Source organism: Heterodontus francisci, chromosome 3, assembly GCF_036365525.1.
Source record: "Heterodontus francisci isolate sHetFra1 chromosome 3, sHetFra1.hap1, whole genome shotgun sequence".
Classification (NCBI taxonomy): domain Eukaryota; kingdom Metazoa; phylum Chordata; class Chondrichthyes; order Heterodontiformes; family Heterodontidae; genus Heterodontus; species Heterodontus francisci.
In genome coordinates, this window is record NC_090373.1 from 44,427,274 (window position 1) to 44,715,631 (window position 288,358).

The window sequence follows — 288,358 nt, forward strand, 5'->3', positions numbered from 1 at the left end:
AACACAAAAATGTACACTTCCATGGTTTCTCTCCTTTCCCTTTCATCCTACCCCTCCTTTTTAGCTGCCCTTCCTTTTTCTCCACATCCTGCCTATTTCCCCTCTGATATTCACCCTTCTTCTTACTTATTCTTGAAACCTTATCCTTTCTCCCTCATCCTCCTCCTCTCCTTTCCAATCATCCTCCCCACGCCTGAAGCCTGCAAACTTGGAGGCCTCAGCTTTATAAAATTCCCAAACCAGGAAGGTTGGTAAAGGCTTCTACCTAACTGCTTAAAATTCACTAATTTAAGAGCAGAAAAGGTTGGTGTGGTGGTGGATGGATTTGTGACTTCCCCAAAATAGATACGCTCAATGAGGTGGCTGCTCCTTCCACCCAAAACTGGCACCAGGAGGCACAGACCATTTTCAGATTTGGACCTTATTTGAATATAGCCGGCAAACTGCAGGCACTAAACAGGCACTTCAATTGCAGCTCGCCAACTGTAGGTGGGCAGGAAGTCAGTCGGCACCTACACTGAGCTGACCAGTGCAGCTACTAGGGGACCCTTTAAGGACTGCTGATATTGTCACTTACTGCCTGGTATGACACAGGTGAATTATGTACCACACACACTTGCCATGTGCCCATTGGTACCTCAAAATGGTAATCAGGGCCTGACAGTGGCGTAGAGCCCCGACCTGCATATTTTAAACAGCCTCCCTCCCAAAACAGCTGGACACGCTGTTCATCGATTTGCCGACCTGCCTGAAAATTCCATCAGGAGGCCAAGGTGCCCACCCTTTAATTTTCAACTGCTCGCTGGTCATTTTTCAGGTGAGAAACAGGCAACAATTGAAAATCATCCCCAAGGCTTGTGATTAGAATGTTAAAAACCTTTTTTTCGCCCAAATTTTTACTTTCCCTCTCTAAGAGATATTAACCTTTGCTGGAATACAGGTCCTTCGGAACCTCAAACATTCTTTATGTAAGAGTGTAGATAGCATCAGATTATTCACCCACCAAGGCATCACAGCCTAGCCCGACATCCACACACCTGCACTTTCCAGCAGAGGTCACTGTAGGGCGATCAGGAGTGGAAATCTTGGTTCCAATTTCGTGTCCATGCCACTACAATGGGCCTCAAAGTTCACCACTACTAACTTCATTACTAATTACATCCACTGATACAATAGTCTTTTCACATTTTACGTTCTATTTGGCACACCTCTACAAACTCTAAGAAACCTTTGGCTATCTGCTCCATGGAGAGATCTGTCATACTTGTGTTAGATAAGAGTACAAAGTCCAAGCACATTCGGAAGTTGTTTTTACTTTTGTACCTTTATAGCTAATGTGCCAGAGCTGGCGGGCAGCCATAAAGGCGGGGCTAAAGTGTGGCGAGTCGAAGAGACTTAGCAGTTGGCAGGAAAAAAGACAAAAGCGCAAGGGGAGAGCCAACTGTGTAACAGCCCCGACAAACAAATTTTTCTGCAGCACCTGTGGAAGAGCCTGTCACTCTAGAATTGGCCTTTATAGCCACTCCAGGCACTGCTCCACACACCACTGACCACCTCCAGGCGCTTACCCATTGTCTCTCGAGATAAGGAGGCCAAAGAAGAAGCTTTGACAAAATAACCCTTTAGCATTAAGAGCAACCACTTTGGTGTGGTAGTACAGTGCAACATTTTGTTGTGGAACTGTAACTCAGCTGGAGCCAACAGCATCGGGAGAGAACAAGGGAGTAGATTTGATAAAAAATAAACAGAAGACAGCAATTCTACCCCAGCTGATGCAATTGCAGTGTGGCAGTGGGGTCAAAGTTTGGCCAGTAAATCCTAAATTCTTTGGCCCTGCCTATACCTCAGCAGTAGTTTGGGGCTATTCCTGGGCTTCCTTGAGATAACTGCCTGATGTGCCCTTGATAGGCCCAGCATCTGCTGAGAGGTAGCAGGCAAAGGTCAAGTTCCGGCCTTAGTGAAGGCACCAAAAGGGAGCAATACGATAATAACTAGGGCAATATGGGACCAGATCAGCAGAAGGGCAGACTGACAGGTGGAAAAAAAAGACTTGCATTTATAATGCATATTTTACAACCTCAGGATATTCCAAAGCACTTTATAGCCATATAAGTACTTTTGATGTGTAGTCACGTTTGTAATGTAAGAAACACAGTAGCCAATTTGCGCACTGCAGGTTTCCACAGATGGCAATGTAATAATGGCCAGATAATCTGTTTTAGTGATGTTGCTTGAGATATAAACATTGGCCAGGACACCAGGGATAATTCTGCCTGCTCTTTGTGGAATCATTTACGTCCACCTAAGAGGTCTAATGTCTCATCCAAAAGACGGCACCTCTGACAGTACAGCACTCGCTCAGTGCTGCATTGGAGTGTCAGCCTAGAGTATGGGCTCAATTGTCTGGAGTGGAAATTCCATCCCATCGTACTTTGGGAGACACAATCACCCAGTCACCCAGCAAGAATCCACAGGGCTAACTAAGGTGGGTGCTGGAAAAACAGATATAGAGAAAAAAACTGGGAGAAGGAAAAGGGATAGAGCGTACCACCCAGAATGAGAGAAAGACAAATATACACAGCGAGAAAGGGAGAAAAAAAATTACAAGCTTTATGAGACATAACACAGAAGTTTCCAGCTGGTACCAAAACAGCTGCCCATACAGAAGACAGCAAGTTCTCAGCTCATTGGCTCTGTTTAAAATTATAATTTAGATTAAATTGCAAATAAGTGGAGCACCTGTTAACTGAGCAGTTGTTCCAGTAGGAAACTTCCTTCACTCTGAGGCAAACTGAGAGATGCAGAATATCATATTGCTGATGAAAGTTTCATGGTATTATGAAGCTCTTGTCATTATAAAGCATCAATATATCTGACTTCTCATGTACAATAACTAACATAGTAAAAAAGAACACTTGGCGAGCATTACTCTGGATGAATATGCAGAATTTCCCTCCATTTTAAATGAATGGTTGCTTTATAGAAGTGAGCTCCCACCCAGCCAATTGTCTGAAATTTGCTCCACCCAGGTGATCCAGTACACCCGGTCACAGACTAGGAAAATTTTTTCAAGCTTCTTTTGAATGGGGAGAGGAAAGAGATACCATGGACACATTCACACAATTATTTTTTGTTGAGCTTGACAGCGTCCACTGAGCTATGTCCAAGTTCACCGGGGCTATAACTAAATTTTACACATAATCAGATCCTCTGACTGAGAAATTCGACCAGGCACCATGCAACAGATGCCTAAGGAATAAATATAGAGGGTGGCACGCAAGTGCTGTTTCCACACAGGATCTTCACCACTAGCCAAATCCACTCTAAATTTCCTTTTTAATCAACTTTCTCTACCTCCCCCATTCCAATGGACAACCTCCAGCAGTGTGCTTCCTGCTGCTTTGTCCTCAAACAGCTTCTGGACCCACTCCCTTCACAATGGTCTCCAAACTTGGACACTGGCTTGTGGATTCTCCAAGCTAATTTCACCATAGCAACAAGCCAACTTCTTCCCACCACTTTGGATTCTTTCATATCATCTTTTTCATGTCTTCTAATTATAACCAGACCTGTCCCTCAATCTCTGCCATGTGACTAAAATTTCCAATGTCTATTCACATGCATATTTTGGTTAATTCCTGGACCTGAGGAGAAAATTACCTTTACCTCCCTTTGTTTTCTTCTTTTAGCATCTCTCAGGCACTTTTCTTCTGTCCCCTCCACTTCCTATCACCTCATAATTCCACCTTTCTTTTCTCCCATTACTAGCAGTATACTGCTTCATCACTCTTCTAAATTATCACTTGAATAGTCTTATAAATTGCCCACAGCTGTCCTCCATTTCCCTTGGCACTCTCCAAAAGACCCAGAGAGACCTGTCGCAGCCTCCTTGAAGCCAATCTTGCATGAAAGAAAGGAGAGTTGTACATCCAGGTTTGCAGATGAGACTACATAAGGAGGCACACTAAGTTATGCACTTGAGAGCAGGAGGTTAAAAAGGGAAGAAGTGAGTAGAGAAAACTATAGTAGATGGTGTTCAATGTGGGAAATGTGAGGTCATCCACAACGGATCCAAGGAAGACAGAACAATATTTTGTTATGGGTGACAGACTGATATTTGTGGATGATCAAAAGGATTCGAGTATCCATGTGCACATATCACTAAAAGCTAGTAATCAACAAGGCAAATGGAATGTTGACCTTTATTTCAAGGGGGGGGGGAAGTGATATCTCTGTTGTACAGAGCCTTGATTAAACCCCACCTGGAGTATTACATTTAGCTTTGGGCACCAGATCTCAAGATAGATATATTGGCCTTGCAGGGGACGGAGCTCAGGTTCACCAGAGTTATGCCAGGGATTAAAGAGTTGTGTTATGGGGACAGGTTGCACATTCCCTTGAGGTTAGACAGTTGAGGAGTAATCTAACCTTTCTTTAAAATGATAAATGGATTTGTTTAGAGTGAATATAGAGACACTTTTTCCTTTGGGGATTCCAGAACAAAGGGACATTCAAAAGTGAAATCAGGAAGCACTTCTTCACGCACAGGATAGTGGAAATCTGGGTCTCTTCCCCTTCCTCTCCACCGCACCACCACCCTCCACAGAACGCGGTTGAGGCTTTTGTCAGGCAAGGGTATTAATGGATTATGGAACCATGGCCAGTAGGTGGAGTTAAGATACAGATCAGCGGTGGTCTAATTGAATGGTGGAACAGACTAGGGGGACTGAATGATCTACTCATTTTCTGTTGTTCACCATCAGCCTCACCCAAACAATGGCGGTAATAAAATTGGTTTCCTCCTCTGCTCTTCTAGCACCTCCATCCTTAGAGCAGCTCACCTTGTTCCATTCCCATCATTTCTCCTTTAAAATCCTTATTGTCTACCATTCCCCACCCAACCACCCCCAAGGTAACCAGCATCCTTTCCTGTCAGCCTGCTTGGTGACTGCTCATTCTAGCTCCACATATAAAATCATAGAATTATACAGCACAGAAGAAGGCCATTTGGCCTATTGTGGCTGTGCTGGCTCTTTGAAGATGCTGTCCAATGAGTCCCACTCCATCGCTCTTTTCCCATAGTCCTGCAAATGTGAAAGTTGTTATTGAATCTGCTTCCACCACCCTTTCAGGCAGTGCATTCCAGATCATCACCTCATCCTTTTTTCCCTTCATCTTGCCACCTGTTCTTTTGCCAATTACCTGAAAACTGTTTTCTGACCCTCTGCTATGGGAAACCATTTCTCTTTATTTATTCTATCAAAACCTTTCATGATTTTGAACACCTCCATTAAATCTCCCCTTAACCTTCTCTGCTCTAAGCAGAGCAATCCCATTATCTTTAATCTCTCCAAGTAATTGAAGTCTTTCATCACTGGTACCATTCTCATTAATCTCCTCTGCACTCTCTCTCTCCGCCTTGAAATCCACTCTAAAGTGTGGTCTCAAGAATTGAACACAATACTCCAGCTGGAGCCTAAGCAGTGTTTTATAAATGTTAACCACAACTTCCTTGCTTTTTTACTCTATGCCTCTGTTTATAAAGCCAAGGACCTTGTAGGCCTTTTTAACAGCCTTCTCAACTTGTTCTGCCTTCTTCAAAGACTTGTGTGTATACACCCCTATGTGTCTCTGTTCCTGTAGACCCTATACAATCGTACCATTCAGCTTATTTTGCTTCTCGTCATTCTTCCTACCAAAACGCATCACTTCACACTTCTCTGCATTATGTTTCATCTGCCACGTGTCTGCCCATTTCGCCACTCGATGTCCTCCCAAAGTCTGTTACTATCTTCCTTACTGTTTACTACTGCACACTTTGCTCCAGTCTGACAAACAACTGTTCACCACTCGTCTCTGCTTTCCACCTCTTAACCAATTTTGAATCCGTGCAGCCGCTGCCCCTTTAATCACATGAACTTTCATATTGTTAACAAGCCTATTTTCTGGTACATTATGTGGTATTATGAGTACAGTGAGGGTGGGACCAGCAACTGAGAGTGGTGGGAATTAAAGGAGCAGAGAGGGAGAGAGAAAAAAAATCAAGGAGTGACGTCACAGGACACCTGGTCAGTGGTTGGTAGGTGAGTATTTTTTTTTGGCTGTTTATGCTAGGGTAGTCTTGAAACTAAGTTCAGGAACAATATAACGATTACTTTCTTAAATCAATAATTTAAAACTAGATAAACCAATTAGTTAATGGTAACAGTAGAGGATAAAAATGCCAGGGATACAGATAATGTTCTCTGCAGTGGCAACCAGGAGTCCGGAATGCTGTGTTGCCTGCCCGCTATCAAGATTAAAGATATCTCCTCTTGGCTGGAGATGAACTTGGAGTGGGAGGAGGACCATCCAATTGTTGTGGTCCATGTTGGAACCAACAACATCGGTAGAACTAGGAATAAGGTTCTGCTGAGGGAGTTTGAGGAGCGAGGGTCCAAATTAATAAGCAAAACCTCAAGCAGAATCTCTGGATCACTACCTGAGCCACATGTAAATTGACACTTGGTCAAACAGATCAGAGAGTTGAATGCAGGCTCAAAACAGTGGTGTGGGAGACAGGAGTTTTGATTCAAGGGCCACAGGCACCAGTGCTGGGGAAAGAGGGAGCTGTCCCGTTGAGACGGGCTCCACTTAATATGAGCTGGGATCAGTGTCACAGCGAGTCCAATACTGAGGACTGTAGATAGAGCTTTAAGTTGAAATGGAGGGTAAAGGAAGGGCTCAGGTGAGGGAAAATATATAAATCTGAAGAGAAAAAGTCAAGGCCATAGAGTACAGTATTGATTTGGGTAAAGATAAAGCAGAGTGCAACAGGAAGGGACAAAGGGCAAGAAATTGCCTCACGTAGCAGCACTACGGAGGCCTTGTGCAGCTCTCCGTGTGTCCCCTGCACTGCTGACCTCTTCCTGTGTGCCCATGCGGCGTTCTGTGAGGATAAAGCTGCTTGGAGGTCTGTCCCCTGATTCAGCATTATCCTGATATCAGACAGTCTGACTGGCTGATTGGAGTGGGAGCCAGACTCCTCTGGGCTCCTGGAGGCTGTCTGGCAGACCAGCCAATGCGCCCAGCATCTTGGTGTGCAAGCTTATTCAGCACTCTCCTGTATGTCCCTGCATCAACAAACAAACCATCCTTTTCCCTGGCCTGGCTGCTGGCCAGTCCTGCCTGGCTGACTCACCATCTGCTGATCCTGACTATACTAACCTCCCAGGTACATGCAGTGCCAATATCTGAGCTGATGGCTGCGAGATTCAGATCAAGTGACGGGACCTATTTATCAGTGCTGTGCTGTTGCTCTCTTTCCTTCTCCAGGGACTCCTGTGGCTTGGCAGGAGGCAGTTCTCGGGTATCTAAAAGCAGGAACTTTTAGGGGCGGCACAGTGGTTAGCACTGCAGCCTCACAGCTCCAGGGACCTGGGTTCAATTCTGGGTACTGCCTGTGTGGAGTTTGCAAGTTCTCCCTGTGTCTGCGTGGGTTTTCGCCGGGTGCTCCGGTTTCCTCCCACCCAGGTGATAGGTAAATTGGCCATTGTAAATTGCCCCTAGTGTTGGTAGGTGGTAGGGAATATGGGATTACTGTAGAGTTAGTATAAATGGGTGGTCCTTGGTCGGCACAGACTCGGTGGGCCGAAGGGACTGTTTCAGTGCTGTATCTCTAAAATTTAAAAAAATCAACTCAGAAGGGAAGGTTGGTGTGAGGGAAGGGGGAATAGGGTGGGAAGCAGGGGTCCATGTTCACTCCATCAGCAGCTTACTTCATGTCAGATAGCAGGATGAGGGTGAGCTAGGAGTTGAGAAGGAAAATGCCATCATCATCAATGTTCTCAGTGATGTCAGATGCCATAGGCCTCGTCACAGCCAGTCCTATGATGTGGAGAACCATCTCCTCCATAGGGCATAGGAGATGCAGAAATCCTTGTCCCCCACCAGCACTGCTCCCTTTGATTGTGCTCCACCTTGTCCTGCAAGGGAGAGGACTGATTGTCAGTAGTTGTGTAGCACTGTCTTTGGGTGATGTGCCTGCCTTAGCTGAATAGCTGGAGGTGTATGGAGGCAGCGAGAGGTGTTTGGTGAAGCTGGCAGCATTGGTAAATGTTTGAGGTGAGGTGAAGTATTTGGATGTTAGGCGTGAGTCCTGAGTGCCTGGGAGTACTGCTGGGAAAGTGATGGGGCTGTGGTGCATTGAGTAGAATGAAAGGCTGGTGTTTGGTGGGTAAGACATGTCATGTGAAGATGTATTTCTTGGCATTATGCAGCCACGTGAGGTCATTAGACGTCTTGTGGCATTGCTGCCAGGTCATTGAGTCCAGACTCTGGGAGTTGACTTTCCTGGCCACCTGCTCCCACTCCCTTCTGAGGGTGGTCCTTGAGGGTTTCCTGGACTCCAAGTACCTATGGCGTCATTCATCCTGTCCACCTCCAACACTTCTGCCTCCAGTGCTACATCCAGCACCATAGATCCCTCTCTCTGCTCTGGTGTTCATTTTGCAATAATTTACATTGCAGCAATAGTTTTATGCAGCTTCCCTTTAAGATACAGCCTGCCTTTAAGAGGAGCAGACTCACTGTACCATTGAACAGCAAACAATGCTGCTGGGCCCTCCTGCAGAGTGAAAGGGGTGCAGGCAGTTTGGAGGAGCAGACAGCCATGTGGGAGCCCCTCAGGCTAACGTAATAATCATTCAGATGAGGTGGGTACACAAAATTTGCATGTTGCCCACCTCAATTTGAACAGGCACGGGCAGATCACAAATCGTGATCTCCACACCCAAAAAACAGGGCGAACTAATTTCTTGCTCAATTAGTTCTGTTAACATCTGGAAGTGATGATTCGAATCTTTGAGCTTTCCATCCATCTCTGAAGGACAGGCACAAAATGATCATTATATAAATGGACAAACAACTGCTGTGGACCAAGAAACCGAAGAGAAGCAGGTTCAAAGGGTTAAATGGCCTACTCCTGCTCCTAGGGCGGCACAGTGGCGCAGTGGTTAGCACCGCAGCCTCACAGCTCCAGGGACCCGGGTTCGATTCTGGGTACTGCCTGTGCGGAGTTTGCAAGTTCTCCCTGTGTCTGCGTGGGTTTTCGCCGGGTGCTCCGGTTTCCTCCCACATCCAAAACACTTGCAGGTGATAGGTAAATTGGCTGTTGTAAATTGCCCCTAGTGTAGGTAGGTGGTAGGGAATATGGGATTACTGTAGGGTTAGTAGAAATGGGTGGTTGTTGGTCGGCACAGACTCGGTGGGCCGAAGTGTCTGTCTCAGTGCTGTATCTCTAAATAAATAAATAAAACATTTGTTATAATCTTACATTGCTATCTGCAGGATAGCCAATGAACACCTGCATTTAAGCATTGAAGGAACCAGATATACCAGCTGGTGAACGTAGGTTAATTGAAGCTGTCTAGATTAATAGATAATGAATGAGAGGCCAGATTAGATGAGTTTCATTTCACCGTTTGGCAAGATGAATGAATTTTTAAGGTTGTTTGTAATCAAAGCCCAGACTTTCAATCTGTGTACATCCTTCCCACTCCTTTCACATTTCATCTACTCTCCGGAAAACGTGAGTTCCTATATCGGGAAAGGGGAAGTAACAGTCCAGGTGTGGAAAGGAGAGGTAGAATGGGACGGTTTTGAGGAGGGATAGAATGGGATGTGTGAGGAGAGGTAGAATGGGCCGTGTGAGGAGAGGGAGAACACAGCCCGTGAGTAGAGAGGTAGAATGGGACAGGTGAGAGTAAAGGTGGAATGAGATGTGTGTGAGGAGAGGTAGAATGGGACATGAGAGAAGAGGTAGAATGGAACGTGTGAGATTAGAAACATAATGGGACCTGTTCGAGGAGAGGTGGATTGGAGTCAGTGAGAGGTGGAAGTAGAATGGGACTTCCAAGGAGACAGTAGGAGCAGAGCAATATTTTCTGTAAGTTGCAGCCTTGAGCGGTCGCACAGCAATCTGGAATGTACCACATATTGAAATAAACAGGCCACTCACAACTTTGTGACAGTTCAGTGACTTTTAAAATGTAAGCTGCCCATAGACAAAAAAAGTAATGTTCAGAGGAACTATAGCCCGCCCAGTACAGAGAAAATCTAGAGGGGATATTGATTGTGATCAGTGCTTCCCAAACTATTTCCCACTGAAACATTCTTCACTTGCCCACATCATTCCTGAGAACTGGATCCAGCACTGCTTCCTTCATCATTGGGCTGCAAACACACTGATCAAGAAAGTAATCCTGTCCACATTTCAGGTATTCCTCCCTCCACTTTGCCCTTTACATTTTTTTCTCCCAGTCTATATTAGGATAATGGAAGTTCCCCATTATCACTATTCTGTAGTTTTCCATCATTCTATAATTTGCCTCCAAATTTTCTCCTCTTTCTCCTTCCCACTATTTGGTGGCAAATAGTCTACATCCGGCAACATAATAGCACTTCTATTTTTCCTTAATTCTAACCAAATAGATTCCATCTTTGAACTCCCATGTACATTATCCTTTTCTAGTGTTGCAGTAGTACCTTTGATCCAACCCCTCCTTTTTTTCCTTCCCTATCTTTCCTGAATACATTATAGTCAGGAATACTAAGTGCCCATTCCACTCCTTGTTTGAACCAAGTCTCAGTTATTGCCACTATATCATAGTCCCAAGCGGTTACCTGTGCCTGCAGTTCCCCAACCTATTTACCACATTACTGATATTTACCCAGATGCGTTCTAAACCAATATTCCCTCTAAGGTGCATGCAACAACCCAGAAGGTACCTTGTAGGCTATTCACAAGTTGTCCTGTTTTAAGATAACGTTCATATGCAGTGCCGCAAAAAATGTAAATGTACCATGCACATCAAAAAAAAATTAGATGTAACATTGCTCTAAACCCATCTTAGTCTGTATCACATTTCTCCTCTGTCTGATCCCTCCTATTTATGAACTACTCCTTATTCTGATGGTGTTTGTCTCGTCCAGTCCTCTGCGCACCTTGTACCTCCTCTTCACTGCCTCATCCTGGTGCCCCTTCCCCTGCCGATTAATTTAATCCCTCCTCCCCCACAACACTTATTCACCTCCCTGTGAAGACATTGGTCCCAGGCCCATTGAGCTGCAACCTGCCCATCTTGTACAGGCCCCTCCTACCCCAGAACTGGTCCCCCTACCCCTGGAAACTGAAACCCTTCATCCTGTACCATTTCTCCTGATATTGGAAAAATCTCCTCCTAAGGCATTCAGGACAGGGCCGGAATCATTTCAAAGCCTCATTATCATATTTCAGTAAGGGTACTATGCTTGTTGAAATTGATCTGCCCCAGTGCCTCACTCGCTGCATGATAAACTCGCTCAGCTACTCGGTGCGCTAACAGACAGCAGGGTCCCTTTGGCAGTGTGAGGTAGAGGGCTCATCCAGCACATACAGATTAATTTCTGGTTTGTTCTTTTAGGCTGTCGTTTATTTTCTGATGTTTATTTTCCCATTTTGTGTCTTTTATGACTGATGTCTGCCTCCTGCTAAGAAGCTTTTAATGCAGTTGGTTTGTTTTTGTCTGCCTTCAAAACAGTTTTACTGCAGCCAGAGACAGTTTGGTAGCTGTGTCTTTGGGGCTGGAGGACCACAGGGAGCAGGTAAGAAAACAATAGAGAGCAGGAGCAGCTGCAAGAAGAGGAAGGGCACTGTGGAGGAAACCACACCCACAGCCAATCTTCAGGGAGCATTTCTACATGAGCTTCACTGAGGAGCAATGTCTCAGGCACCTTCACTTCACCAAGAAGGCTGTTACTGAGCTGCCCCACAACTCAAGCCTTGAACCAGGCCTGGACAGCACTGCCTGTGTCTGTCGAGGTCACCGTGGCCATTTACCCTTATGCCATGTGGTCATCCAGGCTACAGGCAACTTCACCGTCATCTCAAAGTTTACAGGTCACTGGGACTCTCTCTCCGCCAGAATGAACATGACATTATTTTCTCAATGGACAGAGCAAAGCAGGACAAGAGAGCACTAGGCTTCACCTGCATTACAGTCGTCCCCAAAGTGTACGGTGCCAAAGACTGCATCAAGTTTGTCTTGCCTGCTCCCTATCACCAGCTTGGCATCACTCCCACAAACTTCCCTACGGTTTGTTTGGCACCAGAGTGTCATGCAGGTCTGTGCCCAGTTTCCTAGCAGTCACGCCTCTATCATCCTGTGCCAGGCCTCTGTGCCATCTTTATTCCAAACACACCGTCAGGTTACTGGCTGGCTACTGGGTGACAAAGGCAATCCTCTTCAGACTTGGCTCATGATTCCTGTCAGAAACCTGGGCACAACTGCAGAGCTGGCCTACAATGAAAGGCATGCCACCATCAGAAATATCACAAAGCAAACAGTTGACGTACTCAAGCAATGCTTCCGCTGCCTGGACCAGAGGAACTTTACTGTACACTCCTGAGCGGGTATCCAGATTTGTGTTGCCTGCTGCCTGCTCCATAACTTTACAATAATAAGGGCCCAGCCCTTACCACCACCTGGGCAGCAAGGAGTACAGGAGGAGGAACAATATCAATCACCCGTGCCCCGAGCTGCCAGAGCTCTCAGTGAGCACCTCATCAAATTGCAGTTCACATTTACCATCCCTCCCATCACCAATACACTAACCGTCCCACAACCTTCATCATCGTCATCTGTACTACCACCATCCCATTACCTTCCTTCAGTCCAGCCTCATGGACCTTGTCGTCAATTCACTGCAAATATAAACACCAACATCAAATTCAGAACAAAATTGACCAACAACTCAATCTCATCTGTGTAAAATATTTAACAGGAATGTGAAGCATCCACATTGCAGCCATTTCCTGGGAGTTAAGCTCCTGGAATTGTCGTCCTCAACAACCTCTTCCCACTGGCAGCAGAGGTGTGGCCTGGAGGGTTTTCTGCCCTCCCAGTAAGTGGGTGGTGGAGGGGATGTGAAGAGGATCTCCCAAAGGCCTACAGCACTCCATCAGAGAACACGGTGCCCTGTTTGAATCTCTTGCAGCCATTTCTCTACATGTAAAGTTTTCCTGCTGTCTGTAGGCAGAGTGCACCTCCCCTCTCAGAGGTGCTGGCTGCCCTTAAGTCAAGCCCGATTTCCCTTCACCCACGCCCGGAAACAGGCCCACAACCATTGAATGGTGCATTCACTGCAGGCCTGAGTCATGATAAGGAGTTGGTAGCACCAATTGCACAAACAGCAACCACATGAACAGGTGCGTGCCCGCTCCCTGCAGCCTAAATTTTGTGCTTAAGTCTCTGGAGTGGGATTTGAACCCACAACCCACTGACTCAGCAGCAAGGGACCTACCACTGAGCCACAACTAACATTGCATACTATGGGCTGAAATTTGTGCCTGCGGCAGGAGTCCTGGGCGCCGGGCCGGAAAGCCAGGGTCAATCTCAGCTCAGCAGTTCAGGGCACCCCCATACCATTTTTCAGCACCCAGGCGATTAACTGCCTGGTGTCGGGGCTGCTGTTCGTTTAAGAGATGAGAGTCTGCCTCCAAGAGCTGGCGGCCAATCAGGGGCTAGCAGCTCTTCAGTCTCAGCAGCAGCACCGGGAGTGATTGTGAGGGTCGGAAGGGGCCCCCCTCCCCGGGGGGCTCACCACCCCCCACCCTTACCCCGGAATGAGGATCAGGTTTTACTAGGCGGCCTCCCCACATGGTGGTACCCCACCCCCCCACCCCGACTCCGCCACTGTTAAAATATCAGCGGTGGTGGGAAGAGTCCCTTAAATTGCCTCTTAAAAGCCTTAATTGGCTTCTGGGTGGGAAGGCTGTCCTCAACCCTCCCCGTCCCTGGTAAAATTGCATGGCGACGGGAATTCAACAGGTACTCCAACTACCCCACCTATCCTCGCCATTTTATGCTCCCCCACCCAACCTTCCAGCCCTTCCCTCGAGGGATAATAAAATCCAGCCTTACAATGGCACTGAGAATGATTGTATTAGGTCCAGTCAATAATTAAGTTACACAAAAATGAATCCTGTTTTAATGAATGCAGGAGGGTTCTAAGGAGTTAGCTGACTCAAAAGCAGCCATTTGGAGAACTGGGGAAGTTTCCTTTATATTTCATGAGCTCTCCCACTGTTTATAAATTGAATTTTGATCAGGTCTTTAGTCAAGATTTGAAGTCCAGATTTTAAAATCTAGCTCAACACCATCCAAGACAAAACAGTCCACTTGATCGACACCCCCTCCACCATTGGCACACATTGGCAGAAGCGTGTACCATCTACAAGATGCACTGCAGCAACTCCTTCGACAGCACATTCCAAACCCCTCTGCCAACTAGAAGGACAAGGGCAGCAAATGCATGGGAACACCACCATCTGCAAATTCCCCTCCAAGCCACACCCAATCATGACTTGAAACTATATCACCGTTCCTTCACTGTTGCTGGGTCAAAATCCTGGAACTCTCTTCCTAACAGCACTGTGGGTGTACCTACCCTACATGAACATCAGGTCAAGAAGGCAGCCCACCACCACCTTCTCAAGGGCAATAAGGAATGGGCAATTAATGTGACACTCACGTTCCAAGAACGAATAAAATATCAGATCTTCAACTGAGGCCTGAAGACCAGATTCTAAAAGACAAAGCACTTAAATCATCTGATTGATTGAGGAATTTAGGAACGTTAAAATCCTATTAATTCATTGCAAGCTTTAATGCACTTGCCCTGGCTCTTATGCCAAAAAAAAATCAATTGCTGAGCTAGTGAGTAAAATGTTGACCTCCGTTCTTAACATAGTCAGAACTTTTTAGTTTTACCAGCATTTGCTTTATCTTGATAACTCAGATTGCTCAACTTTCTATTCTGCTTTGATGATGTTACTCATTTTGGAGATTGAATTATGTTTAAAGGTTGTGTTTTAAAACAAAATTAATTTGCATAGGTTTGAAAAGAGTCTGCAGACATTGATCTCATGTATTCGAGCCAGACTGGTTGGCATGTAGAATTCACAAATGCTACAATGAGGGCCAGTTGTCTCAGGCCAGACTCATTAGTCAGAATGCTCGTCATTCATCTTAAAAAGAGTAGATCTCCTCTTTAAACTCCCACTCGAATGTGGGAGGAGAGTGAACCAGTTTTATTGACAGACCTCCTGTCAAAGTGATATAAAGAGGGAGTCTGTGTCTCAGCTTTCCCCTGGCTGCGGACACACAAAGGAACCCATGGGCAGGTAGCTATTAAACAGATAAAGGCAAAGCATTTCATGGTCCAGGACTACGTGCTGAGGGACACGTTGAACCTTGGTGCAGCCACTACAAACGCTCAAGGGTGGAAGGCCATAGTTCCCGCCTATGTTACACTGAGGAGCTGGAACCTGTGTAAAACCCCTCGTCTGCATTTACCAGGATGTAATGTAACCTAATTGATCTGTTTTTACTATTTAAATAGTGACATCCAAATTGTACTGTTATGTACTTTTACAAAATTTATGAACAAAATATAGATTTTGAGAAAAAAGCAAAATACTAAAAACTTTTGAAATAAAAACAAAAAATGCTGGAAACACTCAGCAGGACAGGCAGCATCTGTGGAGAAAGAAACAGAGTTAACGGTTTAGGTCGATGATCTTTCCTCAGAACCTTTCAGCTTTCAAAGAGAGCAGTGTTCAAAACACAGCCCTTGACCTGAAGCTGGAGGCTAAAAAATGAAAGAGGTCAGCTTTTGCAGTCTGAACAAACGAGGTCTAAAAGAAAGGTAATGGGCCAGATATGCATGCAGGGTTCTGAGGCTCCCCATAAATTGGGCCTGAGGGTTCATCATAATGGAGCAAGTGCAGGTTAATAGCCAATGAAGACTAATGAAAATTTTGTGACACCTACAGTCCTCAGTTAATGGTTAGATTGGTGGTCGGGAGTGAGGCAATGCAGGGCCGAGGGTCTGGAGAACTGCGGGGAGTAGAGGCAAGACATATTGGGGCTGTATCTCCAGGGATCACAAGGTAAGGCTCAGCCAGTGGTCTTGGTTCAAGGGTGCAGCAATGGGGTAAGGCAACACAGTGAGGGGGTGGAGAGTCGGGACCTAGGTCAGATGTTTGGGAATCATAGATAGTGCAATGCAGGGCAGGGGTTCATAGAAAATAGGAGCAGGAGTGGCCATTCGGCCCTTCGGGCCTGCTCCGCCATTCATTATGATCATGGCTGATCATCCAACTCAGTAACCTGATCCCGCTTTCACCCCATACCCTTTGATCCCTTTAGACCCAAGAGCTATATCTAACTTCTTCTTGAAAACATAATGTTTTGGCCTCAACTGCTTTCTGTGGTAGCGAATTCCACAGGTTCACCACTCTCTGGATGAAGAAATTTCTCCTCATCTCAGTCCTGAAAGGTTTACCCCGTATCCTTAGATTATGACCCCTGGTTCTGGACTCCCCCACCATCAGGAACATCCTTCCTGCATCTACCCTGTCAAGTCCTGTTAGAATTTTATAGGTTTCTATGAGATTCCCCCTCACTCTTCTGAACTCCAGCGAATATAATCCTAACCGACTCAATCTCTCCTCATACGGTTCGGGGCCTGGGTGGGAGGTCCGGTGGTGGGGAGATCTTTGTTGCAGCTGATTTCTAGCACTCGTTTCCCTAAGTTTAACTAGCAATGATGCCTTAGGGCAAACAAGTATTGGCGAAAGGACATCAAACAGGATTAAGGCGCCATATTTATGATGGGTGGTGCACTTCCAGTTGAAAGTGTGCGAGTGCTTCCTATCTGCCATTCTAAGGTCTTACTGGGCCACTTAGCGCTTGAAAAGCAGGAACAACACAGCCCAATTTCGAGGCCAGTGCCCCAGACAAGCAAATGAGTGCATGAAAACACCTGTATTTTATTCTTCTTATGCTTTTTAAGGGGAGTAATACGATTGAGCTAAAGAGAACAGTTTTGACTCTTACTCTGTAAGTTAATTTGCTGTCTATGAAATAAAGCAACTTAACAGTTTGTATCTGGTCTCTTTTTACCAAGTGTTTCAGTTCGTCTTTGAAAAGGTTGGAGAAATGTACATAAATGCCAGAGACAGATTATCCAGTCCAAATATCAAAGGCGACAGTTATGGCCCTGGGTAGCACAATCCTACAGTTAGATATTGAGCAGTACGGACACATCTTAAACCCAAGACACTCAGACCAGATGCAGGAGTGACTAGTACAGTTGTAACTCAGGCAACATATTAAGGTAAGACATTAAATTTCTTGCACATCTGTTTTCGATTAAAATAGACAATGACTAGATAAGCTTTGGCTACCTCCCAAGAAACAGTCCTGAAGCAGGATGTATATAGTGAAACCATTATTCCCAACCAAAATGGAAATAATCATATAAATAAAAGCAAAATACTGCGGATGCTGGAAATCTGAAATAAAAACAAGAAATGCTGGAAATACTCAGCAGTTCTGGCAGCATCTGTGGAGAGAGAAGCAGAGTTAACGTTTCAGGTCAGTGACCCTTCTTCAGAACTGGCAAATATTAGAAATGTAAAAGGTTATAAGCAAGTAAAGTGAGGGTGGGGCAAGAGATAACAAAAGAGAAGGTGTAGATAGGACAAGGTCACAGAATAGTTGACCAGAATGCCATGGAGCAAAGGCAAACAATATGTTAATGGTGTGTTGAAAGACAAAGCATTAGTACAGATAGGGTGTTAACGGACTGAAAATTGAACAGCCGCAAAGTACAAACATGAAAAAAAAGTGGGTAAGCAAACTGAACAAACTAAGATGAAATAAAATAAAATAAACACAAAAAAAAAGGAAAAAGAAAAAATAACTAAAAATAAAAGTAAAATGGGGGGGCCCGTCATGCTCTGAAATTATTGAACTCAATGTTCAGTCTGGCAGGCTGTAGTGTGCCTAATCGGTAAATGAGATGCTGTTCCTCGAGCTTGCGTTGATGTTCACTGGAACACTGCAGCAAGCCCAGGACAGAGATGTGAGCATGAGAGCAGGGGGGAGTGTTGAAATGGCAAGCAACAATGGAAATAATCATGTCTCGAGTGAGTGAATGGCATTGATTTTATGCGCATTATTTGTATTTTGTAACTAGCCACCACAAACTGCATTTTGCTGAAGAAACCACCCTGTTTTTATCGGGAGAAATTGCCGAATTCTGTTTGCTGCAGTTTGCACAGACTCATTTGAATAGATCCTGGTGCTTTGCTGTTTGCTGAGTAAATGCTGTAAATCCAGCCCCACCTCCAACTCATTGAACGACGTGGTGGTGTCAACAGACACTCTGCCTGAAGTATCAGAGCTGTGCACCTCCCCTTTCTGCCAGAATAACAGCCAAAGAGAATGGTGAATTGGAGGCCTAACACTTCAAAATGGTAGGAACCTATATATGGGCTCAATTCCATATTCAAGGTCACAATGAGATGAATGTAAAGTAGCACATCTGGACACAAATATCAAGAATATGACTTCAGGCAGGCAGTTTAATTTAATTTAGAGAAAATGGCTGCTGTACAAAGGAAACCTCAGCTGTCTCATATGTATTTTTAGCATCCTGGTTACATATGGATTCAGTCAAGATTTATTTATTCACTGGGGAAGATGTCCCAGACCTTAAGAAGTTGCACAATCTTCATTATGCAGTTGAAATTTCCCCCATACAGTATTGTTGGTGTTTAAAATATCTTAAAGCATGTGTGAAATAAAATCAGAATCTTATATTTTAATCAGCTCTCAATCCTCCTCCACTATCAAACATACTACACATTGCCGTCACTGTGAGACCTACCATGAAACAAAAAGGTAGAAGGGATTTTGTGAACCATCATGACAGCTCTCGAACTGCAATGCACAAAAAATAATAAGTATTTAAAAAGTGTAAAAAAAACTGAATTAAAAATGCCCTTGTAACTTCAGGTGCTGACGCCATCCAACAAAGTTCTGATTGTTTTGCTTTCCCACTTGCACAGATGTTCAACGAGAGACTTGGAAAATGTGTTGCTCTGCAGTGGCTCCTCTAACATGAAATTTTGCTTTTTTCACCTGCTAGCATACCGTCATGGTTTGTATTTTGGGGAATAAAACAACCAAGAGTTAGAGGAGTTTGAATTTGAAGCAGATTGGGAATGTGACTGATATTTGAATATTAAAAATGTAACACAGCACAGAAACTCAATATTGAAAGTGCTGGGACCTGAAATCTCAGGAGCATTTTATTAACACTGAGTTACTCCATTGAAGCATACTCCAGGGTGCCATTAAATTAAGTTAGTCTCTTAAAGAATATTCCACCTATTTTTATTGTTATCAACCAATGCCAGGATTTCACACTGTTTTACTACCACTGAGCAAGAAATGAGCTTTGTAAACCAGGATGGCTGCCATTGTAAACAAAAGCCTCTTAGATCATCATTTGACAAACAATAATATCCACATTTATTTCACTGAAATTTATGCTGCAGACATTGAGCTGAGTAAAGAACCTTGTTCAACTGTTTTGATTATATTCTGGTCCCCAATTCCTGCTGAAGATGACACAGCTACAATAAAACATCTTAATGAATATAAAATATCTTTTGAAAGATAGTGTATGCAACATGATTGACGTGGCAGATAGATGATGCACAGTGAGATTAACATTGAATATGTGGCCAATATAAGCGGATCTCTGTAAAGTTGTTCAGAGTAAGCCAGAGTATAATGACAACAGGGACATTACTCCGTGAGACACATAATCCATTATTATATAAGTAGGGGAATGTTTACATCTTGACAGTCCTTCCCTAAGAAGTACGACTACCTTCAGGAAAGTTGTGGGCTGCTGCTGTAGAGCAATGTTTGAAACAGCCAGCCCCTTTAAGGCCACAAGGCATGAGAAGACCAAAACAGAAATCTAGGGATGAATTTGGTCTATGCCAGCAGTGAAACAGGCTCAAAGCAAATCGGCCGCTGATTTTTCACTGCACCAATTTTTATTTTCTATTGACTTGGAAAATATTGCCAAGATTTTTAATTTCAAACTAAGGAAAAGCAACAGTGAGACTGGGAAACAAGTCTCCAAAAGGGGTTTGAACACTTGTCCTGTAAAACTTCAGTGGACAGAAGATTGGGTGCGGTGAAACAAAGGCTACTGATTTGCTATGATCCTGTTTCGTGCGACTGGCACAGACCAATCTCATCCCACTAACCTTCAACATTCTGAATAACTCCCTCTGGAGGAAGTGCTCTAAATATGAATATACTGAGAACACCCTCAAGAAGACACAGCTAATGAATTAACATGGTAGTCCAATTACTGTTATAATGTAGGCAAATAGAAATCTGTACAAACCAAGGTCCCAGAAACAACACTGAAATGAATGACCACTTCATCTATGTTGGTGATGTTGGTTGGAAGATAAATGTTGGCTGGATAAGCGGAAGAACTCCCTGCTCTTTGAATAGTGCCATGGGATCTTTAACATTCACCTGACCAGATAGATGGGGCTGCAATTGAATGTTTCATCCAGAAGTCAGCATCTCCAAAAATTCGAACTAGTGCTGTAGGGAAAGGGGTTCTCTTTGAGACTAGGGCTGAGACATATTTTGAATGAAATTCTACTGTGTGATATTAATAACAGATGTTTTAATGTTTACAAAAGAAATCCCTGTGTCCACTATTTAAAACCAGGTGTTAGCCCATTGAAAATTAGCACCTTACTGTCGTTGTTAAAATAACAAAGACATTCCATACACGTGTTAGTGGATTTGGAGCCAATATCGCACAATGCAATTCAGCAGGCTATTTGAGTGACATAGGGCAGAAAGTCTGTATCTGCCCATAATACATATGGCTGTAATACTGGGTGCCTGGCTGGGAAAATGTTCTATTCCCTTCGGTTAGTGTCTCTTTTCTGGACAAACCCAAGAAGTCACCTCAAGAGTTTATAGACAGAGTAAGAAATGAGTTTTGGCTGTTTTTCAGCATTGTTTCAAGTGCTTATGGACACACATATCAATCCTGCTCTTTGGGGTAGCTGATTTGGGAAATGTGGAAATCACACCAGTGCAATGGGGAGGTGTTGTTCAGAGCTGGGGTTAAGGCACGTTGTTGAGGTAGGGTAAAGTGAGCTTTGCTCTATGTCTGGTCAAGTTGTGCCTCAGTGCTCAGTAGGTGACCAAGGCAGAAAAAACATAACTCCTACCTTTGGCCTATTGCTGAGAAACAAAAATGGTGTAAAATCTTTTGTTGCTAGTTACTTTACATCAATGGTGTTTTCAATATTTTTTCACTGAAAGAAATCAGTGGATGAGATATGTTAATTTTTAGGATGCATATTTACCATTACTGTATGTTGATGGTTTATCTTCTGTAGTTTATTCTTCAATACAACCATGACCAGAACTTACAGGCAGCGTTTATTTGCAACACAGTGGGTTAGACCAGATTTCTGATTGGTCCCCTTGGAGGACAAGACGCAGCCAACAGTTTGTCTACAATGTGTAATTTGATCCAGTGACCAGCAGGTTACAGAGTTCAGAGCTGCTGTGATTCCACATTATGGCTGAGGAAGGTGTAAATCACACGAGAAGGTAGTTAGCTGTCATTAACTTTATGAAGGGCCTTTTATCCAATGTTCTGCAATTGTAAAAGCAAAATACTGCAGATGCCAGAAATCTGAAATAAAAACAGAAAGTGCTGGAAATACTCAGCAGGTCAGGCAGCATCTGTGGAGAGAGAAGCAAAGTTAACGTTTCAGGTCTGTGAGCTTTCATCAGAACTGACACAAACTTGAAATGTTAACTCTGTTTCTCTCTCCACAGATGCTGCCAGAGGTGCTGAGTATTTCCAGCACTTTCTATTTTTATATCTGCAATTGTAATTATAATTGTCCCTGGCTGGTAAAATAAAAGACTTAATACTCTAATTAATGGGTTATTACTTTGTTGGAATTTTCTTTTCCTTTCCTTCTGGAAATGGTGAAAATTCATTCATTCAGAATGAAGGGACCAAAGTCAAGGCCAATGTTCCCTCTCAGCTGCGTGGCAACCATCGTGGTTCCCATGCTAGTCGCACACAAGTCGGCCCCTTTAACTTATCCCACATGTATGGCCATGCAAAAAAATTTCAAGATCTATGCTGTCATGCAGACCCCCACCTGCCAAGAATGAGGCATATTAATTGTGTCATATGAACCTTGATTTTAAACTGCTGCTGAAGCGAGGAAATGACTTGTTAAACAGATCAGCCATGGCTGGGAAAAAACATTTACATACTAACAGACAGTGCTTGTGGAAACAAAGGACCATTCCCTGACACGTTCAATCCACAAGGGACTTTGATCACCAGACATTGAAGGTGAGGAAGCTCACATTCCAGGATGACTGCTAAGATGGCGGAATCCACAAAAAGACGTGGTCAAACCAGCAAGTCACATGACTAACCTGCTGGGAGACCTGAGTTTTTGTGAATTGTTCAGACAGTTTCAGAGAGAGAGACTCCTGGACTGTAAAGACCTCTCCTGGCTGGCTCGCCACTGCCTCTCTTATCTGTTCCCATCTCTTTCTCATGGAACTCCAAATCCACTGGAGACGTGAACCACAAGAGAGAAAAGTCTCCTACATCAAAAAAGATTTAAGAATAATACTGGGCCCCAACGAAAAGCAGGACCTACCTACAATCAAGGACTCTACAGCGAGCTCGAAGAACAGTAACCAAAACCATCTTCAGATATTGCCTCAAACTTTTCCACTTTATTTCTTCTGCTCTTTTCTGTCTCTATCTGCATTTGTGGATTGCGTATGAATGCTAGCATAGGCACATTGCGTATCCAAAGGCATTAACCAAATTAGAGTTTAAGTTTAATAAAGTTCAACCTTTCTTCTTTAAACGTAAGAAAACCTGTTTGGCTGGTTTCTTTGCCTTACAATTGGAAAGCAGTGAACAAGGATTCACTAAGAGGGAGCTAAAAACACTGTTTAAAAAAATTAAACCCTCTTATGGTAAGACCTGGTGAAGGCTGAGAGGGAACCCGAGACCCCTTCTCATCTGATCATAACACACGCACTTAAACAAAGCGCCTGTGCACTACAAAAAAAAATTAGAGAATGTGTTGGTCAAAGCTACAACTTTAAGGCAGAAATGTTGATTAAATTTCACAACCCAGTGCAGCCCCAGAAGCCCTTCTGGTCTGTCACATGCAGCAAGGCGTTCCATCGCCCACCACTGCAGCCTGACCAGCTGCCAGTGCGTCCACACTGGCGAGAAGCTGTCCCTTCTGCTGCTCATCCTGCGAGAAGGTCTTCACCCAGTCAGGCACCCTGTGCATGTCCTGGCATGTCCACACATGGGAAAAACCCTTCTCCACTCTGAAATAAACACAGTCAGCTACATGCCACTGAGTCAGAAAATGGAAAACACTCTCTTTCTCTCTCAGCTTCTGCTATAACTCTGATGAGCAGTGTCGCATGTCTGCTGGTTTGGTACTATCCCACTGGCATCCCTCCCCATTGGTTCAACCCACCACCAGCACACACACCCACCCAGGGCAGGGAGCAAGTAGCTCTAAGCGCAGGGTCAGCTTTATGGGTTTAGTTGCATGTGCGACCAGTCGAGCATGCTTGTGCAATTCCAAACCAGTCTTCAGGCTCTCTCATACAGGACCACATGTGCAGTAGGAAAGAAATCACTCCAGAATTTGTATTATTGCAATAAGATTACTTTAGTTATGCATAAACCACCCACTCACTTCCAATGTGTAGTTTGTTGCCTTTTGGTTTGAAAATCTATTTTTGAGACTTAATTGTTTCCTTTTATGGCCAATTTCCAGGTACTTTATTCACACAGTTATACATATCACTCCGTAGACTCTCACAGTATCCACACTGATATATCTGCCAAAGTGAGTGAAACTCTAGATAAATATGGCTTTAATTTAGTTTTCTTCATTGTAATGAACAATAGTGCATAAACAGAACAGGTCAAATGTGTGGTAGCTGTCATGAAGGTGCTTGCATTATTAACATTTTTTGAGGACTCGTTTAAAGGATTGTGAACATTGGTTCATTTGTAAGACTGAGGTGATGGCTAGATTTGTTTTTTTTTAAAGGTTACTGGAAGGACATTTTGGATTTTTTTTAACAAACACTTACTGGAGGAGACAATGAAGATGCATGTCGAGGTTTATGGTTGTCAGCAATTTATAGTTTTCGATTTTGGGCGTGGACTGTTTGAATGGTCAGTTGGAATTGCAGAGAGAGAGAAGCCACCAACCCATCCTGCTCCACCTCGATGAGAAACCCTCCAGTGTGAGAGTTGGGGTATTCCTCCTGCAAGTCTTCTGGAAGACTTCCCCTCGATATCTCCTGAATGAACTGCTTCTGAAAAGATCCCAGTGACAACCGCATGTGTCTATTGACACCCATCTACACGTGCCAGGACGCCAGACCGAAAGTCATCTGGAACATTTCACATCTTATCCTTTTTCTTCAAGAATTGACAGCAGCTTGGACAAAAATATATATATTTTTTTAAAGTTGATCGCTGCAGAGCCAGTTTTTCTCATTTTTCTTTAATTTGTCTTTAATCTATGTGTTTGTGTTTGTGTGTGTATGCGGCTGTGTTATGGTATTTTAGAAGGGTAGATATTTATACTTTCGTATTTCAAACTGTGTGTTAATTAGCTTTGCATCTTTATTGAATAAGTCTTGTTTTATAATAAGTCAACAGTTTTGTTTAATAAAGAAATGTTGTTGGCAGATTTTTATTCTGAAACTAATATAAAGTATATAATTGGCCGTATCGGTAACATTTAAATATATGTTGTGACCAGTGGATTAGTGGAACTAGAGAAAGAGAGTGCATTCCTCCAACCTCAGTTGTAAGATTGTTTACACCAAATAAACCTGTAGTACTTATGATGTACGCGGTCAGCACCATTGGTGGCTAATTGTATTGTATGTACTCCATTGCTCTCCAACATGTGCAGTCCACATAATTACAGTATTGTATGCTTTTTAAAAAAGGTTTAACATTTTCAGTGATTGCTCTAATAAAAATAAAAATCAGGTTGTTTCTGGAACTGGCGGCCAATACGCATCAGTTAAGTGGTGCAAACAGAATTCCTTTGAATTGAGGCATACCAAAGGATTGGTCACATTATTGGGAGTTTACTATAGGTTGCTCAATATTGGAAAGGAAATTGAGAATTACATTTTTTAGACAAATTAGATAAACATGTTTTGAGATATTTGTCAATAGTAAACTGTAAGAGGGAATGTGTTTGTGTTAAAAAGGGGGAGTATTTTTTGTAATGCATTTTTGCAATGCGGCACGGTGGCGCAGTGGTTAGCACCGCAGCCTCACAGCTCCAGCGACCCGGGTTCAGTTCTGGGTACTGCCTGTGTGGAGTTTGCAAGTTCTCCCTGTGCCTGCGTGGGTTTCCTCCGGGTGCTCCGGTTTCCTCCCACAAGCCAAAAGACTTGCAGGTTGGTAGGTAAATTGGCCATTATAAAAATTGCCCCTAGTATAGGTATGTGGTAGGGAAATATAGGGACAGGTGGGGATGTGGTAGGGATATGGGATTAGTGTAGGATTAGTATAAATGGGTGGTTGATGGTCGGCACAGACTCGGTGGGCCGAAGGGTCTGTTTAAGTGCTGTATCTCTAAACTAAACTAAACTAAACTAAGAACTGTTTTCCCAGTCAATGTGTTGCTACTCCAAATATGAAACAACTCTTGACCTGATTGTTAGTATTGAAGAAAATCAAAAGTAAGGAAATATTTGAGAAATGTGACGACATTATAATTGGGTTTAATCTAAGAACATGAAACAAGAAAGAATGGTTAAGGTTAAAGGTATTTAACTTCAAAAAGCAAATTTATTTTTATATATTGAGGGACAGAATATGAAGCATGGAAGTAATGTTGAACTTGTACTGATCTCAGTTAGGCTGTTGTCCTATTTTATACCCCATTATAGAAGGATGCAAAACCAATAGAACAGGTGTAATCTCCACAATGTTACCAGAGATAAGGGGTTATCAAGAGAGACTTGAGGTTGAGCAGCAATCTGGAATTCTTGTTGAAGTAGAGTCCATTTTTTAAAGTGGAATTAGATAGTTGCTTGAGAAAATATTAAAGAGAGCAAGCAAGAGAAGAGATTAGGTGGCTCGTGGAGAAAGATACTAGCACAGACTTAATGGGCTGAATGGCTTGTTTGTGTGTTGTAATATTCTACAATTGTAAAGCCAAAAGTTACCAAAAAAACTGCTGCAAGGAAAGATACTGAAACAGATTTCTTTTCCTGTTCTCATTTTTTCTTTAGGGTATTTCTTTTACTTCATAATTGTAATCTTTCCTGTTTTCTTTTAAATCATCCAATGTTTCTTGCATTGTCATTTAGTTTTGACTTTTTCACTTCTGTTCTTGACTCCCTATTGTATTTGGTTGTCAATTTTCTATATACCCCCAGGATTATGTGGAATTCTTTGGTTCACTGCTAACTGGAACATTTTTATTACGAAAAACTTGGCCTTTTTCCATGTATCATGTGGCCTGTGAATCAGTTTTATTTACATCTAGTCCTGGTAAAGAAGAAGGTTTTATGATTGCAATAGAGAATGTATTTTTGGCAGGCTTTGGCCACTAATGTGCTCATGATTAATCTAATTTTGGAATATATGCAGCACGCTTCGGCATTCAATGAGAATTGTACTTGCATAAATTCAGTTGCCCTATGCGAAGATTTTAAATAAGTCAATGAACAATTATACTCTTCTGTCATTAGTTCCTAAAAAAATTCCCTACCTGTATACTTCAGTTCCTTCATAAATCCTCAAAACAATAGCACACTGCATTACAGTGAAGTATTCTCCCCAGGAGAGGTCCCAATCTCAATCTGTTTGTGAAGGCAACAAGCAAAAGTACATAACAAGCTAGACAAACCAGTTAATTGACAAGTCAGCACTCCCTATGGTCAATTATGTCTCTCATAAACAGTACTGTTATTATACTGTATCGACTTTGAGGTATACACGAGTGACTAGATCAAGATTTTGAAAAAAGGAGTTCAGTTGCGTGACTTATACACCTTGCATGCAAATATGGTATCAAGCCCACAACTTAATGTGTGCAGATCCTGAACGTATTCAGGTTTATTTCCATATCGTTATTTTGTACATCACCCTTAATGTCAGTGCTAATATTTATGTGCAACATGAATTTATTTGCAATCTGTAGGTACACTCACAGATACCGGTGACTCCTGAGTATCTAAGTTGCATTATAAACTTTATAAACCTTATATTTGGAACATTATCAATGCCTTCTAAAACCCTGAGCAAGTTTTATTTGCTAAACTACCTTTGTCAATGAATTTAGATAACAAGTTAGAGATAGACACTGTGGGCTGAGTTTTACAGCCCCCCTGACATTGGGGATCGTGGCTGGGAGGGCCGGAAAAAGCCTCCAGCAGAGGCCCACTTGGGCCTCGACGCCGGGAAGGCACAGCCCGATATTGCCGGCAGGGGCGAGGCCTCGTGACGGCCCCCCCACCACTCGGTGATGGGAGACAAATTTACATAGGTAAATTTATTTAAATAAAGGAATTAAGTACTTACCTGCTCTCGCTATCCACTCCAGTGCCATATTGGTGCTGGTGGCCGGCACTCCTGCGCCTTCGGATACCCATCCAGGTATCCGAGGCAGAACACTGATGGGGAGGGGGGGGGAGCAGGTTAATTTTTCAATGTGGGTGTTGTGGGGAGCGGGGTCAGATTAATCTCATTGGTCCAGGGGATGATGAGAAGGGGTAAAGTTTAAAGCTGATGGTGGGGGGGAAAGGTTGGCAGCGCAAGGTAAGTGTTTTTGGGACAGTGGAGAGGTTCAGGATCGCTTTATTTTTTTAAAATGAGTAGTCCTTTAAAAATTTAAATTGTACTGTTGGGCTCGAAGCCCTTTAAAAATGGCATCAGCACCTGCACAGTGGCACCTAACACCACACCATTACCGGGGATGGACTGCACCCCCCCCCCCCCCCACCCCCCCCACCCCACGTCATCAGGGGGAGCGGTCTGCCCTGGCCATTTAAATGAGCCGGCGTGCTAAATATCATGGTGGCTCAGCAACGCCCAGTCCTCGTGGGCGGACCGCTATTTTGGCGGCAGGCTTATAAAATCCAGCCCTGTGAGAAGAAGCAGAAGTATGGCAAGGAAGAGAGAAATCAGCACTAAGACATATGGATAGGAATAGCAAAGTCAGGACAGTCTGAAAGAAGCTCGCCAGGAGTTTTGGAGCACAGTAACATTCACAGGTCAATGAGACGCTGTTTCACCACTACATTCTGCTGAGTTCTTGAACTCAAATCTTTGAAGTGGAGTGGTGTCAGATGGAGGAAAGGCACTCCGATACATGGAAACCCCACTCATTTGTAAATTCAAGGTTAAATTGTTTGTAATAATGAGTTTGTAAGAAAAGACAGGATGGGGTAACTACCTAATTGCTTCTCCACACCTCCAAGTGACTGGCCCAGGTTTGGCATCGGTGGAGATAGAAACATTGCCTGCCCCAAGCTGCAGTCATTTTGCTGATTTCAGATGGGAAAAATTAGAGAACTTGCTTAAAGATAAACTACCTAATGTGCTCTCTGGCCTACATTGGCTCCCAGTCTGACAATGCCTCAGTTTTAAAATTCTCGTTCTTGTTTTCAAATCCTTCCCTATCTCTGAAACTTCCTCCGACCCACTGAGATATCTGTGCTCCTGCAATCTGGCCTCTTGTGCATCCCTGATTTTAATTGCTCCACCTTTGGCAGCCATGCCTTCAGCTGCCTAGGCCCGAAGCTCTGGAATTCCTTCCCAAAACTTTTCGGTCTCTCTACCTCTCCATCTTCCTTTAAGATGTTCCTTAAAACCTACCTCTTTGACCAAAGTTTTGGTCATTGGTTTTAATATCTCCTTATGTGGCTCGATTTTGTTTGATAATGCTCCTGTAACGTGCCTTGGGTTGTTTTACTACGTTAAAGACACTATATGAATGCTGTTTTTGTTGTTGTACACAGACCAGCAGCTGTGCTTACCTGGATCCTGAAACCTGGATCCAAAAAGGTATTTGTCTTCCTTCCTTCTATTTAACGTTAAGGAGAAAGCACATTATTAAAATTTTGAATTGCAGATATTGTTGGGATAGTAAAATGGGAGCATTACTGTAGTTTTAATCTGTGCTATACTTGATTTGGACTCTTCCTTTAATGCATTCACTGTAGAATAGAAACTTAGGAAGTTTTAGGTACAAGAAAGACCACTTGGCTCAAAAAAATCCCCTTTTGATTGATCTCAACACTTACACTTTATCCATCAATTCCCTCTAGGCCAAGAAAGTTATCTAGTTGTCCCTTGAACTAATTTATGCTATTTTCTTCAAATGGTCTTTCCTGGTAATTTGTTCCATATGTCTAATACTCTCTGTGTGAAAAAGCTTTGTCTGAATTCCCTAGTTACTCTTAATTTCCTAATTTGAAAATTACATCCCACTTTTTGGGAAAAAAATTTCTCTTCGTTATCACTTAGATACTTAACACATAATAAAATAACAATTATCATAGGAATTCCAGGGTACTTTGGTGTTTATTCAGTGGACAGGAGCCTTTCATTTGCTTTGTACCGTCATTAATTTATTGCTTGCAGGAAAAATTTGAAAGAGGATTTTCTGTACAAGTGTTATTCTCCAGCATTTTCTACTTGTAAACATCTGTGCACCACAGTCATTAAACTCAGTGGCTGTTATCTTAGGCTAAACCCAGAAGTGCAGAATCTTGGTTTAACTGCTCATCCTTGAGCTCATTTACTTACAACCCAGCTTCCACTTTTTTTTAAATCTTGCCTGCCTCCTCCTCTACATGTCACCTTGTCTGCTCTTTTTTAAAATTCATTCTTGGAATGTAGGCATTGCTGTTAAAGCCAGCATTTATTGTCCATTGTTAATTGCTCTTGAGAGATGGTGGTGAGCCACCTTCCAGAACTGCTACAGTGTGTGTGGTGTAGGTACACCTAGAGTGCTGTTAGGGAGTGAATTCCAGGATTTTGACCCAACAATATACATTGAAGTCAGGATGGTGTGTGACTTGGAGGGAAACTTACAGTTGATAGTGTTCCCATGTGCCTGCTGTCCTTGTCCTTCTAAGTGGTAGAGGGCGAGGGTTTGGAAGGTGCTGTTGAAGAAGCCTTGGTGGATTGTTGCAGTGCATCTTGTAGATGGTACACACTGGTGCTCTGTAGGTGGAGGGAGTGAATGCTTAAGATAGTGAATGGGGTGCCAGTCAAGTGGGCTGTTTTCTCATTGATGGTGTTGAACCTCTTGAGTGTTATTGGAGCTGCACCTACCCAGCTAAGTGGAGAGTATTCCATCCACTCCTGACTTGTGCCTTGCAGATGGTGACAGGCTTTAGGGAATCAGGAGGTGAGTTACTTGCAGCAGAATTCCAAGCTTCTGACCTGCCCTTTATAGCCATGGTATTTATGTGGCTGGTCCAGTCAAGTTTCTGGTGAATGGTAACCCCAAGGATGTTGATGGGGGATTTGGCATGGTAATGCTGCTTAATGTCAAGGGGAGGTGGTTATACTCTTGTTGGAGATGGTCATTGCCTGGCATTTATGGGCATGAATGTTATCAGTCCAAGCCTGGATGTTGTCCAGCTCTTGCTGCATGCGGGCACGAACTGATTCATTATTTGAGGAGTTGCAAATGGAACTGAAAACTGTGCAATCATCAGCAAACATTTTCACTTCTGACCTTATGACGGAAGAAAGAACAGTGATGAAGCAGCTGAAGATGGTTGGGCCTAGCACACAGGCCTAAGGAACTCCTGCAGTGATGTCCTGGAGCTGAGATGATTGGCCTCCAACAACGACAACCACCTTCCTTTGTGATAGGTATGACTCCAACCAGTGGTGAGTTTCTCCCTGATTCCCATTGACTTCAGTTGTTCTAGGGCTTCTTGATGCCACACTCAGTCAAATGCTGCCTCAATGTCAAGGGCAGTCAGTCCCACCTCACCTCTGGAATTCAGTTTTTGGACCAAGGTTGTAATGAGATCTGGAGCCAAATGGTCCTGGCATAACAAAAATTGAGCATTGGTGAGCAGATTATTGGTGAGTAAGTGCAGTCTGATAGCCCTGTCAATGACACCTTTCATCACTTTGCTGATGATTGAGAGTAGGTTCACTGGGCAGTAATTGGCCGGATTGGATTTATCCTGCTTTTTGTTGACAGAACACACATGGGCAACTTTCTACTTTATCAGGTAGATGCCAGTGTTATAGCCATACCAGAACAGCTTGGCTAGAGACCTGTCTAGTTCTGAAGCACAAATATTGTTGGGGCCCATAGCCTTTGTTGCAACCAGAGTGCTCAGCCGTTTCTTGGTATCATGCAGAGTGTATTGATTTGGCTGAAGACTCAGGAAGAGGTCGAGCTGGATCATCCACTTGGTACTTCTGGTTAAAATTGGCTCCCTCCCATTTTCCATCCTCCATTAACTTGAGCAGATAAAAAACTCTGCTGCCCACATACCAGTTCCCACTAAGTCCTATGCATCTGTCAGCCCTGTGCTCACTGATGTATACTGGCTCCTGGTCTGGCAATGTCTCAATTTTAAGATTGTTTTCAAGTTCCTCTAAAGCCATGCTCTTCTATATTTTTGTAACCTCCTCCAGCCTGACAACCCTCAAAGATCTTTGTGCTCCTCCAATTTTGGCCTTTTGTGAATCCCCTATTTTAATCACTTCTCCATTTGCAGCGTGCTTTTAGCTGCATATCTATGCCATCACTGAGACTGTCTATTTCCACCTCTGTAACATCACCTTTCTCCACTCCTGCCTCAGCTCATCTGCTGCTGAAACCCTCATCCATGTCTTTGTTATCTCTAGACTTGACTATTAGATTAGATTAGAGATACAGCACTGAAACAGGCCCTTCGGCCCACCGAGTCTGTGCCGAACATCAACCACCCATTTATACTAATCCCATATTCCTACCAAACATCCCCACCTGTCTCTATATTTCTCTACCACCTACCTATACTAGTGACAATTTATAATGGCCAATTTACCTATCAACCTGCAAGTCTTTTGGCTTGTGGGAGGAAACCGGAGCACCCGGCGAAAACCCACGCAGACACAGGGAGAACTTGCAAACTCCACACAGGCAGTACCCGGAATCGAACCCGGGTCCCTGGAACTGTGAGGCTGCAGTGCTAACCACTGCGCCACTGTGCCGTCCAACGCACTCCTGGCCAGCCTACCCTCCATTAACTTGAGGTCATTTAAAACTTTGTTGCCCTTGTCCTTACTTGCACCAAGTCCCGTTCACCCATCAACCCTGTCCTTGCTGATCTATATTGGCTACAGGTCCAGCACGTGTCAAATTTAAAATTTTCATTCTTGTTTTCAATCTGTCCATAGCATCACCCCTCTCTATCTCTGTAATCTCCTCCAGCCCTGCAACCCTGCAAGATATCTGTGCTCATCTAATTCTGTCCTCTTGAGCATTCCCGATTTTAATCGCTCCACCATTGGTGGCTGTGCCAACAATTGCCTAGGCCCCAAGCTCTGGAATTCCTTCCCTAACAGCTTCACTTCTCTAACTCTCTTTCCTCTTTTAAGACGCTCCTTAAAACCTACCTCTTTGAACAAGCTTTTAACCATATGCCCTAATATTGCCTTATGTAGCTCGATGTTAAATTTTGGTTGATAATGCTCTTATGAAGCCCGTGAGACATTTTACTACATTAAAAGTGCTATATAAACACAAACTGTTGTTGTTGACTTATCCTGAGGTTGAAGCTGCAACATTTATTTTTTTCAAGAATTAAATAGATCACGTTTTAACCTCTCCCAAAACAAAATGTAACTCTTGTTAAGATTTGAGTTATCAAGTGCTGAGAGTACTGACAGCAACAAAAAAAATCATAGAGGCTTAAAAGTATGAGAAGTGTTTATTTCTTTGACGTTGTCAGTGGTAAAACCCAAAGACTAAGTCATGGCCAGTGGCTGCAGCAGTGAGTGGGGTGAGTTGTCAGATGTTGCTCTGACTCTGGTTCCAGGAGCAGCAGCTGCAGCCCCTCCCCCACCCACCCGGACAGGCATTAGCTCCGCCCCGGTTGCCATGGTGGAGGCAGCGGCGCCGTCGCCAATGAGCGGGCGCGATGCTAGGGGGGGGTGGAGGAGGGAGGCGCTGATCTGAACATGGTTGAAGTGCTGCTGTTGAGGTTGTGAGTCTGACATCGCTACCCGCTGTACCCTCGCCCTGACCCGACCCCCCTCTCCCGGCGACATGCTGCTCTCGCTCGTTGTCCACACTCACTCGCTCCGCTACTGGCTGCCGGCCGCCGTGATGATGGGCACGGCTCCGGTTTACCTCCTCACCTGGGCGGCCTGGCGCCTCCTCTCCATGCTGCTGCCCGCCCGCCTCTACCACATCATGGACGACCGGCTCTACACCATCTATCAGAGTGTCGTCCTCTTCTTCTTCGAGAGCTACACCGGGGTGGAGGTGAGAGCTTTTACCCACAGACAGACAGACAGTGGGGGTGGGGAGGTAACCGACCTGCTCCAACCCAGCGCACACACACGCTGTTTGCAGGTTTCCTGCCTGCTCCAATACTGACACGCTTGGGTTTGTTTTTACATTGGCAGTTAGTGAAGATGTGATTGTTAAAGCAAGTCTGTATTCTATCTAACATTGGTCACAACACCAGAATGTAATCAAGTGGCTTAAGATCATCTAGACTTGTCTTTCGTCTTCTCATCTCCCCTAAAGTGTACAGACTTTTGTTGGATTATAGTTTCGCACCAGTCTTTGAGGACTTCCCAGAGTTAATGTTGGGGGTAGGGTGTTCAAAGGCCAATTGAATGCTGCCCTCCTGTAACATCCATGTTTGCTCATGGGTAGCTGTCAGACATGACAAGTCCTGCCTGAGTTCAAGTTGCACACCCCCCTCCCCCCAGAAACCTGAGGCCCGACTGAAATCAGTTGACTTATCAAAGGGCAATCCTGGTGCCTTTGAGTCGATGAGTCAGTGCCCCACCCCGTGTGTTTACCTATTGAGAAATTGAAGATGAAAGCTACATTTGAGATTCAATCAATCATGAGATTAGAATATCGTTTTAACATCATTCCCAACTTAGTGCAAATACTGTTCCACTGCCATGAAGTAAACATCCAATGGAAATGTAAGATATGCTCATTGCAGCCATCCTATTCATTAAACCTGGGGTGGCAAAGCATTAAAATAAAAGCAAAATACTGCAGCTGCTGAAAATCTAAAATAAAAACAGAAAATGCTGGAAACATTCAGGTCAGGCAGTGGCTGTGGAGAGAGAAGCAGAGTTAACGTTTCAGGTCTTTTTGAGAGTTTTTGAGTTTTTTGAGGAAGTGACGAAGATGATTGATGAGGGAAGGGCAGTGGATGTTGTCTATATGGACTTTAGTAAAGCCTTTGACAAGGTCCCGCATGGCAGACTGGTGCAAAAGGTGAAGTCAAAAGGGATCAGACGTGAGCTGGCAAGATGGATACAGAACTGGCTCGGTCACAGAAGACAGAGGGTAACAGTGGATGGGTGTTTTTCTGAATGGAGGGATGTGACTAGTGGTGTTCCGCAGGGATCAGTGCTGGGACCTTTGCTGTTTGTAGTATATATAAATGATTTGGAGGAAAATGTAGCTGGTCTGATTAGTAAGTTTGCGGACGACACAAAGGTTGGTGGAGTTGAGGATAATGATGAGGATTGTCAGAGGATACAGCAGGATATAGATCGGTTGGAGACTTGGGCGGAGAAATGGCAGATGGAGTTTAATCCGGACAAATGTGAGGTAATGCATTTTGGAAGGTCTAATGCAGGTGGGAGGTATACAGTAAATGGCAGAACCCTTAGGAGTATTGACAGGCAGAGAGATCTGGGCGTACAGGTCCACAGGTCACTGAAAGTGGCAACGCAGGTGGATAAGGTAGTCGAAGGCATTCGGCATGCTTGCCTTCATCGGTCGGGGCATAGAGTATAAAAATTGGCAAGTCATGTTGCAGCTGTACAAAACCTTAGTTAGGCCACACTTAGAATATTGCGTGCAATTCTGGTCGCCACACTACCAGAAGGACGTGGAGGCTTTGGAGAGGGTACAGAGGAGGTTTACCAGGATGTTGCCTGGTCTGGAGGGCATTAGCTATGAGGAGAGGTTGGATAAACTCGGATTGTTTTCACTGGAACGACGGAGGTGGAGGGGCGACATGATAGAGGTTTACAAAGTTATGAGCGGCATGGACAGAGTGGATAGTGAGAAGCTTTTTCCCAGGGTGGAAGAGTCAGTTACTAGGGGACATAGGTTTAAGGTGAGAGGGGAAAAGTTTAGAGGGGATGTGCGAGGCAAGTTCTTTACACAGAGGGTGGTGAGTGCCTGGAACTTGCTGCCGGGGGAGGTGGTGGAAGCAGATACGATAGCGACGTTTAAGAGACATCTTGACAAATATATGAATAGGAAGGGAATAGAGGGATATGGGCCCCGGAAATGCAGAAGGTGTTAGTTTCGGCAGGCATCGAGATCGGCGCAGGCTTGGCGGGCCGAATGGCCTGTTCCTGTGCTGTACTGTTCTTTGTTGTCTGTGACCTTTCATGAGAACTGCAGTTCTCATGAAAGGTTACAGACCTGAAACGTTAACTCTGTTTCTCTTTCCACAGATGCTGCCAGACCTGCTGAGTATTTCCAGCACTTCACAGTTTCTCTGACATCCAGTATTGGATGAGCAGAAATTTCCTCCAACTAAATATTGGGAAGATCAAAGCCATTGTCTTTGGTCGCTGCGACAAACTTTGTTCCCTAGTCACTGACTCTGTTCTCATTGCTGGCCACTGTCTGAGGCTGAACAAGACTGTTCACAACCTTGGCGTCCAATTGGAATGAGCTGAGCTGTGAACCCCATATTCTCTCCACCACCAAAACTTACCTACTTTTATATCTGAAATATTGCCTGTCTCACCTCTGCCTCAGCCCATTTGCTGATGAAACCCTCATCCGTGCTTTTGCTATCTCCAGACTCAACTGTTCCAGTGCTTTCCTGGTCAATCTCCCCCCCCCCCCCCCCCTTCTGTAAACTTCAGCTCACCTAAAAGTCTGCTACCCGTATCATATCTCACACCAAGTTTCATTCACCCATCACCCCTGTGCTTGTTGCTCCAATTCTGGCCTCTTGATCCTTGATCTCCATCACCTCACTCATACCTTCAGCTGCACAGGAAGTTAAGCTCTGGAATTCCCTTCCTAAACCTCACTGCCTCTCTAATTCTCTCCTTTTAAGTTGCTCCGTAAATCCTATCTCTTCACCTGTCCTGATATCTCTGTGGCTCAGTGACAGATTTTATCTGATAATACTCCTGTGAAACACATTGGGACATTTTACTATGTTAGAGGTTATATACAATTCGTTCCTGCTTGTTCAAACTGCAGGAAATATAAATGATGGTCTGTTATATAAAAGATTACTTCACAAACGCTCAAGAATTACTCATTAAGAATTATTCCTGCCGCTTTTCTGCATAGGTGTCTTTATATTCAGGTTGGTCAAATAAATATCTCATTTGGTGTGATACTGCCAAAAGTAAGGGGCAAATCAGATTCTGGTACTGAGCAACCCTGTAAGATATAACGTATCATGTTCCAGAAGAGTTGGTTTTGTGCTTAATATTCATGCAGAAGAAACAACTTTCTTGTTTTTGATTTTTCCTGAGGAATAGTGAAGTTTGTAATTAACCCCGCACGATCTGTTTCATGTCCAGTAAGTCTGACTGGTATTTGTTGCCTAAAATATAATTTTATAGTGTCCAGTCTTCCATTTTCTGAAGTTGAGCAGGTTATTTGGTGCAGTGTAGTGATGAGGCTTTTCCTTTGAAGCATTGGACTCATTATTCATACCTAGATATTGAGCACGTAAAAGCACACTCTGGGTCATTGAAAGCATGGGCTTACGGAAGTGATCTGTTGTGTTGAGTGTGAGAAAAATATCTACTCTTTAAAAACCCTGAAATGTAAGCTTTCAATTGCTTATTGCATTGTGGACAGAAATAATTTATGGCCAGCACAGTACTGCATTGTTGTCCTTTAGAGATTTTTGTCTTTTATTCCTACCTTTTGTGGCCGTTGAATTTTTCCCTCCTAGTCTGCTTTAAGTATTAATTTCTTGCTCAAGTGTGTGTCCACAGGTAACCATCCTTCTTTTATGGCCTCACCCAAATGGCCATTCTTCATGTCTGCATCTGGTCAGTGAATTTCAGCAGGTTACTCAAAGGCAGTTAGCTTTGCAGACAAGACATACTCTCTTCTTTCTCAGTGACTACATATGCACTACTAGCAGATGTGACTGAATTGCAGTCAGGGGCATAAAACACAAGTTTTCCTTTTCCCTGCTCTCTCCACCCTCACAACAAGTGTGAGGAGCTAATGGACTTCTTTGTCACTTAGGTTAAGACCATCAGTTCAGCTGCCTTTGCTGTTTTCCCCTCCTTCCCCCTTCCCCACCAAGCAGCAGTCTTGGGCCTCTTCCACATCTACATGCTGCTGCTTGGCAGCAATATCCAAAGACATGCAGTTAGCTTTCACATCTATAATACCCAGTTTTACCCCTCCACTAGTTCTCTTCGACCTCAATCACCATAGGTTTGATCTAGCTGTTTGCTGGTTTTTGGAGAAGCCACAGTTTAACTGATTAAATGTTAGGAAGAAGAAAAATATTGTCTTTGGCCCCGCCATGAACTTCATACTCTTGCCACTGATTCCACCCTCGTCAGCGGCCACTGTCTCACAACTTCAGAATCCCATTCAACTTCTAGCTAAGCTTCTGACTCCATACCCTCCAGATCACATGACGATCTACTTCAATCGCTGCAGCATTTTGGCTTCAGCTGCTGAATCCCTAAACCACTGCCTTGTCACCTTTAGACTCAATTATTGCAAAGACCTCCTGACCCGCCTCCCACTCTCCATAAACTTCACTTCATCTAAAACTCTGGTCGTATTCCATTGCGCGCAAAGTCTTGCTCACCCTTCACCCCTTTCCTCACTGATTACATTGGCTCCAGGTCCCCCAGACCACAAATTTGAAATCCTCATTCATGTGTTTTAAATTCCTTTGTAACTTCACACCTCCCTATCTCTGTAACGTCCTCCAGCCCTGTAAACTTGCTGCCTCTGAACTATGCGTTCCTCTGATTCTGGCATCTTGTGCTTCCTGCTTTCTTCATCCCCCTTCAGCCGTCTAGACCCTATCCTGGGGAAGGAAAATGGTGATTTTCTTTCTTTTTGATACCCGCTCTAAACTTCCTTGTGGTCCTTCTGGGACATCTTGGGTGCTGCACGTGCTTGATCTTGAATCCGCTTCAGTGAGCTGTGGTGAAGCAGCTGATCTACACCACCTAGAAGTAGCAGGTGCAGTGGAACACCATCACCTTCAAGTTTCCTTTATAAGTCAAACAACATCCAGACTTGGATGTATATTACTGTTCTTTCTTTATTGCTGAGTCAAAATATTCACACTCCCTATGTAACAACATTGTGAGAGTACCTTCACCACACAGACAGCATTGGTTCAAGGAAGCAGCTCACCACCACCTTCTTGAGGATAACTAATGATGGACAATAAATGCCTACCTTTCCAATGATGTCCATATCCTGAGAATGAATCATATGAAAATTCAATACCTTCCATCAACAAAGGATGCATTTGGTAGCTATTTGAGTCACGATCCCACCATTCAGTATTATATGTTGGTTTGCCATTGTGCAGTACCCAGTTCCTTATGGCCTGAGTTGGATAACTATTGTATTAATGTGGGTTCATTTATTTTTTGTGGTTTCTAATTGGTAGTCGTGATTTTTGTGGTGGCCATCAATTGAAACTTTTTTTTTGCTCTGCATATAATGACTAATAAATATCAGCCTCATGTCCATTTGTGGCTTGTGAACTTGGGGGTAAAGGTTGAGTAGCGTTGTGCTTTGCCTTTGTAAAAGTGAGTTCCTACTTCATGAAGTGTCATCTAGACCCAACTAAGTCCTGAATTTTTCAGTGGACTGTCATGGAAAGTCCACAATGAGAAATTCATTTTGTCTTCTCTTGTAATTGCTGCACCACCTCCTCTTCAGGTATTCCTATTTCCCATCCAGTGTTGCTGTGGCATTTGCACTATAAATTGTATTTACAATATATCCCTGATCTTCCAACTAACTACAAGTTAAGAAACATTGATTTAATCCGGGTTGATCTGGAAGTGCAGACGAAATGTATTGACTTCCATCCTGATGAACTGCATTGATTTGAATACTTATGGCTCTTTGACTTTATCATGGGTGAAAGGCAAGTGATAGCAAAATATTTACACCAAATATTCTCCAGCATCTATACTGTCTGCTTCATTTAGGGCTATTTCTTGTAATAGTGACTTTTTGTAGCAGTATATTACTTAAGTTGCCATAGTTATTGTATTGCCCGCGCATCAACACAAACAGAATTTCTTATCCACAGCTGTTACTTAAGTTTGGAAATTCACTTGAAAAAGCCCTTCAAAACACTCCTGCAGGGGATGCAGAGACGAAGTGGGCCCACATCAGAGAAGCCATCTATGACTCAGCAATGGCCACCTTTGGCAAACGTGAGAAGCAGAATGTAGATTGGTTTCAATCTCACTTTGAAGAGCTGGAACCTGTCATAGCCGCTAAGTGCACTGCACTATTGAACAACAAGAAAGCCCCCAGCGACTTAACATCCTTAGCACTTAAAGTAGCCAGAAGCGCTGCACGAAGAACAGACAGGCGCTGTGCAAATAACTACTGGCAACACCATGTATTCAGCTAGCCTCCGACACCGGAAACATCAGAGGAATGTATGATGGCATTAAGAGAGCTTTTGGGCCAACTATCAAGAAGATCGCCCCCCTTAAGTCTAAATCGGGGACATGATCATTGACCAATGCAAGCAAATGGATCACTGGGTGGAGCACTACCTAGAACTGTACTCCAGGGAAAATGTTGTCACTGATACCGCCCTCAATGCAGCACAGTCTGTGCCAGTCATGGATGAGCTGGACGAACAGCCAACAAAATCGGAACTCAGTGATGCCATTGATTCTCTAGCCAGTGGAAAGGTCCCTGGAAAGGACGGCATTACCCCTGAAATAATCAAGAGTTGCCAAGCCTGCTATACTCTCAGCACTCCATGAATTGCTTTGCCTGTGCTGGGATGAGGGAGCAGTACCACAGGATATGCGCGATGCCAATATCATCACCCGCTATAAGAACAAGGGTGACCGCGGTGACTGCAATAGCTACCGTGGAATCTCCCTGCTCAGTATAGTGGGGAAAGTCTTCGCTCAAGTCGTTTTAAACAGACTCCAGAAGCTGGCTGAGCGTGTCTACCCTGAGACACAGTGTGGCTTTCGAGCAGAGAGATCCACCATTGACATGCTGTTCTCCCTTCGCCAGCTGCAGGAGAAATACCGCGAACAACAGATGCCCCTCTATGTTGCTTTCATAGATCTCACCAAAGCCTTTGACCTCTTCAGCAGACGTGGTCTGTTCAGACTACTAGCACAGATCAGATGTCCACCAAGGCTACTAAGTATCATCACATTCCATGACAATATGAAAGGCACAATTCAGCATAGTGCCTCATCAGACCCCTTTCCTATCCTGAGTGGTGTGAAACAGGACTGTGTTCTCGCACCTACACTGTTTGGGATCATCTTCTCACTGCTGCTCTCACATGCATTTAAGTCTTCAGAAGAAGGAATTTTCCTCCACACAAGATCAGATGGCAGGTTGTTCAACCTTGCCCGTCTTAGCACGAAGACCAAAGTACGGAAAGCCCTCATCAGGGAACTCCTCTTTGCTGACGATGCTGCATTAACATCCCACACAGAACAGTGTCTGCAGAGACTCATCCACAGGATTGTGGCTGCCTGCAGTGAATTTGGCCTAACCATCAACCTCAAGAAAATGAACATCATGGAACAGGACGTCAGAAATGCTCCATCCATCAATATCGGCGACCAAGCTCTGGAAGTGGTTCAAGAGTTCACCTGCCTAGGCTCAACTATCACCAGTAACCTGTCTCTCGATGCAGAAATCAACAAGCGCATGGGAAAGGTGTCTGCTGCTATGTCCAGACTGGCCAAGAGGGTGTGGGAAAATGGCGCACTGACACGGAACACAAATGTCCGAGTGTTTCAAGCCTGCGTCCTCAGTACCTTGCTCTATGGCAGCGAGGCCTGGACAACACATGTCAGCCAAGAGCGACGTCTCAACTCATTCCATCTTCGCTGCCTCCGGAGAATCCTTGGCATCAGGTGGCAGGACCGTATCTCCAACGCAGATGTCCTCAAGGTAGCCAACATCCTCAGCATGCACACCCTACTGAGCCAGCGGCGCATGAGATGGCTTGGCCATGTGAGCCGCATGGAAGATGGCAGGATCCACAAGGACGCATTGTACAGCAAGCTCATCACTGGTATCAGACCCACCGGCTGTCCATGTCTCCGCTTTAAAGACGTCTGCAAACGCGACATGAAGTCCTGTGACATTGATTACAAGTCGTGGGAGTCAGTTGCCAGTGATCGCCAGAGCTGACGGGCAGCCAAAAAGGCAGGGATAAAGCGTGGTGAGTTGAAGAGACTTAGCAGTTGGCAGGAAAAAAGACAGAAGTGTAAGGAGAGAGCCAACTGTGTAACAGCCCCGACAACCAATTTTATCTGCAGCGCCTGTGGAAGAGTCTGTCGCTATAGAATTGGCTTTTATAGCCACTCCAGGCGCTGCTCCACAAACTACTGACCACCTCTAGGCGCTTACCCATTGTCTCTCGAGATAAGGAGGCCAAAGAAGAATGTTACTTAAGTTGCCATAGTTCTTGTATTGATTATGTGCAGAGAACACGAGGTGACAATGTAAGCCACGAGTGACCTAATGCTGACCTGGATCAGTGTGTGTTGAGGCAGAGATGGACCTGGGAACATCATAGTGTGATGCAATTTGTTGTCACACCACACAGCAAGGCTGGGAATGCGATGCATGGAGTCATTTCTGCACACTTAGCAGGTGACATAAAGAAGTAGTTGAGCTGATGGCATAGTGCAGGACCCACAAAAAGTGATCTCCAAGCCAATTGGGGCTCAGCAGACATGAAGTGTAGCAAGTAGATGTGGAATGAAACCACATCTTATTCACTCATTTGTTCTACACATGGTAACTTTATAGTGCTAAATGACTATGCCTCCGTTGTGCCTTTTAACTCAGAAATCGTGTGCCTATCAGTAACATCTTAGAAATTTTGTACTTGTTTCTGTATTAAATAGACAACAGTTTAATAGTTCAGATCTGCAACTTTTGGGAATTCTGGTCCCAACATTTTAGGAGGGATGTGAGGGCCCTTGAGAGGGTACAGAGGAGATTTACCAGAATGGTTCCAAGGATGGGGGATTTTAGTTACAAGGTTAGTTTGGAAAAGCTGGGTTGTTCTCCTTTAAAACAAAGGAGAGTGAGGGGGGATTTAATAGAAGTGTACAAGATTATGACAGGCTTACATAAGTTAGACAAGGAACAACTTTTCCCATTAACAAATAGTGCAAGGACTAGAGGCCATGGATAGGCGGTTTTGGGCATCATATGCAGGGGGAATATGAGGAAGCACTTTTTTATGCAGTGGGTGGTAATGACCTGGAACTCGCTCACGTAGGTGGTGGAAGTGGAGATGATCAATGACTTCAAGAGGAGTTTGGATGACCACCTAAGAGAAATAGACTTGCAGGGCTGTAGGGATAGTGCCATGGAGTGGGACTGACTACATAGCTCCATGGAGAACCGGCATGGACTCTGTGGGCCAAATGGCTGATTTCTGTGACGTAAATGACTATGACTCTATGAATGTTATTTGCAGTGAGAGAATGTCAATCACGTAAGGTAAAAAATGCCATTGGAAAGCAAAAGCAAAATACTGTGAATGCTGGAAATCTGAAATAAAAACAGAAAATGCTGGAAATAATCAGCAGGTCTCGCAGCATCTTTGGAGAAAGAAACAGAGTTCATGTTTCAGGTCTGTGACCTGTGTCCTGATGAAAGGTTTATCTCTCTGCAGGTGCTGAACATTTCCAGCATTTTCTGTTTTTGTTTTGGAAAGCAAGTCATTTTAATTAACAGTATTTCCATTATTTTCTTCCACTTATTTTCCAAACACTTTTTTCCCCTCTTTTCTCCAAATGGCTTATTAGATTGAAAATTCACCTTCTGGGGAACTGGGGCTGTATAATCTTCCCAATATCTAGTATTGCCTTGTCTAAAATGGTGTATTAGTTGCTATTTCCATTAAACTAAGCATAAGTGGTTCGCATTTTTCTGAAGTATATTGTTTCAGTGCGTTGCAATAAAATAATACAGGTGTGCCAGTATATCTGGAACTTATGGGCGTGTAACAGCTAGGTGCTTTTTGTACAGCAGTTATTGTAGAGTTGTGGACATTGGATTTTGGAGAACTGCATTCTTCTGCAGCTGAATACGTCAATGAATAAAGCAAATTTAGGTGTGGTTAGCCTTAGTGCTGTCACCAGCGCCTCATGTGAAAGTGATAAAATAACGATTTAAAATAGTAAGCTCCAATTCACCCAAATGAATGGACTACCCGAGATTAATATGTTGACAAAAACATCATCCTCATTTATGGGAGAAAAATAACTTTAGCATTTACAAAGTCTAAATTTAAACTAAATATGCCACTCACTCACCTCACAAGTGAGCCCACCATTTTTGCAAGCACTTGCATGTCCATATTGCTTCACTGATCCCTCTCAGTGTCTAGCATCATAGACTGGCTGCTAAATCAGTTTTCTAAAAATGTCAAGAAAAGGTCTTTATATTCTCATGTCCAACTCCCAATGTTAAACATCCCCTGAGGGGTTTTATTTTTTCTAAAGCCCTGCTTAATACAAAAAGGAGGCACCAGCTAAATCTGATAGCTGGGATCATCATTCCATGGATGATTTTGTTTCCTTCTTTTCCAGAGGTAAAAGTAAATAACTGCTGCCAGCTCCACTTACCATTTTGTTCTGATTTTTGCTGTAGCTGACCTGAGAGACCTCCCTGAACAACAGGGACAGGCTGCAGGCAGAATGGTAAAGACTTGCACATGACTTTGTAGCTAATCTGAATTTATTCAGGGGGATGTTTAACATTGGGAATTGGGCATAAGGATATGGTGGGGAAAGACCTTTTCGGTGGTCGGCATTTTGATATTTGTAGAAAATTGATTTAGTAACCAGTTGAGGGTGCTGGAAGCTGAGGAGGATAAGTGAAGAAATGTGCACATACATGTCTTTGCAAAAATGGTGGACTAATTTGTGAGGTGAATGAGTGACATTTTTAGTTTAAATTTTTCATATTAATCTGGGGTACCCCATTAAGTTGGGTGAATCAGCAATTATCATCACTCATTTTGTCATCTTTGCATTGAGGTGCAATTATCCTAAATCAATCCACCTGTGGTATCATTGGCACTGTGTAAAAGATAAAATAGAAAAAAAATTGCAAAAAAATCTCCAAGCTGTTTGAAGATGTTTTCACTTTTAATGACAATTCTAGCCCCTATGGAGATCTACCATTTTGGGACTCTTTGTGCAATTAAGTAGCTCCACAGCAAATTCTTAAGAACAGCATCTGCAGTGTATTGGATGCATATGAACATATTTCAGCTAAAAAGAAATCAGTGCTGGCTGAGCTGCAGTACTTAGCCAGTGTGACTTTTAATTGCTTGGAACCCCTCCCTATTTGTACCCAGGAAGTCCCAGCTGCTGATGCCTGAGAGTCATTTATTTCAAGCTGCTGCTTGAATTGTCAGAAGTGGGAAGGAGCATGACATCTGTCTTTTAATATTGAAAATCTATTAAATTCAACTGGGTCTAAGTTTACTTCCTCCTTTATAACAAAGCACTTCAACACACTATTCTTCTCCTATAAACAAATACACTGGGACCCTGCTATAATGCGGCCCACATCTCAAGACTGTGTTATTTCATAGCTGGTGTCTCGCTCTCAGGCTGGATCCCACCAGTGCCAATATTGCATGCATATCACTACAGGTGCAAGTTCTACCCCAGAGGGCTGTAGAAGCTCAGTCATTGAGTATGTTTAAAGCAGAGATTGACAGATTTCTAAATACAAATGACATAAGGGGATATGAGGATAGTGTGGGAAAAAGGCATTGAAGTGGATGATCAGCCATGATCATATTGAATGGTGGGGCAGGCTCGATGGGCTGAATGGCCTGCTCCTGCTCTTGTGTTCCTATGTTCTCATGCTCCAAAATAAATGAGTAAAGCAGGTGCTGTGTAAAATCTAGCAAATGAAATAGCTGCTTTTTTATTTTTTTAAAGTGGGTGACTGTTCATAGTGGAGGGAGGCATGTGGCCGCATTTGCAGAATAAAAATTTTGGGGTCCAAGGCAGACTGGTGTTATACAAGAGTTCTGCACTATAACAGAATACGTTATATTGGGCCCCAGTGTATTTGGGAAGAAAAGGGACTCGATCTGCATATAGAAAGGAGGACCCCACTGCCTTCCTGCAGCTTAGGTTAACATCAGGACATGGTGGGAAGGCAAAAACAGTGTGCAAGTCCCTGCCATTATTTTAATTAACTTTGCTTTCCCACCACCTATTGTGGCCTCTTTTGCTATGTTTATGATGGGTGAGGGGGAATTTGTTGTTCAGCTGTTGAAAGGTCTTGATCTAACCTTGTGGAGAAATTGTCCAATTCTAGTGACGTCCTACTTGTGCCAGGTTTTGAATTATGTGCACCAGACTTTGTTATGGTAATGCTCTAGCATAACAAAATGAAAAGTGAATATTCCCTCATCTAATGTGGTTTCATTTGTGTACATGTAGAGGAATTGCTTTAGTGCCATCTCTCTCCATTAGCGCCAACCTTCCCCCATATCCCTGTTCTGTCAAATCAGTTCAACCAGTAGTTTTTGAATTAATTTGAGTCTTCATCTTGCTTTTTTTTATTGGGAATATATTCCAGTGCTTCCACCTTTTTCTAAGCATTATACCAAAATGGAAAGGTGTGGTCCCATTGGTGCTTTTCCAGTTAGCTTTAACCTCCTTTTGAAATTGATCTGTGGGCTACTTATCCTAATCTATTTGTCTTTCTATTTTACTTTACCACAATGTAACTTTGCCAATATTGCATAAATTGATGCACTCAAATCATTTTGCTGAAATCTAATGTACTCTTTATTGCGTAATTAAATTTAACAATTTCTAACATTGATTTTGCAACCATAGCCTTGTGCTTCAGCTTTAAATTATGCATTTTTATTATTAAATGACATTTGCATCAACTTTCCATGTTATTGAGTGACTTGGTTGTGGGTGACATTTGTCATAGAACGACTGTGCCATTGGACAAAGATATTTTGTGTAATTTATGGTTTCCAGAGATAAAATACTGTATTTTTATTCTACTGGTGTGGAGTAAAATGACAACTATTGCTAATTCTGATGAAGGCTGGCTTGTTTTTTCACCAAAAGCTTGTTCTATTTCCAATACTGTGTTGCATTTAAAATTCTCTGTAGAAAAATATGAAATTGATTTTGATAGATTTGATATGCATAAAATCTCATCAGATCTATTTATTATGTTTGAAAAAGGGCAAAGGGATAAACCTGGCAACCAGCCTCAAGTGATGGGGGGAAACATTTAGAGATAATAATCCAGAATAAAATTAATTGGCACTTAGAAAAGTATGGGTTAATAAATTAAAGCTAGCACAGATTTGTTAAAGGCAATACTAAAAATAGAAAATGCTGGAAATAGGTCTGTCGGCATCTGTGGAGAGAGAAACAGTTAACTTTTTAGGCCTGCTGAGTATTTCCAGCATTTTCTGTTTATTTGAGATTTCCAGTATCTGTAGTTTGCTTTTGTATTTTGTTAAAGGCAAATTGTGTTTTACTAGTTTGATTGAATTCTTTGAAGTGACCGAAGGGGTTGATGAGGTTAGTGTGGTTGATGTTGTGTATATGGACTTTCAAAGTGCCACTTTATTAGATATTAGGACAACTACTCTTTTTGATACAAATTAATGACCTGGACTTGGGTATGCAGGACTACATAGACTGGTGAAATGCGCAGACATATGTCAGTTGAAACTGCAAAGTGTAAAGTGATCCATTTTAGTAGCAAGAAGGAGGAGAGGCAATAACAGCTCACTGGTACAATTTTAGAGATGGTGCAGGAACAGAGAGACATTGGGTGTATGCACACAAGTCTTTGACAGTGGAAGGACAATTTGAGAAGCTGAAGAAACGGCACCACACTTTCAGAAGTATGCCTTAGAGAGGGTGCAGAAGAGATTTGCTGGAATGGTACCAGGGATGAAGGACTTCAGTTATGTGGAGACACTGGAGAGGAGGGTTGCTGTCTTTCGAGCAGAGACATTTAGGGGATATTTAATAGAGGTATTCAGTATCATGAAGAGTTTTGATACAGTAAATAAGGAGAAACTGTTTCCAGTGGCAGAGGGTCAGTAACCAGAGGACACAGATTTAAGGTTATTGGCAAAATAACCAGAGGCGATATGAGGAATTGTTTTACATAGCAAGTTATGATCTGCAAGAACATGTAAGCTCTCTAACATTTTATCACTCAACTAGCAGCATCAAAAGCTGATTTGTTGGTCATCAGCACCTGACATTTGTGGGGTCTAGCTGTGCACAAATTGTCTGTCATTTTTGCTGACATAGTGTGAATGACTTCACTTAAACAATTAATTGACGGAAATATTTTGGGATTTCCTGAGGATGTGAGAGTACACAGCTGCAAGTTTGTTCTTTTTGCTGTCGCATGTTGATTTCAGTTAATGAGAAAGAGAAATCAAGAGGGTTATATCCTGGGCACCTCCTAGTGGCGATCTGCAGATTATCATTGATGGGGGTGGGGGGGGGGGGGGGGTGAGAGGAAAGGAATAGCCTCTAGTTCAGCCAGGGATTATAGTAGAGCACATGAGGCCATTTGCCCTGTTAGATTTTCAACTGGAGCTATGTCTGCTGATTCCGTTTCCTGCTCTTTTTTCTATATCCTCTTAGATTCATCCTTTTGGAATACATATTCAGTCTGTTTTAGATGAGATAGTCTTAGCTGCATTAGGTACTTGTGGTAAAACATTACATGCTCATATAAGCCTTTGGGGGAGTGCGGAAGTGGGAATCCTTTGAATGTCCCTGCGTGTTCTTCCAGTCTTAACACTGCAGATTTTGCTTCCAAATAACAAGTTTAATATGCTCGCCATTATTCATGTGTAAATCGTCCAGCAACTTGTGCGGAGGAAAAGATACTCACTCTGTGAATTGCGAATCCCTGCAAGTTGCTGGAAGATTTGTACCATTCCAACCTGTTGTGCTTGTTGAATACACCTCTTCATGAGTTTCATGAAATCGCTTCATTTCCACATTTATAGTCAATTAATTTTGCAGCACAAAGTTAAGGCCAGAGCTGAACAGCATAAGGACCTTTTTAATGACAAGACTTGTCTTCCTGCAATACGGCTCAACCATTCGAGCCCAGAAAGGGATCAGTTTAAACTGTGGAATCTCATTCTTACTGGAAGTAAATTGTTAGATTTTATATTTAAAACTTTCTGTTTCTCTTTCTGCGCCTGATTTGATTCTAATTTATTCCTGTTTCTTTCTCAATCCTTAAATCTCATTATTTAAGCAGTTAGTCTGTTGGTCTTGTCATTCATTGAAGTCCCAGATGCCCCATTATCAGCTCTCACTTCCAATAACTTGCAGGGCAAAAAACTTTTGAGCTGAAGGATGAGGGCAAAAGTCTAATGGGGCATGGTGCGAAATGGCTCACTTCAGCAAAATCTGGGCCATTGCATCTAAACCTCTTGCTACCTATCATTGGAAAGAATCTTTTAGTGTTTACCTGCTCAAATCCTTTCATAATCTTGAAAACTTCTATCAAATCCTCCTCTACGTTTTGTGGTTCGCTAATGTCCTTTAGGGAAGGAAATCTGCTGTTTTACCTGGTCTGTCCTACATCTGATTCCAGACCCACAGCAATGTGGTTGACCACTGAAATTGCAAGCCACTCAGTTGTATCTAACCACTACAAAATCAATAAGGAATGAAACCGGATAGACCACCCAGCATTGACCAAGGCACCAGAAACGACAATGGCAAACCCAGCCCTGTCGACCCTGCAAAGTCTCCTTACTAACATCTGGGGACTTGTGCCAAAGTTGGGAGAGCTGTCCCACAGACTAGTCAAGCAACAGCCTGACATAGTCATACTCACAGAACCATACCTTACAGCCAATGTCCCAGACACTGCCATCACCTATCCCCGGGTACATCTTGTCCCACTGATAAGACAGACCCAGCAGAGGTATACAGTCAGGAGGGAGTTGCCTTGAGAGTCCTCAACATCGACTCCAGGCATCATGAAGTCTCATGGCATCAGGTCAAACATGGACAAGGAAAACCTCCTGCTGATTACCACCTACCGCCTGCCCCCCCCCCTCCCCCTACCCTCAGCTGATGAATCAGTGCTCCTCCATGTTGAACAGGACTCTGAGGAAGCACTGAGGCTGGCAAGGGCGCAGAATATACTCTGGGTGGGAAACTTCAATGTCCATCACCGAGAGTGGCTTGGTAGCATCACTACTGAACGAGATGTCCGAGCCCTAAAGAACATAGCTGCTTGACTGGGTCTGCGGCAGGTGGTGAGGGAACCAACAAGAGGGCGAAATATATTTGGCCTCATACTCACCAATCTGCCTGCCGCAGAGGCATCTGTCCATAACAGATGGACAGCTGCACAGTCCTTGTGGAGACAAATTCCCGTCTTCACATTGAGGAATCCCTCCATTGTGTTGGGTGGCACGACCACTGTGCTAAATGGGATAGATTTGGAACAGATCTAGCAACTCAAAACTGGGCATCCATGAGGTGCTGTGGGTCAACAGCAGCAGCAAAATTGTACTCAACTACAATCTGTAACCTCATGGCTCAGCATATCCCACTCTCTACCGTTAGCATCAAGCCAGGAGACCAACCCTGGTTCAATGAACAGTGCAGGAGGGAGCACCAGGCGTACCTCAAAATGAGGTGTTAACCTTGTGAAGCTACAATCCAGGATTCGTGCCAAACAGCGTTATCAACATGCGATAGACAGAGCTAAGCGATCCCATAACGAACGGATCGATCCAAGTTCTGGAGTCCTACCACATCCAATCGTGAATGGTGGTGGACAATTAAACAACTAACTGGAGGAGGTGGCTCCACAAATATCCCCATCCTCAATGATGGGGGAGTCCAGCACATTATTGCAAAATATAAGGCTGATGCATTTGCAACAATCTTCAGCCAGAAGTGCCGAATTGATCATCCATCTTGGCCTCCTCCTGAAATCCCCAGCATCACAGATGCCAGTCTTCAGCCAATTTGATTCACTCCGCGTGATATCATGAAACGACTGAAGGCACTGGATACTGCAAAGGCTATGGGCCTTAACAACATTCCGGCAATAGAACTGAAGACCTGTGCTCCAGAACTTGCTGCGCCCCTAGCCAAACTGTTCCAGTACAGCTGCAACACTGGCATCTACCCGGCAATGTGGAAAATTGCCCAGGTATGTCCTGTACACAAAAAGCAGGACAACTCCAACCCGGCCAATTACTGCCCTATCAGTCTACTCTCAATCATCAGTAAAGTGATGGACGGTGTCATCAACAGTGCCATCAAGCGGCACCTGCTTAGCAATAACCTGCTCAGTGATGCTCAGTTTGGGGGCCACTTAGCTCCTGACCTCATTACAGCCTTGGTTCAAACATGGACAAAAGAGCTGAACTCGAGATGAGGTGAGAGTGACTGTCCTTGACATCAAGGCAGCATTTGACAAAGTATGGCATCAAGGAGTCCTAAGAAAACTGGAGTCAATGGGAATCAGGGAAAACTCTCTGCTGGTTGGAGTTGTACCTAGTGCAAAGGAAGATGGTTGTGGTTGTTGGAGGTCAATCATCTGAGCTCCAGGACATCTCATGCAGGAGTTCCTCAGGGTAGTGTCCTAGCCCTAACCATCTTCAGCGGCTTCATCTGTGACCTTCCGTCAATCATAAGATCAGAAGTGGGGATGTTCGCTGATGATTGCATAATGTTCAGCACCATTTGCTCTCCTCAGATACTGAAGCAGTCCATGTAGAAATGCAGCAAGACCTGGACAATATCCAGGCTTGGGCTGATAAGTGGCAAGTAACATTCATGCCACACAAGTGCCAGGAAATGCCCATCTCAACAATAAAGAATCTAAGCATTCTCACTTGACATTCAATGGCATTATGATCGCTAAATCGCCTACTGTCAACATCGTTGGGGTTACAGTTGACCAGAAGCTGAACTGGAGAGGCCATATAAATACTGTGGCTACAAGAGCCAGGTCAGAGGCTAGGAATCCTGCGGCGAGTAACGCACCCCCTGACTCCCCAAAGCCTGTCGACCATCTACAAGGCACAAATCAGGAGTGTGATGGAATACTCTCCAGTTGCCTGGATGGATGCAGCTCCAACAGCACTCAAGAAGCTTGGCACCATACAGGGCAAAGCAGCCCGCTTGATTGGCACCAAATCCATAAATATTTACTTCATCCACCACCAATGCACAGTGGTAGCAGTGTGTACCATCCACAAGATGCACTGCAGCAATGCACCAAAGCTCCTTAGACAGCACTTTCCAAACCCTTGACATCTTACCACTTAGAAGGACAAGGGCAGCAGATGCAGGGGAACACCACCACCTGCAAGTTCACCTCCGAGCCACACATCATCCTGACTTGGAACTATATTGCCATTCCTTCACTGTCGCTGGGTCAAAATCCTGGAATTTCCTTCCTAACAGCACTGTTGGTGTACCTACCACACATGGACTGCAGCAGTTCAAGAAGGCTGCTCACCACCACCTTCTCAAGGGGCAATTAGGAATGGGCAACAAATGCTGGCCTAGTCAGTAACGCCCACGTCCCATGAGCAAATAAAAAAAAAAGGCCTCAAGATTTGAATTTTTTTTTTCATAACTGCAACATCATATTCCTGGTATTCCAATGGATTTTCAATGTACCCATTCCAATAGAATTTGCTGTCTAGCCACAAGTATGACTGCAGCAACACTGCTTTAGCCACGTGCAATCGTATTAGTAGAAAAAGCCTCAATACACCCATGCAATATAAATAATTCTGCTTTACATGTATATTTATTTAACAATGAACTACCACTATTCATTAACCAAGATGCAAGGCACTCACTGACCAAAAACACATGCGCACTCTGCTTTTTGTCAGTTTACCAACAATTGCACGAAAGACTATCGTGTGCATGTCTACAAAGTGCAAATGCATATTGAGAACAAGGACAGTTTAGTTTAGAGATACAGCACTGAAACAGGCCCTTCGGCCCACCGAGTCTGTGCCGACCATCAACCACCCATTTATACTAATCCTACACTAATCCCATATTCCTACCACATCCCCACCTGTCCCTATATTTCCCTACCACCTACCTATACTAGGGGCAATTTATAATGGCCAATTAACCTATCAACCTGCAAGTCTTTGGCATGTGGGAGGAAACCGGAGCACCCGGAGGAAACCCACGCAGACATTGTTGAGTACTCATTTTTATTTGCTAATCAGATATACCGTCATTCACATCTGGAGTCATGTGGCAAATTTGTAAGATGTTCTACTGTAATGCTCTTCCTATAATGTCTAGATTTTAAATATTTGAATTATTTTTATTTTCTGTTTCTTTTTTTCTTTCTCTCCTATCTTTATTTCACATACTGTAGCTGATTTGACAATTTAATTCACCTGATTTCCTTCTCCATTCATTTTTTTCTCAATCCTTCAGTTTCACTGGTTAAAGAGAAACTGGTTCCCCTCGTTCACCTAGGTTGTAGATGCCTGTTGCCCTCACTGTGACATTATCAGCTCGCACTTCCAGCAACTTGCAGGGAATTTTCTTGGAGCTGATGAATGAGGGAAAAAGTATATTAAATGGAGCACACAGAGATGCCCTGCTCCAGCAAGTTCTGGGCTAAAATTGCTGTTGTTTTTAATATAGCATGCTTTTGCTCCCAGGTTTAACTTTTTATCACCAGGAGAAAATGGAAATGACAAAATGGAGACCAAATACTGTATTAAGATGTTGAATTGTTGATTTGCGATTTCTATGAGAAACCTTAGTTTTGTTGTTGAGTGGAAAAACTGATTCTGCTACAACAACTTTTTGCTGAGCTGCCAGCATTAAATTTAATCCTTGTCTCACATTGGAACTTGTTGCAGTTATGTCAGGAGGCTGCTGGGCAGTATATATTCCCTTCTCCCAGTCACAGATTTTTATGCCATCATTGTTCAATGAATAACATGTTCTTTGTCAAATTCCATTAATTTGTTGGAACCTCGCATTGAAAATGAAATGCAAAATGTGTATGATTATTTAACAGTGAGTGAATACAATGGATTTGATCGAGCATTATTTCTGAGTTTCAATTATCTGTGTTCGCTTGAGTCAATTCATTGCAATAACAGAAAAATAATAGGTGCTGGAAGCAGATTATAAGGTTTAAATGACTTAAGCTATGAGAATGGAGCAGAAGCTATGAACTTTAGAATTCAGATCATGTTGAAGTGTATAGAACATTAACATCAATTTCTGGAAATGTAGAAGTTGTGGTGTACTGTGGGCATGTTAAAAACTTTCGATTCTGGTGTATGTGTTTGAACAAATAGTGAAAAAACAGCAGAACCTTGGGACCTAAGCACACCATAAGCTGTTGATAACAGAAGGATACTCAAAAGATTTTTTTGGCCTGCATTATTGAATTATAATGTATATATTAGTCAAGTTTAGTATGATTGAGAGCGGAAATCCACTTTCTACACAGACATAGTGACTTATACCATAACAGCACAGACAGAATGGTAAGACAGTTATGGTGTATAGAAGAGGTGTCACTGTCTCTATCTGGTAGTGTGCATCCAGACAGCCGTCTTATTGATGCAAGATTAAGAATTGGTGGCCTAAAAGAGTGTGGGACTAAACCATGCACAATTAACTTTATCCAGGTATAATATCAAAAACTGAACAGTTCAGTTAGTATCTGTAAAGAGGAAATAAAACTTGATGTGTTATAGATTTCCATCATTTTCCATTTTCATTTTCCATTTTCTGCCTGTACCAAGTCGTCTTCACTGCCTGTTGTCAGCTTGTCTGGATAAAAAGAAAACATTCTTCTGCAGCTGCCTAAATTATATTTCAAAAAGATAAGGATCAATAACCACAAGTTAGAGTTTTCTCACCGTTGCTGATTCTTTGCCAAAGTGAAAATATTGAAGAGGTACTGATCTGGACAGGATATATTGACTTATGATTCCATTATTTTATTGCACATGTCTGCTTCCCCATTGGAAAATACTTTGCCAGATCTTAGCATTATTCAATTAAAATTTATATTTTGGATATAGTTTTGTTTGAGGTAATGTGGATGCAAACAGGTAGTTCATATTGATAGTGAGTCTGATCCACTGATTTAGTTTTTTTTGAAATAGAGATGTGCTTCACTGATGGGGGAACCAGGTGGAGCACAGCAGAAGAAAATCTGAATGAATTAGGTGTCACATTATGATAAATACAAAGGTGAGCTAGAAAGATGGCAAAACTGTCAACATTCACTGTCGTTACTCCACTGAAACTGGCAACAACTTAGGGAGTCTGGACATGTGCAGAATAATACAGAAATCCAGAAGTTGTTGTCAGTGAGTCTACATTACTTGTTAAGGTGCACTATAGCAGTCCCCACGGACTGTAATCTCCCTCGCAATCATGAATTGATAAATTCCATTCTAATACTATTAATCTTACAGTTAACCTTTGAAAAAGTTAAACCTTGTTGAATGAGGTGTAACTGGGTTTTTACTGGCAAGCTAACTTCATAATTACTGCTTATTCGCCTTACTAGCTCTGAAAAGTTAATTTTATATTTCTGGAATGTCAAATTTCTTCACAGTGATAAATTTCACATTTTTAAAGACATGAAACTTTTTCCTTTTTTAACAGTCTATATCTTTATTTTACCTTCTATCTTAATACATCATACATTAATTTTGCTCATAAATTTTAAATTAAAAGTGTAGGATTTTAAATACTTGTAACTTCCTGATTTGCTTTATGCAAATACTTCAATTTGATTGGTTGCCAACCTGCTTGCTATCATCACTTCTGCATGTCAAGACATTCTCTTGACATGATGCCAGATTTAAATTGCCTCCGGGATAGGTAAAATTCCCACCACTGAGATCGCTAGACCTTCGTGGGCAGATTTCTTCGAGGTTAGTAGTGAGAACATAAGAACACAAGAAATAGGAGCAGGTGTAGGCCAGTCAGCCCTTCGAGCCCGCTCCGCCATTCAATACGATCATGGCTGATCTCCTACTTCATTATCATTTTCCTGCTCTATCCCTGTAACCCTTGATGTTTTTAATATGTAGAAATCTATCGATCTCTGTCTTGAACAGACTCAACGACTAAGCCTCCACAGCCCTCTGGGGTAGAGAATTCCAAAGATTCACCAGCCTTTGAGTAACAGAATTCCTCCTCACCTCAGTCTTAAATGGCCTGCCTCTTATTCTGAGACTGTGTCCACTGGTTCTGGACTCCCTAGCCAGGGGAAACATCCTTCCTGCATCTACCGCTGTAAAATATTTTGTATGTTTGAATGAGATCACCTCTCATTTTCTATACTCCAGAGAATAAAGGTCCAGTCTACTTAATCTTTCCTCATAGGACAATCCCTCCATCCCAGGAATTAGTTTGGTGAACCTTCATTGCACTCCCTCTATGGGAAGTGTACCTTTCCTTCAGTAAGGAGACCAAAACTGTACACAATACTCCAGGTGTAGTCTCACCAAGGCTCTATATAAGTGCAGTAACACACCTTTACTCCTATACTTAAATTCTCTTGTAATGAAGGCCAGCATACCATTTGCCTTCTTAGTTGCTTGCTGTATCTGCATGTTAACTTTCAATGACTCATGAACAAGGGCACCCTTGGAATTCATCACTTCCCAGCCTCTCACCATTTAAGAAATACTCTGTGGACTGAATTTTACCAGTTCCTCGACGCCTTGAGTCACGGCGCAGGGGCTGGTAAAATTCTGCGGGGAGAGGCCCACCTCAACCTGCGACGTCGAGAAGGGCCCGCGCATATTACCGGTGGCGGGGGGACCTCGGTGCTTCTAAATATGCAGATTAACATTAATTAGATGTAAATGAACTTACCTGCAGGCGGTGGCTGTCCAATGCCAATTTTTACGGCTGCCATTCATGCTTCGCGTGCCTTCGGATCTCCGTACGGAGTTCTGAGGTGAGAACCTGGTGGGGAGAGGGGAGGAATAAAATTTTCACGGCTGGAGAGGTGGGGGAGCAGGGAAACCAATTTTTATTGGTTGTGTGAATGGTGGGTAGGGGTTGAAGGGCAAATGATTGAAGGTTGAGGGGGTATGTTCGGGTAGGGAGTAAAGTGTTTTTTGTCAATGAGGGCCAATTAAAAGACCATGGGAGGGTTGGGGATGGGCCTCCATTACAAGTTTATTTAATAAAAATCGGCACTAATGTTCCTTTTTATAAATTGAAATTTGTGTTAAGGGCTTAAAACCCTTGAAAAATAGCATCCAGCGCCTGTGCAGTGGCACTGGACGCCATTGCCAGGGATGTGGCAGCCGCCCACTGTACATCATCAGGGATGGCCGCTCTGCCGCCTCTATTTAAATGAGTCCCCGCAGGAAATATTCTGGGGCCTCGGACGACGCATCTGCGCGGGATGCACGCCGCCATCCGAGTGCGCCACTGTGAAGTGCAGCGCGACGGTAAAATTCAGCCCTGTATTTCTGTTTTTCTTACCAAAATTGATAACCTCACATTTCTCCACAATGTATTCCATCTGCCACAATTTTGCCCACTCGCTTAGCCTCTTCAAATCCCCTTGAAGCATCTTTGCATCCTCCTCACAACCTACGCTTCTGCCTAGCTTTGTGTCGTCTACAAACTTGGAACCATTACATTTAATCCCCACATCGAAATCATTGATGTCGATTGTGAATAGCTGGGGCCCAAGCTCTGATCCTTGCAGTACCCCACTAGTCACAGCCTGCCAATCTGAAAATGACCCATTTATTCCTACTCACTGTTTTTTGTCTGTTAACCAGTTCTCAATCCATGCCAGAATATTCCTCCCAATCCTATGTGCTCTAATTTTGTTTACTAACCTCTTGTGTGGGACCTTATCAAAAGCTTTCTGAAAATTTAAATATACTCTTATCTATTCTGCTGGTTACATCCTCAAAAAACAACAGGTTTGTGAAACATGATTTCTGTTTCATAAATCCATGTTGACTCTGCCCAATCCTACCATGATTTTCTAAGTGTTCTGTTATCACATTCTTTATTATAGATTCTAGCATTTTCCCTGTGACTGATGTCAGGCTAGCAGGCCTGTAGTTCCCTGTTTTCTTTCTCCCTCCTTTCTTAAATAGTGGGGTTACATTTACCACCTTCCAATCTGCAGGAAGGGTTCCAGAGTCTATAGGATTTTGCAACATGACCACCAGGCATCTACTGTCTCTATAATCACTTCTTTCAACACTCTGGGATCTAGATCATCAGGTCCAGGGGATTTATTTACTTTAAGTCCCATTAATTGCTCTAGTAGTTTTTTAACTTACATTAATGTCTTGGCAGGTCCTCATTTACACTTGTCCCTTGATTCTCCATTATTTCTGGAAGGTTTTTAGTATTTTCTTCCGTGAAGACAGACACAAAGTATTTGTTTAGTTTCTCTGCCATTTCCCAATTCTCCACTATAAATTCTCCTGACTCCACTTGTAATGGACCCACATTTGGCTTTGCTAATCTTTTCCTTTTTACATACTTATAGAAACTTTTACAGTCCACTTATATGTTTCTTGCTAGTTTACTCTCATATTCTATTTTTCCTTTCTTAATCTTTTTCTTGGTCCTCCTTTGCAGAATTCTGAAATGCTCCCAATCCTCAGGCTTACCATTATTTTGGCAACTTTATGCGCCTCTTCCTTTGCTCCAATACAAACCTTGATGTCTTTCATTAGCCATGGTTAGAACACTTTCCTGGCTGCTTTTTTGTGCATTAAAGGAGTGTATTTTTGTTGTAAACTATGTCTTAGTTCTTTAAATGTTAGCCATTGTCTATCTACTATCATCCACCATAGCCAATTTGCCTCTCGTACCTTCATAGTTTCTTTTGCTTAGATTTAAGGTCCTAGTTTCTGATTGAACTACATCACTTTCAAACTTAATGTAAAATTCTGTCATATTATGGTCACTCTTTCCTCAAGGCTGCTTTACAGCAAAATTATTAATTAGCCCTTTTTCATTGCACAGTACTAGATCGCAAATAGCCCGTTCACTGTTTGGTTCCTCAATGTACTATCTAGAAAGCTATCTTATATACATTTCTAAGAATTCATCCTCGACCACATTAGTACTAATAAAGTTTACCCAGTCTATATGTAGATTGAAATCCCTCATGACTACTATATTACCCTTGTTACATGCATCTCTAATTTCCTGATTTATACTGTGATTTACATTAGCACTGCTGTTGATGGCTTATAAACAGCTCTGACCAATGTTTTCTGCCCCTTGCTGTTTCTTAGTTCCACCCAGACTGATTCTATATCTTGATCTTTTAGAATTAAGGTCATCTTTCACTACAGTACTAATGCCCTCTTTAATTAATAGAGCTACCCCACCACCTTTTCCCAGCTTCATGTCCTTCCTGAATGTCATGAACCCTTGGATATTCAGGCCTCAGCTTTGGTTTCCTTGTTGCCACGTCTCTGTAATGGCTATCAGGTCATATATATGAATTTCTGTTTGAGCTGACAATTCATCTGCTTTATTGTGAATGCTGTGGGCATTCAGATACAGAGCCCTTAATTTAGTTCTTTTTACTGTTTTTGTAAACTCTGGCCCTATCTGCTGGCACACTCTTAAGCTTGCAATCCCTGTCCCTTCCTGCCGTTTGCAACCTTTGATCTATTGCCTTGTCGTTTCCCTTTAATTTACTCAATCTTCCTCAACATGATTCCTCCCCCCCCCCCCCCCCCCCGTTTTAGTTTAAAGCCCTCTCTACTTCCCTAGTTATGCAACTCGCTAGAACACTGGTCCCAGCACGGTTCAGGTGAAGTCCATCCCAGCAGTACAGCCTCCACTTTCCCCAGTACTGGTGCCAGTGCCCCACGAACTGAACCCACTTCTCCCACACTAGTTTTTAAGCCACACAATCATCTCTCTAATCTTATTTACCCTCTGCCAATTTATATGTGGCTCAGGTAATAATTATTACCTTTGAGGTTCTGCTTTTTAATTTAATGCCTAGCCCTTGCTTTGCTGTTGACTGTAAAATCCAGGACAACATATTTACATATCTATAAAAAGTTAACACTCTGAATCTGAAGAATGCATCTAGTAGTGTCAGTAATCTTTTGTGAGGAGTGCCCCCAAACCACCTTGAAAAGAAATCTTGTTCAGATAGTTCTGAACTTACCAGAGCCATGAGAATGTCCAGACTAAAAAATGTTTTGTGTAACCTATCAAATCAATTCAGAGCAAATAAGATTCACCGAAGTTCAGTCCAAAAGGAACTGGATTGAAGGCATGCAAATTTATATACTTAACAAATAAGGAAATCATGTGCCAACCATGTCCTGTATCTGCATTGTTTGCATTTTTGTATATGCATTATAGAAAAGACAATCCATGTACTACTATTCTTAACCCAGATAAACGCTGTCTTAAGATTGGAAAAACAGAATGGAATCAACCAATATATGCATCAGAAGGGAAGCATATCCAAAATATGACCTGCAAATTGCTTAATAGAAAATGGTTAAATTATATAAAGTACCATCAGTGAGAAGAGAGTTATAAAAACAAAAGAATATCCAAATAGCGGGTGGTGAAAAATACACCTTTAGAAATAAAGCACGAGAAAATAGAAGTCTGAGAAACATCCTCTCATGTGTTACTTATTACAATTTGAACTCAAGTCAATGCATATGATCAGGGCTCAAAAAGGCAGTTTTATGATCTTAAACTTACAAACTAGAGTGTGAAAATATGTCATAAGATTAAGCATTACTCTTGCCTAGTGTTGAGCATTGGAGACCCACATGGGTTTCCTACCACTCTAATGGGAACTCCACTGTGCCAGTTGGTGGTAATAGGCTAAAACTAATTTTTTTTAAAATTCATTCACGGGATGTGGGCGTCGCTGGCCAGGCCAGCATTTATTGCCCATCCCTAATTGCCCTTGAGAAGGTGGTGGTGAGCTGCCTTCTTGAACCGCTGCAGTCCATGTGGGGTAGGTACACCCACAGTGCTGTTAGGAAGGGAGTTCCAGGATTTTGACCCAGCGACAGTGAAGGAACGGTGATATAGTTCCAAGTCAGGGTGGTGTGTGACTTGGAGGGGAACTTGCAGGTGGTGCTGTTCCCATGTATTTGCTGCCCTTGTCCTTCTAGTTGGTAGAGGTCACGGGTTTGGAAGGTGCTGTCGAAGGAGCCTTGGTGCATTGCTGCAGTGGATCTTGTAGATGGTACACACTGCTGCCACTGTGCGTCGGTGGTGGAGGGAGTGAATGTTTGTAGATGGGGTGCCAATCAAGCGGGCCGCTTCGTCCTGGATGGTGTCGAGCTTCTTGAGTGTTGTTGGAGCTGCACCCATCCAGGCAAGTGGAGAGTGTTCCATCACACTCCTGACTTGTGCCTGGTAGATTGTGGACATGCTTTGGGGAGTCAGGAGGTGAGTTACTCACCTCAGGAATCGTAGCCTCTGACCTGCTCTTGTAGCCACGGTATTTATATGGCTACTCCAGTTCAGTTTTCGGTCAATGGTAGCCCCTAGGATGTTGATAGTGGGGGATTCAGCGATGGTAATGCCGTTGAATGTCAAGGGGAGATGGTTAGATTCTCTTTTGTTGGAGGTGGTCATTGCCTGGCACTTGTGTGGCGCGAATGTTACTTGCCGTTTATCAACCCAAGCCTGGATTTTGTCCAGATCTTGCTGTATTTCTACACTCTGACTGCTTCACTATCTGAGGAGTTGCGAATGGTGCTGAACATTGTGCAATCATCAGCGAACATCCCCACTTCTGACCTTATGATTGAAGGAAGGTCATTGATGAAGCAGCTGAAGATGGTTGGGCCTAGGACACTACCCTGAGGTACTCCTGCAGTGATGTCCTGGAGCTCAGATGATTGACCTCCAACAACCACAACCATCTTCATTTGCGCTAGGTATGACTCCAGCCAGTGGAGGGTTTTCCCCCTGATTCCCATTGACCTCAGTTTTGCTGGGGCTCCTTGATGCCATACTTTGTCAAATGCTGCCTTGATGTCAAGGGCAGTCACTCTCATCTCACCTCTTGAGTTCAGCTCTTTTGTCCATGTTTGAACCAAGGCTGTAATGAGGTCAGGAGCTAAGTGGCCCTGGCGGAACCCAAACTGAGCATCACTGAGCAGGTTATTGCTAAGCAAGTGCCGCTTGATGGCACTGTTGATGACACCTTCCATCACTTTACTGATGATTGAGAGTAGGCTAATGGGGCGGTAGTTGGCCGGGTTGAATATGTCCTGCTTTTTGTGTACAGGACATACCTGGGCAATTTTCCACATTGCAGGGTAGATGCCAGTGGTGTAGCTGTACTGGAACAGTTTGGCTAGGGGCGCGGCAAGTTCTGGAGCACAGGTCTTCAGTACTATTTCCGGAATATTGTCAGGGCCCATAGTTTTTGCAGTATCCAGTGCCTTCAGTCATTTCTTGATATCACATGGAGTGAATCGAATTTGGCTGAAGTTTGGCATCTGTGATGCTGGGGACTTCAGGAGGAGGCCGAGATGGATCATCAACTCGGCACTTCTGGCTGAAGATTGTTGCAAATGCTTCAGCCTTATCTTTCGTACTGATGTCCTGGGCTCCCCCATCATTGAGGATGGGGATGTTTGTGGAGCCACCTCCTCCAGTTAGTTGTTTAATTGTCCACCACCATTCACGGCTGGATGTGGCAGGACTGCAGAGCTGAGATCTGATCCGTTGGTTATGGGATTGCTTAGCCCTGTCTATCGCATGTTGCTTACGCAGTTTGGCATGCAAGTAGTCCTGGGTTGTAGCTTCATCAGGTTGACACCTCATTTTGAGGTATGCCTGGTGCTGCTCCTGGCATGCCCTCCTGCACTCTTCATTGAACCAGGGTTGGTCTCCTGGCTTGATGGTAATGGTAGAGTGGGAGATATGCCAGGCCATGAGGTTACAGATTGTGGTTGAGTACAATTCTGCTGCTGCTGATGGCCCACAGCGCCTCGTGGATGCCCAGTTTTGCATTACTAGATCCGTTCGAAATCTATCCCATTCAGCACGGTGATAGTGCCACACAACACGATGGACGGTATCCTCATTGTGAAGGTGGGACTTCGTCTCCACAAGGACTGTGCGGTGGTCACTCCTACCAATACTGTCATGGACAGATGCATCCGCGCGGCAGGCAGATTGGTGAGGACGAGGTCGAGTATGTTCTTCCCTTGTATTGGTTCCCCCACCACCTGCTGCAGACCCAGTCTAGCAGCCATGTCCTTTAGGACTCGGCCAGCTCGGTCAGTAGTGGTGCGACCGAGCCACTCATGGTGATGGACATTGAAGTCCCCCACCCAGAGTACATTTTGTGCCCTTGCCACCCTCAGTGCTTCCTCCAAGTGGTGTTCAACATGGAGAAGTACTGAGTCATCAGCTGAGGGAGGGCAGTAGGTGGTAATCAGCAGGAGGTTTCCTTACCTGTGTTTGACCTGATGCCATGAGACTTCATGAGGTCCGGAGTCTGTGTTGAGGACTCCCAGGGCAACTCCCTCCCTACTGTATACCACTATGCCACCACCTCTGCTGGGTCTGTCTTGCCGGTGGGACAGGACGTACCCGGGGATGGTGATGGCAGTGTCTGGGACACTGTCTGTTCGGTGTGATTCCGTGAGTATGACTATGTCAGGCTGTTGCTTGACTAGTCTGTGGGACAGCTCTCCCAACTTTGGCACAAGCCCCCAGATGTTAGTAAGGAGGACTTTGCAGGGTCGACAGGGCTGGGTTTGCCGTTGTCGTTTCCGGTGCCTAGGTCGATGCCGGGTGGTCCGTCCGGTTTCATTCCTTTTTGTAGACTTTGTAGCGGTTAGGTACAACTGAGTGGCTTGCCCGGCCATTTCAGAGGGCATGTAAGAGTTAACCACATTGCTGTGGGTCTGGAGTCACATGTAGGCCAGACCAGGTAAGGACAGCAGATTTCCTTCCCTAAAGGACATTAGTGAACCAGATGGGCTTTTACAACAATCGACAATGGTTTCATGGCCATCATTAGACTAGTTTTTAATTCCAGATTTTTATTAAGTTCAAATTCCACCTTCTGCTGTGGTGGGATTCGAACCCATGGCCCCAGAGGAATACCCTGGGTCTCTGGGTTACTAGTCCGGTGATAATACCACTACGCCACCGCCTACCCACTAATATTCAAATTTGTTTACTAAAATTGTATTTACTCAAGAACAAAAGGAATAAGACAAGAGCTGCAATACTTCACTAAAACAATGTTTCAAATATAATGCAGTAATAAAATAATCTAGGAATCCTTTTCAGAGTTTTGATTTAGTTTTCACTGAATGTCAAGCAGGCACTTGAGCTTCACAGAGGCCCCCTCTGTCACATGTACCTGTATTCTCACCATGTCCACTAATTTCTTCAGAAATCCGTCTTGCTACTCTTGAATCTGTTTGTACTATTTATGTCAATGGCCTTCCTTGATAACTTATTCCAGAGGATGCTTACTCATTGTTTTGTATTTAAAAACAAATTCTACCTGACTTAGCCACTTATTCCTAACATAACTTGTATCTCATGATTGAAATCTTTTTCTATAGTGAATAATTTGTCTCTGACTTCTGAATCCATATTAATTCAATCTACGCTATTGCTTCAGTGTACTGTGGCACGATGCCAGTCTCGCTAAATTTTTGATAATCTGACAAAATGATACATAGGATCATAGAATGTCCTCCTTCTGTGCTGCAACCATTCAGCCAGTTATGTCCGTGCCAGCTCTCTGTAAGAGCAACTCAGCTAGTCCCTTTTCCCTGCAGCCCTGCATTTTTTTTCTCTACATGAATGCTTTTATGATACTATCTCCTTTTATTGAACTGATGGTCATACAGGAATGAGCTATCTGGTTGCTAAAATTTGTTGCAGATAAAATTTTCTAGAACTCGAATGTTTTAAAGTGCATTTGTCTTCACATTTACTCAAAAATGTTCAGACTGGGAACTTGAGGAAAATATGCATAATGTTTCCCTGAGGGCATTTAAGTTGATGCACACAAGAAAATACATATTTGTTGAGGAGGTGGATTTTCTAACATGATTGCTATAAGTAAGATTTGCAGTGTATTGATTTAATGTTTGAAATTATTTATTCTGTTTGCATGCATCAGATTTGTCAAAGTGCTATTTTAGATCACGATTAAGGAATGCGGGCACATATTTACAATTTAGTTCTCAGTTTGCCTTTTATGTTTGTGCTTCTACAATCTAATGTAACATCCTGTTTGTGCATGGATTATTTTTATAATCAAAAGATGAATGGAGACAATTTCCCTTCTCGTGCAGCATATACTCTTGACAAAGTTCCTGAGGATGTAAATGAGCACAAAAATTACTGATTTCCTCCTGGATGCCAAATCCTGATTAATTGAGCTAAATTTAAACTTAATATTAGTTTAAAAAATATAGCAAGGTGGGTGGTGCATGAGTATTCTGGATTCTCGCAATTTTTCTTTGTCCCCCACCCAACTACCCACCACTTCTATTTAAAGAAAGGTAATTCTGCCCCACGCACATGGCGTACTCTGCTTTATTGCCTCTGATTTGTAGCTGAGGCAATGGAGGACTGCTTGCATCTGAACATTTGCTGATGTCACTATGACTTGGCTACAAGTCCACGATGATTCACTTAACCTGTTTATTTACCTCTGTCCCCTTCCTTATAGTGGAAGCAACTTCTGCCCAGTGTTACCCTCCAACAACACAGCAAAGATTGCAATTTTGTTCAATGGGGATGAAAATACGAACCCAACTTATACAAATCAGAACTATTTAGCCGACAGGAATCTAACATCCCCCCCCTTGATGTTCAGTGGCATTACAATCACTGAATTCTCCATGATCAACATCCTGGGGATTATCATTGACCAGAAATTGAACTGGGCCAGCCTCATAAATACTGTGGCTACAAAAGCAGGTCAGAGGCTCGGAATTCTGCAGCAAGTAATTTACCTCCTGACTCCCCAATGCCTGTCCACCATCTACAAGGCACAAGTCAGGCGTGTGGTGGAATACTCTCCACTTGCTTGGATGGGTGCAGCTCCAACAACACTCAAGAAGCTCGACACCATCCAGGACAAAGCAGCCCGCTTGATTGGCACTCCATCCATCACCTCTGATGCACAGTGGCAGCAGTGTGTATCATCTACAAGATGCACTGCAGCAATGCACCAAGGCTCCTTAGACAGCACCTTCCAAACCTGCGACCTCTACCACCTAGGAGGACGAGGGCAGCAGATGCACGAGAACACCACCGCCTGCAAGTTCCCCTCCAAGCCACGCAACATCCTGACTTGGAACTATATCGCAGTTCCTTCACTGCCACTGGGTCAAAATCCTGGAACTCCCTTCCTAACAGCACTGTGGGTGTATCTACACTACAAGGACTGCAGTGGTTCAAGAAGTCAGCTCACCGCCACCTTCCCAAGGGCAGTAAATGCTGGCCTAGCCAGTGACACCCACATCCCACGAACGAATATAAAATAAACTGCATTCATTATCTGCTTGTTCCAAGTTGATATTCCGATAACCTGTACATGAGTTACATCAATTGTTTTTATTTGTTTCTGGGATGTGGGCATCGCTGGCTAGGCCAGCATTTATTGCCCATCCCTAATTGCCCTTGCGAAGTTGGTGGTGAGCCACCTTCTTGAAGTGCTTCAGTTCATGTGGGGTAGGTACACCTACACTGCTGTTAGGAAGGGAGTTCCAGGATTTTGACCCAGCGACAGTGAAGGAATGGCGATATAGTTGCAACTCAGGTTGGTGTGTGGGTGGAGGGGAACTTGCAGGTGGTGGTGTTCCCATGCATCTGCTGCCCTTGTCCTTCTAGCTGGTAGAGATCACAGTTTGGACGATGCTGTTTGAGGACAGCACAGTGGCGCAGTGGTTAGCACTGCAGCCTCACAGCTGCAGCGACCCGGGTTCAATTCTGGGTACTGCCTGTGTGGAGTTTGCAAGTTCTCCCTGTGTCTGCGTGGGTTTCCTCCGGGTGCTCTGGTTTCCTCCCACATGCCAAAGACTTGCAGGTTGGTAGGTAAATTGGCCATTAGCAATTGCCTCTAGTATAGGTAGGTGGTAGGGGAATATAGGGACAGGTGGGGATGTGGTAGGAATATAGAATTAGTGTAGGATTAGTATAAAATGGGTGGTTGATGGTCGGCACAGACTCGGTGGGCCGAAGGGCCTGTTTCAGTGATGTATCTCTATACTAAACTAAACTAGGAGCCTTGGTGTGTTGCTGCAGTGCATTTTACAGATGTTTCAAACTGCTGCCACTGTGCTGCGGTGGTGGAGGAAGTGAATGTTGTGGATGGGGCGCCAATCATGCAGGCTGCTTTATCCTGGATGGTGTCGAGCTACTTGAGTGTTGTTGGAGCTGCATTCATCCAGGCAACTGGAGAATATTCCATCACACTCCTGACTTGTGCCTTGTAGATGGTGGATAGGCTTTGAGGAGTCAGAGGTGAGTTACTCCCCGCAGTATTCCTAGCCTCTGACCTGCTCTTGTAGCCACGGTATTTATATGGCTACTCCAGTTAAGTTTTTGGACAATGGTAATCCCCAGGATGTTGATAGTGGGGGATTCAGCTATTGAAATGCCATTGAATGTCAAGGGGTGATGGTTAGATTCATTCTTGTTGGAGATAGCCATTGCCTGGCACTTGTGTGGTGTGAATGTTACTTGCTGCATTTCTACACGGACTGCTTCAGTATCTGAGGAGTCGCGAATGGTGCTGAATGTTGTGCAATCATCAGCGAACATCCCCACTTCTGACCTTATGATTGAAGATTGAAGCAGCTGAAGATGGTTGGGCCTAGGACACTACCCTGAGGAACTCCTGCGTGTGGTGTCCTGGAGCTGAGATGATTGACCTCCAACAACCACAACCATCTTCCTTTGTGCTAGGTATGAGTCCAACCAGCGGAGGGTTTTCCCCCTGATTCCCATTGACCTCAGTTTTGCTAGGGCTCTTTGATGCCATACTCTGTCAAATGCTGCCTTGATGTCAAGGGCAGTCACTCTCACCTCACCTCTTGTGTTCAGCTCTTTTTGTCCATGTTTGAACCATGGCTATAATGAGGTCAAGAGCTGAGTGGCCCTGGCGGAACCCAAACTGAGCATCACTGAGCAGGTTATTGCGAAGCAAATGCCGCTTGATAGCACTGTTGACGACACCTTCCATCACTTTACTACTGATTGAGAGTAGACTGATGGCGGTAATTGGCTGGTTTGGCCTTGTCCTGCTTTTTGTGTACAGGACATACCTGGGCAATTTTCCACATTGCAGGGTAGATGCCATTGTTGTAGCTGTACTGGAACAACTTGGCTTGGGGCGTGGCAGGTTTTGGAGCACAGGTCTTCAGTCCTATTGCTGGAATGTTGTCAGGGTCCATAGCCTTTGCAGTATCCAACGCGTTTAGTCGCTTCATGATATCACGCGGAGTGAATCGAATTGGCTGAAGACTGACATCTGTGATGTTGGGGACTTCAGGAGGAGGCCAAGATGGTTCATCAATTCGGCACTTCTGACTGGAGATTATTGCAAATGCTTCAGCCTTATCTTTCGCACTGATGTACTGGGCTGCCCCATCATTGAGGATGGGATGTTTGTGGAGCCACCTACCCAGTTAGTTGTTTAATTTTTGAGCACCATTCATGACTGGATCTGGCAGGACTGCAGAGCTTGGATCTGATCAATTCGTTATGGGATTGCTTAGGTCTGTCCATCGCATGCTATTGCCTGCTGCTGCTCCTGACGTGCCCTCTTGCACTGTTCATTGAACCAGGGTTGGTCCCCTTGCTTGATGGTAATGGTAGAGTGGGGGATATGCTGGGCCATGAGGTTAGATTGTGGTTGAGTACAATTCTGCTGCTGATGGCCCACAGCCCCTCATGGATGCCCAGTTTTGCATTGCTGGAGCTGTTCAAAATCTATCTCATTTCGCACAGTGGTATGCCACACAACACGATGGAGGGTTTCCTCAATGTGAAGATGAGACTTAGTCTCCAGAAGGACTGTGCGGTCGTCACTCCTACCAATACAGTCATAGACAGATGGATCTGCAGCAGGCAGATTGGTGAGGACGAGGTCAAGTATATTTTTCCCTCTCTTGTTGGTTCCCTCACCACCTGCCAGTCTACACACAGTCTAGCAGCTGTATCCTGTGGGACTCTGCCAGCTCTGTCAGTAGTGGTGCTACCAACCCACATTGAGGTCCCGACCCCCTCCCCCCAGAGTACATTCTGAGCCTTTGCCACCCTCAGTGCTTCCTCCAAGTTGTGTTCAACATGAAGGAGTACTGATTCATCAGCTGAGGGGGGGGGGGGGGGTGGGTGGGGGGGTGGTGTGGGGAGCAGTAGGTGGTAATCAGCAGGAGATTTCCTTGCCCATGTTTGACCTAATGCCATGAGACTTTATGGGGCCCGGAGTCAATGTTAAGGACTCCCAGGGCAACTCCCTCCTGACTGTATACCACTGTGCCGCCACCTCTGCTGGATCTGTCCTGCCAGTGGAATAGGTGATGGCAGTGTCTGGGACATTATCTGTAAGGTATGATTCTGTGAGCATGACTGTGTCAGGTTGTTGCTGGACTAGTCTGTGGGACAGCTCTCCCAACTGTGGCACAAGTCCCCAGATGTTAGTAAGGAGGAGTTTTCAGGGTTGACAGGGCTGGGTTTGCCCTTGTCGTTTCCGGTGCCTAGTTCGATGCTGGGTGGTTCTTCTGGTTTCATTCCTTATTGACTTCGCAGTGGTTAGATACATATGAGTGGCTTGCTAGGCCATTTCAGAGGGCATGTAAGAGTCATTGACATTGCCGTGGGTCTGGAGTCACATGTAGGCCAGACCAGGTAAGGACAGCAGATTTCCTTCCCTAAAGGACATTAGTGAACCAAATGGGTTTTTACAAGAATCGACAATGGTTTCATGGCCATCATTAGGCTAGCGTTTTAATTCCAGATTCTAGTCAATTGAATTCAAATTCCATCTTCTGCTATGGTGTCCCGAGAGCAATACCCTGGGTCTCTGGGTTACTAGTCCAGGGACAATACAATGCATGACGCCCAATTGTCACCTGTTTTAATTGTTCAGTTAGGCTTTTGGTTTTGGCTGTTATGTTTTTCTGAATTCAGATCCAAAAACTGGAACCAATCCACCGTGAGGAAATATATCTTTTGGTTCGAAAACTTTGTGTTTAATTGATTAAGATAATTTTGGAAGGAACCTGTGCATTGTTTGAACTCTGGCATGTCTTTACTACAGCCCATGAGTCATCTGCAGCCTGCAAAGTCTCAGTTTTTCAGGTTCACAGTTTTTGTCAAAACCTAAATTTCTTAGTTTGCTGCTTTTTCTTGTTTGACATCTATAGGCCGAGAGATTCTCAACACTACTTCCCAATCTGTGGATAAATCCTAAATCTGCACACCAGTATCTGTTGGTATCAGCAGCTTGAGATGCAAACAAGTGGTTAATGTTACCTGTGGAGTTTGTTAGCATGTAACTAATTGGCAAAAGATTGTGGCGACTCCTTTTAAGTAAATCAGTGTTTTTGGCTCTCCAAAAAGATGAAAATAAGTTGTTCCGCATCTTTATTTGTATCCATAGAACTGTCTCCTCCGTGAAATTTTGTTCACTTGTCTATGTGACTGAAGATGCGCTCTATTTTTGACTGTCAGCACAGAGAGAAGATGCTATTCATTCGTGGCACATTGACTTTGGTGATTCTGTGGATTTAATCCTAATTTTGGAATTCCTCTTTCATGGAGTTATTATCATGTGTCACGAAGGTGTGCTAGGTTGAAGGATTTTTTTTTAAAATTCAGCAGCTGGAAACCTGAATATTAAACTGGTGGCGATGAACTGCTCAAACCTTGCAAGCTTCAAACTCTGTCTGCTTGCTATGCTTGCTTGCTTAAGCCTGAGGAGGTAGCTCGAGAGAGAGAACTTTCCAGAAAGAACAGAGAGAAATTTGCTTCAGCTACACAGTTCAGAGAACTTTCTGGAAAGAACAGACAGAGCTCTCCCTCAAAGGCATTCAGTCACATTGCTGTCTCCCGGAGAACCACTGATTCAGCATCCACCTGTTCAAACCGGAAGCCTCAGCACCACTGAATTCGACCTGAAGCCAGTCGGTCACAAGCCTCCACAGACTCTATACCCCTTATATTTTTCTGGACTCTAATTTGACCAATCCGTCCTTCCCCACTCTGTATTTGTATGTATATGTCTGTGTGCGTATGTGTGAGAAAGTTGGAGTGTATTTTATTATTTTACGTAGATCAGTTTAAGTACAATAAAGTTCACCTCTTTCTTTGGTTAAACTCAGGAAAACCTGCCATTTGGCTCTTTTTATGATCATGGAGTGTAAACAAATAAGCACACACTGAATTGGTAAGTATATCCACTTTAAAAAAAAAATCTGTTGTGGTCAAACAAGAAGAGGGAAAAGAGCGGAGCACTTAGACTTCTCACCTAATCGGAACAGAAATTTAGGGGCTCATCTGGGATCAAACTCAAAGACAAATGAGAAATTGGAAGCGGGAAACCAAATTAATTCCTAACAATTAAAAAAAACTTCAATACAGGTTTTCTTGTGGCTCAGTGCGAGAGTACTAAAATGTCCACATTTGAGGCCAGTAACTTCCTCGAACAGAGTGAAGTAACTTGGACCAGTTTAAAAGCCCTATCCCTTGAAGAGTTAATGAGTATAGCTAGACATCCAGAGATAAATATCCGTCCAAAAGCTAGGAAACCAGAAATCATAAAACCCGTGGCCAACCATTTTGAAATTCACGAAGAACCGGGGACATGCATAGAATCTGAGACAGACAGGCTAGTATTAGCCAAGATACAGCTGGAACAGTGTAGATTAGAGCTAGAATTCCAAGAAAAGGAAAGGAAGAGACAGGAGTAGAAGGAGGGGAGAGAATTCCAGGAAAGGGGGACAGGAAGAGCTTTCCAGTCAGAGAAGCATGGAAGAGAGTTAAGGTAGCTCGAACTGAATAGAGGCAGACCCGCTGTACCCAGTGAAGGCACCGTGAGTGATAAAAGTACTACTAGCTCAGGACGAAGTACTGAGCTCTGAAAGTTCTCCCAATTGATACCAAAGTTCGATGAGGGGGATGTGGAAGCATATTTCATCTCCTTTGAAAAGCTTGTACAACTGCTGCAGTGGCTAGCGTAGGGCTGGACCCTGCTACTGCAAAGAAAGTTAACAAGAAAAGCCCATGAGGTTTATTCCCTATTGTCCGACACGAGTTCATCAAACTATGAGATGACCAAGAATACTATCCTGAGTACATATGAGCTGGTACCGAGGCATACCATCAAAAATTCCAAACTCTCCAAAATGGCCTGAACAAACTTGCCTCAGTAGAGGCAAGTAAGTCCATAGTCATATTCAGGGATACAGGGGCCACCCAATCCCTCCTGCTGGGAAAAGGCATGGCCTTTTTCCCCCCAGAGAGTGCATTGAATGCCAACATATCAGTGAAGGGTATCAGGACAGTATCTCCCCGTACCTTTATATCAGGTGCACCTGGAGTGCGACCTCTTTTCAGGACAGTTAACCATGGGGATTTCCCTAGTTTGCCTGTGAATGGGGTCGACCTGCTCCTTGATAATGACCTGGCAGGGGCGAAGGTGGTAGCTTCCCCAGTGGTCTTGGAGAGGCCAGACGAAGTCCTGGAGACAGAGCAGTTACAGGATGAAGTCCCTGGCCAAACAAGCTCTGTCAGAGGAGGCTGACCTGCCACTGCAGATGGATGACCCTGCTGTGTGGTTATCCAAAATGACTTTTGGGAATTTAGAGGAACCAAAGGAAGTGGTGAGCAGGTCTTCCTTGGTTGAGCCTCAGCAAGCTGACCCAGTGTTTTAAAAAAAAAAAGTTAGCACAGACTGCCTAAACTGAAGCTGAAGCAGAGGGAGTTCCTGAGTACAACTATTTAAAGAATGAGGTGCTGATGAGGAACTGGAGACCTTTCACAGTCTTGCGGGTAAAGAGTAGACCGTGGTCCACCAGGTAGTGGTGCCTTCGAGGTACCATAAGGAAATATTGAGGATAGCCCACATAGTTCCAATGGCTGGACAGGTTGGTATCCGAAAAGCCCAAGCTGACATAAGACTGCATTTTTACTGGCCACAACCCCATATGGATTTGATGGAGTTCTGTAAAACTTGCCACACATGCCAGGTTGTAGGGGAGCCCCAACCTGCAATATAACCAGCTCCTCTAATTCCCTTATTGGCTTTTGGCGAACCATTCAGCAGAGTGCTGGTAGATTTTGTGGGATCCCTGCTGAAAACAAAAGGGGACAAACAAGCACAGGTCAGTTGGGCAGCCAGGAAAGAGGAGGGCAAAAAGGACAGTGAGGATCAGATAGAGGGAGGCTGGAGGATTCCCATATTGAACCCCCTACTGTCTGGTTAAGTAACGCCAAACTGTTAGGGTGATTAGACACTGTACCCTCCTGTCTTAATGCAGAACAGAGAGGAGACCTAACAAGGCTGCTCACAGCATTAAAAGAGATCTGCAGGGACAAACCAGGATGCACAACCCTAACCCTATACGATGTGTACATAGGAGAGATCCCTCTCATAAAGCAAAATCCCTATCACCCAGATCCTAGGAAACTGACCCAGGTTCGGGAGGAAATTCTGCACATGCTGGAGCACAAGCTGATTGAACCCAGTCAGAGCAGCAGGAGTTCCCCAGTTGTGCTCGTGCCCAGGCCCAGTGGCTCAACAAGGCTCTGCATTGATTACAGGAAGGTTAATGCAGTGACCAGAGCTGACTCCTACCTGATTCACCACCTGGAAGACGGTATCGTTCGTGTAGGGAACACCACCTACAAAGCAAAAGATAGACTTGTTAAAAGTTTACTGGTAGGTTCCCTTAACCACCCAAGCTAAAGAGATTTCAGCTTTTGTCACCCAAGATGGCTTATTTCAGTGCTGGGTGATGAAATTTGGATTAAGAAATGCCCCAGCCACCTTTCAAAGGCTGATGAACCAGATAGTGGCTGGCCTACCCAACTGTGTCGTATACCTGGATAATCTATTGGTATACAGTGACACCTGGGGGAGGGACCATCTAGACCAGTTAGAAGCCCTTTTCCGATGGTGGTAAATCTTGCAAAGAGCGAGTTCGCTAAAGCTCAGGTAACCTACCTAGGGCATGTTGTGGGTCAAAAGTGGGTGCTGTCCAGAGTAGTGTAGGTACATACGTTGATGGAGTTTCCCGTCCTCACGATCAAAAGGAAAATAATGCGATTTTTGTGGCTGTGTGGGTTTTACCGCAAGTTTGTCCCAAACTTCAGCACTATAACCACCCCACTGACAGACTTGTTACGGAAAACAGCGAAGGTATTGTGGTCAGGGAGGTGCCAAACAGCTTTTGAGGGGCAGAAAGCCATCTTAACCGACGAGTTAGTGCTGGCAGCTCCAAACTTTAACAAAGCATTTAAAGTGACAGTTGATGCTAGTGACCTAGGGGTAGGCACCATCCTGCTCCAAGATGATGAGTCAAGCATTGAGAGACCAGTTGGGTATTTCTCCAAACAATTAAGCAAACATCAAAAGAGATGCTCTACTGTGGAGAACAAAACTCTGGGACTGTTACTGGCTCTCGAGCACTTTGAAGTATATGTCGGAAATGGATATAGAGAGACTGTAGCTTATACCAACCACAATCCTTTGACATTTGTGGAGAAATTCAAAATCCAGAATTCAAGGCTATTTTTGCAACCTTGCCACCTAAAGATTACGCACATTGCAGGGAAAAACAATGTGATCGCTGATGCTTTATCTAGACAGAACTCAGCACATAATCATCCTGGATGAAAGCTATACCAGAGCATAGCTATGGCAGTGAGATTGGAAAGCAAGTGTTTTAGGATAAATGTGTGTGTATTTTTTTTTTGTTTTTACAACTTGTCCTGTCATTGTATTTAATTTTGTCTGGTATGGAGATGTCACAAAAACGTGCTAGGTTGAAGGATGATTTTTTTTTAATCCACTGCTGGAAACCTGAATATTAAATTGGTGGAGATGAACCACTCAAACCTTGCAAGCTGGAACTCTGCTTACTTACATAAGCCTGAGGAGGGAGCTAGACAGAGAACTTTCCAGAAAGAACAGACAGAAACCTCCTTCAGCTACACAGTTTGCAGAGAACTTTGCAGAAAGAACAGAAAGAGATCTCCCTCCAAGGAATTGAATCACATTGCTGTCTCCCGGAGAACCACTGAGTCAGCGTCCACGTCTTCAAACCAGAAGCCTCAGGACCACCGAATTCAGCCTGAAGCCAGCTGAGTCACAAACCTCCACAGACTGTATACCCCTTTTATTTCTCTGGACTCTAATTTGACCAATCTATCCTTTCCCACTCTGTATTTGTGTGTGTGTGAGGGAGAGAAATTCAGAGCATATTTTATTTTTACTTAGATCAGTTTATGTACAATAAAATTGACTTCCTCCTTTGGTTAAACTGAAGAAAACCTGTCTGATTGGCTCTTTTTATGATCACGGCACATAAACAAGTAAGCACCCAGTGAATTGGCAAGTATATCTGCGTCAAAAAATAAATCTGTTGTGATCAAACAAGGAGAGGAAAAAGAGGAGAGCCCTTTGACCTCTCCTCACCTGATCGTAACACATGTTCAATCCAAAATTGGAGGGCTTATTTAAAGCCAGTTGAATTAGAGTGCACTGCCTGAAAGGGGACCGGAAGCAGATTTAACAATAACTTTCAAAAGGGAATTGGATCTATACTTGAAGATAGGGAGTGAGACATATTGCATAACTTTCAAAGATCAAGCACAGGCTTGATAGCTTCATGCTGTAAGATTCTACTATTAACTCAGCTGTAAAGCACTTTGGGATGTCCTGCGGCTATGAAAGATGCTACATCAAAGCAATTTTCATGATTCTATGTATTGCAAAATTTCTGCTTTAGTCAAATTTATAAATTACTGTAAGTTTAAAAAAAAAATGTGTTGGCTGGACCATAAGACACATTTTCTCTGGGAAAAAATGTCGCCTAAAATTGCTGTGCGTCTTATGGTTGGAATGTTGAGCCCAAATATTTCCTCTTAAAATCCTGGTGTATCTTCTGGTATTCAATACTCATTGCTCATCCATGTTAATTTGCTTAGTTTGTGCACGTGGAAAGAAATTGTTTTTGGCAACTGTTTTTGTAATTTTCCCAGGAAGACCTTCAACAGGGTCAAAACTGTCGTTTCTGCCACCACTGCCTAGGTTTAAGAGTTAATTATTGAACTTGTTAATAGAGCCGAAACTGTAGTTAATGGGACTTGACTCACTGCAATTAAAGCACTGACAGTTGGCTGATCAGTTTTTAACAGGAATCTAAATTCCGAGAGATGTGACACTGGCAATGCCAAATTATATCGCATTTTTGGGGCGAATTCTTTTAAAATTTGCTCAAAGCTTCATTTAACTTTTCTTGGGGTGGGGATGGGTGGAGAAGGAGGACATTGCCAGAAACCTGTTTTTTTCCCCCAAAGTTAGTTGTAAATAAAAGGATTTATAAAAAAATAATTCCCTGGATATGGGCACCACTAACTAGCAAAGCCGCTATTTATTGTTCCTCCCTAAATAAAAGGAGGATATAAAGGTAAATTTGTCTGATTAACAAGGAGACCCACGGGGTTTTGGAGGTTTTCCTGGAGAATGTGATCATCTACACAGCATGCCAAATGCAAGATGATCACTGCCATGGATAATAGAGTATGTTCTGAAATGGCAGGCTGTTTATGGATTCAGTGGCCGAACAACTGAACCCTTTCTACAAAGCCCAAAACAAAGGCATGCAAAATTTGAGGTTTCTTATTTCTCAGGGTTATAATGGTCCTGTGGCCAAGTGTCTTTTTGTGGGGAAAAATGCAGAAATGACATTGATATAGAGGGGGCGATGTTTTTTGTGTGTAAGTGATTTCAAATATAAGAGAACTGGTTCTTGGACTAAAGGGATGAGGTCTTCATGAAAGTGGAGAGGGAGAATTTTCCTATGAATTGTTAATATTGCTGTCACATCATAAGTGGTATAGTGTGTGATTTAAATAATTGAACCGTACATTTTTAAGCTTAGCAAAATGTTTGCTAGACTTTTTCATGAAGACAGTGCCCCTCTTAAAAGAAAATCAGCAACAATATTGATAATGAGTAAGTGTTTGTGTTTATTGCAGTTGTGAGACAGAATCTTGAATATGTTTTGAATAGCAGTTTGGTTAGCTGTTTGTGAAAACAAATTCACTGAGAATTTAGTGAGATGTAGGTTGTGCAGCATTTTGTTGCAAGGCTTTGATGAGCAATATTTCTGGCTTGTCTTTTTTTTTGACAGTATATGGACTGCAGACTGTATTATAAAATGGCAGACTTATAAAACTTAACAACCTGGGTGAGTTCAACCTCATTAACACTGTGCAGAGTCCATAATATTGATAAGAACTCTTTGCATACATATAAAAAGGAACAGATGGAATTTATATTTGAAATAATCAGTATTTTAAAATGTAGAACCGCAAGTCTAAACAAATGGCAGATTTACCATTTAATTGATAGTTCATCTCAACATTATCTTTTCTTTATTTTTAAAAGTCACCGTAAAGTTGTTGGAATATATAGTGAAATCTCCAACTGCTTTTCCTTCCACCAGCGCCATAAAAGTTAATACTTTCAATACTAATCTTTTTGCAGATTGTTATATATGGAGACCTGCCAGAGAAAAAGGAAAACTTGGTTTACTTATCTAACCATCAGTGCACAGGTGTGTGAGCTTATCTTCTTCTCTTGTCGATTGAAAGTTTATTCAAATATATTGTTTTTTGTGTTCTCAGTCGTAAATTGTTTTCTGTTCTAGATATTGTTGAGTTTAGGAATACTATTTAAAAAATTCAAAGTAGCAATAGTAATTGTATGAAATAAAAACAAAAAATGCTGGAAATACTCAGCAAGTCTGGCAGCATCTATGGAGAGAGAAGCAGAGTTAACGTTTCAGGTCTGTGACCTTTCATCAGAATTGTATAGTAATAGTAATTTTATGCCTAGTTTTAAACTAACATGCTACTGTAATTGTGCTAAGTTCAAGTGTCTTAGATGTTAAAGATTTATCAGTATTGATTATTGTTACGTGTGTGCCTGAAATTGTGGCACAAGCCCTGTTTTTACAATAATAGAGCAGTGAAAATACAGTGGTTAAAACTCAGTAACATAACACTAAACTTAGCCAATAATGTTGGTGCTACCCCTGATGCTGGTGAAAAATTATGTAATAATTCACAGGAAAAGGGGTTGAATCACCTATTCGGACACCCTATTGGAATCTCAGTTGTCTTTGCATCCTTGCAACAGGTTACAACATCTTTAACAGCATGTGAAATGCTCCTTTTTGAATATTTCAATGGGGTTCAGTGCAAATTTAAGCCCTGTCTATCCACTGTGACCCCTGCCATCGCAGGGATGATCAAGTTGTACTTGGTTTTAAGTATTGCTTGCAAATCTTTTTGTTGATGTTAAATGTTTCCTTCGATTCAGTATCACTGAATTACATCTGTAGGTAGAGGAGTATTCCATCACTTGCCTAATATCTACGTAACTGAAGTGAACTAAATGGCCTGTAATGGTAGGCGCAGGAAAGCAAACCTCAGTTTATCCCTGTATGTACTGTGATTAGCAAGAATTTTTTTTTAAAGAAGCTAATAAGATCGAGAAACAAAAATGCTTAATTTTTGTTAGGCTGCTCTCAAGTTTTCCAAAATATTTCTTGGCTGATAGTTATATCATATTGTGTGTATGCATTACATCGGGTATTAGTTTTGATGTCAAAATTTTAAAAAACTTGAGGTGAAAAAGCTAAATGAAAAATTGCACTTAACTTAGCCAGTTAGCTAGATGACTTGAGGGTTGCATGGCACGTTATGGATAATATGTAGTCACTTAGTTGTAAACTGTTACTATAACCTTGTTGCAAGCCTTGTGATACCATTTGTACACCTTCAGCTGTACTGAACCAAAGGCTCACTAATGCTTGACATAAGAATTCAAACCTCAATTTAAGGCAAATTTCAAAACACTACAATAGTCCTTATGCGTTTGTAATAAGCAGCTGTTTTGGAAAAGAAGCTTTTGCATATTCATGACACCAGTAAGGACAATTACAACAATAACTAGTATTTATATAGCATCTTCAGCATCGAAAAAACATCCCAATGCATTCCTGGACACTGAATCAAAGAGGGAGGTATTAGGAGGGGTAATCAAAAGAGGTTGGTCAAAGAACTAGAGTTAAGGAGGTAAGGGAAGTAGCCAGGCAGTGGTGCCTAGGGAGAGAATTTCAGAGCTTGGGGCTGAGGGTGGCTAAGACACTGCTGTAGGTGGTGAGGCAAAGGGAAGGGGAATGCAGAATAGGCCAGTGTTAGAGGAATGGAGAGCTCCGATAGGAGACTGCTAGTGTTGGAGGACGGTGGAGCTCCCAGTCTCTCACCCATAACAAAATAACAGCACTGTGGGTGTACCTACACCCCAAGGACTGCAGCGGTTCAAGAAACTCACCACCATCTTCTCGAGGGCAATTAGGGATCGCCTAGCCAGCGATGCCCACATCCCATGAACGAATATTTTAAAAAATGATAATTGAATCTTGCAGGGAAACAAAAACTTTGTTTTTGCCGCGGGGTGGCACAGTGGTTAGCATCGCAGCCTCACAGCTCTAGCGACCCGGGTTGTTCGGTCTGGGTACTGCCTGTGCGGAGTTTGCAAGTTCTCCCTGTGACCGCTTGGGTTTCCGCCGGGTGCTCCGGTTTCCTCCCGCAGTCAAAGACTTGCAGGTTGATAGGTAAATTGGCCATTATAAATTGCCCCTAGTGTAGGTAGGAGAATGGTGGGGATGTGGTAGGGAATATGGGATTAATGTAGGATTAGTATAAATGGGCAACAGCCCCAACAAACAAATTTCTCTGCAGCACCTGTGGAAGAGCCTGTCACTCCAGAATTGGCCTTTATAGCCACTCCAGGCGCTGCTTCACAAACCACTGACCACCTCCAGGCGCGTATCCATTGTCTCTCGAGATAAGGAGGCCCAAAAGAAAAAAAAGAGTATAAATGGGTGGTTGTTGGTCGGCACAGACTCGGTGGGCCGAAGGGCCTGTTTCAGTGCTGTATTTCTCTATGAAAATATTCTGTTCTGTCTTTCTTGGATCTGTTGTGGATGATCTCACATTTTCCACATTGAACAGCATCTGCCACAGTTTTCTCAACTCACTTAGTCCTTTTTTAACCTCCTGCTTTCAAATGCATAACTCCTAACATAGTCTCATCTGCAAACTTGGATGTACAACTCTCCTTTCTTTCATGTAAGATTGGCTTCAAGGAGGCTGCGACAGGTCTCTCTGGGTCTTTTGGAGAGTGCCAAGGGAAATGGAGGACAGCTGTGGGCAATTTATAAGACTATTCAAGTGATAATTTAGAAGAGTGATGAAGCAGTATACTGCTAGTAATGGGAGAAAAGAAAGGTGGAATTATGAGGTGATAGGAAGTGGAGGGGACAGAAGAAAAGTGCCTGAGAGATGCTAAAAGAAGAAAACAAAGGGAGGTAAAGGTAATTTTCTCCTCAGGTCTAGGAAGGTAACCAAAATATGCATGTGAATAGACATTGGAAATTTTAGTCACATGGAAGAGATTGAGGGACAGGTCTGGTTATAATTAGAGGGCATGAAAAAGATGATATGAAAGAATCCAAAGTGGTGGGAAGAAGTTGGCTTGTTGCTATGGTGAAATTAGCTTGGAGAATCCACAAGCCAGTGTCCAAGTTTGGAGACCATTGTGAAGAGAGTGGGTCCAGAAGCTGTTCGAGGACAGAGCAGCAGGAAGCACACTGCTGGAGGTTGTCCATTGGAATGGGGGAGGTAGAGAAAGTTGATTAAAAAGGAAATTTAGAGTGGAGCCTGTGGTCAGTGAGAAATGAACTGGGAAAGTAATCCAATAAATAGGAGTTGGGAGCACACATGACTTATGCACACCTGCCATATATTAGTTTACTGATTCACTGAAGTAACAAAAACAAGTCATAAAAAAAAAACTGAGGATTTGCTTAGTCTGTTTGCTTTCTTTTTGTGAATTTCTGTTTGAATTTACTATGTTATAAAGCAGTTCTATAACTACTAAATGTTCTTAACTGAATTTCATTACTTTGGAATCAATTATTTAAAGGTAAAGTTAATTGTAAACAGAAATCGAGCAATGCTGCCACAGGCCTTTTATAAAGTCCAATCGTGCAGGAAAGATCATGCTTCAATATTTTAAATAAATTGTGTTCTAATGAGCATTGTATGCTATTTTTATCATATTTTATGGTAGGTTTGACAGTTCTGTTTCAATCTAAAGAGTGGCTACAAGTGTTCTGAGTGTGTTTACTTTCTCTTGCTGAAATAAGATGTCTCAAGTACTGAATCACAAGGGACCACATTGACGTATTTTTGTGAAAGGGCAAGAGTTTTCCTAAGATTTGCTCTGATAAATATGATGATTGAGTAATCTCAGAAATATTTTACACTCATTTTTAAGATTGAATCCATTTCAAAATTCCAGGATGATTGGGAACTTCCATAACTATGGTTCATTGAGCCATTTTAACAGTATGGATTGCATTCCCTGTGTAAGAATAAATTCCAGAGGCACTTAGAAATGCTATGGCTGCATGGATACCTTTCAATAGACTGGTTTAAACTGACTTTGTTTCAAAAATAAAATATAACTTCAATTTGCTGCTCTCTATTAATATTATAGTCATTTATATATGTATATACTATTAAGGACAATATATTTTACTTCCCTTTCAGTTGACTGGATTATTGCCAACATGTTAGCAATCCGACAAAATGCGCTTGGCCATGTACGTTATGTCCTAAAGGATGGGCTAAAGTGGCTACCCTTGTATGGGTGGTATTTCTCTCAGGTATGATACCTTGTTTAAAACTTGTGATGAAGGGGAATTAACTTACAACGGAAAGAACTTGGATTCAAAGAGTTATGCCATTTGTTTACTTATACTCAGACATTTTGTGGCTGACCAGTTTCTGTCATGCCTTTACGCCAATAGGAATAGTCCTTGAATTGCATATCCGCCTCACTCTCCACCACTCCTTTTAACTTAAAACAGGTCAGCTATTTCATTCCTTTTAAAACAAGTCAGCTCTTTCATATGCCATTTTAAAATAGTATTTAGTTGCCATGCTAGCAGTTACTGGCGTGATCTTACTGCATTCATGGAATAGAATCATAATATTTTGTAAATTTCAGCTCATCCCAAACTCTGCTGTGTATGTCCTAATTCACATAAAGTCCCATTCACCCATCACCCCTGCGCTTGTTGACATATATTGACTCCTGGTAACCAATGCTTCGATTTACAAATTTTCATCTTTGGTTTCAAATCGTTCCATGGCTCATCCCTCCATATCTTCGTCCCTCCCTATCTCTATAATCATCTTTAGATCTACAAGTTTTTGAGATAGCTGTGCATCTCCAATTCAGGCCTCTTGAGCATCCCTGATTTTAATTTTTCGCCATTATCAGTCAGGCCTTTAACTGTCAAGGCCCTAAGCTCTGGAATTTGCTTGCTAAACCCCTCTACCCTCCTTTAAGACACTCCTTAAGACACAGTTTTTGGTCATCTGCCATAATATCACCATATGTGACTTGGTGTCAAATGTTATTTGTCGCTTCTATGAATGACCTTGAGATATTCAGAGGTGAGAAATTTACAACAAATGGTGGATTTCCAAAACCTGAATGTCGACCTTAGGCTTATTCCGATTCGCCAAAGAGGGTCCGGACAGAGAGAGGGAGGGAGAGGGGGTCCGGACAGAGAGAGGGAGGGAGAGGGGGTCCGGACAGAGAGAGGGAGGGAGAGGGGGTCCGGACAGAGAGAGGGAGGGAGAGGGGGTCCGGACAGAGAGAGGGAGGGAGAGGGGGTCCGGACAGAGAGAGGGAGGGAGAGGGGGTCCGGACAGAGAGAGGGAGGGAGAGGGGGTCCGGACAGAGAGAGGGAGGGAGGGAGAGAGGGTCCGGACAGAGAGAGGGAGGGAGGGAGAGAGGGTCCGGACAGAGAGAGGGAGGGAGGGAGAGAGGGTCCGGACACAGAGAGGGAGGGAGGGAGAGAGGGTCCGGACACAGAGAGGGAGGGAGGGAGAGAGGGTCCGGACACAGAGAGGGAGGGAGGGAGAGAGGGTCCGGACAGACAGAGAGAGGGAGGGAGAGAGGGTCCGGACAGACAGAGAGAGGGAGGGAGAGAGGGTCCGGACAGACAGAGAGAGGGAGGGAGAGAGGGTCCGGACAGAGAGAGGGAGGGAGAGAGGGTCCGGACAGAGAGAGGGAGGGAGAGAGGGTCCGGACAGAGAGAGGGAGGGAGAGAGGGTCCGGACAGAGAGAGGGAGGGAGAGAGGGTCCGGACAGAGAGAGGGAGGGAGAGAGGGTCCGGACAGACAGAGAGAGAGAGAGGGAGAGAGGGTCCGGACAGAGAGAGAGAGGGGGTCCGGAGGGAGGGAGAGGGGGTCCGGAGGGAGGGAGAGGGGGTCCGGAGGGAGGGAGGGAGGGAGAGGGGGTCCGGAGGGAGGGAGAGAGGGAGAGGGGGTCCGGAGAGAGGGAGAGGGGGTCCGGAGAGAGGGAGAGGGGGTCCGGAGGGAGGGAGAGAGGGAGAGGGGGTCCGGAGGGAGGGAGAGAGGGAGAGGGGGTCCGGAGGGAGGGAGAGAGGGAGAGGGGGTCCGGAGGGAGGGAGAGAGGGAGAGGGGGTCCGGAGAGAGGGAGAGGGGGTCCGGAGAGAGGGAGAGGGGGTCCGGACAGAGAGAGGGAGGGAGAGGGGGTCCGGACAGAGAGAGGGAGGGAGAGAGGGTCCGGACAGAGAGAGGGAGGGAGAGAGGGTCCGGACAGAGAGAGGGAGGGAGAGAGGGTCCGGACAGAGAGAGGGAGGGAGAGAGGGTCCGGACAGAGAGGGAGAGGGTCCGGATGGACAGAGAGAGAGGGAGGGTCCAGACAGAGAGAGAGAGGGAGAGGGGGTCCGGACAGAGAGGGAGAGGGGGTCCGGACAGAGAGGGAGAGGGGGTCCGGACAGAGAGGGAGAGGGGGTCCGGACAGAGAGGGAGAGGGGGTCCGGACAGAGAGGGAGAGGGGGTCCGGACAGAGAGGGAGAGGGGGTCCGGACAGAGAGGGAGAGGGGGTCCGGACAGAGAGGGAGAGGGGGTCCGGACAGAGAGGGAGAGGGGGTCCGGACAGAGAGGGAGAGGGGGTCCGGACAGAGAGGGAGAGGGGGTCCGGACAGAGAGGGAGAGGGGGTCCGGACAGAGAGGGAGAGGGGGTCCGGACAGAGAGGGAGAGGGGGTCCGGACAGAGAGGGAGAGAGAGGGAGAGGGGGTCCGGACAGAGAGGGAGAGAGAGGGAGAGGGGGTCCGGACAGAGAGGGAGAGAGAGGGAGAGGGGGTCCGGACAGAGAGGGAGAGAGAGGGAGAGGGGGTCCGGACAGAGAGAGAGAGAGAGGGAGAGGGGGTCCGGACAGAGAGAGAGAGGGAGAGGGGGCCCGGAGAGAGGGGGTCCGGTCGGACAGAGAGAGAGGGAGGGTCCGGACAGAGAGAGAGGGAGGGTCCGGACAGAGAGAGAGGGAGGGTCCGGACAGAGAGAGAGGGAGGGTCCGGACAGAGAGAGAGGGAGGGTCCGGACAGAGAGAGAGGGAGGGTCCGGACAGAGAGAGAGGGAGGGTCCGGACAGAGAGAGAGGGAGGGTCCGGACAGAGAGAGAGGGAGGGTCCGGACAGAGAGAGAGGGAGGGTCCGGACAGAGAGAGAGGGAGGGTCCGGACAGAGAGAGAGGGAGGGTCCGGACAGAGAGAGAGGGAGGGTCCGGACAGAGAGAGAGGGAGGGTCCGGACAGAGAGAGAGGGAGGGTCCGGACAGAGAGAGAGGGAGGGTCCGGACAGAGAGAGAGGGAGGGTCCGGACAGAGAGAGAGGGAGGGTCCGGACAGAGAGAGAGGGAGGGTCCGGACAGAGAGAGAGGGAGGGTCCGGACAGAGAGAGAGGGAGGGTCCGGACAGAGAGAGAGGGAGGGTCCGGACAGAGAGAGAGGGGGGGTCCGGACAGAGAGAGAGGGGGGGGTCCGGACAGAGGGAGAGGGGGTCCGGACAGAGGGAGAGGGGGTCCGGACAGACAGAGAGAGAGAGAGAGGGAGAGGGGGTCCGGACAGAGAGAGAGAGAGAGGGAGAGGGGGTCCGGAGGGAGGGAGAGGGGGAGGGGGTCCGGACAGAGAGGGAGAGGGGGTCCGGACAGAGAGGGAGAGGGGGTCCGGACAGAGAGGGAGAGGGGGTCCGGACAGAGAGGGAGAGGGGGTCCGGACAGAGAGGGAGAGGGGGTCCGGACAGAGAGAGAGAGAGAGGGAGAGGGGGTCCGGACAGAGAGAGAGAGAGAGAGGGAGAGGGGGTCCGGACAGAGAGAGAGAGAGAGGGAGAGGGGGTCCGGACAGAGAGAGAGAGAGAGAGGGAGAGGGGGTCCGGACAGAGAGAGAGAGAGAGGGAGAGGGGGTCCGGAGAGGGAGAGGGGGTCCGGACAGAGAGAGGGAGAGGGGGTCCGGACAGAGAGAGGGAGAGGGGGTCCGGACAGAGAGAGGGAGAGGGGGTCCGGACAGAGAGAGGGAGAGGGGGTCCGGACAGAGAGGGAGGGGGGGTCCGGACAGACAGAGAGAGAGAGGGGGTCCGGACAGAGAGAGAGAGAGAGGGAGAGGGGGTCCGGACAGAGAGAGAGAGAGAGAGAGAGGGAGAGGGGGTCCGGACAGAGAGAGAGAGAGAGAGAGAGGGAGAGGGGGTCCGGACAGAGAGAGAGAGAGAGGGAGAGGGGGTCCGGACAGACAGAGAGAGAGAGGGGGTCCGGACAGAGAGAGAGAGAGAGGGAGAGGGGGTCCGGACAGAGAGACAGAGAGAGAGAGAGAGGGAGAGGGGGTCCGGACAGAGAGAGACAGAGAGGGAGAGGGGGTCCGGACAGACAGAGAGGGAGAGGGGGTCCGGACAGACAGAGAGGGAGAGGGGGTCCGGACAGACAGAGAGGGAGAGGGGGTCCGGACAGACAGAGAGAGAGAGGGAGAGGGGGTCCGGACAGACAGAGAGAGAGAGGGAGAGGGGGTCCAGGGAGAGGGAGTGAAGGATTAGTCTGACAGGCTTTTTAGGTAGAACATAGAACAGTACAGTGCAGTACAGGCCCTTCGGCCCACGATGTTGTGCCGAACCTTTAACCTACTCTAAGATCAAACTAACTACCTACCCTTCATTCTACTATCATCCATGTACCTATCCAAGAGTCGCTTAAATGCCCCTAATGTATCTGCTTCTTCTACCACCGCTGGCAGCGCATTCCACGCACCCACCACTCTCTGTGTAAAGAACCTACCTCTGATGTGGCATCAATTTCTCCAGTCCGCACACTGGATTCTTAGAATTTCTCAGAGGTGGAAAAAGGTTGAGCTCGTGGCTTCTCTCTTAGGCTGGACCAACTAAACCAAAACAATATCCAAAACAAAACCAACTCTTGACCACCACAAACTTTGACATGTCACTTCTCTGTAAAAAGCTCCCCTAGTCAGAGGGCTCCTGCTGTTTACTTAGCTAAAGACAAGTGACTTCCATTAAGTGTGTTTTTAAACTAAGTTCCAAAGTCCTTCCAGTGACCTTTCTTTAAAAAAAAAAGTCCAGCGTCTGTGGAATCTCTTCAGTCTTTAAAATTAATCAATTTCCACAATTTTAAAACACGAGTCCTCAAAACATATTTTAAAAAAAGAAAGCACTTTCATAACACCTGCCAAGCCCTCCTCTTTGTCCTTTACACTGTTACACTGTTATACTGGGATAATTGGACTCCCCATTATCACTCCTCTAAATTTCTTGCATCTTTCTGCAATTTATCTGCAAATTTGCTCCTCCATCTCCTTCCCACTATTAAGTGGCCAATGGTATGCACCCAAATGTGTGATGGCTCCTTTATTCCTTAATTCTGAACAAATAGATTCTGTCCTTGACTCCTCATATACATCATCCCTTTCTAGTGTTGTAACAGTATCTTTGATCAGTACTACTACTATCTCTTTTTGTCCTTCCCTATCTTTCCTGAATACATTGTAGCCATTGAACTAGGTCTCTGTTATTGCCACAATATCATTTTGTGTGGCTTTTTTTTATTCATTCATGCAAGGCCAGCATTAGATGCTCATCCCTAATTACCCTTGAGAAGGTGGTGGTGAGCCACTGCCTTACACTACTGCACTCTGTGAGGTAAAGGTACTCCCATAGTGCTGTTAGTTAGTGAGTTCCAGGGTTTAGATCCCGAGATGATGAGGGAACGATTGGATATATATATCCAAGTCAAGATGGTGTGTGCCTTGGAGGGGAACTTGGAGGTGGTGCTGTTCCCATGTACCTGGTGCCCTTGTCCTTCTAGGTGATAGAGGTCACAGGTTTGGGAAGTGCTGCTGAAGTAAACTTGGTCAGTTGCAGTGCACCTTGTAGATGGTACACATTGCAGACATGGTGCGCTGGTGGCATAGGGAATTAATGTTTACGGTGGTGGACTAGATGCCAATCAACTGGGTTGGTTTGTCATGGATGGTGTCAAGTTTCTTGAGTGTTGCTGGAGCTGCAGACAAGTGGAGAGTATTCTATTAAAATAAAAGCAAATTACAGCAGATGCTGAAAATCTGCAATATAAACAAACAGTGCTGGAAATACTCAGCAGGTCAGCTGGTCTCTCTGGAGAGAGAAACGTTCTGATGAAAGGTCACTGACCTGAAACGCTAACTCTGCTTCTGTCTCCACAGACGCTGCCAGACCTGTTGAGTATTTCCAGTACTTTTTGTTTTTGTTTGTATTCCATCAAGCCCCTGACTTGTGCCTTGTAGATGGTGGAAAGGCTTGGGGAGTCAGGAGGTGCGTTACTCACTGAAGAATACCCAGCCTCTGACCTGCTCTTGTAGCCGCAGTATTTATGTGGCTGGTCCATTTGAACACATAGGAAGAAGCACTAAGAATATAGAAGGGTGGGGGACTGCAATGTACATCACCAGGAGTGGCTTGGTAGCACCACTACTGACCAAGCTAGCAAACCCCTGAAGGACATGGCTACCAGATTGGACTGGCAGTAGGTAGTGAGAGAACCAACACAAAAGGAAAACCTATGTGACCATGTTCTCGTTAATCTACCTGTCGTAGATGCATCTGTTCATGACCGTATTGGTAAAAGTGGTTGTACAGTAGTGGTCGCACACCTGAGGACACCCTTCACCTTGTTTAGCATGACCACTGTGCTAAATGGGATAGGGTCAGAACAGATCTAGGAGATCAAAACTGGATTTCCGTGAGGTGCTGCAGGCTGCCAGCAGAACTGTATTCCTCCACAATGTGTAACCTCAAGGCCTGGCATACCCCTCATTCTATTACCATCAGGCCAGGAGTGTAGGAGAGCATGCCAGGTGCAGTACCAGATGTACCTAAAATGAGCTGCCAACCTGTGAATCTACGACACAGAATGACATGCATGCTAACTAGCAAAGGCAGCATGCTATAAACAGTGCTAAGTGATACCAGAACCAATGAATCAGATCAAAGCTCTGCAATCCTGCCACATCCAGATATGAATGGTGGTGGACAAGTAAATAAGAGGAGGAAGTTCCGTAAATCTTCCCATCCTCAATAATGGTGAAGTCCAGCATATGAGCGTAAAAGACAAGGCTGAAGTGTTTGAAAATGTCCTCAGCCAGAACTACCAAGTGGACGATCCACCTCGGCTTCCTCCCGAGTTTCCACATCACAGATGCCAGTCTTCAGCCAATTCGATTACAGATGAAATAAAAAAACAGCTGATCGCAGGGAATACAACAAAGGGGATGGGTCAAGACATCCCAGCTATAGTGCTGAAGAACTAGCCATGCCTCTAGTCAACCTGTTTCGGTACAGCTATAACACCGGCATTTACCTAACAAAGTGGAAAATTGACCAGGTATATCCAGTCCACATGCAGGTCAAATCCAACCCGGCCAATTACTGCCCCATCAGCCTACTTTCAATCATCAGCAAAGTGATGGAAGAGATCATCAACAGTGTTATCAAGTGACATTACTCACCAATAAACTGCTTATCGATGCTCAATTTGGGTTCTGTCAGGGCCACTTGGTTCCAGACCTCATTAAAGCCTTGGTCTAAACATGGACAAAAGAGCTGAATTCCAGAGGTGAGGTGAGAGTGACTGCACTTGACATCAAAACAGCATTTGAGCAAGTGCAGCAGCAAGGAGCCCTAGTTAAAGTGAAGTTTATGGGAATTGGGGGCAGGTGGTGGGGGGGAATTGCTGCACTGCCAGAGCACAAAAGAAAATAAATGGCTGTGGTTGTTGGAGGTCAATTATCTCAGCCCCAGGACATAATTGCAGGAGGTCCTCTGGGCAATGTCTTAAGTCCAGCCATCTTCAATTACCTCATCAATGGCCTTCCCTCCATTATAAGGCCAGAAGTGGAAAAGTTCACTAACGATTGCACAGCGTTCAGTTCCATTTGCAACGTGTCAGTTAATGAAGCAGCTCCCCCCCCCGCATCTCACGTAGCAAGACGCGGATAACATTCAGACTTAGATTGGTAAGTGGCAATTAACATTCACACCACACATGTACCAGGCATTGACCATCTCCAACACTGGAGAATCTAACCATTCCCCTTGATGTTAAATGGCATTACCATTGTCGAAACTCAACCATCAAAATCCTGGAGGGGAGGAGGTCACCAATGACCAGAAATGTGAAATCTTGTGTAATTCTTTACATTGGTCTGGGGAGTTCATATCTCGTGTTTTCACGTTAACGGTCTCGCTGAGGTCGTAACGCTATATCATTGGTTCCAACCTGGACCCATAACTTCTGGTTGATCCCTTTCCCCCCCACAAAAGGTTCTGCATCTGTTCAATGATGCCCTTTACTCTGGCACCAGAGGAGCAATATACCAGACGAGACTTGCATCATCAGGACAGGAGTAACCTATATATGGTTGCAAAAGCAAAATGTATAAAATATTTGTGTACCTCCAAGTATTTCTCAGAGAAAATTACGTAAACTTTCTGTCAAAATCTTATCTATCTCAATTTTGAAATTTTCAATTGACCTAGCTTTTTGGGGGAAGGTTTTCCAAATTTCCCTATCCCTTTGCGTGAAGATGTACTTGACATAAGCCCTGAACGGCCCGCATCTAATTTTAAGGTTAAGTCCCCTTGTTCTGTATACCCCTTCTACATACAGACTTATTAGCTACGATTGCTATCAAATCTTCTAATCATCTTGAATATTTCCATTAAATTACCCCTTAATCTTCTATACTTAAGGGGAATACAAGCCTAGTCAATGCAGTCTGTCTAGTATCATTCTGATGAATCTGCGATGTACCCCCCTTCCAAGGCCAATAAATGCTCCCTGAGCTGAGGTGCCCAGAACTGAACACAGTACTTGATATTCTTCTGCGCTAGTATGTACAGGAAACAGTTTTTCCACGTTTTCCTAAGCTGTAGTCCAGAGTAGCAGTCCTTGGTATGCTAATATCCTTCCAGAATGATTTTTTTTTTAAATCGATCTTTTCATTACTGTTTGTCTACAGGTACAAAATACAACAAGGTATTTTTTCTAAGTATTTTTTCTGACTACAATGTCAAATTCTTTTCCAAAACAAGCATCTAGATTCCTATAAGTTACTATTCTTCCTCAGAAAACTCAGGAAGTTTGACAAATAAAAAATCCTCATGGTGGAGGCCATCAAGCAACTTGATTATTATAGGTCTACTGTTTGAGGTTTTAAGACTGAAATGTTTGTGGCAAATTTTTTTGTGTATCTGAGAAATGAATTCGGTTGAATCATTTCTTATTACCTCTTGTGTAAGATTTTAGAAAAGACCAAACTGAAAAAATATCAATGTAGTATGCTAAATATGACAGACCTGCATTCACTTGGAGAGAATAGTACTGATTTTTAGCTGTGATCACATTCTGCGCAAGACTGGAATACATCCAGAATCCTAATTTGTACAAATAAAAGTAAAAATATGAACAAAGTGAGACTAGCAGCTATAGTCAGCGTTTGGTTAAAATTCCAGAATTTTTCAGGTTCCCTACCTGTGTTCAGACGTGGTAACTGGGATCTGAAGAAAACCATAACCAAGTATTTAGGGTTTGCCACTCAGGATAATAACCTACATTGCCATTAATATTGAAGTTTTTACGTACTTTGCAAATGTGAAACGTTTTGGTTGTAGGTTCTATTTCAAAGACATTGTCCGAATATTGCAATTGAACTGGTGAAATGTATGCCATTTCTAATGCTGCTTGTGCACTTCTGAGATTATGTAGAGTACTATGAATTAGAGAAATTGGATTGTCCAATGCTGACAAGAGTTGAATTAGTAAAGCTTATGCCTGGACAGGTGTCACTTTATACTCTTAATGTCAGCCATCAATCAGCTCTGTAGCTTGTTGTGTTGTATTTTTAAAAATTCAATTATGATGCCCAATGAATGTTGCAATAACATGTCATTTATAATGTATTTTGTTTATATTTTAGCATGGGGGAATATATGTCAAGCGAAGTGCCAAATTCAATGAAGAAGCAATGGCTGATAAACTGCAACAACAGATAAAAGTGGGCACCCCAGTAAGTACTTCAGTAGTGGTTACATTTTGGTGGTTACATGTTGGTGGCAACGAAAGATAAATACTGCTTAAAGTTAAATTTTATTTTTTTGTTTTTGTAAGTAACACTCTGTTGGCTGTTGTTGGTTTAAGGAGCTTTTTAGTTATTTTTATGTGGGTGCACAGTTGGAATATGACCTGTTCTCGGAACCATTTTAGTTTGGACCTTCCAAAATATATATTTTAAACCTATTTTCTGCGTGGTTGTAATTTGTAACATTTCATTGCACAGTTAAGAATTTTTTTGGTGAAAGAAACAGTACTGTCTGTAAAGGCTGCAAAGTCTGATAACTTTGTAGCAACACCAACAGGAACTTATCACTTTCAGATGGGTGCAGGCTTGAAGTTCTGCCCAAGATTCGGAGGCCTGTAGATCAATTCAGATTTCAAACCAGTGTCCTCAATTTAAACAAGGGCATTTACAGAGGTCTGAAGAAAGAGTTGTCTAAAGCGGGCTGGGAAAATAGACTAAGGGGAAGGTCAGTGGATGAGCAGTGGCAGACATTTAAGCAGATATTTCATAACGTTCAGCAAACATTTATCTCAGCCAAAAAAAAAGGACTCGAGATGGATGAACCATCAATGGTTAACAAAGGCGGTCAAGGAGAGTATCCAATCAAAATCCAAGGCATACAAAGCAGCGAAAACTGGTGGTAGGTCAGAGGATTGGGAATTTATTAGGAACCAGCAACGGATTATTAAAAAGCTAATAAGGGAGAAAATTGATTATGAAAGTAAATTGACAAGAAATATAAAAACAAACTGCAAGAGCTTCTACAGGTATGTAAAAAGAAAGAGTAGCTAAAGGGAGCGTAGGACCCTTGGAGGATGCGACTGGAGCATTGATAACGGGGAACAGGGAAATGGCTGATAATTGAAACCAATATTTTGCATCGGTCTTCATGAAGGAGGACACTATAAACATCCTCTGGATATCAGATAAGCAAGGAGCTAATGGGAGGAAAACTCTTGTAACAGTCCTATCACGAGGGACAAAGTATTTGACAAACTAATGGTACTAAAGGCAGACAAGTCGCCAGGACTTGATGGCCTGCATCCAAAGGTTTTAAAGGAAGTGGCTGCAGAGATGGTGGAAGCATTGGTCGAAATATTCCAGAACTCACTGGATTATGGGAGGGTCCCAGTGGATTGGAAAACTGCTCATATGACGCCCCTGTTCAAGAAGGGAGGGAGACAAAAAGCAGGAAACTATAGGCCAGTCAGCCTAACGTTGGAAGAATGCTAGAGTCCATTATTAAGGAAGAAATAGGACATTTAGAAAAGCTTAACGCAATCAAACAGAGTCAACATGGCTTTGTGAAAGGAAAATCATGTTTGACAAGTTTGCTAGAGTTCTTTGAGGATACAATAAGCAGGGTTGATAAAGGGGAACTGGTAGATGTACTCTTTTTGGATTTCCAGCAGGTATTCGATAAGGTGCCACATAAAAGATTATTGCACAAGATAGGAGCTCACGGTATTGGGGGTAATGTATTAGCATGGATTGAGGATTGGTTAACTCACAGAAGACAGACTTGGGGTTAATTGGTCTTTTTCAGGTTGGAAAGATGTAACTAGTGGAGCGCCACAAGGATCAGTCCTAGAGTCTCAATTATTTACTATCTTTATTAATGATTTGGAGGAGGGGCAGAGTGTAATATATCCAAATTTGCTGACGATACAAAAATAGGTGGGAGGGCATGTTGTGATGAGGATATAAGGGACCTGCAAGGGGAGAAATAGGTTTAGTGAATGGGCAAAAACTTGGCAGATAGAGTTTAATGTAGGAAAGTGTGAGGTCATGCACTTTGGTAGGAAGAATCAAAAGGCAGACTTCAAAAAAAGTGCAGCACAGAGGGATCTGGGTGTTCTTGTGCATGAAACACAAAAAGTTAGCATGCAGGTGCAGTAAGTAATTAAGAAGGCAAATGGAATTTTGGCCTTTATTGCTAGGGGGTTGGAGTTTAAAAATAGGGAAGTCTTGCTACAACTGTAGAGGGTGTTGGTGAGGCCGCACCTGGAGTACTGTATTTAAGAAATGATCTACTGGCATTGGAGGCAGTTCAAAAGAGATTCACTAGGCTGATTCCTGGGATGAAGGGATTGACTTATCAAGAACGGATAAACAGGTTAGGCATTTATTCATTAGAGTTTAGAAGAATGAGGGGTGATCTTACTGAAACGTACAAGATTCTGAGGGGGCTTGACAGGTAGATGTTGAGAAGATGTTTCTACTAGTGGAGGAATCTCAAACTAGGGGACATAGTTACAGAATAAAGAGACACTCATTTAAAACTGAGATGCGAAGGAAATTCTTCTGAGGGTAGTGAATGCCTGGAATTCTCTACCCCAGAGATTTGTGGAGGCTAGGTCACAAAGTATTTAAAGAGGAGGTAGATAGATTTTTGAAATATCAGAGTTGAGGGCTATGAGGAACCGGCACGAAAGAGAAGTTGAGGTCTGGGACAGATCAGCCATGATCTTATTGAATGTCGGGGCAGGCTTGAGGGGCCGAATAGCCTCCTCCTGCTCCTATTACTTATGTTCTGAATGGAATTATTATTCCTCCCATGCCTATGAAATGCTAAAGTAATGAAAAGAAAGATATTTGTCCAATATTATTTGTGTTGGAAATCATGCTTCATGATTATGAAACGCTACACGCTAATGGATTCAGTTTGATCTAAGGTGTGGCTGTTTTACTGTCTCTTAACCAATCAGTATAAAGTTAAGATTTTTATTTCTCGATGGGCGATTACAACATTCGTGGAGCCTTTGAGGAGAAATTACCGAGCTATTTTATAATAGTATGAAAACACTGTTAAACAGGAATATGATAGTTTCTTGATAATTTGCTAAATTTTCCATGACCAAAATTTGCTGGAGCAGGGCATCTCATGGCACGTCCGGTTAGTTAGACTTTTTCCTGCACCCTTGAGCTCAAAGTTTTTTTTTCATTATACTTGCTGGAAGTGTGAGTTGATAAGAGAACATCTGGGACATTGAGCGACAGGACCAACAGGGTATCACCTTAGCCAGTAAGAGTGAAGCATTGATATATAAACAGAGTAAGGAGGGTGAATTAGAGTAAAAGTTAAAATTTGGCATTTTTAAAAGCTGCAACATTGCCTGCAATAATGAGACTCCATACATTAAATTGTTCACACTCTGGGCCAGAGAGGTTTCTTGGTCGTCATTATCAATTACCATGTTGTTAAAAAGATACTTACACTGTTAATTATGACTCAACACCAATTTTTGGATGCAAAGCTTTGTTGAGTTCATCCAAGTTTTGACAGTGTTATGACCAACCGCTCAAGACAAAGCCCCCAGCCAAAATATATAATTCTGATTGTGGTGGGAGCAACGCACAGTCAAATCGGTCCCGCCACTCCACAGATCACCTAACATATCACGTTAAACTTTCCAAATTAAAGAAAACCACAGCCAAATTGACCATCTATTAATCTCTGAATTAGGCTAACCAAACCAGGTGTCTTTAGATCAACAGATTAACTGTTTAATTAGAAAAACTAAATTCTTAAGCACTCCTAAGATATAAACAACATTTAAAATAGGAAAAAATTAGTGCCCTTGCAGATTTTCGCTCCTGCCGAAGTGGAATCTTCTAATGTGGAACAGTCCAAGGTTGCTTGAATTCCTCACAAGGTCCGATGAGGGAAAAACGGTTCTTCAACAGTAGGACAGTCAGTAATCTAGTTCTAGTTGAAGTAATGCTCTTCTTCCAGTGGTGAATTGAGCAATGAACAGTTTGCAGACATTTTTCAATGAATCAATTTGGCGTTAGAATTGTTTTGAGGCGTGAAAAAGTGATCAGTCTAAAATTTAGCTTCCTTCTGTTTAAATTATCAGAGATCTCTGTTCCGTTCATGCTGGTCCAGCTGTCCCTGTGTTAGAACAGACTGTTTCAACTAAAAAACCAGTTTAGAAGTTAATTGCAACATTGTATATCTTGATCCTCAGTCTCTGAATGGCTGTTGCCGGGTAACCAGGATGCACTCTTTGAAGCTGGTTGTTTCCCTCTCCGTATGGTTGTATCCAACGGCAACAAAAATGCATCATCTTGGAAATTTCTGAAGCTTGCTTGTTCTTAAAGCAAAACTGATCCTTTTACAGCCTTAAAGGCATACCGCATCCTTCCTGGAAAAGAAGAAAAACTACAGGATCGTAACAGTCACACGGAAACATAAAAAATATTACCCACTTTCACTCTGGATAGAGAATGTAACCTTCGTTGATACTTCTGTGTCTCTACAAATTGTAATGGAAAGGAAAGCTCAAGATCTTTATAGGGCTCCAATCATGCACAGTCATCTTATTAAAAGGAGTTGTTTTTCAGTTTCCTAACTGATCTGTTGATCATTTTCTTGTTTGTTTTTGGTGTAGTCTACCCTCTTATCTGGGAGAACATTGAACCCTTATCATTCCTTGCTAACAACAGATCTCTCCTTGCCAACAAAGGCTTATCTTCCTAAATGTCCTCTATGCCCTGAAGAATTCTGAGAATGAACGACTTAACCATTTTATTATTTCTAGCTATAGTACAAGCCAATGAACTATAAGTGAAAAGAAAGCAAAAAACGTAATCATATGGGATTAAACCAAATCCTATTCCTACGTGTACATATGGGCCATTTTACAAAAAGCAGCAACTTCATGAATCTCACAGGAAGGTTAAAGGCGAGATGCCATTTTTGGGAAAGAGGATTCACAAGTCACAGATCTCCCTCGCTGCAAGTGGCTGACTGACTTGTACATTAATAAAATTTGGTTGCACACTTATTTTTTCAGCAAATTTCAGCCCAGTGTATTTGGCTTGGTGCTATGTGCTAGAAAATCCAAGTTGACACTGAAATTTAAAAAATATTGTTGGGTACATTAACAGAAATTGTTTTAAATGGAAATTTATCCACATTTAGATTTTTTTAATGGAGTTTTTAAGTAGTGAACGTCGTTTAAAGTTTTGGTTCTCTTGCTCGTCTTTGGAGTTCTTTGGTCTGCTTTATTCATCTGTACAGTATCTGAAGTTTTAGCACCTCCTTAATAGAAATGTATTCATCCCTCCTCCTTTCTCTGTCCCCTTCTCTGTTAGGATGGGCCTGGAAGCCTGCGATATAATGTTTGTCTGCTTTGCAAGTGCCTGTGTTTTCAAAGCTAGAAGTGAAAATTTATGATCAGGTCTAGTAGTAATCATTCAGACTTGGCCGAGAAACAACAAATCCAGTTTTGCAGTATTGTAGCTTTGTTGCACCTTGTGAATTTGCTAATATATTCTATCTGGCATTACTGAAGAAGCAGGATTTCCATCTGTTAAGTAAATCAGTTTTAAACCTTGTAGCTCTTGAGTTTGGGTGGTTATTTTAATTGTGATATTTTAAGTGAAAACTACAGAACAATATGTGACCTTTACAAAGCAAGGTTTTGAACTTAGTTTGGCCAAGAGCATAGCAGCCAGGGACTAAATTGTGTCAATCACTGTTATTTTCAAAGATTGCTGCAACTGATCATTGAACATTGCCCATTAGTTGGATTTGCCCTTGGACTGTTTAATCCCTACAATGTATACTGCTGTAAGTTGGTGGAAGTGTGAGATGGAAACGGTTCGATGCCCTCTACAAGGCCTTTGGGTTCTGAGTGAACAGAGCAAGCAACTGTATATCTCCTTAACCAACTTTTAAATATCCAACAGCAATTTAAATCTGAAAGAATGAGACTCCACACTTGTAATAGTTAATTTAAGATAAATAAGAAATCGAAGCAGGAGTAGACCACACAGCAACTCGAGCCTGATCCACCATGCATTACTATCATGGCTGATCTTCTGCCTCAGCTTCACTTTTTCATCTGATCCCCATATCCCTTGATTCCCTGAGAGACCAAAAACCTGTCTATATCAGCCTTAAATGTACTCAACGATGGAGCATCCACAACCCGCTAGAGTAGAGAATTCCAAAGATTCACAACCCCTTGAGCGAAGCAGTTTCTCTTCATCTCAGTCCTAAATCATCGACTGCCTATCCTGAGAGTGTGCCCACGTGTTCTAGATTCCCCAGCCAGGGGAAATGACCTCTGTCTACCCTTTCAAAACTCTTTAGGATTTTCTATGTTTCAATGAGATCATCTCTCATTCTCAACTCGCGAGTATAGGCCCAACTTATTCAGCCTCTCATGATAGGAAAACTCTCTCATCGCAGGAATTTATCTAATGAGCCTTCTTACACCACCTCCAAGACAAGTAAATCGGTCCTTAAATATGGAGACCAAAACTGCACATAGTACTCCAAGTGTGGTCTCACCAAAACCCTCTACTATTGTAGCAAGACTTCTTTATTCTTGTACTCCTTGCAATAAAGGCCATTGCCTTCCTAATTGCTTGCTGTACCTGCATGCTAAATTTTTGTGTTCCTTGTACAAGTACATCCAACTCTCTCTGAATGTAAACATTTAGAAATTTCACGCCTTTTTAAAAAAAAAATTCTGCTTTTCTGTTCTTGCCATCAAAGTGAATAACCTTACACTTTCTCACGTTATACTCCATCTGCCACCTTGTTGCTCACTCACGTAACCTGTCTACATCTCTTTGCAGCCTCTTTGTGTCTTCCTCACAGCTTACATTCCCACCTAGCTTTGTATTGTCAGCAAACTTCGATGGAGACTGAGAGCAATGTATCTAAGTCATGAATATAGATTGTAAATTGCTGAGGCCCCAGCGCTGATCCTTGCAGCATTTCACAAGTTACAGCCTACCAACTTGAAAATGCCCCATTTATCCCTACTGTCTGCTTCCTGTCCATTAACCAATCCTCTTTCCATGCTAATGTATCATCCCCCAACTCTATGCACCTTTATTTTGCGTATTAAACTTTTATGTGGCTCTTAAAAACTCTAATAAATTTGTCAAACACAATTTCCCTTTCGTAAAACCATGTTGACTTTGTCTGATCATGCTATGATTTTCTTAGTGCATTGTTAAAACTTCCTCAATAATAGATTCCAGCATTTTCCTGGCAATTGATGTCAGGCTAACTGGCTTGTATTTTCCAGTTTTATCATTCCCTGCTTTCTTGAATAGCGGTGTTACATTTGCTAACTTTCAGACTCCTGGGACTGTTCTAGAATCTAGAGAATGTTGGAAAATCATAAGGAATGCATCCACTATCTCTGCAGCTACCTCTTTTAGAACTCTAGGATATGGGCATCAGGACCTGGAGATTTGTCTACTTTTAGTCCCTTAGGTTTCTCGAATACTTTTTCTTTGATATTAATTACCTTAAGTTCCTCACTCTTATTAACTCCTTTTGTTACACTCTATTTCTGGTGTGTAATTGGTGGATTCCATTGTGAAGGCAGACACAAAATATTTGTTCAAAATATTTGCCATTTCCTCATTCCCCATGATTTCTCCTGTCTCTGTCTCTAAGCTACTCCCCTTTTTATATACTTGCAAAAGCTCTTACAATATGTTTATATACCTGGCTAGTTTATTCTCATTTTTTTTCCTGATTTTATCAACTTCTTGGTCTCCCTTTGCTGGTTTCTAAAACCCTCCCAATCCTCAGGCTTACTATTCTTTATAACATTAAAAGCCTCTTATTTTAATATAATACTATCCTTAACTTCCTTGTAAGCCATGATGGATCTTTCTTGCTGAGTTTTTGTTTTTTAATGGAATGTATTTTTGTTGAACATTTTGAATTGTTTCTTTAAATATTTCCCATTATTTATTTACCACCATACCTTTTAGTCTATTAACCAATCAGCCTTAGCCAGGCCAGTCTCATACCTATATAATTGGCTTTGTTTAAGTTCAAGATTCTTGTTTGGGACTGGAGTATGTTGCTTTCAAACTTAATATGGAATTCAATTGTGTTATGATCACTTTTTCCCAGAGGATCTTTTACTATGAGATTGCTAATTAAACCTGCCTCTTTGCACAATACTAGATCTAAAATAGCTTTATCCCTAGTTGGTTACACAATGTATGGTTCCAGGAAACTGTCACAAAAGCATTCTACGAACACACTAACGAAGGGAACAGTGATGAAATATGAAATGAACTGGAGGAATTATGAAATAAAAGTCAATGTTGAACTGAACTAAAAGAAAATGGACACATTTGTGCCACCGACAAAATGGAATAGAGGTTACATGATCCCTCCTGTACTGTCAATAAACACATTTGTCAGTTGCAAATTAAATATATTATCTATGTCTGAACTAGTTTGGGGAAAAAAATTTGAATGGAAAACAGCCCATTCCATGCTAACAACTCATATCTGCAGGAATGGAACTAACAAAGTCTTTTGCAGACTGACTGACTCCGGAGCCAAGGCCAAAATATTAGGTGTGAAGTAACATCTATTTATCAGAATGAACCATATTCAGGTGCCATCAGGTAACAATGGTTCCCATATCCTGAAACACGTTGCATGAATCACTCCAGGGGAGCGAGCCCTTAGTCTCTTGACTGGCACTCCAACCTGACCAGTTTCTACCTTACAGGGCATGTCTCTGGAGGGAGTGAGAGAGGCAAAGGCAGAACAGGAGAGCAGCCAGAAAAGGTCTTTTCCAGTGGGAACAACTGTGACACAGTTCCAGCTTAGCAGGCCCCCTGCTGACTACAAGTTTTTACTACTGCAGCAGAGAAATCGCAACGTGACTTTGGAACTCCCCCACCTGCGAAAGTGGGCCAAGATTTCCACCGTCGCCTTCGGATTAAGGCTAAACCACAAGGAGCCTGTGACACTTCTTCCTTTTCAAGGCAAAGAACTTTCAGGCCTGCACTGTTGAAAGATTTCCTTCCAAAAAGCTTCTAAAGGTTTTCTTAAAGCAATGAGATGTTTTACCACAATTGGACTCCTAACTGCATGCTACCACTTGACTCTATCTTTTTGTGTGTGTGTGCGCATGCACACGTGCATACGGGCACATGTATGGGTGAGGGCGCGGACATTTTTCAGTTATTGCATAAAATAAATATTTATCTTTTTTGACCTATGAGAAAACCTGTCGTTTATCTGTCTATTTATTTGACCCTTAAAAGACTTGGGGACTAAAACACAATTTTTTTTTTTTTAAACACTATCTACGGTCAGTTAAGAGGTGAAAAGTGGAAGTCAAACACACCACCTCCCATCTGTCCGTAATGCTACAAATTAATCTTCCAGACTACCTTTGCCAATTTGATATGAAGATTAAAGTCCCCCACAATTATTACTTCCTGATCTTTTCAGTGCCAGGGAGTTGACTGCCAGCAATTTACACTAACCACCTCGTTAAAAGGGTACTTCGACTTGAAATGACTTGACTTAACTTTCTGTGGCAAGTTTACTTTGTATCTGTTGTGCAATTACAGGAGCTTCACAGGAAATGCATCTGAATGGGGAGCCAGTAAGCAGGATGCTGTTTTTTGCCAAACAACTTCTCGATTTCAGTGTCCTTACCTGAAAATGCTGTGGCATTTGCACACAAATAATAGTGCATGCTATTAGCCTCACTATTATTTTGCCAGCAATTTTGGGGTTATGATTTTTAATAACACGTATATCCAAGAGTAATTATCAGGCTGGAAGCTCAGGAAGGGTTCAAATGAAGTTCCAAACCATAAGGGTAAAGTTTGATAATTGCTCCCATATGTGTGTGTGTTTTGTTTTCACTTTTTCCTCAAAAGGTGTCATGACCGTTGTCAATAAGAATGTCCCACATAGTTGAACCTCATTGAAGAATAAAAAATTGAGACATAATCACGAAATTTACTGGAAGTTAATCTGCAGGGTTCATCTGGAAATAAGTATTGTATACTATGTTTAAATGCAGAGCACTAATGCACAGCAACGTCATTACTCTATTGAAGTTTAATTACTACATTGCTGCTGAAAAAGCTACATGGACTGGCATTCTGATTGTCATTATATAATGAGCCTTCCCTTTTATTGAAATAAGTTTAGCATAAGTGTTATTTATAAAATGGATAAAACAGAAAGTCTCTTGATAGTCTATTTGAAGCATCGTTGTTGCTGCCAGATGATTTTTTCCCATGGCTGTCTTTAAAGATGGGAATGCCGAATTTGAATTGGTATCGTGTTCTACAAAGCTTCTCTTCCACAAGTTATGTTTAAAACCTGCTTCTGAGATTTTCTAGTTGCATCAAAATTGTTCCCCCCCTCCCCACAACTTTTCTTTCTTGTTTCGTGTAAGGAACATGTGCATGCACACTCAAGCTATGTTTTCATAGAGTGTGTGCAATATTACAGGTGACGTAATGGTTAACCGTCCAGTCAGGATCATTGATGCACAACACATAACATTGCGGTGCAAAGGTTTGGCAGCAGTCTGGGAAGTTGATGGCTAGCTGAAGGGAGAGGGCGTGGTGAGAGTTTTTTATTGCATATTGTGTTGCAGCGGTGGTTTATGGGCACTGAGTCAAATCTAATCAGTCAACAGGCTGTTTCAACCTGGTGTAGGTGGGAGGCAGGCCTGGAGAACGGTGGCCCACACCTCTTGGTGTTTTCTCAGCTCCATGTGCAACATGCATGCTATCTTAGAAATAAAACCAAAGGCTTCTGACTCCTGTGTATTCTAACATTTGCAAAATGGAAATACAAGTTTTTGTGTATCTTTCATTAGAACTCATACTATGTTCCAATCCTCTGCTGGGAGTGGACAACTCAACACATGCTGCGCGATTGCTTAAGTTTCCCACCTTATCTAATGAACACTATTTAGCAGAGGGTCATGATTTGCCAGTGGGATATCTTTGCTTGGTAAAGAATCAGTTCTAACATTGCATTTTATGGAGCATGTTGGAATTTAGGTGGAAGTATTAGATCTGCAGGGAACAAAATATAGGTATGTTAAGTGATCTGAAATTTGTCTGCGAACTGCTGGAAGAACATGATATATTAGCGACTGAGCAGTGTGTTCTTCCTGGATGTTCTTCACATGGGGAGACCTGAAGCTGTTGGAATCGCAATCATAAATGCGAGGTCATTGACCTCTTCAATACAGCACAGGCCTCTCCACTCTCACTCCTCCCTCTTTCTGTCTCTCTCTCTCTCATGCTGCTCTCTTTCTCCTGCCCTTGCTCCCCTTTCCACCCGCCTGCGCTCCTCCGCACGCCCACCCTCTCCCCCTTGCTCTCTTCTGCACGCCCGCCCTCTCGTGCCCTTCCTGCCCGCTCCTCGCGCCCCTCCCAATTCCCCAGATTGGAGGTACATATGTTTCCAGGCCCCTGCTACTCTTTTTGGGGACTTTTTAACAAAAATCATGGGATGTAGGCATCACTGGCAAGAACAGCATTTATTCCCCACCTTTAATGGCCTTTGAGAAAGTGGCAGTGAGTTGCCTTCTTGAACTGCTGCAGTCTGTGGTGTAGGTACACGCAGAGTGCTGTTATGTAGGGTGTTTCAGGATTTTGACCCAGTGACCATGAAAGAATAATATATTTCCAGTTGAGGATGGTGTGTGACTTGGAGGGGAGCTTGCAGGTATTGGTGTTACCATATGCCTGCTGTCCTTGTTCTTCTAGGCAGTCGAGGTTGTGATTTAGAAAGTGCTATCAAAGAAGTTGTGACGGGTGGTGTATGTAGTGAGGCTTTATTCAGGTGGTATTGTCCTGAAGTTGAGCTGCTCAGTAATGGTGCTTGAAGTCTGGAAGATTAGTTTGCCTTCTGTTCAGGAATTGGAGCTGTGCTACATTTCCTTAATTACCTTAATTATAACCAGTGGTGCGAACCTGAATGTGGGGTTCTGCGCTTTGGTAGGAGGAACAGATGTGCAGAGTATTCCTTAAATGGTAAGAGATTGGGAAATGTAGATGTACAAACGGACCTGGGTGTCCTCGTCACTGAAAGCTAGCATGCAGGTGCAGCAAGCAATTAGGAAGGCTAATGGTATGTAAGCCTTTATCGCAAAGTCTTGCTTCATAGAAAATAGGAGCAGGAGTAGGCCATTCGGCCCTTCGAGCCTGCTCCGCCATTCATTATGATCATGGCTGATCATCCAACTCAGTAGCCTGTTCTGGCTTTCGCCCCATACCCTTTTGATCCCTTTAGACCCAAGAGCTATATCTAACTGCTTTTTGAAAACATACAATGTTTTGGCCTCAACTGCTTTCTGTGGTAGCGAATTCCACAGGCTCACCACTTTCGAGGTGAAGAAATTTCTCCTCATCTCAGTCCTGAAAGGTTTACCCCGTATCCTTAGACTATGACCCCTGGTTCTGGACTCCCTCACCATTGGGAACATCCTTCCTGCATCTACCTTGTCAAGTCTTGTTAGAATTTTATAGGTTTCTATGAGCTCCCCCCTCACTCTTCTGAACTCCAGCAAATATAATCCTAACTGACTCAATCTCTCCTCATACGTCAGTCCCATCATCCCAGGAATCAGTCTGGTAAACCTTCACTGTACTCCCTCAATAGCAAGAACTTCCTTCCTCGGACAAGGAGACCAAAACTGCACACACTATTCCAGGTGTGGCCTCACCAAGGCCCTGTGCAATTGCAGCAAGACATCTCTGCTTCTGTACTCGAATCCTCTTACTATGGAGACCAACATACCATTTGCCTTTGTTACCGCCTGTTGCACCTGCATGCTTACCTTCAGCGACTGATGTACGAGAACATCCAGGTCTCGCTGCATATTCCCCTCTCTCAGTTTATAGCCGTTCAGATAATCTGCCCTCCTGTTTTTGCTACCAAAGTGGATAACCTCACATTTATCCACATTATACTGCATCTGCCATGCATTAGCTCACTCAATCAACTTGTCCAAATCACCCTGAAGCCTCTCTGCATTCTCCTCACAACTCACCCTCCCACCCAGTTTTGTGTCATCTGCAAATTTGGAGATATTACATTTAGTTCCCTCATCTAAATCATTAATGTATATTGTGATTAGCTGGGGTCCTAGCACTGATCCCTGCGGTACCCCATTAGTCACTGCCTACCATTCGGAAAAAGACCCATTTACCCCAACTCTTTGTTTCCTGTCCGCCAACCAATTTTCTATCCATCTCAATACACTACCCCCAATCCCATGCGCTTTAATTTTACATGCTAATCTCTTATGTGGGACTTTGTCGAAAGCCTTCTGAAGGTCCAAATAAACCACATCCACTGGCTCCCCCTCATTAACTCTACTAGTTATATCCTTGAAGAATTCTAGTAGATTTGTCGAGCATGATTTCCCTTTCATAAATCTACACTGACTCTGTCCGATTCTACCACTGTTCTCTAAATGCTCTGCTATAAAATCTTTGATAATGGACTCTAGAATTTTCCCCACTAGCGACGGCAGGCCTACTGGTCTATACTTCCCTGCTTTCTCTCTACCTCCCTTTTTAAATAGTGGGGTTACATTAGCGACCCTCCAATCTGTAGGAACTGTTCAGGGGGATGGGAACCTTTGTAAGGAGTCAGAGGAGGGGGGATCAAAGACCAGAACAAAAGACAGTAAGGGGAATAAGAAAAGTGATAGGCAGAGAAATCAAGGGCCAGAATCAAACAGGGACACAGTGAAAAATATTGGAAAGAGGACAAGTAATGTTAAAAAGACCAGCCTTAAGGCTTTGTGCCTTAACGTGCGGAGTGTTCGCAATAAAGTGGATGAATTAATCACGTAAATAGATGTAAACGGGTATGATCTCGTCGGGATTATGGAGACATGGCTGCAAGGTGACCAGGAATGGGAAATGAACATACAAGGATATTCAGTATTTAGGAAGGACAGACAAAAAGCAAAACAGTTGCATTGCTGGTTAAAGAGGAAATTAACGCAATAGTGAGGAAAGATATTAGCTTTGACGATGTGGAATCTGTATGGGTAGAGCTGAGAAACACTAACGGGCAAAAAATGTTAGTGGGGGTTGTATATAGACCCCCAAACTGTAGTGGTGATGTTGGGAATGGCATTAAACAGGAAATTAGAGATGCATGCGATAAAGGAACATCTGTAATTATGGGTGATTTTAATCTGCATATAGATTGGGCAAATCAAATTAGTCACAATACCATAGAGGAGGAATTCTTGGAGTGTATACGGGATGGTTTTCTGGGCCAATACTTTGAGGAACCAACTAGAGAACAGGCCATCCTAGACTGGGTATTGTGTAATGAGAGAGGAATAATTGACAATTGAGTGGTGCGAGACCCCTTGGGGGCAAGCAACCATAATATGATAGAATTTTTCATCAAGCTGGAGAATGACATAGTTCATTCTGAGTCTAGGGTCCTGAATCTTAGTAAAGGAAACTACGAAGGTATGAGGCGCGAGTTGGCCATGATGGATTGGGAAACGTTATTTAAAGGGATGACGGTGGATAGGCAATGGCAAACATTTAAAGAGCGCATGGATGAACTGCAACGATTGTTTATCCCTATCTGGCGCAAAAGTAAAACAGGAAAGGTAGCCAAACCATGGCTTGCAAGGGAAATTAGAGATAGCATTAGATCCAAGGAAGAGGCATATAAATTTGCCAGGATAAACAACAGACCTGAGGATTGGGAGCAGTTTAGAATCCAGCAAAGAAGGACCAAGGGATTGATTTAAGAAGGTGAAAATAGAGTACGAGAACAAGCTTGTGGGGAACATAAAAACTGACTATAAAAGTTTCTATACTTATGTGAAGAGAAAAAGATTGGTGAAAACAAATGTAGGTCCCTTACAGTCAGAAACAGGGGAATTTATTATGAGGAATAAAGAAATGGCTGACCAACTAAATGCATACTTTGGTTCTGTCTTCACAAAGGAGGACACAAATATCATACCAGAAATGTTGGGGAACACAGGGTTTAGTGAGAGAGAGGAACTGAAAGAAATCAGTATTAGTAGAGAAATAGTGTTGGGGAAATTGATTGGATTGAAGGCAAATAAATCCCCCAGGCCTGATGGTATGCATCCCAGAGTACCTAAAAATAGTGGGTGCATTGGTGGTCATCTTTCAAGATTCTATAGACTCTGTAACAGTTCCTACAGACTGGAGGGTAGCTAATGTAACCCCACTATTTAAAAAGCGAGGTAGAGAGAAATTAGGGAATTATAGACCAGTCAGCCTGACGTCGGTAGTGGGGAAAATTCTCGAGTCCATTGTCAAAGATTTTATAGCAGAGTATTTGGAGAACAGTGGTAGAATCGGACCGAGTCAGCATGGATTTACGAAAGGGAAATCATGCTTGACAAATCTACTAGAATTCTTTGAGCATGTAACTAGTAGAGTTGATGATGGGGAGTCAGTGGATGTGGTTTATTTGTACAGAACCATTTCAGTTATGAGGTTTAAAAAGCTAACTGATCAACCGTAGTTGCTTGCAATATGCTTTTAAGATATTAGTGGGACCAGCATAAGAGAGTCACTTAAAATGAACAAATTATAACATTTTTTTCTTTTTCCTTTTGAGGCATATCTTGTGATTTTCCCAGAAGGAACCCGTTACAATCCAGATAATCCACAAGTGATTGCAGCAAGCCAGGCATATGCTCGGAAAGAAGGTGAGATTGCATTGATTTAAAAAAAAACAGCACAGTGCGCTCTCCTTTTATCTCTTGGATTTGGTTCAAGTATAGCCCAAAGTAGCGAATAACACTCTCCATTGGTTGTAGGGTGTATAAGAGAAACTAGCTTTGACAATATCGGCTCTATTATAAGCAGTAAATTGGCATTTTCACTTCTCTGAGCCACAGGAATGGCTAATGTAGAAGACTGAAATGCTATGTTGGTGTGTGTATAAGTAGTGGACAAGAGCCTTTTGTGCTGTACCTGGCTTCTGTTCCAATTGCACTGCTGTGCTGCTGACCTACATTGGCTCCTGATCAAGCAATGCTTTGATTTTAAAATTCTCATCATTGTTTTCAAATCCCTCCATGGCATCACCATCCTCTGTAAGCTCCTCCAGCCCCACAACCCTTCAAGATATCTGTGTTGCTCCAATTCTGACCTCTTCAGTATCCCCGATTTTAAGCATGCCACTGTTGGTGGCCTTGCCTGCAGCTGCCTAAGCCTTACACTTTGGAATTTCCTCCCTACATCTCAGCTTCCCTACCTCATTTTCTTCCTTTAAGATACTTCTTAAAACCTCCCTCTTTGGCTCAGCTTTTGGTCATCTGACCTAATATATCCTTATGTGATTCGGTGTTACATTTTTGTTTTATAATGCTCCCGTGAACTGCCTTGGGACATTTATTATATTAAACACGCTATATAAATAGAGGTTGTTGAAATTGCACTGGTTTTCCAGAGTAAAATTATCATTCAATTTTTCTGCCCAAACTCATTTGCATAATCACTAACGTGAACTAGTACAATTGGCCAGTATAAGAGAAGGTAATTGTTTACTTTTTTCCTTGTATTAAAAAAAATTCATTGTATTTAAGGGTAGTAACTTGGTACAGTTATAATCAGAAAAGATTGTAGCAAAAAATAGGAGCAGGTGTAGGCCCTTTGAGCCTGTTCAACCATTCAACAAGATCATGGCTAATCTTCTACCTCAATTGCACCTTCCTGCAGTATCCCCATATCCCTTGATTCCCTTAGTATCCAAAAGGCTGTCGGTCTCTGTCTTGAATATACTCAAGAACTGAACCTCTCTGGGGTAGACAATTCCAAAGATCCAAAACCTCTTGAACAAAGAACAGTACAGCACAGGAACAGGCCATTCGGCCCTCCAAGCCTGCGCTGATCTTGATGCCTGCCTAAACTAAAACCTTCTGCACTTCCGGGGCCCATATTCCTTTATTCCCTTCCTATTCATGTATTTGTCAACATGTCTCTTAAATGTCGCTATCGTATCTGCTTCCACCACCTCCCCTAGCAGCAAGTTCTAGGCACTCACCACCCTCTGTGTAAAGAACTTGCCTCGCACATCCCCTCTAAACTCTTCATCTCAGTCCTATTTGGCTGACCCCTTATTTTGAGACTGAGATTCCTACTTCTAGACTCCGCAATTAAAGACAACATCTCCCAGCATCTACCCTGTCAAACCCCTTAGGAGTTTTGTGTTTTCATGAGGTCACCTCTCATCCTTCTAAACTCTAGGGAATATAAGCCTAATCTACTCAGTCTGTCCTCATCGGACAATCCCCTCATCCCATTAATAAATCTATCAAACATTTGTTGCACTCCCTCTAAGGCAAATATATCCTTCCTTCAGTGAAACTGTGCATAGTACTCCAGGTGTGGTCTCACTAAGGCCCAATGCAATTGCAGCAACACTTCTTACTCTTACACTCCGACCCTTTTGTAACAAAAGTTAACATACCATTTGCTTTCCAAGTTGCTGTACCTGCATGTTAACATTCTGTGATCCGTGTAAATGAAATCCAGGTCCCTCTGAATACCAACATTTCCCAGTCTCTCGCCATTAAAATTTTTTTTCTGTTTTTCTATTTTTCCCACCCAACTGGATAACTTCCCACTACTCTACATTATATTCCATCTGCCATGTTCTTCTTTTCCTCTCACTTTAACCTGTTTATATCCCTTTGCAGCCTCTTGCATCCTTCTCATAGCTTATTTTCCCACCTAACTTTGTATTGTCAGCAAACCTTGATAAATTGCATGTGGTCCCCTCATCTAAATTATTGTTGGAGATTGTAAATAGCTGAACCCAAGCACTGATCCTTGTGGTATCCCACTAGTTACAGCCTGCCAACACAAAAATGACCCACTTATTCCTACTCTTTTTTGTTATCTGTTCATTAACCAATCCTTAATCCATGCTAATATATTATCCCCAATCGCATGAGCCCTAATTTTGTATAATAACCTCTTGTATGGCACCTTATCACTGGTTTCCCCCTGATCTACGCAGCTAGTTGCAACCTCAAAAAACCATTAATAGATTTGTCAAACATAATTTCCCTTTTCTAAATCGGTTTTGACTCGGCCCACTCATATATTATGATTTTCTGCCTGCCCCATTATCATGTCTGTAATAATAGATTCTAGTATTTATCAGCTTCTAATGTCAGGCTAACTGGCTTATAGTTCCCTGTTTCCTTTCCCTATCCTTTCTTGAATAGTGGGATTATGTTTACTACCTTGCAATCCATGGGGATTGTTCTGAGAATCTAGGGAATTCTGGAAGATAAAAACCAATGCATTCACTCTCTCTGTAGCCACCTCTTTTAAAACCCTCGGATGTAGGCCAACAGGTCCGGGGGATTTGTCAATTTTTAATTCCATTAATTTCTCCAGTACGATTTCTTTGCTGATACTTCTTTGAGTTCCTCATCCTCATTAGACCCTTTATTTCCCACTATTTCTGGAATTTGTTTGGGTCTTCTACTGTGAAGACAGATACAAAGTATTAATATCCTTGCTAATTGCTTATTCCCTATCATAATTTCTCCTGTCCCTGCACCTAAGGCATCCACGATTATCTTCATTAACCTCTTCCCTTTCACAGACCTTTAGAAGTTTTTAAAGTCTGTTTTTATGTCTCTTGCTAGTTTGCACTCATTCCATTTTCTCTATAAATGTCTTGGTCATCCTTTGCTGAATTTTTAAAATCATCTTAATCCTCATACTGCTGTCTTTGGCAACATTATTGGCCTCTTGCTTTAATCTAATACTATCTTTAACTGCTCTTGTTAGCCACGGTTGGTTCACTTTTCCTGTAAAGTTTTTATTTCTAGTTTCCCATCCTATTTTAGCCAACTCAGCACTCATGCCAACGTAATTTGCTTTGTTGAGGTTTCAGACTTTATTTTCAGATTTGACTAAATCACTGTCAAACTCAATATAAAATTAATTGTTTGATGATCACTCTTCTTCATAGGCTCTTTTACGACATTGTACAATACTGGATCTAAAATAGCCTGTACTTTCATTGGTTCCTTGACATATTGATCTAGAAATCTAGCTTGAGTGCATTCCTTGAACTTGTCCTCCATACTGTTACTACAAATTTAGTTTGCCCAGTCTATATGAAGATTAAATTCCCCCATGATTACAGTGTTACCCTTGCATACACTTCTTTTAAATTCCTAACTTGCACTCTGCCTGACACTGCAGCTACTGTGAGGGTGATGGCAAGCTACACCACAAGCCTTTTCTGCCCCTTGTTGTTTCTTAGCTCCACCCAAATTAATTGTATATCTTGATTTTCCGAGCTAAAATCCTTTCTGTGTACTATCTTACTTCCATCCTTTATTAGGGCTATCTCCTCTCCTTTTCCATTTTGCCTATCTCTTCTAAAAGTCAAGTATCAAAAATCAAGTGGAACATTTAGTTCCCTCTGGTCGCTCTGCAACCTCGTTTCCATAATCGCTAGTAGATTAAACCTCATTTTTTTTTCCTATCTGTTCTATTAATTCATCTAATTTGTTGCAAATGCTTTGCGATGTTCAGATGCAGTGTCTTTAACTTTTTTCTATTTTTCCCTGATGTCACCTTAGCCATTAATGCTCATTTACTTCTAAGATCTATGACCCTTCCTGATCCACTCTGCTTATGTTTACCCAAACTGGTACTTTGATCTACAACCTTGACATTTCCCTTGCTACTTTTGAATTTAGCCTTTCCTGAACCTTCCCATCACCACCTCACCCCGCCACCACTGCCCTTTCATGAGTTTAAAGCCTATCTACTGCCCTAGGATCATAGGAAATAGGAGCAGGAGTAGGCTGTTCAGCCTGCTGTGCCATTCAAACAGATCATGGCTGATATCTACCTCTACGCCAATTTTCCCCATTATCCCCATATCCCTTGATGTCATTAGTATTCAGAAATTCTATTGATTTCTGTCTTGAACATGCTCCTTGAGCTTCCGCAGCTCTCTGGGGTAAAGAATTCCATACCTCCCCGCCCCCCCCCCACCCACCCCCCTTCCCCAAGCCCCCCTTCCCCCAGTCTCAACTGCTATCTGTCCAACAGCTTGTCAGCAAATAACCACTCGTGCAATGGGACTGATGTCAATACCTCTAGGATGTGCAGTTCCTCCAGAATTCAAAGATTCTCTTGTATATTTCACCCTGAATATGCCTCCCAAAATTACCCACATTCAGTCTATTCCTCCATTCCAGAGATTTGTCCCAACAAATTTCCCTCATCCTCAATCACACGGCTTCTCCTGGTCCCGACCCCTGGGTTCACAACAGATTGCAGGGAAGTCTGTAAGCTAAGGAAAGGAATGAAAGGAATCAGTAAGGGTAACCTGGTGTTTGATGCCGGAGATGGGAAAGGGATGCCCTGCTGCTGATGGGAGAAATAGATGCAAGGGCAGTTGGTGCCATTAGAGGGGATCCTCTCTGGCCGGATGGGCTCCTGGTTGCTAAGACAAGGAGCAGTATCTATTCCTCTGACTGTACTGTCCCTTGCAGCTAGCACGTTCCTTTTCACTACCTGACTCGAAAGACCTCCTCTACCACGGTGCTATGATCAGATTGTTTATCCACCTTGCAGACTTTTCCCTCATCCACTCATGAAGTGCCAGAGACTGGATTCTACATCAGTCAGATGAAGCTTTCCATGGCTATGGAGATATCATCAAAGTACTTAAGAGGGACAGGGCCTTGGCTGAGCATTTACTGGAATGGAGACTCAAGGGGCCAGAAATTGCCACTTGTGTCTCCAAAGAGTTATGGGGAGGTAAACGAGCCCTGGCATTCGGTGTTGGCCACTGTTGGCTAGCTACTCAATTTTCCAGGATACTGGTCCCAGCCTAGTTTAAGTGAAGCCCGTCCCAACGGAACAGTCCCTCTTTTCCCACTACTGGGCCTGTTGGCCCATGAATCGAAACCCTTGCCTCACAGATAACTCCTTCAGCAATGCATATATCCTTCTAATCTGTTTGGCCCTATGCTAATTTGCACATGGTTCAGGTAACGATCTAGAGATTCAATGATTTGAGCTTTGGGCAGTTTGGGGGGTGGGGGGGTCGATGGCTGGTGGCATAGTGGTAATGTCACTAGACTAGTAACCCAGAGCCCCAGACTTTGGGGACATGGGTTAGAATCCCACCATGGCAGATAGTGGAATTTGAATTCAATTAATAAATCTGGAATTAAAAAGCTAGTCTAGTGGTGACCATTAAACCATTGTCGATTGTTGTAAAAACCCATCTGGTTCACTAATGTCCTTTAGGAAATCTGCTGTCCTTTCCTAGTCTGGCCTATATGTGACTCCAGACCTCCAGCAGTGTAGTTGACTCTTAAATGCCGTCCGAAATGGCCCAGCAAGCTATTCAGTTCAAGAGCAATTAGGGATGGGAAATAAATGCTGGCATAGCCAATGATGCCCCTGAACGAATAAAAAAAAAATTACTTGTGGGGTTCTGTGTTTTAATTTCAACCCTAACTTGACAAACTCTCTCAATCTCATTCTTAGCTCTAGCTGTGTCATTGATTTCTTTGTGGACCATGACAACTGATTCTCTCTGTCCCCCTCCCGTTGTGAGGTGATTTCCTTAATGTTGGCACCAGATGGGCAACACAACCTTCGGAGCTCCTGGTTGCGACTACAAGGAGCAGTATCTATTCCTCTGCCTATACTGTCCCTTGCCACTTTTTTTCACATTCCTTTTCACTACCCCCACTTGAAAGGCCTCCTCTGCCATGATCAGTTTGCTCATCCACCTTGCAGACTTTTCCTTCATCCACAAAGGCAGCAAGAACCTGGCAGTGGCATCCTTCTGTCCCTGACCATGAACCAAACCTGTACCACTACCTTCCGAAGAGGTGTGACTGCCTCCTGGATCCAAGTGTCCAGGTAACTTTTTCTCCCCTCCCTGATGCCCTGAAATTTCCACAACTCTGAGTTGAAGTTCCTTGAGTTACAGACACTTAATGCAAATGTCGTTGTCTGGAATCACAATGATCTCCACAAACTCCAACATGCTCCGTTGTAGCACACCATTTGCAGTGCCTTCCCTTTCTAACCTTGTTTTATTTATTTAATTAATCAAAGTTTATGTATTTAATCAACTTAGCTTCTTTTATTAGTTTTAACTTATTAATTAATCAAGTTTAAGTTATATATAGGCCAAATTAATAATTTACTTGCCTCTGCTGCCCCACCTTGTGCTGTGATGTCACTGGTGATTTTTTTTGCAGTGCAGCTCACAGACCACCCTTTTTAGTGCCTCACCCTTGGCCTTGCCCTGTGCTGTCACTCCGTGCATGGCCTTTAATAGTTAAAAACTTTTTAAAAATGCCTACTAGTGTGCTCATGCTTGGAAAAAAAGGCTTAATTTGAAGAGGCTTCTTGAATGGATGCAATCGGTGGAAACTCGCCGTATTCATAATTTCAGACTGGGTTCGTAGACAGGCTGGCTTCCACTGCAATGTTTTTGAAACCGGGGTTAATGATCGCAGAAACCCAAGATATGCTCGATTTAACTGGAACTTAAAGTTCCCCAATCTTTTATACTGGTTTGGCTGATTTCAGGTGAAAAATGGAAATTCTAGGCCCTAATGTTTATGTTGTGATCATGTGCTCTTCTTAAATTTACCTACCAATGGAAATAATCTGTGTTTATTTTGACCATTAAATTGAATACCTTAATCTTCAGTCTTGAGTGATACAGCCCTCGTAATTCCAGGCTCTCCTCATAACATGGATGACTCCTCCTTGGTATGCTGGTAAATTTGCATTGACTTTTTCTAAGGCTGTTAGATCTCTCTTGCATTAAGAAGCTCAGAAGTGCACACAAAACTACAAGCTGTAGCCATTTCATACAGTCATCTTTGTTTTTGTATTCATACAATCGCAATGTAAATTCCAAATTCCCATTTTCTTTCTTGATGACTTTTTTGAATATCTCCACTCATTTTTAAGGATCTGTGTATTTGCATACGTAGGTCATATGATTCCTCCACCACGTTGAGAAATTTGCCATTTCAAATTTTTCAATTCTTGAACTTGTTCCTAAAATATTTACTTTGCTGTTTTCACTGCCAACTCTTTCAATTATCTACCTATTCTCTGAACATGTCCATGTTTTGATAGTTTTCTGCACAATCCCTGGCAGCTTCCTGCTCCTTCCCTTTTTGTATCATGAAATCTTTAATATCCATCCTGCACTGTCAACACTCAGATTATTTATTTATAGAATAAAATTGCCCTGAGAAACATCTATTTACTGCTGTCCTTTGCTGTCTGCCTTTTAGCCATGTCTCTGTACTACATTTCCACATTTTTGCCATTTTCTCAGGTTTACTTATCCAGAATTTTATTAAATGCTTTCTAGAAGTCCATTTGACCTTTATCTGCATTTTCCCTTGTCTGTGTTTTCCATTATTTTCTCAAAAAAATTAAACATGACCAGTTCCATTTTGACTTTCTAATCTGGTGTTTATAAGTATTTGTTTACTTGATCAGTAATTAACCTGTAGTAATTTTCCTACTATTGACACAGCTTCTAATGTTTCTCTTTTTCAAACATTCAATCCCTTTAAATGACTTGATTTCTGCCTTGGTGGCCCCTTATGGTTCAGCATTCTAATAACCGACAACATCTTCTATTTATCTAGCCTGTAACATAATGAAATGCCCCAAGGCGCTTCACAGGAGCATTATAAAACAAAGTATAACACCGAGTCACAATAGGACATATTGGGCTGGATGTTACCAGGCTCATGACATCAGGCTCTGTGGGGTGGGGGTGGAATTCTTCCGACAGAGGCCTGCCAGTATGGCTAACTCCGGGAGGGTCCGGCCTGATCCTCCCGGGCAGCGGCCCCCACCCCCCCCCGCCCCCGCTGCTGCTGGGTGACGGGACCTGGATTTAAATATTTCAAATACCGAGATGAATAAATTTAAATCAACTTACCTTGAATCTCCCAGGCTTGCTGTGATCTTTGGCGTGGCAGCCGGCACTCTCGCGCCTTCAGTTCCTCGTTTGGGGGAAGCAGGCATGACACTTGTGGGGTGGCGGGAGAGGAGCTAAGATTTGTACTGCAGGCTAGCAGGGGGATGGGGTCAAATAAGCATAAGCAAATAAGTAGGGGATGGTGGGAAAGGGTGTACTTTCAATTTTGTGTTTCAAAAATGGCACCAGCGCTTGCGTACAGGCACCTGACTCCATTGCTGGTGATGGACAGCCCACCCCCTCCATGTGATTTGGGGGGAGGCAGGCCGCCCCAGCTAGTTAAATGAGCCATCGTGTGGGAGATCGCAGCGGCACTTCGGCATGCGGGCTGCCATTTTTTGAGCTCGCCATCGGGATTGGCGGCGGGCTCTTAAAATCCAGTCTATTAGGTCAGATGACCAAAATCTTGGTCAAAGAAGTAGGTTTTAAGGAGTTTCTTAAAGGAGGAAAGTAAAGTGGAGAGGGGGGAGAGGTTTAGAGAGGTATTCAAGAGGTTGGGGCCTAGGCAATTGAAGGCACAGCCACCAATGGTGGGGTGGTTAAAATCAGATGCTCAAGGCCAGAATTAGAGGAGCATAGATATCTTGGAGGGTTCTGGGGCTGGAGGGATTTGAAAACAAGGATGAGAATTTTTAAATCAAGATGTTGCTTGACCGGGAGCTAGTGTAGGTCAGCTAGCACAGGGGTGATGGGGGAACTGCGCTTTGTGTGGGTTAAGACACAGGTAGCTGAGTTTTTTTAGGTGATTTCAAGTTTATGGAGAGTAGAATGTGAGAGACCAGCCAGGAGTGCATTGGAATAGTCAAGTTTAGAGGTAATGAAGGCATGAATGAGAGTTTCAGCAGCAGATGAGCTGAGACAGGGGTGAAGTTGGGCGATGTCAGAGAGGTGGAAATAGGCGATCTTAGTGATGACACAACTTTGAGGTCGGAAGCTCATTGCGGGGTCACCATGTTTTTCAAGTTCAGACATTTGCCAGGGAGAGGGATGGAATTGGTAGCTAGGGAATGGAGTTTGGAGTGGGGACCGAAAACAGTGGCTTAGGTTTTCCCAATATGGACGAAATTTCTGCTCATCCAGTACTGGATGTTGGATAAGCAGTCTGATAATTTAGCAACAGTGAAGGAGTTGAGAGAAGTGGTGGTGAGTTAGAGCTGGGTCTCATCAGCAAACACGTGAAAACTACTGCTGTACTTTCGGATGATGTTGCCAAGAAGCAGCATCTAGATCAAATATAGGAGGGGGGGTAAGGATAGAACCTTGGGGGATGCCAGAGGCAATGGTGCAGGAGCAGGAAGATTTGTAGGTGATTCTTTGGCTGCAATTAGATAGATGAGAATGGAACCTGGTGAGAACAGTCCCTCCCAGCTGGACAACAGTGGAGAGGCATTGGAGGAGGATGGTGTAGTCAACCATGTCAAAGGCTGCAGACAGATCGAGAAGGACGCAGAGGGAAAGTTTACCTTTGTCATAGTCCCATAGGATGTGATTTGATCAGAGCTGTTTCAGTACTGTGGCATGGGCAGAAATCTGATTGGAGTTTTTGGAAAGATGGGAACAGATTTGAAAGGCGACAACATGTTCAAGGACTTTGGAGAGGAAAGAGAGGTTGGTGATGTGATTGTTTACAAGGGCAGTGGAGTCTAGGGTTTTTTTTTAGGAGAAGGATGATGGTAGATTTAAAGGACAGAGGGGACTACACCTGAAGAGAGAGAATTTTTTTACAGTATTGGCTAACATGGGGAGCAGGAGGGGAAGTGGGTGATCAGTTTAGTGGGAACAGGATGTGGGTCATATGGACAAAATAATCTCAGAGGGAATGAGGGGAGATGGGAGAGAAACTGGAGAAAGATGCGAGTTCAGGGCTAGGGCGGTGGGGAGCATTATAGGAAGTTTGGCCAGGTAGGTTGGCGGGAGGGAGGGATCTGATTGGATGGTCTTGATCTTAGTTACAAAGAAGGCCATGCCTCCAAAAATAAGTGTGAGGAGCTCAAGGGTGAAGAGGACAGGGGAGAGGGTTTTAAGAAGGCAGTTTGCAGCAGAGAAAAGAAGCCAGGGCTAGCTTTGCATTCCAAGATGATCCTGGAATAGTTTTAGCAGATGAGAGCAGGACCCAATAGTGTTTAAATAGTCCAGCCAGATCTGGCAGTGGATGGCTAAACCAGGTGTCCGCCCTATTCTTTCAAGTCTGGATCCCTTGGACTTAAGCGAGCGGAGATGAGGGCCATACCAGGGGAATGGCCAGAATGAGAGATACAGATCTTTTTATTGAGGACTTGGGCATCAAAGGTGGAGGTGAGGATGTGGTTGAGCAAATAAGTAGCTGCAGGAACGTGACGAATGGAGGGCCAACGTTTAGATTTTGAAAGTGCAGTTGTAAGTGAGCAGGGGGATAGTTTTTCTCAGGGACCGATACAGAATGAGCTAGGGTTGGGGCGTGGAATAGGGGATATGGGTGATGCAAGGTAGTGATCAGAGATGGCCTTTTCTTTAGTTGATAGGATGGAACTAGAAGACCATGTGAGATGGCAAGGTGGTCGTGAATATGGGTTGGGCAGTTTACATGCTTGGAGAGATTTATGGTGGATAAGAGAGCAGTAAACTCAGAGGAGAGAGAACATGATGAATTGAGATGGAGATTGAAATCACCGAGGATGAGAAGTCGTACGGTGCTGAGGGAGGAAAGCAGTGAAGATATCTCGGTGATAAAATTTTTCTCATACTTGGGAGGGTGGTAGAGAACGATGATTTTGAAAGAGAGGTGAGGATCTTCTGCTTAAAATTTAAATTTCCGTTTTCTGTTCTAGTGATGTATACCTTGCTACTAATTTACAACCAGTGGAAATTGCCTTTCACTATTTATCTCCTCAGCATCTCTTAAAAGTTTTTGGAAACTTCTGCAGCACCCCTTAATCCGCTATGTTCCACTGAAAAAGCTAATCTTTTTCACACCTTACTTTCAAGCTATAACCTCTTTCCTCTGGCATCATTCCAATGAATTTTCACTCCAATTCACACCTCTAATACCCTTCCTACAGTACTGCAGCTGTAGCCTGTATTATTGTCCATATTCTCCACTCAATACAATTTCACTTGTCCTTCACCGCAGGCTCTGTTGTATGTTAGGATTATATAATCTTACTAGTTTCTGCAGCCCAGGTCAAAACTAGTAGCTTTCTGAAGAGAAAGGTCTGAATGAGAGGGTCACATGTTGGTATAAATGACATTTTTTGCATGATGAGCTTATTCCCCAGGTGCTAGGCAAAGAAGAGCTAGACTCACTTGGGTGTGTGGATCATTGTTCTGATTTAAATGCTGAAGCACCTTTCCTACTTTCAAATATATATTTGTATCTCAACAACATTGTATAAATTTGTAATAGTGCAAGGTTAGTGGGATCCAAAGACAACAAATATTTTGTTCTCTGTGTATTGGTAAGTCGTACTCATTATCTTACACTAGCAATTTGCATAATTAATTCAACAAATTAATTATAAAAGGTTAAATCCCGATCAAAATACTTGGGTGACAATTAACAGAAGACTACCTTGTTCCTGTTTAATATGTGAAAATCAACAGGGATTGTTCTATTGTCTTTGCATCATTCAGTTTTATAACATCCTCTTCGGTTTCATTTTGGTGCTGTACTTCCCATGTTGAGTGAGTGGAGGCAACATTTTTGTTTTGCTCACTGTAGAATTTAACTACATTATTTGTCAGATGATACTGTGACATTCATAAGCTTGAATGCAAATATGTCATCGATCTAATAGCTTAATTTTATGTCCAATTTATATCTTTAACCAATGCTAAGCATCAAATATCTCTTGTTCCCGTGCACTAATTTTGTGTATTGTACAATAACATGTTAGGGAATTCCCACCATCAGTCTTTCTGTGTCAACTAACAGAGTATTTCAATAAGAAATTAATTCCCGATCAGTTTGAAATTCATTCTGACAGAATGGTAGCAATGCGTGGTCTGCTTTCAACTCTTCCCAGCTATGAGTTTGGCAAACGAACACATTTTAGATACTCTCATTCAATGCACTTTCCTACTTTGCCTCATGGAAATAGGATTATACTGAGGATGAGATTTTAAAATTTTAGTCACTGGGGGGACTGGGAGCTATAATGTAGGTCAGGAGTAATGGGGAAGTGGGATGTGGTGCACAACAGGATATGGACAGCATAGTTTTAGATGAGCTGATGTTTATGGAGGTTTGGATGCTAGCCAGGGAAGCATTGGAATAGCTGAGTCTGGAGTTGATAGTTATGGATGGAGGTTTCAATAACAGATGAGCTGAGGCAGGAACAGAGACGGGTGATATTACAAAGGTTGTCAGTTAGCGTTTTTTTGTGATGGAGAGTATACATGGTCGGAAGCTTAGCTCAGAGTCACATGGAATGCTGAGGTTGCGAGAGGTTTGGTCCAGCCTACGATGTGCAGTTGGTTGGGGAGAAGGATGGAATCGGTAACAAGGGTATGAAGTTCATCATCGGGGCCAAAGACCACCTGTCCATTCAGGCTTGGCATCAGCTGTTTAGGAATATTCCTTGTTTTTTTAGCACGTTACAAACGAGGCGGGAGGAGTGCACTGTTTATTCTAGTTCCACTTCTCCACTGGTCACCACATATATGAAACTTTTTTTCTACTTACCGATATATTCAGTCATAGACTCTATTTTTATCCCAGAATAAAACACACCAACCAGGTTTCTTTAATAAACAACAACATTTTCAATCTGTTATAAAGCAAATCTTAACCTGTAATGAAATAAAGCATAAACACACAGATTGAAATATTAAAGTTCCCTTTTTACCTTAGCCCCTTACACACACTCTCACACACACATACATCGGTTAACCAGAAAAATAAAGGGATTTGTGTTTTAGAGCTCTATTACAAAAAAAACCCACAAAATAACACTTGGGTTAAACACTTGCTAATTCTTGAAGAAGAAAGAGAAGATATGAGAAGCTGTCCTTTGTTTTGGTTTGGCGTCCCAAATGCGTATAGACGCCTGTCACTGCGATCTTCCTAGAACAGTTCTTTTCAGGTGACGTTGAAGATCAGTTTGGGTAGGCTTCCAAGAAATGCAGCAATAGAGGTTTCAGACACAGGCCTTACAGGAGAAATGCGGCAACAGTTTAGTCTGCTTCTTACACTTGCTTCTCAGCTTTTCAAGAACCGAAAAACTGGCAGGTTTTTTTGCAAAGAGCTGCAACAGACTGAGTTGGGATGGTTCATTCTTGTTGGCAAGGTGACTCTTTAACTCCTTTTCCAAACCACTGTTCATCCCCAATTGCCTTGTGTAACAATTCAAAGTGAAACCAATAACATTCCAGTAGTCAAGCCTCTTGACCTCTATAAATCTTGACCTGTCACTTCTCTGTAAACATCTTCCCCAAGTCAAAAGCTTCCCTTGCTGCGTAATTATTTGAAGACAGGTGCCATCCAGTAACTGTTTACAATTCACACCTCTCAGTGACCCTTGGAAAAAAAAACACATCCATGGATTCCTTTTCCGTTTTCAAGCACAAATTCTCAAAATTTATCAAAAAAATGGAAGCACTTGTAAACCACAAGAAACTGCTGTGATGAGCCTTGGACCCTCTGCTTTCAGTAAGTGTTGCCTTAATACAGTTGACTACACACCTCTTAATTTCGGTGAACAGAAAACCTCATCTCTGTTTCTGTGACCTTCCTACCATCAGATCAGCTACTGTTGGATTGTTTGGTATCCATGGAGACCACCGTAAAAGAAACCCCTTTGAATTTTGATTCTTAGATTTTGTGGAAGTGAATGCCACAGCCATATTAATAGTACATGAGACCATCTGTGCAAATTCAACTTTTGATCTTCTATTCCGCAAATGTTTGCTGATATATTTAATGTAAAATACGCTAAGATTTCAAGTTGACTTTGAGATGATGGATTTCTCAGTGGAAGAATTTGCCCTTTGGTGTCAGAATGGATCTTGTGATCCACTTTATCAAGAATTTGCCACTGTTGCTGTTGGAGGAATCCTGAAGACATTCCCATATCTTTGATTCGTGAAGACAAGTAAAATTGTGAAATCTTTTAAACTTAACTGAGCGTGTTCATGAAGTTGTACATTCTAAACCTCTCTGGCTCAGTAGAGCAGGGGTGGTGATGTACGCTGCTGAGCCACACAGATTAGGAACGTCCATGGTTCACTCCCTTCTGCTAGTGACAAAATGTTGATTGCAAACTCTTAGTTTTAAGTGAAAATTAAAGATTTATTTAGCAAACAGAGAAAAGTGAATAGAACTGATGACTTGCTCAGATTTTATTTTGGTCCTTTACAAGCCGCTACTTGGTACCTTCTGTGTAAATATACTTTAGGTTCTCAATCACATTGGAAAATGTGTTTCAGCTTTGGCTCAGTTGGTAACACTCTTGCATCTGATTTAGAAGGTTGTGGGTTCAAGTCCCACTCTAGAGTCTTGAGCATAAAGGCTGACCTGACCCTCCAGTGTAATACTGAGGGGATGCTACACGTCGGAGTTGCTGTCTTTCCGATGAGACCTTAAAGCGAGGCCACGTCGGCTCTGTCAGATGAATGTAAAAGATCCCATGGCACTATTTTGAAGATGAAGAGGGAGTTCTTGCTGGTGTCCTGGCTGATATTTATGCCCGAATCAACATTACTAGATTAGATTATCTGGTCATTATCACCTGTGGTAACTTGCTGTGTGCAAATTGCCTGCCACGTTTCCTTCATTACAACAGTGATTATACTTCAAAAGTACTTCATTGGTTGTAAAGCACTTGTAGGGGCACGACTAGTTGTAGCACCAATGAACTGTTGTCACATATGTTTTTAATTGTAATCTCTTTATAATGTTAATTTGATCTTCATACAATTTTCATTAAATTCACAATCAGCTTTTATAAAACAAAATCCAGACTCAAAACTGATGTGTAAGCAGGCATTTTTTAAATCTGCTTTGCAGTTAGTATTGAAAAGGAGGGAGATTGTTTGTTTTTGGAAGCACTGAAATGTTGAACCGTTTAAAGTACATGTAAGAATAAGTTAACGGCCTTTTAGTGGCTCATATGAAGTGTTTCATATTTTGATAATGGAGAAATGCAAGGTAATGATTTTGTCAGAGAGGTCTGGGCTTGACAAAAAGGCATTGTGTCTTTGGGAGGGGGAAGTGGATATGAAAGAGAACAGCATTTTTAATGAGGCTACTTTTTGAGCCTTGATCTTTTTATATCATACTGGGGTATGTGTTGTATTTATTTGGAGCTTCTCTGTGTTAGATAGCTTTGGGAACTCTCTCAGTAGTTGTCTGAACTGTATGGTAGCTGAGGGTAAGGAAGTTTAGGTCTCAGAGTTGTTCTGTAATAGCTGTCTTCTGATGTCCATCAAAATTTGTTGCTGGGCTACTGGGTAATAGAGTGGTTAAACCCCAGCTTTTCAACTTTGGGACCTGAGGTTATAATTCAGCTCCAACCTGGGAATGAAAGCCTCCTCCATATACTGGCTGTGAAGGTAGTCTGAACCCAGTTCTTAATACACGGGCCCACAACTGCTTTCCAGCAATCTGAGATGTGATATGAATATATTGTGTGGGAAATGAATTCCCATTAGTGCATTAGGAAGAAGAGTCTCCTCAACGGTTGGAACTAGGGTACATTGAGGCAAAATTAAAGCACTTTACTCTCAGCTGACTGTGGGAATGTTTGATACTGTATGGAAAAAAAAATGTTCCCCGATCAACACTGAAAGAATGAATTTATGGTAGTTTTGAGTTTGTTGCTTTCCTTGGCCCCTGATAGTTTATGCTCATTTTTATGATTCAGCATATATTAATGAAATGGGCAGGAAATTTTGGTGTACATAGACATTGGTAAAATGGGCGCACAAATTGGCATAATTTTGGGTGTAACATACCGATTACTTCCCCAAAGGAAATTCCACCCCACCGTTTCTAAAGCCACACGAGAAATAGACTTTTCTCAAAGAACCAGCTTTTGCTCCAAGAAAACTAAATGGCCCAGATGTTACAGTCGTAATGGCGTCATGACTCCTCTGAAAGTGACAGCAACTTCTGGAATACGCACAGACGCAGATAAATGCAGAAATTCAGAAGTTGCTGTCAGTGATTCTACACTTCTCCCAAGGGTATGCTGATGAGGACCCCAAGCATGCAATCGATTAGAAATCATTCAACTGACAAGAACTTCCATTGTTACACTATTTGTCTGACCGTAAATCTCCTTGAAGAAGTTAGGTTTAATGAGCTGTAACTGGGTTACTAATAACGTGCTAAGTTCATAAGTACTGCTGAACAGTCTCATTGCCCCTGAAACAGTAATTTTATATTTGTGGGATGTCAAATTCCTCCATTATAATAAAATCCACATTTTTAAATTTTTATAAGTTTGTTTGCTATTTTAGCTTCTACCATAATCCCATGTGTATGCCCCAAATCATTTATTTTGCTATCTGTAAAATGTAACATTAAAGTGAAGGGATGCAGTGTTTTTATGTCCTGGTTTTCTATCTGAGAATACTTCAATGTGATTGGCTGCTTGCCCTGCTTGATGACATCACTACTGCTGGATGCCTGGTAATCCCCATGATTTAGCTCCGATTCAAACTGATGTTGGGAAAGGGGACATTCACGCCATAGAGATTGCTAGATCTTTGTGGGCAGTTCTCTTTGAGGTCAGTAGCAAACACCTTTGCTTCGCTACTGACTGCAAAATCCAGTCCAATATTCTCTCGTCATTTGCAGACCACCATCAGTGTTGCTCCAGTACCTAGATGTCGTTCTATTGCTCTTTTCCTGTCAGTGAATTTCATTTGGCTGCCCCTATTCATGTAGGACTGGGAAACTGCGGTTATATAGGGGTGAATTTTACCGGCCCCCCGACGACGGGGGGGTGGGGTGGGGTGTGTCCAAAAAATGCCTCTGGGAGAGGCCCACCACGGCCTCAATGCCGGGAAGGCACCGCCCCTTATTACTGGCGGCAGTGAGGCCTCGTGGCAGCCCCCACCCCCCTGCTGCTCTGCGATGGGACATCCATTTGAATATCTTAAAATGAAGGAATAATTACTTACCTCGTCCCGATAGCCGTCCTGCTTCGATATTACGGCTGGTGGCCGGCACTCCCACGCCGTCAGATCTCCAACCAGAGATCTGATGAGGACACTGGTGAGGAGGGGACGAAGAGGTAAGTATCTCAGTGTGGGGGGAGGGGGGGGGGAGTGGGGTCAAACTTTCTTGATTGGTTGAGGGGGTGATGGGAAGGATTAAAGGTGAAAGTTTCTGAACTTTGGGGGAGGGGGGTGGTGGTGGGTGACGAAGGTCAGGTACTGAAGGTAAGTATTTTGGGGAGTGGGGGGGAGAGGGCAAGCATGACATGTAAGGCTATTAGTGGGTAGGAGAGGGGCTGGAAAGATTTTTAAAACTATTTTTAACACTTTTAAGTGCACTGCCTCTTTAAAAATTTATATTGCCATATTGGCCTCCAAGCCCTTTAAAAATGGCGCCTGCGTTGTGGCGTTGGACGCTGTTGCCGGGGACGGATCACCTGCCCCAATCATGCAAATGAGCCGCCGCATATAATATTGCAGTGGCTCAGCAGAGTAAAAGCTGCACGTGTGGGCCGCCATCTTAGAAGCTCGCTGCTGTAGTAAAGTTCAGCCCATAGTCTACTTGCACTGCTGTGGCGTGCAGGAGGTCGCAGTTAATGTATGCTTCCTTTACTGATAGAACTCTGGGGCAGCGTGTTATATACCTTGCGACTTCCAAAGGTTTTCTTTCTAATTGCAAGACACTGCTGTTTTCAGCTATGGCATTACAAGGCAATGCTTTAGTTTATATTTGAATTTATTTTTAAGAACAGAATTTGCTTCATTAGCATCTTCACCTCTTGTAGGTAAGCTCCCACACAAACAGGAGCAGTATTGGCACCAGCATGATGAGCATCACAATGCAGCAGTGGTACTACATATACTTCATAGTGATATTAGAATATCCATCGTGCCTTAATTTCCAAACTTTCTAGGTTAGCTGATCTGTCTTTTTCTGATGGAATTATTGAGCAACATCTGTTCCTTTTTTGTGTAGTTTGTGTGCAGGACAGCTTTATTCTAAGCGGTCTGTTGACATAAAGTGATCTCTAACATTTGTAGAGTTGCTGGTGGGTTTATGCTTTTATACTGCAAGGCTTCCCAGGCTTGTATTGACCTCTAAACCTTGGACATGTATCTAGTAATTTTTGTACTCGTGCCAGTTCTCCTGATGCTAATACTGTTTGGGTGATGATGCAGATTCTGGTTTCAATTTGTTGAGTTCTGAACAGTTTTATTAATCGGTTTGTGATGCAACCCTGCCTCTTGGAGTATTATCAAGTGCCTAACTTTATCCAAGGCTGTCAGTACTTTTTTTGTATAAAGGGATTCTACTTTAGCTGTGACTTGGTTATGCAAATTGCTTTATTTCTAAATTAAAATACAATTTTCACTTTTTTCTAGATATGCAGTTTTCTTAGATGTAAGTGTTATCTGAACAAATAGTTTTAAAATTATTGTGTAAAACTAGATTTTAGTTGGAATAGATGTAATGTTATGAATGGGGGTAGCTGTTTTACTCCCCATTGATTAAGAATCAACTCTTCTCTATTTTTGAGCTGAACTTTTGACCCCATATCCTTTCTGTTAAAAAGGCCACCTATTTTCTACTGCATTATATCAGCCAACAGTTCAGTTCATCCACAGTTCTGCTGCCTGTATCTTAGTCCGCACCAGGTTGCTACATGTTGAGGAGCACAGAGTTGCGAAACTGAGGCACTGCAGTGCCAGTATGATGAGTTTATACATGCAGTTTTGTTCTACATTTCTATGCCCCCATTTATAACGGAAAAGGTTGAACGTGTATGGGGCTATAATATTTTTAATATATAACCACCACTCTTTCTGGGTGTTGCATGCATTAGGTCGAGAGCAAATCTGGTCTTTCAGTGAAACAGGGTTAATAGGTATGAGAAAACCTGGGCACCCATATGTAACTCAGTCCCCAATTTAAAATCATACATTCTTACCATGCTTTATTTAAATTCCAAATTCCACAATTATAAAGGAAACCATGGCCTGAAATTTCCTGTAGGGCCATAATCGTGAAACTTGACCTGTGTTCAGCCCAATGTTAATTTACACTGAAATTTCATGTGGAACTAATTGGATTATGTGGAAGTGTTTTTTTTTTAAAAAAGTAATTGAAACATACTAAAGAAATGCCCTCTGCTTCTGTGATATATCTGATGGTTCCATAGAAAAATAGGAGCAGGAGTAGACTATTCGGCCCTTCGGGCCTGCTCCACCATTCAAGAAAGATCACGACTGATAGTCTAATTCAGAACCCTGTTCCCGCTTTCTCCCCATATCCCTTGATCCCTTTGGCATTTAGAAATATATCTGTCTCCTTCTTGAATATATTTAATGACTTGGCCTCCACTGCCTTCTGCGGTAGAGAATTCCACAGGTTCACCACCCTCTGAGTAAAGAAATTTCTCCTCATCTCTGTTCTAAATGGCATACCCCATATCCTGAGACTGTGACCCCCTGGTTCTGGACTCCTCAGCATTCGGGAACATCCTCCCTGCATCTAGTCTGTCCTGTCCTGTTAGAATTTTATAGGTTTCTATGAGATCCCCTCTCATTCTTCTAAACTTTAGTGAATATAGGACAAGTCGACCCAATCTCTCGTCATCCTGCCATCCCAGAAATCAGCCTAGTATAGCTTCTTTGTTCTTCCACCTTTCCCCCCCCCCAAGGCAAGAACATCCTTCCTCAGATAAGGAGACCAAAACTGAAAACTGCACACAATATTCCAGATGTGGTCTCACCAACCCTGTATAACTGCAATAAGACATCCTTGCTCCTGTACTCAAATCCTCTTGCAATGAAGGCCAATATACCATTCGCCTTCCTAACTGCTTGCTGCACCTGAACGCTTGCTTTCAGCAACTGGTGTACAAGGACACCCAGGTCTCGTTGCACCTCTCCCTTTGCCAATCTATCACCATTCAGATAATCTGCCTTTCTGCTTTTACAACAAAAGTGGATAACTCACATTTATCCACGTTATACTGCATTTGCCATGCATTTGCCCACTCACCCAACTTGTCCAAATCACATTGGAGTCTCTTTGCATCCTCCTCACAGCTCACTTTCCTCCCCAGCTTTGTGTCATCTGCAAACTTGGAAATGTTACATTTAGTTCCCTCACCCAAGTCATCAATGTATATTGTGAATAGCTGGGGCCCAAGCACTGATCCCTGCGGTACCCCACTAGTCACTGCCTGCCACCCGGAAAAAGACCCGTTTATTCCTACTCTCTGTTCCCTATCTGTCAACCAATTCTTAATCCATGCCAGTATATTACCCCCAATCCCATGTGCTTTAATTTTGCACAATAACCTCTTATGTGGGGCCTTATCAAAAACCTTCTGAAAATCCAAATACACCACATCCACCGGTTCTCCCTTATCTATTCTACTAGTTACATCCTCAAAAAACTCCAGTAGATTTATTAAGCATGATTTCCCATTCATAAACCCATGCTGACTTTGCCTAATCCCGTTTATGCTTTCCAGGTGTTCTGCTATCACATCCTTTATAACAGACTCTAGCAATTCCCCCACTATTGATGTAAGGCTAACAGGTCCCAAGTCTCTGAAATTCCATTGAAATTGGATTCTGAAAATAATCAACTCATAACGCATTGTATGATATTATAATCTGTGATTTGTAGACTGCTTGATTTAATGCTTCACAAACCACTGACCACCTCCAGGCGCGTATCCATTGTCTCTCGAGATAAGGAGGCCCAAAAGAGAAAAAAAGAATGATGTATATATGTTGAACTTTTTATTCTCATCACTTTAACCCTTTGCAATCCTGAGCAACTGGCGACTACGTCGATTCACCTATCGACTGCATTTATCCTTTTTTATAAAATAAAAACCTACCACTGTTGGACATCTATGCTACAACTAACAGTTTCCTTAAAAGTTTTGAAATGCAACCACGTAGCCATTCATTTAATCAGAATGGTTGTGACATTTAGGACCGGAGTGACTGTCAAGGTTTTTAAAAAAATAAACAAGTCGAATACAATTTCAGAGGCTAACGAATACACCTGTTGAGCAAACAAATTTGAGTCCTGCTTTTAGGTGTTTCTCAAATATCTTCCATATAAAAAAGATTTTCTTTTATGTGCCAGATAGTGGATGTAATTAAACGGAGCATCTGCTTTGTGTATTGCAAAAAGATGAGGCTGAGCATTTGCAACTATCTTCAACCAGAAGTGCTGAGTGGATGATCCATCTCGGCCCCTTCCTGAAGACCCCAGCATCACAGATGCTAGTCTTCAGCCAATTCGATTCACTCCGTGTGATAGCAAGAAACTGGATACTGCCAATGATATGGGCCTTGACAACATTCTGGAAATAATACTGAAGATCTGTGCTCCAGAACTTGCCACATTTCTAGCCAAGCTGTTCCAGTACAGCTACAACACTGGCATCTATCTGGCAATGTGGAAAATTGCCCAGGTATGTCCTGTACTCAAAAAGCAGGACAACTCTAACCCAGCCATTACTGTCCCATCAGTCCACTCTCAATCATCAGTAAAGTGATGGAAGTGTTGTCGACAGACTTGCTCAGCAATAACCTGCTCAGTGACACTCAGTTTGGGTTCCGTCAGGGCCACTCAGCTCCTGACCTCATTACAGTCTTGGTTCAAACATGGACAAAAGAGCTGAACTCAAGAAGTGAGGTGGAAGTGACTGCCCTTGATATCAAGACAGCATTTGACTGGGTATGGCATCAAGGAGCACGAGGAAAACTGGAGTCAATGGGAATCAGGGAAAATTCTCCACTGGTTGGAGTCGTACCTAGCACAAAGGAAGATGGTTATGGTTGTTGGAAGTCAATCATCTCAGCTCCAGGACATCACTGCAGGAGTTCCAACCATCTTCAGCTGCTTCATCAATAACCTTCCTTCATTCATAAGGTCAGAAATGGGGAGGCTCGCTGATGATTGTGCAATCTTCAGCACCATTCGCAACTCCTCAAATACTGAAGCAGTCCGTGTAGAAATGCAGCAAGACCTGGACAATATCCAGGCTTGGGCTGATAACTGGCAAGTAACATTCACGGCACACAAGTGCCAGGAAATGACAATCTCCAACAAGAGAGAATCTAGCCATCTCCCCTTGAAATTCAATGGCATTGTGATCGCTGAATCTCCCACTGTCAACATCCTGGGGGTTACCATTGACCAGAAAGTGAACTGGAGTAGCCATATAAATACCGTGCCTGTAAGAACAGATCAGAGGCGAGGAATCCTGCGGTGAGTAACTCGCCTCCTGACTCTCCAAAGCCTGTCCACCATCTACAAGTCAGGAGTGTGATGGAATACTCTCCACTTGCCTGAATGGGTGCTGCTCCACTCAAGAAGCTCGCCACCAGCCAGGACAAAGCAGCTCCCTTGATTGGCATTCCATCCACAAACAGTCACTCCCTCCACCACTGACACACAGTAGCAACAGTGTGTACCATCTACAAGATGCACTGCAGAAACGCAACAAGGCTCCTTCGACAGCACCTTGCAAACCCATGATCTCTACCATCTAGAAGGACAAGGGCAGCAAATGTATGGGAACACCACCACCTGCAAGTTCCCCTCTAAGCCACACACCACCCTGACTTGGAAGTATATCACCATTCCTTCACTGTTGCTGGGTCAAAATTCTGGAACTCCCTTCCTAACAGCACTGTGGGTGTACCTACCCTACATGGACTGCAGCGATTCAAGAAGGTAGCTCACCACCACTTTCTCAAGGACAGTTAAGGATGGGCAACAAATGCTGGCCTAGCCAGCGATGTCCACATCCCAGTAATGAATTTTTAAAAATTAAATTGGAACGAAAAAGCTAGTATTAATATTGATATTTGATTGTTCAAAAACAAATTGCAGTTGGCAGCTTTAGACTCTAATCGGCCTATATTTTTCATGTTGACTGAGAATTGTAGCTTATAACTTTGCTCTTTAATTGAAACAAGGCATTTGCATGTTTTTTAACTGAGTTATTTGTACCTTTTACTCAGTGTAATTTGGTGATCTAAACAACTCAATAAGCTTGTGCAAAATTGTATCGCTACTAAAGATTTGTATTATGCACATAATTTAGAATCCAGGTGTTCATTTGAGTTTTTCAGAAATAGTTTACATATAAGCTGCTATTTTGTGGCTGATCTTTATTGGAGTTCTTTGAATTTACCTTGCTGATGACTTACATTTGCTGTTAATTCACTGATAAAACAGTGAAAACTGATAGTTCTAAACCTGTTTAATTCACTAACACAATCCAATGCTGTCAGTTTCCTCCTCTTTGGCAACTGTCTCACTGCTAATTTATGTTTTTGTTTATACTGCTGTTTATATATTTTGCCTTGTTAAATATACCTTTTAATAAACATGTAAATCTGTTATTGTGTGAGAGTGAATTCCAAGATTGGGATTGTTTTTGACGATCTTGAGCATAAATTCAAAGAAATTTTGTGTGCCTAAAATTCTGGGTGTAAACTTGCACCCTTTCTGAACCTGCATGGGACAGGACAGTACTAATGAGTAGTTGAGGGTCTGGGTGAAGGTCTCCTAGAATCATTGCAAAAGATTGAGTGAATTCGGGTGTAAGTCACTCAATGCCTGCATTTCCTTGATCTTTTGCACTGGAAATGAGTATTGCACCACAATTATGCAGTATTTCAGCTACAAATTGACTAGCTGTTCTGGGCCCATCTGTGTAAACTTCTTGTGTTTTCATTAAAATCTCCCAATTCATTGAGGGTGAGCGTAATTATAGCGTGACCAGTTTTAAATAGGCAATTTCTATTATAACTGTGCATATATTCATTTATAATGGGAGAAATTTGACAGGAAATGTGCAGGCATAAGACAAAGTATGTAATATTGCTTGACTTGATGTGACAGTGCAACAATTTTAAGCAGATTTCAGGGATTATAATTACTCCTACAGTGTGAGTATTAAGAAAATAATCTGTTTTAAAGTTACCATAAAATCTTTGCACAAGAAACCTCACTTTATAGTGCATCCTAAAAATGCTCATTGCCCAGTGGGGGTGGAAGAAAAATTATTCATCATCATGCCTGTAACCATTATTATAACATTTTTATGGCATAAGTGTGGCCCTTTAGAGCTTTAAAATACTTAAATAAATCTGCAATGTCTTTTATTAAATATCAGATCCTGCCATATGACCTACTGTTCTATTGTTAGGATCATGAGTTTGATATGAAATATCTTTACCTCGGAAAGTGTCGAAGAGTGAAGTGAGAAAGGCAAGCACGTCAATGAACACAAACCTGTAATGTTTTGGGTGGCACAGTTTTAAGTTGTTACATAATTTCATTTAATAGATGACATGAAAGTCTCCAGATATGATTGACAAAACATAAAGGCGTTTTCTTTTTGATTTCTAGTAACTATAGAATATAGGTGCAGTAACTCATTCCTGAGTGAGATTAGGATCAATTTCATTTTTTTTTATTCATTCATGGAATGTGGACGTCGCTGGCTTGGCCAGCATTTATTGCCGATCCCTAATTGCCCTTGAGTGGTGAGCTGCCTTCTTGAACTGCTGCAGTACATGTGGGATAGGTACACCCACAATACTGTTCAGAAGGGAGTTCCAGGATTTTGACCCAGCGACAGTGAAGGAACGGCGATATAATTCCAAGTCAGGATGGTGTGTGACTTGGAGGGGAACGTGCAGGTGATGGCATTCCCATGCATTTGCTGCCCTTGTCCTTCTAGTTGGTAAAGGTCGCGGGTTTGGAAGGTGCTGTCTAAGGAGCCTTGGTGCATTGCTGCAGTGCATCTTGTAGATGGTACACATTGCTGTCACTGTACGTCGCTGGTGGAGGGAGTGAATGTTTGTAGATGGTGTGCCAATCAAGCAGGCTGCTTTGTCCTGGATGCTGTCGAGCTTCTTGAGTGTTATTGGAGCAGCACCCATCCAGGCAAGTGGAAAGTATTCCATCACACTCCTGATTTGTGCCTTGTAGATGGTAGACAGGCATTGGAGAGTCAGGAGGTGAGTTACTCGCCACGGGATTCCTAGCCTCTGACATGCTCTTGTAGCCACGGTATTTATATGGCTACTCCAATTCACTTTCTGGTCAATGGTAGCCCCTGGATGTTGATAGTGGGGGATTCAGTGATGGTAATGCCATTGAATATCATGGGGAGATGGTTAGATTCTCTCTTGTTGGAGATTGTCATTGCCTGGCGCATGTGTGGCGTGAATGTTACTTGCCGTTTATCAACCCAAGCCTGGATTTTGTCCAGATCTTGCTGTATTTCTACACTCTGACTGCTTCACTATCTAAAGAGTCACGAATGGTGCTGAACGTTGTGCAATCATCAGCGAACATCCCCACTTCTGACCTTATGATTGAAGGAAGGTCACAGATGACGCAGCTGAAGATGGCTGGGCCTACAACACTACCTGAGGAACTCCTGCATTGATGTCCTGGAGCTCAGATGATTGACCTCCAACAACCACAACCATCTTCCTTTGCGCTAGGTATGACTCCAACCAGCGGAGAGTTTTCCCCCTGATTCCCATTGACTTCAGTTTTGCAAGGGCTCCTTGATGCCATACTTTGTCAAATGCTGCCTTGATGTCAAGGGCAGTCACTCTCATCTCACCTCTTGTGTTCAGCTCTTTTGTCCATGTTTGAACCAAGGCTGTAATGAGGTCAGGAGCTGAGTGGCCCTGGCAGAACCCAAACTGAGTGTCACTGAGCAGGTGATTGCTAAGCAAGCACTGCTTGATGGCACTGTTTTTGACCCCTTCCATCACTTTACTGATGATTGAAAGTAAACTGATGGGACGGTAATTGGCCAGTTTGGACTTTTAATGCTTTTTGTGTACAGGGCATACCTGCTGGGCAATTTTCCACATTGCTGGGTAGATGCCAGTGTTGTAGCTGTACTGGAATAGCTTGACCAAGGGTGCAGCAAGTTCTGGAGCACAGGTCTTCAGTACTATTTCCGGAATATTGTCAGGGCCCATAGCCTTTGCAGTATCCAGTGCCTTCAGTCGTTTCTTGATATCATGCAGAGTGAATCGAATTGGCTGAAGTCTGGCCTCAGTGATGCTGGGGACTTCAGGAGGAGGCCAAGATGGATCAACAACTCAGCACTTCTGACTGAAGATTGTTGCAATTTCTTCAGCCTTCTCTTTTGCACTGATGTGCTGGGCTCCCCCATCATTGAGGATGGGGATATTTGTGGAACCAACTCCTCCAGTTATTTGTTTAATTGTCCACTACCATTCATGGCTGGATGTGGCAGGACTGCAGAGCCTAGATTTGACCCGTTGGTTATGGGGTCACTTAGTTCTGTCTAGCGCATGCTTCTTATGCAGTTTGGAACACAAATAGTCCTGTGCTGTAGCTTCGCCAGGTTGATACCTCATTTTGAGGTATGCCTGGTGCTGCTCCTGGCATGCCCTCCTGCACTCTTCTTTGAACCAGGGTTGATCTCCTGGCTTGAAGGTAATGGTAGGGTGGGGGATATACTGGGCCATGAGGTTACAGATTGTGGTTGAGTACAATACTGCTGCTGCTGATGGTCCACAGTGCCTCGTGGATGCCCAATTTTGCATTGCTAGATCTGTTCAAAATCTATCCCATTTAACACAGTGGTAGTGCCACACAACACGAAGGAAGGTATCTTCAGTGTGAAGGCGGGACTTCATCTCCACAAGGACTGTGTGGTAGTCACTCTTACCAATACTGTCATGGACAGATGCATCTGCGGCAGGCAGATTGATGAGGCTGAGGTCAAGTATGTTTTCCCCTCTTGTTGGTTCCCTCACCACCTGCCACACACCCAGTCTAGCAGCTACGTCCTATAGGACTCGGCCAGCTCTGTCAGTAGTGGTGCTACCGAGCCACTTTTGGTGATGGACATTGAAGTTCCCCATTCAGAGTATATTCTGTGTCCTTGCCATCCTTAGTGTATCCTCCAAGTGGTGTTCAACATGGAGGAGTACTGACTCATCTGCTGAGGGAGGGCGATAGGTGGTAATCAGCAGGAGGTTTCCTTGCCCATGTTTGACCTGATGCCATGAAACTTCATGGGATCCAGAGTCAATGTTGAGGACTCGACAGCGCAACTACTTCCTGACTGTGCACCACTGTGCTGCCACCTCTGGTGGGTCTGTCCTGCTGGTGGAACAGGACATACCCGGGTATGGTGATGGTAGTGTCTGGGACATTGGCTGTAAGGTATGACTAAGTCAGGCTGTTGCTTGACTAGTCTGTGAGACAGCTCTCCCAACTTTGGCACAAGCCCCCAGATTTTAGTGAGGAGGACTTTGCAGGGTCAATGGGGCTGGGTTTGCCGTTGTCGTTTCCGGTGCCTAGGTCGATGCCGGGTGGTCTGTCCGGTTTCATTTTTATTGACTTCATAGCAGTTAGATACAACTGGGTGGCTTGCTAGGCCATTTCAGAGGGCATTTAAGAGTCAACCACGTTGTTGTCGTTGTTGGTGTCTGTTGTTACACTAATATTTGGGATAAAAGTACTTTATGAAAATGGTTGCTCGAAAAATAAAATAAAATTGAATGATGCAAAGTGTATTATGCTTTGACAGTGAGTTTAAACAAGAACTGATGGCCTTTTGTTTTGCCAAGCATATTTGAAGACTTTCATATCATGCCAAATGAAATACAACTTCAACCAGTGCCACCCAGAACATTGCACATTTGTACTCAGTGTCTATTGTGCTGACCTTTCATATTTCACTGTTATGCACTTCCAAAGGTGGTAATATATCACATCAAACCCATTATCCTAAAAATAGAGTTGTCTTTCAAGAAGTAGGTTCTGATATTTAACACAAGATGTGACAAATGAGGAATTGCAGTTAACATCAGCTGCAGATCTGATCCCACAGCTGGGATGCTTTGTCATTAGTTTCAACCTTTTACGTATTTTACTCCATTGTTTTAGACGTAATGGGCTGAGTTTTATGAGTGCGCTGCAGTTTGCGGCGGCGCACTCTAAAAACGGCATGCATCCTGCGTGGATTTGCTGTCCGTGAGTCCCTGCCATATTATGTGCGGGGGCTCATTTAAATAGAGGGGGCGGCCTCCGCGTCCCCGGTAACGGCATCCGGCGCCACCGCACAGGCACTGGAGCCATTTTTAAAGGGCTTTAAGCCCTTACAAATAAGTGTAATTTTTAAAGGGAAAATAGAAATGATTTTTATTGCATATAAGAATAAGTGATGGAGGCTGTTCCCCAACTCCCCCAATGGTCATTTCAGGCAATGAAAAGACCATCAATTGGTTGTTCAAATACCTAAACATTCCCTCCGAAACTTCAGTCTTTTGCCCTCCACCCCTCCCGCCCCAGGGTCTCGCCTGGAACACCGTATGGCGTTCCAAAGGCGCATGGAGGTTGTAAAATCGGTGTGGGACGGCTGCTGCCTGCAAGTAAGTTTATTTACATATTTTAAATGTTAATTCAAATATGCTGGTGAAGGGCCCGCCACATTTTACCAGCGGCACCGGGCCCTTCTCAATGTCGCGGGTCGAGGCGGGCCTCTCCCCGCAGCATTTTACCAGCCCCCACGCCGCGATTCGCGCCGTCGAGGGGCCAATAAAATTCAGCCCAATTTGGAATGTCAATATTTCCCTTCCTAGTTGTAAACATTTCTTCCACTGTTTTCCAGGGCTGCCAGAACTAAGACATGCAATGTCACCGCGCGTGAAGGCAACACGAGTAGCCATTAACACAATGAGGGGCCACCTAGATGCAGTGTATGATATAACTGTTGCATACGAAGGAACGATAAATAGTAATGGACGCCGGGCAACAGCTCCATCTATGCCTGGTAAGCATTTCCATTTTGTCTGTTACATGTTCTTTACGTGAGTTTTAATCTCTAGACAAGATAACCAGGAAATCCAGAAATGTAATTAGCATACTGATAGCATTGGCAAAGGAAAATTGTGTGAGTAATCTCTGGATTATTACCTGAGCCACGTGCAAGCTGGCATAGGCGAATAAGATTAGAGAAATAAATGTGTGGCTCAAAGATTGGCTGGTAGAAGTGGGTTCTCATCTGTGGGGCACAGACATCAGTACTGCTGAAGTGGAGGCTGTACCATTGGGGCTGATGTTCTAGTGAGCTGCATAACTAGGGAGTTAGAGAGGGTTTTAAACTAAATAGTAGGGGCAAGGGATCAAATTTGGGAAGATGTGGTAAATCGAAGAGTAGAGACAAGGCAAGAGATAAAGGTATTAATATGGGAAATGATAAACAGACCGTGACAGGAAGGGACAGAGGGTACAAATCTCAGAGTAAATCAGCAGTCAAGGCTAGATGTTACAAAAATAATAAAAGGTCAAAACTAAAGGCTCTGTATCTGAATGCACATAGCATTCAAAACAAAACAGATGAACTGATAGCGCAAATAGAAATAACTAAGTACATTCTGATAGCTATTGCAGAGACACGGCTGCAGGGTGACATAGATTGGGACCTGAATATTGAAGGGTACATGACATTTAGGAAGGACAGGAAGCTGGGAAAAGGTGGCTCTGTTAATTAATGATGGTATTAGCACATTAGAGAGGGATGACCCAAGTTCAGGAAATCAGGATGTAGAAGCAGTTTGGATAGAGATGAGAAATGATAAAGGTAAGAAGTCACTTGTGGGAGTGGTGTACAAGCCCCTTAACAATAATCACACTGTAGGAAAGAGTATAAACGAAGAAAGAATGGGAGCTTCTCAGAAAGATACGGCAGTTATCATGGAAGATTTTAATTTGCATATAGACTGGAAGAATGAGATGGGCAAAGGTAGCCTAGATGAGGAGTTCATTGAATGTTTTCGAGACAGTTTGTTAGAACAGCACGTCCTGGAGCCAACCAGAGAGCAGGTTATACTAGACCTGGTATTGTGCAACGAGATAGGATTAACTGATGACCTCATAGTGAAGGCACCCCTAGGTAGCAGCAAGCATAATATGATTGAATTTTATATTCAGTTTGTGAGAGAGAAGAATGGTAGATTAGTATTTTAAACTTAAACAAGGGTGATTATGAGGGCATGAAAACAAGCTAGCTAAAGTGAACTGGCAAATCAGGTTAAGGGATAGGTTAATAGAGATGCAGTGGCAGACATTTAAGGGGATATTTCAGAATTCACAGAATAGATACATTCCAATGAGAAAGGAAAATTCCAAGGGGGATGACCCACCATCCGTGGTTAACTCAACAAGTTAAAGATAGTATCAAACCTAAAGAAAAAGCATATAATTGCGCAAATATTTGTGGCAGGTCAGAAGCTTGGACAGAATATAAAAACAGCAAGGAATGACAAAAAGATTAATGAGGGAAAAATTAGGGTACGAGAGAAAACTAGCTGGAAATATAAAAGCAGATAGTAAGAGTTTCTACAGATATTTAAAAAAGAAAAGAGTTAACAAAGTGAACATTGGTCCTGTAGGAAGTGAGTCTGGGGAATTAAGGGAAAGTAAGGAGATGGCAGAGGAATTGAACAGATATTTGTATCGATCTTCACTATCGAGGATACAAATAATATCCCAGCAATAGCTGTAAATCAGGAAATGGAAGGGAGGGAGGAACTCAAGAAAATTACTATTACTAGGGAAGTGGGACTGAGAAAATTGCTGGAGCTGCGGGCTGACAAGTCCCTGGGTCCTGATGGACTTCATCCTAGGGTCCTAAAAGAAGTGGTTAGTGAGCTAGTTGATGCGTTGCTTTTAATTTCCCAAAATTCCTTCGATTTGGGGAAGATTCTATTAGATTGGAAAATAGCAAATGTAACTCCTTTATTCAAAAAAAGGAGGGAAACGGAAAGCGGGAAACTACAGGACTGTTAGTTTAACATCTGTCATAGGGAAAAAGTTAAAAACTGTTATTGAAGGCGTTATGGCAGGGCACTTAGAAAAACTGAAGGTAATCAGGCAGAGTCAACATGGTTTTGTGAAAGGGAAATCATGTTTAACTAATTTATTGGAGTTCTTCGAAGAAGTAACATGTGCTGTGGATAAAGGGGAACCTGTGGATGTACTCCACTTAGATTTTCAGAACACATTGGATAAGGTATCACATCAATGGCTATTGCGGAAAATAAAAGCTCATGGTATAGGAAGTACATATTGGCATGGAGAGAAGATTGGCTAGCTAACAGGAAACACAGAGTAGGCATAAATGGGTCATTTTCTGTTTGGCAAGATATAACGAGTGGTGTGCCGCAGGGATCCGTGCTGGGGCCTCAACTTTTTACAATTTATATAAATGACTTAGATGAAGAGACTGAAGGAATGGTTGCTAAATTTGTTCATGACACTGTTATGACCAAGACTGGAGTAATACACTGTTAATTCAGTCCCATTACTCCACAGGTCACAGCATATTTGTAAAGTTTACTACCTACCGGAAAGTAGCCAAATTAAACACACTATTTGGCCTCCAGAATAAAGCACACCAAACCAGGTTTCTTTAAACAACAACAAAAATAACTTTATTAATAAAGTAAGTCTTAAACAATAATGAGATAACTTTATATGTGAAAAGATGTTATAACTCCTTATTCTTCCTAACCCTCTTGCACACACACATACATTCAAAAACTGGTTAACTGGGGAAAAAGGCTTTTCTCTTTACAACTGTTTCTTAGGAATGATAAAATAACTGAGTTGTAATGTTCTGGTAGGATATTTCCGGGTCAGTGAGGTGACCCAGAGTCGAATAGCAGGATGCCACTCAAAATCTCTCCAGGTGAGGTTAATGAACAGTCTCTGATGGGTAGCCATTCAAGGCGATTAGTCTGCAGCAGGTGTTGCACAGATCTTTCAGCAAAGGGTGTAGCAACAGATCCGCTTGTTTCGAAGTAACAGTCTAACAAAAGAAGTTTTCTTGAGCTTTCCAGATCTCCCAAAACACAAGAGACAACAGGAATCACTCCTGAGGCAGAAATTTTTCAGAGACTGGAGGCAATAAGAATCTACTATCTTTTAAAATGCAGGGCTTCCTCTCAGCAAAGGAGCCTTTCTCCACAGAGAGCCGCAACTCTTTTCCTTTCCAGGGGTATTTTCTCTCTCCAGGCAGACCACAGCCACCACTTCAAATGTAGAATTTCTTTTTACAAGAGAGGCAAGTCTCTTTTTTCAGAGAATAGGTTATTTTTTCTCTGATCTGCAAGCACAGGTCCCAGTCAGCTCACTGCTAGTTGCTTCCAGCTCCCTGGTCTTTTTCACACTGCAAAACTGAAACTAAAACCCACAATCAAGTCATGTCAGTCATAAATCTTCCTGTCATTTCCCTATTGAGCTGCTTGGAAACAGGTGCTTTGCAGTCTGTGCACTCAGTTCAACCAAGTTTCAGCATTCAATGTTCACAGAAAATCCTTTTTCTCAATCTTTAAAAGCACACAGAATTCTTAGCTTTCAATAAAAAAAAACTCTTGTGACAACACAAAGATAGGAAAGTAAGTTGTGAAGAGGACATAACGAGGCTACAAAGAGTTTTAGATAGGTTAAGTGAGTGGGCAAAGATCTGGCAAATGGAGTATAATGTGGGAAAATGTATAATTGTCCATTTTGGCAGGAAGAAGGGAAAAGAAGCATATTATCTAAATGGTGAGAAATTGCAGAGCTTTGAGATGCAGAGGGATCTGGGTGTCCTAGTGCATGAATCGCAAAAGGTTAGTATGCAGTTTCAGCAAGTAATTAGGGAAGTTAATAGAATGTGATTGTTTATTGCAAAGGTTATACTTCAGTTATACAGGGTATTGGTGAGACCACATCTGGAGTACTATGTACAGTATTGGTCTCCTTATTTAAGAATGGATGTAAATGCTTTGGAAGCAGTTCAGAGACGGTTTACCAGACTAATGCCTGGAATGGGCGGGTTGTCCTATGAGGAAAGAATGGACAGGCTAGGCCTGTATCCACTAGAGTTTAGAAGAGTAAAAGGTGATGACTGAAACATATAAGATCCTGAGGGATCTTGATAGGGTGGATGTGGAAAGGATGTTACCTCTTCTGGGGGAATTTAGAACTAGGGGTCACTATTTAAAAATAAGGGGTTGCCCATTTAAGACTGGGATGAGGAGAAATTTTTTCTCTGAGGGTCGTGAGTCTTTGGAACTCTCTTCCTCAAAAGCCAGTGGAAGCAGAGTCTTTAAATATTTTTCAGGCAAAGGTAGATATATTCTTGATAAAGGGGTGGAAGTTTATTGGGGGGGGTAGATGGGAATGTGGAGTTGAGGTTGCAATCAGATCAGCCATGATCTTATTGAATGGCAGAGCAGGCTCGAGGGGCCAAGTGGCCTAGTCCTAGTCCGTATGTTCATATGTCACGACCAGGTGAGAAAGGGTTCTCGGGTTCTCTCTCAGCCTTCACCTGGTCTTACCGTAGCAGAGTTTAATTTTAAACACACAGTGTTTTTAGCTCCCCCTTGGTGAATCCTTGTTCACTAACTTCCAATTATAAAGCAAAGAAACTAGCCAAACAGGTTTTCTTAGGTTTAAAAAAAAAGAGAGGTTGAACTTTATTCAACTTAAACTCTAATTCGGTTAACGCCTACGGATATGCGACACACGCATGCAGATAAAGACAGAAAAGAGCAGAAGAAATAAAGTGGAAAAGTTTGAGGCAATATCTGAAGATAGTTTTGGCTACTGTTCTTCGGGCTCGCTGTAAAGTCCTTGATTGTAGGTAAGTCTTGCTTTTCGTTGGTGCCCAGTATTCTTCTTAAACCTTGTTCGATGTAGAAGACTTTTCTCTCTTGAGGTTCATGTGGCCTCAGTGGGTCCAGAGGCTTGTGAGAAAGAGATGGGGACAGACAGGAGAGGTCTTCTCACTCCAGGAGTAAACCGTCTTTCTGAGTTCAAAAACTCTGTGGCTAGTTCAAAAAACCCAGGACCAGCCAGTTAGTCATGTGACCAGCTTGTTTAACCAGCCCTGGCTTTTGTGGATTGTATCACCTTACCAGTCTCTGGAATGCTCTTCCTTACATCTTCAGTGTCTGGTGATCAAAATCCATTATGGGTTGAATGTGTTGGGGAATGGTCCTTTGTCTCCACAAGCATTGTCTATTAGTATGCAATTGTTTTTCAGGTAAGTGTCTGGCAATTTTTTAACAAGTCCTTTCTTCACTCCAGCAACTGTTTAAAATCAATGTTCATATGACAAAATTAATATGCCTCATTCTTGACAGGTTGGGGGGGGACCTGCATGACAGTATATACAAGAAATTATGTTTAACTCAATGAGAAGTAAGGGTGTATGTGATGGAAATTATTTCTTTTTCAATTTGGAAATTTTCATAGTGAATTTATCATTTGTCATGTTGATCAGTCTCGAACATTGATTTTCACCAACTCAGGAACTTTATTCTTCTATGATTTTTTAATTACAAACTACTGACCCTGCTAATGGTTTGTAAGAAACTACTTTTCAACCTCTGAATATATCTGTTTGAAGTCTGGTTATTCGACCTATATCCATTATTAGTTTTGTAAATTAGGTGGTATAACAGAGTAGACCAGCGATAGGTGATTGTAACAGGACAAAGGCATTGACAATAGTTCTTGGGAGGAATACTAAGATAAATTGTACTGGAGTAACAAAGGACCAGACTTTTCACAACCTGTGCATGTTCCAACTAGAGATGGTTAACTCTATTTAAACTTCTGCGAAAAAATCTTTCACAGAGTTCTAGACAATATCCCTGTGTCAGTGTTCCACAGGCAGAAGAGCTGGTCTGTTTCACGGTCAGCTTTCAAGATAGGTTATCACAGTTCAGTTGCAGCAGTTCTTCTTTAAAAAAAAAAATCAATGCCTGCTTAACTATTTTTTCAGTCTTAATCTTGAAGGCAACTGACAGTCCAGCCACATTTGATATTAGAAAAAATGAACTCTGGCATGGAGTATGCGATCCTTATTAAGTCCACTAGTCTGGTAAGTCCAAGACCAAGAGATGCTTTCTCTGTAGCCTGCCAAACAGAGCTAAAACATTGCATCACTGAGCAGATCAAAGTTTCGTAGAGCACTGAAATTGATGATGACTATGACTAACATTCCCATTCTTCCGTCTTTCAACTATATGTACACTTGTCTGCCGCAGTGTAGATCAAGTATGCATTCCAATCTCATTGAAATTTAACGGTTATAACTGAAAAGATTAAAAATCTTGGTTAAGTAGAGCTGAGCAGGGAACATCATGGCCATATGGTCTCAACACAATTCGCGATTTGGTTGCTTCAGCCTCTTGGGTAACATATTACTTGTCTGTCCATTGTTAATTTCTGCTAGGAAATTATCTTTTTTTATTCGTTTGGGGGATGTGGGCGTACAGACAACTCTCGTTGTCACACTAACAACGAGAAGAGCATCACTCTTGAAAACACAGAAATTGACTGGAGCCAAGCAAGTTTGCTTGGGAGAATCCTGCTTAGGCATTTTAGCTGTAAGAGTACTGGTCTACAGGTTTCGGGGTCGAGCTTTGATTTCTTCCACTGAATCTACATGTCTAGAATCCTAAAAATAGTTGAGCCATTTCAGCCAATTTTCCTGGGAGGCATTACAGGAGAAAAGAAGGTTTGTTTATTTGAGTTTTAAAAAAATGGCAATTTGCAAGCCACATTTACTTAGCACAGTGTAAATAACTTGGTCAAATATTTTTAATGTAATTTTCACGTGGTAAACTTGTCTTTCATAACAGTTGTAAATGTACCTTTCAAATGAATAGCACCTCGCGTTGAAGTAGATGGCTAAACTTAATTTGGATATCATATAACACTGCCTGCTGGATTTAATTGACCATTTGAAAAAGCCAAAAAACTGCCAGTATATGAGTTCATTTCAAGGACGGCTCCATTGGGGTGTTTTGTTGTCACCTTTGAAGTCATAGGATGTTGCACCTGCACAGACCAGTACACATCATCTCTCCCTCGAATAATTGTTTTGAGTTATCCTCCGTAATGTAATGTGGGAGTGTCCTTGAAAGGTTAGAGATCAGTATGAGGACTTCATTTCTTTGTCATCCATTTATAAAAGTAATTGGTGGTGAAACTTGTGGTAAAGCCAAGTTGATACGAAATGAACTCTCAAACTTTGTCTGTTCAGTCTAGATTGACTGCAAAAAATTCAGTTTGCATCGTATTTTTATAGATTGTATTCCAGTAAAATTCTCAACTTTGAATTCAAATTACCCATCAAATACATGTGAAAATGCAGTTTTATTTATTTTGGGTGAGCAGCATATTAAGTCATTTTCAGTAATTATACTTAAAATATTGTTTTAACAAATCAAAATTTCTACCAGTTATCCTTGTGTTTTTTCCCCCTCCGGTCAATTGATAAATTTCAGAGACCAGTCCATAAGTATTAGGCGTGAAGATAAGAGCAATAAGAAGCCATTAGCTAATGTCAGAACTGTTAAGCAGGAAGTAGCGTTTCAGTAAGCTTGCACTCGTTGGGTTGCATTGAGTTAGTGATGGGGATTTTCTGCTGAATGTTTTCAGCAGGTAGACTTGTATGCAGAGACCTAGCTTGATTTTTGTTCTTTCCTCTAAAGATGATGTTTCCTTGCAGGTGCATAGTTTCACATATCTCACCCAAGTGATCATTATTACTGTGTGATCCTTGATAGTAAATGTTGGCAGGCTATGTGACTGATGATAGCTTTATTCTGTCCTCATTCATTGTCCACATATACACTTGCAGTAGGGGATGATGCATACAGATCAGGAATGGGAATCCTGGCTAATTTCTTTTCCCTTCCATAATTCAGGAGTGCTGAAGCCAGTTGAAGAGCACTTACTGAAGAAAACAAAAACAATATACCACGGATGCTGGAAATCTGAAATATAAGCACTTACTGCTGTCCTGGCAGTTAACTCAGCACTGACCAGGGATCATGCTTGTTTGTAGGACTGAGCAGTCATTGCCTTAATGTACTGAGCTACTAGGAAATGGGGCTGACATGGTTTTTATGAAACCCTGTATCAACGCGATGTAAAATGAAAGAATGGCTTGCATTTACATAACACCTTTCATGACTTCAGGACGTCCCAAAGCACTTTACAGCCAATGAATTACTTTTGAATTGTAGTCACTGTTGTAATGTAGGAAATGCAGCAGCCAATTTGTGCAAAAACAGTAATATGATAAAGACCAGATAATTTGTTTTTTCAGTGATGTTGTTTGAAACTTAAAATATTAGCCTGGACACTGGAGTTAATTTCTCTGATCTTTTACATCCACTGAGAGAGTAGATGGGACTTTGGTTTGATGTCTCATCCAAAAGATTGCACCTCTGATGCACAATACTCCCTCAGTACTGCACTGGAGTGTCACTCTGGATTGTTCTGTTCAAGTCTCTGGAGTGGAACTTGAACCCACAACTTTCAAACTCTACCTACTGACAGTGATATTGTGTAATTTTGTTTGATTCAGAACTACGAGCTCCTTTCATGTTGCCTGATTTCAGTGAGGTAAATCTTGATGACCTGCAAGGGATTTTCTTTGAGGAAAACAATGTGGAGCAATTATTACTGGGAATTCTAGCATAGAATGAGTATATAAAAGTACTAATTCAGAGCTTATTTTAGTAAGTTAAGTAACTGTCTTTGGGAGGAGGGGAAGGGCAGAAAAGTTCACATACCAAAAATTTGTTTTGGGGTAAAATGGGAGTGATATTCTTCAAAGTAAAATGAGAAAATGCCAGTTGTTCTCCATGACTTACAACAAATTAATCAAATTGCTTTCTGATAAATCTGACATCTCAGAGCCACACATTCCTGTGATTTCAATAGCAAGTCATGAGTAATGGAGGAAACCTTATTTTTGCAAAAAGGAATCTTGCCACCTGATTTCTATTACGCCAAATACATTTTTTGTTGCCAAACCTACCCATTAGTAGTTTATTTTCCAGTTTACAAAGAATGTAAGATTTCCTCAGAGCTAGTTGGATACAGTACTCAAAGAATAAGACGAGACACAACTAGTTCTAGATTTTACTATGTCAAATTAGATGAGAGGAAAAAAGTAAATTCTCCAAGTTAGCTTTGGTAGTACTGTGGACAAAGCTGCCTATGTAAACAATATGGATGCTATTATACAAGATGATAAAGCTGCAAGATTGACTTTTATTTAATGACTTTTGTTATTGTCTGCTGTGCTTGTACAAGTTTGTTCTGCTAAACCTTGAATTACATTCTTTACATGTTGAATGTAATGTCTCTTTTTATATTGAGGGTTTCAGTTCTATCTATGCAACAATGAAATGCCAGCAAATGGCGGTATTAAAGGCACTGACCCTTGCTTGCAGCTGCAAATGAAAGACTTTTAAGGGGCAAAGAAACATCTCTACCAATTCCTCAAAGTTATTGCAAGCATCAGTACTTTTGAATGCACTCTAATCATTGTATGTATTCAGTCATTGGGTTAGAATTGTTATTGTCGATGTCTGACCTGGGCAGGATGTGCACAGAAATATTAAATATTGGACATGTTATGTTTGACTTTTCTTTGATCTGTTTTACAGTGTCTCGTTTCTCTTAAGTTTCTTAAATCCCTTTGTAAGTGCATTAACCTTCACCTTTCTGAATAATAAGGAATTCTGTTTGCGTCGCTTCAAGTATAGTGCGTTTCTTTTAAATTGTTTTATTTTTTCAAGGGATATGAGCATCACTGGCAAGGCCAGCATTTATTGTCCATCCCTAATTGCCCTCAAGAAGGTCATTCTTAAATACAGCTGAGTGGCTTGGTGGGCCATTTCAGAGGGCAGTTAAGAATCAACCTCATTGGTGTGAGTCTGCAGTCACATATGGGCCAGACCAGATAAGAATGGCAGACTTCCTTCCCTAAAGGACATTTGTGAACCAGATGAGTTTTACAACAATCCTGTCATTTCATGGTCACTATCACAGATACTAGATTTTTATTCCAGATTTATTTAAATAACTGAATTTAAATTCCCCAGCCGCCATGATGGAATTTGAACTCATATCTCCTCATCTTTAGTTCAGGCCTCTAGTAACATAACCACAATGCTACCATAAGAAAGAAGATAGCTCTGCTGTATATAATAGAAAAGAAAATACTTGGGACTTCAATTTTAAGAATTGCAAAGACCAGTCGAAGCACCTGTGTAATACAAGTTTTAATAATATAAACTACAAAAGACTATGTTAGCATATAGTGAATCTACTTAGCCAGTGACTTTTAAGATTGAAATCAATTTGTTACTCCAACTTGCTTGGTTTAGTTGGGTGACTTCTATCAACTGGGCGAAGTGGTATATGGAGCGCTATTTCAAGGCAAGATGTTCCATTTTGAGGCTGCTGCCCTACTTGATTTAGATATCCTTTAGAGGTGGCACAGTGGTGCAGTGGTTAGCACCACAGCCTCACAGCTCCAGCGACCCGGGTTCAGTTCTGGGTACTGCCTGTGTGGAGTTTACAAGTTCTCCCTGTGTCCACGTGGGTTTCTGCTGGGTGCTCTGGTTTCCTCCCACCACCAAAGACTTGCAGGTTGATAGGTAAATTGGCCATTGCAAATTGCCCCTAGTGTAGGTTGGTGGTAGGAGAATGGTAGGGAATATGGGATTAATGTAGGAGGGGATGTGGTAGGGAATGTAGGGTTAATATAAATGGATGGTCGATGGTCGGCACAGACTCGGTGGGCCGAAGGGCCTGTTTCAGTGCTGTGTGTCTCTATGACTCTATAAAATGTCCATTGGTCCAGTTTTATGGAATCTTGGGTTGATCCTGCCCTGGCCCCAGTAGCCTCCAGGATTTTCATCTTGAATGGCTTGAAATTTGACTCCTTGTTGATGGTATTTATCTGTGAGATGAAGGTGGCTATTTGTGATAAAAACAGAAAATGTTGGAAATACTCAGCAAGTCTGGCAGCATTTGTGGAGGGAATAAGGGATATTGTTTCAGGTTGGCAAGCCTTTGTCAGAACTGGCAGTGCTTAGAGGTTAACAGTTTTCAAGTCAGGCAGGGAAAGGTAGTGAGGGGAGTAAAGAACAAAAGGGAAGATCTGTGATAGAGTGACAAATGACAAAAGGGATGATGGTGAAGGTCCAATCTATTGTACGCAGAGTCTATTTCTGTTATGGACCAGAGTGACATGCTGTGTCTGCAGTGACATTCTGTTACAGAGATAGTTTTGTTGGTATTGGCTTGACTTGCATTTTGGAAGAATGTCATGATTCTGGAAGTGCTGGATTCAGAAGTAATGGAAGTAGTTCTGGTGCAATGTAAAGCCTGTCAATAAACTGCATGAAAATGTGGTCTTTGGAGAAGCTTATCTATTTTGGTGATGCCTTTCTACTGCCGTATCTTAAAACCACTTGAAGCGAGAAGCTCGGGATGTTTGCTGCTTCACTGTAGCAGAGAGAAAACTGCCAGCCACAGGATCTCTTCAGGTGTGATGGAGACCTGCCTCTAGGCAGCTTGTGTTACTACACTCCAGGATATTTTTGCTCCTGCAGGTCTTCAGAGGTTTGTGAATTGGATCAAGGTGAGGGATGTTAACACTGATAGTTCATCCCTTTTAGGCATCAGGTGTCATTATCAAGTGCACCCAGATTAGATACAGCTCCCTGCACTCTAATAGCATTCTACAGCCCCAACTTTAGTCGAAGGCCCACTGCTGCAGCAGTGTGTCATTTAAAAAAAAAATATGCCATAGCAGCATGTCATCCCGTGATCTCTCTGAGATTGCTGATTAGTGCCAAATTCAGAACAGTTCTGTGCTGTAGGCCCAAACCAAATACAGACTTGATTGAGATTGTTTATATCATATAGGAACCTGCAGGCTGAGACTGGAATCCCATTAATATGGGTTGCAATTAAATGTAGCTTCCAGAGTAGGAAGACTAGTGTCGAATTCCGTACATCAACAAAGTTGTTTTGTAGAGTTTTTAGCATTTTATCAAGTCCAGTGACTGTCAGACCCTGAAGAAAATTCAAGGACAAATTTAGTGTAGGGAGGTGTTAAACTGAGGCCCCGTCTGCCCCCTCAGGTGTATGTAAAAGATCTCACTGCTCTATTTCGAAGAAGAGCAAAGAGCGGGTGAGTTATCCCTCAATCAGCACCACAAAAGCAGATCATCTGGTCATTATCACATTGCTGTTTGTGGGAGTTTGCTGTATGCTTATTGGCAGCCACGTTTCCTATATTACAAAAATCAGTACACTTTAAAAGTACTTCATTGGTTGTGAAGCACTGAGGGATGTCCTGAGGTTGTGAAAGATGCCATATAAATGCCAATCTTTCTTTCAATTATAGAGAACAGTGCGCTTCTACCCTGACCTCTAAAGTTGATTTTCTTTTGCCTATTGCTTTAAATCTTATTTGTAAGGCTCCAAAAGTGGTGCTGTGCCTGGAGCATTTTAATTGGCTGGTACATTTATGCGAGGTTGGGAAAGCCAATCTCCTTGCACTGAACATCTGCTTTGACAGCAATACACACGTTGGTCTGGATTTTGTGCAGGAGGTGGGGCTCCCTGTGCCGGGCCGAAAAGGTGGGGGAGCCCCACTTCTGCATTTTTTTGGGCCCCCGCAGCAATCCTCTGGTTTTTTGAGGTCAACGTTTTAGGAGGCGGGATCCCCACCCTTTAAAGACTATATAGGGACGGGGATCCCGCCTCCTAGAGCTGCCGGCCAGTATCGGCAGTGCCAGTAGGAGCAATGGCCACTGCCAGTACTGCAGAGGCCTGGGAACCAGGCCCAGCGGTGGAACCCCGGAACACAGATACACAGATAGGTGAGGCGGGGTTACCGTGGCCAGTCCGGAAGGCCCTGGCGAGCATGGGTGGGGGTGGTGATCGTTCAGTCCAGGTGAAGGGGAGGTCCCTGGAGGTTACAGTTGTACCTGGTGTGGCAGAGGGCTGGTCCTCTGTGGACCACAAATTGCCCCTGAAAGATAAGAGCTCAGCAGTGGCGGGAAGAGGCCGTTAATTGGCCACTTAAGGGCTTCAATTAGCCTCTGAGGGAAGGCTGTTGTCAGCCTATCCCACCCCCGGGAAGATCAGAACCAATAATCCCGGCGTTGTTCCGTGGAGAGCGATTCCACTCCTATTCTCTGGCCCCACCCTGCCACAAAACCCGCCTTCCAGATGAGCACAAGATCCAGCCCTTTGAAATGTTTGCTGTCAAGCCAAAAAAAGATTTATTTGTGAACATTATTCAGCAGTTATATGTTGTAATGATGGCCTGAACAATAGAACAAGATCACACATCATCACTATTTGTCATAAATAACTACATCAAACAAGATGTGTTCTTGCCCCAACCCTATTCAGCAAACTATTTGCTGTGGTACTACCTTCAAGAATGGTGACATAGGAATTTTCGGTTCTGTGCAGAGAGGGCTTCTTCAACCATTTGTTGACTGAAAGCTAACTCAGAAGTAATGCTGATAAACTTTCACTACATGCTCTTTGCTGATTGCACATTACTCATCAACGCACTGGAGGATATCCTGTTGCTATCTGACTGCTCCGCTCAAGCATCAGAGCATTTTTGCCTTGCAGTCAACTTGAAAGAGAATGAAATCATGGTCTGGCCCATACCTAGTCATTGTACCACCCATGGTCAAATTCTGCTACTTGGGAGAGCATTCTTTTGCAGAATGCCATAATTAAGGGCAATGGAAGCGATGGTGTTCTGCAAGAGAATGCCATAATCAAACTCACCGATTAGCAGGGCTAGCTCCACCTTTGGCAAACTCAGTTGAAGATCTGGCAGGAGCAAAGGGTTACTCTGCTAATAGAAGTTGCTATATACCAAGTTGTTGTGTGTGCCTCCACCCTACTGTATGGATTTAAGTCATGAATCTGCTACTGCCGTTGCATTGAGCAGTATGACCATTTCCACTTGTGCTCCCTATGACATCGCTGAATTCACAGGGTGCCTAACACTCAACTCCTCAAGTGCTGCAAAATAACTGAAGTTGAGGCCACAATCAAAAAAGGTCCATACATATTGGTCCGAACTTGTCATTCGAATACTTGATTGTGGAATCCCCCAAATCATTAATAAAATCTTGCAATATTAACCCAGACAGCTGGGAATACACAACCACTGACAGACCACCATGGCATCACATCTGCTGGGTCAAATTGAATGAATTTGAGGTTGTCAAGTTCAAGGATCTGGCTACCAAGTGCCTGGCATGCTTGGTAACTCATTTGGCTTCCAATGTGATAATTGTGTCCAGGTTGGACTATTTCATCCGTGCACCCACAGTAACTGAGACTCAACCATTGACTCAACGGGAGACTCCATTATTGAATAGTTTTCTTTTCTCCCCACTTGCAATCCAACAGTAGAAATTTCAGTCGGGATTAGTGAGAGGTAGAGAGTAATAAATGTTTAAGAATTGGATCATAAAGGCTCAAATGCCAGTGATGAACATATACATGGAAATGAAGAATTCTCATCACACTGTTATTTCAGCATTTCTACTGTTATGAAGCTGCTTCTATAAATTTTTAACTTTTTTGTGGAGATGGATTCATTAGAAGACTGAAGATTTCATAAATGCTGGACTTTTCTTTGTTGTTGACCGTTCACTGGACACCGAGATGTTTTAAAACAACCTTTGCTGGAAATCATGTGCTTTGGGCTCAGTAAATAACAGAAATCTTGGTGACCTGGGGAAGATGTTTAGAGAGAAGCCACATGTCAAGGTTTATGAAGGTCAAGAGGTTGACTTTCTGTCTGGGGTTTGGACATTGTTTTCAGTTCAGTTGGGGTGTGAACTGTTTTGAAGACTGTTTTGCCTGCCAAGAAAAAACAAACTACCCAGTTCACCTCTTTCTCTACCTCTTTGAAGAAACCCAGCAAACATCCAGTGTGGGAGAGCTAAAATCCCTAGTGCTGCATCTCTCCTGAGAAGCTGGAAAAACCTGCCAGATTAATTCTCAACGCCGCCTGAAAAGAACTGTTTTTGAAAAGATCCCAGTGACCCGTCTTCGTATACCCAGACACCAGACCAAAAGGGACAACTGACTTCCTTCCTTATCTTCTCTTTTTTCTTCAAGAATGAGCAAGTATTTGGCCAGAGTACTCTTTTCTTGTCTTTTTTTTTGTAACAGACCTCTGCAGAATTTCTATATTTTTGTGTGTGTCTGTGTGTTCTGTCATGTAGACCCCCCGCCTGCCAGAGATGAGGCACATTAATTTTGTCATATGACCATTCATTTGAAAGCCGTTGCTGAAGTGAAGAAAGGACTTGTTTAAAAAAGAAATCACCAAGCCCTTGGCTGGAAAGACATATGCATATTAACAGACAGTGCTGTGGAGACAAAGGGGTTACTTCCCTTATCCAATTTAGCTCTTAATGGACTTTGAGCACCAGACATTGAAGGTGAGAGAGCTTAAATTTCAGGATGACTGCTGGGATGGCCGAATTCACAAACAGACGTGGTCAGACCAGCTGGTCACATGACTTGCCTGTTTGTACAATTCAGAAAAACCTGGTTGCCAAAGAGTTTTGAACAGAGACACTGCAATATGCTCATGGACAGAAGAAGACCCCTCCTGTCTGGCTCTCCGTCTCTTTCTCATGAAACTCCAAATCCACTGAAGGCGCGCGAACCTCAAGAGAGAAAGGTCTCCTACAGTGAACAAGGTTTAAGTAGAATACTAGGCACTAACGAAGAGCAAGATCTACCTACAATCAAAGTCTCTACAGTGAGCTCGAAGAACAGTAACAAATACCTCTTCAGAGATGCCTCAAACTTTTCCACTTTATTTTTCTTCTCTTTTCTGTCTCTATCTGCATGTGTGCATCGCGTATGCATGCTAGTATGGGCATGTCATGTATCTGTAGGCGTTAAACCGAATTAGAGTTTAAGTTGAATAAAGTTCAACCTTTTTTCTTTAAACCTAAGAAAACCTGTTTGGAAAGTTTCTTTGCCTTATAATTAGACATTAGTGAACAAGGATTCACTAAGGGGGAACTAAAAACACGGTGTGTTTAAAATTAAGCCCTGATAGAGTAAGACCAGGAGAAGGATGAGAGGGAACCCTGGACCCCTTTCTCTCCTGGTCGTAACAGTAATTTTAAAAGGAAACTTACATATTTCAATCTGTGTGTTGTTGATGCTTTACTTTGTTACTGGATAAGTCTTGTTTGATAATAAACTGATAATTTTGTTGTTTATTGAAGAAATCTGGTTGAGTATTTTATTCTAGGATAAAGAGTACAATATATGATTGACCGCATCGGTAACTGGGTAAACATTTAAGTATATGTTGTGACCTGTGGAGAAGTGGAACCCATCCCACCTCAGTCATAACAACTGATAAAATCAACTCTACCTGGAGGTCCCCATAGAAGCCCAGAAATTATTATTTTTCTAATTACCCCAGCTATGCTCTCTTATTCTCATGTCAGCAAACAAAATTCTTCGACTGCTTAATCAAAATGCAGTATAGCAAGGATGAGATGTGTGCCTACACTTGAGTCATTCTTTGTGCTTAATTTTGTACTAAGGTGCGTCTCTTTAAGAATCTCGACATGTAGGGTAGCTGAAAATATAATGTGATAGTGTTAAAGGATTTAGATTAATACCTATTACGCATAAAAAAATCAATAGTTGCATCGCCAACTAACTTCAGGGTTACTTGTTATTTGTGATCAATTTAGTTGATAAGATGTCTACAATGTAAAACTATAAGAAATGAATACATTTAAGAAATTGGGTGTCCAGATGTATGCCAAAATCTAAGAGAGCCAAAAATAACTACGGTAATTTTCTTGGTGATATTGGAATAAAATATGCTTTATTAAATGCAAGACAAAGGACAAAAATATAAACCATTCTCAAAACAAATTTGAGCCTGGTTGAAACACTAGATTAGGTTGAACAGATTTTAAATGAGGATACACAACTTTTAACAATGTTGCAGTCGAACTATAGTAGCCATAGAAAAATTACAGCACAGAAGGAGGCCATTTAGCTTGTCGTGTCTGTGCCGACTGAAAAAATTAGCCGCCCGATCTAATCCCACCTTCCAGCCCCTGGTCCATAGCCTTGACGGTTACAGCACTTCAGCTGCATGTCCAGGTACCTTTTAAAAGAATTGAGGGTTTCTGCCTCCACCACCGTTCCTGGCAATCAATTCCAGACACCCACCACCCTCTGGGTGAACAAGTTTTTCCTCATGTCCCCTCTAATCCTTCTACCAATCACCTTAAATCTGTGCCCCCAGGTAATTAACATAAGAACTAGGAGTAGGAGTAGGCAATTCAACCCCTCAAGCCTGCTCTGTCATTCAATACGATCATGGCTGATATCATCTGGGCCTCAACTCCACTTTCCTGCCCGTTCTCCATTACCCTTCAACCCATTACGAATTCAAAATCTGTCTATCTCCTCCTTAAATTTACTCAATGTCCCGGCATCCACCGCACTCTGGGGTAGTGAATTCCACAGACTCATGACCCTTTGAGAGAAGTAATTTCTCCTCATCTTTGTTTTAAATCTGATACCCCTTATCCTTAAACTATGACCTCTTGTTCTAGATTGCCCCACAAGAGGAAATATCCTCTCTACGTCTACTTTGTCAATCCCCTTAATCATCTTATATACCTCAATTAGATCTTCTCTCATTCTTCTAAACTCTAGAGAGTAAAGGCCTAAACTGCTCAATCTCTCTTCATAAGACAAACCCCTCATCTTCGGAATCAATCTAGTGAACCTCCTCTGAACTGCCTCCACTGCAACTACATCCTTCCTCCAGTAAGGGGACCAAAACTGTACTCAATACTCCAGGTGCGGTCTCACTAATGCCTTGCACAGTTGCTGCAACACTTCCCTACTTTTATACTCTATTCCTTTAGCAATAAATGCCAAAATTCCATATGCCTTCGTTATTACCTGCTGTACCTGCATACTAGTTTTCAGCGAATCATGCACGAGGACACCCAGATCCCTCTGCAGCGAAGCATTCTGAAGTTTCTCTCCATTTAGATAATTTGCCTTTCTATTCTTCTGACCAAAATGGATGACCTCACACTTATCCACATTCAACTCCATCTGCCAAATTTGGCCCATTCACCTAACCTATCCATATTCATTTGTAAATTTCTTATTTCTTTATTACAACTTACTATCCCACCTATTTTAGTGTCATCTGCAAATTTGGCTATAGTACCTTCTTTTCCCTGCGTCCAAGTCATTAATATAGATTGTAAATAGTTGGGGCCCAAGGACTCGAACCCTGTGGCACCCCACTAGTTACATCTTGCCAGCCAGAAAAAGACCCATTTATCCTGACTCTCTGTTTTCTGTTGGTTAGCCAATCCTCTATCCAAGCTAATAAATTCCCCCAACCCCATGTGATCTTACCTTGTGTATTAACCTTTTGTGCGGCACCTTATCAGATGCCTTCTGGAAGTCCAGATATACTACGTCTACAGGATCCTCATTATCCACTTTGCTTGTTACAGCTTCGAAGAACTCTAGCAAATTAGTCAAACACGGTTTACCCTTCATAAAACCATGCTGACTTTGATGGATTGCGTTTTGACTTTCTAAATGTCCTGTTATTACTTCTTAATAATGGATTCTAACAATTTCCCAACGCCAGATCTTAAACTAATTGGTCTATAGTTTCCTACTTTCTCGTTCCTCCCTTTTTGAATAAGGGCGTTATATTCGCTTTTTTCCAGTCCACTGGAACCTTTCCCGCATCCAGGGAATTTTGGAATATTATAACCAATGGATCCACTATCTGCACTGCCACTTCCTTTAAGACCCTAGGATGTAGGCCATCAGGCCCGGGGGACGTCTTCCTTCAATCCCAATAGTTTGCTCAGTACTTATTCCCTAATGATGATTGTTCTAAGTTCCTCTCTTTCTATAACCTCTGCATTTCCTGTTACTATTGGGATGGTACTAGTGGGAAACAGGTCCTTCTTGTCTGCTGTATCTAGGCCCCTCATAATTTGGTACACCTCAATTAAGTCACCCCACAGCCTCCTCTGTTCGAAGGAAAACAACCCTAGCCTACCCAATCTTTCCTCATAGCTGCAACTTTCGAGCCCTGGCAACGTTCTTGTAAATCTCGTCTGTACTCTCGCCAGTCTGCCATGTGGGACCTTGTCAAATGCCTTACTAAAATCCATGTAGACCACATCGACTGCACTATCCTCATCAATCCACCTTGTTACTTTACCCACCACCGAGGTCAGACTGACAGGCCTATAATTATTTGGCCTATCCCTCGCACCCTTTTTAAACAATGGCACCACGTTTGCAGACGTCCAGTCGACTGGTACTTCACCTGTATCTAGTGAGGATTTGAAGATGATCCTCAGCACATCTGCTATTTTCTCCCTGGCTTCCTTTAACAACCTGGGATGCAATCCATCCGGCCCTGGTAATTTATCCACTTTCAAGGATGTCAGACTCTCTAGTACTTACTCTCTTGTTATGCTTATTGTATCAAATATTTCACACTCCTCCTCTTTAACTACAATATCTACATCAACCCTCTCCCTTGTGAAGACAGAGACAAAAAACTCATTAAGTGTTGTCAAAAACTCCTGAGATTTTTCAGCTCAATCAGAAGAAGATACCATTGAGTTTTTTCATCCTAGAAGGGAGAAAAAATCTGAATTCAGCTAATGCTATTACGAAAACTGCAATGTTCTGAAACTAGGTGGACTTTGCAGCATTAACACTGCAGTGAGAGCTGAGAGATTGGCCAGGCAGAAATCCCTCATTGTTTCTTGGTTCCTGCTGGCTGGAATTTGGAACTGCCTTGTTTAAAAGAGAGCTGTACACATATTTGAATGCATCAATATGCAGAGCTTTCACCAAAAAGTTAAAAATTATAAACGTTTAGAAAGCAGATACGAGAAAATCCCTGTTTGATAAATATTTAAATTACAGTCTGGTAGGTTTGCGAAGTCACCCATACAAAGTAAACCAACTTTGACACTGCATGGGATTTGCATTCCATGTGGTGCCAAACTAAAGCAATGTGAGGCTATTCCGTTCTTTGGTGTCTGTGTCTACTTTGCTGTGGAGTTAGGTTATGTGCTGACTCGAGTTTACACTGCCAATTTGATGCCTGTGTGAAGCAGAATTTAAATGCACTGTCAATCCCAGAGTTTGTTCTTTAGGGGATAGTTGTGTATTTCTCCAAGCAGAAAGAATACAGTTGCTTAGATTATCTTCAGATTTGTGCATGCTGACAACTTTGGCAATTTTCAGTTGCAAAGTTAACTTTGCCGAATAACCACACTCCATAGAAAATGTTAGACATGAGTTTCTGATGCAAATTTAAATTAAAATTGGTCTGTATAACTGATGGAAAGTATAGTTATAGAACTTTGCTCAACACATCTCCCTTTGTCCTGCTGCACCCAAAGAATGGGACATGAACTGAGAAATCCTGTTTGAAGCAGCTGTTCATTTACAGTATAAGGTAGTAAGTGGTGGCTTTTATGATAATTAAAATTGTGCATTGTATGGAACCCAGTGTATGTTTTAAACATGAACAGCAAGTCTGTTGGATCATGAATTGAAAAGTAGAGTAACTTCAATCTTGCAAATTATTTGAAGTGAACCTAACAGTTTCCACATGGAGTGGTTGAGGTAAATAACATTGCATTGAAGATGAAGTTGGGTAAGTACTTAAGGGATAACGGAACAAAGAGATATGTTGAAAGGCTGAGATGAATTTAATATAGTGGAAGGAGACTTGCATGGAGCATAAACACAAACTTTGAATAGCCTGTTTATGCACAGTAAATTCTGTGTAATTCTATGTAGTTAGACATTTAGCCCATTCATCCTTCCACTGAAATTCTTCTGAATTGATAATGTTTATTTTACATAAAATTTTGATTCATGTTTCTCTTTTGCAGTTTTTGAAAGAGATTTGTGTTTTCAAAGCTAATAGCAAACCATACCTCCAATTCAAAGCAGACTGCAGAAGAATGTAATGGATTTTTTCCTACTTTTTAAAATATGGACAAAGTAATGAACCACATGTTCAGTTTGGAATACAGTTTATATCTAAAATCATAAAAGGTTCATCAGTGTATGTAATCCGTTAGTGTAAGATTTTTAAAATAGGGTATTATCCTGTGAATATGTTTTAAATAGATACGTAGATGAGTAAAAGGATTTTTTTATTCATTCATGGGATTTGGATGTCACTGGCAAGGCCGGTATTGACCATCCCTAATTGCCTTTGAGAAGGTGGTGGTGAGCTACCTTCTTGAATAGAACTGAGTGGCTTACTAGGCCATTTCAGGGGACAGTTAAGTCAGTCTGGAGTCAAATATAGGCCAGACCAGGCAAGGATGGCAGTTTGCCTTCCCTAAAGGACATTAGTGAACCAGATGGGTTTTTACATCAATCCTGTAGTTTCATGGTCAGCACTACTGATACTTGCTTTTTATTCCAGATTCATTTAATTGAATTTATGTTCCCCAACTGTCATGGTGGAATTTGAATTTGTGTCTCCGGCTCTGGGCCTGTGAATTACTAGTCCAGTAACATAACTGCTCTGTAACTGTACCCGTTATAGTTAGGGGAAAGCAATCCATGAAGATTCAATTGTTAGAATTGAGGAATAAAGGGACTTGAAACTGATGGGAGTTGTTTACATGCATCCTGATATCAGTGAAGAGACAGAATACATTAATTCAGAGATTCAAGAGGCTTATAGCGAAGGTAGAGTTATTTTAATGGGAGGCTTGAATTCTATATAGATTGGGAAGAGCAGAGTAGCTCAAGTCAGCAATGTAGTGAATTTCTTGAGTGAATTCAAAAGAGTTTCCTGGAACAATATGTTCTTGAACCAACAAGAGGGCAGGCCATACTAGATTGAGTAATGAGCAATGATTCAGACTTGGTTGTTAATCCAACAGTAAGGGACATTTTATGTAACAGTGATCGTAATATGGTTGAGTTCAACTTTAGGTTTGAAAAGGAGAAACGTAACACAGTTGCTAAGATTCTGGATTTTGGTAAGGCTAACTTTAATGGAATGTGACCGAGACAACAATGAACTGGTCAAAACTGTTACTGCATCAAACTACAGGTGAACAGTGGGAGGTATTCAAAAAAGAATTAAGCTTAATACAGGACCAGTATATACTTCCAATGGGCAAGAGGTCTCCTTGCTAAATAAAAGAGCCATGGTTGACAAACGAGGTCAGAGATAACAAAACTAAAGAAATTAGCATATGAAAGCATCAAAATCTGTGCAGATCCAGGGAACTATGAGAGGTATAAAGAAGGGCAAAGAAGGACAAATAAGATATTGAGTTCAAAAAGGGAATATCAAAAGATATCAAGATTACCACAAAAAGTTTTACAACTATATTGGAAGCAAAAGGATAATTGAGGACAGTATGGACCCTTTAAAAAACATCAATAGTATTGCAAAGAAAATAAAGAAGTAGCAGTCTTGTTAAATAATTTCTTTGTATCAAGTTTCACAGTATGGGAATAGGATAATCTACCTGACATTGTAGGGAAACTAATAATGATTCAAGGACTGGAACTCACTAAAGTTAAAGTAAACAAGAAAACAATATTAGAAAAAAAACACTGGCACTAAAACTTGACAAATCCCTAGGACCTGATGGTTTCTACCCCATGGTTTTAGAGGAAAAAGATGAAGAAATTGCAGATGCTTTATAATTGCAATTGTGACTCCATTCTTTAAAGAAGGTGTGTGAGAGCAACCAGGAAATTATAGAGCTACTAGTCTAACATCTGTTGTGAGGAACTTATTGGAATCTGTAATTAAGGACAAAGTGACTGAGCACTTTAATTGATTTTTTTTTGAAGATATAACTGAAGTAGTAGATGGGTATGTATATGGATCTAGTTTATATGGACTTCCAGAAGGCATTTGGTAAAGTTCAATTTAAATTAGCTAAAATTAAAGCTCATGGAATTGAAGGCAAATTATTGATATGTTTGAGGCTTTTAGGATTTTAAAAGGAATTCTTAGGATAGATAGAGAGAAGGTGGCATAACCTTAAAATAAGAGCCAGGCCATTCAGAAGAGAAGTTGGGAAACATTCCTTCACAAAAAGGGTGGTAGAAGTGTGGAACTCTCCTACAAAAAGCTGTACTACCAATTTGATTAATAATTTAAAATCTGAGATCAACCGATTTTTGCTAGTCGAGTGTATTAAGAGACATGGAGTTAGACCAGCCATGCTCTTGGTGAATAACAGAACAGGCTTGAGCTGCTGGATGACCTGTTCCTGTATTCTTATGAGTCTATTGGTGATTTGATAGCTTCACTGGGACTCTTGACCGGTCATTCTTCAGAAACAGTTTCTTTATTGAAATGTCCTAGAAATTATATTTTAACTGTCTTTCAACATTTGTTTATCCATTGAAACTATTAAACTATATTGCATTATCTAAAGTTGTATTTACGTGCATCGAGCACACCACCATGGTTTTCAAATGTAGCTGAAGTATACTAAATGCTATTGGGGAGGGTTTAAACTTGGCAGGGGTGTGGGAACCAGGAGGAAATATCAGAGAGGAATACCAAAGTGCACAGAATACTGGGAGAGATAGATAGCACTAGAGTAGAGAATAGTAAATTATTAGGTGGGATCAGAGTAAGGGAGATAGTAATAAAGTCTAAATCAGGGTTAATGTGACTCCGTGGCATATTGTCAATAAGATTGGTGAGTTACAGGTGCGGATTGACATGTGGAAATATGATGATGTGGCTATAAACAGAGACCTGGCTCAAAGAAGGGCAAGACTGGGTATTGATTATTCCTGGATACAAGGCATTCAGGAAAGATAGGAAAGGGAAAAATGGGGGAGGGGTGGCAGTATTGATTAAGGAGAGCATTGCAGTGCTGGAGTAAAAGGATATCCCAGAGGGGTCGAGGACCGAATCAATTTGGCTCGAGCAAAGGGACAAAAACAGTGTAGTTAAATTGCTCGGTGTTGTTTATAGACCACCAACTATTGGGAAGGACATGGAGGAACAACTTTGTAAGGAAATTAGAGAGGTGCAAAAATTATATTGTAGTTATCATGGGGGACTTTAATTATCCTAAAATAGACTGAGATAGTAGCATATCGGACAGTGAGGGGCAAGAGTTCCTAACTTGTGTTCAGGAACTTTTCTACAGCAGTATGTTTAGAGTCCAATGAGAAAGGAGGCACTGCTAGACTTGGTTCTTGGGAATGAGGTGGGCCAAGTGGATCAAGTATCAGTCGGAGATCATTGTATCATAAGGTTTGGGCTGACTATGGAAAAGGACCAAGAACAATCCAGAGTAAGAATAATTAACTGGGGGAAAGCCAATTTCAGTGGGTTAAGAACGGAGCTACGGTGAATAAATTGGAGTCAAAGGTTGGCAGGAGAAACGGTAGCAGAACAATGGGCTACCTTCATAGAGATAGTTCAGGCACAGTCAAGGTATGTTCCCTTGAAGGGGAAAGGTAGGGTAAACAAATCCAGAGCACCCTGGATGACAGAAGAGATAGAGATTAAGATAAAGAAGAAAAAATGTGCTTATGACAGATCTCAGGTCGAAAATGCTATTGAGAGCCAGGCTGAGGAGAAGTGAAAAAGCAAATAAGAGAAGCAAAGAGAGAGCATGAAAAGAGACTGGCAGCTAACATTAAAGGGAATCCCAAAGTTTTCTATAGACATATAAATAGTAAAAGAGTGGTAACAGGAGGAGTTGGGCCGATTAGGGACCATAAAGGGGATTTACGCATGGAGGCAGAGGGCATAGCTGAGGTATTAAATGAATACTTTGCATCTGTCTTTACTAAGGAAGAAGATGCAACCCAAGTAATGGTGAAAGACAAGGTAATTGAGACCCTAGAAAGGTTTGAAATTCATAAGGCGGACGTATTAGATAGGCTGTACTTAAAATGGATAAAGCACCAGGACTGGATGAGATGCATCCAAAAATACTGGGGGAAGTGAGCGTGGAATTTGCGGAGGCGCGGCCATAATTTTTCAGTCTTCCTTAGACTCGGGGGTGGGGCCAGAGGACTGGAGAATTGCAAACGTTACACCCTTGTTCAAAAAAGGGTGTAAAAATAAGCCCAGCAACTACAGGTCAGTCAGTTTAACTTCAGTGGTGGGGAAACTTCGAAAAAGAATAATTCAGGACAAAATTAATAGTCACATGGACAAATGCGGGTTAATTAAAGAAAACCAGCATGGATTTCTTAAGAGAAAATCATGTTTAACTAACTTTCTGGAGTTTTTTGAGGAGGTAGCAGAGAGGGTTGGTGAGGCAATGCAGTGTACATGGATTTTCAAAAGGCAATGTGGTGTACATGGATTTTCAAAAGGCGTTTGATACAGCACCACACAACAGACTTGTGAGCAACATTATAGCTCATGGAATAAAAGGGACAGCAGCAACATGGATACAGAATTGGCTGAGTGACAGCAAATAAAGAGTCATGGTTAATGAATGTTTTTTGGGCTGGACAAGGTTTGTAGTGGAGGTCCCCAGGGGTCAGTGTGTTGGCCTTTGCTTTTCTTGATATATATTAATAACCTAGACCTTGGTGTACAGGGCACAGTTTCAAAGTTTGCGATTGATACGAAACTTGGAAGCTTTGTGAACTGTGAGGAGCATGGTGTAGAACTGCAAAAGAACATAAACAAATTGATGGAATGGGCAGAGAGGTGGCAGATGAAGTTCAATGCAGAGAAATGTGAAGTGATTCATTTTGGTAGGAAGAACATGGATAGACAATATCGGGGTGCAGGAGCAGAGGGACCTGGGTGTATACGTGCATAAGTCATTGAAGGTGGCAGGACAGGTTGAGAGAGCAGTTAATAAAGCATACAGTATCCTGGGCTTTATTAATAGGAGCATAGAGTACTCAAGCAAGGAAGTTAAGTTGAACATAAATAAGACGCTAGTTCGGCCTCAGCTGGAGTATTGCATCCAGTTCTGGGCGCCGCATTTTAGGAAGGATGTGAGGGCATTGGAGAGAATGCGGAAAAGATTCGCGAGAATGGTTCCAAGGATGAACTTCAATTATGAAGATAGATTGGAGAGGTTGGGACTGTATTCCTTGGAGAAGAGACTGAGAGGAGATTTGATAGAGGTATTCAAAATCATGAAGGGTCTGGACAGAGTAGATAGGGAGAAACTGTTTCCACTCATGAAAGGATTGAGAACAAGAGGGCACAGATTTAAAATAATGGGTCAGAGAAGCAAAAGTGACATGAGGAAAATCTTTTTCACGCAGCGAGTGATTCAGGTCTGGAATGCACTGCCCGAGAGTGTGATGGAGGCAGGTTCAATTGAAGCATACAAAAGGGTATTAGACTGTTGCATTAAAAGGAAGAATGTGCAGGGTTATGGGGAGAAGGCGGGGGAATGGCACTAAGTGAATTGCTTGATCAGAAAGCCGGTGTAGACACGATGGGTTGAATGGTTTCCTTCTGCGTTGTAACAATTCTGTGATTCTGTAATTTTCACTTGTTCATTTTTAGTTGAATAGTTTTTATAGGTGTCCATTCAGTAAGGCTTGCCATTTAATTCATTACCTGTGTACATTGGTGATGAAAAATTTGCGTAAAACAGCTACTTTTAACATTTTTCAAATAAATAACTATTTTGTTTTTGATTTTTTTTTTAAATACGCAAATTTAAAATTGGAGTTTCAGACTTGATGTGCACTTCACCTGGTGAGTCATGGCACATTTTTAGGGAATTTGATTGTCCTTTGGGTCAGCATATCATGGGAAAGCATATAAGAATGAGGAAATAAAATTCTGTGGCAAAAACTTTTTGTTTTATTTTCAACGGAAGTGTTTTATATGGGTGCCAGTGATAATTCTGCAGCCCTAAAGTATGGCAATCAAAAGTAGTTATCACTTGTTGGTCTGCACTATAAATCTTGTGAAATGTAATTGCAAAAAAGAACATTGAAACACTGATGCCTTATGAGTTCTTTCCATGGTAGCAAAGTCTGTCATGGGCGGCGCAGTGGTTAGCACCGCAGCCTCACAGCTCCAGGGACCTGGGTTCAATTCTGGGTACTGCCTGTGCCGAGTTTGCAAGTACTCCCTGTGACCGCGTGGGTTTTCGCCGGGTGCTCCGGTTTCCTCCCACATGTCAAAGACTTGCAGGTAATAGGTAAATTGGCCATTATAAATTGCCCCTAGTGTAGATAGGTGGTAGGGAATATGTGATTACTGTAGGGTTAGTATAAATGGGTGGTTGTTGGTTGGTACAGACTTGGTGGGCCGAAGGGCCTGTTTCAGTGCTGTACCTCTAAATAAAATAAAAATTCATTTGTGTCCTGATCCTCATGATTTATGAGTCTCTTACATTTGCCAAAATTTCCAAAGTGCAGTCACTTAATTTCATATGATTGATATATTGGACTTTGAGGATATATTTTTCCATGTCACCTTCTGTTTGGGAACAAAGAGTATCTCAGATTTCACAAAAACATCTCTTGTTAGCCTAGGAATGTTTGGCTGCCTGCCTCTCTGGTTGCAGACTCCTCAAAGCGCCTCTTTCTGTTATGGTGGTTCTGATCAGTTCTGATGAAGGGTCACACTCAAGGTACCAATGCTTTTTTCAAACAGTGTGTGTTTCCAGCATCTGTTTTAAATTCTAAAGAATGTCGGTGCTTAGGAACTGGGCATTTTCTCCCCTGATTTATTATCCAGTGTCAACATCAAGCAATCCCAGGCTCAGCAGTCATAACAGCACTACCTGTAGCACCAGTATAATTTGTCAATTTCTCCTGCAAAGATCCCTTTGAGTGAGATTACCATTTAATGCCACCCACTGGAAACTGGTTAAGATTTCCTAAACTCATCAGAAGTTCACACCCAAAGGAGAGATTTACTCGCCAGTATAGCTGGGTTTGAGCTCAGATTGTAAAACATCCATTACCCAACCCCTTTGTGGTACCCAGCCCCTTGTTTTTTCTCCTCTACTGAAGGCACCAGCTTGTGCTGGGATGCAGTTCTGCAGGTACTAATTGTCTTTGAACACTTCATCCAAGTGAACACTTTACATATGTGAACCTAGACAGAAAGTGCCAGCAGGATATCACAGCTGCCCTTGCCCATTGCCTGCAAATTAATGGCCTAACTGTAGTTATTGGATCATGATGAGGAGTCCTGACTATTTTTTAACCTATTTAGCCCTGTAGCACTGAGGCCAATTGGAGTGCCCTATCCTTGTCCCTGCTCAAATCAGCTACCTTATCACAGACCTGGGATTGTACCTGGGAGCTTCCTTATCAATTAGACTAGTTATGACGATGGCTGCCACATTTACACCACTGTTGCAGCACTCTTGTCAATTAAGATTTCATTTGAAAATGAGTGCATTTCTGTAACGATTTGCCAAATTAAATTTTGAAGATTCAGAGCCATAGTGGGCAAACGATTATTGACTCTAAACGTGTTTACCATACTGTGGATATAGGAAAGAAGAATGCAGTATAATGACTCATATGATTACTAATTACATGCGTCAAGGTTTCCTTTCTTTAATGTGTTGATTTAAGTCTTTTTTTTCCATGAAGGTATTTGGGTCCTGTTTTATTAACAGCTTATGGGAAAGCAACTTTTGATTTGCATGTTTTGCCTGATTATCCATTCTTCCTGAATTGCAGACACAATTTATTAATGAGATAAACAATCACAAAACATCCTGTTGTTCCAAATAGGAGGTGAAACCTTTTTGCATGCTAGGAGTTCAAAGGTACACCATGTTTGATTGCAAAGAATGAAAATAATTCTTGTTTAACAGGAGATGCACCAGTATTGCCTGAAGAACTTTAACTATAAAAATTGTCAAAGCAGGTGAATATTGCATACTGATTGCAAGTGTGATTTACAATAACTATGACTTGCATTCAGTATAGTGCCTTGAACATAGTAAAAATGTCAAAACAGTCTGCAGCAAGGCGAACAAAAAACATTGGTAGAAGAATAAAGGTAGATGACTGAAGATTCATGAAATAGCTGTTCTCGATGTGGGAGAGAGAGTGTGGCAAAGAAAAAAGGCCAAGATATTTGGATGCTCGCCACCTAAGATAGAACCTAAGAGGGGTTGGTGGGGCATGGGGGGAGGAAATGCAAAGGAAGCAAAAATTGAAAAGCAGAGGATATTAAAGTTGGTGTTGCTAAATATGTATGAATGCTCACTCTAGGCTTAAGTCATTGAAGTGCAACACGTAGACAAGGAAAAGGCTGGAGCTTGGGATGATTGCAGGGATGGGAGAAGAATGGACGGTAATGACCTGGAACTCGCTGCCCGCAAGGATGGTGGAAGCGGAGATAATCAATGACTTCAATAAGAAATTGGATGGTTACTTGAAGGAGCTCAATTTGCAGGGCTAGGGTGATTGAGTGGGGGAGTGACACTGACTAGATAGCTCCATGAAGAGCTGGCATGGACTCGATGGGCCGAATGCCCCCCTGTGCCATAAATGACTATGACTCTGAGAAGCCATTGCAGGTGAAATATTAAATGATTGTGTGCCAAATTTTAATACACTTTTTTAAATTCATTCATAGGCTGAGGGCGTCTCAGGCAATGCCAGCATTTATTGCCCATTCCTAATTGCCCTTAAGATATGGGTGATCTGCCTTCTTAAACCATTACAGTCTGTGTGATGAAGATAACTCCCATAATGTTAGGGAGTTACAGGATTATGACCCAGCGGCGATGAAGAAACATTGATATATTTCCAAGTCAGGATGGGGTGTAACTTGGAGGTGATGGTGTTCCCATGTAATTGTTGCCCATATCCTTCCAGGTGATAGAGGTCATGAGTTTGGAAGGTGCTGCTGAAGAACACTTAAGTTGTTGCAGTGAATCTTGTAGATGGTACACACAGTAGCAATGGTGCGCCAATGGTGGAGGAAGTGAATGTATAAGGTGGTGGATAGGGTCCCGATCAAGTGGGTTCCTTTGTCCTAGATAGTGTTGAGCTTTTTGAGAGTCATTGGAGCTGTACGCATCCTAGCACATGTGCTTGATGATGGTGGAAAGGCTCTGAGAAGTCAGGAGGTGAGTCAGTCACCACAGAATTCCCAGTCTCTGACCTGCTCTTGTAGCCACAGTATTCATGTTGCTGGTTTAGTTAAGTTTCCAGTCAATGGTGATTCTCAGGATGTAGATGGTGGAGGATTCGATGATGGTAATGTCATTGAATGTCCAAGGGAGATGGTTAAACGCTCTCGTTGGAGATTGTCATTGCCTGACACTTTTGTGGCACGAATGTTACTTACCACTTATTAGCATAAATCTAAATGTTCTCCAGGACTTGTTGCATGCAGTCACGGACTGCTTCATTATCTGAGGAATTGTGAATGGAACTCAATATTGTGCAATCATCAGGAAACATCCCTGTTTCTGACCTGTGCTGAGGGATGGTCATTGCTGAGGCTGGTTGGGCCCAGTACACAGCCCTGAGAAACTCCTGTAGTGATGCCCTGGGGCTGAGATGATCGGTCCCCAATATCCACAACCATTGTCCTTTATGCTAGATATGACTCTAGCTAATGGAGAGTTTTCCCCCTGACTTCAATTTGATTAGGGTTCCTTGAAGCCACGCTCTGTCAAATGCTGCCTTGATGTCAAGAGCAGTCACCTTGACTCTGGAATTAAGCTGTTTTGTCCATATTTGGATGAAGGCTGTAGTGAGGTCCTGGCAGAACCCAAACTGAACATTGGTGAGCAACTTATGAGTTAGTACTGCTTGATAGCACTGTTAAAGACCCCTTCTGTCACTCTGCTGATGATTGAGAGTAGGCTGATGGGGCAGTAATTGGCCAGATTGGATTTGTCCTGCTTTTTGCAGATATATACCTGGTCAGTTTTCATTTTGTTGGGTAGATGCCAGTGTTATAGCTGTATTGAACATCTTGGTTAGAGACATGGTTAGTTCTGAAGTACAAGTCTTGTCAGGACCCAAAGCCTTTGTTGTAGCCAGTGCAGTGCGCTCAGCTATTGTTTGATCTGTGAAATGAATTGAATTGGCTGAAGACTGGTACCTGTGATTGTGGGGATTACAGGAGGAGGCCAAGATGGATCATCAACTCGGCACATCTGTTTGATGATGGTTGCCAACGCTTCAGCCTTGTTGGGTGCTGGGCTCCGCCATAATTGAGGATGGGGATGTTCATGGAGCCGCTTCCTCTCGTTAGTTAATTGTCCACCACCATTCACAACTGGATGGTGGACGCTTTGATCTGATCCATTGGTTGTGTGATTACTTAGTTCTCTCTATAGCATGCTACATTCTCTGTTTAGCATGCATGTAGTCTTGGACTGTGTTGGTATCCTTCCATCTACGAAAAATAATGGACATGCAGCAAACAATCCATTCAGGTGAGTTGTCTTCTCTTGGTGCACCTTTGCTGATGACTGTGAAGGCCAATCCTTGAGAGGCAGGTTCTGCCACAAGTGCTGCACATGAAGCTGCCAAGTGACTCTGAATTGTTTTCCGCATTGGCGCCTGTTGCCAAGCTGCTGTAGCCACTGGTCATCGTGGTAGTGCACGCCAGTCCACAGGGTGTGTCGCCATTTCCCTCTTTCGCCAACTTGTGACTCCCAAGTACAATAGTCGACATTTAGGGTCTTCATGGCACGCTTACAAACATCCTTGAAGTGGAGCTTTGGTCACCCGACTGGTCATCATGGTAGTGCACGCCAATCCACAGGGTGTGTCGCCATTTCTCTCTTTTGCCAGCTAGTAACTCCCAGGTACGATAGTCTACCTTTAAGGCCTTCACGTCATGCTTGCAAGCATCTTTGAAACAGAGCTTTGGGAGCCCCACTGGCCATCTGGCCCTGGCTACCTCACCATATAGAAGGTCTTTGGGTATACAACCATCTTCCATCCTGTGGCCGTTTCCGATCCACTGATTAGTGCCACCACACTTGGGAGAACTGCCTTTGAGAGGACTGCCACATTTGTAATTTTGTCCTGTCAGGATATACCCGCACTGCACTGCAGAGAGCGAAGATAGAAATGATTGAGCTGCTTTTTCTGGTAGCTGTAAGTTGCCCATGTTTCACAGCCATACAGCAGGCTGCTGAGAACACAGGCCTTATAAACCATCAGCTTGGTCCTAAGGGTCAGCTTGGTGTTATCCCATGCGTGTTTTGTGAGTCAGCCAAAGATGGTAGCCGCTTTCCCTATGCGTGTATCGAGCTCTGCATCAATGGACAGATTGTCTGCCACTGTGGACTCAAGGTAGCAGAATTTGCTAACTACTTCCAGTTGCGGGGGGGCGGTGGTTGGTGGGGGGGGTTACTTAGTGTGATCCGGGGCAGTGATGCAACACCTTGTCCCATGACCACGGTTTTCTTGATGCTTATAGTCAAGGAGAACAAGTTACAGGCATGGGAGAGACAGTCCATGAGTCTTTGTAGCAGAGTTTCTGTGTGAGCAATTAGCACAACATCATCAGTGTAGAGGAGTTCTCTGATCAGGACGCGATGTGTTTTTGTCTTTACCTTCAGCCTTGATAGATTATAGAGCTTGCCGTCAGACTTAGTATGCAGGTAGACTTGTACTGCAGCTTCAACAGATTCGCACTTCATTTTTAGGTGCATCTGGTGCTGCTTCCGACATGTTATTCAACACACTTCATTAAACCAGGGTTGATTCCCTGGTTTGACGGTAATGGTAGATTGAAAGATATGCCGGGCCATGAGGTTACAGATTGTGGTGGAATGCAATTCTGCTGCTGTTGATGGCCCACAGCAGTTCATGGATGCCCTGTTTTGAGCCCCGAGATCTGTTCTGATCCTATTCCTTTTACCATTGCAGTGGTGACACACATCACAATGGAGGATGTTCTTGGCATGAAGATGGGATGTTGTCTATACAAGGACTGTAGTAGTCACTCTTACCAATACAGTTATGGACAGATGCATCTGTGACAGGTGGATTGGTGAAGATAGGTCAAATAGATTTTTCTATCGTGTTGGTTCTCACCACCTGTTGCAGGCCCAATTTGACAGTTATGTCCTTCAGGACTAAGCCAGCTTGGTCAATAGTGGTGCTACCGAGCTATTAATGGTGATGGATATTGAAGTTCTCTGCCCAATTCAAGCTGAGAGACCTGTCTGATATCTTTGACCTCTACTGTCGGGGCAACTATATTTGTTTGTGTAAAACACCTTTTTATTTGAAAATAAAAGCAGATGAAACTGGAAACACTCAGCAGGCCAGGCAATGTCTGTGAAAAGAAAAAGGTTTACATTTTGAGCCACTGGCTTTTCCTCAAGACTAGGAAATACTGCAGATGAGCAGCATTTAAACTAGAAGACAATGACTGAAAGGGGAAAAGGAAGCAAAATACCCACTCTTACACTGGGTACAGGGCAGGATTTGATTGAATGACAAATGTGATGTTATCAGGAAGCACATTGAGAGAAATCAAAGAAGTGAAAGAGATAAACAAGGCAGGTTGGGCAGACAAGTTTGAGAGCCTTCACGTGGGTCTGCTCCTGGCTCTGGTGGCCAATAACAGATCCAGAGTGAGTGCGGCTCACAGGAAGGGTCGTCATGGCTGCTGCCTGCCTCTCTTTGTCGGGTTAATCCATGCCAGGGTGGCTTTAGAAAGGGAATATGCAACAGGCATCACAAGGTGTAGAGTGGCTAACTTGCATCAATAATATTATGATTTAAGTTATGAGTGGCTAGTTTAATTAGATTTTAGGTTTATTTATAATTAAGCAGTTGAAGCTCCTCTGCAAATTCTGCATTTAAATAAATGAATAACATAGTTAGACGAGTTTTATAAAATGTTATTACAAGACAAAGTGTGAAGCACTACAGGGGAAATGGGTATACAGGAAAGCTTGAAAAACTGACATGGCAGTTCAGGCTCCAGCGGCTCAGAAGTCTAGTGGAAGATGGGATAAAAAGAAATAGTTTGACAGCAAGGGCACAAACGCCCCATCTCCCCACCCGGCCCCCCTCCCCACTAGTTGCGTTCCGAGTGTGAGTCCCTACTCCAAGTAACAACACACTCCCCTTCCCCCTTCTCAAAAACACTGCATGGCCATTCTGCATTGCTATTACTGCCAGAGTGAAAACAGGAATTTGATTTAGAACCTAAGTTGTTTAGGTTAATGTTAAGATCAAAGGGTTGCAAAGTATCTCGTCGTAAGGAGAGGTGCAGTTTGTCAAGCTTTTATTCACCAGTTTTAATTTGTATCGTTGTATATGTCATGTAGAAGTGGTCTCATAGAGCTCTATGGATCATTATAAATACTAACATATAAGAATTATAGTACTGATAGTCTAGCTTCTGTATTATGAAGAGATTTAGGGAAGTCATTGTGAGTCACATGTTTTAAAATTAGTGCAACCTACTGCTTTGTTGTTTAGTTTTAACCATAGTCTGGCGTGTTAATTCTTTCAATTTTTAAAGTTTAGGAAATGATGTGGGCATTGTGTCCTGTCCAGTAACTTCAATATTGTAGGAAATATTTTGTTCAACTTTTGGACAATATGACAATACTAGAACAGATGGTTGTGTGTGTTTGTATATGTACGTGAGAGAAAGGAAGTATTGTCCAACTTCAGTTTCTATGGAACAACAGGTTGCTTAAAGGAGTGATCCTTGACTTTTAGCATGAGAGAAATATAAGTAAAACCCAAAGACACAACATCTCCTGTGATCTAATCTGCTATACAATTACTATGAATATTTATACTTGGTGCCTTCCTGAGTATTTATTTATTTAGAGATAGAGCACTGAAACAGGCCCTTCGGCCCACCGAGTCTGTGCCAACCATCAACCACCCATTTATACGAATCCTACACTAATCCCATTACCCTCTCACATACCCACCTTCCCTCAATTCCCCTACCACCTACCTATACTAGGGGCAATTTATAATGGCCAATTTACCTATCAACCTGCAAGTCTTTGGCTGTGGGAGGAAACCGGAGCACCCAGCGAAAACCCACACGGTCACAGGGAGAATTTGCAAACTCCGCACAGGCAGTACCCAGAATTGAACCCGGGTCACTGGAGTGAGGCTGCGGTGCTAACCACTGCGCGCCACTGTGCCGCCCCTAGTATGACCAAAGTCAGAGTTCTGTGATTCAGAGTTACAGAATATTAAACTATTACAATTATTATTTGAGTCTTATGTTGCTTTTTTTTTTAAAAGTAGTCATTAGTTTAGTTGATGCTAAATTGAGCAAATCCATGTATTTCATAGTTTGTTTTTTGTAATTCATTTAACCAGGGTGCAGTGCACCACTGTATTACTGATTACTGCAGCTCATAAATCTGTTTTGTTGCCAATCATGATCTTGAGACAAAAATTTTAAGCATGATATGAAATTGAAGCTCAAAGGGTTTGTGAGAATGGAATGTACTGTGGTTACATTTACTAATCTCCGTAGAAACGCTTTCTTATGGGCGAACAGATTTTAATCAATCAACGTGACTTGACTAGAGCGAGTTTAGACTTGATCTGATTTAATTAAAACCTAATGTTTCAGTTAATTAGTTCATTCTTGTTCATGGGAAAACCTTTCAGTGATGCATTGAAACATGTTGAGGCTTAGCATGCCCCCCCCACCCCCACCAGCTCCCGAATGAATGACTAGCTTTGAGTTGACAACAAAATTACTCAGTTTGAAAGAAACTCATGCAGTTTGACATATCTTTTGCTTTATGTATTTTACTACAACGAGAAGGGTTTGTTGTCTTGCTGACTTTCTGTCGCATTTTCTGAAGTTTGTTAACTGAGGTGAAAAACAGGCCAATATAATAATGGTACAAACTCCATTAGCAGTACCCAGGGTCACGAGAGTGAAGTGTAAACACTAAGTCAGGTATCAACATTTAAGATGAAAAATGGCACTATGGAGGTTGTGCTGATAGGCAGCACAGATCTTTTTAAACCTTTTAGCTGGGTTTTCTGGCTTTATTGCTTACCTGCTTACCCTTTTGAAAAGAGAGCTGAAGTGCATGGTTAAATTGAGTCTCAGTTTATTAAATCAGCAGAAACCCACAAAAGATTTGCAGAGAAATTAGTATCTTTATTGTAACAGTACTTGTTCTAATTCCCAAGCCATGCCATTCCATCCTCCCATTCCATTTCTATCTATCTCCTATAATCCCCATCCCACCCCTTCTTGCCATTCCATCATGCCACATTCCAGACCTCTGAGGCCATCTGCACCTCCCTGCGTGCCGATTCCCTCTCCCCCCATACCAACCTTTCCTGCCCCCCGCCTCTTCCCCCCCCCCCCCACCACCGTCCACCGCAGTGCCCCCGCAGAGCCGTCCATTTCCCCCTGTGCTGTCTCACACCCACCACCGTGCCGCCGTTTTCCCCCCCCCCCCCATGTCAACCCCCCTCCATCCCCATGCTGCCCACCCCACTCATGCTCTCCACACCCTTGTGTCGTCTACCCACATGCCCCCCTCTGTGCCGTCTCCTGCTGTCCGCTGTCCGCCCCCACCATACCATCTGCCCCCGGTTGTCCCCACCATGCCGTCTCCACCTGACCCCCTCCCAATGCTCTCTCACCCGGAAGTCCCCCGTGCTGTTTCCCCGTGTCAGCGCCTCATGACACCTCCCCCTGTGCCGCCACCTCCTGCCTGCCCCCCCCCCGACCCTTGCTGTCTCCCCTGTCTGCCCGCCCCCTGTGCCGTCTTCTCCGTCTGCCCCACTCCCCGTCCCACCTCCTCTGTCCGCCCCGCCGTGCTGTCTGCTCCCGTCCACCACTCCCCCCACCCCGTGCCCTCTCCCCCTGTCCGCCCCGCCGCGCCCTCCCCCCGTCCACCCCGCCACGCCCCCTCCGCCCCGCCGCGCCCCGTCCGCGCCCTATCCCCCCGCCACGCCCCTGCCCCCGCCCCCCCCGCGCCCTCTCCTCTCCCCTCCCCCCGCGCCCTCTCCTCTCCCCTCCCCCCGCGCCCTCTCCTCTCCCCTCCCCCCGCGCCCTCTCCTCTCCCCTCCCCCCGCGCCCTCTCCTCTCCCCTCCCCCCGCGCCCTCTCCTCTCCCCTCCCCCCGCGCCCTCTCCTCTCCCCTCCCCCCGCGCCCTCTCCTCTCCCCTCCCCCGCGCCCTCTCCTCTCCCCTCCCCCCGCGCCCTCTCCTCTCCCCTCCCCCCGCGCCCTCTCCTCTCCCCTCCCCCCGCGCCCTCTCCTCTCCCCTCCCCCCGCGCCCTCTCCTCTCCCCTCCCCCCGCGCCCTCTCCTCTCCCCTCCCCCCGCGCCCTCTCCTCTCCCCTCCCCCCGCGCCCTCTCCTCTCCCCTCCCCCCGCGCCCTCTCCTCTCCCCTCCCCCCGCGCCCTCTCCTCTCCCCTCCCCCCGCGCCCTCTCCTCTCCCCTCCCCCCGCGCCCTCTCCTCTCCCCTCCCCCCGCGCCCTCTCCTCTCCCCTCCCCCCGCGCCCTCTCCTCTCCCCTCCCCCCGCGCCCTCTCCTCTCCCCTCCCCCCGCGCCCTCTCCTCTCCCCTCCCCCCGCGCCCTCTCCTCTCCCCTCCCCCCCCGCGCCCCCTCCCCTCCCCTCCCCCCCCGCGCCCCCTCCCCTCCCCTCCCCCCCGCGCCCCCTCCCCTCCCCTCCCCCCCGCGCCCCCTCCCCTCCCCTCCCCCCCCGCGCCCCCTCCCCTCCCCTCCCCCCCCGCGCCCCCTCCCCTCCCCTCCCCCCCGCGCCCCCTCCCCTCCCCTCCCCCCCCGCGCCCTCCCCTCCCCTCCCCTCCCCTCCCCTCCCCCCGCGCCCTCTCCCCTCCCCTCCCCCCCGCGCCCTCCCCTCCACTCCCCTCCCCTCCCTTCCCCTCCCCCCGCGCCCCCTCCCCTCCCTTCCCCTCCCCCCGCGCCCCCTCCCCTCCCCTCCCCCCCCCGCCCCCTCCCCTCCCCCCCCGCCCCCTCTCCCCTCCCGTCCCCCCCCGCCCCCTCTCCCCTCCCCCCCCTCTCCCCTCTCCCCTCCCCCCCTCTCCCCTCTCCCCTCCCCCCCTCTCCCCTCCCCCCCGCCCCCTCTCCCCTCCCCTCCCCCTGCCCCCTCTCCCCTCCCCTCCCCCCGCCCCCTCTCCCCTCCCCTCCCCCTCTCCTCTCCCCTCCGTGCCCTCTCCTCCCCGTGCCCTCTCCTCTCCCCACCGTGCCCTCTCCTCTCCTCTTCCCACGCCCCCCAGTTTAATTTTCAACACATTGTGTTTTGAACTCCCCTTTGTGAATCCTTGTTCACAACGTCCCAATTATAAGACCAAGAAATCAATTCATACGTTTTCTGAGGTTTAAAGAAGAAAGTTGAAATGCTATTTAAACTTAAACTCTAATACGGTTAACGCCTATGGATTTACAATGCGCCCACGCTAGCATGCACACGCGATACCTTCGTGCAAATAGGGACAGAAAAGAGGAGAGGAAGATACAGTAGAGAGGGGTTTGAAGCAATGTTCGAAGATTTTCTTGTTTACTGTTCTTCGAGCTCACTTGGTTGTAGGTAGTCTTGTTGTTCGTCGGGGCTCAGAGTTCTTCTTAAACCTTGTTCACTTAGGAGATTTTTCTCTCTTTGAGGTTCATGTGTTTTCACAAGATTCAATTTCGTGGGAAAGAGTTGGAGACAGGCAAGACTAGAGAGGAGGTTCTGTTCCAACCGGGAGCACACGGTGTTCTCCCTCAACTCCCTGTGGCAAGTTCAAACTCAAAAACTCCAACAGTCAGTCATGTGACCAAAACTGGTCTGACCACTTCTGCATATTGGGGAAGCAACGATTGGGTCCCCATTGTTCCAACACTGTCTGTTACTATGCAAATGCATTTCCAGTCAGGGGCTTGCAGTTTTAAGTTTTAATGTTCATGTGGTGAAATAATGTGTGCCTCAGTCTTGGCAGGTGGGGGCTTGCTTGACAACACCCAGGTCTCTTTATACGTCTACACTTTCTAATCTCTTACTATTGAAGAAATACTCTGCACATCTGTTCTTCCTACCCAAGTGGATAACCTCATATTTTTCCACATTATATTCCATCTGCCACGTTCTTGCCCACTCACTAAGTCTTTCCAAATCTCCTTGAAGCTGCTTTGCATCTTCCTCACAACACACATTCCCACCTAGTATTGTGTTATCCGCGAACTTGGAAATTCTACATTTGGTCCCCACGTCCAAAACATTGATATATATTGCGAACAGCTGGGGCCAAAGCACTGATGCCTGCGGTACCCCACTAGTCACAGCCTGCCAACGCGAGAACGACCTGTTTATTTCTACTCTTTGTTTTCTGTCTGTCAACCAATCCTTAATCCATGCCAGTATATTACCTCCTATCCTGTGTGCTTCAATTTTGCTAACCAACCTTTTGTGGGGCACTTTATCTAAGGCCTTTTGAAAATCCAAGTATACCACATCCACTGACGCCCCTTTATCAGTTCTGTTAGTAACATCCTCAAAAAAACTCAACAGGTTCGTCAGACATGATTTCCTATTCATAAATCCATGCTGACTATGCCCAATCAGATCATTCTTATCCAAATGTCCATTTATCATATCCTTTAGAATAGATTCTAGCATTTTCCCAATGACTGATGTAAGGCTAACAGGTCTGTAATTCCCTGTTTTCTCTCTCTCCCTCCCTTCTTAAATAGTGGGCTGACATTTGCAACCTTCCAATCTGCAGCAACTGCTCCAGAATCTATAGCATTTTGGAAGATGATCACCAATGCATCCAGGTTTACTGCAATTTCTGGCAACTTTATTGGCCTTTTCTTTTAATCTTATACAATCCTTAACTTCCTATGTTATCCACAGTTGACTGCCTTTACTTTTGGGGTTTTTGTGCCTTGAAGGAATGTATAGTTGCAGTAAACTATGTAATATTTCTGTAAAGACTATGCATTGCCAATGTACTGTCATACCTTTTAATGTATTTACCCAATCTACCTCAGCCAATTTGCCCCTCATGCCTTCATAATTTCCTTTGTTCAAATTTAACACCCTGGCTTCTGGTGAACTACCTCACTTTGAAACACAATGAAAAATTCTATCATATTATGGTCACTCATCCCTAAAGGTTCTTTTACAACAAGATTATTAATTAACCCTTTCTCATTACATAATATTAGCTCTAAAATAGCCTGTTCTCTAGTTGGTTCCTCAACATAGTGCTCCAGAAAACCATCCCTAACACACTCCAGAAACTCGTCCTCCACAGCACTGGTGTCATGGAATTGTTTCTAGTCAGTAAATCTTATAGAAGTATACTTGAATATTGCCAGCAGTGAGTTGCAGGTAATTGTTACAAGTTCATAAGTTTCCACAAAACTTGCTTGACACTGAACTTTACTCTTGAGTAATCACTATATAGGCAGCACTTTTTTCTGTGTGGAGAGCACTCACACTAACCATTATCTGCATGACTGGCCCCTAAGGACTCATTGGAGCAGCTGAAACTAATTTATACTAAGAAATCCTTTCTTTAAGAAGAACAGTGGCCTTATTAAAAATCCTGAAGTTTCAGCGAGTTTCCACCCATTACTAAATCAGAATCCAATGCAATAGAGGATTGAATATTGTCTGTCTGTATCTTTAAAGATATAATAGTCATTTTGATGCTAATATTGTCAAATGGATTTTGAACACATTAATGTTAATGACTGCAATTTCAAAATGCCCACCATCATATATACCTCTTGCAATATAAATTAGGCATGTTGGTTGCTATGGCACAGCAGATGACTAATCAATTGATTTAAGCATTACAACAGCACCCAGAAACTAAACTGGGTAAATTATTTTCTAAATAGAATGCAGAGGTTAGTTAAAACTATTATAAGCATTCTAATTGGCTGTGATTAATCTTTATAGTGTTAATTAACTTGATCAAGGTAATTAGAATGTCTAAGTTTACAAATAACAACGGAGCAAAAAGGGAGAATGTACCTCTGAAGTTGCTATCTTGTATCACCAGTCATCTGGGTTTGGAAGTGCCTGTTACCGACTTCTGTAACACATGATGCATTTATTTTTTTCCCTTTGGATGTTCTCCCTTTAGATATTTAATTGTACGGCCTGTCATGCCTCAAATGTTTCTCTCTCCACAGATGCTGCCAAACCTGCTTGTTGAGTATTTCTGGCACTCGGTTTTCACTCCAAAATGATACTGTTTTGAGAATTGATACTGAGGTATGATTTGGAGAGAGTGCCACCTAATTTCACAAGAAAGGTTCTCATGACCCACCAAATGTTAACCCCTTACTTTCCTCGGAATATTTATTTTTCATTCTTTTAAGCCAAGTGTTTCTTTGAACTGATGGTCCACCGTCTTTCATGGGGAATGTTTATGTGGCAAATGTTTTTTGTATTGGGAAAGCTATTTCGTGAGCGTTGCAAATCAGCTATTCAAGCACAGATCAAAATATAGACCAACAATGTGTAGACAGTACTTCAGTGAAATATCAATAACGGTGAATAACAATTACTTTATTTACATTACATTTTAACGACTGCCAAAATTTTCCCCATTGTCGCACTGGAGGAAGTTGTAGAGATAACTAAGGGGGAAAGCCATGCAAGTATTTAAACATCAGGGTGATATTTTTAAATTTATGCCATTGGAAGACCGGACGCCAAGGTAGATCATGAAATATAGGTAGAATGGGCAAGCTGGCATTTCGGGTGCGATGCCAGCCAGAACAGGGTTGGAATAATCGAGTCTGGAGGTTACAAAGGCATGAATGTCAGTTTTAGTAACAGGTGGGCTGAGGTGGGTGGCGATAGGTAGTGTTCCGGAGGTGGAAGATGGTCTTGGTGTTGGAGAAGGTATAGTGTCAAAAGCTCAGCTCGGGATTGGTGAGTGGAATCCTGGGGTTCAGCATCACTCAGTCCATGGAAATATGTTGGAATCGGTGGGGTGGTGGTGGTGTTGAACCTTACGAAGCAGTCAAGGAACAGCACAAGGATCTAGACAAAATTTAAAAGTGCAAGATTATGAGTAAATAAAATTCAACACCAGGAGCAAAGTTGTATATTGCAAGATTGAGTAAACAGACTTTCATTTGTAGAGCACCTTTCACTCTTCAGGGCACCCCAAAGCATTTCGGAGTCTATGAATTACTGTTATTTTGGAGACAGCAAGGTCCCATAGACATCAAATTATCTAAATCATGTGTTTTAGCACTGTTGGTGGCTGTTAGAGATACAGCACTGAAACAGGCCCTTCGGCCCACCGAGTCTGTGCCAACCATCAACCACCCATTTATATTAATCCTACATTAATCCCATATTCCTACCACATCCCCACCTTCCCTCAATTCCCCTACCACCTACCTATACTAGGGGCAATTTATAATGGCCAATTTACCTATCAAGTCTTTGGCTATGGGAGGAAACCGGAGCACCTGGCGAAAACCCACGTGGTCACAGGGAGAATTTGCAAACTCCGCACAGGCAGTATCCAGAATTGAACCCGGGTCGCTGGAGCTGTGAGGCTGCGGTGCTAACCACTGTGCCGCCCAAACCGTTATATGTCAGGAGAACTCCCTGCTCCTTTTTGGAAAGAGTTCCATGGGATCTTTTAAGTATATCTGTGAGGCAGAATGGATATCGGTTTAATGTCCCTTAGAAAATAGGGCACCATTGATAAATTTAACTCCTGCATGGTACTAAAATGTCAACCTACATCAGGTACTTGAGATAAAAGCAAAATACTGCGGATGCTGGAAATCTGAAATAAAAACAAGAAATGCTGGGTTCCGAAGAAGGGTCACTGACCCGAAACGTTAACTCTGCTTCTCTTTCCACAGATGCTGCCAGACCTGCTGAGTGGTTCCAGCATTTCTTGTTTTTATTTCAGGAACTCGAGTCCTGGATTGGAGCTTAAACCCACAACATTCAGACACTGCTGTTGCTTGGTGCCAGAAAAAAAATAGGAATTTATTTTATTCTGTGAATAATGTCAAAATAGTTAGGAAACAAGCACAAGGTCTGGACATGTTGTGAACTTATTACTTACCACTCCTAGACATTGCAAAACAGCAGCTGAAGAAGCAAACAAAATTCTGAGCTGTATTGCCGAAGCATTGCAGTGCAAGTCTGAAGCCATTATGGTAAAGGCATATAATTCTCAGGTTTAGCTGCAGCTTATAACTGCAATCAGTTCTGATTATTTTTACAACTGTGGCAGGAGAAGTGCACTGTTAATTCAGTTCCACTTCTCCACAGGCCACAGCATATCAATAAATTTTCCCACTTACCAAAACAGCCAATTAGATACTCAGGGGTGTAGCAACAGGTGTCAGTTCTCACATTTGATGCAAAAATCCTTTTTTTAAAGATGCAAAATTTCTGCAAATTCAGGGTTTCTTTGAAAATGCAGGAGGCAACTGTACCACCTCATACAAACTTTTGCTTTGCAAGAGCAAGGATTCTTTACAGAGAGGTAATACTTTTCTGGTCCTTCTTCTGATCTCCAGGCAGGTCAAAATCAAATTTTAATTGTCTGCTTTAGTCCAAGCCTTTTAAACAGTTCAAAAATGAAACCAAAACCTTCCAGAAACAAGTCACATGACAAGTCATAAATTCTCTCTTGCCACAACAGAGGGTAGCTCTTGGGTCAAACCCCCTGATGGTTTCCTTGAAATTACCTGCTTTCCAGTCCTTGTTTACCAGTCCAACTTTTGTTTAACTTCCTTTCAAAACATCCATAAAGTTCAGCTATCTCCAGATGTCTCAATGTCCCCTGAAATCATTTTCAGTTTTTAAAAATGTAGAATCCCAGGTTTTAATACAAAAAAAGGAAATCTTCGTAACATCATGGAGGCCCAAGGAAGCATTCACCCTTGAAGCAGTGCAGAGAAAGGTCTAGAGGCTGATCTTAGTGACAGGGGACTTAAACTAGGAAAGATTAAGTAAATTCAGTCTCTTCCGTGTTGAAAGGAATGAAAACACTGCCTGCTTCCATCTCCGTAACATCATTTGACTCCACCCTGCCTCAGCTTTTCTGCTGAATCCCTCATCCATGCCTTTGTTACATATAGACTTGACTATTCCCAGACTCTCCTGGCTGGCTTCCCATGTTCCACCTTACATTAGCTTGTGCTCATACAAAATTCTGCTGTCCGTATCTGTACCCACTCCAAATCTCATTCTCCCCATCACCCCTGTGGCTGCTAACCATCACTGGCTCCCCATCTGACGAAGCATCAATTTTAAAATGATCATCCTGTTTTCAAATCCCTGCATGGCCTTGCTTCTCCCTTTCACTGTAGCCACTTTTGTCACTTCCAGCCCTAAAAGCCTTCAAGGTCTGTGTGCTTCCTGAATTCTAGCCTGTTGAGTGTCCCTGATTTTGATCGCTCCACCATTGGTGGCCATGCTTTCAGCTGCCTTGGCCCTAAGTTGTGGAATTCCCTCCCTGAACCTCTCTACCTTTCTGTCCCCTTTTAAGATGCTCCTTAAAGCCTACTTCTTTGATCAAGCATTTGGTCATCTGACCTGATACCTCCTCCTGTGACTTGATGTCACAATATCAAAGGTGGTTTTATTGATATCACTCGTTATGCATCTTGGGACGTTTTACTATGTTAAATGCTGTTACGCTCAAATGAAGAGGGGTTGAAGGGCTTCCCTCTTTTCCCTCTCCTTGTTGGACCACAACAAGTAAAATTATTTTTTTAAAGTGGATGCACTGGCCAGTTTAGTCGTCGTTTAATTTCTTACTTGCTATAATCATAACAGGAACCAATTGGACAGATTTTCCTGAGTTAACAAAGAAAGAGGTTAACATTATTGTACTTAAACTGAACTAATACAATAATAAACAATGCACCAACTTTCAGTCTTACACTAGAGTTTTACCCACACACATACACAGGTTACAGAGTGGGGAAAGATAGTTTGGTTGAGTTGAGTCCATTGAAAAAGATATGCAATCTGTGGAGTTTGGTGATTCAGCTGGCTTCTAGCTGAATTGAGTGGTCCTGAGGCTTTTTCTTTGAAGAGGGAGATGACTGGTTCGCTGAGTCGCTTGGAGATAGCGATGTGGATGATTTCCTCCAATGGCGTTTCTGATTGTAGCTGGAGTATGCAAAGGTGGTCAGTCAACAAGCAGGATTTGAAAACTTTCAAGCTAGGATGGAGAGAGAGAGAGGGACCCCCACTTATGGTCTGCTCATGTCAGTGTCCAATTGCTTCTCCTCTACTGCAGAGAAAAAATGCTTAAAACCACTGATGGGGAGGGCCTTGTCACATGACAGTTACTGAGTCATTCAAACATTGGTGGTTAGCAGTATTTCGCTGCTTGCTGAGAGAACAGGTAGTTCCTTTAAATTTTCTGGGTCTTGTTTCTTGCTGGGGACTGAGCAGACATTTCATCTCTCTCCTCACAATTCTTTGCAGTGTAGGATATAGTGTTGCAAACTAGGTGATCACCTTAAGCTGAAAGATGACTTTGCTGGCATCTTGTCTTTTTAAAATGTCTTTTAAAAGAAATTCAGATCTCCAGTCAGTGGATTACAGAAAATTATCATTCAGCAAAGCAATTGGTGTAACAATGCGCTATATAAATGTAAGCTGTTGTTTATGTCCATTTGAAAGGCAGACTGCAGCACGAGGGAATGTAGGTACAAACTGTAAAAGGCATCTTGAGAATTGGTGCCAGAGCACATGGGTTCATGCCAGCAACAACTTATATAGTGCCTTAAATGTAATAAAACATCCCAAGGCACTTCACAGGATCATTATAAAAGAAAATATGGCACGAGCCACAAAAGGAGATTTTAAGTCAGATGACCAAAAGCTCGGTCAAAGAAATAGGTTTTAAGGATGGTCTTAAAGAAGGAAAGTGAGATGGAGAAGCAATGAGGTGTAGGGAGGTTATTGCAGAGCTTGGAGCCTGGACAACTGAAGACGTGGCCACAAATGTTGTGGCCATAAAATCAGGGGTGCACAAGAGGCCAGAATTGGAGGAGTGCAGATATCCTGGAGGGTTGTGCAGCTGGAGGAGATTACAGAGATCTGGAGGGGCAAGGCCATGGAGGGATTTGAAAGACAGGATGAGAATTTTTAAAGTAAGATGTTGCTTGACTGGTAGTCAATGTAGGTCAGCGAGCACGGGTGAAAGGGGAACGGGATATGATGTAAGTTAAGGCATGGGCAGCAGAGTTTTGGATGACCTCAAGTTTACAGAAGTTTAATGTGAAAGACCAGCCAGGAGTGCGTTGGAATAATCAAGTCTAGAATGAGGGTTTCAGCAGCAGATGAGCTGAGACAGGGGCCAAGTTGGGCAATGTTATGCAGGTGGAAATAAGTGGTCTTAGTGATGGCACAAATATGAGGTCAGAAGATCATCTCTGGGTCAGTTGTGCCACCAAGGTTGTGAACAGACTGACTTAATCTCAGACTGTTGCCAGGGAAAGGGATGGAGCTGGTAGCTAGGGAACAGACTTTGGAGCAGGGCCTGAAAACATTGGCTTCAGTCTTCCCAATATTTAATTGGAGGACATTTCTGCTCATCCAGTACTGGATGTCAGATAAGCAGAATGATCATTTAGCAACAGTGGAGGAGTCAAGAGAAGTGTTGGTGAGGTAAATTTGAGAGTTTTCACATGCATGCTGACGACAAACGCTGTGCTTTTTGGCGATGTCGCCGAGGGTCAGCATGTAAATGAGAAATAGGAGGAGGCCAAGGATAGATCCTTGAGGGACACCAGAGATCAAGGTGCAGGAACAGGAAGAGAAGCCATTGCAGGTGATCCTCTAGCTACAATTAGATATGTAAGACTGGAACCAGGTGAGAGCAGTCCCACCCAGCTGGGTGTTAGTGGAGAGGCATTGGTGGATGATGCTGTGGTCAACCATGTCAAAGGCTGCAGCCAGTTTAGAAGGATGAAGAGGGAAAGTTTACCTTTGTTTCAGTCCCATAGGATGTGACTTGTGACTTTGATTAGAGCTGCTTTGGTACTGTGGCAGGGGCGGAAATCTGATTGGAGGGAATCAAACATGGAGTTCCAGGAAAGATGGGAATGGATTTGGAAGGCAAATTTGGACTCTGAGTGATTAATAGCTGAAATGGTTTTCTAGATAGGGTAGTAGAAGCAAAAACTCTGGATTCATTTAAGGGACTGTTACTTGGTGTGATGAGAGAAATTATGATTCTCTGGAGGGATGAGCCAGTTGGACCAAATGGTGTCTGTAATTTGTACTTCTCTTTGTGGTCTTGTATTTGAACAACATGAATTCATTCAGCCACTTCCCAAAAATTCATTGTACAAGCAAGGCATTGTGAATCCAGAGAGAGATTTTTGGTGCGCCTGATACATACAAAATCATGGGCTGACCCAGCTCACTGTTCCTTGGCAAATATTATTAGCTGTTATTTTGTCTATTACTGGCCTTAGTCCAACAACTGATCATTTTGAGTGTTGCCAGTTTTATTTCTCTTAATTTTTATAGCCTGGGAAAAGTAACTTGAAGTGGCATTTAGGGGGAACACATTTTCTTCCAATATAAAGAAACCAAATACTGAACAACTGAATAATGTCCTGGCTTTGCCAACTTTGGCCTGAGAACATCTGGATAATGACATTTTCAGTGTTTTTGATTTTTGCTTTAATCCAATAGCATATTTCAGATAATTGTGTAAATTACAGAATAATGAAAGAGCTGCCACAGTTATCAGTGCGTTTTTAGAATATATACGCAGAATGGAAATATTTCACTGGTAAGTGACCGCTATTTCCCAGTGCTGTTTTTGCACAGTAGTTCTTCATAGATCTTAAACTTCGGAATTAATGATGAATAGTTTCATTGTAGGGAGATAATGTATCTGTTTAAATAGCTATAACATTCAGTGAAATGCTCAAAACATAATGCTCCCTGATGGTCTAATGCCTGATATGGTACTGTACTGTAAAAAGCCATAACTCCCCAGATTTGATTCTTAGATTGTATTATTAGCTGATCTTAAAACAGTACCATAGTTGGATTGCTACACCTGATCTCATGGCTCCAAAGCTGGAGCAGGGATAGTTGAGTTCGGTTCCCATTCCTGTTGGCATTTGGTACTGCAGGAAAGTATACAAATATTAACAAGTTCAGATAATATAAGGTTTGGCTGTAATACCTTTCATGATGAATAAGATTATCGATACTCACTGCCCAGATTTGTACACAAAGGGGACCCATTTTGATGAGATGCTGTTGCCCCAACAACGGGAAGAGAAGAAAAGAGAACTAGGAAAAATTGTCAGATGTGACTGCTATGAAGAATTGTTTCCAAAGTTAAGTAGTGATTCCATTCAACAGGAATGGTACTGAATGGATTTTGCAGTGTGGGAAAAGAAAATTAGATAGGAAAGTTATACTTCCTGGTAACTGACTGCAGGAGGTATTGTGAGCAGTTATCTTTCTTGGATGCAGAACTTCTGACCAGACAGACCAAAGAAAGACATACAATTACAGAAAAGGGGAAGGGAAAACCACCCCAGATAGTAAAAAAACTGTAAATCTGAAAAAAAAACTGAGAATGCTATGATGGCTAGCCTCTGAAATAGCAGTGTGTATTAATGAGACAAGGTCATTTTCAGTCATGAATAATTACTAGAATTCTTTTGTGGCAAGAATAGAAATATATTTATTGAAACTATTGAGTATTACTATTCTTTGATATTTGGAAGCCTGAGCAAAATTTAAGTAATTTTGATACAGGTCTTAAAGTGCCTGTTCGAAATCTCATTGAATTGTCAAACTACTTGTCAATGTTTTTTCCAGGATTTAAATCGATCTTGGATACAGAATGTTAAAAAAAGGGAGGTAATGCTATTTCCCTAAGGAAACAAGATACTGTGCTATTATCTAGGTCAGGGGTCTGTAACCTGCGGCTTCAGAGCTGCATGCGGCTTTTTTCAGTTGGATTGCATTAACATGAAAAAAAGCCTTTAAAAAAAATTAAGTCAAGAAAAGAGCTGTGTTTTTATTGTGGGAATAAAAAGCTAATCATTATACTGCACTTTACAGTTTCAAATTATTATTTTAATCAGAAGCATCATCGTGCACTAAATAAACCTGTTTGAGTGATATAGCTATATATAATGGTTATAGATAATGCTTTTGGTTCAAGGAACAGGTTTAATGGTTGCGTCCAATATTGTTTTTAATATAGCTGGGACGATAACTTATTCTGAAGCTTTATTATATCACGAGAATCAATAGCTGAAAAAAATCGCCTTAATTTTACACATCTTAAGTTATAGTTTGTTTTAAAGATGACTTTACTAAAAAAAATTATAGTTAAAAAAAGTAAAAAAAAATCAAAATTATAATAGACGGAACGCTAAATTTTCATTTTTTTGTTCTATTGATATATAACTTCAATTCAGTACATTCAATACACTTTCTTCTCATACAGGATAAGGTTGTTGTTTTCCCTTACAGTGGTATTCTTCCTGATGAGTGCAAAGATGAAAAGCTTCGACAACATGTCTCTATTTTTAGCAATACTCAAGTTCTGTACTACCAAAACGACTACATGTATTTTTTTATATATGAGCAAATTATGCATTCTACCAGAGTCACTTGACAATTTGCCAAGTGCTTGGTTTAGAAATGCCGAAATTTCAGAAGAACACAAGAAATAGGAGCAGAAGTAGACCATATGGCCCATCGAGCCTGTTTTGCCATTCAGTATGATCATGGCTGATCTTGGGCTTCAATTCCACTTTCCTGACCTCTCCCCATATCTCATGATTCCCTGTGAGACCAAAAATCTATCTCCTTTTTCTTATGTTCTTGTAATGCAACTGTACAGATAGCAGGAAAGGATGCCATCAAGTTAAGTGCGGTATTGGAAACTGATGAACCAAATCAAGAGAGTGAAAAGTGTGTCAAATAATGTTTATTCATCATCACGCTTCATGTAACCATGAAGCTTACACTACAACAATGGCTTAAGGTAATAGTTGGTGAGAAAATATACCTGTGTCATGTTCGTGCCCTGAGCAACAAAGTGAAAGCAATTCTGTTTTAGGATGTGGATTTTTCCATGTAGTTGCTCGCAGGTGTTTATCAAGCATATATGATGAAACTAACAAGGTGAATAAACTAATTTTTTATCCAAGATAAAGGTTTCCAGTGGGAATGAGGCAAATAGGATTGTGTTTGGTTGTCCAGGACTCCTTTATTGTATTGTGAAAGATAATTATAGTTCTGTGTTTCATACTGTCTTGTAGGAAGAGGTGATATTAGCACTTCCCCAAAAGGTTTTATCTATCCTCTTCAGTACTGATGGTGACAGTGATGTCTAAAATCCATGCTTATTAATTGTAGTTCTAACAATATGTTGATTTTTGTGATAGCTTTACCTAGAATGGGAGGCTCAAGGTTTTATTGGCCTAAAGTCTTATGAAACCCAAAAGCTTTTAGCGATGTGACCTTCATTTCTAAAATGTGACCTGTAAAATGCTAGAATGTTGCAGTTCAGAAAGAGGGCATCCAATCGATAGAGTCCGCACCACTTTTTTTCCCACATGAACCACCGGTCTAATCCCACTCTTCGACTCACTCATATACCTTTTAATATTCCTCTTTTCAAGCAACTATGTAATTCCTCTTTTAAAAACTTTATGGAGTCTGCTTCAACAATGATTTGTTGCAACGAATTGCGCATTCCAATCACTGTGTATAAAGAATTAGTTTTCTAATCTTTGCTTTTATTTTTGTAATTATCTTAAATTTGTGCTTTATTGCCATCTCAGCAGTGGAAATAATCTATCACTATTTACCTTATCATATCCCTTTGTAATCTTGATCAGGTCAACCCTTAACCTTCTCAGCTCTAGTGAAGCAAAACTCTGAATTTTTGTTTCACCCCAATTACTTATAACTATGAATCTACTTATAACGTAATGATATTTAGCAGCATCGATAAAAACAGACCCATGGATGTGCATTCGTATTTTTTAAAATCTGTTTGGAGTCTTGAATTGCTTTTGGAATTTAAAAGATTGCAAGAACTAGGGTACTGAATTGAAATGTCGAAATGTATCTGTTGGATAACTGCAATCTATCTAAAACCGAATTAGTTATGTTGCAGCAAAGTTGGATTCAGAAAGCCATTTGGGAAGTTCAAGTGATGTGAAATGAAAAGTTCTTGGGATTGCCAGTGTTCCCTATGATTTCGATAATAAAACCCAGCTGTTTCAACTCACGTTTAGCAGAGAAAATTGGCTGCAATCTACTGTGCCTCAAATGATCATGGTCATTCATGTGCTAATATTGCTTGATTTTACATTTCAGATTTTTGTTCAGTGTGCTACCATTAGTATGAATAATCCTTGGTATCATTTCCAAACTGATACTGTGGCTTCTACAAAATATATACTGTGATCGCAGTGCTATAGCATGCAATTTAGAAACCAATGCAATGATGTAGGAGAGAGTGCATCAGTAAGCTCTAAGTATTGCCAACCAATGCAGTACCATTACAAGGCTTGCAATTTTGAGTTTCAGTTGGATTTCTGGTCCACTCACAATTTTGCTAGAGGAAACCAGAAGTGTCTATATTATAATGAAGTTTGTTTGTTCTCAACCTTCTCCTCCTTCCCATCCCCACCATTCTCTCCAAAATATGTTTTTGTTCCTCAGCTCTGCAGTATTCTTTATCAGTTTTTCCATTGTGTTAGTGGCCTTTTTACAGCCAATAATGGTCTGCATCCCCTAAACAGTGGATATCTGGACGCTATCTGACCGACAACACTGCAGTTTAGACCAGTTTAATTTTTAGCTGATCATGCATCTCTGCTTTTCAGCAGAGATAACCAGGCAGGATTGGAAATCCAGACTGATAATTGTGCTGCTAACCATCACATCTTCCCTGCCCCCTGCAGCACATTGAACACCAACGTGCATTGATATTATGCCTTTAACGTAGTCCCAAGGCACTTTGCAGAAGTGTGATCAGACAAAAATCATCAAACCAAAGAAAGAGACGTTAGGACAGTGACAGAAGTAGGTTTTAAAGAGGGTCCTAAAGGAGGGAAGAGTAGTGGAGAGATTTAGGGAGGGAATTCCAGAGCTTAGAACCTAAACGGCTGAGGGCAAGGCTGCTAATGGAGCATAGAAAGTGGGGTATGCACCAGAGGCCAGCGTTGGAAGAATGCAGAGTTCTCAAATGATTTTAGGGCTGGAGGAGGTTACACAGTTAGGAAGGTGCAAGATCACGGAGGGAATTGGCCAAGAGCCAGGAAAGCGAGTGAATGGGAATATAGGTAGCAGGGTTTTGCATTAACTTGAGTTTATGGAGGGTGGAAGATGGGTGGCCAGCTGGAAGAATATTGGAATAGAACAAAGAACAGTACAGCACAGGAACAGGCCATTCGGCCCTCCAAGCCTGCGCCGATCTCGATGCCTGCCTAAACTAACACCTTCTGCACTTCCGGGACCCATATCCCTCTGTTCCCTTCCTATTCATATATTTGTCAAGATGTCTCTTAAACGTCGCTATCGTATCTGCTTCCACCACCTCCCCTGGCAGCAAGTTCCAGGCACTCATCACCCTCTGTGTAAAGAACTTGCCTCGCACATCCCCTCTAAACTTTGCCCCTCGCACCTTAAACCTATGTCCCCTAGTAACTGACTCTTCCACCCTGGGAAAAAGCTTCTGACTATCCACTCTGTCCATGCCGCTCATAACTTTGTAAACCTCTATCATGTCGCCCCTCCACCTCCGTCGTTCCAGTGAAAACAATCCGAGTTTATCCAACCTCTCCTCATAGCTAATGCCCTCCAGACCAGGCAACATCCTGGTAAACCTCCTCTGTACCCTCTCCAAAGCCTCCGCGTCCTTCTGGTAGTGTGACGACCAGAATTGCACGCAATATTCTAAGAGTGGCCTAACTAAGGTTCTGTACAGCTGCAACATGACTTGCCTATTTTTATACTCTATGCCCCAACCGATGAAGGCAAGCATGCCGTATGCCTTCTTGACTACCTTATCCACCTGCGTTGCCACTTTCAGTGACCTGTGGACCTGTACGCCCAGATCTCTCTACCTGTCAATACTCCTAAGGGTTCTGCCATTTACTGTATACCTCCCACCTGCATTAGACCTTCCAAAATGCATTACCTCACATTTGTCCGGATTAAACTCCATCTGCCATTTCTCCGCCCAAGTCTCCAACCGATCTATATCCTGCTGTATCCTCTGACAATCCTCATCATTATCCGCAACTCGACCAACCTTTGTGTCGTCCGCAAACTTACTAATCAGACCAGCTACATTTTCCTCCAAATCATTTATATATACTATAAAGAGCAAAGGTCCCAGCACTGATCCCTGCGGAACACCACGAGTCACATCCCTCCATTCAGAAAAACACCCATCCACTGTTACCCTCTGTCTTCTGTGACTGAGCCAGTTCTGTATCCATCTTGCCAGCTCACCTCTGATCCCATGTGACTTCACCTTTTGCACCAGTCTGCCATGCGGGACCTTGTCAAAGGCTTTACTAAAGTCCATATAGACAACATCCACCGCCCTTCCCTCATCAATCATCTTCGTCACTTCCTCAAAAAACTCAATCAAATTAGTAAGACATGACCTCCCCTTCACAAAACCATGCTGTCTCTCGCTAATAAGTTCGTTAGTTTCCAAATGGGAGTAAATCCTGTCCCGAAGAATCCTCTCTAATAGTTTCCCTACCACTGACGTAAGGCTCACCGGCCTATAATTTCCTGGATTATCCTTACCACCCTTCTTAAACAAAGGAACAACATTGGCTATTCTCCAGTCCTCTGGGACCTCACCTGCAGCCAATGAGGATGCAAAGATTTCTGTCAAGGCCCCAGCAATTTCTTCCCTTGCGACCCTCAGTATTCTGGGGTAGATCCCATCAGGCCCTGGGGACTTATCTACCTTAATGCTTTGCAAGACGTCCAACACCACCTCCTTTTTGATAATGAGATGACTGAGACTATCTACACTCCCTTCCCTCGGCTCATCATCCACAAAGTCCTTCTCCTTTGTGAATACGGATGCAAAGTACTCATTTAGCACCTCACCCATTTCCTCTGGCTCCACGTATAGATTCCCATCTCTGTCCTTGAGTGGGCCAACCCTTTCCCGAGTTACCCTCTTGCTCTTTATATACGTATAAAAAGCCTTGGGATTTTCCTTAATCCTGTTTGCCAATGACTGTTCATGACCCCTTTTAGCCCTCCTAACTCCTTGCTTAATTTCCTTCCTACTGTCTTTATATTCCTCAAGTGCTTCATCTGTTCCTAGCCTTCCAGCCCTTTTTCTTTTTGACTAGGCTCACAATATCCTGTGTTATCCAAACTTCCTGAAACTTGCCAAACTTGTCTTTCTTCCTCACAGGAACATGCTGGTCCTGGATTCTAATCAGCTGACGTTTGGAAAAACTCCCACATGTCAGATGTTGACTTAGCCTCGAACAGCCACCCCCAATCTAAATTCTTCAGTTCCTGCCTAATATTATTATAATTAGCCTTTCCCCAATTTAGCACCTTCGCCCGAGGACAACTCTTATCCTTATCTACAAGTACCTTAAAACTTATGGAATTATGGTCACTGCTCCCGAAATGCTCCCCCACTGAAACTTCGACCACCTGGCCGGGCTCATTCCCCAATACCAGGTCCAGAATGGCCCCATCCCTAGTTGGACTATCTACATATTGTTTCAAGAAGCCCTCCTGGATGCGCCTCACAAATTCTGCCCCATCCAAGCCCCTGGCACTAAGTGAGTCCCAGTCAATATTGGGGAAGTTAAAATCACCCACCACTGCAACCCTGTTACCTTTACATCTTTCCAAAATATGTCTACATATCTGCTCCTCTACCTCCCGCTGGCTGTTGGGAGGCCTGTAGTAAACCCCCAACATCGTGACTGCACCCTTCCTATTCCTGAGCTCCACCCATATTGCCTCGCTGCATGACCTCTCTGAGGTGTCCTCCCGCAGTACAGCTGTGATATTCTCCTTAACCAGTAATGCGACTCCCCCACCCCTTTTACATCCCCCTCTATCCCGCCTGAAGCTTCTAAAGCCTGGAACATTTAGCTGCCAATCCTGCCCTTCCCTCAACCAAGTCTCTGTAATAGCAACAACATCATATTTCCAAGTACTAATCCAAGCTCTAAGTTCATCTGCCTTACCTGTTACACTTCTTGCATTGAAACAAACGAAATTCAGACCACCAGTCCCGCTGTGCTCAGCAACACCTCCCTGCCTGCTCTTCCTCTTAGTCCTACTGGCCTTATTTACTATGTCCTCCTCATTTACTTCACGAGCTGTCCTACTGCTCTGGTTCCCACCCCCCTGCCACACTAGTTTAAACCCTCCCGAGTGACGCTAGCAAACTTCGCAGCCAGGATATTTGTGCCCTTCCAGTTTAGATGCAACCCGTCCTTCTTGTGCAGGTCCCATTTGTCCCTGAAGAGAGCCTAATGGTCCAGATATCTGAAACCCTCCCTTCTACACCAGCTGCTCAGCCACGTGTTTAGTAGCACTATCTTCCTATTTCTAGCCTCACTGGCACGTGGCACAGGGAGTAATCCAGAGATTACAACCCTAGAGGTCCTGTTTTTTAACTTACTACCTAACTCCCTAAACTCCCCCTGCAGGACCTCATCACTCTTCCTGCCTATGTCGTTGGTACCGATGTGTACCACAACCTCTGGCTGTTCACCCTCCCCCTTCAGAATGCCCCCTGTCCGTTCAGAGACATCCTTGACCCTGGCACCAGGAAGGCAACATACCTTCTTGGAGTCTCTTTCACGTCCACAGAAGCGCCTATCTGTGCCCCTGACTATTCTTTCTTTCTTTTGGGCCTCCTTATCTCGAGAGACAATGGATACGCGCCTGGAGGTGGTCAGTGGTTTGTGAAGCAGCGCCTGGAGTGGCTATAAAGGCCAATTCTAGAGTGACAGGCTCTTCCACAGGTGCTGCAGAGAAATTTGTTTGTCGGGGCTGTTGCACAGTTGGCTCTCCCCTTGCGCCTCTGTCTTTTTTCCTGCCAACTACTAAGTCTTTTCAACGCGCCACATTTTAGCCCTGTCTTTATGGCTGCCCGCCAGCTCTGGCGAACGCTGGCAACTGACTCCCACGACTTGTGATCAATATCACAGGATTTCATGTCGCGTTTGCAGACGTCTTTAAAGCGGAGACGTGGACGGCCGGTGGGTCTGATACCAGTGGCGAGCTCGCTGTACAATGTGTCTTTGGGGATCCTGCCATCTTCCATGCGGCTCACATGGCCAAGCCATCTCAAGCGCCGCTGACTCAGTAGTGTGTACAAGCTGGGGATGTTGGCTGCCTCGAGGACTTCTGTGTTGGAGATACGGTCCTGCCACCTGATGCCAAGTATTCTCCGGAGGCAGCGAAGATGGAATGAATTGAGACGTCGTTCTTGGCTGGCATACGTTGTCCAGGCCTCGCTGCCATAGAGCAAGGTACTGAGGACACAGGCCTGATACACTCGGACTTTTGTGTTCCGTGTCAGTGCGCCATTTTCCCACACTCTCTATAGAGTCCCCTATAACTATTGTTCTTCTGCACTTTGTCCCTCCCTGCTGAACAACAGTGCCAGCCGTGGTGCCACTGCTCTGGCTGCTGCTGTTTTCCCGATAGACCATCCCCCTCAACAGTATCCAAAACGGTATACTTGTTAGAGAGGGGGATAGCCACAGGGGATTCCTGCACTGACTGCCTGCCCCTTCTAGCGGTCACCCATCTATCTGCCCGCACCTTGGGTGTAACCACTTCTCTAAAACTCCTGTCTATGACGCTTTCCGCCACCTGCATGCTCCGAAGTGCATCCAGTTGCCGCTCCAACTGATCCATGCATATTAAATGCTGTCTAAATACAGTAATCTCCTTCCTCTGGTTTAGTTACTCTACTTATTAATTAGTTAATTAGTGTTTTAATCAATTTTTATCAGTTTTATTTTCAAATTCGGTACAGATTCCCTACCAGCCAATCAGGTCACAGCTTTCCTGTGACGTCACTTTTTCAGTTTTTTTTTCCCACTCGAGGTAACTTACTCTGTAAACTCACCGCTCCAGAACTCCGCCCTCCGAGTTTGCTCCGAGATTCCCCGAGGTTAACTCCGCCCTCCGAGTCTGCTCCGAGAATGTCAATCTTAAGGTGGCAAAAGCATGAATGAGGAATTCAGCAATAGATGCACTGAGGCAGGGATCAAGATGGGCATTATTACAGAATTGAAAGTAGACAATTTTTGTAAAGGAGAGGATATGGGACTGGATTGTCAGCTCGTTCAAATAAGATGCCAAGGTTGCGAACTGTCAGTTTCAGCTTGAAATCGCAGCCTGGGAGGGGGACCAAATTAGTGGTTAAGGGATGGAATATATGTTGGAGGAAATTTTGTCTCATCCATGACTGGATGTCGGAGAAGCAGTCTGAATACTGAGGCAATGGTAGAGTTGCAAAAGGTGAGGTAGAATTGAGCTGAGTGTCAGTGTATAAGTGTGGAGTGTATGTTTTTGGATGACATCGCTGAGGGACAGCATGTAGATGAGCTATAGGAGGGGAACAAGGATGGATACTTGCGGGGGCTTCAACAGTATTGGTGTAGGAGCAGAAAGCCGTTGCAGAAGATTCTTTTGCTACAACTGATAGATAAGAGTGGAATCAAGCCACAGGAATCCTACTCAGCTGATAATGGAGGAGAGATGTTAGAGAAGGTGCAGTCAACCATAACCAAAGGCTGCAAATGGATCGAGAAGAATTTGGAGGGATATTGCACCACAGTCACAGTCAGATTAGATATTATTTGTGACTGGAGCCATTTCAGTGCTGTAGCAGGGAGGGAAACTTGATTGGAAAGATTCAACATGGAGTTGCATGAAAGATGGGCGTGGATTTGGGAGACAACGACGTGCTCAAGGACTGAGGCAAGTTGTAAAGTCTAACCACTGCCCTGCTAAGGTCAGTAAAGAACAGCCATCAAACTTGGGAGCTTTCTGATTTTGCCTGCTTACAAGAGTGCAGTTGTCCATAAATGCAATTAATCAAAAAAGGAATTGCAGTTCTATTCAGTGGCATTGATGATTTGCATTGAACTTTTTCCTTATTCATTCATGGGATGTGGGCGTTTCACTGGTAAAACAGCATTTATTGCCCATCCCTAATTGCCCTTGCGAAGGTGATGGTGAGTCGTCTTGAACTGCTGCAGTCCGTGTGGGGTAGGTACACCTGTTAGGAAGGGTGTTCCGGGATTTTGACCCAACGACAATGAAGGAATGGTGATATAGTTCCAAATCAGGATGGCATGTGACTTGGAGGGGAACTTGCAAGTGAACTTGCAGGTGGTGGTGTTCCCAGGCAACTGCTGCCCTCGTCCTTCTAGGTGGTAGAGGTCATGGGTTTGGGAGGTGCTGTCTAAGGAGCCTTGGTGCGTTGCTGCAGTGCATCTTGGAGACAGTACACACTGCTGCCACTGCATCGGTGGTGGAGGGAGTGAATGTCTGTGGATTGGGTGCCAATCAAGCAGGCTGCTTTGTCCTGGATGGTGTCGAGCTGCACCCATCTAGGCAAGTGGAGAGTACTCCATCATTCGCCTGACTTGCGCTTTGTAGATGGTCGGCAGGCTTTGGGGAGTCAGGAGGTAAGTTACATACCGCACAATTCCTAGCCTCGGACCAGATCTTGTAGCCATGGTATTTATATGGATACTCCAGTTCAGTTTGTGGTCAATGGTAACCTCCGGAATGTTGATAGTGGGGGATTCAGCGATGGTAATACCCTTGAATGTTAAGGGGAGATGGTTAGATTCTCTCTTGCTAGAGATAGTCATTGTCTGGCACTTGTGTGGCGCAAATGTTACTTGCCACTTATCAACCCAAGCCTGGATTTTGCCCAGGTCTTGCTGTATCTCTACACAGACTGCATCAGTATCTGAGGAGTTGCAAATGGTGCTGAACATTGTGCAATCATCAGCGAACATCCCCACTTCTGGCCTTATGATTGAAGGAAGGTCATTGATGAAGCAGCTGAAGATGGTTGGGCCTAGGACACTACCCTGAGGAACTCCTGCAGTGATGTCCTGGAACTGAGATGATTGACCTCCAACAACCACAATCATCTTCCTTTGTGCTTGGTATGACTCCAACCAATGGAGTGTTTTTCCCTGATTCCCATTGATTCCAGTTTTGCTTGGGCTCCTTGATGCCATACTCTGTCAAATGCTGCCTTGATGTCCAGGGCAATCACTCTCACCTCACCTCTTCTATTCAGCTCTTTTGTTCATGTTTGAACCAAGGCTGTAATGAGGTCAGGAGTTGAGTGGCCCTGGCAGAACCCAAGCAGAGTGTCAGTGAGCAGGTTTTTTTTAATCCATTTTGTGGGATGTGGGCATCGCTGGCTAGGCCAGCGTTTATTGCCCATCACTAATTGCCCTTGAACTGAAGGGATTGCTGGACCATTTCAGAAGGCATTTTTTTAAGAGTCAACCACATTGCTTTGGGTCTGGAGTCACATGCAGGAAGATTTCCTTTCCTAAAGAACATTAGTGAACCAGATGGGTTCTTACAACAATCGACGATGGTTTCATGGTCACCATTAGGCTAGCTTTTAATTCAAATTTCACCATCTGCCGTGATGGGATTCGAACTCATGCCCCCAGAGCATTAGCCTGGGCTTTAGATTGCGAGTATAGTGACATTGCCACTACACCACCACCTCCCCAGGTTATTGCAAAGCAAGTGCCCCTTGATAGCAATGTCGACGGCGCCTTCCATCACTTTATTGATGATCAAGAGTAGACTGATGGGGCAGTAATTGGACGGGTTGGATTTGTCCTGCTGTTTGTATACAGGACATGCCTGAGCAATTTTCCACATTGACGAGTAGATGCCAGTGTTGTAGCTGTACTGGAACAGCTTGGTTAGGGGCATGGCAAGTTCTTGAGCACAGGTCCACAGTACTATTGCTGGAATATTGTCAAGGCCCATAGCCTTTGCAGTATCTAGTGCTTTCAGTCGTTTCATGATATCACGTGGAGTGAATCAAATTGGCTGAAGACTGGCGTTTGTGATGCTGGGGACTTCAGGAGGAGGCCAAGATGGATCATTCACTCGGCACTTCTGGCTGAAGATTGTTGCAAATGCTTCAGCCTTCTCTTTTGCACTGATGTGCTGGGCTCCCCCATCATTGAAGATGGGGATATATGTGGAGCCACCTCCTCCTGTTAGTTGTTTAATTGTCCACCACCATTCTCAATTGAATGTGGCAGGATTGCAGAGCTTGGATCTGATCCATTGGTTATGGGATTGCTTTTCTCTGTCGTCTATCGTATGCTGCTTACGCAGTTTGGCACGCAAGTAGTCCTGGGTTGTCGCTTCACCAGGTTGACACCTCATTATGAAGCATGTCTGGTGCTGCTCCTGCCATGCCCTCCTACACTCTTGATTGAACTAGGGTTGATCCCCTGTCTTACATAAGAAATAGGCGCAGGAGTAGGCCATTCGGCCCCTCAAGCCTGCCCCACTATTTCATAAGATCATAGCTGATCTGCCCCAGACCTCAACTTCTCTTTCGTGCCGGCTCCTCATAGCCCTCAACTCCCTGATATTTCAAAAATCTATCTACCTCCTCTTTAAATACTTTCAGTGATCTCGCCTCCACAACTCTTTGGGGTAGAGAATTCCAGACATTCGCAACCCTCTGAGAGAAGAAATTCCTTTGCATCTCAGTTTTAAATGAGTGTCCCTTTAATCTGTAACTATGTCCCCTAGTTTGAGATGCCCCCACTGGTGGAGACATCTTCTCAACATCTACCCTGTCAAGCCCCCTCAGAATCTTGTACGTTTAAGTAAGATCACCCCTCATTCTTCTAAACTCTAATGAATAAAGGTCTAACCTGTTAGCTGTTCTTGATAAATCAACCTCTTCCTCCCAGGAATCAGCCTAGTGTATCTCTTTTGAACTGCCTCCAATGCCAGTAGATCCTTTCTTAAATACAGCGACCAAAACTGTACACAGTACTCCAGGTGCGGCCTCACCAACACCCTGTACAGTTGTAACAAGACTTCCCTCTTTTTAAACTCCAACCCCCTAGCAATAAAGGCCAAAATTCCATTTGCCTTCTTAATTACTTGATGCACCTGCATGCTAACTTTTTGTGTTTCATACACAAGAATACCCAGATCCCTCCATGCTGCACTTTTTTGAAGTCTCTCTCCATTTAAATAATAGTCTGCCTTTTGATTCTTCCTACCAAAGTGCATGACCTCATACTTTCCTACATTAAACTCCATCTGCCAAGTTTTTGCCTACTCACTCAACCTATCTATATCCCCTTGCAGATTCCTTATGTCCTCATCACAACATGCCCTCACACCCTATTTTTGTATCATCAGCAAATTTGGATATATTGCACTCTGCCCCTCCTCCAAGTCATTAATGTAGATAGTAAATAATTGAGGCCCTAGGATTGATCCTTGTGGCACTCCTCTAGCTATGTCTTTCCAACCTGAAAAAGACCCATTAATCCTGACTCTCTGTCTTCTGTGAGTTAACCAATTCTCAATCCATGCTAATACATTACCCCCAATACCGTGAGCTCCTATCTTGTGCAATAATCTCTTATGTGGCACCTTATCGAATACCTGCTGGAAATCTAAATACGTCACATCTACTAGTTCCCCTTTATCAACTCTGCTTGTTATATCCTCAAAGAACTCTGGCAAATTTGTCAAACGTGATTTCCCTTTCACAAAACCATGTTGACTCTGTTTGATTGTGTTAAGCTTTTCTAAATGTCCTGCTATTTCTTCCTTAATAATGGACTCTGGCATTTTCCCAACAACTGATGTTAGGCTGACTGGCCTATAGTTTCCTGCTTTTTGTCTCCCTCCCTTCTTGAACAGGGGCGTCACAATAGTGGTTTTCCAATCGCTGGAACCCTCCCGTAATCCAGAGAGTTCTGGAATATTTCGACCAATGCCTCCACTATCTCTGCAGCCACTTCCTTTAAAACCCTTGGATGTAGGCCATCATGTCCTGTCAACTTGTCTGCCTTTAGTCCCATTAGTTTGTCAAATATTTTGTCCCTCGTGATAGAGACTTACAAGATTTTTTCTGCCATTAGCTCCTTGTTTATCTGATATCTTTGGGATGTTTATAGTGTCCTCCACCGTGAAGACCGATGCAAAATATTGGTTTAAATTATCTGCCATTTCCCTGTTCCCCGTTAGCAATTCTCCAGTCGCATCCTCCAAGGGTCCCACGCTCACTTTAGCTACTCTCTTTTTATATAACCGTAGAAGCTCTTGCTGTTTGTTTTTATATTACTTGCCAATTTACTTTCATCATCAATTTTCTCCCTCTTTATTAGCTTTTTAGTCATCTGCTGCTGGTTCCTAAAAATTCCCAATCCTCTGGTCTACCACTAGTTTTCGCCACTTTGTCTGCCTTAGTTTTTGATTGGATACTCTCCTTGACTGCCTTTGTTAACCACAGGTGGTTCATCCTTCTCATACAGTCCTTTTTAACCGGCATAACTTTTTGCTGAGAATTATGAAATATCTGCTTAGATGTCTGCCACTGCTCATCCACTGACCTTCCCCTTAGTCTATTTTCTAATTTCCCAGCCCACTTTAGTCAGCTCTTTCTTCATACCTCTGTAATTGCCCTTGTTTAAGTTGACGACACTGGTTTGAGACCCGAGGTGCTCGCCCTCGAACTGAATTTAAAATTCTACCATGTTGTGATTCCAACCCCTAGAGAATCCTTAACTACGATATCTCTTATTAATCCTACCTCATTACGCATTACGAGATCTAAAATAGATTGTTCCCTGGTAGGTTCTGCAATGTATTGCTGTCAGTAACAATCCCTGGTGCACGCTACAAGTTTGTCTTCCATGTCATTTCTGCCAATCTGATTTGTCCAGTCAATATGCAGATTAAAATCACCCATGACAATTGTAGCGCCTTTCTTACACGCCTCTGTTATTTCCCAATTTATCCTTGGTCCTACAGTGAGGCAACTCTTTGGGGGCCTATCGACAACTCCCACCCGTGAAGTCTTCTCTTTGCTATTCCTTATTTCCAACCAAACTGATACCACATCACGATCTATTGCACCTATATCACTACTTACCACTGCACTGATACCTTCCTTTATTAACAAAGCTACCCCATCTCCTTTTCCCTTTTGCCTGTTTTTCCAGAACGTCGAATACCCTTGAATATTGAGTTCCCAGTCTTGGTCACCCTGCAGCCACATCTCTGTAATAGCTATCAAGTCATACTCATCAATTTCATTTGTGCAGTCAACTCATCTATCTTGTTATAAATGCTGCATGCATTTAGATAAAGAGCCTTAAGCTTTCTGCTGCTCTCTTCTGCTTATATTTTCTGCTGCTTCCGTTCGCCACCTAACTACCCTGCACCTCTGCTCTCTTGTTTCTTTTTGATTTTTTAAACTTCCCTTCAATTAAACCTCCCCTCCCACTAATTAGTTTAAAGTCCTGTCTACAACCCTAGTTATGCGATTCGCCAGGACACTGGTCCCAGCATGGTTCAAATAGAGCCCATCCCAACGGAACAGCTCTCTCCTTCCCTAGTGCTGGTGCCAGTGCCCCATGAATCGGAACCCATTTTTCCCACGCAAGTTTTTGAGCCATGCATTTTCTTCTCCAATCTTATTTACTCTATGCCAATTTGCATGTGGCTCAGGGAGTAATCAGGAGATTATTACCTTTGTGGTTCTGCTTTTTAATTTAGTCCCGAGCTGCTCATAGTCCCTAAGCAGAACCTCTTTCCTAGTCCTACCTATGTCGTTGGTAACTACGTGAACCACAATAACTGGATTCTTCCCGTCCCACTCAAAATTCCTCTCTAGCCCAGAAGAGATTTCCTTAACCTTGGCACGAGGTAGGCAGCGCAGCCTTCGGGATCCCTGTCTTTGCTGCAGAGAACAGTGTCTATTCCCCTAACTATGCTATCCCCTATTACTACTACATTTCTCTCTTCTCCCCCCACTTGAATGGCGCCCTGTGGTCATTCATAACTACGGTACTGTGGTCAGCTCGCTCATCCTTCCTGCAGCCTGTGCCCTCGTCCACACCGGGAGCAGGAACCTCGTACTTACTGGATAAGGGCACTGGCTAAGGTTCCTCCAAAGCTAAATTCTGGATTCCCATACCTGCCTCACTCGCAGTCACACCTTCCTGTCACTGACCACAGTCCAAATTTGATGTAATTAATCTAAGGGGTGTGACTGTCACCTGAAACACAGTATCTCGGTAACTCTCCCCCTCCCTGATGTGTCACAGTGTCTGCAGCTCGGACTCCAGCTCATCAACTCTGAGCCGAAGGTCCTCGAGCAGCCAACACTTGCTGCAGATGTGGTCACTGTGGATCACACCGACGTCCACCAGCTCCCATATACTACAGCTGCAACACATCGCCTGCCCAGCCATCTCTATTCTATTTAATTAATTAATTTGGATGTTAAATATTTTAAAAGTGAATTTCTTAACTGTACTTTGGCTTGATGGTAATGGTAGAGTGGGGGAATATGCTGGTCCATTACAGATTACAGGTTACAGATTGTGGTTGAGTACAATTCTGCTGCTGCTGATTGCCCACAGCGCCTCATGGATGCCCAGTTTTGACAGATGCATCTGCAGCAGGCAGATTGGTGCGGATAAGGTCAATTATGTTTTTCCCTCTTGTTGGTTTCCTCACCACCTGCCACACACCCAGTCTAGCACTATCTGGGGATAGTGATGGCAGCGTCTGGGTCATTGTCTGTAAGATATGATTCCATGAGTATGACTGTGTCAGGCTGCTGCTTGACTGTTCTGTGGGATGGTTCTCTAACTTTGGCAGATGTTAGTAAGGAGGACTTTGCAGGGTTGACGGGGTTGGGTTTGCCATTGCCTTTGCCTAGGTCGATGCCGGGTGGTCCATCTGGTTTCATTCCTTATTGACTTTATAGCAGCTTGCTATCTCAGCAGGCATTAAGAGTCAACCACATTGCTGTGGGTCTGTTGTCATATGTAGGCCAGACCAGATTTCCTTCCCTAAGAACATTAATGAACCAGATGGGTTTTTACAACAATTGACATTGGTTTCATGGCCATCATTAGACTGGCTTTTAATTCCAGATTTATTAATTGAATTCAAATTCCACCTTCTGCTGTGGTGGGATTCGAACCCATGTTCGATGCAATACCCTGGATCTCTGGATTACTAATCCAATGAATATGCCACCGCCTCTCCCCTGTAGATATTTAAAAATCTTGGGAATCTTGTGTCAAGTAAAACAATATAGCTGGTCCTCATGTACATTTTTTTCTTCTATTTGTTTTAATATGTTTGGATTTTAAAAGAGTAATGAAGCTGAAATGTTGTTCTTCTGCCCATTTATAATAATTGCAAGCTGATCAGATGAAAGTAGTGAACATGTGTTTGCACTTGGTGACTTTTTGCTTTGTTTGTGGAACATGCATGAAGAAACAGCTCTAAAAGAGATCATCTATAAAATACAGTTGGAAATTGCCAAAAATATTTCTTTCACAGTTCTTCTGAGCCACCTGAACTTTTTCTTCAGGGTGGTTATTTTGAAAAATTGTGTTTTCATAACTCTGGCACAATTAGCAGCTGTATTAATGCCTTTCATTATCTCCCATCTACAGTTAATTGTTTCTTTGCTTCACAGAATTCTTGTGCAGGGAGTGTCCAAGGATACACATTTATTTTGAACGTGTGGATATGAAAGAAGTTCCAGAGGAAGCTATTTTTCTGAAGAGGTGGTTACATGAACGCTTCGAAATAAAGGACAAGTCAGTAACAACACTTTTCAGCTGTAGTAGTCATTTAATCATTACTTAATCAAATGCACAGGTGTTTTATTGCTCCACTGAAATTATTTTGACTTCAGCCTAGCATTTTATGAAATTTCAAAGTCCTTTGATAGCATATAATCTAATAGATTTATTGGTAAAGAGCTGACATTAAAATATTGCTTAAATTAAGTATTGTTTAAATATCACAGTGAAACATGCTTATAGTGCAAGATATCAAAAAAATGAACAATTTTCTTTGAAGGCATCAAATTGCATGCAGACACCTGAACTGTTAATAATGCAATTCCCTGCATCCTCTCTGTTCTTAAGAGTAGTTAGGATACGTCAGATTCTTTTCATGTGAATAGTAAATTTCGTGGTTTTGCATTGAATTAACTTTGCACTGTATTAATGAGCACTTTCCACTGAAGTGCTATTTGATCCAAAATAAAAGCAAAATACTGCAGATGCTGGAAATCTGAAATAAAAACAGAAAGTGCTGGAAATACTCAGCAGGTCAGGCAGCAGCTGTGGAGAGAGAAGCAGAGTTAACGTTCCAGGTCTGTGACCTTTTGTCATCTCAGTTTGGTCATTTGCAGAAAATTTAAAGTAAGCCCTTTTCACAACCAACGTTTGGGTGAGCGCCTAATCCTAAATATTCTGGGGAATAAATTTTCTTTTGGTGCCCTGTGTGTATGTTAAGTGAGAGTTAATTGTTCTGTCAGCATTTTGTTTAGCACATTGAGAGACTCGAGGAACTTTACTTGATGTACTTGCTGTGCCTTGGATGCTTTACAATTGAGGAACCAGCAGTAATGTTACTGAGCCAGTTGTAGTAATACTTAACATGCAATTAGTGATCAGCAACAGTTGGCTAATTCTCCCATGTAGTGCTTATACCTCTCTAGCGTTTTGTAACAATTGGCACAGATAAAAATGTCAAAATCCTGATGTACTACAGGGGATCACGTCATGACCATTATGGGAATAATTTTACTTTTGCTACTTTAAAAAGTAGCTTGTGTTGAAATAGCTATTTACATGAGTGTCCATCGTTTTCATATTAGCAGTTTAAAAAAATACATACACAGTAAACCATACAACAGGTCAATTATATTTAGAAACTGGGGATGCAGTTGTAAAACATATCTCAGCAGATGATGTGTTGGTGCAATAATCTTGTTATACATAACAAATGCAACAAAATGTTTGAAAGAAAATAACTGCAAATGGTGGCAATCTACAATTAAAGCAGAAAGTACTAGAAGTACAGCATCTGAAAAAGTAAACATATGGCAGCATGCTGGGTTCTGACAAAACCCATATCAACTACAACATTAATATATATCTTTCTTTATATATGTTGATTGACCTGCAATGTGTTACCAGTATTTTCTGCTTTTGGTTTCCAATACATTTGAATATTGCCTTTCATATTGCAAATGCCATAAGCTAGTGTACATATTCATGATCTTCAACTTCATTACTGTTTGCACTGTAATGGAAAACTGATTTAACACGGCAGGTTTCCTGAAGTTGCGATATCCAAGTCTTATGTTCATTTCACAAAATAAATGCACCTAATCCCGACATAGCCTTTTTAGGTTTCCAATTTGAAATCAGATATTTTATGGAAAAATTAGGTTTAATCATTCCATATTAGTAAAATAAATTTTAGCAGGGTAGTTTTTGTTTGTATTTGTGAACTCAAAAGATGGGGAATCTTACCTGGGAAGGGTGAAGTTGGAGGGAAACACTGATTTCCTTAGCAGCCCTGGCATGTGAATTGATCATCCGATCTGAACATTGGGGCAACAGTTTAATCAAGCCAAGATTTCTGCAGAAATTATATCCGAATACCTGCTGCAAGTCTACATACAGTTTTATCTAGCAAAAAAGTGATTTGGCCAAAACAATCATCATCTATTCTCAAATTCTAATGGGAATATAATCTCCAAAATGAAATGTGGATGTTTCAACAGAATTGTGTGCTATCGTCAGTTCGACGAAAAGTACAGATATAAACCCATAGCAACATAATAAACACTTAATCGGAAGCTAGATAAGCACATGAGAGAGAAAAGACTGGAAGTATCTGTAGCTAGGGTTAGATGAAGAGGGCTGGAAGGAGGCTGTTTGGAACAGGAATGCTAACATAGACTAATTAGGCTGAATGACCTGTTTCTGTGCTGTAGACTCTATGTAATATGTATGTAATAACTAGATTCCCTTTGGACCCACATGGGGTACTTGTTCCTCTTCAGGATAGCTTGGGGTTTTCCTTCTGGTAGTCTATGCGTTTGCCTTAGCTTCCACCTTATCCTACTTGCTTTTATTTTAAATTTCAGGTCATTTTATGCACCACCCTTCTTCAAATGTAATGAAAACTTGGAATAGACATCAATAATAGGTTTTCTGTTAGAAGTCAGCTTCCAGCAACTTGGGGAGAAACCTTCCAATTGTATTTTCAGCTGTATTTTTCTTCATGATGAAGGGTCACTGTACTTGCATGCATTATAATTATTTACTACCAAGAGAAATGTTAGGAGGATGGCAAAAATGCTACCTAATCCATTTAATACAACCCATGCAGTTGCTCACTTTAATGCACATTTAGTGCATGTTTCACTTCTAACAGAGAACAAATTATTTCCCCAAAGGAACATAATGTTATAGGACAGAGGAAAGATCATACAGTCAATCTTATTTACCTGCAACACTCTACGCCATGTTACATAAGTTATTGAGCCATAAGCACTTGTATTTATTCTTTTATTGAAATGTAGTGTTTTGTCTGTTTGTAATTGCTTAAGAAAACGTCTTCAAAAGCTGTTACAGTGCACCATTTTTACCCATCCTTCTGAGTCGTTGACCATTTATAGAATCCACTGAAGACTTTTTAATCACATTCCTGGTCCCTGAAAGGAGAATTACACATTTCTCTCCCTGATGAGGCACTGAACCGCTGTCTGCCTTACAACAGACAGGATCTCTGAGTGTACTGAAAATTGGAAGTCCTCCTTATAATAATACACAGGCTTTCAATATATTACCTTACTTTGCAGTATATGTAAAGTTGAAGGTTAAACAACATTCTGTGATTAATTATGGTGCAGGTACACCAATCAAAGTAGAGGGAAAGCCAATCTATTTTATCATCGCCATTTACTTTTCAAAATTATTTTTGCAAAAGTGTTTTGCTATCCAGAAAAATCAAGAAAATCTACAAATAAACACTAACCTAGTTTTTAGTCTGATAGATGCATTTTGCTCTTAGGACTAATCTAGGTTACTTTTTCATCAATTCCAAATATGAGGAATTTACAATATTAATTGAGTACAAATCCTATCATAGAAATTTACAGTACGGAAGGAGGCTTTCAGCTCATCGCATCTGCACTGACTGACCAGTAGCAATCCACCCTAATGCTGCTTTCCAGCTCTTGGTCCATAGCCTTGTAGGTTACAGCACTTAGGTGCATATCCAAGTACTTCAAAAAATATTATGAAGGGTCTGCCTCTACCCTTTCAGCCACGAGTTCCAGGTCCCCACCACCCGCTGGGTGAAAAAAATTCCCCTCGGAATCCCCTCTAAACCCCCTACCTTTCACCCCAAATCTATGCCCTGGTTATGGACCCCTCAGCCAAGGGGAATGGGGCCTTTCTATCCACTCTAGACCCCTCATAATTTTATACACTCCAGTTAGATCTCCCCTCAGATGTTCTGTTCCAAAGAAAACAACCCAGCCTATTCAATCTTTCCTCATAACTAAAATTCCCCAGTCCAAGCAATATCCTCGAAAATCTCCTCTGTACCCTTTCTAGTGCAATCACATCTTTCCTATCATGCAGTGACCAGAAATACTCGCAGTACTCCAGCTGTGGGCTAACTAGTGTTTTATACAGTTCTGGCATAACCTCCTAGCTCTCATATCCTATTGCTTCAGTTAATAAAGGCAAGTATCCCATATGCCTTCTTGACCACCTTATCTATTTGTCCAGCCATCTTTGGGTTCTGTGGACTTGCACCCCAATGTTCTTCTACACTTCTCCGTATCCTATCATTTATTGTGTATTCCCTTGCCTTGTTAGCCTTCCCGAAATGCATGTCCTCACACTCCTCTGGATTGAACTCCATTTGCCACTGTTCTGCCACATGGCTTGTCCATTGATATCTTACTGCATCCAAATCATTGATACATACCACAAAAGGCAAGTGACCTAGTACTGAGCTCTGCAAAACCCTACTGGAAACAGCCTTCCAGTCACAAAAACACCCATCAACCATTACCCTTTGCTTCTTGCCTCTGAGCCAATTTTGGATCCAGCTTGCCACTTTGCCTTGGATCCCAAGGGCTTTTATTTTCGTGACCAGTCTGCCATGTGGAAATCTTATCAAGAGTCTTGCTAAAATCCATATAGACTACATCAAATGCGCTACCCTCATCGACCCTCCTTGTTACCTCCTCAAAATTCAGTCATGTTAATCAGACACGACCCTCCCTTAACAAATCCATGCTCACTGTCTGATGAATCCGTGCCTTTCTAAGTGAACTAAATTAAGATTTATCCTGTCCCTCAGAATTATTTCCAATAAATTTCCCACCACTGCAATTAGGCAAACCAGCCTGTAATTACTCGGTCTATCCCTTTCTCCCTTTTTAAACAATGGTACGGCGTTAGCTGTCCTTCCGTCCTGTGGCACACACCTGTAATCTATTTTATCTATTTATTTTATTTTATTTAGAGATACAGCAATGAAACAGGCCCTTCAGCCCACCGAGTCTGTGCCGACCAACAGCCACCCATTTATACTAACCCTACAGTAATCCCATATTCCCTACCATCTACCTACACTAGAGGCAATTTACAACATCCAATTTACCTATCGCCTGCAAGTCTTTGGCTGTGGGAGGAAACCGGAGCACCCGGCGGAAACCCACGCAGTCATAGGGAGAACTTGCAAACTCGGCACAGGCAGTACCCAGAATTGAACCTGGGTCCCTGGAGCTGTGAGGCTGCAGTGCTAACCACTCGGCCACTGAGAGGATTGAAAAATGATGGTCAGAGCTTTCGCTAATTCTTCTCTTGCTTTCCCTAACAGCCTAGGATGCATTTCGTCTGGGTCTGGGGATTTATCCACTTTCAAAGTTGTCAAACTCCTGACTACTTCCTCTCTCAATGTTAATTCATCTAATATTTCACACTCCTCCTCCCTGATTGCAATGTCTGTATCGCACCTCTCTTTTGTGAAAACAGACGCAAAGTATTCAATAAGAACCATAACAGCGCCGTCCGCCTCCATACACAGGTTACCCTTATGGTGCCTAACATAACCTCGTCTTTCTTTTAGTTATTCTCTTCCTCCTTATTGTGTCAGAGTCATTTACAGCACAGGAGGCCATTCAGGCCATCAAGTCCATGCTGGCTCTCCACGAAGCTATGCAGTCAGTCCTACTCCCCGGCACGATCCCCGTAGCCCTGCAAGTCTGTTTCTCTCTGGTGGCCATCCAACTTTCTCTTGAAGTCACTATTTGTCTCCACTTCCACCACCCTTATCGGCACTGAGTTCCAGGACATTACCACCCACTGCTTAAAAAAAGTGCTTCCTCATATTCCCCTGCATCTTTTGCCCAAAACTTTCAATCTGTGTCCTCTAGTCCTTGTACCATTTGTTTATAGGAACAGTTTTTCCTTGTCTAATTTATCTAAGCCTGTCACAATTGTGTACACTTCTATTAAATCTCCCCTCAATCTCCTTTGTTCTAAGGAAAATTTATTTTTAAAAATCTCTGGGATTTCTTTGACTTTACTTGTCAATATTTTTTCATGCCCTCCCTTTCTTTGCTTTCCTAATTTCCTTTTTACTTTGACCCCTCCACTTTTTTTATACTACTTGAGGTTTTCTGTAGTATTGAGCCCTCAGTGTTTGTCATAAGCTTCCCTTTTTTTCTTTCTCCCCTCCTTTAAGCCCCTTGATATCCACGGGGCAGTGGATTTGTTATCCCTCCCTTTTTCTTTAAGGGAACATACTTGCTCTGAACTCTAGCTATCCCCCTCCTTGAATGCCTCTCACAGATCTGGTTCTGATTTACCTTCAAGTAGCTGTTTCCAGTCCACTTTAGGTAAATCACATCTCAGCTTAGTAAAATTAGCTTTTCCCCAAATTGAGAACTTTTGTTCCTGGTCTATCTTTGTTCTTTTCCATAACTATCCTAAATCTAACTGAATTATCATTACTTCCACCAAAGTACTTCCCAACTGTTATCTCTTCTACCTGCCCAGCTTCATTTCCTCAAACTAAAGTCCAGAACCGCCCCATTTTTTGCTGGGCTTGCTACATACTGGCTAAAAAAGTTCTCCTGAATGCACTTTAAGAATTCTGCTCCCTCTATGCCTTTCACACTAATTCCATCCCAGTTTTTATTTGAGTAGTTGAAATCCCCTACTATTACTGCCCTATTATTTTTGCACTTCTCAGAGATTTGCCTACCTATTTGTTCTTCTATCTCCCTCTCACTGTTTGTGGGTCTGTAGCACACATCCAGAAATGTGTGAGTCCCCTTTTTTGTTCTTTCGTTCAACCCATATGGCCTCATTTGATGATCGTTCTACCTTGTCATCCTTCCACATAGCTATAATTGTTTCTTTAATCAATATTGCAACCCCCCCCCTTTTTTTTTTATCCCTCTCTCTATCTCATCTGAAAACCCTGTAACCAGGAATGTGGAGCTTTCTGTCCTTCTTTCAGCCATGTCTCAGTAAGGCTATAATATCATACTCCCACATGTCAAACTATGGTCTCAGCTGACCTGCCTTATTCCCTAGACTTCTTGCATTGAAGTATATGCCAGTTAACACAGCCAAACACCCTTGGTGTCTATTTTCTAGGCTTTGTTTTCTCTGTCTTCCAAACATGCTTACTAATTTTCTGCCTTCCATTTCCAATTTTTCTTCTCTCCCTTTTGAATTTACTCTCAAGTTCCCATTCCCCAGCCAAGCTAATTTAAACCCTCCCCAACAGTGCTAGCAAAATCACCTGCGAGGATATTGAAACTGGCCTTGTTGAGATGTAACCCGTCTGGCTTGCATAGGTACCACCTCTTGAGAAGTGGTCCCAGTGCCTCAGGAATTGAAAGCCCTACCTCCTGCATCATCTCTCCATCCACATATTCAGAAGTTCTGTCTTCCTATTTCTGTACTCACCAGCATGTGGCAGCACAAGTGATCCAGACATTAGTACCTTTGAGGTACTGCTTTTCAATCCCTCTCCTGGCTCCCTAAACTCAGCCTTCAAGACCTCATCCCTCTTTCTGCCTGTCATTAGTGCTGATATGGACCATGACCTCTGGCTGTTCACCCTCGCCCCTCAGAAGGACCTGCAGCTGCTCAGTGACATCCTTGACCCTGGCACCAGGGAGACAATATCTGTGGCCTCAAGCACTTGGGTGTTCACCTCACTATTGCTCTTCCACTGTTCTTCCACTGTTCTTCCCCACTGTGCAGCTGAGCCACCCATTTTTGTTTAGCACCATTTACTAAGATAAATAAAAATTATACAGGGTTTTTGAAATCTTGATTGACCCATGGTGAGGAAATTTTGAAGGATATTTCATGATACTATGGACTTTTCTCTGCCTGCAAGTCCCTGAAGATACCATTACTCTTACCAATATTCAGAACTGAAGACTGGTTGGAGAGTGAAATGCACTCATGTGATCCCTGCCCTGCCTGTTCCTCCTTGCCCTTCTGAAGGTCACCCATTTCCTCTCTGCCTGCACATTTTTAACCTGTGGGCTGACCACCTCCAGAAACCTGCTACCACGAAGCTCTCACCCTCGTAGCTGCCCCATAGTGACTCCAGCCGCTCCTCAAGCTCCAAAACCCAGGGCTTGAGCTGCTCTTGCTGGTGACTCTTACTGCACCATGTGACATTTTATAAGCATATTTTGCTAATAATGCATTTTAACTGGAACTGTCACTAGAACCATTTCTGAATTCCAACTTCTAACTTTTAGCTAGAAGTTTGAACTTAAGAAATGTGAAATAAAGCTGAATAGCCTTTTAAGTTTGTTTCTAATCACTTTCATTTTTATGTGGCCTGAAGCTGCTGTTGTTCTTTTCCACCCCCTCTATGTTGACAGGTTGCTAACAGAATTTTATGAGGCAGAAGATGAACAGAAGCGATACAAATTTCCTGGAGAAGGCCGCAAATCACAGTTGAGCCTTATGAGAACTCTTCCATCCCTGCTCTTCCTTGGTGGTCTGACGGTCCCCATGCTGCTGACAGATTCTGGAAGGAAGATTTATATGAAGACTTGGATTTACGGAACATTAGTGGGCTGGTTATGGGTTAACATTAGACCCTAAAACTCCATCCTTTGATGCAAGTTCTAATTATTTAGAATAATCCTAATGTAATTGCTTGTATAGCATTTTTTTGGAAGTTACCTGTGAAATGGGATTTCAAAATTGCTGTTGAAATTTTATATTCCAATGAAAAACATTTGCCTTAATGACTGAAATGAACATATTCCAGTAATGTATCTGTTTAGTATGGCTGTAATTTAGTGGCAATGGTTTACCTGCTCAATGTAGTTTTAGAGCCCTGATGTGTTTCTGTGCAGTTGAAGAACAAATTGTAGGCTGTTTAAAGAATTCATATGGCGTGGGGTTGCATCCTATTGAGAACTGGAAAAGTGGTTGATTTGATGTTCTATGTAGCTACAGGCTGTACTGTTTCAAGGGACAAAAACTGATGTATTACAGTACTTGTTTACATTGAGTCTGCTACTTTATGCTGTATGTTATATGGAAAGACTTTTAATTGTTTTCAGAATGCATCATTGCATTCTGTTCTGAATTAAGGATATATTTAGAACCAGCTTATAGCATTGGTGCTCTGAATGGTGAAAAGGGTAAATCAGTGGTTCATGGTCCTTTGTACTGTTCTAGCTAAGTGTAATATCTTTAAAATCGCACTTTCAAGAACGTTTCCAGTACAATGTAATTGTTTTGAAGCATGGTTTACCTATGGGGAAAAAGCAATGCAATTATAAGTGTGGCTGTGAAAGATGGGTAAAATGCTTAATTTTAGTTGCTGACTGCTTAGTTTTGTGAACTAATGGTGATTTTTTTAATATTGCAGCATTTCAGATGGTGTGTGTATGTACTAAATGTACATAAATGGTCAAGTTGTTGGACTGAAACCATTTGTTATCATCAGTTGTATTCATACATCACCTTGAATACCATCATCTGACGTACAATACAATGAAGTGGGTTACACCATGCTGACCTTTGTGTGGATAAATGATTAAGAATCTACTGCTTGTCTGTTTAGTCATTGAGTTGCTTAGTGATTGTGAACTGTTCTCAACTGTGTGATGCCTTGATGTGCCGTTTACTGTATTTACAGAAAGCATGTGCCTTTTGCCTGTACTGACTGGTTCATTCTCAACACTGGTACTGATGACAGTCTTAATACAGGCATATTAGAAATGCATCACAATTATAACTTGCAACTGGATTTGCTTGTGGAGTAGCTGGTACTCCCTCTAGTGGGTTAAGAGAGCTAGACTAAATCTTACCTTGTGATTTCTCAAACTGATTTTTCTTTTTCTACATGCAGTATGTACAGTAAAGCCCACTCTATCCAAGTGTACAAATCCAAAGTTTTTAATCTTGCTCAAAGTTTATAATTCCTAAGTGTACTATTTGAGTGCACCTCCTGTTGGAATAGTGCTTATGAATGCTGAATAGTTAAATCCGCTCTTAATTTTACTTACCTCAAACACAATTCAAACAAATAAATATTTATATTTTTTAGGTGTTATCACTGGCATGATTACATATCCTGAATTTCTTTCCCCAAGAGCACAACAGTGAGCTAATGGAAAGTGTTATCGATGTTTTTACACATTTTCAGGATAATTCAAATGGTGCAATGCCAATGTGATTAATCATAGTTTCTTATAAGTAATTAAATAAAAATCACCTTTAATGCAGATCAGTTTATTCTGATGTTCAATTTTTAAAAGCACATTTGTTTTAATAGACAGTATGTTTACAACATCACAGTACCATAGACTTGCATGCGTATTGGTTTTAATGTTTTCTTTTACAGCGTTTTTAAGCATTATAATTTGTGTACACGTTGCATAAATAAATTCTAAATGATTAAAGGATAATGCTGTATCTATTTTTGTTATTTATCTTTGCTATATTCAAAATGAACAAGTATTCAAACATGCTCTACCTAACTGTATTTCATTCATAGGTAAAATATTTTAAATTATAACAATAGCAAGTTATTGGGGTTACTCTCAAGTTCCTATTGGTTAATATCAGGAATCCTTCAAAGACCTAATTTTGCTTTACTATCTGGTTAAAGATAATCATTAAATATGGAGCAGAATGGGCAGCAGATTTTTAAATCCCTGAATGTCATGTGCATTTGGAAATGTTGCCATCCAGCTGCAGAGAAAGAAAACATATTTTCTTTCATTATCACCCAAATTGTATAGGTAAGTCAGGGAACCAAAGAGAAGTGTGTAGGGATATGTTTTTGTGCAGTTTTTCAATGGATGTATAGAAGGCCTTGAATCTTACTCTCGTCCTTGATATCATGACTGAACAGTTGTGCATGTTGAGTTCCATGAATGTCATCTTCTTTGGCCTGCTTGTCTCGAGAGACAATGGGTAAGCACCTGGAGGTCGTCAGTGGTTTGTGAAGCATCTCCTGGAGTGGCTATAAAGGCCAATTCTAGAGTGACAGACTCTTCCACAGGTGCTGCAGATAAAATTGGTTGTCGGGTCTGTTACACAGTTGGCTGTCCCCTTGACTTCTGAATTTTTTCCTGCCAACAGCTAAGTCTCTTCGACTCGCCACTGTTTAGTCTCGCCTTTATGGCTGTCTGCCAGCTCTGGAGATCACTGGCAACTGACTCCCACGACTTGTGATCAATGACACAGGACTTCATGTCGCGTTTGCAGACGTCTTTAAAGCGGAGACGTGGACGGCCGGTGAGTCTGATACCTGTGACGAGCTCGCTGTACAATGTGTTCTTGGGGATCCTGCCATCTTCCATGCGGCTCACATGGCCAAGCCATCTCAAGCGCTGCTGGCTCAGTGGGGTGTATATGCTGGGGATGTTGACCGCTTCGTGGACTTCTGCGTTGGAGATACGGTCCTGCCACCTGATGCCAAGTATTCTCCGGAGGCAGCGAAGATGGAATGAATTGAGACGTTGTTCTTGGCTGACATACGTTGTCCAGGCTTCACTGCCATAGAGCAAGGTACTGAGGACACAGGCTTGATACACTCGGACTTTTGTGTTCCGTGTCACTTCGGTGCCATTTTCCCACACTCTCTTGGCCAGTCTGGACATAGCAGCGGACGCCTTTCCCATGCACTTGTTGATTTCTGCATCGAGAGACAGGTTACTGGTGATAGTTGAGCCTAGGTAGGTGAACTCTTGAACTACTTCCAGAGCCTGGTCTCTGATAGTGATGGATGGAGCATTTCTGACATCCTGTCCCATGATCATTTTCTTGAGGCTGATGGTTAGGCCAGATTTGTTGCAGCCAGCCGCAATCCTGTCGAGTCTCTGCAGACACTCTTCAGTGTGGGATGTTACTGCAGCATCATCAGCAAAGAGGAGTTCCCTGATGAAGACCATCCGTACTTTGGTCTTCGCTCTTAGACGGGCAAGGTTGAACAACCTGCTTTCTGATCTTGTGTGGAGGAAAATTCCTTCTTCTGAAGACTTGAACGCATGTGAGAGCAGCAGGGAGAAGAAGATCCCAAACAGAGTGGGTGCGAGAACACGGCCCTGTTTCACTCCACTCAGGATTGGAAAGGGGTCTGATGAGGTGCCCCTACGCTGAATTGTGCCTTTCATATTGTCATGGAATGAGGTGATGATACTTAGTAGCTTTGCTTTTCCATGAATTTTCCATTCAATTCATTTTCCATGAATGTACTGCATGGATAAGCATGCCTTTTAAGATTTAATGATGTCCTGTTGCCAACTTAGGCATTTCCCCACCGGTAGGAAAATAAATGGACGCTACTGTTGGGGACCAAAGCAGATTCCCTGATACACTTCAGGATACAAATATAAACTTGTTGGGGACTGAGAATCCAGACAATCTTATCCACCGCCTGCAAGAATCAACTGACACTGCTGCTATAATCGTTGGATCTATTCTGCATTACACATAGTCAGCAGCTATTTGGTTTGACTTGTGCTAAACAGATGAAAATAAAACTACAGATCTACATTATGGAACAATTTTAGAGCTGATTAATATTCAGCCTCTGAAATATTTATAATGGGAAATAATAACAGCAGTAAATTTTTCATAACCAGGGATCACAGATCAATGAGGAAAGAAATTCTTCATATTTTAATTCATCTACCTAGTTTCCCCCATCATAGCATCCAGCTGCTTCATAAACAATTGCTGGGTTTTCACCTCCCTACCAAATAATTGATCACCATTTGTGTGAAGAACCTCCTAACTTCAGTCCTTGATTTATCTTTTACTTGTTTGACCATGCATTTAAGGGGATGCTAGATAAGCTTACAGGGGAAAAGGAAATAGAAGATTTACTGATAGAGTTAGATGAGGAAGGATGGGAAGAGGCTGGAGTAGCGCATAAATGTTGGCCTGGACTGGTTGGGCTGAATGGCATGTTTCTGTGCTGCACATTCTATGCAATCCTTTGTAACTTGTGACCCCTTGCCCTACTGTTACCAATTATTTTGATGTATTGTTCCTGGTTTATCAACAGTGCACTGTTTACTATCTTGTGTACTTCCAGTAAGTCACTGTTCAGCCTCTTCCTTTCAAAGCTGAACAGTCTAAGCTTATTAAAATCTTTCCTCATAATGAAACCTCCGATGCTATGGGCTGAATTTGGCGAGCTTAAAAGAAGTGTAGCGGGGCCTTCTGTGCGTCAGGGGTCGTGGCGGGCCTCTCGCGGATGAATTTTCCAGGCCTTCCCCCCCCCCCCGTTCCCGCCACGATCCCCGACGCTGGAGGGCTAGTAAAATTCAGCCCTACGAATAAATTCTGTATCTCAGTAACCAAAGTTTGACACTGTACAAAAGGTGTGGGCTGATCAAAGCACTCTTCAATTTGAATAAGTTTGTTGACAATTCAGCATTCTTTTTCAAAAGCAAAATACTGCAGATGCTTGAAATTGAAATAGAAACACATTGCGGAAAGTACTCGGACAGGCAGCATTTGTGGAGAGAGAAGCAGTTAATGTTTCAGATCTTTCATCAGAACTGGAAAATATTAGAGATGCAACAGTTTTTAAGCAAGTGCAGAGGCAAGGAAAGGAGGTGGGGAGAACAAAAGATCTCTGATCGGATGGAAGGCAGGAGAGATTGAATGGCAAAGGGATGATGGTGCAAGGCAAAAGGTAGTGGCATTGGACAAGTAAAGAGACAGAAGATGGGTCTAGAGGAGCTGTAAATAGCAACAGCAGAACCATTGCCAGCACCAGTTTCTGAAAAAATTGGGAACTATGGTTATGATCCGAAATTCGCAAACTCAGTGATGAGTCCGGAAGGCTGTAAAGTTTCTAATCAAAAGATGAATGTTGTTCCTTGAGTTTCCACTGACCTTCGAGGCAGAAGTCAGAGTGGGACAGAGTATTAAAATGGCTAGTGACATGAAGTTCAGGGGGTCGCCAATGTCGAGATCATCATAGCAAATACAATATTCTAAATTGCTGTTTCACCTGGAAGGAATATCGGTGTAGTAGACGTGGGAAGGGAGGAGGTGAAAAGGCAGGTTTTACATATCCTTCACTTGCATGGGAAAGTGTTGTGGGAGGGGTGTTGGGAGTGATTGAAGAACGGACCAGGTGTAGCAGAGGGAATGGTTCCTTCGGTATGCTGACGGGAGGGTAGTAAATGTTTGGTGGTATCATACTGCCTTGGTACATGCTTAAAAATTGTTACATCTCTAATTTTTTCCCTTTCTAATGAAAAATCATTGACCTGAAACATTAACTCTGGTTTTCTCTCTCCTCAGATGCTCCCTGACCTATTTCCAGCTATTTTTGTTTTTTATTTCAGCATTCTGTTTGTTGTTTGTTCTGAGGTGATCAGACACACTGAGAAATCTTTCAACTTTCACCACAGGGATTATCCTAATGGTATGGCAGAGACTACTACTGCTCTAAGTTTAAACAGTAGCCTTTCATAAGGAGCTTTGTCGGCTACTTTTGAATGTTGAGGTACACCATGTAATAGGCTTTCCAGTCCACTTCGGATGTCGCTTCTATAAGAAGGAAGGCAATGGGGTCAGTCAGATACAATTTGCTGAATTCATATTGCCATCATACAGAACACCATATTTGCTCCTAATCAGTGCCATTATTATATGTATGTGACAAATGAATTTGTAAATGTGTGGATCTGATTTGGTTATCCCTTTTGAAAATGGGTAATATGCTAACCTGTTTCCAGTCCATCAGGACCTCACCATTGACTTCCTCATCATAACTGGCAAAGCCGTCCAAATCTCATCCAACAGAAATTAATTGACTGCGGCCAGCTGCACATTAATAGTGCTGCCACTGCTGGGAAATAAACAATAACAACCTGCATTTATATCATTTTATTGTTGTGACTACACAAAAATCAAAACTGAGCCAAAGAGGGAGACATTAGGACAGGTCACCAAACTCTTGGTTAAAAAGATAGGTTTTAAAGGAGAAGAGGTGGAGAGCGAGGAGGTTTTGGGAGGGAATGCGCAAACTTTGGAGTGAGGCAGCTGAAGACATGGCTGCAAATGGTGGGGAAAAGGGAGTAGGAGATGCACAAGAAGCCAGAGTCAGACGAACACTCAGTTCTCTGCGGGCTGGAGGAGGTTATAGAGATAGAGAGGGACAAGGCCATGGAGGGATTTAAACATGAGGATAAGCATTTTTAAATGGAGGAGTTGGTGGACTGGGAACCTATGTCGATCAGTGAATGCTTAAAAAATAAACTGGAAAGAGCAACAAATCAACTCTGTACAGTTACTGAAATTGATTCCTCTGCACTTCTTCCTCCCAAGCAAGTAAGAAGAACTTTTTATTAACCCACTGACTTCTAAGGATGATACCCATTATTTTTGAAAAGACAATGCAAGGTTGATTTGGAATGTTGTTGGGAGAGGATTTATGTCACGATCAATTAGTATAAGGAACAGATATAGGGCTGAATTTGCCCAGATCGGCGGTGAGCTTCAAAAACGGCATGGCACATGTCTGAGAACTGTGCCGCGGAGCCATCATGATATTTCACGCGGTGGCTCATTTACATGTTCAGGGTGGACCGCCCATCCCCTATCCCATAGAGGGGGCGGGCGCTTCCTCCACAGCAACGGCGTCCGGCGCCACCGTGCAAGTGCTGGCACCATTTTTAAAGGGATTCAGGCCCTTCTGAAGCATTTAAATTTTTTAAGTGACAGTTTTTTAAAAATTAAAATTTTATTCTAAGTTCCAATCTCCTCTCCCACCGCCCCCCATGACCAATCAGTTTATTAATTGCCCTCTCCCCGCAAAAAACTTCCGTTCCCGAACTTGCCCCCCCCACCAAACTTTATTAACTTTGACCTTCAAACCTTTTCCACCATCCCCTCAACCAATAGCAAGAGTTTTTCCCATTCACCCCCGCCCCTCCCATCCCCGCCACCAACCTGAAAACTTCACTTCTTACCCCCCTCCCCACCAGTGTTCGGCCTCGGATTTCCGAATGGTGTGGGAGTTCTGGCAACCAGCTGGAATATCGGTGTGGGACAGCTGTCACTATGAGGTAAGTAATTATGCATTAATTAACATTTATTTAAATTAAGTGTCCGGGAGTTGGGGGGCTGCCATGAAGCCTCGCTGCTGCCGCCGGTAATATGAGACGGGGCCTTCCCGGCGTCGAGGCCTGTGGTTGGCCTCTCCCGGAGGTATTTTCCACAAGCCCTGATGTCGGGGCTGTAAAATCCAGTGGCATACTCTCCACTTGCCTGGATGGATGCCATCCAGGACAAAGCAGTCCAATTGACTGGCAGCCCATCCACCACCTTCAACATTTACTCCCTTCACCACCAACGCACTGTGTGTACCATTTACAAGATGTGTTGCAGTAACTCACCAAAACTCCTTAGGCAGCACCTTCCAAACCCGCAACCTGTACCACCTAGAAGGACAAGGGCAACAGATGTATGGGAACATCACCACCTGCAAGTTCCCCTCCAAGCCACATATCATCCTGACTTGGAACTATATCACCATTCCTTCACTGTCGCTGGGTCAAAATCCTCGAACTCCCTCCCTAACAGCACTGTGGGTGTACCTACACCCCAAGGACTGCAGCGGTTCAAGAAACTCACCACCATCTTCTTGAGGGCAATTAGGGATGGGCAATAAATGCTGGCCGAGCCAGCGATACCCACATCCCATGAACGAATATTTTAAAAAATGATCATTGAATCTTGCAGGGAAACAAAAACTTTGTTTTTGCCGCGGGGTGGCACAGTGGTTAGCATCGCAGCCTCACAGCTCTAGCGACCCGGGTTCGGTCTGGGTACTGCCTGTGCGGAGTTTGCAAGTTCTCCCTGTGACCGCTTGGGTTTCCGCCCGGTGCTCCGGTTTCCTCCCACAGTCAAAGACTTGCAGGTTGATCGGTAAATTGGCCATTATAAATTGCCCCTAGTGTAGGTAGGAGAATGGTGGGGATGTGGTAGGGAATATGGGATTAATGTAGGATTAGTATAAATGGGTGGTTGTTGGTCGGCACAGACTCGGTGGGCCGAAGGGCCTGTTTCAGTGCTGTATTTCTCTATGACTATATGTTTTCAACATTTCAGATTTGACCCAATTTTCCATATATATTATACAAATAGAGCTGTACATCCTTTGTAAGTAACTGACATAAAACCACACCTTGCACAGTTTAATGTAGCTAGATATCTTGAAGTGTTTCATGAAAAAGAGAGGGGACAAAATAGATGCTAATCATAAGCAAGAACCAAAGGCATGGCCAAAGAAGCAAGCTTTAAGGCTTTTGAAGGTGGGGAGAGATCTTTTAAGAGAATATACAGCATAGAAATGGCCCATTTGGCCCAACTAGTCTGTGTTGGTGTTAATACACCATGAGTCTCCTCCCATTCCATCAACCTTATCTCAGCCTTTCAGCACGTCTTTCTATTCCCCTTTTCTCATATACTCATCTCGCTTCCTTTTGATGGCGTCTAAGCTATTTGCCTCAACCACTTCCATGGCAAATGAATTTCAATGTAGGCATATGTGATGTCATCCAATTCAGATCTAAAAAGGGTAAAATGGGGTACTTTCCAAATGGTGAAAAGCTAGAAACAATGGAGATCCAGAGAGACTTGGGGGTCCAGATACACAGATCATTAAATTGTCATGAAAAGGTACAGAAAATAATCAAAAAGGCTATATCTGGAGGACTAGCACACAAGGGGTTAGAAGACATGCTTTAGCTATACAAAGCCCTGGTTAGACCACACCTGGACTTTTATGAGCAGTTCTGGGCACACCTTCGGAAGGATAGTTTGGCCTTGCAGGAATTGCAGTGTAGATTTACCAGAATGATACATCAACTCCATGGATTAAATTATGTGGAGTGATTACACAAAATTGGGTTATATTCCCCAGAATTGAGAAGGTTAAGGGGTGATTTGATTGATGTTTTCAAGATATTAAGGGGAACAGACAGGGCAGATAGAAGGTATTTCAACTATCCCCAAATAAACTGGCAAGAAGTAGTGAAAGGAGAAAAAAGAATCAAGTTTTACAGTGTGTACAGGACTCCTTTCTCACTTAGTACATTTGGATTCTGTATCTATCTTACTGCTAGTTTTTCTTTCTACTGCCATTATGTTATCTTTAACTGGTACAGCTATTCCACCTTCCCTTGCCTTCCTAAATGGGATATATCCTGCAATATTTAGTTGTCAATCTTGTTCTGTGTCTAGTTGTGTTTCAGTCATCCCTACAATATCTGGATCCCCTCTACAAATGATTGCCTCCAGTTGAATACTATGTACATTGCTGTACCTAAAGTTTTAATTGTTTTTATTTATTTTTCCCCTCTCTTTGTTTTGAATAGTTATTTTACCTTTATGCTCTTTGACTTTATCTAATCTCTGACTATTCGTGGATAGCACATTTCAGGAGATAGTGATCCCAGAGCTTGAGAGCGCAGGCAGAGAGGGACTGGGTGGCTGCCAGATGGACAAGAAGGTCAAGGCAGATGGTGCAAGAGTCCCTGGAGGGCATCCCACTTTCTAACCAGTATTAAGTTCTGAGTACCGACGGGAGAGATGGTTCTTCTCGAGAGTGCAGCAAGAGTCATGAATAGAGAACCATGGGTGGCTCAGCTGTGCAGGGAGGGAGCAGAAAAGAAGAGAGCAATAGTGGTAGGGGATTCTATATTTAGGGGAACAGATAGGTGTTTCTGTGGTCACAGACATTATTCCAGGATGGTATGTTGCCTCCCTAGTGCAAGGGTCATGGATATCACCGAGCAGCTACAGAGCATTCTGGAGGGCGAGAGTGCACAGCCAGAGGTTGTGGTCCATATTGGTACCAACGATATAGGAAGAAAGAGGGATGAGGTTCTGCAGGCTGAGTTTAGGGAGTTAGGAAAGAAATTAGCAAGCAGGACCTCAAAGGTAATAATCTGCGGATTACTCCCAAGGCCTCTTGCTCGTGAGTATAGAAATAGGAGAATACACCAGTTGTGCCGGGCGGCGCAGTGGTTAGCACCGCAGCCTCACAGCTCCAGGGATCCGGGTTCGATTATGGGTACTGCCTGTGCGCAGTTTGCAAGTTCTCCCTGTGTCTGCGTGGGTTTTCACTGGGTGCTCCGGTTTCCTCCCACAGCCAAAGACTTGCAGGTGATAGGTAAATTGGCTGTTGGAAATTGCCCCTTGTGTAGGGAGGTGATAGGGAATATGGGATTACTGTAGGGTTAGTATAAATGGGTGGTTGTTGGTCGGCACAGACTCGGTGGGCCGAAGGGCCTGTTTCAGTGCTGTATCTCTTAAAAAAAAAGAATGCATGGCTGGAGAGATGGTGCAGGAGGGAGGGCTTCAGATTTCTGGGGCATTGGGACTGGTTCTGGGGATAGTGGGACCAGTAGAAGACGGACGGCCTGCATCTGAACAGGACTGGGACAAATATCCTTACAGGAAGATTTGCTCGTGCTGTTGGAGATGATTTAAACTAGATTGGAAGGGGGATGGGGACCTGAGGGCAGTTTCAGATAGGACAATTTCAGGGCAGGGAATGGGAGGCAGAAAATTAACGAGTGACTGAAAGACAGAAGAAGCGAAGGTTAAAAAGTGTGCAGCACAGGAATTTAGCAGTGTTAAAAGGTATTTATTTAAATGCAAGGAGTACAGTAAATAAAGCCGATGAGGTGAGGGTACAGATAGACACATGGCAACACGATATCATTGCTATAACGGAAACTTGACTTAAAGAGGAGCAAGAATGGCAGCTCAACATCCCTGGATACAGGGTTTTCAGGTGGAATAGAGAGGGGGATAAAAAAGGAGGGGGTGTAGCATTATTGTTAAGGAATCAATAACAGCTGTGAGGAGGGATGATATGCTAAATGAATCATCAAATGAGGCCATAAGGGTGGAGCTCAGAAATAAAAAAGGGGCAGCCTTGGAGTGTACTATAGACTGCCAAATAGCGAGAGGGAGATAGAAGAACAAATATGAGGCAAATCTTTGAGTGCAAAAACTATAGGGCAATAATAGTTGGGGATTTCAACTACCCTAATATCAACAGGGATACAAACAGTGTGAAGGGCACAGAGGGCATAAAATTCTTGAACTGCATTTAAGAGAACTTTTTTAGCCCCAGCATGTAACAAGCCCAATGAGAGGGGGCACAATTCAAGATTTAGTCTTCGGTAATGAAGCTGGACAAGTGGATGAAGTAACAGTGGGTGACCATTTTGGAGATCGTGACCATAATACAGTTAATTTTCGCATAATCATGGAAAAGGACAATGATAAAACAGGAGTAAAAGTTCTAAAGTGGGGGGAGGGAAATGTTACGAAATTGAAAGGCGAAAGTGGACTTGAAGGAAAACCAGTGGGAGGCATTCAAAAGCGAGATTCTACAGGCACAGTGTAAGCATGTCCCCACAAAGATAAAGGGTGGTATGGCCAAATCTACAGCCCCCTGGTTATCCAGAAGCTTACAGGATAAGTTAAAGCAGAGAAAGAAAGCTTATGACGATCACAAAAAACTTAATACTTTAGAAAGCCTGGAAGAGTATAGAAAGTGCAGGGGTGAAGTTAAAAAAAAGGAAATTAGAAAAGCAAAGAGAGGAGATGAAAATTATTGGCAGGTAAAATCAAGGAAAACCCGAAGATGTTTTATCAGTACATTAAGAGCAAGAGGATAACTAAGGAAAGGGTAGGGCCGATCAGAGATGTACAGGGGAACTTATGCGTGGATGCAGAAGATGTGGGCAGGGTTCTTAATGAGTTTTTTGTCTCTGTCTTCACAAAGGAGAGGGTTGATGTAGACATTGTAGTAAAAGAGGAGGTGTGTGAAATATTAGATATGATAAGCATAATGAGAGAGGAAGTACGAGAGGGTCTGACATCCTTGAAAGTGGATAAATCGCCAGGGCTGGATGGGATTGCATCCCAGGTTGTTAAAGGAAGCCAGGGAGGAAATAGCAGATGCGCTGAGGATCATCTTCAAATTCTAACTGGATACGGGCGAGGTGCCAGAGGATTGGAGGTCTGCGAGCGTTATGCCATTGTTTAAAAATGTGCGAGGGATAGGCCAAATAATTATAAGCCGATTAGTCTGACCTCAGTGGTGGATAAATTATTAGAATCAATTCTGAGGGACAGGATAAACTACCACTTAGAAAGGAATGTTATTACTTTAAAGTCTTAGTTACAGCCCTAGTTATTCTTTCAGCTAGGGGTTTGGTCTTGAGATTAATGCCTGTGAGGTCCTGCTCTTCAATGTAGCTTCTAACTCCTGATACTCCATTAGCAGAACCACTTCCCTAATCTTTCCTATGCTGTTGCTTCTGAAGTGGAGCACAACAACTGAATCCTTCCACACCCTTTCCAGATTCATTTCCAGCTATTTCGAGCTATTCCTATCCCTGGCACCAGGTTGGCAACGTAGCCTTTGGGACACTCGATCCTGACTGCAAAGAATACTATCGCTCTAATTATGGAATGGAGTAAGATGGACAGGTTCAGGAAGAGTGTTACAGAATGCTGAGTCATGAGGGCTTCGGGCAGAGTGGAGAGAGGATTGAAGGGTGTGCACTTTAGGACAAAGTCCTGGGGCTGGACTTTATGTTGCTGCCGCTGATTACGGCAGTGGCCGTAAAAGATGTCGCCCCGCACGCACGGGTTTTACTCCGCGGAGTCGCTACGATATTATATGCGGAGGCACATTTACATGGCCGGGGTGGACTGCCTCCCCCCGCCCGATGACATGCAGGGGCCGGGCGAGCCATCCCCGGCAACAGCGTCTGGCGCCTCTGCGCGGGTGCTGGCGCCATTTTTAAAGGGCTTCCAGCCCTTCCATTTAATTAAAGTGTTTAAAGGAAAAGTGTAATAAAACTGAATTTTTAAAAAACCATACATGTTTCCAGCCCCTCTTTCACCACCGCCCCCACCCCATTAACAATACATTCATTCCTTGCCTTCTCCCACCCAAAAATACTTACCTTGTATATCTGAAATTCCGGTACACCTTCCCGCCATCCCCTCCACCAGTCAGAATAGTTTGACCCCGCCTCCCCCTCCCGCACTGAGAAACCTACCCCCTCCCCCCTCTCCACAAGTGTTGCGCCTCATTTCCCCAGATGGGGATTTGAAGGCACAGCAGTGCCGGCTGCTGGGATGTAGATCGTGGCAGCACTTCAGGAGGCGACAGGAACTTCATTAACTCAGGTAAGTTAATGAATTTGAATATTTAAATTACGGTTCTGTCGCCAAGCGGTGGGGGGGTGCCGCCACGAGGTCTCGCCGCCTCCAGCAAGTTCGGGATGGGCCCTGCCGTCGTCTCGGTCCATGGTGGGCCTCATCCGGGGCAATCTTTGTGCCCCCCCCCACCCACTACGGATCCTGCCGTCGAGGCCTCTGTAAAATCCAGCCCCTGGTGAGTAAATAATGTGCTGAGATGTAGGGCTGGAAAAGGTTGCAGGAGTAGGGAAGGGAGGAGACCATATAGGAATTTATAAATGAGGATTGTTAAATCAATACTTTGGAGGTGATAAACACATAGATGAGGGCTTCAACAGTGGTAAGGATGAGACAGACATTGTCACCAACCTGAAAATAGGTGGTCCTGATGATGTAGGATATAGGATTTGAACCTTACCATAGGATCAAACAAGACACAAATATTGCATGTCATCAGGTTTTATCTTGGAAAGCAACATGAGAGGGATGGAATTGGGTCTTGGCTGGGGAGTTTCTGAAAGGAAATGAACAGAATTGATTTGGTCTTTACAGTATTTAGCTGAGAAAGCTCAGACTTATCCATAACAACATCGGATAAATAGTGGGCATTAGGGGAAAAGTAAAGTTGGGTATCATCATAAAAATGAAAGCTGACCCCATGCTTGGGAATAATATCACATCAGCATTATGTAGATGAGAAACAGAGCTGGGGAACCATGTGAGTGTGGTGGCACGGAGAGGAATAAAGCTACAGAAAGTTGAAAAGCACAAGAGAATATCGTGGCACAGAAGCAGTCACAAAGGACTTCTTTGGTGACTCTGTCCAGGATGGTATATGCTATTAGCAGGAAGGAAACTCAGCAGAAAAGGCGAGTACTAGGTTGGGTGATATAGACTCATAGAATGATATAGTACATAAGGAAGCCATCGTGCCTGTCCAGTTATTTGAAAGAGCTATTCAATTAGTTCTATTCCTCTCCCCTTCCCCCGCAGCCCTACAAATATATCCCCTTCAAGCATTTATCCAATTCACTTTTGAAAGCAAAATAGAAAATGTTGGAAATAGCAGGTCAGGCAGCATCTGTGGAGAGAGAAAGAGTTAATGTTTCAGGTCAATGAGCTTTCATCCCTTTTGAAAGTTATTTTTGAATCCACCATCCTTTCACGCAGTTCATTCTAGATCATCATAACTCGCTGCGTTAAAAAAAATTATCTTCATCTCGTCTTAGGTTCTTTAGTCTTAACACTGTGCCCTCTGGTTACTGACCCTTACGCCACTGGAAACAGTTTCTTTTTTTAAAATTTGTCCTTGGGATATAAGCATTGCTAACAAGGCCAGCATCTATTGCCCAAGCCAAATTGCCTTTGAAAAGATGGTGGTGAGCTGCCGTTTTGAACCCACCTTGTTGATAGGGAGAGAGTTCCAGGTTTTTGACCCAGCGACAGTGAAGGAACAGTGATACAGTTCAAAGTTAGGATGGTCAATGGCTTGAAGGGCAACTTGCGGGTGGTGATGTTCCCATGCAGCTGCTGCACTTGACCTTCTAGGTTGTCCAGGTTGTGGGTTTGGAAGGTGCTATTGAAGGAGCTTGGCGAGTTGCTGCAGTTTATCATGTAGATGGTACGGTACACATTGCTGTGACTGTGCCCTGATGGTGCGGGGAGTGAATGTTGAAAGTGGTGGATGAGCAGGTGGGCTGCTTTGTTCTGGATGGTGTTGAACTTCTTGAATTGTGTTGGAACTGCAATCATCCAGGAAAGTGGAGAGTATTCCATCACACTCATCTCCACTTACTTGGTCACAGGGGTCAGCAACATGTCCGTGGTAAAGATTTTGGTGTCTGTGACTGATAAATTCAGGGATGAGAAATTTCCCATTGGCTTCTTCTTTCAATCAGTCAGGTTTTTTTTAAATCGCAGTTTCACAGCTGATGGGCTGGATTTTACCTTAGGCGGACGGGAATTCGTCACCGATGTAAAAGTCGGATGATGAACCCGCTTCCGCCTAGCCCGGGGATCCGACCTGCATTTTACGGGTCCACGTTTTAATTGTCCCGAGGCGGGACTTACACCCACTTGAGGATGAAGGTCCCGCCTCAGTGAGTTGCCAGCCAATCAGTGGGCTGGCAGCCCTTACTCCCAACAGCACCACCAGCAGCAGCAGCCACTGCAGCCCAGACAATGCCATGGAGCCAGGGGGGAAGGTAAGTTGGGCAGGTCTCACCAGTGAGATCGGTCATGCCCTGGTGAGGCTAGAGTGGTCATTTTGGGGGAGGGGAAGGGCGTCTTGGGTCCCGGGGCTGGGTTGGGAGGCAGGCGTGGCCCTCAATCGGGCATTCTATGCCCGACTGCCATGGTCCCCCCATCCCCCGCCTTTCATATCTCCAGCACGCCCGCTTGCCACGGGTAAAATACCCGTGGAGGCGGGCAAGGGCCCTTAAGTGGCCGTTAAGTGGCCACTTAAGGGCCTTGATTGGCCTCGGGCGGGCGGGCCATTCCCTCCCCCCGCCCGCCCAACCGCCGTAAAGTTGACTGGAGGCGGAAGCGGGGCGGGTAGACCTCCCGAAGCCTCTTGCTCAATTTTACGCCGCTTCCCTCCTCCCCCACGCCTCTATCCGACCCCCTTGGGCGGTGTAAAATTCAGCCTAATGTGTTTAGGCGGGAACAGCACTTCCAATTCGGACAAGTTTGGGGTTTTCCGGTGGGTTCCAATTTTTTACTAAAAGCCCACTGAAAAGCCCGAACTTGTCTGAATTGGAAACGCCGTTCCCGCACTCAGCACATGTCAGCTGTGAAACTGACAGCTGTGATTTTTTTTTTAAAAACTGACCAATCATAAAGTTGAGAGTTCCCGCTCACTGCAACTATCAGAGAGGGAGGGAGGAAAAGCTACTTTATTTTAGGGAGATAAGTGTTTTAAATTGGACTGTGTTTTTATGGCATTACATTGGATGTATACTTTAAATGCAAATTAATTGCCCCCCAAGTCAATAATTTTGTCATATGTCCCTGGTGCAACACATCGGTGCCTATCCCTGGTCTGTCAAAACCCTTTAAGATTTTGAACACCTCGATTAAACCCCCGCCTCCCCCACCATCAAACATTTTTGCTTTATGGAGAACAATCCCATTTTCTTTAGACTCTATGTAAATACAAGTTGTTCCTCAAATAGTAATCTAATGATCTTTTATGTTCATGCCTTCAAAAGAAACAATTTCTATGTTACAACATTCCTCTAAAGTATTAACTTGGTTTATATGCTCCAGTCACCAATGTTAACATATTCTAGGATATTAGAGGCAAATGATTGAGGTGGAGCAGAGCAAGGAGGTGGACTTAGAGACAAAGTTGGAAGAGCAGATGGTGTGTACTGACATGTAGGACTGGAGGAGTTTATAATAGCAGAGAAGCTACAAAGGGACTTGTTGATGAGATGTTGAGGTATGTGAAGGGTGGAACCAGGAGACTGATAAAGAGAGCTTTACAATAACAAAACCTGGAGGTAATGAAGGAACAGCGGCAGTGAGACAAAACTATATTGTGAATGTGGAATTTGGCAATCTTGGTGGTTAGGATGTAGAGTTTGAAGCTCAGATTCCAACATGTTGCACCACGGACATTTAACAAAATTATTGACTCAGCCACAGACATGGGGGCAATTAATTTGTATATAAAGTGTATAACCAACCTAATGCCATCAAAGCAGTCTGATTTAAAACACATTCCTCCCTATTTAGTGAGATACCTGGCATTGTTTTTGCTTGCACAAGTAGTCAATGTCTGCCCGCACACTTGATGTAGCAATGCAGAGAATCCAGATAGATGTCCATCTGTCAGGAGTGATCTTGATCTCTTTCTCTCCCCTCTTGCTCTCTCTGTCTCCCTCTCTGTGTCAGGCCGTATTTCCTCTCTGTGTCCATCTCTCTCCCTTGTCTGCCCTCTCCCCCCCGTGTGCGTGTGTCTCTCTCTCCCCTGTGTCCATCTCTCTGTCTGTGTTTCACTCTCTGTCTGTCTCTCTCTCTGTCCCTCTGTCTGTGTGTGTGTGTCTCTGTATGTCTGTGTGTCTCTCTCTCCCCTGTGTCTGTCTGTCTCTCTCTCTGTGTTTCGCTGTCTATCTCTCTGTGTGTCTCTGTCTGTCTGTCTGTGTCTGTCTGTGTGTGTCTCTCTGTCTCCCCCCTACCCTCTCTCTCACCCCCACCCCCCACTCCCCCTTCCCTCTCTCTCTCACTGTTGCTGACATTGGGAACAGCAGTTTCTGAACTTCGGATAGATTCGGAGTTTTCTGATGGGTTTTTAAAAAAAATCAGAACCCACTGGAAAACCTCATTTCTATCCGAAGTTCCCGATGTCAGCACCTGTCTCAGTTGTGAAACTGGGTTGCAATTTTTTTAAAGCCAGTCTGAAGAAGCCAATGGGAAATTTCTCGACCTTGAAATTACCAGTCACGGACCTCAAAATTGTTTTTCAAGGACACTGGCGTCTGTGTACGGACGCGTTGCTGACCCTTGGTTCAAACAGAATACTGAAGTTGTGCATCATCAGGTTCAGGCTAAGCAAGCAACAAAAGAAAGGGAATGGAATTAGGGTTGGGCTGTGCAACTTTTAGTAAGGATTTGACAGGATGGCTTAAGTGTAGTGACATTTTATTGATTATTCCTCATCCAGTAGCAGTGAAATTCAAGGGTGGCAGAGGAGTAGAGCTGGCTGTCAACATACATATGAAAGTTGAGCCCTTGCTTACGAGTAGTGTCACCAAGGGCCAGAATGTAATCAAGAGAAAGGAAAGGGCCAAGGAACCCTGGGACATGCTCCAAGGAAGACCATACACTGGCTGCATTGTAACAGGTAGAAGTGAAATCAAACTAGGGAAGTGACAAACTAGAGAAGATACTGTGGAGGAAATTGGAGTGGTCAACAGTATTGAACACTGCAGAGAGGTCAAAGAAAACAAATAGAGACAGCACTGCATAATCATAGCCATAAGGGATAATGTTGGTGGCTCACGAGAGCAGAATAGATGCAGTGGACAGGGCACTAGCTGACTGTAGAAATATGAATAAGGACTGATTCGAGTGGTAGGCAAGAAGCTGAGTGAAAGCGGCATGTTTGAGGACCTTAAGGAAAGTTGAAGGTAGGTCAGCAGGTAGCGAGGACAGAGGGATTGAGGGTGCGCTTTTAGAGAAAGGGATGCATTTCTTTCATTACCATACCTTTAAACTAGAACAAGAATATGACAGGCTGGATTTTCCACCTATTTGTGCCAATTTTGTCACAGCTTAGAGGGAAAGGGGCAGAAAGTTTCTCAGGGACATTTTCCACTGTGTCACCCCTCCATGCACCACCACCCCTCCCTCCCCCAAATCCACCCATTCCCTGTGTGGCTGGACTTGGCAACCTCAAATGTGCCAGTATGTAGGTGGGCCTCCCCCTAGTGAATGCTGGATATGTGGGCCATTTCAAATCTGCTTGCATTGAATTGAGTACCAATGTTAAGTAAATGCTGACTGTGAACATTGAAACAAACAACACAAATATTGAAATAAAAACAAGAAATGCTGGAAATACTCAGCAGGTCTGGCAGCATCTGTGGAGAGAGAAGCAGAGTTAACGTTTCAGGTCAGTGACCCTTCATCAGAACACAAAGATTGAAGTTGTTCTATCCTTATTCTATAACTTATACAGAATAGAAGCTGCTGCTTTAATATAAACCAATTGGGGAAAAATAAAAGTGGATAAATGTCAGAATTGTTGCTTTGTAATTTGTAGCACCAATGGGTGGGTTAGTAAAATCAATACTGTATGAGATTATCCATGATTGCTTAAGCACGGTATTCAATATATTGGCTAGAGATGGGTAAATGACATCCTACTGTAGCCTGGATTTCACAAAGGAAATAGTCTGTAACTTATCCAATAACAGATTTAGAATATTAAAGTTATAATCTAACTGGAGAAGCTGTTTTACAAATAAGTTATGTGGGTCACTCTGTTATTGGTTACAAGGATTCTAAAAAGTGTGAGGAAAAACCATTTATGAGCAACAGCTGCAGAACCTCTGGACACTGATTCTATTCATTGTGATAAAACAAATCTGTGCGTAAATATGTGTAGTTTTTTGCAATTCAGACTATTAATTATACCAGCTATGTGGGATTAGATATTGAATGGTGAGATCATTCAGGATGTGCACTCCCTAATTCTAATGTATACTGTGGTACAATCTAAACAGCTCATAGCTTTCAGATGTGAAACAGCAGAAAGCTGATATGCTGAAGTTTGCAGGTGGTATCAAGTTATATATGACAGCTGGATATTTGGAGAAAAGAAGCAAATCTCAGGTTCAGACATAGAAATTGGTCAAATGTATGAAAAGTATGGTAGTACATATTGGCACTAAAAATAGAAAAGACAATAATGAAGCAAGCAATACATTGCTAGATGACATGAGGGAGAAAAATTGAGTATAGTTGACCAAACGTTGGAAGTTTTACCATAGTTTTTGACAGCAGTCACAGTGATGATGTGGTACTGTGATGTACGGAAAAGGAGGGTCCTAAGTTTGATTGCTGATGTGTGATGAGCTAGCTGGGCTTAGAGCAGCAATGAGAAGCTATGGAAGAGATAAATCAACATATGATCTCTGTTGCTGGTCACTATTCAGCAACTCCAGTTAGAAATGCATAAGGTGAAGACTGAGCTGGGGACCGCTGTGAACAATCTGCCGGCAGTCACTGTGTAATTGCAATGTATGAGGTTTCTCAGCTGAGGTACTAAGTGAGCTTTCACCACCCACAGAACTCTATCAACATCCTGGAGGTTACCATTGACCAGAAACGGAATTGGAGCAGCTGAATAAATACTGTGGCTACAAGAGCAGGTCAGAGGCTGGGAATTCTGTGGCAAGTAACTCACCTCCTGTCTTCCCAATGTCTGTCCACTATCTACCAGACACAAGTCAGGAGTGTGATGGAATACTGTCCACTTGCCGGGATGAATGTGACTCCAACAACACTCAAGAAGGGCGACACCATCCAGGACAAAGCAGCCTACTTGACTGGCACCCCATCCATCACCTTAAACATTCACTCCCTCCACCACCGACACACAGTGGTAATGTGTACCATATACTCGATGCACTGCAGCAATTTGTCAAGCCTCCTTTCACAGCACCTTCCAAACCCGTGACCTCTTTCATCTAGTAGGACAAAGATAGCAGATGCATGGGAACACCACCACCTGCAAGTTCACTCCAAGCCACACATCATCCTGACTTGGAAATAAATAGCCTTTCCTTCACTGTCACTGGATCAAAATCCTGGAACTCCCTCCCTAACAGCACTGTGGCTATACCTACATCACATGGACTGCAGTAGTTCAAGAAGGTGGCTCACCACCACCTTCTCAAGAGCAATTAGGGATGGGCAACAAATTCTGACTTTGCCAGCGATGCTTACATGCCATGAAACAAATATTTTAAAAATACTCTAAAATGAGTTTCTCATGTCAGGAAAGGTACAGCTATTTTAATTGGAGAATTTTACAGGGAGGGGAGCAATGGTAAGAAACCTGATCAAAGTTTTCAATTAATGAAAGGAATTGATAATCCAGGTGGAGATGCATTTTGTTTTCAACCAGAATAGAAGGATGAAGGACATGAGAGTAAGCTGATTTCAAGAGGTAATTTGAAGTTTTGGGTTTTTGGCTTACAGAATAGCATTCAGTTGAAACTTGAAAAAGGAAATTGGATCATATACAGTGAGTTAGCAAAAAGGATACTAAGAAAAACTTGCATTTATATAGTACTCTTCACAGCCTTATGACTTCCCAAAGCACTTTCCAGCCAATTTGCACACAGCAAGATCCCACAAAAAGCAGTGAAATAAATGACCAGATCATCTGCTTTAAGTGTTCAGGAGAGATAAGTGATGGCCAGGACAGTGGGAGAAATCTCCTGCTCTTCAAGCCGTGGAAGAAAGCACCTCCAACAGTGCAGTGCTCCCTCAGCAGCGCGCTGAAATTATATGCTCAAGTCCCTGGAGTAGGGCTTCAATTCATAATCGTCTCACTCAGAGGCAAGAGTCTTACTAGCTGAGCCAAGGCTGACACTTTGGAATGAGTTTGAGAATGGAAAAACATCCAGAAGTTATCAAATCTTTTCCTGAATCAACACCTTGACAACTGAGTGTGCTAAATAATAAAGCGTCTTTAAAGCTCGTGTTTCTTTCCCAATTTAAAAACCCAGGCTTTTTTTTGCATATTCTCAGATTTTATTTTTATTGTTCAAAAGAAAGGGAAGAATTGTACTTTAAAAACACAGGTAAATTAATAAAAAAAAATCAGATTTAGTTTTGAACATCACTGAAGAAAAGCAGAGTTGGTGTGCTGATTTCCTTGCTCTGTACCTAATTAGGAGGGAAAGACTGACATTTGCTGCAGTATAAGGAAGGTCGTCCTCACAGCAGGACCCAAAGCTAACCTCTTTATAAAAAAAAAATCCAAATTACGCAGCCTTCGTTTCTTATCCTGCAAAGGTTGGGCTGAGAGATGCCAGCTCAACAAGTACAGTGTACAACACATATGCATCTCAGACCTAATGATTTGTTGAAACATTGGCTCGTTTTCTTTATTTTGCCTAAAATTCAGGCGGAAATCATTTTTATATCAATTCACCATCTGAAAAATGTGTTGAATTTATTGGGGAAAATCTGATTTTTATGATCCCTGCAGATATACTTATTCTATTTGATTCTGCGGCAAGCATACAGATTTACATGTAAGGGGTGGATGAATGCCAGGGAGCTGTTAAATGTCATAGTTCTGTGTATTGATACTGACAACCATGTCAATGCACAATTTCCAAAGCAGGCTTTGTGTATTCAAAGTAAACAAACCATGTTAGTTGCCTTTAATCCATCCCTTACTGTAACAAACTGGCTGTTAACACAAAGTTTCCTGAATAACTCTTAAGAAGTTTTTAAAATAACTTACCTTTGTTCAAAATAGTTTTTTCCCCATAAAATTAGCTTATTGGCAACTGTTCAATTGTCCATTTTCATTTACAATCGTTTCTCTCACTTGAAAATGTACGCAATGTTTACAACACATGATATTTCTAATCATTTGATCCCCAACCAATGTAGGCTCTACCTCTGGGGGTTGCACTCTGTCTGAAACCAAGATCTTCTTGGCTTCTTGTATTCATTATGGCCTACATTTTATTCTTGTAACACTTAGATAATTTCACAATACAACATTTTCATTGTTCCCTTTCTGAAAGCATTACTTGAATTTATCAGTTTGCAGCCATATCACTTTCCATGATTCTATAACAATCAGCAAAACAATGCTAAAGCTGCACAAAAAATGAAACTGCCTGAAATGTAATAGACACCAAAACCTGACAGCTTGAAGACTCTTGATTGCCAGCCTTTTGTACAGGTTACGGTTTATCGGCAGGGCAGGGCAAGCTCGGGCTCAGCCTTTGTGAGTTTGGGCCAATCGGTTTCTCCAATTTTTATTGTGGCTATTCTTCTCCCTGCTCCCAGACCCAGCACAGCTAAGTCAGGTAAAGTGAGATGCGTTCTGTTCATGAAAAGACTGTGTGTGGGGTGGGGGGGGGGGGGGGGGGGGATGCGGGGGGGGGGGTGGGAAACCTGCAGAAACAACTGATTTGCTGTTGGGGTTCTGTGAATTTGTTTCTGAAAAGAAAAGCCTATTGATAGCATTGACAGCTTTCTCAGCAGGATTGCACTGGGGCTGGTGTTCAGCTCCCCTGCCCCACAGTGCCTCTCACTTCCTTCAGTATTGTGCATTCCTCCGGCAGCATGAGAGTGAGAGGCATGTCAGCTCAGAGAACTTTTGCTGAGAATCATTGAATTATACAGCATAGAAGGCCATTCAGCCCATTGTGCCTGTGCCAGCTCATTGAAAGAGCTACAGTGGAGCCACTCAAAAAATGATGCAATCCAGTCTCTGGAGTGGGTTCCTTTGGGGTTACAGGGCCCAGGTTGAAATGATAGGCACTCAAAAATTATGAGACTTGAGATTCCTTAGAACTGGGGCCACAAATCCTTTGCAATCCAGGTGGAGGGAACAGCATATGGGTTGGGACTTGTTTACACCAGGTCCCGGCTTTTTTTTTCGCCAGAAATTCAATAGGTTTTTGAAGCAGGCACATTACAACTTGTGAAGAAGCAAATGGGAACTACAAAATATGAAAGTGATATCTGGTTGTCTGAGCACTTTGTAGGATGGATGGTGAGGGGATGGGGAGTGTTGGGGAGAGGGGTTTGTGGAATTGGGGTTCCTGATCTATAGTGGGAGATGATTGTATAAAGAGGAGTAATAGGAGCAGCAACAAGTCAGAGTAAGCAGGCAATGAGTCTTGGGCTGATAAATGGCAAGTAACATTCGCATCATCTTCTCTTGATATTCAACAGCATTACCATCCCTGAATTCCCCATTATCAACATCCTGGGGGTTACCATTGACCAGAAACTGAACTGGACAAGATCAAGAGCAGATCAAACTGGGAATTCTACGGCGAGTAACTCACCCCTGGACTTCCCAAAGTCTGTTCGCCATTTATAAGGCACAAGTCAGGAGTGTGATGGAATACTTTGCACTTATCTGCATGAGTGTAGCTCCAACAACACTTAAGAAGCTTGACACCATCCAGAACAAAGCTTGATTGGTACCCCATCCACCACGTTAAACATTCACTCCCTCCACCACTGACACACAGTGCCAGCAGTGTGTACCATCTACAAGATGCACTGCAGCAATTTGTCAAGGCTCCTTCGACAAAACCTTCCAAACCTGTGACATCTTTCACCTAGAAGGACAAGGGCAGCAAATGCATGGGAACACCACCACCTGCAAGCTTCCTTCCAAGCCACACACAATCCTGACTTGGAACTATATTGGCTTTCCTTCACTATCACTGGGCCAAAAACCTGGAACTCCCTTCCTAACAGCATTGTGGTGTACCTACACCCCAAGGACTGCAGCAGTTCAAGAAGGGAGCTCACCTTCTCAAGGACAATTAGAGATGGGCAATAAATGCTGGCCTTGCCAGTGACACTCACATCCAATGAAAGAATAAAAAAGAATGAGAGTGGGGATGTCCTTGGGTGCAAGGGAAGGCATGGGAAGAACAGGAGATGATTGGAAGATCAAGGTGAGGTGGCCTCTGTGTGCACACCTTCAGGTCAAATTGCAGTAAAGATGCAAAATGGGGATTGCAGGGATAACATGGAAGGGGTGAGGCAGACAGGAAACAATGGGGCAAGGGCGAGGGAAGGAGATAGGAATTCAACTCACCAGGTGAGAAAGGTGTCTAGGGGTCTCTTTCAGCCTTCACCTGGTCTTATTGTAACAGGATTTAATTTTTAAACACACTGTGTTTTGAGCTTCCCCTTGGTGAATTCTTGTTCGCCACTTTCCAATTATAAGGCAAAGAAATTAGCACAAACAGGCCTTCTTTGGCTTAAAGAAGAAAAGTGAAATTTATTAAAATTTAAACTTAAACTCAAATTTGGTTAACGCCCACGGATACACGCCACGCCCCACGCGAGCATGCAATACACAATGCACACATGCAAATAGAGACAGAAAAGAGCAGAAGAAAAATAGTAGAGAGGTTTGAGGCAATCTCTGAAGTGGGGTTTTTGTTACTTTGCTTCGAGCTTGTTGTAGATCTTGCTTTTTGTTGGGGCCCAGTATTTGTCTTAAACCTTGTTCACTGTAGGAGACTTTTCTCTCTTGGGTTTCATATGTCTTCAATGGTTTCCGAAGCTGGTGAGAGCGAGATAAGAGCAGACAGAAGAGAGGTTTATTCAGTCCAGGAGCAAACAGCTTTCTGAATTTTAAAACTCTGTGGCAAGTTCAAATTCAAAAAACTCCAACAGCCAGTTAGTCATGTGATGAAACTGGTCTGAGCAAGTCTGTTTGTGTATTCAGCCATTTTAGCAGTTAACCTGGAATGCTGGCTTCTCCACCTTCAACGTCTGGTAATCAAAAGTCCATTGTGGATTAAATTGGAGCAGGGAGTGGCCCCTTTGTCCTTTCCAAGTACTGTCTCTTATTATGCAAATGTATTTCCAGTCAAGGGTCTGGAGGGTTTTGTTTAAAAAACAAGTTCTTTCTTTACTCCAGTAACAGTTTAAAAATCAATGCTCATGTGGTGAAATTAATGTGTCTCATTCTTGGCAGGTGGGGACCTGCATGACACCTCCATACCCAGGGGAATGTAATGTGATTTGAAAAAAAATCGGCGCATTTCATCAAAAGATTTGAGAGAAATATAAGATACAGAAAGAAAAACCATGCATTTCTCTCATTCATTTTCATTCATTCATCAATGTTAAAGCCTATTAAAATTGTCTTTTCTGGGTGCCAGTGCTGCTTTAATTTCCCCTTTTTTGGCATCCCAGTAGCCATGTGGTTTCTTTGGGGAAGCTTTTCTTCAGTTTGCCCATTGCCACGACTGCCTAGGATTTTGTTCCTGGTAATGTTGAAGTAATGTTTTTCCAAGAGACTTAGTAGTGGGTGGGTCTATCCTGAACTCTCTCCCAGTGCTTTGCTAAGTCACCTCAAGACTTTTGACTTCAGGGGATGGGTGGTTCCCTTTTCCTTTGACTGTGGGGGAGGATTCTTTGTTAATCTCCCCTTTGTTCTTTGGGGCACTCCTACCTGTAGGTATTTGTGCAGATTTGACTGCACTCTCCTGTGGCACTTTGACTCAGTGAGGCATCACTCTCACTGTTTCTGTGTCCCCTAGAGGTCTCTTTTTGTCTCTGCAGGTTCCTGTAAATGCTGTTAGCAACTCTGGTGTGGTGCTTCCAGAGTCTGCAGTTACGTAGGAGGATGTGGAGTCTAACTTTTCACAATTTTTGGGGTTGGCTGACCGGACAGGAGGGGTTTTCATCCGGGATTCCTCCTGGACTTCCATTAACCTGCCCTCTTGGTCACTTTTCCCCGTTCTCTTTCTAAACTTTTGCCAGCCGTGTGCCTGCCTGTCCCGTTTTTGTTCTTGGCAGGGTTCCCTTACAGTTCACCAGACCTCTGCATGAGCGTCCTCCTAACAATGGTACAGGACTTAGGGATGCAGGTTTCACTGTCGGTTGAGGTTTCTCCTCAACTGGCACATGTGGCAACTCCTGCTGTACTCCACCACATCTTTGTGGAGTTTTGGTCAGTCAAACTGCTGTCTTTTGTGGGCTTTGGTCTTTTATATACCAGCATGTACAGCCACTGTAGTCTCGTGGGCCCTTCATAATATTTGTCCCCAGTTCCTCTGTGGCACCACTAACTGGTGAACTACTGTCCACTTCTTGTCCTCAGGTCTGTGAGGAGAACTCCATTTCCTCATCAGTACCTCATTCTTTAAGTAGTAGCAATCAGGGACTCCCTCTGCTTCACTTTCAGACTGGGCAGCCTGTGCTAACTCTCGCTATATTGGGTCGGCTTCTGCTAGGGAAAATCCATTTAATTCATTCCCTGGGTCTCTTACCTTTTCAAAGAAAGTCTCAGACAGGCAGGCCTCATGGTCATCTGCCTGCGGTGCCAATGCAGTCTCCTCTGGGGGAGCTGGTTTGATCATGGCCTGATCCACTACATATTCAGGGAAACTGTGGGGGTCCGTCTCCTGCCATTGCCCTGTCTCTCTGACCTCCTGAGGTCTTTCTTTCACTACTGGGGAGGCTACCACCTTCACCCCTGCCAGATCATTACCTAGGAGCAGGTCAACCCCGTCCACAGGAAAACTAGGGACAATCCCTACAGTCACCGGTCCCGAAACTAGGTCGCACTCCAAGTGCACCAGGTGTACAGGTACAGGCATACACTGCCCTCCAATACCATTCACCACCATTCTGGTGTTTCCTGCACTCTCTGGGGGAAAGGCCAGGTCTTTTCCCAGTAAAAGGGATCTGGTGGTCCCTGTGTCCCTCAGAATCACTGTGGGCTCGCTTGCCTCACTCGAGGGATATGGGGTTACTTTCCCTTCAGACACAAAACCCTGATAATTTTCAGGAATCCAATTAACTTTTCCTGCAGTGGCCATAGTAAGCTTCCTGGGTTGCACTGTTACTGCAGTTAAAGCCACAGCTTGTTCTGCTGTGCTTTCCATCAGGTTCCCTTCTTCATTGAGTGGGTGTGCCTTGATTAACCCTACCGGTTTTCTCTTTAGTTTCCAGGAGTCAGCTTTTAAATGCCCTGCCTCATTACAATGGAAGCACACGGGTCTCCGGGTCTTGCTCTTGCTCACAGCACCCTCCTTTTTGGCTGGAGGAGGGCCCCCTGTGTTTCTTGCTTTCCTTTCTCTCCCAGGACTGCCTGGGCTTCTATCACCTTCCCATCCTTTGTCCTTTTGAGATTTGTGGGGAGATTAGGAAAGGTTCTCCCCTGGGAAACCGACTTATAAATTAAACTAATCGGCCAGAGCGGCCGCTTGCCGGGCTCCCTGAACCTGCTACTCCTCTACATGGATCTTTATTGAGAATGGGAGAGAGTTTTTAAATTCCTCTAACAGAATTACTTCTCTGTGAGTCTCATAGCTGAGCTTTATTTTAAGAGCCCTCAGCTACTGTTCAAAAGCCAGCTGCTTACTTCTTTCAAACACCAGATAAGTTTAATTGGCTTGCTATTTGAAGTCTGCCAAATGATGCTTCACCTCCCGAAGGACGTGGATGAGCTTTCCGGACGTCGATGGTGGGCACTGAGGAAATGGCTTATTACCTGCACCAGATTCCACCCCCCCTCCCCCCCCCCTTTACCCCCCTTCCACCCCCCCCCACCCCCGTCCCCTTCCCTGCTCCACCCTCTCAGCTCACCCCCTCACAACCCCGTCCCAGCCCGCCCCCCCCTCGCACCATCTTCACCCCGCACCCCCTTCCCCTGCACCCCCCCCCACCCCCTCCCTCTACCCCTCCCCCTTGCATCCCCTCCTCCCACCGGCACCATCCTACACCTGTGTAGGGGCCCCAACAACCCCACTGCCTTGTGGGCGTCTCGGGAGAGACCAAGGCTAAGGGAGTAAACCCTAACAGAAAATCCGGAGCGGAACCCCGTAGGCGGTCATGTGTCACCTTTGGCATGTTTCCGGCAGTTCCTGCAGCCATACTGGTGCCAAACGTCGTGTCCTGCACTCCTTTGGACCCCACCAGAAAGGCCGAGAGGGGGGTTTTGACGACTGGGCAACTCTCAACCTCCATAAATTTGCCCAGGCATGCGCCATGGAGAGGTCACTCCATAGTTGCCTCACAGCGACTGAAACAACACGGAAGGCAGCAGTTACGGGTAATAAGTCCAGATAAATTGGCGTAGAAACTGGGCGCCACGGGTTGCCTTTGTCGGTGGGAGAGGTCATTGCACCTCACTGGACAGCTACCGCCCGCCTCAAACCGGGCAGCCCCCGGTCAATAAGGTTCTGTCCCGCCACAGTCTGCCTGCTTCAATGGGTGCTTGGAGCTCAGGGTCATTGCCCGAAAGGTGGACTGATACACCGCACCAAACAACATGAAAAAAGGAAAGAAGGTACCAGCCCTTCGCTTTGCAAGCTGGAACGTCAGAACTATGTGTCCTGGCCTGTCGGAAGACCTTACACAAATCAACGATTCTCGGAAGACCGCCATCATTAACAACGAGCTCAGTAGACTCAATGTGGACATTGCAGCACTTCAGGAGACTCGCCTCCCCGCGAGTGGCTCTCTAGCAGAGCAAGACTACACCTTCTTCTGGCAGGGCAGGGATCCTGAAGAACCAAGACAGCATGGAGTGGGCTTCGCCATCAGAAACTCCTTGCTCAGCATGATAGAGCCTCCCTCAAATGGCTCGGAACGCATACTGTCCATCCGACTGCTCACCACCTCTGGTCCAGTACACCTACTCAGCATCTATGCTCCAACACTCTGTTCCGCACCTGAAGCTAAAGACCAGTTCTATGAACAACTCCATAACATCATTAGCAGCATCCCCAACACCGAACACCTATTCCTGCTGGGGGACTTTAATGCCAGGGTTGGGGCCGACCATGACTCATGGCCCTCCTGCCTTGGGCGCTATGGCGTTGGAAGGATGAATGAGAACGGGCAGAGACTGCTTGAGTTGTGTACCTATCATAACCTCTGCATCACCAACTCGTTCTTTCACACTAAACCCTGTCACCAGGTTTCATGGAGGCACCAAAGATCACGTCGTTGGCACCAGCTAGACCTCATTGTCACAAGGCGAGCCGCCTTAAACAGTGTTCAAATCACACGCAGCTTCCACAGTGCGGACTGCGACACCGACCACTCCCTGGTGTGCAGCAAGGTTAGACTCAGACCAAAGAAGTTGCATCATTCCAAGCAGAAGGGCCACCCGCGCATCAACACGAGCAGAATTTCTCACCCACAGCTGTTACAAAAATTTCTAAATTCACTTGTAACAGCCCTTCAAAACACTCCCACAGGGGATGCTGAGACCAAGTGGGCCCACATCAGAGACGCCATCTATGAGTCAGCTTTGACCACCTACGGCAAAAGTGCGAAGAGAAATGCAGACTGGTTTCAATCTCATAATGAAGAGCTGGAACCTGTCATAGCCGCTAAGCGCATTGCACTTTTGAACTACAAGAAAGCCCCCAGCGATTTAACATCCGCAGCACTTAAAGCAGCCAGAAGTACTGCACAAAGAACAGCTAGGCGTTGCGCAAACGACTACTGGCAACACCTATGCAGTCATATTCAGCTGGCCTCAGACACCGGAAACATCAGAGGAATGTATGATGGCATGAAGAGAGCTCTTGGGCCAACCATCAAGAAGATCACCCCCCTCAAATCTAAATCGGGGGACATAATCACTGACCAACGCAAACAGATGGACCGCTGGGTTGAGCACTACCTAGAACTGTACTCCAGGGAGAATGCTGTCACTGAGACTGCCCTCAATGCAGCCCAGCCTCTACCAGTCATGGATGAGCTGGACATACAGCCAACCAAATCGGAACTCAGTGATGCCATTGATTCCCTAGCCAGCGGAAAAGCCCCTGGGAAGGACAGCATTACCCCTGAAATAATCAAGAGTGCCAAGCCTGCTATACTCTCAGCACTACATGAACTGCTATGCCTGTGCTGGGACGAGGGAGCAGTACCCCAGGACATGCGCGATGCCAACATCATCACCCTCTATAAAAACAAAGGTGACCGCGGTGACTGCAACAACTACCGTGGAATCTCCCTGCTCAGCATAGTGGGGAAAGTCTTTGCTCGAGTCGCTCTGAACAGGCTCCAGAAGCTGGCCGAGCGCGTCTACCCTGAGGCACAGTGTGGCTTTCGTGCAGAGAGATCGACTATTGACATGCTGTTCTCCCTTCGTCAGATACAGGAGAAATGCCGTGAACAACAGATGCCCCTCTACATTGCTTTCATTGATCTCACCAAAGCCTTTGACCTCGTCAGCAGACGTGGTCTCTTCAGACTACTAGAAAAGATCGGATGTCCACCAAAGCTACTAAGTATCATCACCTCATTCCATGACAATATGAAAGGCGCAATTCAACATGGTGGCTCCTCATCAGAGCCCTTTCCTATCCTGAGTGGTGTGAAATAGGGCTGTGTTCTCGCACCCACACTTTTTGGGATTTTCTTCTCCCTGCTGCTTTCACATGCGTTCAAATCCTCTGAAGAAGGAATTTTCCTCCACACAAGATCAGGGGGCAGGTTGTTCAACCTTGCCCGTCTAAGAGCGAAGTCCAAAGTACGGAAAGTCCTCATCAGAGAACTCCTCTTTGCTGACGATGCTGCTTTAACATCTCACACTGAAGAATGCCTGCAGAGTCTCATCGACAGGTTTGCGTCTGCCTGCAATGAATTTGGCCTAACCATCAGCCTCAAGAAAACGAACATCATGGGGCAGGATGTCAGAAATGCTCCATCCATCAATATTGGCGACCACGCTCTGGAAGTGGTTCAAGAGTTCACCTACCTAGGCTCAACTATCACCAGTAACCTGTCTCTAGATGCAGAAATCAACAAGCGCATGGGTAAGGCTTCCACTGCTATGTTCAGACTGGCCAAGAGAGTGTGGGAAAATGGCGCACTGACACGGAACACAAAAGTCCGAGTGTATCAGGCCTGTGTCCTCAGTACCTTGCTCTACGGCAGCGAGGCCTGGACAACGTATGCCAGCCAAGAGCGACGTCTCAATTCATTCCATCTTCGCTGCCTTCGGAGAATACTTGGCATCAGGTGGCAGGACTATATCTCCAACACAGAAGTCCTTGAAGCGGCCAACATCCCCAGCTTATACACACTACTGAGTCAGCGGCGCTTGAGATGGCTTGGCCATGTGAGCCGCATGGAAGATGGCAGGATCCCCAAAGACACATTGTACAGCGAGCTCGCCACTGGTATCAGACCCACCGGCCGTCCATGTCTCCGTTATAAAGACGTCTGCAAACGCGACATGAAATCGTGTGACATTGATCACAAGTCGTGGGAGTCAGTTGCCAGCATTCGCCAGAGCTGGCGGGCAGCCATAAAGACAGGGCTAAATTGTGGCGAGTCGAAGAGACTTAGTAGTTGGCAGGAAAAAAGACAGAGGCGCAAGGGGAGAGCCAACTGTGCAGCAGCCCCAACAAACAAATTTCTCTGCAGCACCTGTGGAAGAGCCTGTCACTCCAGAATTGGCCTTTATAGCCACTCCAGGCGCTGCTTCACAAACCACTGACCACCTCCAGGCGCGTATCCATTGTCTCTCGAGATAAGGAGGCCCAAAAGAAGATTTGAGGGTTCCAAACTTTTGGCGATAGGCTTCTGGTACTAATTCATATGTCCCGAAAATAGCATTTTTGGTCAGTTCATAATTTGATGAACTCTCATCTGGCAACAAGGAATAAACCTCATGGGCTTTTCCAGTTAGCTTGCTTTGTATTAAAAGAGACCAGGCCTCAGCTGGCCCTTTTAGCTGCCTTGCCAGTTTCTCAAAAGACACAAAAAACGCTCCCACATCTTCCTCATTGAATTTTGGAATTAGTGGGGCAGGTTTTAGCAATGTTGTACCCAGCCCTGAATTATGCTCCTCCATTTTGGCCATGCTTTCACTGGGGTCACTCTGTCGCCCCTTAGTTAACTCAAGCTGCTTCAGCTCTCTTTCTTCATATTCTTTCTGGAATATTCTTTCTCTCGCCTGTCTTTCTGTTTCTTCAGGTTCCTTCTGGAAGGCTCTTTCTTTCTTTTTCTGTTCCTTCTGGAGGCTCTCTCTTTCTCCCTCTCCTGCCTCTCTCTTTTTCCTGTCTCTCCCTTTCTCTTTCTCTGTCATCTAATTCAAGTTTCTTTTGTTCCAATTGTATCTTTACCAGCAGTACCCTGTCTGGGTCTACTTCTAAGCTACTCGCTTCAGTTAGTGTTCAATCACACACAACCACAAGAAAGCCTGTATTAATTTTGCTCTTTTTTTATTGGGAACAATTTGGCTTCCCACTTCCCATTTCTCTCGTTTGTCTATGGGTAAAATCCTGGACACTAGCACCCAAATTTCTGTTACGACCAGGTGAGAAAGGTGTCGAGGGGTTTCTTTCAGCCTTCACCTGGTCTTATTGTGACAGGATTTTATTTTTAAACATATTGTGTTTTTAGCTCCCCCTTGGTGAGTCCTTGTTCATCGCTTTCCAATTATAAGGTGAAGAAATGAGCACACACAGGCCTTCTTAGGTTTAAAGAAGAAAAGTGAAATTTATTAAAACTTAAACTTAAACTCTAATTTGGTTAACGCCTACGGATACACACCGCACCCCACGTGAGCATGCCTACACGATACGCACATGCAAATAGAGACAGAAAAGAGCAGAAGAAAAATAGTGGAGAGGTTTGAGGCAATCTCTGAAGAATGGTTTTTGTTACTGTGCTTCAAACTCACTGTAGTCCTTGCCACTGTAGGAGCCTTTTCTCTCTTGGGGTTCATATGTCTTCAATGGTTTCCAAAGCTGGTGAGAGCGAGATGAGAGCAGACAAAAGAGAGTTTTTTTTGGTCGGTGGTAAACAGCTTTCTGAATTTTAAAACTCTGTAACAAGTTCAAATTCAAAAAACTCCAATAGCCAGTTAGTCATCTGATGAAACTGGTCTGAGCAAGTCTTATAGTGTATTCAGCCATCTTAGCAGTTAACCTGGAATGCTGGCTTCTCCACCTTCAACGTCTGGTAATCAAAAGTCCATTATGGATTAAATTGGAGCAGGGAGTGGCCCCTTTGTCCTTTCCAAGTACTGTCTGTTACTTTGCAAATGTCTTTCCAGTCAAGGGTCTGGAGTTTTTTTTAAAAAAAAACAAGTCATTTCTTTACTCCAGTAACAATTTAAAAATCAATGTTCATGTGGCAAAATTAATGGCCTGCATGACAAACTGATAGTTCAAAGGTGTAGGGAATGTAACAGGCGCAGGGCTTGGTAAGCAGGGGAGGGTATAATGACAAGCCAAAGGTATATGAGGCATAATTGGATTGGGGAGATTCGGGAAGAAAGACGGTCACGAGGATGGATGTGCAAAGTGAGCTGTTGAGGGTTGGAGGGTGCATTTTTCCTGGAACAACGGCTGAAAATGTGCCTTACAGCCCTTAGCAGCTCCCATCTACAATATGCAGCAGCTCAAATCAAAAAAAGAAGAAAAATACTTCCTCCTTCTCTTGTCTCCTTTTTCCTTCCCCACTCTCGTTCCTCTCCTCCTCTTCCCCATCCGGGTCCAGTTACCTTGCCACCCTCTAATCTTGCTTGCTCTGAATTCTGCTCTTGGTGGATTTTATCAGCCTGAGAGACAGGGGAGACCATAAAATGGCGAGGTAAGGTGGGGGAGTGGAGTGCCCATTACCTTCCCGCCGCCATGGTATTTTACTGGGGCGGGAAAGGTGAAGGACAGTCCTCCTGCCCAGAGGCCAATTGAGCCACTTAAGTCACCATTTTACCATTAGTGGGTGGGCCCTCTGCCATGTGGGGAGATTGCCTAGTAAACCCTGGCAGCCTCCCTGTGGGTTTGGGGGTAGGGGGCACTTTGTCGCCCACAGAGGAGACCACCTCCCCCCACCCCCCCGCCAGTGGTATTGGCCGTCCCTGCAGCAACACTCCCCCCGCACTCACATTTCAATCTATAAAGTTCCCTGATCAAACAGGGAATATATATATTGTCATATAATGATACAGCAGAGAAGGCCATTTGACCCATCATACCCATGCTGCCTCTTTGGTACAGCTCTCCAATTAATCCACCTCCCCTGCTCTTTCCCTTCAGATATTTATTCTTTTGTCTTTTGAATGTTACCATTGAATCTGCTTCCACCACCCTTTCAGATTATTTACTTAATCTTTGTACTAAATAAAAATATTTATTTATAAGCGCGTGCCATTTGCATTTCCTGTTTGTCATGCTATATTTCTCGGTGACATTTAATTCTAAAAACAAAATGGCAAATGTCTTACTTCTGATAGTCTCAAATGCAATTTTCTTTTGGCATAATGCTTCGTATTTAATGTTTATAATGATAATAAACCCAGAACTGGGGCAGTGTGATATTTTGTAATGTCCTTTTGAACAGCACTAACTCTAGAAAGTGCGCAGGATGAGAAGTAAATGGATATCAGAAGAGCAAAAGAAGGCGAAGCTGGAGTCCAATGAGCTGGAGTGGGGCAAGGCCATGAAGGTATGTCAAGTCAGAGGAGGGGATCTTGAAAGCAAGATCTCTGAGGCAAGAGATTGATCATTAGGCAGAATCTGAGACACAAGAAAAATCAGATTACAGTATCAGAGATGACTACACCTTCAACCAATTCTCCAATCCTGACGCCCACTGGCAGACCAGCTGTTTGTGCTGCTGATGTTTCCTGAGATAAATGCTGAACATCATTGAGACAACATGTTTATAACTCCCCAAACACCCTCCTTTCAATCTATTGATTCAGCATGAGCAATGCCAGGTCAGGTGTGATTCACTTGTTTGTTAAAAGAAAAACAAGTTATTCTGATGGAAATAATTAGAAAGGTTGACTGTGTCACAGATTGTCACGTATTATCACAAACCTTCCCTGGCTCTAGGGAAGGTTGTTGCTGGTTGCCCCAGTGTGTTCAGCCCTCCTCAACTTTCTTTAGTCCCAGCCCTCGCCCGCTCTCCTCTTACTCCAGCACAGCCCGCTCAGCTCTTACCCCAGCCCAGCCCTTGCCCACTCCCCTCTTACCCCAGCCCAGCCCTCGCCCGCTCCCCTCTTACCCCAGCCCTCGCCTGCTCCCCTCTTACCCCAGCCCAGCCCTGCCCTCACCCATTCACCTCTTACCCCGCTCCCCTCTTACCCCAGCCAAGCCCAGCCCTCACCCATTCACCTCTTACCCCACTCCCCTCTTACCCCAGCCCAGTTCTCATTCTGCTCACCTCTTACCCCAGCCTTGTCCTCGCCTGCTACCCTCTTACCCCAGCCGAGCTCTCACCTTGCTCCCCTCTTTCCCCTAGCCCAGTTCCCCTCAGACTGCCTTTGGGAAGGTCCCTCCTCCTGCCCCTGACACACTCTCACTGCCCTCTGGTGGTCGCTGTTAAAGGGAGAGGATAGTGGAGAAAACGCGGTCGGAAATGTAAAAATAAATTACATTCGACAAGAGAGGGGAAAAATTAGTAATAACCCAAAAAAATTAGTTAAGCGGAAGCATAACCAAAATAAATTAACACAGGGTGCGAAAAAAAACTCTCCCGAAATAATTAAATTGTTGCTGATATGGCGCCGAACATGCGCTGATATCTGGAAATGTGAATGTAATTGTTTTGAAACAGATACATTACAAGAGCGGTAGGAGGGGTAAGAGTGCGGGAGGGGCCGAGAAGCTGCGGGTTGAAGGTTGGAGTTTTTACAGCAGAGAGAGAGGTGTCAATCGGGCCAAGGTTTGTTTTCACCGTGAGAAGGGGTGGGGGTTTACAAGTGTAAATACATGTTGTGTTTGACATAAACACTGCAATAGAGAGGGGTAAGAGTTCGAGAAATGTATGGACTGTCTGTCTGCTGGCCCACTTATTCCGTGTGTGCTAAAACATCCAGTCTCTCCAGCTGTATGGATTCAGTAGTATTTTTACACGGACTGCATATTGTTTTAATTGGGGGATTTAATGCGTGTTGAGGGTGAGGCTGCATTTTATTTTAATATTTTGGGGTTTTAACATTAGCCAGTGCTGCTGTCATGGTATATTTTGTGAACTCTCCCAATGAATGGGAGGGAATTTAACACCAGAGACTGCAAATTGTTTTCTCCTGTCCCTGCAACTGCTGCTGATTTTAAGTCTGCTTGGTTCAGCTGCTTTTCAACAACAGTAACTCTTCTTGAGTTTGGAAAGTACGCCTCCATGTCAGTTTTCTTTTTTCTTTACCTTTAATTACTTCTGTGCTGAGTGTTGGGAGTTGGCTGAATGTAGAAATGCAATGTTTCAGTAGCAAGCCTCAGGAACATGATTAAAATCCCCCTGTGAAGTGTCTTGAGATGTTTTTCTGTGTTGAAGGGGGCTATATAAAGGCAAATTGTCACTAATATGTGAGCCACACTAATGAGTTTCATAATAATTGCTGTGTTTTTCAAACCGATCGGGATTGTCCTGCTCTTGTATATTTAAGCTGTATTGTGGAGTTCATCTGTAACCATTTTGAACTGAACACAGTGTTGCTGTGGGATGGATGTACTCCGATTGTCGTCTCTTCACAACAGTTCAAAAAGGAATTGTGCAAGTTCCTTACTGTGGCTATATCACTGTGTGCCTTAGGTAGGTGGGATGTTTGGTATGTAACTCATGGTCACTGGGAACTTCTGGAATCTGTTTGATCATCTCGGGGGTTCAAGGAGGAATTTTCCAGATTTTTCTCCCCCTGAATTGTCCTAGGGTTTTATTTTGCTTGTCCCAGGAGATTACACAGCTAAAAGTGGGAGAATGCACTGGGATACATTTTGCTTAATTGTGTCATGACTGTTTGGGACAGGCTTGATGGACCACCTGGTCTTTCCCAGTCCATCCTTTCATATGTTCTGAGACCAGGCTTTAAATATAGGCCACGCTGGGGAGATGAGAGGAACAGACTGGGCCAGTCTCACCTCAGCTCACAGTGAATGAGAAATCATCAGACTTCCTGACTCATGTCCTTCTGGACATTCCTTCATATCTTGCACAGCTGTGGGAGGCAGACAGAGCATGGATTCCATGCCATGCTCTGCCCTTTTATCTTGCTGGACAATAAAAGAAAGCAAGAGAATGCTACCAAGAGGCAGGACTGGGAGGCGGTGGTGTAGTGGTAATGTCACTGGACTTGTAATCCAGAGCCCAGTCTAATGCTCTGGGTACACTGGTTCGAATCCCACCACAGAAAATGGTGAAATTTGAATTCAATTCAAAAGGGAACGAAATCTGAGCAATGTCCACATTCCACAAACAAAAAACAAATTATCCAATTCAGCAACTGAAAGAGCTACAAATTTGGGACTGCCACAACATACTTCTTGGCTCCAGTAGCATCATTTGCTTTTGCAAATAGTCTGAGCATTTTAGTTTTGTGGAAATTGACACATGCTGCCCTGTATATGTGCATCAGTATGTCTCAGAGTAATAGTACCATGTGATCTGAGCTGGGGCTATTTGTTTTTCATACATCTACTTATTGAATCTCTCAAGGCAGACTGAGCAAACAATTACTGATATAGGATCAAGTATAAATTGTTAAACTTTTTATTCTTACATGGGATGTGAGCATTGTTGACAAGGCCAGCATTTGTTGCTCATCCTGTTGAAAAGGTGGTGGTGAGTCACTTCTTGAACCACTGCAGTGCATCTGGTTTAGGTACATCCACAGTGCTGTTAGGAAGGAAATTCCAGGTTTTTAACCCAGTGACGGTGAAGGAACGACAATATAATTCCAAGTCAGGATGGTGTGTGGTTTGGAGGGGAACTTGTAGGTGGTTGTGTTCCCATGCATCTGCTGCTCTTGTCCTTCTAGGCGGTAGAGGTCACGGGTTTGGAAGGTGCTGTCGAAGGATCCTTGGTGAGTTGCTGCAATGCATCTTGTAAATGGTACACACTGCTGCCAGTGTGCTTTGGTGGTGGAGGGAGGAAATGTTTTTTTAAGAACATAAGAAATAGGAGCAGGAGTAGGCCGTTCAGCCCCTCAAGCCTACCCCGCCATTCAATAAGATCATGGCTGATCTGTTCCAGGCCTCAACTCGTCTTTCGGGCCTGCTCTGCCTAACCCTTGACTCCCCGAAATTTCAAAAATCTATCTACCTCCTCCTTAAATACATTTAGTGACCTAGCCTCCACAACTGTCTGAGGTAGAGAATTCCAGAGATTCGCCACCCTCTGAGAGAAGAAATTCCTTCGCATGTCAGTTTTAAATGTGTGCCCCCTTATTCTGTAATTATGTCCCCTAGTTCGAGATTCCCCACTAGTGGAAACATCTTCTCAACATCTACCCTGTGAAGCCCCCTTAAAATCTTATATGTTTCTATAAGATCACCTCTCATTCTTCTAAACTCCAATGAATAAAGGCCTAACCTGTTTCGCCGTTCTTGATAAGACAGCTCCTTCATCCCAGGAATCAGCCTAGTGAACCTTTTCTGAACTGCCTCCAATGCTAGTATATCCTTCTTTAAATACAGGGACCAAAACTGTACACAGTACTCCAGGTGTGGCCTCACCCTGTACAATTGTAACAGGACTTCCCTATTTTTAAACTCTAACCCCCAGCAATAAAGGCCAAAATTCCATTTGCCTTCCTAATTACTTGCTGCACCTGCATGCTAACCTTTTGTGTTTCATGCACAAGAACACCCAGATCCCTCTGTACTGCAGTATTTTGTAGTCTTTCTCCATCTAAATAATCTGTCTTTTTATTCTTCCTACCAAAGTAGATGACCTCATACTTTCCCACATTGAACTCCACCTGCCAAGTTTTTGCCCACTCACTTAACCTATCTATATCTCTTTGCAGATTCTTTGTGTCCTCATCACTACATGCCTTCCCACCTATTTTTGTATGGTCGGCAAATTTGGATACACTACACTCTGTCTCTTCCTCTAAGTCATTAATGTAGATAGTAAATAGTTGAGACTCTAGGACCGATCCTTGTGGCACCCCACTAGTTATGGTTTTCCAACCTGAAAAAAACCCATTGATCCTGACTCTCTGCCTTCTGTGTCTTAGCCAATCCTCAATCCATGCCAACACATTACCTCCAATATCCTGAGCTCCTATTTTGTGCAATAACCTTTTATGTGGCACCTTATCAAACGTCTTCTGGAAATCCAAATACACTAAATCTACTGGTTCACCTGTATCCAGTCTACTTGGTATATCCTCAAAGAACTCTAGCAAATTTGTCAAACGTGATTTCTCTCGTAAAACCATGTTGACTCTCTGATTGCATTATGTTTTTCTAAATGTCCTGCTATTTCTTCCTTAATAATCGACTCAAGCATTTTCCCAATGACAGATGTTAAGCTAACTGGTCTATAGTTTCCTGCTTTCTGTCTCCCTCCTGTCATGAATAGGGGTGTCACATTACCAGTTTTCCAATCCACTGGTACCCTACCGGAATCCAGTGAGTTTTGGTATAGTATGACCAATGCCTCCACTATCTCTACAGCTACTTATTTTAAAACCCTTGGATGCAGGCCATCAGGTCCTGGCGACTTGTCTGCCTTTCGTCCCATCAGTTTGTCCAGCACCTTTTCTCTCATGATAGAGATTGTTACAAGTTCCTCCCTCCCATTTACACCTTGCTCAACTATTATTGTTGGGAAGTTTATAGTGTCCTCCATCGTGAAGACCGATGCAAAACATTGGTTTAAATTACCTGCCATTTCCCTGTTTCCTGTCATTCCCCATTCTCATCCTCTAAGGGCCCCACACTTACTTTAGCTAATCTCTTCCTTTTAATATACCCGTAGAAGCTCTTACTGTTTGTTTTTATATTTCTTGCCAATTTACTCTCATAATCATTTTTCTCCCTCTTTATTAGTTTGTTAATCATCCACTGCTGGTTTCTAAAAACTTCCCAATTCTCTGGCCTACCACTCGTTTTGGCCGATTTGTACGCCTTTGTTTTTGATTTGATACTCTCTTTAACTTCCTTTGTTATCCACAAGTGGTTCACCGTTCTCTTCAAGTCCTTCCTTCTGACTGGAATAAATGTTTGCTGAGTGTTATGAAATATCTGCTTAAAAGTCTGCCACTGCTCATCCACTGACCTTCCCTTTAGTCCATTTTCCCAGCCTGCTTTAGACAACTCTTTCTTCATACTTCTGTAATCCTTGTTTAAGTTGAAGACACTGGTTTGAGACCCGAGTTGCTCACCCTCAAACTGAATTTGAAATTCTACCATGTTATGATCGCTTCCCCCTGAAGGATCCTTAACTGTGAGATCTCTTATTAATCCTACCTCATCACACATTACCAAATCCCTGGTAGATTCTGCAACATATTGCAGGTGGTGGATGGGGTGCCAATCAAGCAGCTGCTTTGTCCTGGATGGTGTCTAGCTTGTTGTTGGAGCTGCACTCGTGCAGGCAAATGGAGAGTATTCCATCACACTCCTGACTTGTGCCTTGTAGATGGTGGACAGGCTTTGGGAAGTCAGGGGTTGAGTTACTCGCTGCAGAATTCCCAGTCTCTGACCTGTTCTTGCAGCCACAGTATTTATATGGCTGTTCCAGTTTAGTTTCTGGTCAGTGGTAACCCCCACGATCTTGGGAGATTCAGCAATAGTAATGCATTGAATGTCAAGGGGAGATAGTTAGATTTCTCTTGTTAGAAATGGTTATTGCCTGGCATTTGTGTGATGCAAATGTTACTTGCCACTTATCAGCCCAAGCCTGAATGCCATCCAGATTTTGCTGCATGTGGACACTGACTGCTTCAGTATTTGAGGAGTCGCCAATGGTGCGGAACACTGTGCAATAAAGGCCTGCTCAGGGGAAAAAAAAACGACCCGAACCCGACACAACTACATCAGACCCGAGCCCGACCCGGCTCAACTCCCTCCATTTTTTCCCGAGCTCTACCTGACCACCGGAATGCTCACTTTACCTACCTTCTGATTCCGAATCTGCAGGAAGCTGCAGCAGGAGCGCGATGACGTCAGAGACGCTCACTGCGCAGACTCAGAATTTCCCTCCTTGACTTCCTGGACTCCCAGCTCAGGTAGGCTTTTCAACTTTTGACACTTACTAAACTCAACTTCCCAGCAGAGCAAAATGTACTACTTACAGTCTGCACCCGAGCCCGAAAGCCTGACCCGGAAGAGCGACTCGACCCAACCCGAGCCCGACACATGTCGTCGGGTCCTGTCGGGTTTGGGTCGCGTAGCAGGCCTTTACTGTGTGAACATCCTTCATCAGCGAATATCCCCACTTCTGACCTTATGATGGAGGGAAGGTCATTAATGAAGCAGCTGAAGATGGTTGGACTTAGGACACTACCCTGAGGAATTCCTGCTTGATGTCCTGGGTCTTAGATGTTTGGTCTTCATCAACCACAACCATCTTCCATTGTGCTAGGTATCACTCCAACCAGTGGAGAGTTTTCCCCCTGATTCCCATTGACTTCAATTTTGATAGGGCAATTTGTGAAAGAATCCAGCTATAATGAGGGATTAAACAGTGAAAAGAATTCATTCCTATGAATGAGGGATTAAAAATTTTAAAAGGGTTCATCTTCCTAAAAGGCTAAAAAAGTTCATGGACATGCCTCTGTTTAAAAAGCTTGCCTCATATTCTATCTATAAAGGCAGCTTCTGATAAGAGCAGTCTGCTCCCAATGTCACAAACCTCATTGCACAGTAAAACATTGATTATATAGTTTGCAAACTGTCACAAAAGCTACCACAGCGTAATAGTTGATAAAATGCTTTTATGCTGATAGCCCCAAACCACAGTGAACTGAATTTTTGACAAAGCTAACCAAAGCCAAAAACTGAATTAGAATTCTGAAACACAGTTAGATGACTTATGAAAATTGACCACCACAAGGCTCGTAGCTTGGCTTTCTTAAAAAATAGTTATGCAACCTTTCTTAGGAATTAAAGAGGAGGAACCTTACCTAGAAATTAAGTTATTTGGGAAATAAAGGGGGAGGAAATTACTTGCAGTTGCAGTAACATCCCCAGATGTAAGAAATTAGTTATGCAACTTTAAATATTGGAAGCACACATTGGATTTTGAGATTAATTGTACTCTCTCCAATGTCTGTCACAGTAATGGTACGACTATTAGAGTGAGGCAATCATAGTTTTCCCCTTCACTAGGACAGAAGTATCTTACTAATTCTGTAGTCTTCTACTCGGCGATTTAAGATAAATATTACTTTAATAATTGGATATCCTACTTAAATATTTTACTGTACAATATTTAGATTTTAAAAATTGGATTCTCTACTGGAAACAAGATTGTACTTTCTTTCTTTTCCTAGAACTATTAACGTTGCGATTGACTGCAATTCACAGTTGGTGAGGCATTCGGTTCTTTAATAAACTTTTATATAAATTAGAATTTATATTGTCTTGCATAGTCTTCTGTATCGCTAACTTGTGAACACATCTCCGTACACTCTCTGGTGGTGAGGTACACTACTGAGGCAAGAGTCCCAGATTCTTATAATATCTGGGTTATTATAATCTGGCTGAAACTTGTTAAAAAGGCTGTCTGGAGGAAAGTAAGATTCTCAGCTGGTTCCTTTCCTTTAGGGAGAGTTAGATCAGTCCTTCTGACCCATTCAAGTGTTTTTAGGATCTGTTTTTCTCGACCTTAAGTTGAGAGTGATCATATAAGAAGTATGCCTGATCTGGAATAGCCCCAAAAAGGGGCTAGGATTCTAATCCACTACACCTTGATGCCACACTAGGTCAAATGCTGCCTTGATGTCACTCTCACCTCACCACTTGAATTCAGCTCTTTTGTCCATGTTTGGACCAAGGCTGTAATGAGGTCTGGAGTGGCCTTGGTGAACCCAAATTGAGCATCAGTGAGCGGGTTGTTGCTGAGTAAATGCAGCTTGTTAGCACTGTCAATGACACCTTACATCACTTTGCTGATGACCGAGGGTAGACTGAAGGGTGGTAATTGGCCGGGTTGGATTTGTCCTGCTTTTTGCGGACAGGACATACCTGGGCAATTTTTCACTTTGCTGGGTAGTTGCCAGTGTTGTAGCTATACTGGAACAGCTTGGCTAGGGGCGCAGCAAGTTCTGGAGCATGTCTTCAGTACTGCTGCCAGGATGTTGTCAGGGCCCATAGAATTTACTGTATCCAGTGCTTTCAGCCGTTTGATGTGGAGTGAATCGAATTGGCTGAAGACTGGCATCTGTGATGCTGGGGACCTCAGGAGGAGGCCGAGATAGATCATCCACTTGGCATTTCTGGCTGAAGATGGTTGCAAATGTTTCAGCCTTGCCTTTTGCACTGACGTGCTGGGCTCCCACATCATCGAGGGTGGGGATCTTTGTGGAGCCTCCTACTCTAGTTCATTTTTAATTGTCCACCACCATTCACGACAGGCTGTGACAGGACTGCAGAGCTTGGATCTGATCCATTGGTTGTGGGATCGCTTAGCTCTGTCTATCGCATGCTGCTTCTGCTGTTTAACATGCATGTAGTCTGTCATAGTCATGACAGCACAGAAGGAGGCCAAACGGCCCATCGCGTCCATGCCGACTCTCTGTCGATCAATCCAATCAGTCCCATTTCCCCGCTATATCCCTGTATCCCTGCAAGTTTATTTCTTTCACGTGCTCATCCAATTTCCTTTTGAAATTAATCATTGTCTCCGCTTCCATCACCCTCGGAGGCAGAGTGCTGCAGATCATTGCCATTCGCTGCTAAAAAAAAGTTCTTCCTCACAACCCCTCTGCATCTCTTGCCCAACACCTTAAATCTGTGCCCCCGAGTTCCTTGTACCATCAGCTAATAGGAACAGCATTTCTTTGTCCACCTTATCTAAACCTGTCACAATCCCGTACACTGCAATCAAATCGCCCCTGCTCCGAGCAGAACAACCCGGCCTCTCCAACCCAAACCCTGAGCCAAATTCGCCATCCCTGGAACCATTCTGGTAAATCTCTTCTCCCTCTGCCTCTGGTTCTTTCACCAATGACCTTAAATTGGTGTTCTCTGGTACTTGATCCTTATGACAATAGGAACAGTTTCCTCGCTCTCTTCCCCTCGCTCGCTTCCCCTCCCGTATTTAAAAGCTTTCTTTGAACACTTTTATTATAAAAATATTGGAGATGAGAAAAAGTGCTGTTTTGGTTGGAAGCAGAGGTTATGTGATTAAACCTCTAGGAATACATCCAACCAGAGCAGGCGACGCAGTACCACTGAACACTGTGCTGTCTGAGCTATGGTTAGTTGCTATGTGACTGAAGTTGACAATGTCAGTACAGTCTGCCAGTTATGCACTGCTTGTTGAAGCATTATGAATATGAGGTCCTGCAGGATGATGGAGGGTGGGTGTTTTATCTGATTCCTGACACAGCATGTCATTGGACTACTGATGGGGAGATATTAAGCATTCCTGGTACTTTTCCCAGAGAAAGAGAAGGGAACTTTCCCCAGGTCATGTTTGTGCATTTCCAGTGACTGACTGTGTGAGTGACATTGGCAGAGGCCTGGGAACAGGCCACCCAGCTGCCCTCTTGGGGAGACCTAAATAGAAAAGAAAGTGCAAATGGAATATTGTCGTTCTCTGCTACATTTAATCTTTTTTGTTTGTTTCTGTTTTGAAAAACTGATATTAAAGCTAAGATTTTTGTTCTCCCCTTCCCTCCCTCTTTTCCCCCCCTCCCCACCACCCCCCAGCCGCAAAGCATTTAAGAATGCCAATCGATTGGATAAGCTATTCCTATGCTGCGATCGTGACAGTGGGTGGCATCCTCGGATACACTCGGAAAGGTAATGTACTCTTATGGATATGGTTAACAATCTTTGTTTGGTACTTTACATGACGAGTACCGATTTGCAAGTCCATTTCATTCTCGCTCATCTGTCCAAAAAGGAGAACTTGCAGTCACCCATCTCTTGATTATTGAGGGTCTGTAAGCTTTTCACCTCCAATGCCTTTATTACCTTGAGTACTCTTCATGTGAAGAATTTCCTTCTGTGACCTAATATGCCATTTGCTGGTTCGAATGTACCTCCCCTTCACCTACTGTTGTGACTCAGTTTGAAGTAGTGCTCCAGATTTGGTTTGTCTATACCATCTATATCTTAAATACTTTGAGATTTCTCATCAGTCCTTTCCTTCATGGACAACGAGCCCTAGTTTCTCTAGTCTTTGCATGTTTTTTAACTGCCCTGATCCATGTTATTTTGGACTGGGCAAAAGTGCCAGTCACACCATTATCCTGCCTCAAAAAAGCAGCGGTGTGGATGCTCCCAATGCCCATATCAGCCATTGTAACAAGCTCAGAGATTAGTCAGTCCACTGCCATTCACTGCTACATTATGGAATTTTTTGTTTGATGCACTAATACCCACAAAGATCCAAGCTGAACTTCTTCAAACTTAATTTTACTTAGAAAATTCTAATGTCATGAGTAAAGACAAAGTTTATTCTTTGTTTGGGCTGGATTCATACCCATATTCCAGAGGTGGAAGATCAGTTGAACCCACTGCACCATCCTCTCTTGTCGGCTGTTTTCAAATTTATAATCTTCATTCTGATTGTATTCTAACCCCTCAAAAATTACCAGTCTGAGCCAGGAGAAATCCTAGTTTCACGATGGCAAGAGCAATAAGCATAGAGCAGCTGTGCTTCCAATTAATTTAATATTAAGGTTTCTTGGAACAGTGTTTCCTGTCTGTTGTATGACTGAGAGACAAAGCCAAAAGACTTTGAGAAAATAAATAATAAAGAAAAAATTTGTACTTTTTTCTTTCTCCAGGGAGTGTGATGTCCTTGGTGTCTGGACTGCTTTTTGGATCTCTGGCAGGATATGGTGCTTACCAAGTTTCAAATGACCCACAAAATGTGAAAATCTCCTTGAGTAAGTTCATGAGTTTGCTGTTCTTCAAATTAAAAAAAAAACATATCTAAAATAAAGTGAATTGATGACATTTAGCAGTCCCTATTTAGGCTGCCTTAATTTAGTGTGTGGGGGTGGGGGGAATGGGGTGGTGATTTACCACCATTTCCTCCTGAGTTTCGATAGAGAGCACTTCTACTGATGCTAGTTGTCCTCTGATACCTCACCTGAGTGGCCACCTTTCACGTGTGAGCTTTTTGACCAGTTGTGGGGTTGAGCCAAATTCTGGCCTCACCTCACATCCACAAATCAACTTTTCTGCACTGGATAGTGCACAGGAGCAGGAATCCTGCCTGATTATTCTCACCACAATGCAAGGCATTAAGAATTAGCATAGAATCCTAACTGATGGCTGAGTTAAGCATTTTTCTTGGCACCAAGCAGGGATCAAGCCTGGATCACTCCTGGTATTTATGACTCTATGACACATTGCACACTGGGCAGTGCATTTTCCAATTGTGCTATAAAAGGAGTTTTCTTCTTGCTTGAAAGATAGATTTGTAGTCAATTCAGAAATAAATATTTCAGTTTTCTGCTGTTTTTAATTGCTTCACACAGCCTCACGAAGACAAAAGTTCCCCCATAAAGCTTAATATCTGAAATTAAGGGAAGTAAAATATAAATTTGAGTTTAATCTGTGCTGTGTACATGCAATGCCCATTTAGACTGGTGGTTCATAGAGAATAAAGCATGAGTCATAGCCAATATTAATCATCTACCTGTGCAGCATTTAAGAGTTATGCAGCAAGCACAACTTCGAGCTCCTTAAGTTTATCATCACCAGGAAGATTATTTGCAGTCATCAACACTTAAGATTGTTCTTCAAGTGAAACCATTTGTCTTGATAGTGTCAATTACCCCATTCCATCTCAATAAGTTGGCCAACTGATAATTGAACTGTTTAATGCTGTATATATGTATATTTTTTCCTGTTTGCCTAGATTAATGCAGGTTGTTCTCAACATAGCTAGATACCCAGCAGTTTGCCTCGGCCACAGTTTCAAACCATTACTTCCTACTGTACCAGCATGACGTTTTCAATTCCCACACTGGCATCTGGCAGCTTCACTGGATGAGATTTTTGATTAGGGTCACATTAAGGGTTGTTTCCTTTTTTTGGACTCAAATCAAGGGATATGGGGATAGGGTGGAAAGGTAGAGTTGAGTTAGAAGATCTGCCATGATATTGAATGGCAGAGCAGGCTCGAAGGGCCATAGGGCATACTCCTGCTTTGGTTTTTATGCTATGTGCCCAATAGGAACTAGAATGAGGCTGCCCAAATTCATTTTGTGTTAACAGCTTGCAGTCAGAGGACCCCTTCGTATTAGTCTGAGGTGGAATTAAATGTCGTCCCAGAGGTGGAAAGCCCAGAGTCTATCTCACTGCATCACCCACTCCACACCAACCTCTCCCTTCTCCCCTGTGCCCCTCCCCCACCCCAGCTTCCTGAAGTATTTCTGCACTTATCCTATTGTTGGAAGTAAAATATCATTTCAACAAATCTTTCAAAATTACTTTGCTGGTTCCTACCAATTTTGGGGACATTAGTATATATTTTAAAAAGGGAAATACTTCTGCAGAATACCAGAATCTTACCCAAAACAAATTACAGAACAATGTGGATCTTGAGTTACCACAGTTGTGATGCAAGTTTTAAATCTTGCTTCAGCCACTGTTTCTTGATGTGTTTTGGTGTTCTTAGTGAAATGTATTTCATTTAAAAAAAAAACTTGTAAGTAAATAGGGGTTAAGGGTAGCTATTCAGAATGGCAAAAGGTGAGAAGTGATGTTCCACTGAAATTGGTGCTGGAACCACTATTGTTCAGAATTTACAATAATGATTTGGACTCAGAAATCGGATGTACACTTTCAAAATTTGCCACTAACACAAATTTGGGAGGTGTGGTAAATACAAAGGAAGAAAGTGACAAAATGCAAAATACATTAATAAGCTTGCAGAATGGATGTGTAATCGGAAAATAAATTCTGTTATAGTATGAAGTGGTGCATTTTGGTAGGAAGGGTAAAGAGACCACGTACTAATTGGATAATAAGAGTCTGAATGGAGTGGAGAAGCAAAGAAACATATGGATTCACAAACAAAAATCACTCAAAGTAGTAAGGACATTTTTTTTAAAAAAAGCAAACGAGGCGCTGGGGTTCATTTCTCGAGGGATAGAATTGAAAAGCAGAGAAGTTATGTGAAACTTGTGTCGACTGGAGCTCTTTTCTCTAGAAAGAGAGGCTGAGGGGTAACTTGGCAGAGGTCCTTAAGATAATGAAAGAGTTTGATGGGGTAGACATAAATAAAATGTTTCCACTTGTAGGGAGTCCAAAACTAGAGGCCATAGATGGAAGGATAGTCATCCATAAATCCAGTAGGAAATTCAGGAGATAAATTTTCATCTAAAGAGTGGTTAGAATGTGGAATGTGCTACCACAAGGAGTAACTGAGGAAAATAGCATAGATGCATTTAAGGGGAAGCAAGATAAGCATGAGGGAGACGGGGATTACAAGTATGTAGAAGGATATGCTGATAGGGTTAGGTGAAGTCGGGTGGGAGAAGGTTCATGTGGACATAAATGCTGGAAGGGGCCAGTTGGGCTGATGGGCCTGTTTCTGTGCTGCACAATTGATGTAACTCTGCGTAATTTGTATTATGCGTTTTTGTTGATTCTTCAGGTAGATTCAACATTGCAGAGGCGAGGCTGTGGAACAGCAATGCATAATGTTGTAGAGTAATCCAAAATTGGCAGAAAGAAAGTCTGAACACAAATAGTATGTGTGTCAGAGTGAGTGGTGTACAAAAAAAATTACACCACTCCTGCTTTGACTGGGATGGAAAAGAGAGATTATAGTACTACAATAAGCTGCTGTTACACTGAAATTGTGGAATTATCCAAGGAATATTCCAACTCTGAAGTAAACATGTTAGCATTTCTGACAATGAGTGCTTCCAGTGTGTTGCTATCCACGTGGCAATGTATTTTTAATGACAGGAAGATTTCTAACAGTCAAAATATAATTATTAATATTTTTGCCTCAAATTTGTAGATGCACAAATTACTTGCTTCTTCTGTTTGCCTAAATATTCTTTTCCCTTCAATAATAGTAACTGCAGGAATTTTGACCGCAGTAATGGGAGTGCGCTATAGAAAGTCTGGAAAGTTAATACCTGCCGGTCTCATCGCTGGTATCAGGTAATACTTCAAACTCTGCTTCAGACTTCGATTTAATGTACAACAAATCAAATGAAACTTTAACTAATTATATCACATCTCAGAATTTGCTGGTGACACAAATGTGAGGAGGCGCATTTTAAAAAAAACATAAAATTAATTTCAGGGGACCATAGGTTAGAGAATGAGCATAAAAACAAAATGTTCTGGAAAAACTCAGCAAGTCTGTCAGCATCTGTGGAGAGAGAAGCAGAGTTAACGTTTCAGGTCCATGACCTTTCATCAGTACTGGCAAAGGTTAGAAATGTAATAGGATTTAAACAAGAAAAGTGGGTGGTATTGGGGGTGGGCGGGAAGAGAACAAAAGGGAAGGTGTGTGATAGGACAGAGGGCCTGAGAGATTAACTGACCGGGTCATGGGATAAAGGCAAAGACAATGTGCTAATGGTGTGCTGAAAGACAAAGCATGAGTGCAGAGAGTGTGTTAATTACAGAATAATGAGCAGCCCTAGCCAAAAGCACAAACATGAAAAAAACAGTAGGCAGGCACATGGTAAAAAAAAAGATGGAATAAAATAAAAATAAAAAAGGACCAATCATGCTCTGAAATTATTGAACTCAATGTTCAGTTCGGCAGGCTGAATTGGAAAATAAGGTCGCATGCCTAATTGGAAAATAAGGTGCTGTTCCTTGAGCTTGCATGGATGGTCACTGGAACACTGCAGCAAGCCCAGGACAGAGATGTGGGCATGAGAGCGGCGGGGGGAGGGGCGGGGGGAGTGTTGAAATGGCAAGCGACCAGAAGCTCGGGGTCCTGTTTTCAGACTGAGTGGAGGTGTTCCGCAAAGTGGTCACCCAGTCTGCGTTTGGTCTCCCCAGTGTAGAGGAGACCACATTGTGAGCAGCGAATACATTAAACGACATTGAAAGAAGTACAAGTAAATCGCTGCTTCACCTGAAAGGAGTGTCTGAGGCATTGGATAGTGAGGAGAGGAGGTAAATGGGCAGGTATTACACCTCCTGCAATTGCATGGGAAGGTGCCGTGGGAAGGGGACGAGGTGTTGGGGGTAATGGAGGAGTGGACCAGGAGGTCACGGAGGGAATGATCCCTTCGAAATGCTGACGGGAGGGGAAGATGCATTCGGTGGCAACATGCGGATGATGGCGGAAATGGTGGAGGATGATCCTTTGGATGTGGAGGCTGGTGGGGTGGAAAGTGAGGACAAGGGGAACCCTGTCGCGATCCTGGCAGGGAGGGGAAGGGGTGAGGGCAGAAGTGTGGGAAATGGGGCGGATGCGGCTGAGGGCCCTGTCAACCGCAGTGGGGGGGAATCCTCTGTTGAGGAAAAAGGAAGACATATCAGAAGCGCTGTTGTAGAAGGTTGCTTCATCAGAGCAGATGCATTAGAGATGGAGAAATTGGGAGAATGGAATGGAGTCCTTTCAGGAGGCAGGGTGTGAAGAAGTGTAGTCGAGGTAGCTTTGGGAGTCGTGGGCTTATAATGAATATTAGTGGACAGCCTATCCCCAGAGATGGAGACAGAGAGGTTGAGGAAGGGGAGGGAAGTGTCGGAGATAGACCAGGTAAAGGTGAGAGAAGGGTGGAAATTGGAAGCAAAGTTGATAAAGTTTTCAAGTTCAGGACGGGAGCAGGATATGGCACCAATACAGTCGTCAATGAACTGGAAAAAGAGTTGGGGGCCTGAGTAGGACTGAAACAAGGAATGTTCGACATACCCCACAAAAAGACAGGTGTAACTAGGACTCATGCAGGTACCCATAGCAACACCTTTGGTTTGAAAGAAGTGAGTGGAGTTAAAGGAGAAGTTGTTCAACGTGAGAACAAGTTCAACCAGGCAGAGGAGGGTGGTGGTGGATGGGGACTGGGTAGGCCTCTGTTCAAGGAAGAAGCGGAGAACCCTCAGACGGTCCAGGTGGGAGATGGAGGTGTGGAGAGATTGGACGTCCATAGTGAAGAGGAGACGCTTAGAGCCAGGAAACTGGAAATTGTCAAAACGATGTAGTGTGTCAGAAGTGTCACAAATGTAGGGGGAAGAGACTAGACCAGAGGAGAAAAGATAGTCCAGTTAGGAAGAAATAAGTTCAGTGGGGCAGGAACAGGCTGAAACGATGGGCCTCCCATGACAGCCCTGTTTGTGGATTTTAGGAAGGAGGTAGAAGCAGCTGTCCAGGGTTGCGGGACTATGAGGTTGGAAGCCGTAGCGGGACGATCTCCAGAGGAGATGAGGTCAGTGACAGTCCTGTAGACAGTAGCTTGATGTTCTGTGGTGGTGTCATGATCCAGGGGGAGGTAGGAAGAAGTGTCTGAGAGTTGGTGCTCAGCCTCTGCAAGGTAGAGGTCGGTACGCCAGACAACAACAGCACCATCTTTGTCAGCAGGTTTAATCATAATGTCGGGGTTAGACGTGCGAGAACAGAGTACAAGTTCGGAGGGAGATGGGTTAGAGTGAGTGAGTGAGTAGAGTGGAGTGGAGAAATTGAGACGGCCAATGTCTCGCCGACAGTTCTCAATGAAAAGATCAAGAGTGAGTAAGAGGCCAGAGGGAGGGGTTCAGGTGGTTTACAGCCTACTGGAATGAACATTGAGTTCAATAATTTCAGAGCATGACTGGCCCTTTTTAAAATTTTTATTATATTTTGTTTTGTTCCATTTTTTTTAACCATTTTTTTATGTTTGTGCTTTTGGCTAGGGCTGCTCATTATTCTGTCATTAACACTCCCTCTGCCCTAATGCTTTGTCTTTCATCACACCATTAGCACATTCTCTTTGTCCCATGACCTTGTCTGTTAATCTCTCTGGCCCTCGGTCCGAACACACATTGTCCCCTTGTTCTCTTACCACCCCCCATTCCCACTTTACATGTTCAAAATCCATTACATTTCTAAACGTTGCCTGTTCTGATGAAAGGTCACAGATCTGAAGCAGTTGTTCTGCTTTCTCTCTACAGATGCTGACAGACCTGCTGTGGATTTCCAGCACTTACTGTTTTTATTTCGGATTTCCACCATCCGCAGTATTTTGCTTTATTTTAGAGAATGGGCAGATAGATGGCAGACATAAACTTAATGTAGAGAAGTTTGAAGCAATTTGCGTTGAGGGGGCAAAGAAGAAAAAGAAATGGGAGTAAAACTCAAATGGTAAGATGCTGAGGGGGGTGTGAACGAAGTGGGACTCTGGAATACAAATTCCTGAACAAAGACTAGGTGCCTGGGAATTGTTGACCCTGTTATGGCTTTAACCTGCTCCTATCCTGTGAGTGACTGAGGCACAGAGTGGCAGAAGCCTTTGGAAAAACCGTTGCAGTTCACATTTGTAGTCCTTGTAACCATGCTATCCAAGTTTATGAATAGTAAAATCTCTAAAATTCTCTTCTTTCTTGCAGCTTTTTCATGGTTCTACGGCTGGCAATTGTGATGCTTTAAATCTACAATCAACAATGTAGTACAGAATTGTTATAAGTGCTTTTACTCTGTGATCATCTTTTAAATGGTAATTATTCTACAAAATAATTCTAGAGAAGTCAAACTTGATACAAAGTAACACTAGCCTTTTACTTTAATCATAGGGAGATCTAGTGTAACAATAATTGTTCTTTGCATTTATATTACTTGGTGTACTACTGAACACAGTTGGGTCAAGGTTTTAGCTTACATTGGCATCAATTCCCTTAAAGTTCTTTTTTTGATGGCATCACTGATGAAGCTAATTCCTAGACCTATGTATAAAACAGATATATAAACATTACCAGATGTAGATGTACAGATATTATGGGACCTTAATACGTTTTGTCCTTACTAAATTTTTGAATCAATGTAATACATTCCACATGCAGTTGACTAAACTTTTCTGAACGTATTGGTTCATTTGATTTTAAAACACAGCTGTGCACTTTTTGTTAGTTCTATTAGGGCTGAGTCTAAGGTGAAAGCTTAAGGTGACTCTTAAAAGGATAACCACAAGCTACAGAATTGCATTCACTTTTTTCCACCGAGTGCAGCATGTGCCTGATCAAATTTTCTGTCTGTGGGTAAGTGAAGTTCCTTGAGCACTGCCAGATAATGTAAGATAAATGGATGAAGCAAAGAGTAGAGCCTTTATCAGGCCAACATATCTTGACTAAACATGAATTACATCAATACAACGCTGTTTATTAAAAATGGAGATTTATTTTAAAATGAAAAATGAATGCAACAGTCTTTTAGAAGTAGTTACTGAAAGAGCTCCTAACCTCAGTTTTAGCACAAAATTCTCAATTACCTCACTGTTAGTGAACTAAAAACCTGGTCCAGGCAAATGCACTGGGTTTTATCTTTGAGACTTTTCAGCACCTGCTCCTGTAGTACTTTTAGTTACAGGTTTACACACTGCAGGCATTCGCACATGCAGTGACCTAACGCTTCTGATATACAATCAGTACTTCAGGGACCTACAGGAAGTGAAGGATGCAAAACAATGCCACTTATGTCAGAGTAACAAGATTATACCTACTCTTAGCAGTGCCCACTGTATATGCACAGGCAAATTAGTGCAGATGGTGCTGTGTTTATGTAGGAAGATTGGGACTCCAGTTATTGAAGGAAATTACAGCATCCAGTTTCTGCAGCCAGCCACACATGCAGAAATCTACATGACTGCAGTATCCAACTAGCCCAAGAAAGGTTTGAGCCCACAAGGTCCACACTGACTAATTTCCGTGTCTCAGTGTGATGCACTTCAGTTTAGGTGTTGCTGTGCTGGCTGTAGCAGTTATACTGGAGTTGGAACATCCTTCCATGAACCCCAGGTGTGGTGATCTATGACTTACTGTGTGAATTTCATGCCAATTTTATGCTAACATATGACTAAGTGTAAGTGAGTAAATATTTCCTTCCAGTGTAATCGTTCTAGTTTAGTTTAGAGATACAGCACTGAAACAGGCCCTTCGGCCCACCGAGTCTGTGCCGACCATCAACCACCCATTTATACTAATCCTACACTAATCCCATATTCCTATCACATCCCCACCTGTCCCTATATATTTCCCTACCACCTACCTATACTAGGGGCAATTTATAATGGCCAATTGTTCTCTACTCTTAGAAAGCCTAGCCTGATAATTGTGCCTCAGATTATCATTATCTTCGTGAGAAATTAGCCTATTATTTCTTTGTATGAAACCAATGCCTGTGTTTTCCTATCTGGACTGTTTCATTTGATCAATAGACCTATTGCAGTAAACAGAATGCTAAGTTTAGATGGTAACTTTAAACAAAATTGATACCCAGAGGAGTTACCTGCCTTGATTCTTGCTTTTATCTCTCCAAGAGTCACAAAAACCAGAATACAGACACTGCTGAGGAACATTTCTGAAAGGGAAATAGAAAGACTTGCATTTATATAATACCTTTCGTGACCACAGAACATCCCAATGCACTTTACAGCCAATGAAGTACTTTTGAAATGTAGTCGCTGTTGTAATGTAGAATTGATGGCAGCCAATTTGCACACAGAAAGCTCCCACAAACAGCACTGGTCTAATGGCCAGATACATTTTTTGTAATGTTGATTGAGGGGTAAATATTGGCTAGGACACTGGGGCTAACTTCCCCTGCTCTTCGAAATAGTGCCAAGTGATCATTTAAGTCAACCTGACAGGGCAGATGGGGCCTCAGTTTAAGATCGCAGCCAAAAAAACTTCATCTCTGATATTGACTCAGTGCTGCACTGGAGAGTCAACTTTGATTTTCATCCTGAAGTCCTGAAGTAGGTCTTGAACCCACAACCCTCTCACTCAGGCAAGAGTACTGCTGACACTACTGAACCTATCTATTTCAGTCAAGTCATGTTGCCAGCATAGAAGAGTAAGAATACTCGCATCCTTTTCCAAAATGTATCAAAAGCGATCTCCGATGACCATGAAAGCTGCTGGATTATTATTAAAAATCCAACAAGCTTATGAATATTCCTCAGGAGAGGGTATCTGTCACCCCTGCCTGGTCTGGTCTTCAGTCTCACTATGCTAATGACTCTTAATGCCCTCATGACAACTGGGAATAGGTAATGAAAGCCATCTTGCCATATCACCCATGTCAAAAGAATATATATTTTTTTAAGTCCCAGGTTTAAGCACAGTGTATTAAAGACAGCTGTTTGTCATTTCTCTGTCCTATATGTAGATATCTATATGGACCTGGAATTGTGCTGCTGTAATTTTAACAGCTTGAGACCAAATTAATGCCAGTTTCAAAGTAAATTGATTCTTCTCCAATGAATACACTGAGTTTTCCTTTATCCTCAAAATGAAGATTTGAATACATTTTCACTCTGGCAGCTTGCTGATGACTGCTGCTAATGAGGTTGGTATGAGTGTGATCAGGAGAAAGCGAGCTGTGCATCATTTGCATGGGATATGATACTGATCAAAGGTCAGTTGGTCTGTCAGACAACACTTCAGAATTGTGCTGCAGTCTAATCCTAACCATCTCTCAACTATTCAACACGAGCATGTCTGTTTGAACACAAATCATGGCACCCCCAAATTTCAGTTGAAAGTTTGTGAATAAAGTGATGCTGTTTAGTTTTAGTTTTTTAGTTTTAGAGATACAGCACTGAAACAGGCCCTTCGGCCCACCGAGTCTGTGCCGACCATCAACCACCCATCTATACTAATCCTACACTAATCCCATATTCTTACCACATCCCCACCTGTCCCTCTATTTCCCTACCACCTACCTATACTAGGGGCAATTTATAATGGCCAATTTACCTACCAACCTGCAAGTCTTTTGGCTTGTGAGAGGAAACCGGAGCACCCGGAGAAAACCCACACACACACACAGGGAGAACTTGCAAACTCCACACAGGCAGTACCCAGAATTGAACCCGGGTCGCTGGAACTGTAAGGCTGCGGTGCTAACCACTGCGCCACTGTGCGTTTGCATATTATATCACGCTCCTTTGTTTTAGAGTTACTGCCCTGCTCTTGCAGTATTACAGCAGCTTCAGAGGAAATTAGGTACATACATAATTCAAAATACTTTCAGGTAATTGTTAAAACAAGAAGTCTGAATGTAGCTGCGATGGAATGTTCATCACCCACTCATCACATGATGATCTCAGCATTGTAATGCACAAAGTACATACAAACAATTGCTTGATATGAAGCTGAAGTGTTTGCAATAGTATGTCAAATCATAGAATAGTACAGCATAGAAGGAGGGCATTCAGCCTGTCAAGCCTGCACCGGCTCTTTTTTTCCATATTCTTGCTATTTTTTCTCTGTCTAAAGTTTAGTTAATCCCTTTTGAAGGCTACTATCAAATCTGTATCCATTGCCCTACCAGGCAGCGCATTCATAAAGATGTTCCTCATTTCGTCTCTGGTTCTTTTTCCAGTCGACTTAAATCTGTGCCTTCTGGTTATGAACCCTTCAGCCATTGAAAAGAGTTTCTCTTTAAAATCATCAAGGGTTTAGATAGCGAAAAATAAAGACCTTTATCAAATGTCTTCTTCGCCTTCTCTGCTGCAAGGAGAATAAATCCCAGCTTCTCCAATCTATCCATGTAACTGTAATCTCTCATCCTGGGAACAATTCCATTAAATCTCTCCTCTACCTTCTCCAAATTCTTCTCAAACATGTTGATGTGTGATGCCCAAAATTGAACACAACACTGCAGCTGGGGACAAAGTAATGTCTTATATAGGTTTAGAAGGACTTCCTGGCTTTTGTACTCTGTCGCTGTTCATAAAAGGCCAGGATCACATTGGCTTTATTAACTGCTGTGTTAATGTGACCTACCTTCAAAGATTTGTGCACAAATGCCTCCAGGTCCCTCTGTTCTTGCACCATTTTAAAATTGTGCCATTTGGCATATATTGTTCTCATTCTTCCTATCAAAATGTATCACATCACACTTCACTGCATTGAATTTTATCTGCCATATTTTCATCCATTCCACCAGCCTGTCTATGTCCTCTTGAAGCCTATTACTGTCTTCCTCACTAATACACTTCCAAGTTTTGTGTCATCTGCAAATTCCACCATGATCTAATTGGAATGAGACTTTGTTTCATCTCTTGACAGTTTTATTTTTAAAACTGAACTGCATGCAGTTTAACACCATTTTGGCGAAGGATATTAACATTTTGTGGAGGGCTCAAAAGACTATTCCAACACTTTTGAGGCTCTGTGTTTTGATGAGATTTAAAGACCTGAACAGTATTTTAACTGGAGAAAATAAATGTGAGGCAAGATTCAAATCTTCAAAACCTTGGGAATGAAAGGATGCTTGAACTCTGATAATGGAACTAAAGGCCCTGGATATACAACTAATAAGCCTAAAGAAAGGAGGAATTTCTCTTCCCCTTCACCCCCCCACCCCCCAACCCAAACAATGGATCTAGAGGATTGACTAAACTAAAACAGTTAATATGTGCATTTAGTACTACCCAACAAAATAATTAGCATCAAGGAATGAGCTGGGGGTTACAAAGTTAAGTATTGCTTTAATTAATGCTACAGAATGGGATAGTTTCTCAATTGTTGCTGGGACTGTAGAAATGTGCCAAAGCTGGTAACCAGTTAAGGGTGTGTGTCATAGTTCTAAAATTTATCTGCACATTGTTTTGTTTGATTTGCCTTTGGGAGGTAGGCAGGAAGGAGCTTGCAAAACATTTGCCCAAGTTGGCTAAAGTCCAAGTTAGAATCTGTTTTACCTGGCCTGTAAAAAGACCTTGAAGAGGGCAGAGCAGCAGAGTGGAGTGAGTGTGAGAAAGGTTTTTTAAAAAAAAGTAAAAGTATCATCAGCACAGGGGAGGATGTTGACTGGTGAGTTATTTTTTAAAGAAAAGTCTTTAGTTTATTTCTGTTAAGTTTAGTTGGTCTAATAAATAGAGGCATGGCAAGGCTCCTCAGTCCCATGGAATGCACATCCTGTAACATGTGGGGACTCCAGGATGCTTCTGGTGCCCTGGACAATTACATGTGCAGGAGGTATTGTGAGCTGGAGGAGTTCAAGCTCCAGCTTTTGGAGCTTGAGCAGAAGCTGGCGTCGCTGCAGTGCATCTGCGAGGCTGAGAGCTCGTGGATAGCATATTTCTGGATGTGGTCACCCTGCGGCCAGAGAAGGAATGGGTGACTGGCAGGGAGTCAAGGAGGACCAAGCAGGTAGTGCAGGAGTCCCCCAAGTGCTCCTGGCTCTCCAGTAAGTATTCATTTCTGAATATTGGTGAGAGTGATGGTTCCTCTGGGGAGTGCAGCCTGAGCCAAGTCCATGGCACTACAGCTGGCTCAGCTGTATAGTGGGGCAGGAGGAAGAGTGGGAAAGCAATAGTGATAGGGGAACAGACAAGCATTCCTGCAGCAGTAGATGTGAATCCAGGATAGTATGTTGCCTCCCTGCTGCCAGGATCAAAGATGTCACTGAGCTGCTGCAGAGCATTCTGAATGGGGGGGTGGGATGTGATGAACAGCCAGCAGTCGTGGTCCATATCAATACCAAGACAGAAACAGGGATGAGGTCCTGCAGGCAGATTTTAGGGAGCCAGGAAGGAAACTAGCAAGCAGAACCTTAAATGTAGTAATCTCTGGATTATTCCCTGTGCCACATGCTATATAAATAGGAGGACCGAGAAGATGAATGCTTGGCTGAAGAGATGGTGCAGGTGGGAGGGCTTTAGATTCCTGGGGCATTAGGAGAAATTCTGGGGATAATGGGGCCTGTACAGGCTGGACGGTATACACCTGAACAAAGCTGGGACCAATGTTCTTGCAGGGCAGTTGGCTAGTGCTATTGGGAAGGGTGTAAACCAACTTGGCAGGGAATGGGAACCAGGAGGTAACAAAAGAAAAACAAGCTGTGCAAAGAATTGGGAAAAACTGATAGCACTAGACTGAGAAATGGTAGGGCGTTAGATGGGGTCAGTACGAGGGAATGAAATAAGGAATAAATTAGGTTTACTAATTGGGGGGGGGGGGGGGGGGGAGGAGAGAGACAGTGGCGTAGTGGTAATGTCACTGGACTAATGATCCAGAGGCCCAGGATAATGCCCTGGGGACACAGGCTCAAAACCCACCATGGCAGTTGGTGGAATTTAAATTCAATGAATAAAAATTGAAAGCTAGTATCAAAATGGTGCCATGAAACTATCATTGATTGTCGTAAAAACCTATCTAATGTCCTTTAGGGAGGGAAATCTGCTTTCCTTGCCTGGTCTGGCATAGATGTGACTCCAGACCCACAGCAATGTGGTTGACTCTTAACTGCCCTCTGAAATGGCCTAGCAAGCCACTCAATTGTCAAGGGCAATTATGGATGAGCAACAAATGCTGGCCTTGCCAGTGATGCCCACATCCCATGTAGGAAATTTTTTAAAACTGCATATATGTGAATGCACAGAGTGTGGTAAATAAGGCAGGCGAGCTGCAGGCTCAGATAGCCACATGGGAATATGATGATGTGGCAATAATGGAGATCTGACACAAGAAAAGCAGGACTGGGTACTAAATGTTCCTGAATTCAAAGTGTTTAGGAAAGCTGGGGAATAAAAGAAAGGAGGAGGGGTGGCAGTATTGATAAAGGTTAATTACAGTGCTGGAGAAAATGTTCGAGAGGGGTCAAGGAGAGAATGTATTTGGTTAGAGCTAAAAAATAATAGAGGTACCATTACACTACTGAGTGTATTTAATAGGCCACGAATTGGTACTAAAGGAGAGGGACAAATTTGCAAGGAAATTACAGAGAGGTGCAAAATCGATAGTAGTTATATTGGGGGACTTTTATCATCCTAATATAGACTGGGATAGTAATAGTGTAAAGGGTAGAGAGGGGAAGAGTTTCTAAAGTGTGTTCAGGAGAATTTTCTACATCAATATGTTTCCAGTCCAACAAGGAAGGAGGCATTGCTAGATCTGGTTCTGGGGAATGAGGTGGGACACGTGGATCAAGTGTCAGTAGGGGAATATTTAGGGGACAGTGATCCTAGCATAAGGTTAGCTATAGAAAAGGACAAGGAGCATTCCAGACTAAAAATGGGCAGGGCTAATTTCAATGTGGTGAGAACGAATCTGGCCCAGGTAGGCAGAACGGTAATTGAACAATGGAGCTCTGTTAAAGAGGAGATCGTTCAGGTACACTCAAGGTGCATTCCCACGAGGGGATAGGTAGGAAGAACAAAGCCAGAGCTCCCTTAATGACAAAAGCGATAGAGAGTAAGATGAAGCAGAAAAAGGGTGTGCATTGACAGATGTCAGGTTGATAATACAAGTGAGAACCAGGCTGAATATAGAAAGACCAGAGGGGGAAGTGGAAAAAGAAAGAGTAGCAAAGAGAGAATATGAGACTGACAGCCAGCATAAAAGGGAATCCAAAAGTCTTCTGTAGGCATATAAATCGAAAAAGGAGGAGTAGGGCCGAATAGGGACCTAAAAGGCAATTTCTGCACAGAGGTAGAGGGCATGACTAAGGTACTAAATGAGTACTTTGCATTTGCCTTTACAAGGAAGATGCTGCCAAAGTCAGTGAAAGAGGAGGTGGTTGAGACACTGGATGGAATAGAAATTGATTAAGAGGAGGTATTAGAAAGGCTGGCTGTACTTAAAGTTGATAAGTCGCCAGGACCAGATCAGATACATCTGAGGATACTGAGGGAAGTAAAGGTGGAAATTGTATAAGCAGTGGCAATAATCTTCCAATCCTCCTGATATACAGAGATGGTGCCAAAGGACTGGAGAATTGCAAATATTACATCATTGTTCAAAAAAGGGTGTAAGGATAAACCCAGCAACTACAGGCCTGTTAGTTTAATCTCGATGATGGAAAAGGTTTTAGAAACGATAATTTGGGTCAAAATTAATAGTCACTTGGACAAATGTGGATTCATTAAGGAAAGCCAGCACAGATTTGTTAAAGGCAAATTGTGCTTAACCAACTTGCTTGAGTTTTTTCAATGAGGTAACCGAGAGGGTTGATGAGGTTCATGCAGTTGACATGGTGTACATGGACTTCCAAAAGGTCTTTGATAAAATGCCACTTGTCAGCAAAGTTGAAGCCCCTTTAATAAAAGGGGCAGTGGCAGCATGGATACAAAGTTGGCTGAGTGACAGGAAACAGTAGTGGTGAATGGTTGTTTTTCAGACTGGAGGAAGGTATACAATGGGGGTTCCCCAGGGGTCAACATCATAGCCACTGCTTTACTTGCTGTATATTAATCACCTAGACTTGGTGTACAGGGTACAATTTCAAAAATTTGCAGATGGCACAAAACTTAGGAGTATTGTGAATTGTGAGGAGAATAGTGATAGACTTCAACAAGATATAGGCTGATGGAATGGTTGTACACATGGCAGATGAAATTTAATGCAGAGAAGTGTGATGTGATACATTTCGATAAAAAGAGTGAGGAAAGGCAACATAAAATAAAGGATATATTTCTAAAGGAGGTGCTGGAACAGGGGGACTTGGGGGTATATGTGGACAAATTTTTGAAGGTGGTGGGGCAGGTTGAGAAAGTGGTTAATAAGGCATGGGGAATCTGGGCTTTATAAATAGAGGCATCGAGTACAAAAGCAAGGATGTTATGTTGAACTTTTATAAAATTCTCTTTGGCCTCAACAGGAGTATTGTGCTCAATTCTGGGCACCACACTTTAGGAGGATGTGAAGGTACTGGAGAGGATGCAGAGAAGATTTACAAGAATGGTTCCGGGGATGTGAGACTTCAGTTACACGGATAGATTGGCGAATCTGGGGCTGTTCTCCTTAGAGAAGAGAAGGTTGAGAAGAGAGTTGACAGAGGTTTCAAAATCATGAGGGGTCTGGACAGAGTAAATAGGGAGAAATTGTTCCCATTGGCTGAAGTATCCAGAAGCAGAGGATACCAATTTAAGGTGATTGGTAAAAGAGCCAGAGGTGACATGAGGAAAATCTTCTTTACACAGTGGGTGGTTGAATGCACTGCCTGAGAGTGTGGTGGAGGCAGATTCAATCGTGGCTTTCAAAAGGGAATTGGATAGTTATCTGGGAATGGGAAATCATGTTTGACAAACCTGTTGGAATTTTTTGAGGATGTTATTAATGGAATTAATAAAGGGGAGTTGGTGGACATAGTATACTTGGCTTTTCAAAAGGCTTTTGATGAAGTCCCCCAAAGGAGGTTGGTTAGCAAATTTAAAGCACATGGGATAGGAGGTAATATACTAACATGGATTAAGGATTGGTTAACAGGCAGAAAACAGAGAGTAGGAATAAACAGGTCATTCTCATGTTGTATCAATGATTTGGATGTAGGGACCAAATGTAATATTTCCAAGTTTGCAGATGACACTGAATTAGGTGGGAATGTGTGTTGTGATGAAGATGCAAAGTGGCTTCAAGGGGATTTGGACAGAATTAGTGAGTGGGCAAGAACGTGGCAGATGGAATATAATGTGGAAAAATGTGAGGTTATCCACTTTGGTAGGAGAAACAGATGTGCAGAGTATTTCTTAAATTGTAAGAGATTAGAAAGTGTAGATGTACAAAGGGACCTGGGTGTCCTCGTCAATAAGTCACTGAAAGTTAACATGCAGGTGCAGCAAGCAATTAGGACGGCTAATGGTATGTTAGCCTTTATCTTTAGAGGATTTGAGTACAGGAGTACTGAAGTCTTGCTTCAATTGTATAGAACCTTGGTTAGACACAGTACTGTGTGCAGTTTTGGTCCCCTTACCTCAGGAAGAATAGTACTGCCATAGAGGGAGTGCCACGAAGGTTCACCAGACTTATTCCCGGAATGGCGGGACTATCCTATGAAGAGAGATTGGAGAAACTGGGCTTGTATTCTCTATAGTTTCGAAGCATAAGAGGTGATCTCATTGAAACCTACAAAATACTTAAAGGGATAGACACGGTAGATGCAGGCAAGATGTTTACTCTGGTTGGGGCGTATAGAATCAGGGGACAGAATTTCAAAATAAGGGGAAGTCACTTAGGACAGAGATGAGGAGAAATTTCTTTACTCAGAGGGTTGTGAATCTTTGGAATTCTCCACACCAGAGGGCTGTGGAAGCTCAGTCAGTGAGCATGTTTAAAGTAGAGATTGACAGATTTTTAAATACCAATGACATAAGGGGATATGAGGATATTATGGGAAAAAGTGGAAGTGGATGATCAGCCATGATCATATTGAATGGGCTGAATGGCCTACTCCTGCTCCAATGTTCCTATCTGAAAAGAAAAATTTGCGGGGCTACAGGGAAAAGGCAGGGAGTGTGACTAGCTGAGTACCTCCTTGCAGAGCTAGCTGCATGCTCTTACAGACAGCCAGCATGGACATGATGGACTAGATGACCTCCTTCTGTGTAGTAACCATTCTTTGATTCTATAACTCTTTTGAAACTGATTATCTGGTCATTTATCTTATTGCTGCTGTGTGCAAATTGGACACTGTTTTTCCCGAATCATGAGTGATTACGCTAACCACCTAAAACGTTAACTCTGTTTCTCTCCCCACAGATGATGTCTAACCTGAGCATTTCTAGCATTTTCTGTTTTTATTTCTCAATTCCAGCATCTGCAGTAGTTTGCTTATTTTTCAAATGTACTTTGTTGGATGTGAAGCACTTTGAGATATTCTGAGGTGGTGAAAGGTGCTCGATCAATATGCAAGTTTTTTTCTTTATAAAGTTTGCAGATAACGGTTTCTAGCAAAAATGTAATGATTTCCAACAGTGAAAAGGTTAATTCATCAGTGTGTACAATCCATTTTTCATGTTTGGGGGAAAACAGAAATTATTTTGCATATCAGCTAACTCCTTCTATTTCACAACCTTAAGCAAAGACATATTGTTTCAACAGCTGTTAAGCTATGCACAAAGCGCTTCCAACTTGCATGAGACAAGATAGATTTAATATCTCTTTAGGCCCTTATTATCCTAGCAAATTCACATTAACACAAATGGTTTAGATTATTGCTGTTAGCGAGAGATATGCAATTTGTATGTAGCAAATTATGTCCTTTATAAGCATTAAGCTCTGGTTTTGCAAGAATATTGACAAAAAATTAATGTTGAAAAGTTTCAATTTACACCTACTGATAAATGTCTGGCATTATGATGCTTGAACCTTACAGTAAGAAGTTCATGCATCAAGATTTACGATGTTGATTTAGTCCCATTAATGTTTATGACTAACCTATTTTTTAATCAATTTAAGATGGATAAATGTCTTGTTTTTGAGAGTCCACATAATAGGATGTGACTCCAGAACCCCCTAACGTACCTTGAATCTGTGCTTCCATATACATTATAACCTTCCAACTTCTATATTTTATTTGTATGCAAATCTAAAACTTTAACAAAAATTTTGATGGCCCGGATTTCATGGTGAACAGCAAAGGAACAGCAATCACAGTTCACCTCGCTTACAGCTTCCCAGAAAGTTTTCAGGGGCTTTAGAGCAGGCACTTGCTCCAATCTGATTAGCATGGTGTTATTTACAGGGGATCTGAGGCATCTGTGAGCAGGAGAATGAACAGAGAGGCTCTTCAACCAGTCAGATTGAAGAATCCTCATTGAGACATGGACCGGAATTTTACGCCCCCCCAAAAGAGCAAGCTGGAGGCGGCTTAAAATGGAGGCTGGGGAGGCCCAACCCGCTCCCACCTCTGCTGCCAATTTACGCAGGGCGGCGAGAAACGGCCTGCCTGCCTCAGGCCAATCAAGGCCCTTAGGTGGCCAATTATCTGTCACTTAAGGGCCTCTGCCCACCGCCACGGGTATTTTACCTTTGGCTGGTGGGCGGCTGAGGCCTCAGAAAACCCACCTGATAAAATTAGGTGGCCTTCTGGCGGGCTGGGGGGGGCGGGGGTGCCCTCCTGATCGGGCACCCTGTGCCCAATGGAGGGCTGCCCCCGAAGCCCCAACGCACAACACGCCTCCCGCCCCCCCTAACCAACCCCTCTTGCCTCGCTGGGGACCAACCGATTGTCCCTGACGAGGCACTAAAAATTTACCTTTCTTCCGGGGCCGTCCGTCAACTTCCTCCTGCAGCTGGGTGTAGTCCCAGCAGTGGCCACCGCTCCTGATGGCGCTGGTGGGACTGATTAACCGGCAGCTCCATTGGGTGAGACGTCCTGCCTCAATGAGGTGGAAGTCCTGCCCAAGACCAATTAAGGGCCTGGGGTTCTTAAAATCCGGTCTAGATCCCCAGGCCCAGCGGAGGCAGGCTCGCCACCGACTTTTTAGCCAGTGGACGGGTACCCCCCCTCCCTCTCCACCCCCCCATCCACCGTAAAATTCCAGCTATGGAGTCTAAACCGGGAAGGATTAACAGGAAATTTAAATTAGATTTAAATTATGTACAGAAAGCAAAATAACAATTGGAACAAAACCAGAATGGATTAAAAGAGAGAGATATATGAATCATTAATTATAGAATATTACAAAGTATTAATACATTTAAATTAAATGAATTAGCTAAAATCAAGAATACAAAGCTAGTATCAGTAATGGTGACCACGAAACGACTGAATTGTCTTTAAAACCTATCTGGTTCACTAATGTCCTTGTACGGAAGGAAATCTGCCATCCTTACCTGGTCTGGCCCATGTGTGACCCCAGGCCTGCAGCAGTGGGGTTGACTCTTATTTACCCTCCAATGCCCTAGCAAGCCACTCAGTTCTGTTCAAGGAGATGGCTCACCAGCACCTTCTCAAGGGTAATTAGGGATGGGCAACTAATGTTAGCCTTATTGGTGATGCCCACATCCTATAAATGAATAAAAGGAGCATTGTGGGGTAGTTTGAGATGTTGCTGTTGTGAAACAAAATAATAAAATGGGCTCGGTGAAATAAAAATTGAACAATGGAATGTCATTGAAATCAATAGTTGAGGCTATCAGGAATGAACGTTTCATGAAACAGGAATAGATATCTGTATTAGAAAATGGTTCTTGAAATAAACATAACGGGCTAGATTTTGTTCTCCCCCAGGCGTTGGGTTCTGTGGTGGGGTGTGAGGGGTGGGGGGGGTGTGCCTGAAGATGGCTCCGGATGAGGCCCTTCATGGACCTCATGCCGGGAGGGCCCGGCCTGACCCTGCCACTGGGCAATGGGCTCACAATTTAGATATTCAAATGAATAAAATTAATACATTTAAATATACGTACCTGCGATCTTGAGGGCCCACTGCGATTTTCGGCACGGCGGCTGGCACTCCCGTGTCTTCAGATCCCCGTCCGGGGAAACGAGGTGCTGCAATGGTGGGCAGGGAGGAAGAGGTAAGTTTATCAGTGCTGGGGGTGGGGTGGGGAGAGGTTGTTGGGGGGAACAGGGTCAAATACCTGTAATGGGTGTAGGGGATGATGGGAAGGATTGAACTGTATACTGTGTGCAGTTTGGTGGGGGGAAGGTCAGATGTAAAAGGAAAGTGTTTTGGTGGGGGGGGAAGGGCAAATAGTTATTGTAATTGTTCTTGGAGGGCTGTGGGAAAAGGCATTAGAAATTTAGTTATTTAATTTTGGGAGGTAGGACTTTAAAAATTTAAATTGGGCGGCAGACTGGCTGCCCTTTAAAAATGGAACCAGTGCCTATGCACTGGCAGCTGTGCCATTGCCGGGGACGGACAGCCCACTCCCTCCACAAGATTGGGGGGGGGAGGGTGCGGTGGTGGCCGCCCTGGCTATTTAAATGATCCGCCGCGCTATAGATCGTGGTGGCTCTTTGGCGTGCGGCCCACATGGGCGGGCTGCTATTTTTTGAGCTCGCCGCCGCTGTTAAAGCTTAATAATTATATGAACCAAACTTATAAGTGAATAGAATGTATAATTTTGCACATTTCAATAATTTTAGAAAGTTTAAACTATTCCACCAGCCCCTGCAAGTTCAAATAACAATTGTTCTACCTCCTTCCTTGAAAATGGTGCTTTATGCTGGGGTGGGTTAGGAACATAGGAAAAGGAGTAGACCATTTAGCCTGTTGCCTCATCCAATGAGATCATAGTTGACTCATATACCCAATTCGCTCCAGATCCATTCATACCTTTGGTTAAAGGAAATCCATCAATCTCTGTTTTAAAACTAACAATTGATCTAGTATCAACTCCTGTTTGCAGAAAACAATTCTAAACTTCTACCACCCATTGCATATCGAAGTGTTTCCTAATTTCACTTCAGGAAGGCCTGGTGCTAATTTTTAGGCTATGTCTCTGACTCCTAACAAAGAACAAAGTACTGTACAGCAAAGGAACAGGCCATTTGGCCCTCCAAGCCTGCGCTGATCTTGATGCCTGCCTAAACTAGAACCTTCTGCACTTCCGGGGACTGTATCCCTCTATTCCCATCCTATTCATGTATTTGTCAAGATGCCTCTTAAACGTCGCTATCGTACCTGCTTCCACCACCTCCCCCGGCAGCAAGTTCCAGGCACTCTCCACCCTCTGTGTAAAAAACTTGCCTCGCACATTCCCTCTAAACTTTGCCCCTCTCACCTTAAACCTATGTCCCCTAGTAACTGACTCCTAGATTCCCCAACCAGTGGAAATAATTTCTCTCTATCTACTCTATCAGTTTGAAAGCTTCAAATCACCCCTTAACCTTCTAAATTCAGGGAATACAACCCTAGTTGGTGTAATCTCTTGTAATTTAATCCTTGGAGCCTGGAACCTCAGTGTCATTCTTGTAAATCCACATTGCACTCCCTCATACTGTGAAGTGCCCTGGGAAGTTTTACTATGTTAAAGGAGCTATATAAATGCAAGTTGTTATTTGTTTTCGAAAGCAGCTTGAGATTCTGATGTCAGCATTTTTCAGAACAAAAAGGGAGGTAAAGTCTTAGCACATTATTCAATATCCAAAATTATTAGCTTTAGTGCCAGAATATGATGTTGGGGATTGCTAAACAATAGAAAGAACAATGAAACACCAAGTATTCAGTCTTCGTTCATCAGGTTTTCGCCTTCCCATTTCACAACATGTTTCTGCACTTCAACGTGCACTTAGAAGTGAATTTCTTTGTAAATCACAACACTTTATTTTATGTTTACTTAGAAAACACTATCAGGTAATCAATAATATTTGTTAGCTGTTAATATAGTTTGACATTTAAAAAGATAAGTTTATGATGATCCCACCTGTATTTAATGGAACATTATTATGAAGTGTATTTGACAGCTTAGAACATTTTTAATATAAAACCACATTTAAGAGTGGGAGGTGGGGGAATGAATTCAACTATTTTTGCAAGCATTTTCGACATAATTAACTCCTTTCACGAAATCCCCTCTGAAAATCTGAGAACTTCTCTTACAATCTGAACATACTGGCTATCTGGTGGTGGCTTTCTGGGATTACCAGATTGCATGAACTTCTGAATTCTTGGGACTTTGCCGATCTTCAACTTGAATCTGTAGAAAAAATTATTGGAACACATTTTTTATATATATATATAAATCATGTGCGATTTTACTTTTGCCTTCAACCCCTTGGCTTGCTTACAAAGCAGTGATTGAAATGTTTCTTTGAGCTGTGCAACAATGTGCCTTGTTGATCAGCTTGTGATGCTATCATGAAACTAGTTTTGCCTAGTCACAACAGCCAGGCACAGGTCATATGTGAACCGTGCACACAGGACCGTTTCTCCCAAGCTGCCGGCAGCAACACTCCAGTAGACTCCTGCCCAAACTGAGAGGTTTGGGAACCCTATTCCAGATACATGCTAATGGGAGAGTCTATGGAGCTTCCAGGGGCAGTCTGAAGAATTCTAGGAGATATAAGCTCATTTTTCCACCTCTGGCACCAATAAGGCATTCAGCAATATAAGCAATCTCAGGAGATCAAAACATCATTTTATAAAGCAACAAAATTACATTAACAAAATCACAATAGCTTGCACAGTCCTTTTTATATTTTAACCTTTTACATTTATGGTGCATTCATTTTTTTCCCCTCTCATACCCCTTCAGCTCCATCACATAATATAAACTTTCGGAGTTAATATGTGAAGCGTACCTGCAGCTGGGGGAACTCTGACAGAATATGGGGAGCATCTTCTTCAATCATCAAGATAGCCTCTAGCACATTACAATCAGCAACACTGAACTGGTTATCCACTTTGTTGAATTAGGGCCTACAAGACAAAACAAAAATGCTGTTAGGATTTTATATTCGAGGTGCAAATAAAACCTGAAGTCTTGAGAAGCTTATTTCATCTTATTAAAAACTAAAGCGCCAGACTGCTTAGCAGCCTGACTTGCTAAATTAGTTTGTGGCCTTGCAGATCAGAATTAGGTAGAACAGGGCAGAACCTAAGAAAATTTCCCTAACTGATATCAGTTGGAGAACATTTCATGAAATAGTATTCATTCCAAAATAGATTGCAATACACATATTCCCCAGAATGATGGAAGAGTTGGTAGAACATCCATTCCCTAATGAAGCTGCAGTAGAGGGTTAGACTGTCAATATCAGCATCATATAAACTCAGGAAGGTCCAAAGTTCATATGCCCGAGTTAGAATCATAGAATGATACAATAGAGAAGGAGGCCATTCGGCTTAACGTGCATGTGCCGGCTCTTTGGTAGAGCTATCCAATTCTCCAGCATCCTTGCTTTTTTCCCATAGCCCTGAAAGATTTTCCTTTCAAGTATTTATCCATTTCCATTTTGAAAGTTACTATTGGATAGCTTTCACTATGCTTTCACACCACAACAAATCACTGTGAAAAAAAATGTTTTCTCATGTTACCTCTGGTTCATTTGCCAATCACGTTAAATCCTTTGGTTACCAACTGTTCAGCTAGTGTAAAGTTTGTCTTTATTTACTCTATCAAAACCATTGATAATTTTGAACACCTTGATCAAATCTCTAAGGGGAGCAAAGCTAGCTTCTCCAGTCTCTCCACAGAACTGAATTGAATTCCCTCATCCCTGGTACCATTCTGGTAAACCTCTTCTGCACCCTCTCCAAGGACTTGACGTCATTCTGAAAGTGCAATGCCCAGAATTGAGCACAATGGACCGAATCGTAGCATCTTAGTCCCTGCCAGAGTGACAGGACCATTTTGGGCCCTGGAATCCAACTCTATGAATGGATTGCCCAGCAGTTTCTCTTTATCAGAGCAAACAATTGTCATCCAGTCTCCAGGCTCCACAAACAATTAGGGAGGGAGGGCAGGATGACATGTCTATACTGTCAAAGGAAGGATTTCTAATTAAAGGGACTATGACATAGGTCAGAAAAACTTACCAACACTTGGACTTTCGACACTGCACCTACCACCAGAATGGAGAGGGGACCTGGAAAGGCGGTTCCCCGGGTCTCTCACTCTTACCTGGAGAGAGCTGAGGGGCTGCAGTGAGGTGAGCTCTCCCAAGGACAAGAGGAAGAGGACAACCTCTCCAACCAAGCAGGTGTGGATGGAAGTGGCCAAGGAAGTCAGCAGCAGAAGTGTAGTCCCTCTAAACTGGTGATAGTGTTCCAAGAGGATTCAGGACCTCAGGAGGGCATGACAGGTACAAATTGCCACACTCGAGTTGCCCAACATTCTTCCGCACAGGACACTCGGGTCAATGAACCTTGTAGGTCCTCTCATTCCACTCTCTCCAGTAACCTCACATACCCATCTGAGCAGCCAACACTCACCCTTAGCCTATTTCCCTCTTGCACCCATGCCTCACAGTCACCCTCCAAAAATTGTGTTCTCTCCACGCAAGCCATTATGACCACTCACACCCCTTTGCTTTCTCTCCTTGCAGGAGAAGGGAACACACAATATGGCGAGAGGCAGAGATCCGGGGTGGGGGGTTGCTCTCCAGTGACAGGCATGTTGTCAGCCATTGCCAATGTGTGCCCACCTGCTCCACCGGGAAGGAGGTCTTGTTCCAGGAGGCTGCAGATGTCAGCAATGAGCTGCTGCAAGAGCCTGAGCCTCCTGAGGCACTGGTGCTCAGGCATGGCAAGAGAACTGACTCTCTGCCTGTAGACCCTGTGTTGGGGGTCTCGTTTCCTTTCAGCTGGATCTTGGCGTCCATCCCTGTGGAGGGGTACGTAGTTGAGGGGAAGGTAGCTGGTGCTGCTGGTGGAGCTGCATAAGCTGCTCCCATGCCATAGTGAAAGCTGGCAGCAGGGAAGTACAGCTGAAAGTGAGTGAAGTGCACGACAGGTGAAGTGCCTTCCAATGAAATTGGCAATCACCTGTCAAGCAGTGAAAGCACTCTCTGAGAGAAGAAGTGCTTTGAACAGCTGTCTCTCAATGGTCATGGCTGGAGTTCTTCAGTGTAACTGATCAAAGCCTGCATAGCTTGTCAATTTCACTGAAGAAGCTCTTCCTGCTGGCACTTGCCTTGGTGACCCTGGTGAGTTGTTGACTTGTTGGGAAACTGGTGACCTGGTTGGGAAATCCAGGGTTCAAGGTAAAGTAGCTCATAATTGGTTTCTTAACAACCACAACAACTTCTTAATTACTTATCTGACAAAACCAAGCAGGTTCCCTGCTCGCCTTTCAATGCTAGCCTGGGAAAACCGGAAGAGGGCAGGATTCCAACTCAACACCAATTTCTGGAATTCTCCCACCCCGCTCACCTTCGAACTCACCACCAGCCTGGCAAAGTTTTGCCCAGTGCTCCAGTTGAGGCCTAACCAGTATTTAATAAAGGTTTACCATAACTTTGTAGCCTTTGTACTTTTCCTCTATTAATAAAGCTAAGGATCTCATATACTTTTAAAAATAGTCTTCTCAACTTGTCCTGCCACCTTCAAAGCTTTGTGTATATACACCCTCAGGTATCTCTCTTCCTGGACCCACTAATCAGAGTTACCTGATCTCATTTGGGCAGAGCTAGATGCACTATAGTTGCTATTTGGCAGCCCCTCTTGAAGTACATGATTTTGGGTGTCTGGCAGAGGCAAGGTCAGACAGGTTGGTTAACAGAAGGTGCCCAGTACTTGCAGAAGTATATCCCAGCAAGGCGTCAACCCCTTCAGGAAAGGAGGACAGCAGAGAGAAAATAAAACAGCCATGATAGGGGGGAATGCTTTAGTAAGCTGATTGTATTCGGAACTTAAGAACTGCATCATTGAAGAAAGAATGAACGACGTAAGTGTACAATGTAAGAAACAAAATTACGACAGAAACACTTAAAGGGATCAGGAAGTAGCATTAGACTAGACACTTTCAATGTAGGGACAATGTAGAGTAGAAATTTAAAAACGATAGAACACATTTAGCCATTCGAATGATAGCTATATAATCGCAATAGTGGAGTATATGCCTATTGAGACATTGATTAGGTATTTTAATGTACTGGTCAGGTGACGCTTGAAATTTGTTTTGAAACACTGGGCTGGATTTTAAGCGGCGAGCTCAAAATACGGTGGCCCACACCAAAGAGTCACCGTGATCTCCCGCACGGCGGCTTATTTAAATAGCCAGGGCGGCCCGCATCCTGACAATCATGTGGAAGGGGCAGGCTGTCCGTCCCCGGCAATGGTGTCAGCTGCCTGTACGCAGGGTGGCGCCATTTTTGAAGGGCAACCAGCCCTGTCGGCATATTTAAATTTTTAAAGATACAACATGCAAAATTTATCAAATACATTTCTAATGCCCCTTTCCCACCCACCCCAATAACAATTACATTAACTATTTGCCCTTTCCCCCCAAAACACATAAATCTGACCTTACCCCACCCCCCAGACTGCACAAAGTTTAAAGTTCACCCCACCCCACCATCCCCTACACCCATTACGTTTACTTGACCCTGTTCCTCAGCACCGCTGCACTGAAAATCTTAATTCCTCCCCCCTCCCCACCAGTGTCACGCCGGCTTTCCCCAGATGGGGAATTGAAGGCGCGAAAGTACCGGCCGCCGCTCTGAGGATCACGGCAGGCCCGGAAGATTAAAGGTAAGTTTTTTAAAATTTATTCATCACGTTCATTTAAATATTGTAATACAGTTCCCGTCGCCCAGCTGTGGGGTGATGACACGGAGCCTTGCCGACGCCAGAAGAATCGGGCCGGGCCCTCCCGGTGTTGGCCTCCGGGGCTCAGCCGGAACAATCTTTCTTCCCTCCCCCGCCACGGGGCCCGGCATTGTGGGCTTGGTGAAATCTAGCTCACTGTGTGTAATTCTGGCTGTCACATTTCAAAATAAAAATTTCTGTTTTTGGAAAGCATCCAGAGAAGAGCAACAAGAATGATGCATAAGGGAGAGATGATGGTGTCGTGGTAATGTCACTGGACGAGTAATCCAGAGGCCCAGGCTAATGCACTGGAGACCTGGGTTCAAATCCCATCACGGCAGCTGGTGGATTTTAAATTCAATTAATTAAAAGAAAAATCTAGAATTGAAAGCTAGTCAGTAATGGTGTCATGAAACTATCATCGATTTTTGTAAAAACCCATCTGGTTCACTAATGTCCTTTAAGGAAGGAAATCTGCCGTCCTTACCTGGTCTGGCCGACAGGTGACTCCAGACCCACAGCAATGTGGTTGACTCTTAACTGCCCTCTGGAATGGCCTAGCAAGCCACTCAGTTGTCAAGGGCAGTTGGGGATGGGCAACAAATGCTGGCCTTGTCAGCAATGCCCACATCACATGAAAGAATTTAAAAAAAATGTAATTTTGAATTTGAGTGTGATTTCAATACAAATGTTAACCAGAGTAATTCATCCTTTTACTACATAATGATCAGAGTAAATCTTCCCACATAAATAAAAACAGAAAGTGCTGGAAATATTCAACAAGTCTGGCAGCATCTGTGGGGAGAGAAACAGAGTTAATGTTTCAGGTCTGTCACCTGTTTCTCTCTCCACAGATGCTGCCAGACCCGCTGAGTATTTCCAGCACTTCCTGTTTTTATTTCAGATTTCCAGCACCTGCAGTATTTTGCTTTTATATTAAATCTTCCCACATATTGGACTGAATTTTAGGCCCCAGTGGAGGTGGGCACAGAGGTGGGCAGGTGTGGAATTTCATGCCGCGAGCTGGTGTGCCAGTTCCATCCTGCCCCCAGGCTGTTTTCCCGGAGGCAGGATGGGAGGGCGACAGGGAAAGCTACCTGCAAGTGGCAGGTAGCCAAATTACATCGTTAAAGGCCTATTGCGACCTTTTGCCAAAGGCTGACTGGAAAATTCCAGTTGGCCTCCAGGTTCCCGGAGGGGTTGGGGAATGCTGTAGCTACCTGTAAACAGCCTCCCAGTGGCAGACTGGGAAGCCAACACACCAGACAGGTTTGGAGGCCCTTGCTGTCTTCCTGAATTCAGCTGCAGCTGCTGGCCACCCTGTGGATAGGTTCTCCCTCAACAATGATGGCCTGGCTTTTAAAGGCCATTTTTTAAAGTTAAAGTGGCAGATGAAATTTAATGCCGAGAAGTGTGAAGTGATTCATTTTGGTAGGAGGAACAGGGATAGGCAATATAAAATAAAGGATTCAATTCCAAAGGGGGTGCAGGAGCAGAGGGACCTGTGGGTGGGTACGTGCACAAATCATTGAAGGTGGCAGTACAGGTTGGGAAAGTGGTCAATAAAGCATACAGGATCCATTCCACCAGCCTCTCTAAGTCCTCTTGAAGTTTATCACTACCCTCCTCACAGCTTACAGTACTTTCAAGTTTTGTATCATTCACAAATTTTGAAATTGTGCCCTGTCCACTAAAGTACTGGTCATCAATGTTGATCAGGAAAAACAGTGGTCCTGAAATCAACTGCTGGGAAACCCCACCATACATCTTCCTCCAGTTCACCTCTCTATTTCCTGTCACTCAGCCAAATTCGTATCCATGCTGCCATTGTCCCTTTTATTCCATGGACTTTATCTTTGCTGACAAGCCTGTCATGTGGCACTTTATCAAATGCCTTTTGGAAGTCCATGAACACCACATCAGCCACAATACCCTCATCAACTCTCTCTGTTACCTCATCAAAAAACTCAAGCAAGTTAGTTAAACACGATTTGCCATTAACAAATCCACGCTGCTTTTCTTTAATTAATCCACACTTGTCCAAATGACTTGCAAGCTGAAATGGAGAGAGAGAGAGAGAGAGAGGTGGGACCCAACTTGGGTCTGCACGTCTCAGAATCCAGATGTTTCTCCTTGCTGCTACAGAGAAACACCAGCCACAGGTGGGGGGGGGGGGGGGGGGCGGGGTGTGGTGAAGGGTGCTTGTCACATGACAGTCACCCAGTGATTCAAGCATGGCAGTTAGCAGTGTATTTCTTCTTGCTAAAAAGAACAGGTGGTTCCCTTAAACTTCCTGGGTCTTGGCTCTTGCTGGGCTGAGCAGACATTTTGTCTCTACCTCACAGGCCTTGCAATGTAGTATACAGTGTTGCAAATTAGGTGGCCATCTTAAGCTGCTGGCAAAGTCATCTTTTATCTGTTGCTTTTTAACTTTCTTTAAAATATATAAATTCAGATGTCCAATCAGTGAATTAAAGAAAATTATCATTCAACAAAGCACACTGGCATGATACTATAGAAGACCTTTGGATTCCCTTTTATGTTAGCTGCTAGTCTCTTCCCATACTCTCTCTTTTCCTTATTTTATTTCTTTTTTCACTTCCCCTCTGAACTTTCTATACATGTACACATGATTTGTGGGAAATGGTATACACAGACATAATTGAATGGAGAACACAACAAACTTGGCTTGCAGAGAGACCATTACATGGAGAAGGCAGCAAATATTAAACAGGAATTAGACCTTGCAGCGATTCTACTATGCTAGTATATCTTTCTGAACAGCAAATGAGCCGACAACTGTATCATGTTAGAGCAAACACAAACAGATGTACATTCTGGGAATGTGATGAGGATAAATAGATTAAAAAATTATTCTAATCACTCTTTCCTAAGGATTGGTACACTTTCTGAATTACCTCATTAGTTATGTTAGAAAAATTGTGATCCCATTCCACTAAGCTAACAAGTTCTGCTTTTCTCAGGAAGACTTTATTGCCAAACTGCTATCTTGCACCTCACATAGGTTATCATTTCCTTCATTCTCTACTTACAGTGAAATAATAGACGTAAATATTTATGCTGTCATTTAAATTAGCCAGACAAATATAATGGCCCAAAAATATTTACCAGCAGGTGCCACAGCAACTTCAGGCAAGGGGCTATGAGAGATTAAACACAGGAATCGAGAAGTTGATGCCAGAGATATGTTGCTCCACTGTTAGCTTCTTGAAAATGTCATCTTGCTGTCTGGCTTCCTATTCAGATGCCTTGGGTAGTGTGAAGTTCCTGTACTTGCACTGTGGATATGAAGTAAACTTGCCACAGAAAGTTAAGTCAAGTTATTTGAAGTGTAACTACCCTTTAGCAATTTGATAAGTGTTCATTCCTGCCAGTCAATCTCTCTGGCACTGAAAATTATTACAAACTATTACAACTGGGAATCTTGTTCCTTCAGGTTTTAATTGTTGGAGATTTTTTAAAAATTAAAATTTGTTTTTTAACATTGTCTTTTGTCTCTTTTTCTTGCTCCCATAATCCAATCTTTCTTTCCATCATTTTTTTTTTCTTTTTGTTCCTGATTTGACATTGACATCCAGCTGTACAGAACTTTAGTTAGGCCACACTTAGAATGTTGCGTGCAATTCTGGTTGCCACACTACCAGAAGGACGTGGAGGCTTTGGAGAGGGTACAGAAGAGGTTTACCAGGATGTTGCCTGGTCTGGAGGGCATTAGCTATGAGGAGAGGGTGGATAAATTTGGATTGTTTTCACTGAAACGACGGAGGTGGAGGGGCGACATGATAGAGGTTTACAAAGTTATGAGCGGCATGGACAGAGTGGATCGTCAGAAGCTTTTTCCCAGGGTGGAAGAGTCAGTTACTAGGGGACATAGGTTTAAGGTGAGAGGGGCAAAGTTTAGAGGGGATGTGCGAGGCAAGTTCTTTACACAGAGGGTGGTGAGTGCCTGGAACTTGCTGCCGGGGGAGGTGGTGGAAGCAGGTACGATAGCAACGTTTAAGAGGCATCTTGACAAATACATGAATAGGATGGGAATAGAGGGATACGGTCCCCGGAAGTGCAGAAGGTTTTAGTTTAGGCAAACATCAAGATCGGCGCGGGCTTGGAGGGCCGAATGGCCTGTTCCTGTGC

At 43.3% G+C, this 288,358-nt stretch overlaps 2 protein-coding genes across 6 annotated transcripts; both read left to right on the top strand.

The window, feature by feature from the left end:
• Positions 1–33,141: 33,141 nt before the first annotated feature.
• agpat5 (1-acylglycerol-3-phosphate O-acyltransferase 5 (lysophosphatidic acid acyltransferase, epsilon)) lies at positions 33,142–212,234 on the top strand. 3 transcript variants are annotated; one of them, XM_068021541.1, is made up of 9 exons: positions 33,142–33,496; positions 77,246–77,315; positions 81,385–81,500; positions 91,160–91,249; positions 106,707–106,797; positions 135,938–136,099; positions 201,918–202,041; positions 210,189–210,430; positions 211,193–212,234. In XM_068021541.1, exons 1-8 carry the CDS (start codon positions 33,278–33,280, stop codon positions 210,412–210,414), a joined length of 1,098 nt encoding a protein of 365 aa, XP_067877642.1. In that variant the 5' UTR covers positions 33,142–33,277; the 3' UTR covers positions 210,415–210,430; positions 211,193–212,234. The 3 variants fall into 3 exon arrangements, with proteins under 3 accessions (XP_067877642.1, XP_067877633.1, XP_067877653.1); XM_068021532.1 differs by having other exon boundaries at positions 210,189–212,234; XM_068021552.1 differs by lacking the exon at positions 211,193–212,234 and having other exon boundaries at positions 210,152–210,241.
• Positions 212,235–246,836: 34,602 nt separating this feature from the next.
• tmem14a (transmembrane protein 14A) lies at positions 246,837–270,213 on the top strand. Of its 3 annotated transcripts, none has more exons than XM_068021599.1 (5): positions 246,837–246,927; positions 255,867–255,959; positions 256,952–257,053; positions 260,207–260,294; positions 263,679–270,213. In XM_068021599.1, the coding sequence occupies exons 2-5, from the start codon at positions 255,884–255,886 to the stop codon at positions 263,716–263,718; spliced, it is 306 nt and encodes a 101-aa protein (XP_067877700.1). In that variant the 5' UTR covers positions 246,837–246,927; positions 255,867–255,883; the 3' UTR covers positions 263,719–270,213. The 3 variants fall into 3 exon arrangements, with proteins under 3 accessions (XP_067877700.1, XP_067877691.1, XP_067877708.1); XM_068021590.1 differs by lacking the exon at positions 246,837–246,927 and adding an exon at positions 246,986–247,162; XM_068021607.1 differs by lacking the exon at positions 246,837–246,927 and adding an exon at positions 253,497–253,520.
• Positions 270,214–288,358: the final 18,145 nt, after the last annotated feature.

Excerpts from the sequence above, each read along its gene's own strand:
- agpat5 (XM_068021532.1), top strand. The coding sequence starts at position 33,278 with ATGCTGCTCTCGCTCGTTGTCCACACTCACTCGCTCCGCTACTGGCTG. Across the intron at positions 81,501-91,159 it reads ATGGGTGGTATTTCTCTCAG|CATGGGGGAATATATGTCAA; the intron begins GTATGATACCTT and ends TTTATATTTTAG. Across the intron at positions 91,250-106,706 it reads AGATAAAAGTGGGCACCCCA|GCATATCTTGTGATTTTCCC; the intron begins GTAAGTACTTCA and ends TTTCCTTTTGAG.
- tmem14a (XM_068021590.1), top strand. Across the intron at positions 257,054-260,206 it reads AAATGTGAAAATCTCCTTGA|TAACTGCAGGAATTTTGACC; the intron begins GTAAGTTCATGA and ends CTTCAATAATAG. Across the intron at positions 260,295-263,678 it reads GGTCTCATCGCTGGTATCAG|CTTTTTCATGGTTCTACGGC; the intron begins GTAATACTTCAA and ends TCTTTCTTGCAG.